The following is a 288,358-nucleotide window of genomic DNA, read 5'->3' on the forward strand; positions in this document are numbered from 1 at the left end:
GTCCCTCAGGTTCAATGGTAGTTTGTTTGAAATTTTGGGTGGACATGTAGAAATGGTCGCAAACAATATGAGCCCCAAGATCAACAGTAATATGGATTTTTACAGAGCTTTTGGAAACCCGGTAGAACTGAACCAAGGACTTAATTTGATGTTTGTGTATTCCGATGTGGTGGAGTACAACGTGGTGGGACACACCTCTGTGCCGTTACTGCGTGTCATTCCTTTCAAAGTGGATAGTACCACAAACAATGACCAGGAAGGTGCAAACACCTCTCACGTACAAGATGAATTTGTACATCATCACTATTTGCCCGTCAGTAAGTCGTATTTAGACACGGTCAACATTGCTATAAAAGGAGATCTGGGACAAAATATTCCATTCTCCAAAGGGAAAGTTACAGTGAAACTCCATTTTCGAAAACGGTTCTCTAACGAATTGTAAGTCAAGACAACAACGAGTGACATTTTCATCCTATAAAATCCGGCCAGATGCGTGTGGAATTTCAGCTTGCAGAAAATCTACGCGCAGATAATACGGTGAACGTCATCCTGTATGCTGAATTGGACAATACGATATAAACCAACAGTTTGAGAGAAGTCATTCTACACTATTAGAAGTCATGGAAGACTTTTATCAATGTTTATATAGCAGGGATTCTTTGGACATGGAATGTGAAGATCCTGAGGAAGGAGAACCCCAAGACAAAGACGAAGAAGTCATCATGATGAAGTCTAGATGGCCAGAACAAGAATCACATTTAGTTTCCTGTTATTCTATAGTCTTGACAGAAAAAAATTAAGGAATTGATCAAGAAAGATTGCTATGGATGTCATAACGATCATCCCAGTCAAATTCAACACGATAAATGCCTGATGTTGAGTCAAGAAGAAAAATTGGACGAATATCTGGACGAAGCTTGGAGTCTCATCTCGGAAGAAGACGTGTTACAACAGTGGTATAAAGGCTTGCGTGAACATTATTGTCCTCCATTAACAACTCAAGAGATCCATCGCATCGAAGCTCTCTTGGATCAGAGTTGGGAGACAAGGCGAAGAAACGGTTACTTTTCAGACATTTTCAAGCAAAAAGTCAGGATCGAATTGATGACTTATTATTACCTGTGAAGAAAAAAACAACACACAAATGGATATCTGGGAACTTTATTACCTTTTGAACCACAGTTCGTACACTGCTTCTTGGAATCCTGTCGTCTGTGCTAAAGATGAACTCCCTCATCGCAAACCTCAAGGCCATCAAGCTTATGTGATCAACACGGACGACAGTCATCACCCAGGAACCCACTGGGTAGGCGTATACTTTCCTCAAGAAGGATGTGTGGAATATTTCGATTCGTATGGATTGCCCCCTTCGGAAGGCGATATCATCGACTTTATGAGAAGAAATGCTCAGACCACATGATTCAATAATGTGAAATAACAAGGCACATATTCCTTGGTGTGTGGACAATATTGTGTGTATTTTCTGCATCATCGTAGTCTGGGCTATTCTTTAGAACATTTAGTGACTTATTTTGATCGTCATTCTTCTAGAAACGATGAGAAAGTAGATCGATGGTTTTGTGACCAGTATGCTTATCTTTTGTCTCTAACTAGGAAACGTAGTGTCCATCAATGGCCTAATGACTTCCAACAATGGAAATCACAATTTCATTCACAACGTTGTCAACCCTGTTTAAAGTAGAGTGTTAATTTTAAAAAAATGTTTGTCATTTGAAAAAATGTTTGATGTTATATTCTTGGATTATTGTTAAAAATGTTATTGTTGTTTGTTAGTGTTAAGTAATTTGGAATAAAAATGTTGTGTTTTGAAGAAGAAAAAAATGCCTTTGTGGTTTCTTTAACTATAGGTATTCTGATTCATGCTCTTTGACTTCTCTCTATCCCTCCCATAACACTATTTGAACGGTTCGACTCGAAAACCGTGTAGTAATGATTTCCTTCATGTCCGCGCTTTGAAAATAAAAACGGGGCAGTCTCCAGTCTGCCCAGCCATTGTCGACTCATCTTCCTACGAAGATGTGCTCAAGATTAGCCAAGTTGAACGAAGCCTATGTGAATTTGCATAGGGTCATGACAAGTCTGATACCGAGACCTGAAGAGATAGACAATATCATAATGTTGAAAGTCACTGAATACCTGAAAGAAGAGCTCTTCAAGGAGGAATTCAAGAAGGAGAAAGAAGAATGGACGGAGAAGTACAGACTTCATAAACAGCAGAGAGAGCAGCAACAGCAGCAGCATGAACCTGAAAGAGGCTTTGTCAACAGTTGTATCGACACCAAAGAGTTCTTCTCTTTCCGAAGAAGCAGACCTTATCCTGTGAGAAAGCCTGTCGTCAGAGGAGGCCGCCATCTTATAACCTAAGCGATCGCCAAGCTTCAAGTTCCCAAAAAAAAAAAATCAGGGCTACCCCATACTCTCGAAAAGAAATAACATTCCATTGCCTATGATATGTTAGTCAGTTGGAAGAAAAAATACAGAAGTGAGTCTGTCAGCACATCAGCAGCAGAGGGGGTGAACAGACCGAAACTAAAATAGTACTGAATAGACAAAAACAGTTTCGGTTTACTTATTTCGACGATAAACCTTTCCATGACGACCACAGAATAAAAAAAAAATATCCCTGAACGTCGAATAATTTCTCTCGGAGAGACTCTTCGACGACCGGGGAAATGCAATAACATCCGCGCGCTGACGTTCTTGGTTTACTTCAATAAATTTGAAACTATTCCCCCGCGGGTCGTCATTGACACGGTCGGTCGGTCCAGCCCCCCCCCCCCCTCTGCTGCTCTACGAAATGAGTTTCCAAGGAAAAACATTTTTATGTTAACCATACAATGTATCAAGTCCGATACGGTATCGTGTCCGCGGGTCGTGTAAATTTATTGTCACAAATCCGTGCTGGTTTCTTTGAGCGTGACTAAAGAAATTCTTAAACTTATTAATATCCATATCGCCGCTACACCAGGTTTGATGAATATTTCTCAGCGTATGAACATCAACTCCATTAAACACAGCAAGAAGATTACAGTTATCCCTGATTACTTTTGGTATTTGTGTGTAACGTTGAGTAATATAAATGACATCGGTGTTTTTATGACGACCCCGGGAAAATATTCTTGCAGGATTTTTTTGCTTGTCCAGCATCACATCATCATACACTACTAGGTTATTTATTTCCCCGTTAAGGTCTTCAACGCTGGGAGCTTCTTCGATATCAGTGATAAATTCAACTACTTCCTCGCCGTCTTCACTCAGCGCTTTTGCACTCTCATTAAAATCTTTTATAACATTATAGCATCGCTGATCATCTACAGATGGTGCTACCAAATACAGCTTATCCCACTTCATCCACTTCATTATCATGTTCAACAGCAGTTGCGTTTTACCCGATCCTGACGGTCCTATGATGATCATTCTGATAGAGTTTGGTAGCACTGAATTATGCTTAACTGGCTCCTTTCTTCGCGTCGCAGAAAAATCTGTAATTTCCATTTGTATATAAAGAATAATAATTATGGATCTATATTGTGTGAAGTGTAAGGCACGAACCCCTACGAATGATCTAACAACCATTACAACAAAAAATAACAGACAAGCACTTTCTGGTAAGTGTACGCGATGTGGCACAAAAAAATTTAGATTTCAAAAAAAAAGCGAGAATTTAGCGGAGGTGACATTGCAGCCAAACTTGGAAAGCTCCCCGGAACTCCCTGGGCAAAGTATCCCGGAGAAAAACATCTCCCAGGATACAATTACTGCGGTCCAGGGACACGACTAGATATCAGACTTGATGAACAGTCTAAACCAAAACCGGGAGAGTATCCGATAAACGCTATCGACGCAGCGTGTCACATACATGATGTTGCTTATCGAAGTAAAGATCTACAAGACAGGCATATCGCGGATGTGAAATTAATTCATGCACTAAGCGCCATAAAAAATAAATCATTTAAGGAGTCACTCGCTAATTGGTTAATAAGATCAGCGATGAAATCTAAATTAGCATTAGGCGCTGGATAATTAATAACAATGGAAGCGATTTATTATTCCCCAATCGGATACTGGAGAGGTAACTCAGAAATTAATAAACTCGCCAACGCGGCATCAGTAACACGCGAGGTTGCCAAAAATTGGCTATCAAAACAAGCAATATGGCAAATCTACTTACCACCACCTCGACAAATCAACTTTGCACATTTTGATGTTAGTACCCCCAATGAAGTTCATCAGGCTGACATACTATTCCTGCCTCATGATACTGTCCGTAGAAAAACATACAAATACGCGCTAACAGTAGTTGATGTTGCCAGTAGATACAAAGAAGCAGAACCGTTAGCGACTAAAACAGCCACTGAAGTTGCCTCTGCGTTTAAACGAATTTATCAGCGAGGACCTCTAAACTGGCCACGATTATTACAAGTTGATCCTGGCAAGGAATTTCAGGGCGCGGTGTCATCACTGACAAAGCAGCATAACGTTGTTATACGACGAGGACATACTGAAATTCATCGGGATCAGGCAATTGTTGAGCGATTTAATAGAACACTCGCTGAGAGATTATTCGGATACCAGTACGCGAGGGAATTCATTTACGATACGAGATCTCGTGAATGGGTTGCAAGACTGCCAAACGTGATAGCCGCACTGAATAATGAAATTACCAGAACAACAAACATGAGACCTGTAAATGCAATCACAAAAAAATATATACCCCGCGTCAGTGAACGCGGACAACAGCAACAAAATGTTTCAACGCAGCCAGGGACGCTAGCGTCCCCACTGCTGGGTAATGTCACCGTTAGGTATTTATACGAACCAGGCGAACTAGAAGGAGGAAAAAAAAGAGCAACCGATCCCACATGGAGTGTTACTACACATAAGATATCCAGCATAACCAGATCAACTGGGAGAAACGCAATCTACAGATTAGATTCGACTGCTCCTCAACGCGGATTTAAACGCGAGCAACTTCAGGTGATTCCCGAGGATACACAATTACCACCCCGATCACTAAAGTGATCCGCACTGAAGTGATTCAATCATTTAAATAACTGCAGCAACACCTCTGCGTCGGTTACACTCAAGACAGGTCAACATCACATTTTCACGTGTATGACCGCGACTGCTATCTATTCTATCTACGGTGAATTGCCTTGGGTCGTTTTTCGAATACTGCCACAGCAATAAACAATTACAACTCGCACAGTGATTATTCTGCTGTTGTTGTAATTGTATTACAAATTCAACATCCAAACTTTGTTTGGGATCAAACTCTCTACCATTTTTTTTGTCGCTCTGTTTGTAACCGGCTAATTTCTTTCTTATTGTGTCATCAGCGATTGAGCTGTCGTTGACAACATCATCTAATACAATTCTTCGTAACTGACCTATCCTTCTTACTCTTGACACGGCTAAATAAACTAAATTTGACCACTCGATGCGATCATCAACAATCCAAACTGTTGTATCTGAAATAGTTAGTCCCTGCGAACTGTGGATGGTCATAGCGTATCCTAGCGTCCACGGGGATTTGCTCATTTTCAGTGCCTGTTCAACAGCATCAACATCAACTGTGACAATATCATTTAATACTAAATTCTGTTTCTCCGGACCCGACGCAGTCAGGCGCCCTGGAATATCAACATCAATATTCTGCAATCGCGTATCAGCTGGTCTATAACACAACGGCACTGGCAACATGGGAAATTTCTTCTGATGTAACTGAAATAACCGCTGCTGAAGTGTGTCCCTGACTATCTTTCTACTTGCCACAATTAAATCACCTGGTTTCCACGTTTCCCAAAAGTCGCTCAGCGAAGTCTCTGGAATTATTTCACGCATTATCTCACACTGGACTTTATTGGTTTGTAGCCTGATCAGTGCCTTAAACTCTTTCAGCGTTTCATCGAGTGCTCTAACATCGTTAGTTATTTCCTCATAATAATCTACAAAAGTTTTCAGCCACTCGTGTGGAGATTCACCTGTAAATGGGGGTGGTTGACCATGATCGCCGCACATCACCACTGCGGTATTTTTCTTTAGCAGCCAATCCAGAAACTGTTTTAATGTATCCAACGGCACAGTGTCTATCTCATCCCAGATGATTTTCTCGGGAATATATTTCGTTCCCATTCGTTCAGGTGTCCACGTGCCGCCGCTGTATTTGAAAAAACTGTGATACGTGCACGCGTTAACATCCCGTTGTCTCATCTCCCTGGCAAGTCTGTGTGTGGGTGTTAGCACAATCATGTCAGAGTTTCTAAATAATTCAATCGCTCGAGTTGTTTTACCAGAACCACCAGGACCGTTCAGATAAACTGTTTTGTGTCTTGTAACAGGATCGTGCACCGGCGGCAACAACGAAGTTGCCCCCGACGAAACCATCGAAGATATTTCTGCGCTGCGATACTCATCCTCGATTTCAACATCAGCCGATTTACAATATCCGTGTAACATTTCATTCTTTATTCTCCACGAGCCCCACGATGGATCATCCGATATAACATTATCCAACAGCGCTGAGTGTTTTTTATCAATATAAAATGAATCCGTTGCAACTCTCACTGCGGCAACAGGGAATCTATTGATCATCGACAACAAATTTATGGATACATAAGCCAGCATCGAAGATCTCAAATGTATGTACTGAGATGATTCTCCGTCAATATAACTAAAAACAGTCCCTAGTTTTTCCCCGTTTGACAGAAACACATCTTTGCGGTTACAGAACATGTTGTTCGTGGCTGCATCAGCGACAATAAGATCCAATTCAGTCTTGTCCATGATTAATCGACTGTGATGTTGTTTATGATCATACGCTCCACCTTGAGTGAATTTCCCTATTATTCTTCGTCCTAGATCTTTTGCTGTGCTTTCATCATTTCTGAGTTTGCTTTTAAGTACTTCAGGAGCTTTCTTGATGATAGCGTCGATAGAAGTTTCTGGATATTCTCGTGACCAATCTTCGATGACTTCTTCTAACGTAACCGGCGTTGGAGTTGGCAACCAAACTTCGGTTTGACGACAATAACATATAATCGCTTCGCTGACCGTCAGCGACAACAGTATTCGACTGTCAAGCATGTATCGCAATAACACTATCGGTGCCCATCGCTTCTCAACGAAATGTCTGCCAAACCAAACATAACACACAGGATGTAAATCCTTAGCGAATTTAAACGACGACACACAAGCAAATCCGGTCAAGTCAAAATCGGGTAAAACACCGTTGACAGCTACTCTTGTCATGGTATTGCCAGCGTGGCCAAATCGTTTAAAATATTCGCTGCATTCTCCACGCCCAAGGAAACTTCCTGGATAACACGCCGTCATGTCCACGGATATCATACCGCGGTGATCATACTGAGTATTCCACAAACCGCCGTGTCCGTATTCGACACAGCTCTGCTGGATATCAGCAAGAAAACTTTTCGGAGTTGGTCTCCATGAATTTCGTTCCCGGGCTACATGCGCGACAACACCCGGGACAGTAAAACAGTGTGTCAGTAACGTATCAGTGTTGCCAGCATGATATTTTTCTGCGAGTTTTTTCATTTCCTGCTGTAACGCCATTGTTCTGTATATTTCCCCGTTGGGTCTCACAAACTGATCATATTCTCCATCTTCGCTACTTCTGAATAACCACACAGACACTGGATCGGTTTTACTTATCTGATAAATAAAATCAAACATGCTCCCAGAATTGCTTTGCAATTCCGGATAATACTTCACAACACGGTCTCGCGGGAATATCCTAACCGAGTCAGTCCAGGCGTGACTGTTATGATCGATAATAGTTATTGGTGTTCCACGGGAATTGTATTTACACTCATACAATACCTCACCGGTTAACGATGAAACCGTTATAGGAAATTTTAGTAATCGCTCTAGCTCAGCAACATCATTTATTGACGCTCCTTTATCCGCTACTCGTGTCGCCCACGCTGTTATTTTAGTTTGTCTTAGCGGTGTTAGGCCGTTTCCTCGCATTGCATTTTTAAAATGTTCCATTACTCGCTCAGCTACACAATTCATCCTTGACTCTGTCAACGGCGACACCTTCATCGGTTTGAGTTTATCAACGCGTGGTTTCTTCATCGGATAAATTCCATAAACAACTGCGGTCACAGGATACGCTCTGGCATAATATGGTATATCAATCCCAACAAGTACTCCCGGTTTTGAGTCTTTACTTAACAGAACGGTTTTTCCACGAACGCCTCTGGCATCAAGAACAGGGTCTAGTTTGTCTCTGATAATCCACGTTCCCTCGCCGACTCCAACAATAAATTTTATCTGTACGAAATATCTTCTATCGTCGAGATACCCAATTATGTTACGCGCGATTGTATCGTTCATGGTAGCATCAATGATACGGTCACGAGAAATGCTTTGCATTTCCCGAGAAACGCTCGCGTTTCCGAGGATAATTTTATACGAAGACCACGTGTGTGCGGCACCATCACGACGAAACTCTTCTTTGGCATTCTTGATAACACCAATTACCTCTGCTAACTCTCTTCGTCGTGGATCAGCGGTTAACCGGTCAAGATCGAATCTAGAACCTGATATGGGTTTTATTCTGGATAGTCTTTCAAAACCCATTATTATAATTAAGACAAATATTTAAATAGACAAATATATTATATGATGAACCAATGCAAGTGGATCAAACTAAATTCATCAGCGCCGTGTAGCAAACCCTGCAGAGGCGAATACTGTGGACAACATGCTCAACAGGTCCGCGGTGGGAGTCTAGGACCGATACCGTGTATCAGATGCGGCATTGGAGTACGAGGAAAAACGCAATTATGTTCAGCGTGTGGGGGAAAACGCTATCGAGAACTAAAACGGTATTATGATAAAAAAAATCCAGACTGTGATAACGCTCTCTCGGAGCGTGATTACATAAATAAGTTTTCAGACAAATTATGAATTAGACAAATGATTTGCTTATAGTATAATGAATCAAGAATTCGTCCGACATCCAACTATTCCAAATTATGAGGCAAACCGAGATGGCATAGTACGACACTGCACGCGAAGACGACCAGTTGGTGGAGTTGATAATGGTGGTTATTCAAGATTTACTGCCACGTGCGGAAAGAGGTATTTATGTCATCGTTTTATTTACGAATGTTTCTTTGGAGTGATCCCTAAGGGTTTTGTCATTGATCACATTAACGGTAACATACTTGATAACTCTATAAACAATCTTCGCGTGGTCACTCAGAGCAAGAACTGCCTACTGGGTAACACAGGGCGTTGTAAAACAGTTGCAAGAAGAGCTATTAAATCTATAAACGCAATTACAGGTGAAGAAATTGTATTCCAGTCAATAAACGCCGCCGGTAGGTATTTCGGTATTTGTCCACCTTCTGTACAGCATGTCGCAGATGGGATCTACAAAACAGCATTTTCAAAGAAGCTCAAACAGAAGATTTCATTCTGTTATATAACTCTTATCGTTGACACAAACGACGATAACTCCTCCGAGAGTGTGTAACGCTTTGCAGAGTTGTCGTTGCTGGTCAGAGGATTTGCTCCCCCTAAGAAAGCCACCTTGATAAAATATTTTATCGAGTTCATAACATGTAATCATTTATTTACCGTAGAATATATATTTTTTTACAAACAATATCCTCGTTTTACTGAATATATCCGACTGTTTTGCTCTTCTGTGCTTGTTATATGACCGCGCTTAAGAAAACATACAATTAAAATATTTTAAACAAGTCCCGCCCACTGCTAGAGCGAATTTCCAACTCGCAAGTAACAGTTGGGTTATATACGAAATCGCTCCCTAAGACCTTTGGGTCGATCGAAAGTCAGCACGCGCAAGCAAAACCATAAATTTAATCCGCCAATGGCGGGTGTCTTTTGTGCACCATCCAATGGTCGATTCAATGGATGGTTTTGCTCTGCTGCTGACCGTAGAAAATGACCCACCTGTGTATGTTTGTGTCGTCATAGGATAAGGTCTTAGGATAAGATTACATGTTCATTGTGCCTTTACTTGCTGTCATACTCGAATCAGAGGTAAAGGTTGTCTGTTCTGTACCGTCTCTTAGGATAAGATTACATGTTCATTGTACCTTTGCTTGCTGTGATACTCGAATCAGAGGTAAAGGTTGTTTGTGTTGTCAAATAAATGTTTGCCGGGCCTGCTAGAGAACTCGATCCTAGAAGCCAGGGCTGTCTCGTCTTGTAAATAAATGTGCCTCTGAGTCACTTGGCAGTCAGAGGGGTCCGTCCTTAGGATAAGTTACGTGTTATATGTTTGTCCTTGTCAGTTCACTAAACACGTCTTCTTGAGCCTATAGAACGTTATTTGACGATCTAGAGGCTCTTGCAGGGGATAAAGTGTTTCGTGTTACATGTTGTATTGTCATGTCGGAAGCAGTCCTCGTGGGGTTCTAGAACGTTATTTGACGATCTAGGCCCTTGCAGGGGATAAATGTTTCCGACTGTCTCGTTTTGTTTTGGAAAGCTAGCGTTTCTCATGCAAAGTGTTTCTATTAAAAATATAAAAATATATAATAATATGAATCACGAAAATATAAATACCATACTTGTTGAAATTAAAGAATTACAACAGCGAGGTTTTAATATTTTACTAGACACTGAAACAATTATGTCAGATTTTGAATCCTTGAATGAGCTATCACGCTTGGGGAAGAACAATCTCCCTGCTCGTTATAGGTTCATTAAGGGTTTGCAAGATCGTGTTTACAGATCACTTGCCGGGATAACTGAAAATCAGGTATCTGAATTTATTCCACTGTGCCGTGCAGTTGAGAAGATTCGTCTTGGATTGTCACAAGAGTATGAGACTCGAAAATTAATTAGCACCAGGGTGAGACGGTTAAAAGGTTATATAAAGAATCTAGACACGGAAATGCCTTGCATTTCTGACAAAAATACTAGTGTTTCTGACTACGAGGCCGACAAGGAAGTATAAACCTAGCATAGCGTGTGACTCACAGCACAAAGTGAAAGTAGAACCTGAGAACGCTAGCGCCCCCCCCCCCCCGCTTGGAGTGTAAAGCACATTTCCACGGGTAAAAAAAAAAGTGTATTATTTTTTTTGCCCTTGGAAACTCAAAGAGTTTCTCAAGTGAAGGGCGCTTTCAGATTTTCAGGATTTGCTTAAGCGTTTCAACATCAATACAGGAATGAGAATAGTTCATAATCTGTTCTCGTTGACACCAAACTATGATCATATGATTTTGCTGTAGCTCTGTTAATTGTGACGGAGTTAACAAGAAGTCTTCGTCACCATACACGTCAATAACTATTTTAACGGGGAAATACTGTTCTGGGAATGTCTGTATTTGAAATGCGGTTTTTATTGCCTCGTAAAGAATTTGCTTATCATGAATATGAACTCGTGCATGAATGTACTCGGGTTGATACATTATACACAACCGTTTTTTTTTAAATGCGTGCTAGCACTTTCAACGATAACTTATGCTGGTTTTGATAGGGTATTTGCACGATAAAATGACGAAAATGGATCAGTGCAGAAAAAAAAACTATTATAAATATTATGGATCCCTTGACTTAGGACTTCACCAGTAAGTTTATACTAACAGTCTCGTCACGCAGGTCCAACAAATTCCTCCTCTGGTCGGTGAGTTTGAAATTTATCGTTGACAACCACGGGTTATGACACCGTAGATAGACCGGATTGATTGGTTCTTGCACAATCAGAAAACCAGGGGGGTCTCTTGGTGTGAACGTATACAGGATAAACCCCTGTTGTGCCGTCGTAGTATCTGATGCGCTGTAACTGCCATCGATGACGTCACATACAAGATTGACCGCAATAACATCTGTGATATTTACGATCCCGGGTGAGATGTGTCTGCCATCGGATGCTGTACTGTTGTCGTGCTTGAGAATAACAGGTTGTGGTTTTATTCGTTCGTACGCGGCAAGAATATCTTCGAAAGATTGATCGATGAGATCAGAGACTGATTTTCTCAGCTCGGGCACGTTATATCCAGGAAATTTAAAATCTGAAATATCATTCACTTGAATACCATATTTAATTGCAAAATCTGCTCTGGCTATCTGTCTATAATTATCATCGATATAGTCTTTAAGATCCAGTAAAGCCTGAATTATTCTTAGATTTATAGTTTCCATGGCCGATGCGAGTTTGTTTAGTTTTTCTATGGTTGTGATAATATTATCACGCGGACTTGTTAAATCAGAAATATAATCTTGGAAATATACTCGCAGGAGTTGTAGCTGTTGTTTATGTACTAGATTGATCGGAATAAATAATTCAGATTCTATATCATCTAGACGGTAAACACGGAGCTCCTGCCCCCCCTTAACACGTGGAGCTTCTATACTCCAAGTATCGGGCATTAAAGTACTTTTTCTTGCTAGTAATTGATCTGCAAGGAGTAAATAATGATTGTACTCGAGGTCGTGTAGTGCTTCTTTATAGGTCATAAAATCCGATTTTTCAGGTTTTGGTGGACGAGGTTTAACCTCGGGGGCCTTTGGCCATCCTAATAATGTTCGGATTGAGCTGTTATAAATATCCACGGCGTATCCTGGCGTTGAGATTTCAATGACCGCAGACAGCGTTGGTTCATGAGCTGTTATAGATATTTTGGCTTCCTTGCCGGTGATTCGTTTTATTTGGCGTTGTATCTCATTATTGATTTCTTCGATCTGATAACTCCCAGTGGGAAGTGTAATTGTATTCCAGTCAAGTTCACCCTGTTCGCCGGAGTCGGCTTTGCTTTTCCCGAACACGAATGAATTATTTGGCTGCAGACCACCAAATGATGCCGACCTAACATTGGGCCAGCTGTGATACACACTGAGCTTTGCTAACGCGATTTCACTCACTGGAATTGGAGTTCGAAAATTAATACCGAATTCTGGTGTCGTCGAGGACACTGAGATCATTGTGGTCCTTACCGGTGTTGTGTTTGTGACTATTTGTTGAAGCAGTTCTATTGACATTATTTATTTGTTTAGTTTTCAAATAGTCATTGTACGCATCTGACATTAGTTTGAATTCAGAATCTGATATCGTAGCGTCGCTACTTTGCACGTCTAACGATGATGATATCAGCGATGATAATTTCTGATATGCGGTCGTGGCTGTATTTAATTTTGTCGTGTAATCGTGTAATTTTGTGTTAGCACATGATGATATTTTTTTTGCTATGATGCCGAAAACTCCAGCTGTTGTTGTGGCCGCGGAAACACAGATCGTGGCGGCGACTGCTGCAGTTACCGGAGTGACCGCTGATAGTATTGCTCCGGCAGATGCAACAACGGCAGATACTGAATAAACCATAATATCCAGCACTGTTATGCGGCGCTTGTATTTTTTTACTTTTTGACTAGTTACTTCGATGACAGTTTTTAACTCAGATTGCCACTCACGGACTTGATTGTATCGATATTGTTGAGCATCTGGCGTCGTTGACATTATTCAATTACGCGGTAACCAATTGAGGCGTTGCAGCGACGAATTCCAAACAAAACCAGTAAGATGTTGCTGTTAAACTATCGTCATCGGCTTCAAGCATAAATGTTTCCTCGGTTCCGCTGTTTAGTATTACAGTGCAAACCCCGGAATACTTATCGGTGGAATGTCTCCAAGGATATGTTGTGAAGATTTCAAATTTAGCGGCTGAAAACACAGACAACCTGTAAACACCGGTGGCTGTTGCTGTATATTTGATAGTGTTATTTTGTCGTGACCATGTTGCGAATCCCGATGATACCGTGAATACGATGTTGGTGATATGCCCCGGAGTAACTCCAGTGGGAACTTTAATCAAACTGGTTTTGTTAACGATATCAGGAATACCCGATACGATATCCTGCTGTGTTTGTTTGATCGTGTTAATGTCGGTCTTTACATCAGCGAGTTTTACATCGACGACTGGAGGAGTCCCAAAGAACTTATCCACGACCTCATCAGTTTTTACGAAGTTTCTTCGAAATCTTGTAAACGCGCCCACGTGAACATCATGCTCTGCACGCAGCGTATTTAGTTTACCGTTGACGATGTCCACGTATTGTTTGTTTGACGCATCCTGGTCGGATTCGGGATTCGCTAACGCGGTTATTTTGTTGCCGCTCATGCTGAGTTCGCCTGTCATCGTGTCACCGGCTTTTTTCACACATTTATCAACACCTTTATCAATACTGTCTTTGATGCTTGCGATTGATATATTCGAGTCCTTGATCCGGCCGCCATCACTAAATGCAACGAAGTTATCCTTGGTAGCTCCAAGAACTCTGCGAATTATATCATTCCACTTAATGTTGCTCGTTCTTAGTTTTCCTTGCCTGTCTTGGAAAATAGCAACTTCATCTGGGTCAACTCCAGCTATATTCAAAAGATTATCGACTTCATCTTTGGTCGCATATTTTGAGAGATCAGCATCTGTGCTTGGTTTACCTCCTCGTGTGAAAGGTCTTCCGTAAATATCCACCATTATTCTTATTGCTGTTTTTCAAATGCTAGCATTTCTCGATGCGGTATATTCATACACTACTTTATGAGGAGGAGTTGCTGGATTTCTTGAGATTGCATCAAGAACATTTAAAACCTCCCTCCCACAAATGGGCGGATCAATTAATGTTTGTGTTGGTAACGTCGACTGCCACACTGGAACATTAGAAAATCTGCTGACATACTTGAGAAACTCAACTGGCGGTGCTAAACCGTACGAATCAAAATAGATAATTCCACGTGGATCGATCGCGTAAGCAACCCAGTGAGTTCCCGGACCATCTTTGTTGTCGAGATTGATAATGCCAGTTTCTGGATTATTCGGTCGTTGCGGTAATTGATCTCGCATAAATACGCCTCTGAAATGTTTTACACGCAATTTTTTAACAGCATCGAGTAAATCAAAATTGCTCAACGGCGTTAGAATTTTTTTGGATACCATGATGGTGGAGTTCCTGGTAGTCTTAGACCGCGTCCCTTTTTTTTCTTGTATCCTTTTCCCGTTGCCTTTTTTAGTGCCATTCCAGCTGCAGTTCCAACTGCACCGAGTGCTGCGGCTTTTGCTACGGCTGGTGCTGCCGCGGCAATCAACGCCGGTATTGCTGCGAGAAGAGGAAATATTCCACCGGTTTTAGTCATGTCCTTGATAGCTGCAGCAGAGAAATCAAGTCGGACACCGGTTTTTGCTGTTAGTGCCTTATTAAAATGTTTAAGCTGAGTATTAGTCAACGACAATTTGTTTGGACCACCAGTAATCTGATCTCGTTTTAGTGTTATTGATGTCCCGCACGTGCTTGCGTTCTTTGATTGCAATTTCTTCGTTTGACCGGAAGTCAAGGTGACATTAACATGACTGTATGACATTATATCCTAAGTTTGATTTTAATTGCGTTACATATTCTCGATTGGAGCGTCGATGACCCTCATTCGTCCGCCAACACCTTCAAGCAGCATTGCTTTATCGGAGAGTATGACAGCAATCGCTCTGTAACCACCAGCAGGAACACCTACACGAGCTCGGAAATGTAGGTCGACAACAGATTGTTTAACCAGATCAAGATGTTCCAGCGAAAAGTAATAAATCGGATATAAACTCATAAAGTCTCGCTGTGATATTTGCAGGCCAGTGTCTACATTAAGGTCGCGCCCCATAAATGACATCAGACGATGATACGCGCGTGCGACACGATGATGTTCGAAATCTATTAATATATCCTCAGATGGCTCCTGATGCCCATTTATTCTCAACGAAACTTCAGAAACTCCAAGTGTATCAAATACCATTGGATTTCTTTCCTGGCTATCTGTTCTAGCACGGTATTGAAATGCAATGAAAATATGTCGTGGTGCTGATACTCCTTGTTGCGATGATATATGCCATGTAAACAACCCACCATTATCACCCTGAATAACGTCTGTGGTTGTTGTTTTCCAGGATAGCAGTGATTTACCGCCCGTGTCCATGAAAGACAACAGTCGTTGTTCTTCGGTGATTGACGGAGACAACACTGGCATCCACAACCACAGTTTAGTTAGTATTACCTGACCAGGGGCAACAGCAGCATCTCGCCAGATAGCGTCATTATCATCAGGTTTTCGCACAAGTACAACTGTGTGTTTGGCACCGAATATGACCTTGTGGACATCTCTGCAGAATCCAAAGATGTGAGACAATGGAATCACACCTGAGAACTCTTCATCTCCACTTAACATCGATCTACGTGTTGCAAAACCCAAATTAAAATTTTCGTTCATCGATGCAACTGCGTCACCGGCATTATTCATTGTTACATTCCTGTTCTCGGGGCTGTCGGTTATATCCTTTGCAAACATCATTGATGGTCCGGCTGATCTGGTGTAATCATCCGAGTATCTCGCCAACCCGAGAATTGTTGTGGCAACGTCGACGTTATCATGAATTGTTTCAATTTCTTTTCCATCTATCATGTAAATAGCGGATTTAAATAACGCCATGATGCCGTTGTTAACAAATCCAACTCGGTCGCCGATTCCGTAGTTAGTGTTATCATTCTTTAAAAGCCTACCTTCAACTTCGATGAAGGCCTCAGCGGGCAAGAAGTATCTACTTGTATCCTGGACCTGTAGTTCAATTCTTCCGCGTTGGTTAGGATCACGTGCTTCATAAGAATAATATTGAAAATCACGTACAGAATCATCTTTAAGTACTGGTTTGGACATATCAAACGCGTCATTGGATTTTCGTGCAAACATTATTATTATTTGTGATGATCTAATTAAAATGTTATCGTCACCGGAAACCACTACCAGCTATCAAATTAGCAGTTACACTATCTTGCAACGCTTTGGAGGTAATTCCTGCTGTTGCGATCTCAGCTAATTTCTGATTTACGGCCTTATTTACTACGCTACTAACATTTGCCGGCATAGCTTCAGTGGATGGTAGTTTTACTGGCACCAACCTCTCGACTGGGTTTTTTTTTCGTATCAGCTGTGCTAGTCGATCCTTGATTGATTGAAATGCTTTCCCGGCAAGACTACCAACAGTGCCAATGGCTTTATCCTTGACAACATCAGCGGCTTTCATCGCGAATTGTTTTGCTAACGGTCCAGCTTTCGGAGCGATTCTTGTGACTAAATCCCTAACAACATCACCGACTCCATCTCCGTAAACAACCTCGTATACTGGTAATCGTGAGTTTACTACTCTGACACTTCTTGGTCTGCGAAAAGAATCGTGTAGTATCATTTTATTTAATTATTGTTTATCTAACTGAATTTGCTAGCAAATTTAATTATTAGTCGCTGTGGTAACCGTCTGCGAGTTCATCAATGAGCCCCCGGTAGATGCTGATATCCATGATGCCACGCTGAAATAGTCTCTGACAGATATCTGCGGCTTCATTTATAATTTCCGGAGAATTGTTTCCGGCACGTCTTCCTCCGATGAGAACTTCCAACCGTGATACATCATCGATGATATTATTAGGGCAGGCAATAAAACCGGATCCTAAACCCTCCCCTGTTGATGGTACAATTCTTGGGGATAAAATGTCTTGAGGCAAACTTTCAGAAGATGTTGTTAAGCTAATTATCGGCGACCTAGTTTGTTTGAATTTTTGGCCCCGCGGACTTCCTTCAGATGCAGCCTCGTATTCACTTAACGGAGTTAGGTCAGGATCTATTGCTCTTCGCCGTGAAGGATATTGTTGTCGTTCTGTGTGTTGCAACGGTGATTTTTCTTCTTGAGGTTGCGATGGTGGAATTTCAAGTTTACGTATAGCATCTACAAGTCTATCGTATTTTGTATCGTCCCTGCTGATTTGTTTTTTATTTTCACGTATACGATACGAATATTTGATAAAATTATCATCTGTCATAGAACCGTGTTCTGGGTTTAAAGACACATCTCTTCTAATCAATCCTAACAGTATTGTCTCAGGTAATTTCTCTTCTGGTACATTTTTAAGAAGTTCAATATAATCCGGCGTAAATCTTTTGGCGGGGTCAGTAATTCTCCCTGTTACTCGCTTACCAGCAGGTACTGACACAACAACTTCATCGGGTGGAGGCGGGGGTTTAAGTCCAGCTGAAATATCCTGTAAAATTTTCCTTTGCTCTATTAAAGCCTCTTTGGTAACAGCTGCGGATTTTTCAGTAGCTTTGGTCACGGGTTTAAATAATTCCTCCGTAGTCTCTGCAAAGCCTTCCCGTGCTTGCTGTCTTAGTTGTAATTTTTGTCTGACACTATCACGGACAGGAAGAAATTTCTGAATTGCTTCGAGACGTTCTCGAGCTAATCTAGTCGTATGTGCTTCTCCAATATTTGCCATTATTTATTTGTCAATGATTTAATTCCGCTAACATAAAAATGTTTTTCCTTGGAAACTCATTTCGTAGAGCAGCAGAGGGGGGGGGGGCTGGACCGACCGACCGTGTCAATGACGACCCGCGGGGGAATAGTTTCAGATTTATTGAAGTAAACCAAGAACGTCAGCGCGCGGATGTTATTGCATTTCCCCGGTCGTCGAAGAGTCTCTCCGAGAGAAATTATTCGACGTTCAGGGATATTTTTTTTTTATTCTGTGGTCGTCATGGAAAGGTTTATCGTCGAAATAAGTAAACCGAAACTGTTTTTGTCTATTCAGTACTATTTTAGTTTCGGTCTGTTCACCCCCTCTGCTGCTACATCATTTCTTTATCTTGGTTAGAAAGTGTGACTCTAAGTTGTTCGTTTCTGTCGCTTATCAAAATTTTAAAAATAGTAATGTTCTGTAAAAAGTGAGTGAGTGTTTCTTTTAGGTCTGTGCGTTTTTTTTTTTTTTTGTTGGTGATAATATGGATAATGTAAGTTCGGGTACAACGAAATTAAAAGAATTAGGCCCAGAACTCGGTGTGGAGGGAAGAAATATACGCAACAGCAGCGGGAGCAAGAAATGCAGGCCTAGCCAGTTAGCACTCCACACACCTCGAGAACACAAATAACATCTAGTCAACAGCCGACTATACCTAACAAACAACCCGCCCCGGAAAGAGTGGTGGCAAAACAAAGGGCCAATTATGTTAGACAAACGGTATGGCAAACTCAGATGTAATTATCGGAGGCACTGCGTTCTTTTCTCACTCCGATACTACAGGCAATCTCAGCTGAAAGAACAACCACAACAACAATAACAGCGACAGACACCATAGCAGCGGATTTGAAACTATCTATCTCAACTGAAGAATTAGTACCAGAACCAGAAGAGGAAATTGAGGCGGTTGAGGAGGAGGAGGGGGACGCTGAACCTCGTTGAGAAGTACACCGAAATGGGGCTAGATCAAGCATTGTATGACGTTAACAAAGCAGGGCAGTTTATTAGAGCCATACAATACGTTGCCTACAAATCTCTAGACACCTTTAAACCAAGACCTTCTCAATGGGGATTAGGGGTCAGAGTTCTTCCCCAATTCTACAGACAAGCCTACACTGGATACCCCCTCAGTCAACTGGTAGAAGCCGCTGCTTACATTACCGCCCATCATGGCTACGCATTTCCTGATATCAAGAATCATGAGACTAGGAGTGCGGGAAAGAACGTGAAAGCAAAAGAGAGACGTGTTACCTTCTAACAGAAAAAAACAGTTTTTTAGGGCTCCAAAAAATTGCTTATTATTAAATAGGGAACCATATTTGGCTTGATATCCCTCCTTGACTAAACTATTCTCGAAACAAACTTGACCCATTGGAACACCGCAACAAACTTAACTTTTTAAACCTAACAGTGACCAAACTGGTATATGTCGCTTAGACATAATAATTTAAATAAGATCAGTATGGCTATTTTTATGTACACTAAGTACTAATATTAGACAGATAAGTTAGGAAGTAGGAAATTTAACAGACTCGTTAGATTTGAACTAATTGCACAAGTGGTTAACACATTATTGGTACTTTTCATTGTCCAATAGCAAAAACGGGACTTGATTTGAAATAAGTATGGGCTAGCGTTTTGTTGAGTACTTAACATCCATGGCTGTCTTGCTGAGCACCTTTTTCCTCCTTTACCACGCTCGGACAGAAAAATGAGTGTGTGGTGAGACAATTCCCACTCATGTTTAAAGCCTTTCAGTCAGGTTGTTAAGGACTAGTTAGTCCTACACCTAAGTGGCTAAATTTAAAAATAGTCTGTGAGTACATAAAAGCCTGGGGGATGAGGCTCTCTTTCCTTCCCCAGGAGTAATTAAAAATCACGCGGTGCGTTATTAAACCAGTGATACGTGCTCCATTAGAGCGAAAATCACTTTATTTCAAGTAAGCAAGCAAGCAAGTTCGGGTACCGTCTCTAGCACTCTTGATGACACCAACTGTCTGGGTTATTTTCTTTCTTGCAAGCCCCCTATGTTCCACTTCTGTTTGTGATAATAACTTGTGATACTTCACATTTTCTAAAGTGGAAATCTTTACAAGCCGTACAAAATACAAAACTTATATGACTTTGGCTTTTGACACTTGCACAGACACTTCACTTTATAAGTGTCACGAGAAAATTGTATATCCAACTTTTGCTATTTTCCAAAACACGCACACACTTGCAGCTTGACCAGAAATATGTACATCTTGTTTTGTGAATAAGTCACAGACAAGTCCAAGCATATATAGGTGATTATGAACGTTAGGAATATCCCCTCATTTTTTCAGAACTATCAAAGCTTTTATGTGCACTTTCCCTTTTCCACTCTATATTAGTGCTTAGATTTATTCCAAAAAAGAAAAAAGAAACGAAACAATCTTTTTTAAAAAAAAATGAATTTTGAATTCAGATTTCTCTCTGTTTATAATTTTTTCAAGTTGATGGTGCATGACAGATTACATTCGCCTACCTTTCCAAAGTGAGAGACATTTCTTCACATGTCATTGCCTTTGTTAAATTCGGTTTCATTGGTTAGTTATCGTTAATCTTTAATTTTTTGATGCATTTCTTTTTGATAGAAGATTTAAGGCTTTCTGGTGTTGTAATGGTATTTATGTTGTTTAGTCTGTTGATGAAATTATCTATAGCAAGGTGCTTAAGATTTTTCATTTTTTTTATTTCAAACCCTACAAAAGGAGACCAAGTTTGTCTTCAAAGAGGATTGAAACTCTAAATTACACGAGCGTGAAGGAAAACATCGTTGTGTTCATTCTAATCATGCTTGCCGTATCTCTTTGTGTTTTAGAGGTCATATTTCTTCTTAAGTAAATAAACGCATCAATAGACAGACAGATTGGGTCATCATCCTTGAGGTTCACTGTACTTTCGGTTCTTTACTTCATACAAACCACAAGTTTATTAGTTTGAGAAAAAAAAAAGATAACATGCCCCTCAATACTATAACACGTCTGTTTTGACTCTACCGATGTGAGTGTGAGTGTTTATGTTAAAATGTTTAAGTGAGATATAAAAAAAATGGTCAGCTTGAAAACGCGAACCAATACTGTGACGCTCAGTATTTTGATGTGGCAAGAAGAAATGGTACAACACACACAAAGAGGGCTTGTAAGTTCACATTTCAGTCTATCTGCACTGTAATGGTAACAACGCAAGAACGTAGGGATTTTTATGCCACACAGTCCTAGAACAAAACAATGCATCACCCGTTGTAAGCCATTTCATTGGCTATACTTATTTTCTTACCGCGTTCGCTTCGAATTGACTTGAGTAGCTATTCAGACAGTGACGAGAATGGCCATGCTTTACTGAGTCTATCCTATAGGCGATTTATATAAAAAAATATTTTTAAAAATTAAACTAATGCACGAACAATCGTACCATGGGCGATCCCATGGAAATTGTGTCCGTCTTATTGCAAAATACATCAACATTTAATTTAACCGTGCAGATCGCTAGAACAAACCTCTGATAATACACATTTTGAAAAGTGTTGTGTGACACGGATCGCCATTGTCGCTTGGTGTCTGCTTTCTTGTTCGAAAAGAGATCGTTTCGTCTTGACTATAAAAATTTAATTTGACTAAATTTTACGCACTACTTGAACTCATACATTTACGTTGTAGGTGTAAGTCGTCGTTCTCAGTTTTCTGGAAGTTCGTTTTTGCGTTTCTCAGATGTGATACTATATTTTACGGACTGAACGAAATTTCTTTTGGCGTGAAGCAGGACTCGTGGTTTTGTGGCATATGTGGAGAACATTGATGAAAGCTCAGCTTGTCGTCTTCGAAATCGCTGACACGGATTTGAGCTAACACTTCAGCTCTTGTGTGAGGCGATACGGCACGTCATTGCCTTTTACTTCCTCAATGAAATCGTTTCATCTTATTGCAAAATTACATTTGACTAGGTTTCATACGCAGCAGGTCCCTGTACATAGGGAGAGTGTCTTAGCGTCAGAGTATTCATTCCACTCTCAAACGATCAAGAAGATGGAAGAGTCAGCACAGATCGACCTGCTGGTCAAATATTTGCTAAAAGTCATACGAAAGCATAATTCACAGGCGAAAGTGGCAACAAAACTTACTCTTTTGGTCGTTGATTTGATGAGAGTCATACGAAAGTGTGTAAGTGCTAATGAAGTTTGCTATATCTGCAAAGGTAAATGGGTATTTGTCTCCAGAATACCTGCTTCGTCTAAGAAAGAGAGACAAAAGTCAATATGCCTAATATCGCTGTCGGGAGAAAGGACACTGGGATTCAGAGTGCCCTACGAGTAAAGAGAAGAAACAGAAACAAAACGAAACAAAGAGGGATTCAGAAGAAGAAGAAATTGAAGATGAGGAAGAACTTGTGCCAGTGAAGACATGGAAATGGAAAAATTGACAATGTGAGCCGATGCGTTGGCCCTGATGTGAAATTTCATACTACCTTCTAAAAGAGAATAGACCAGAAAGAAAACGTAAGTGTCTCTTAGTCTTGACATTCTATAATAAGGATGACGTGTTTTGTTTTTACTCACACTTTATGAAATTGTTCTCTTTCACCTCTCTCTATCCCCCTGGAACATGTTTTAGTTAGAATTGAAATGAAAGGATGTTTTCCTTCACGCACGCTCTTTAGGCATGCAAGTCGGTAAACAATAGTCAGTCTATTCATCCATCATTTTGTGTCTTGATGTTTCCTAAATCACACACTGATGCCATAAAATAACGGGTTAAATGGGTTTTGTAGTGTTGGGAGTGGGGTGGGGTGTAGGTGCTTGGCAGAGTTGGTCATTGCAGGTGAGGGTTTAGGTGCTTTCAAAAACACTTTTTCTTTTTCACTCTGTGTTAATGGAATATAATGGGTTATTTTCTTCATTCTATGTTGATAGTATATATAAAGGGTTATTTCTTCACTCCGTGTGGATAGTGTATAATGCTTTTCTTCTTCCCTCTGTGTGGTTAGTATATTATGGCTTTTTTCCTCTTCCCTCTTTGAGGATAGCGTATATTAGGTTGTTTATTTCTTCTTCCCTCTGCGTAGATTCTAGATATGGGGTTTATTTTTTTTACATCTCACCTCCGTGTGGATAGTAGGTATGGGATTTGTATTCTTCCTCTTCCATGTGTAGATAGTATATTTGGGGTTAGTATTATCTCCCTTCTGTGTGAATAGTATATTTGGGGTTTGTTTTTTTTTCCTCTTCCCTCTGTGTGTGTGTGTGTGTGTGTGTGTGTGTGTGTGTGTGTTCGCGTACGTTATGTAAATCGTATATTTGGTTGTTTTTTTCTTCTTCCTCCCGAGTGTAAATGGTATATTTGGGGTTTGTCCGCGTTAGCGACGTGTGGATAGTATATTTGGGAATTGTATGCGTTCGGGTACGTTTGTATGGATAGTATATTTGGGGTTTGTATGCGTTACAGACATTGTGTGGATAGTATATTTGGGGTTTGTACGCGTTAGCGTACGTTTGTATGGATACTATATTTTAATTTTGGTTTTATTCTTGGATCTGTTGTGTGTGTGTGTGTGTGTGTGTGTGTGTGTGTGTGTGTGTGTGTGTGTAAGAAGGTCTGGATAGTATATTTGTTAGGTTTTTTCCTCTTCCCTGTGTGAATAGTATATTTTGGGTTTGTTTTTTGTTCTTCCCTCTGTGGTGTGTGTGTGTGTGTGTGTGTGTGTGTGTATTGGTCTCTGTTTGTCCCTATAAAACTCCCTTTATCCCTATCAAATACATTCTACCTACCTGCCTACAGTAGCGCGTATTCAGGTCAGCCACTTGCAACACTGTTGCCATTTATCCCCCTAGTTTCCAGTACAGTGACGTCATTGACGCTGGAAATTTCGAGACTATAAATATGGACTTGGGGATTTCCACAGGTTGTAGCTATACATATGTACTAGAGTTCATAAACAGGAACGTCAATCAAGCTGAGGCTATAAAAAGATAGTGGGGTTTTCCAAAGGAATAACCCACAAGTTGTAGTATAAATAGATAGTGGGATTTCATAGGAATTTTAGCTGATTATAGCTATAAATAGATACATGGGTGTTTATCCACGATCGTCACACAAGTTGATATTGTAAGTAGTTACTAATTTTATCCATTTTAGTCTAATCCATTGAACTTAATTTTCGGGGATATGTTTATTTTCCTTTAAATTCTGGGACTATTTCGTCATTTTAGCATTACTTTTAGTCACATCCATTTTGTCGTTGAGCATTTCTTGATTATAGCTATTTATAGCATCATTACAATTATGCAAATTTTTGAACAGCCCAGCAAAATTTCAGGTCTTAGTAATGCTTTATATATAAATCTCACGCTTTTACTAGTGTATGTCTGTCTCTGTCCCTGTTGTGTTTGGCCCTCTACCATCATTGTCCCTAGACAGGCCCACCATGTTAAATTCCCCTTGACGCTATACAGACCCACCATGTTCAATTTCCCTTGACGCTATACAGGCCCACGATCTATTCCCATGTTAAATTCCCCTTGAGGCTAGAGTGACCCAAGACTTTTTTCCCATGTTCAATTCCCCTTGAGGCTTTTTTCCATGTTAAATACCCCTTGAGGCTAGAATAACCCATGATTTTTCCCCACGTTAAATTTCCATTGAGGCTAGAGTGACCCAGGGGGTCCTGTAATGCTAATTTCCCTTGAGGCTAGGGTGACCCACTTTACTATATATATATATTAGGACATAATTTTTTTAGTAAAAGTAATAAAACTGAAGTTTTCTCTAAATTGTATTCAAAGTAATTTTTGATTAAATTATATTGAAAGTAATTTTCTATTAAAATGTATTAAGATTAAATCCATTTATTTCGGTATTACAATTATATACTACTTAAAAGATTGCGCCATTATGAGCAAAGGCAAAACTCTCCATACATTTCCCTTGTATCATAAGTCAGCAAAAACTACACTCGCTAAGTTGTGTAAGTTACTGTATTGCGGATGCCTAAAATTCCTGACTAAGCTATAAGCTTCGCGCGCTGACGTGGTAGAATTGTCTGTCTAATGACGTACATAGACCAAGACGATAGTCTGTAAGATGCTATGAAGCCTCACTTCGAGATTCTGGCGAAACTCAATAATCATACGTATGTCGATATTTGGTCATGTCCTAAGAAACTGATATAAAAAGCAGGAGATCTGTTTGACAATCAGTTCTTTCGTCGGAATCTCAAAAAGGCTTGTGTCGTTACAAGTAAGATTATCGTCTATGTACAATTTTTTATCTAGTATAACAATTTTTAGTGTTAAGATGTTAATCTAACATCAGTACGTTGCAACATTGGATTATTTTAATATTTCTTTACTATTCTTTAATATAATGTATTGGAAAGTTTAATTCTTTGAAGAACTTATATTTACTTGTAATTACATTATTGATTACAGTTTGTTTTTTTTAAAGCAACGTTCGCTACCAACTTCATACGCAGTAATAGTTAATTTAGAAATAAAATACTCTTTAAATAATAGAGTTTAATATGTTAACATTTTAGATTAAATTCAGTAAAATGTATTTCAATTGCGGCATTAGTCTGAAATATTGAAAATTAGATTCTATAGCTATCGTGAATTTATTCGATATTTAATTATCTGTATTATATTTTAAAAGGCAGAAATTATACAAATGAATGATGTTGGCAAGTGAAGGAATATCGTAATTTTATAGATATCTCTTATGTCCGTAATTTAGGTTTATGTAGATTGATATTGGAATGTAATTTTATATGTTGAGTATTTCAATAAAGAGTTCATTCGTCGGAATTTCAAAGATGCTTGTGTTGTTACAGCATCCCGAAGTACCTCCGCATGCCAATTTCTCCAAGATGTAGCCGTATTCACACCGTTATGAGTGACACCCACTTTCAAGAGAGCCAGGAACTCTCTCTCTCTCTCTCTCTCTCTCTCCATGGACAAAGACTTTTATTAACTGATGAATTCCCTTTCATAAAAGCTGATGAATCTTTTCTCGTAAAACTTGGTAGAAATCCTTTTTCATAGCACACACACACACACACACACACACACACACACACATATATATATATATATATATATATATATATATATATATATATATATATATATATATAACCTCTCTCGTTTTCTGTGTTTTGTGATGGGATAAAGGCGTTGTGTTTCGTTCTCTGTTTAATAAAGAAAAAATATTTATCTTTTGTTGTTGGTGCGTACATCTCTCTCTCTCTCTCTCTCTCTCGTGTAAGATCTCAGAACAGTAATCCAACTTCATTTTATGTTTGACCTTTGAAACATTTGAAAATATTCGTTTCAAGCATATATTAACGCAGCAGACAGCATAAAGATAAATTAGAAGGATAATAAATCCAGCAAAAATAAAAACCTACCCAAACAAGTATATGCAGACCAAAATAAAAAGTAAAATATTAACATGTTATCACGCTTTTTCAGTAATTTGTATAAAATTAAATAATTCAATATAAATTCATAGAAAACTAAAACCATTATGAGCTTTAATGAAAGATTTTAAAAAAATACATATATATTTAATCTTTCAACAGAGATAACACCGGCATTTTCGTTACAAAATATCTTACTGCATGAACCCTGTTTCACATTTGTTACTTCATTGGCAGTGTTCGCAATTTTATTATTTCTCAATAAAATAAATTATTGAAATTTCATACAAAGTTGAATTAGCTGCTATAAAAAGTATTTCATTTCTCTTCTAAATTACCGATGCAAAATAAATCATCTTAAATTCTTTCGTTTCATTATAAACTACTACACCATTATCTCGCGTGCAATCGGGGTTTTATTGCCATAAATGTATATCTGAACTGCCCGACGTATTTGAGAAATTATGAGAAATATCATCTTAAAAGCAAATTTAAATGTTACATTCAAATCCAGGACAAAACGAAATTATAGTTCACATGGTCCGAATGAGCCATTAACACATTAACCCCTGCGATGACTTAACGGGGCAGGAGGTAGTAGCCTACTGCCGAGCTCTGTAGCGTCATAGTCATGCATGATACACTAAAGTGGATGATATTATAGAAAGGTAGACAGATGTAGCTCTACAATGATACCAAATAATCTGGAATATCTAGTTTCACTACAAAATACAGATTTAAAAAACTAACTTTTTGGACCCGACTTTTTTCTACCCAAATTTCGCCCGTGGTCGGAATCCGATTTTGTGTCCGGATTTGAGACTGATCAAAGGCAAACCGGTATGAACTGCAAACAGACAGATAAGCCTTTGCAAAAAGTAGGATAATATGGGCATCTGAAATAAAGAGTGGTCTCGATACAAAAATAATGGCTCCGTATAGCACAAAAGAAAAAAATCCAACTTTTACCCTTCTGCTCATGCGCCAGACAAATAACCAATGAAAAACGATGTTTCTAACACAACTAGGCAGTATGTTATTGAAAGATCGCCGGGGATTTGGTGTTTTCGGATCTATTCAGAAATAGCATTCATAATGTGTTTCCTACTCGATTTTCAGGCGAAAATGTCAAAAACCTCCAGGGGTTAATGTGTTAATTTGAACCGAATCACCGAGTTCCGAATCAGTCATGGTCCGAATCAGCCTGTTACCCCCAGTATACAACCACATTTATGACAAAGCAAAGTAACCCCGAGTAACACCAAATACTGGAGCAGTAGTAATACATTGCTGTTCATGCCTTTTCAGGGTCTCTCGGGACACTGTTATCAGTCATAAATTCTACTCCCACCCCATGGATCACTAGGTCACATGATTGGAAAATTAAGCTGTTAAACATGCATGGGTCGCATATGGACTTAAAAGGTCATGGGGATAGAGGTTTTGACGGGTGCAAGGAATCCAAAGGGACAAAAAAAAAAAAAAAAAGAAAAAAAGCAAAACAGACACTTTGCTACTACTGTCAGTGATCATTTCGACACTTTACGAGCTTTCAGTTTCAGTGTAATACTGATAATTCCGTTTTCCCATGCGTGACCACGGCCTGAACAGAGAGACTGTCCGATTGATAGATAAGTACACAGCAGGATTCATTTCGTCTGCTTTAGTTAAGTTCCATGTTACTTGTAATATTGAAAAGAATTTCACAGACGGCAGACGGTGCAGTATAACTTGACAAGACGGACAATTTGAAATTGTATAAAATACCTTCGTGTGAGCATGGTTTTTGCAAACAGAAGACCCTAGTCGTTCGAAGTGCATGCAGTGTTAGTTCGATGAATTAAACCCGAGAATTGCAAACATATCGCACTGTAAAGAGGGGGTCTCTTTTTTAAACTGATGGAATGAATTGTCAATAAAAACGACTATTGTATTACCAGTTCAACACCCACTCGCTTTATATACAAATTTAAATGGGATTCAAAAAATTAAAAACAAAACCAGTTTCCAGGATGCCTAATTGAAACATACATCGATAATATACATATAAGCATAAATCGAGAAGAATAGGTAAAAAGGACATTGTAAAGTTGAATTCATGTACTTTATATTAGTATGTCGTTTCCGTATTTACTCCTTTATTGATATATGTGGTAGGGAGAGAGACATTTCGACCCCAAGACATTTCAACTCCATCCATGGGACAATTCGACCCCAACTGATGTATATTTAAAACAGTAATGAGCACATTGCTAATGGTAATTTCCACTAATCACACGATTATTCATTGATGTCTCCAATTAAAGAAGATACCAACGCACTACTAAGTCGACGAAAAAAGACGCCAACAGTTAATTATAATTAAAGTCACTTCTATTAAGTTAATGAATGCACGCTAATTTGAATGAAAATAAATCAAATTTGCCATACAATGTAATTTTGTATAAATAATCCGATTTTTTATATTTAAAAAAAGCAATAATTAACACACTGCTAATGATCATTCCCACAAATCACACGGTTATTCATTGATATCTGCAATTAAAGAATCAAAACAAAACGATAATTCGCGAAAAAAGATGCCAACAGTTAATTATAATTAAAGTCACTTTTATTAAATTAATCAATCTAAACTAATTTGAATGAAAAGAAAAAGGTATGCAAATTAAACGTACCACACGCTGCAAACTTGTATAAAAGAGCATAAAGTTTTCATAAAATGCCAATTTTTATAATAAGCTTTAATAAAGGTGTTTGATATACATTTGTGCAAATTTTGGATAAATTTATAGCAAATACAGTTTATATTGTGACATTTGATCGGATATATTTTGGTATAATACTAGCTGAAATGTGTTAATTGTGACAATGGTGTTTTATCCTTGTGTAAAATGCCATAGGCATGTCAGGCCTCGCCAACTTACTTTGTAATAGATGCGGGAATGGCAGCATCGCATATGTGATACAAGTAAGTGTAATGATTCATTTTCTTTTTTATTCTCTCTGTCAGTTTTTCTTTCTTAAATATTTATTTATTTGTTTCTGAATTTCTAAGTTGAATTGAGTAGCACAGATGTGGCTTATATATGCATACATTTTAGATATAAAAAAACCATATAAAATGATAATATTCCTCCAAGCTTACCAATTTCATATATTTCTATAATTTCTTTATTTTTAGAACATAATGTAAATAATTAAATATCAGATTAGTTAACGATTAATTTTTTAAAACTAATTTCAATATTTCAGAGCTACACCAAAATTGTTTGCACTAATTGCGAAGTATTAAATATTTGACTTGAAATACAAATATATTTATGTTATATTGCTTCAAAGGTATTTTATTTCTAAATTAATAATTTCTGAGCATGAAGTTAGAAGCGAAATCCTAATGCTACGTTTACAGATTTATATAAATTCTTAATACTATTTAACTTTCCAAAACACAATATATAATAAAAAGAATACAAAATTTTATAAAATGCTTCGAGATAGAATTAAATTGTTTCTAAAATACATAAAATCTAATGTACTAAACATTCAAATTATTCCACTGCAGCTTTAAAAGAAAATATTTAAAATGTGGTACGTAATTTCTCTTACCTGTAGTAAAAGGAATGCGATTGCTGTGAAGTCTTGAACCAAACTATTGCCAATGACTTGGTTTTACTTATATTGTGATATCGGGCAGAGAGGAGTGTGAGTTCGCTCCCATATAAGGGTATACTGGACTCACTCTTGCGCTTCCGAGTCAAGAAATATGACAATACCTGTTTTAGAAGACATACGAAAACATCCGAACTTGTATGATAGCACCTTCTATATTCCAGTTTGGCAGCTCTAGACTTCACAGTTCGTGACATTCGCAAAATCTATTTTTCTTTTCCAGATTAAATTTGTTTTCCTTCGAAGTTGGCATTCGGTTCCTTGGATCAATGCATATTATTTTGATCACTTGGGGCCTTAACGAGGTATGAATGACACAAGCCATTAAATACCTTTCTGTTTCTTACTTATATATTTTCAACAGGGTTATATTAATTTGTTAAAAAGAGCGATACTCCTTATGGTAGCAAAATTGCAACGAATTTTTCTTCTTTTAATTATATATAATAAACGAACTATCTTCTTTTTAAATTTCAACATTGTTGATATTAGCTCAAGTTTAAATCCCCCACAATATGCATCATGCATCATGCTTCTTTTGTGTGTAAAATTTTAACGGCTGACCCAGTGGTCTTCGTTGTATTTGATTGATCTTGTTTATAGAACAAAAAGGTCACTGATCATTTTGTATTATTAAATGACCACACATAAACACAATAAATTAAGCTGGGGTCGAATTGTCTTGGGGTTGAATTATGCTTGGGGTCGAAATGTCCGGGCCGAATTGTCTTTAGGGTTGAAATGTCTTGGGGGCGAACTGTCTTGGGGTTACAAATGTCTAGGAGCCGAAATGTCCGGGCCGAATTGTCTTCGGGGTTATGACTTGGAGTCGAAATGTCCTAGAGCCCAAGTATTTTACGTGTGTGAAATAAGTGATTTATTTTACGTGTGTGAAATAAGTGATTTATTTTACGTGTGTGAAATAAGTGATTTATTTTACACTCTCTCACGTACACGAGCGTATAGTGCATGTGGGAAATAAATGACTTGTCACAGCTATAAAAGGATGCGGGAGGTCGTTGGTTCAATCCTTGGCCGAGTCATACCAAAGACTTACAAAAATGGTTATAACAGCTGCCTCGCTTGGCGCTCAGCATTCAGAGGTAAGTGTTAGGACTGGTCGGCCTGGTGTCAGGATAATGTGAATGGGTGGGACATCATGCTACGTGTCTGCGGCATGATACCCCAGTGCTAGACATCACTATAAACTGCCACACTGCAGACATCGTAGGGATATGACTGAAAAATTGTTAAAGCTACGTTAAATATCCAAATCACACACACACACACACACACACACACACACACACAGCTATAAAATAAGTAATTTGTTTCATACGCGCACTATATGCTCGCGTGTGTGAAATCAATCCCTTTTTTCACACACGTAAAATATTTATTCAGGTATGTAAAGTGATTCATATATGTAGAGCAGTTTATATTTACACGTGAAATTCGTTTCACAAAATTAAACATTTTCATACATATGGAATAAATGCATTAAATTACTTGTGTTAATCGTATTGATTCTGCCTGATTCAGTAGTTCAGGAAGAATTCTTTATATTGTCAAGAAAATGAAAGATTAGAATCAAACACGTCTATAAGCATCTATTGAAGACGGGGTGATAGGGATAGTTTCACATATCAATAATTTACATTAAAAATGTTTCCGTTTTGAATCCCTTTATGGTGTAGTATGTTAACAGATATTATTAAAATAATCTATTTTTATTAATAATTCCTTAACATCTTAATAGATCAGTAAGCTGGAACTATGAAAACTTGAAGATTAATGAAATTTGAAATACTCCCCACTGAGTGACGTGTAACATTGGGTGTATATAAAGTTAAAAAAAATTTATTTAACGAGAAATATAATTTTAGTAGCAACTATTTTATTGATATATTGTAAATGCCGTCATTATGTGTAAAAATTCATTTGTAAATATTATAAATTTATTGGTTGACCTCAGTTAAAGGACTTTAAGCTGTTAAAATATATGTCTCGTGTCGTTAACTATATTATTGAAAAGTATAACTTACCTGTAACAACAAACCCACATGTCGAACTATAAGACTGCAACATAGCTACTTCTAAACTTTAACATTGTGTAACTGTTTTCTATTTGCCTGAAGTATTATCTCTTTTAAAATGGTATATTCTCTTTCTCTCTCTCTCTCTCTCTCTCTCTCTCTCTCTCTCTCTCTCTCCGATTGCTGGCTCTGGGTTACCAATTATAGACTGAAGCTATTCGCACTGAAACTCTGCCTTTTACCTGGAAAGACTATTCCCTTGGCGAATTAAGGCATAATTTACTTTTAGGGCTGCCGCATACCTGATCTGCGAATTAGATTAATTTTTGCAACTGATTCCCTTTAATTCCATGTTTACAGGTCATTGTTTTAAAACTGCATTCATGCTATAATGTTTAACATCCGTTTGAAATAGGACTTTGCTATATTGAGTCAATCTCGTGGGTAAAATACTCCAGTATTGTCACCCAGTCAATGAACTTTGCACGTTCTTCATTCAGAACCCAAACAGTTTCTTATGTTGTGCTCAAACGAGTTGGCTAGCTAAGAACAAGTGTATTAAGAACTTGAAAGTAGCCGATTTCTAAGGTAACGTCAGCTGCTTACCGTTCTGCAACATTTTGTGTACATTTTTTGTACACAAAATAAAGCATCATATGTACAATGAAAAATGAAAAATCATTTTTAAAAAACAACTATCTTGTTCTTGTAAGGCATGTCATAAACCAGGATAGAGAACACTCTAGGTACACTTGTAGATAGATCACTTGTATCATGTTTTATAGTATGGTATGAGTAATTTTAGGTAATTTATTAAATATATGGTATTCTTTCCTACATTGAATTTAATTGTCCTGCTCTAATTGTCCATTTTTTGTACATTTTCCTGCATTTAAATTTTTCATGCAGTTTATTTAGTTAAGCTCTCTTGCATTCACTTTTGTTGAAGTAGCAGGGAATACTAACAGACAAGAACAGTTTCTTTCAGTCAGCATTTCCCATTGACACTTGTATAATCTTCTATTATACACTACTATTATATTATGATTATATATTTTGTGTACATTCACAGAGTAAATCTGACCATAAAATGTTTCTTTCTTAGTTTAAGATAACAAAGCATACACTAAAATAAAAATAGAGAAACAAATTGAAAGCCAGATTCAATCCTAGGTCTTTTGCATGACTGTGTGCTGGAGGATATTTCTTTACAACTGTGGTTATTTGAAAACCTTATTATAACTCCACCTCATTGATGTTTATTTCATTGAAAGACTTGTGATCTAGTTGGTCATAAGTGAAAATGATGCTGATCTGATCAGTAATGTGGCAACCACTACAGCCATCTTGAAAATCCTATTGGTGGTGCTCTACAGTGTTGTGTTTTGCATAGGGTTAGAATTTTAAAGAAAAGAATTTCCTCGGCTTCCCTCACTGGTTATACTGGCTATTTAAAAAAGACCTTGTCCATGTATATCTTAGTATAATTAAAAGAACCTTTAATTCCCTTTATTTTGGTGTATGATTGATGGGTGTACTATGGGTTATAGAGTATACAGCTTGGCCTTACTTCAGATGTGCACCTTTCAGAAAAGTGCTAGTCCACTTGGTCATTTTCACTTCCTGAACTTCAGAGGTAAATTGTATAAACATGAGCGAATAACTTTTTTTCACATTTTATATATTTGGTAATTCATTCATTGCACTTTCAGAAGCTCACATTGTCTATTCTGGCAAAATTCATTTTCCCTATTTTAATAGCTGCTATGGATAGTGTACTTTAGAATAATTCAGGCTGATTTTTCAGCACAAGGGAGCAGTCATTTTAGTTAGCAGTGTGCTTAAGTCATGTACAGTTTCCAAAAGTACAATATCCAAAGAAATATCAACCACATTACATTAATGTACCATAGAGGTATGCCAACATTCTCTCCATTGTGCATATTTTAAATGCAGACAGCTTCACCTTATATATATCACTCTCTCAAAAGTACATAATAACTGGTGAGTGCCCCCATTACAGTGGAAAGTCATATTAACATTAGGCTTTCACCATAAGACTTTGTATGGTGTCCTTTTGGTCAAAAAGAAGAATTGTGCCATTCTGGTATACAGTATGGTTGCCATAGTAGCTATCTTGATAATCTTCTCACTGTTCTTCGATAGAAAGCCATGTCAGTCTTAGGTATTTACTAGAAGACTTCTTTTGCTTCCTGGTTGGTACTAAGAGAAAGTGTGGCCAATCTGACATCCAATATGGCAATCGTGGCAGCCATCTTAAAAATCTTGTTTTTGCTACCTCTCATAAATGAAATGAGATATCAGCATGATTCTTTAACCAGAAGACTAATTATGACATCTAGTTTGTCCTGAATTAAAATGGTGCCGGTCTGAATTAAAATTTGGCGGCATCAATGAGCATATTGAAATTCTTGTCACCTATTCTCCAGAATGGAAGGTCATATCATCATGGGGTTTTCACCCAAATTTTTTTAAATGGTGTCTAGTTTGTCATCAATAAATATGGTGCCAATCTTTCATCTGTTATGGTTGCCACAATGGCTAATTTGAAAATCCTATTACCTAGGATATCAGTGATGGTTCAGAATAGCAGTTAAAAAGAACCAATACATGTAGTTACATCTTGAATTCCTGGAAATTCTTTTCAGACAATAGAGAATCATCCATTCAAATGACATTTGTTTTGTTTTTCTTTGTAAAGCCTGCTGCATTACCAGGTTAATTTCTTACGTAGTAAGACTTGCTGGACTACCAGGTTGGTTTTTTCCTTAGTAAGCCCTACTTTGAATTGAATGGTTGTTCTTTATCAATATTTCAGATTCCCAAGCTGTTTCAGTGGCTGATAGGTCTCAGTTTGTTCATGTCAGTATGGGTGGCCATTGTGTTTGACTATGTAGCGGTGGAGTTCTCCAAGTCAAACAAGCAGACAGTAGTATTGGTAAGGGTTGCTTTTCTGATTGAATGATGAGAGTTTTTACCATCAGAGTATGAGATTTGATCATGGCCAAAACAAAAGCATATGGTACACACGCACGCACACACACACACACACACATTATGGTACAGACTTTTATGTCATAAAATCTGTGTTACATCTCAGACAAACTTTTTTAAAAAAAATTCTAACCTGTCCATGTTACATAATTTTAAAACACTAGATATGGGGCAATTCATTTCCATATGGAATTTCTGGTAGGTAATAAGTGAAAAATTCTTTTGATAAAAAAAAAGATGTAACTCAAGACACCAATGGGATCTTTGTAAACAATTCGTTGGCATCTGTCTGTGTTCGAGAGATGATGGTGTAGCTTCCAGTTGGATGTCCTATCTACACCTTCGTGAGTTGCTGAAGAGTCCAACCCCAGAGTAACAGTTTCTGTTGCACTTGCTGCAGGTGAACGTCGATGCTTGTTGAGGCTGTTTTTGTTTTGCCTTTCTCCTGGCTCTCTTTGCAGTGAGGTTTTTGTTTCTTGATTCCTTGGCTTTTTGAATGCCCTGTCTGACAGCAAGACACCAGGCAGAACAGTCCTCAGCACAGCTCTCCCAGTCATTGACATTGATGTTGGCTGTCTTCATGTCCTTCTTGCAGATATCTTTGTAATGCAGATGTGATCATCCAGTCAGTCACGTGCCTTTGCTAGCTTGCCGTATAACAGGTCCTTGGGAATGTGGCCTGGGTCCATTCTCCTGACTTGGCCCAGCCAGTGAAGGTGCCTCTCGCTGAGAATGGAGAACATACTGTTCATGCGGACACATTCCAGATCCTCTGTGTTGGGTACTTTGTCCTGCCACTGGATGCACAGAATGCACCGTAGCAACTCAGGTGGAAGTTGTTGAGTTTCCTCTCATGGCTCATGTAGGTGGTCCATGCCTCGCTGCTTCACTCTGCTGCTGACTGGGAAGGCCTCATCTGTATTGTGCATATTCTCATGGAGCAATGTGATGACAGCAAACAGTTATGGGGGGCAGCCTATATTCTGTAGGAGCCTGAAGTGTCTGCTACGGCTAACTAGGTCAAACGCCTTTGTCAGGTCTATGAAGGCAATGTAGAGGAGCATCTTCTGCTCATGACACTTCTCCTGCAGCCTAGTTAGAATATTATGTCTACAGTTGACCGTTCAGCTCAGAAGCCACACTGGGACTCTGGGTAGATGTGGGAGGCTAGGGTCTGCAAGCGCGCCAGGGCGACATGGGCAAAAGCCTTTCTGATGATACTGAGGGAGATGCCCCGTTAGTTGTTGCAGTCTCTACGGTCTCCTTTGTTTTTGTACAAAGTGACGATGTTGGCATCTCGCATGTCCAGGGGATGTGACCCTGTTCCCAGCAGAGGCAGAGGAATTTGTGCAGGGTCTGGAGCAGTGCTGGTTTCCTTTTCTTGAGGACTTCAGGTGGGATGCCATCTCTCCAAGGGGTCTTCCCACAAGCGAGGCAGCCAATGGCTTTTCTGAGCTCTTCCAGGATGAGCGGTGTGTCTAGTTCCTCCATGATTGGCAGGTCTGGGCCTGAGGATATTGACAGCCAGAGGGCAAGGATCCTCTCAGTGCCTGATGACTGAGCTTTATGAAGATGATGAGCATGTTCTTTACAGCGAAGTTGACACTGTGCTGCCAAGGTTTGTCTGTTGGCATCCCTTGCCAAAAGAAGGTGTAGTTGGCTTCCCTGATGGTGCCACTATTGACCGGTCAGGTCTCTTGAAAGCAGGCAATGTTGATGTTCAGTCAGGGGAATTCCCTGTCAATGATGGCAGTCTTCCATGCATCATCGATCTGCTGCAAAGTCAGCGGTGAGTCCAGGACACATGGTCCTAATGTTCCTGTGGCGTCCTGTCGTATTGGGGTGGGGTTCTCCCAATATAATTTAATTAAATTAAATTGAAAGTTCCACCCTGGCTCGTTAGGTTAGAAAGTTAAATTAGTGATGATGTAGATTTACAGCTCTGAACCCCCAGTTAGCAATGCCGACGGTTAAATTATAGAGAACACGAAGATGAAATTCAATCAATAACAATTTAATAAATGTGATACTTTAAAAACGATAACTTCCAATCACTCGTCTTTTCCATCGACCAAGTGACAGCCTAATTCATCCCGTGATTTACAGTGTGAGTTCGATTTTCCCCCTGTCCTTGCATCTACTCATCTATTTCTTCCCGCTGATTCCTTCCTTCTTTCCGTTCCTCTAACTCCTTCTTTGTCTCTGTTTCCCTCTCTACTATCTCCTCCTCCAACTTCGCTCCCAGACTTCAACTTCTCCTTTTCCTCTCTATTATCTCCTCCAATTCTGCTCCCAGACTTCAACTTCACCTCTTATCTTTCCTTCCTTTCCTCCGTTTCTCTATCCGAGACAATGGGACCAAACTTTAACTGGTCTGTCCCTCAAAGCTTCCTGTGAAAAACCACAAGGCATTAACAAATGTTTAATCGAACCTCACCTCACACTATATCGACAATTAACCATCAGATAGCTGTCACTGTTTCGGCCACGCATGCATGCACATCGAAATTCCCACACACTTCTTGTTGGGTAAACAATGGCGTAATAACACAGTATCAGCGAATTGTTATACAGACATCAATACATTGCGTCACGTCAGTATATACACATATATATTTAATCTCATCGTACTACAATCTGACAAAATCAGACGCATGTCTGTACATTACAAATATTCAACAATGGCAAAATCTATAATCATATGAACATATGTGTTAGTCTACTATAAAATACCCACATAGTAAATTACAATATTAACTCTTACGATGGCTGGCAAGCTATATAATTCTTTACAAATATCAACTCATTTCTTCAAAATATGCAAACATATTAACAAAACAAAGTAATTCTTCGTACTACGATTCTAGTACTAATAAAGTATACATACGACCTACAATTAAAATGCAGTCGCATTCCACAAAGACCGAACAAATATCTACTGACCGTTTGAAGCTTTCTGTACTTAGACCTTCCCGCTCCAAGATTTTCCCGCCAATAACGAATGGCTATTCGGAGTTACGCTAACCTCTTCTCTGGGTAATTTCTCTCAGCGAACTAACTTTTGCCGGAAAACGCAGGGATATCATTCTACCCAAATCAAGGTCTCCCCCCCCCATCTCGATTCTGATTGGGTGGCGCTGTGCCCCTGTCCAATCGTCTTAGCGGCCAGTTCAACCTGTCTGTCTGTTTGCAGGGGAAAGAAGTTAGGACACTCCCACTTCTTCAGGCAATTTCTTTTGATCTTGGAAACATTTCGACACCTAGGTGATAGTTGGCTGTGTGCAACTCCAATGTCTGGTCCTTCGATTCTAGCCACGACAATCTTACGTAACGGATTAGTGCTAGCCTTCGGCAATGTTCGACATCAAACAATGACCCGTCAGAATTACCTTGATTATACATGTTTCAAACTGGGCTACTCTGGGTCGGGGTAAACATGACAGTTCCAGCTTGCGAAATGAAGAGCTGGAATCTTCTTCTTTCTTCTTTGAGTTTTACCTGGTGCGGACTATGTGGCCCATTTGTCTAGATGGTTCTTTAAGCTCCACGCACCCAGTGAAGCAGGCAGGGCATGGCGAGACAGCACCTTACTGTCTGGAGGCTACCCAGCTTGAGGCGGGCGGTAGCTGTCTAATGAGACATGGCGGTCTCTCCCACCATCGGAAACAACCCCTGGCACCAAGCTCTATGCCAATCGAGCTGTGGCATAGAACCGGTAGACTGCTGCTTCCCGTGTTGTGCCGATGCCTTACAATGATGCTGGAGTGTTCTCTTCAGTAGATCTATGAAGTCTGGGTAGGGTAGTATGGAAAATCAGCTGTTGCCCATGCAGCAGATCCCCACTCCCCATGCAGCTGGTGAACCCATAGGAATGATGAATGCTAATACAACTTGGCACAGATGGTGTCACAGGAGCTGCTGGAATGACATTGAAATCAATGTCAGACCACCTGAAGGAATCCGTCTTCGGTATTTCTTTCGGGGTTTACTCCCTTAGCCTTTCCTTTAGCTGCAAAGCAGAGGTTTGTAATCAGAGTTTTCCTTCTCCTAGATGAGCTGCCATCCAAGGTTTACAAGCCCCATCTACCTGAAGTGACTGGATTTAAGGCGCCAGTGGCCCACCTTCACCTCTTCTCCTATTAGTGAAAAACGTGGTCCGCCATACTTAGAAGCTAAGCCACTCACGAAGGACGGGAGCTGGATTTTAGTTGACAGAGGCGATCAGAGATGCAACCCATATGGCAATGTCAACCTTGGACCACTTTGTAAACAATATTCTCAACAAAACTTAAAGCTTTTAAGTTTTGTTGAGTATTTCAGGAAATACTGCCATTTTAAGAGACATACTTATTTTATGACATTGAATTCTGTACGATATATGTATATATTCAAGTCTCATTTATGCAGCATCAGTTTATCTGACACGTTTACATTGATGCCACAAATGTGAAAGTTTCATAGATGCCCTTCACAGTATTGAATCTGTATTCAGCAGTCACTTTTATTCAATAATTTTACTGGCAAATGTTTGATTATACATATTCTACAGTTAGGGTTCGCAGTCTTTCACAACTGATTCATTCAGTTTTAATTATTTTGTAACTGAATATTTAGAAGAGTATATATTATTCTATTATTATTCTCAAGTAGGCCCATTAATGTTCTGACACATTAAAAAGAGAGTGGATATTTTTGTTGAGGCTGTTAATGAATGAATGTATTAGTGTGTGCTTGCAGTCGTGGTATGTCATGCATTCATCTGTACTCCCTCATTGTTAGACACCAAAAATGTATAGTTTCTGACATACATGTAACTGAAATACATGTAATTTTAATGTACACTTTGTTTAGATTCAAGATCTATTCCCATATAGTAAATTAAACATGAATGCATGAAGTGAAAGTTGTTAGGTTGGATTAATTGAATGTATGAAGTGAAAGTTGTTAGGCTGCATTAACTGAATGCATGAAGTGAAAGTTGTTAGGTTGCATTAACTGAATGCATGAAGTGAAAGTTGTTAGGTTGCATTAACTGAATGCATGGAGTGAAAGTTGTTAGGTTGCATTAACTGAATGCATGAAGTGAAAGTTGTTAGGTTGCATTAACTGAATGCATGGAGTGAAAGTTGTTAGGTTGCATTAACTGAATGCATGGAGTGAAAGTTGTTAGGTTGCATTAACTGAATGCATGAAGTGAAAGTTGTTAGGTTGCATTAACTGAATGCATGAAGTGAAAGTTGTTAGGCTGCATTAACTGAATGCATGGAGTGAAAGTTGTTAGGTTGCATTAACTGAATGCATGGAGTGAAAAGTTGTTAGGTTGTATTAACTGAATGCATGAAGTGAAAGTTGTTAGGTTGCATTAACTGAAGGCATGAAGTGAAAGTTGTTAGGTTGCATTAACTGAATGCATGGATTAAAAAGTTGTTAGGTTGCATTAACTGAATGCATGGATTAAAAAGTTGTTAGGTTGGATTAACTGAATGCATGAAGTGAAAGTTGTTAGGTTACATTAACTGAATGCATGGAGTGAAAGTTGTTAGGTTGGATTAAGTGAATGCATGGAGTGAAAGTTGTTAAGTTGGATTAAGTGAATGCATGAAGTGAAAGTTGTTAGTATGGATTAATTGAATGCATGAAGTGAAAGTTGTTAGGTTGCATTAACTGAATGCATGGAGTGAAAGTTGTTAGGTTGGATTATCAGAATGCATGGAGTGAAAGTTGGTAAGTTGGATTATCTGAATGCATGGAGTGAAAGTTGTTAGGTTGCATTAACTGAAGGCATGAAGTGAAAGTTGTTAGGTTGCATTAACTGAATGCATGGAGTAAAAAGTTGTTAGGTTGGATTAACTGAATGCATGAAGTGAAAGTTGTTAGGTTGCATTAACTGAATGCATGGAGTAAAACGTTGTTAGGTTGGATTAACTGAATGCATGAAGTGAAAGTTGTTAGGTTGCATTAACTGAATGCATGGAGTAAAAAGTTGTTAGGTTGGATTAACTGAATGCATGGAGTGAAAGTTGGTAAGTTGGATTATCTGAATGCATGGAGTGAAAGTTGTTAGGTTGCATTAACTGAAGGCATGAAGTGAAAGTTGTTAGGTTGCATTAACTGAATGCATGGAGTAAAAAGTTGTTAGGTTGGATTAACTGAATGCATGAAGTGAAAGTTGTTAGGTTGCATTAACTGAATGCATGGAGTAAAAAGTTGTTAGGTTGGATTAACTAAATGCATGAAGTGAAAGTTGTTTGGTTGCATTAACTGAATGCATGAAGTGAAAGTTGTTAGGTTGCATTAACTGAATGCATGGAGTGAAAGTTGTTAGGTTGCATTAACTGAATGCATGGAGTGAAAGTTGTTAGGTTGCATTAACTGAATGCATGGAGTGAAAAGTTGTTAGGTTGGATTAACTGAATGCATGAAGTGAAAGTTGCTAGGTTGCATTAACTGAATGCATGGATTAAAAAGTTGTTAGGTTGGATTAACTGAATGCATGGAGTGAAAAGTTGTTAGGTTGGATTAACTGAATGCATGAAGTGAAAGTTGTTAGGTTGCATTAACTGAATGCATGGATTAAAAAGTTGTTAGGTTGGATTAACTGAATGCATGAAGTGAAAGTTGTTAGGTTGCATTAACTGAAGGCATGAAGTGAAAGTTGTTAGGTTGCATTCATAGCTGCCAACCCTCACGAATTTGGTGTGAATTTCGCGACTTTTTCAGCGATTCACGGATTCATGCCGCAAGCCAAAAATTCACGAATTCTCCAAGCCTCAATTATTTTAAATTGTTAATAAAATAACCGATTTCCCGTTAAGCGCTAGTCATGATATTTGCAGTTGCCGAAAAGGTCCGGTACTGCTGGACGCGATATTAGTAGATCTACAGCCGATTAGTACAGTTGGCCCGGTAGCAAGCATTTTAGCCTGTTTTAATCTGTATGTATAAGAGTAGTTTTACAAATGCTTTTGAGAGAAACCAGGGCCTAACCGGAATTTTGCTCCGCGCAAGCGTCACTAACACTGATTTGAGTTACGGTTCAGCATCGCATGTACGATTTTGAAAACGTCTTCACCACTGAGAAAAAAGAACTCTATTACTCAAAAAGTGAAGTTTAATTTGGAATAAATAAAAAATTGGCCATGCATTCTGCCATTAAACATTGATATTCATCATGCTTTTTGCACTCAGTGCACCATCGCAAAGACGATGTGGGGAAGCACGTCGGTTGCATAAAACACATAGAAGTTGGGAAAATTAAGAATTCGCAGATTTCAGCTCCGGAATATTTTAAACAATTGGCGGAGGAAATGCAGGCTACCAACACTGAAGCATTATTTGTGAGTTTTCTTGTTGAACACAATCTACCTTTATCAGCTGGAGACCATGCTAAACATTTGTTCTGACAAATGTTGCCAGACTTGAAAATCGATTCCAAATTTTCCTGTGGAAGGACCAAAAGTGCTACAGCTCCTGTGCATTCCTCACAGCAACAGTGCAAGCGAAGTGTATTTTCTCTTGTGAGGAAAAATAAGACTTTAGCCGGCAAGAAGTCTGAACTGTTTAGAAAACAAATTTACGATGAAGCAGTTGAGGAAGTTTAAGTCTGTCACAGTATCATGTCTTGATAAATAAATATTTCTGCATATATGTAGTGTTTTAGTTTTATATTGCGAACTTGTTATAGTGTAGTATTGACGGTCGGAGTGGTCAGAATGGATGGAGTTATTGTTATGGTGTTTTTCACGAAGTCTTGTCTAAATTCACGACTTTTTATCCCTACTTTCACTAATTGTGAGCCTGGAAGGTTGGCAGCTATGTGCATTAACTGAATGCATGAAGTGAAAGTTGTTAGGTTGCATTAACTGAAGGCATGGAGTGAAAGTTGTTAGGTTGCATTAACTGAAGGCATGAAGTGAAAGTTGTTAGGTTGCATTAACTGAATGCATGGAGTGAAAAGTTGTTAGGTTGGATTAACTGAATGCATGAAGTGAAAGTTGTTAGGTTGCATTAACTGAAGGCATGAAGTGAAAGTTGTTAGGTTGCATTAACTGAATGCATGGAGTGAAAAGTTGTTAGGTTGGATTAACTGAATGCATGAAGTGAAAGTTGTTAGGTTGGATTAACTGAATGCATGAAGTGAAAGTTGTTAGGTTGGATTAATTGAATGCATGAAGTGAAAGTTGTTAGGTTGCATTAACTGAATGCATGGAGTGAAAGTTGTTAGGTTGGATTATCTGAATGCATGGAGTGAAAGTTGGTAAGTTGGATTATCTGAATGCATGGAGTGAAAGTTGTTAGGTTGCATTAACTGAATGCATGAAGTGAAAGTTGTTAAGTTGGATTATCTGAATGCATGGAGTGAAAGTTGTTAGGTTGGATTATCTGAATGCATGGAGTGAAAGTTGTTAAGTTGGATTAATTGAATGCATGAAGTGAAAGTTGTTAGTTTGGATTAATTGAATGCATGAAGTGAAAGTTGTTAGGTTGCATTAACTGAATGCATGGAGTAAAAGTTGTTAGGTTGGATTATCTGAATGCATGGAGTGAAAGTTGGTAAGTTGGATTATCTGAATGCATGGAGTGAAAGTTGTTAGGTTGCATTAACTGAATGCATGGAGTGAAAGTTGTTAAGTTGGATTATCTGAATGCATGGAGTGAAAGTTGTTAGGTTGCATTAACTGAATGCATGGAGTGAAAGTTGTTAAGTTGGATTATCTGAATGCATGGAGTGAAAGTTGTTAGGTTGCATTAATTGAATGCATGGAGTGAAAGTTGTTAAGTTGGATTATCTGAATGCATGGAGTGAAAGTTGCTAGGTTGGATTAACTGAATGCATGAAGTGAAAGTTGTTAAGTTGGATTATCCGAATGCATTGAGTGAAAGTTGTTAGGTTGCATTAATTGAATGCATGGAATGAAAGTTGCTAGGTTGCATTAACTGAATGCATGGAGTGAAAGTTGTTACGTTGGATTATCTGAATGCATGAAGTGAAGGTTGTTAGGTTGCATTAACTGAAGGCATGGAGTGAAAGTTGTTAAGTTGGATTATCTGAATGCATGGAGTGAAAGTTGTTAGGTTGCATTAACTGAATGCATGGAATGAAAGTTGTTAGGTTGGATTATTTGAATGCATGGAGTGAAAGTTGTTAAGTTGGATTAACTGAATGCATTGAGTGAAAGTTGTTAGGTTGCATTAATTGAATGCATGGAGTGAAAGTTGCAAGGTTGCATTAACTGAATGTATGGAGTGAAAGTTGTTAAGTTGGATTATCTGAATGCATGGAGTGAAAGTTGTTAAGTTGGATTAACTGAATGCATGGAGTGAAAGTTGTTAGGTTGGATTATCTGAATGCATGGAGTGAAAGTTGTTAAGATGGATTATCTGAATGCATGGAGTGAAAGTTGCTAGGTTGCATTAACTGAATGCATGGAGTGAAAGTTGTTACGTTGCATTAACTGAATGCATAAAATGAAAGTTGTTAAGTTGGATTAACTGAATGCATGGAGTGAAAGTTGTTAGGTTGCATTAATTGAATGCATGGAGTGAAAGTTGCTAGGTTGCATTAACTGAATGCATGGAGTGAAAGTTGTTAAGTTGGATTATCTGAATGCATGGAGTGAAAGTTGTTAAGTTGGATTAACTGAATGCATGTAGTGAAAGTTGTTAGGTTGGATTATCTGAATGCATGGAGTGAAAGTTGTTAGGTTGGATTATCTGAATGCATTGAGTGAAAGTTGTTAAGATGGATTATCTGAATGCATGGAGTGAAAGTTGCTAGGTTGCATTAACTGAATGCATGGAGTGAAAGTTGTTACGTTGCATTAACTGAATGCATAAAGTGAAAGTTGTTAAGTTGGATTATCTGAATGCATGGAGTGAAAGTTGTTAGGTTGGATTAACTGAATGGATGGAGTGAAAGTTGTTAAGTTGGATTATCTGAATGCATGGAGTAAATGTTGCTAGGTTGGGTTAATTTAATGCATTAAGTGAAAGTTGTTTGGTTGCATTAATTTGCTTTTGAAAGCTTTGCAATTTTGCTTTATTGTCCAAGCTCCTCTAATTAAATTTTATACAATCATATTTTCAGTACCTTTGCATACTCTTGCAATAACCTCAGAATTTGTGCAGCATGTCTCCAGCCCGCCTTTATCTCAGTACCATTAATGATTGGCCAAAAACTGACTTGTCTACAAATTTTAATTAGGCATATTTATTTTAATGAAGATTCACTTTCTTAAAATCTTTCAGCTTTGTTAGAATTGCTTTTCTGTCAGGTATAAGCATGCAATCTTGTTTGGTAGAAAAATGCAGAAAAGTAATAGACTTTCAAAAGAAAAGACTGCAAGCTTAATCTGTAAAATTTGAGTTCACGGTTTTTGTGTTTGATAAATTTGTTCATATTTAAAGGGAAAATCCAATATTTAAACTTGTTATCATCGTTAAAATCATTTTACAGGTTTCAAACTTATATCTGATTAAGGGACTGTCAGCCAAAATGTAATTATGACAGGGACATACCATGCTGACTTTTTACTTGCTGAGATGAACTGAATTAGGTCCAGTTCTGTTATAGTGATGTCACATAAGCTTATTTTGCTGATGATATTGGTTGAGATGTACACAATTTTATTGAAGGCTACATTCCTCAGATTGCTTCTGTAATTTTGTATATACTACATTTTTGCACACTTAATGCATATTAAGATGGATATAAATTAATGCAGGTATACATGCATGCCATTCCTTTTTAAGTAGTAAGACAGTTCTTCATCATGTATAGCTTGAATACAGAACCAATACTACATCCATTTTTCTAGCTTGAATACAGAATCAATACTACATCCATTTTTCTAGCTTGAATACAGAATCAATACTACATCCATTTTTCTAGCTTGAATACAGAATCAATACTACATCCATTTTTCTAGCTTGAATACAGAATCAATACTACATCCATTTTTCTAGCTTGAATACAGAATCAATACTACATCCATTTTTCTAGCTTGAATACAGAATCAATACTACATCCATTTTTCTAGCTTGAATACAGAACCGATATTACATCCATTTTTCTAGCTTGAATACAGAATCAATACTACATCCATTTTTCTAGCTTGAATACAGGACCAATACTACATCCACTTTTCTAGCTTGAATACAGAATCAATGCTACATCCATTTTTCTAGCTTGAATACAGAATCAATACTACATCCATTTTTCTAGCTTGAATACAGAATCAATACTACATCCATTTTTCTAGCTTGAATACAGAACCAATACTACATCCATTTTTCTAGCTTGAATACAGAACCAATACTACATCCATTTTTCTAGCTTGAATACAGAACCAATACTACATCCATTTTTCTAGCTTGAATACAGAACCAATACTACATCCACTTTTCTAGCTTGAATACAGAATCAATACTACATCCATTTTTCTAGCTTGAATACAGAATCAATACTACATCCATTTTTCTAGCTTGAATACAGAACCAATACTACATCCATTTTTCTAGCTTGAATACAGAACCAATACTACATCCATTTTTCTAGCTTGAATACAGAATCAATACTACATCCATTTTTCTAGCTTGAATACAGAATCAATATTACATCCACTTTTCTAGCTTGAATACAGAATCAATACTACATCCATTTTTCTAGCTTGAATACAGGACCGATATTACATCCACTTTTCTAGCTTGAATACAGAATCAATACTACATCCACTTTTCTAGCTTGAATACAGAATCAATACTATATCCATTTTTCTAGCTTGAATACAGCAGCAGAGGGGCTTAACAGACCAAGGGAATTAGAGAAATGTGCGATCTCCCCAAAAAAACACACAAAAATATCATCACGCAGACAAATTGCTTGGTTATATAATCTCAAAATCAATTAGATAAAGTAACAGAATCAAAACAAACTTAAAAAAAAGATGTGGTTAGAAAGAGCCCCCTGCGAAGATGCAACATTAATTTTTTTCTCAATAATCGCGAAGAATTGGTCACAGCCCCTCTGCTGCTGTACAAAAGTTAAAATATTTGTTAAAGTTATTTGTTAAAGTAAAATTAATTTGTATATCATGGTTGGAGAACCACATTCAGCTATAATAGCAAGGGAACAATTAGCAGCATTAAGGAAGTTAATTCCTGTTAGAGAATCTGTCAAAAGAAAAATAAGAGCATATCAAGATGAAAAACTAGGATTTAGGGATTTTACTTCAGAATTACTCGAGCCAGTAACTAAAACCACCGAACGAGTCATGCTAGGAGATGTCGAAGATCCTGAAGTGAGAAAAAAGGGAATTCTACCTGTGTTGAAAAAGATTGAAGAACAAACTATTCCTCGACCTGTTCCTGCCCCTATTGTTAAAGTTATACAACCTGAAATCAAATCTAAAGCTAAAAAAGTTAGTTACAGACCTAAAAGACTTGGTATACCTCAGAAGGAAGATACTGAGGAAGAATTTGAGGAAGAAATATCTGTTGGGATTCCTGGAGCTAAAAGATTTACTAGTGTTGGTGCGGTTCCTGGAGCTAAAAAATTTACTAATGAAGCTATTAATAAAATACAATCACTTAGAAATGATAAATTATTAGTTGATTTTGTCATAATCAATATTGATCATAAACATAGATTTTTAAAAGATCAATACAAAAATGAAAATATACCTGATGAAACATGGATGAGGTGGATATATGATATATCTCGTGGTACTGGTCGTATTCATGCTGATAATCAGGATTGTATTGATTTTATTAGTGAAGTGAAAGAAAGAATGATGACTAAAAGAAGATTTGCACCTGAACGTGAATCAGTAACTTTATAACCAGGATCTTTTAATCCAAGAGGAATTTTTACTGATGAAGCTATTGAACATTTTAAGAATGAAAGTAAACTACAAAATATTGCTGCGTTTGGTTTTAAAAAGAGAGATTTTTTTCTAAGGGATAAAAAATATGATATATCAAAGGAAAAATGGCCTGGTTTGGTATATTCTGCTGCTCGAGGTTTTATACCTGGTGAAGGTGATATATATTATAATAATTTTTTAGAAGATGTGTCAGAGATAAAATCTAATAAACGATCTAAAAGATATTTTCTTGATAATTTTGAAAAATTATTTGGTGAACAACCTGGCGCTACCGGTAGCGGTTACAACACAATCTGTCCCAGCAGTGTTGTTAACGATGTGTCTCGATTAGAAGTACTTATTGGAGGGAAACGAGCTGGAAATAACTCACGTGAAATAACTAACGAGGCAGCAGATATTTGCAAAAGATTACTCAGCGGTAAAATTATAGATGTTGAAACTTACAGAAATTTAATCGATGAAATTATTGAAGGGTATAGCGATTAGTTGTTAGATAAATAATATTAAATAAAGATGATAGTTCACAAACATAACCGAAGGCCAGCGCAAGTTTGTGTCGTTAATTCCAGATTGCCCGTGTATAAACTTGTTCACGGTGGCGGAATTTCTAGCTTAGTTACAAGAATAGCACCTAAAGTCGGACCGATTGCTAAACAATTAGCGATGAAAGCAATTGGATTTATTGGTGATAAAGCTACTACTGCTATTAGTGATTTAGCTAGTAAAGCATTTAGTGCCATCAAAGATAAAATAACAAAATTAGTGAGAAAAAAAACCAAATTACCTAGCACCGCTGTGATGCCTAGTGATATCAGTAAAATTATCAATGGTGCAGCGAATCAGAAATTAGCTGAATTAACAAATAAAATAGAACGAACCCAACTGGCGGATATTCAACCAACAAATACTAGCTTTATATCAGGAAGTGGTCTTCGTTTTAGAAGATAATTATTAATTATAATAAAATGTTTGCAAGAGTATCAAACGAAGCGTTTGACATGGATGAGCCAGTCAGTAAGGACATATCATTACGTGATCATCAATATTATTCATATGACGCGGTAACACCAAATAGTCAAAATCATGTTGAAATTCAGATTCAGGACACGACAAGATATTTTCTCCCATCTGAGGCATTTATCAAAGTTGTTGGTGAAATTCTGAAGGAGGATAATACTGAATATGGCGCGAACGATAAAATTGGTTTTGTAAATAACGGAATTATGGCATTATTCAAGAGCGCCACATACATGATTGATGGAAGAGAAATTGAGTCAATTACTAACAATGTTGATTTAGCTACAACAATTATAGGCCTGGCGAGATATTCTGATGATTTTACTAGATCAGCTGGCCCTAGTATGATGTTTGCCAAGGATAATACTGATGCAGCTGAACATGTGCAATTTAATGTTGGGCGACCAAGGAATAATGCTAATACCGCTGACGCCGATGTCGAGAATATGATTATTAATACTAATCCCAATTTTAACTTAGGTTTCGCCACACGAAGATTAATGTTGGTAGGAAACAACAGAAGATTTTCATGCACGATTCCTTTGTCGCATATATTTGGATTTTGCAGAAATTTCAGAAAAGTAATTTTTGGAGCGAAACACACTTTAACACTAATTCGAAATGGTAGTAATAATGCCATCTGGCGAGATCTAAATACTGTTGTTGACGCGGGCAAGGTTTTATTAACTAAATTTACCTTGTGGATGCCAGTGCTTGTTCCATCAATAATTGAGGAAGAAAAATTAATATCATTTATGGATTCCGGTGGTAAATCAATAATGTCGTGGTTGACAACATCAACCGATACCACAACAACAAATATTAACGGCGATTATACCTGGCGTATTGCAGCTCAGCAGGGCGTTTCGGCACCACGACACATTTTCATTGCTTTTCAAAACAATAACAGATACGATCAAACTCATAGTCATATGACATTTGATAACGTTGCAGCTACCAATGTCTCGTTGAGAATTAATGGGCAGCAGGAACCAACTGAAGAAATATCAGTAAATTTTGCAACTTATTCAACAGCTCGTGCATATCATCGAATATTAAGTTATATGGGGCGAGATCAAAATATTGATACGGGATTGCAAATATCGCAGTTAGATTTTAATACGCGCTACCCAATCTATTATTTTTCACTAGAACATCTTGATTTGATAAAACAATCTGTCGTAGATATTCATTTTAAAGCAAGAATTACGGCAGCTGCTGGTTTTAAAGTTATTGCTGTAATTCTCAGCGACAAAACAATGATTTTAGAAGGAATCAGTGGCAGAATGAGAGTTGTTGATGCACCTGTGGAAAATTTGTAATTACTAATTTAAATTCCTGCTGATAAATATAAATGCCATACGATCATGTTAGTGTGACTCTGACTCCGGGTCAGATAAAAAAACTTCAATCAAAAAAAGCCAGCTCGATAAAATTAACGTTAAAAAACTCACAAATTCATGGTGGACCAAATAAATTATCGTTAACTAAAACTCAACATAAGCGTTTCAATAGGGCCAAATCGGCAAACACTGGAGTTAGCGTTAATCTCAGTCCAGGAGCTATCAAAAATATGGTTAAAGTTGGTGGATTTTTCCCGCTATTAGCTTTAATTCCTGTATTAATGGCTGCCGCTGCTCCGGCTATAGCAAAAGCTGCTGCATTAGGTGCGGTTGGATATGCAGGTAGCAAATTAGCAGAAAAAGTAACAGGAGGACGATATGGTAAAAAAAAAGGTCGCGGCTTGAGGTTGCCAGGAACTTACCTCGGTCGCGGCCTAAGGTTGCCAGGAACATACCAGTAGCGATGTCAAATTTAGATCTATCTAATGATGTAAAAAAGAAGAAAATTAAATTTTTTAGAGGAATATTTATGCGAGATCAATTACCAGCCAAACCAAATTCTTTGGAGATGGGAATTATAAATCTCGATGACAGTATTGGGCCAGGGACACATTGGGTAGCATATGGAATTAATCCGTGTGAAATTATATATTTTGACTCATACGGGTTGGCTCCACCAAATGAATTTATCAATTACGCAAAACAATTAAAAGCTCCAATTTGGTATTCAACACCACCAACACAAACTTTAACTGATCCACCAATCTGTGGCAGTGAAGTAATTAATGTTCTTGATGCGATATCAAAATCATCGTTGCCGTATCACAAAATCGTACTTAAATATACATCAGATAAATATAATGGTTGACATTTTTGGAAGGTCATTAATAAGAGAAAAAAAATCTGACGTTGATTTATCAAAATTTGCAACAAAAGATGACCTTAACAATTTATTATCGATATCAGAAATAAATCCTGACGAGATTGTTATTTTTCAAGATCAACATGGAAAATTAGGAACAAGTAATGTTAAAATTGCTGATGTGGTTCAGCGGGCACATGTGACTGAATTGCGAGGAATTGTTAGTGAAACTGACAAAAAAATTGGTGAAACTGACAAAAAAATTACAAAAGTTCAAGGTGATTTTACCAGCCATGTAACTGATTTTGCTAATTTGCGAACAACTGTTAGTGAAGCTGACAAAAAAATTAGTGAAACTGACAAAAAAATTGGTGAAACTGACAAAAAAATTAGTAAGGTTCAGGGTGATTTTACTGGTCATGTAACTGAATTTGCTAATTTACGAACAACTGTTGGTGAAACTGACAAAAAAATTAGTAAAGTTCAAGGTGATTTTACTGGCCATGTAACTGAATTTAATAATTTACGAACCACTGTTGGTGAAACTGACAAAAAAATTGGTGAAGCTGACAAAAAAAATAGTAAGGTTCAAGGTGATTTTACTAGTCATGTAACTGAATTTAATAATTTACGAACAACTGTTGGTGAAACTGACAAAAAAATTGGTGAAACTGACAAAAAAATTGCCGGTCATGTAACTGAATTTAATAATTTACGAACAACTGTTGGTGAAACTGACAAAAAAATTAGTGAAACTGACAAAAAAATTAGTAAAGTTCAAGGTGATTTTACTGGTCATGTAACTGAATTTAATAATTTACGAACAACTGTTGGTGAAACTGACAAAAAATTTGCTGGTCATGTGTCTGATTTTGCTAATTTACGAACAACTGTTGGTGAAGCTAACAAAAAAATTACAGAAGTTCAAAGTAAATTTACCAGTCATTTAACTGAATTTGTTAATTTGCGAACAACTGTTGGTGAGGCTAACAAAAAAATTACAGCGGTTCAAGGTCATTTTACTGGCCATATAACTGATTTTGATGGTTTAAAAAAAGATTTTGAAAATATTAAAGGAAAAATTGAAAAATCCCAAAGTGATTTTATCGGCCATGTATCTGATTTTACTAATTTACGAGGAATTGTTAATGAGGCTAATGAAAAAATTGCGCGAGCTAATGAAGAAATTGAGCAAGCAAAGAAAGAAATTGAACGATCCCAAGGTGATTTTGTTGGCTTGCAAGAAACTGTTAGAAAAGCTGATGCAGAAATTACTGAAACTAACAAAAGAATTAAAAAATCTCAAGATGATTTTAATAAAAAAGTTGACGAAAAAATTGAAAAATCTCGTGGTGGTGATTTTACTGAGTTACAAAAAGCTGTTAATGAAGCTAATGCAGAAATTAATAAAATTAGTAAAGATATCAAAGAATCTCAGGTTAAATTTATTAATGAAATTAATGCAAAATTTACAAAATCTCGAGGTGATTTTACTAACTTGCAAAATGCTGTTGGATCAGCTAATGCAAAAATTACAAAAGCTTACGAAGATATAAAAAAATCTCAAGATGATTTTACTAAAAAAGTTGACGAAAAAATTCTTGCAGCTAACTTGGCAATTACGAAATCCCAAGATAATTTTGCTGGCTTGCAAGAAACTGTTACAAAAACTGTAGGGGAAATTGAGCGAGATAATGAAGAAAATAAAAAAGCTAAAGCCCAACTTGAGAAAGATACTCGATTAGTTTTTGAAGATCTCAACAGAATAATGCACGAAAAATTCGAAGAAATTAAAAAGCTCAAGCTGATTCTATCACAAAAAATGAAGAAAAAATTACGCGAGCTAATGAAGAAATTACAAAAGCTAACGAAAAAATTACAAAATTTGAAAGTGATTTTGCTGACCATATGACTGAATTTAATAACTTACGAAAAAATTCCAGAAAAGCTTTTAATGATCTTACAAAAATTCAAGGTTATTTTACTAAACATGTAACTGAATTTAATACTTTACATGAAACTGTTAGTAAAGCTGACGAAAAAATTACAGGTGATTTTACTACCTTGCGAGAAACTGTTGCAAAATCTATCGGAGAAATTAGTAAAATTAACGAAGATGTTAAAAAAGAAAAAGATAATCTTGTTAAAAAAATTGAAGAAAGACTTGTAAAACTTTTCGAAGATTATGTAAAATCAGTTGAAAAATTTGGAAAAGAATTTGAAAAATTTAAAAATGATGCTACAACAGCTAATGAAAAAATTGCAGTGGTGCAAGGTGAATTTACTAAACATGTGACTGAATTTAATACCTTGCGAGGTGAAGCTGACAAAAAAATTGGTGAAGCTGACAAAAAAATTAGTAAAGTTCAAGGTGATTTTACTGGCCATGTGACTGAATTTACTACTTTACGAGAAACTGTTGGTGAAGCTAATGCAATTATCACAAAAGTTCAAGGTGATTTTACTAGACATATAACTGATTTTACTACTTTACGAGGAACTGTTAGTAAAGCTGACGAAAAAATTACAAAAGTTCAAGGTGATTTTACTAGTCATGTAAAAGAATTTAATAAATTGAATGAAACTGTTAAGGAAAATAAAAAAATTGTTGATAAAATCGCTCAAACAAAAATTGAAACAGATTTAGCAATTAATACAGCTGCTAAACGAGCTGATGATGCTATCGATGAGATAAATAAAGCTAATGCAATTATTACAAAAATTCAGGGTGATTTTGCTGGCTTACAAAATAATTTTGAAATAGCTCAAGGTAAAATCAACGAGGATAACAAAGATTCAGCTAAACTCATTAAAGATATTAGAGGCGATATTGAAATTATTAATGAATCTATCAGGAGAATTAATGAATTTTACTGGCAGATTAATGAAATTAATACCAAAAATGAACTTATTAAATTTCCACCTGGAACAGAACAAAGTCATATCAAAAATTTAACGTTTACTGTGGCGTCCGGAAAAGGTACCTGGACTCCAACCGATAATAAATTTACTTATATGTCGCCAATTATTGGCTTGTGTAGAATAACTGTTTTTTCTTCGCCACAATTTAAGATAATTTTTAGTGACAAAACTTATCCAAATTCCTTCATTATTATAACGAACAAAGATGTTGAATTAAATTTTACGCTAGAACCACCAGATCGAACAACAACAGATTTAGTTATATATTTGTGGTTTGTAGAATTTATCACTAAAATTCCATCATTTGAAGATATTTGAAAATTAAATAATGACCGAATACAGATACAACCAAGCTAGATCATGGCAGGATTCGTTAAAACTCACCATAGATCTGTATTTAGCAAAAATAAAAAAATACCAGCGAAGATTGGTCGTCATTGATGTAATTGTTTATTCAGTCAGCGCTGCTGTTGCTGGTGCAGGAATAATATTATCCGTGATACCTGTCACTATTATCGCAGTTTGTGTAATTACGCCAGTTGCTGGCGTTTTAAATATTATTGCCAAAAAAATATCGTCGTGCGCGAATACAAAATTAACTTCGTATATAAATAAACTTAACGCGGCAACATTGCATATGCAAAATTATCTTCGTTGTTATCGGAATTTCTAAATGACGGAGATATTTCTGATGATGAATTTTCTGCTATTGTAGTGATGGTTAATAATAATGTCGCTGGAACAGAGTGTAGCGAACACAAATCTACGAAGAACAACAATGATATCGGCGAGCTCAACTAATCCTGAATTTAGTGTAATTTTTCCGATACCGATATCTGTTGATGAAATTGCGTTATCACAATTGCGAGTTTATCACAGCTGGCCCAATATCAGATCAAAATCATTTGGCAACTTATTATCGAATAATTCATTTGTTTTTGCTAATAAAAACAAACCTGGTACCGATGGTACGCCAGATTGGATCGTTATTGGACTACCGACAGGTAGTTATCAGATTGAGCAAATTAATGATGAAATATTAAGCAAAATTAAGAATTTAACTGGCGAAGATAAACCAGGAATAAAAATATCTGCACACGAGCCAACATTAACTTCAGTTATTGAAGTAAAATCACCATATATCGTTGATATTTATCAATCTTCGATTAGGACGGTCCTAGGTTGGCCTGAAATTGAGCCAGAAATTCAACCAGCGTCACCAGAACCTAACAAAAACGACTTTGTCACTAATTATCAAAATTATCATGGAATTATTCCATCGTACAAAAACAAATTAGATGAGATTAAAAAAAAATCACAAAATAACTGAATTTATTTTCATGGACGATCCGGCATGGAATTTTAGGCAACATGAAGGATGGTCCAGCTATGGAATAACATCAATTCATATGAGTAACATAAATATTCATTTTGCAGAGATTAAACAATTACATAAAAATATTTGTGGTTACTACAACGATATTTTCACGAATGTGTAATTAACGTGTCAGGGTCATGTGGTGAGGTGATCAAACACGCGGAAGTATTAAATCAGCTTGCATCAGATATGGAACATTTTAATAAAATATTAGTTCAGATAATAATTAACGATAAAACAAAAAATAAGCAAATGTTTTTGGATAAGGAGAAATTAACTGAAGAAACATTAAAATTACCTGGCTATAACGAGCACAAATTAAGAAAATTAGTTGCTGATATTATTGATGAGTTATTCTCTCAATTACATGCCGCGTGGAGAAAAAAATCGCTACCAAAATCGTTATTAGGTCATGGCAGGCATATTTCGCCAAATATTGTCAATATTTCTGATGTTATCGTGGTTAATTTACACGCAGATATTATCGACGGTAGTTATAGCGCGGATGCTTCAGTATCAAATCAAGTTCAACAAGGATCAATATTATATTCGTTTTCACCAACAACACCTCCTGGATCATTAATTGTAAAGGAGCCAATAAATCCTGTTTATCTTCGTTACCACAATCAATTGCTACCGAGGATAAATTTTAGACTAACAAATCAAGACGGGAATTTGCTTGACATGCGCGGAGAGACATTAAGTATTAATTTGTTGGTAAAATTTTAACTTCTACCGTAGAAAAATGACGGTGAAATAAGATAAAATTCAGTAAAATTTGCATTTTTTTCAGAAATATTTAAATTTGTTGGTTTTTTAGCAAAATTGTACAAATTTGTAAATTTGATAGGGTAGTTGGTAGTCAAAATGAAGAAATTGACATGATTTTGTTAAATTTTATGAAAAAAGTATGAAATTTGTAAATTTGATAGGGTAGTTGGTAGTAAAAATTGAGAAATTTAGTAAAAAATGATAAAAATCGTAAAAAAAAAAATATTTTTCAGTAATAAATAAATATTGCCTGAATTTAATCATCTAAAATTAGTGGAACGTATGAAAATGCGATCCATTCACCAAATTTATATGAAAAAGTCAAATTGATAATTTTTTCTGCAACTCGCCTCACTGATGCGGGATTAATGCTAAAATACTTACCAGCAGAATACATCGATATAAATATTATTTCTTCATTAGTTTCTAAATTTATTGATTTAACTGTCTTGGAAGGTTTTCTTCCACCTGCATTACCACGTGAGGTATTTTCACTTTGTGTAATTGCCTGAAGATTTTCTAGGGAATTATTAAGTTTGTTACCATCAATATGGTCGATAACAAGTCCATTTGGGATTAATCCATGGTAACATTCATAAACAAATCTATGACACAAATAATTTTTTTTATCTTCGTTATTTATGTTAAATTTCAAATAACCAAATTTATCAATATTACCGACAATATTTTTCGTTTTGATGTGTCGAACGCAACCATCTCGGCTGGCTTCATATTTATCTATTGTTGGATGCCTCCTGAATGTAACTTCCATATACAAATTGCTATTTGTTTAAATTGTTGTTTGTTTTAAATCTGTTAATATAATCCTCCTTGCACTTAATTAATCTCTCGTCGGTATTAATTTTTTTGTCATAATGTCGTTTTAGTTCACGATACTTTTTTCCACCACAATTTAGACACAAGCGAGTTTTACCTCGCAATCCAGTATTACAAATCATACAACGTTGTGGCCCGTAATTGTTTTTTCTTATAAATACCATATGTTCGCAACAATATTCATTTTTGCACAATTTATCGCAACAATTTAATGATCCAACCAATATCCATTTGCATTTATTGCTCATTTATAATTTAAACATATGTTTAAAATAAAGTTGATTTGCATTTATAATTTAAACATATGTTTAAAATAAAGTATAATGGAATTATTCGACATTGATGAGATTGAATACGTTATTGATGAAACAAGTCAAGCGAAGAAAGAATTTTACGACGATGGTGCGGTTCATACTTGGTCGACCTGGAAAACAGACTCGATCGATAACACGATGACGGACGAGCGAGCCAGCGAGATAATCAAATACATTAGAAAAAATCATGGCGAGGAACAGTTTATTTTCTCGATAAAATTTATCGTACAGATGAATGACGACGTGTGGATAATTCGCGATAAACGAGACCCAATTGTTAAAGAAAAAAAAATATAATTTTATCTGCAAGCAGCCGGCCTGGATTATTAACAGGTATCGATAAACCATATTATGCTAGATCGTATCCCGTTAGTGCAGTCGTCTACGGAATCTATAAGTTAAATGACAAACCTGACCTTAGTAAATTAAATTTAATGAAAATTTCTTCAGTAATAAATTGTGTAGCCGAGCGAGTGATTGAACATTTGAAAAATTCGAAACGCGGCTCGGGTTTAACTTCACTAAGGTTAGCGAAAATTAACAATTGGGCCGAATCAGTTGTTGATGGCGCGTCAATAACTGATGTTGCTGCGTTATCATGCAAATTAAAATTCCCTATAACAGTTAAAACAATTACTGGTGAGATTTTGTTTGATTCAGCATATAAATCACGAGGCGCCTCTATAGAAATTATCGATCATAATTCACACGCTTGGACAAATGCGGTAACGATATTTCCTCGACGTCGTGTTGTTAAATTTTATCCACTAGAAAATTTTACCATGGATAATTCGCTAAATATGTTTAAATTTATTCATGACATAAGCAAATCTGATCCCGTTTCAGTTTGGCTATTCAGTAGCGAAGATAAATATGATCAATTCGTGATGCCTAATGGTGAAATTTACAGATTAAAATCTTTTAATGACTCAATGACAGAATTAATTGATAAATACTCGACAAGTTCAGAATTATTGACCAATTGTTTTACTCAATCGTCTGTTGCAGCTACCGCCGCTAGAGAGAAAAACTCGTGGAAGCCAACTAGAAATGAATTTCTTTCAGATGTGCAAATGAGTTGTGTTGAATACGGTCATGGCGGACTGTGGACAAAATATGATAACACAAATATGATATCAGTTGATATGACCGCGTGTTATCCCGGAAGTTTTCTAGGGTTAGGAGATTGCAGCGAGTATTTTGCTAAATTTGGTCATCCAACAAGCGAAATGACCCGTGTTGCGATTAACGGACTGTTACCAAATTTTTCTTTAACGGGATTCGCCCGTGTTGTATCATTCAAATTTGCCGATAATTTACATAAAATCTGCTACATTTGGTTTGGAAAACATTTCTCGTGTCAACGTTGGGTTAGTATAACACTGCTGCAGTATATGCTAGATTCAGCCATGTTGACATTGTTGACGGTCAGTGAAGCAATTATTTCGTATAAAAAACAAACAAAAGTTTGGCTACCAACATGTGACGAAAACGCGAAAGATCTAGGTAGAAAAATTATAGGTAAATTTACTCAGGGTGGCGCGTACGATCACAAGCGACATCATGCCAGATTAATCATGGACGATGCTGAATTAGATTTTGTAATTGCCGATACAACAGCGAAAGGTACATTTTGCAATCGTGAAAGTATTTACATTGACGATACGAAGATTGGTACCGTAATTAACTACATTGAGGGAGAATCACCGCAATATACGCATCTAAGATCTTCGATGTTGGCTTATGTTAGCATAAACTTACTTTCGATGATAAATAAATTTCCAAAAGACGCAGTTAGGGTAGCAACAGATTCGTTCTACATTGATGGAAGGTACACGTCATTGTTAGAGGTTGGTGATGGTAGCTGGGGAACTTGGAGAATTAAAAATGAAAACATTCTGATTTCTAGTCAATCTGCTGACGTTGCTGATGCTGATGAATTTCATCAAAATATAATGCCGGATATTTCTGCAGCACCATCTGTTTATGATCCTATTTCACGACATAAATTTGTGTATATAAACGGACCAGGTGGTAGTGGAAAAACAACACGAACCATCGAATTATTGAAAAATACTGATTTGATTGTATTGACACCAACTCATAGATTAGCAAAAGAAATTAAGCATTGTGGTGTTGTTTCTTGTACGTATCATAGTTATTTCAAATATAGCGGTGGAGATTGGAATTGTTCTCGCATGGGAGAGAAATACATAAACTAAAAAAAAATAATTATTGATGAAGTTTGTTCGGTAAATTTAACGGTATTGAAGTTGTTCCTTGAGTTTTTATCAACAAAAAATACCTCTGTGGTAATGTGTGGGGATCACGGTCAACCAAATCCTATTGATGGAACGTCGCCTCATGATTGGTTGAAGAATTTTGTAGATTATTATGAAGAAGTTGAAACAGACTTTAGATCACTAGATGAGTCACTACCTAACTTTAAGAAATTAATTCGACTACAACCAGATAAAATTCAATGTGATGTGATGAGAAAAATAATTAATGAAACTTCAATGATGGATTTTCTAAATTTATGGCAACCTGATCATTTAGTTGTTGCTAGCAGAAAAATAGTTTGTGATGAACTTCAACAAAAACTTTTACATCATAGAGAGAAATTTCCAACACTACCAGTGCCACTATGTTATCGACCAATTGATACGTGACGACAAAATATTGATGTTGTTTTACCAGGAGGAGAAATAAAAAATTTAGTTTTAAATGATATTGTCACCGTTGATATTAATCTTGTCAATGACGCGTTAAATGCAGAAAAATCACCGTGGAAATTAGGATACGCCATGACGATACATTCATCGCAGGGACTAACTATTGATGGTACCGTTTGGATTGTCGATGACAGAATTATGTGGCCAAATTGGGTTTATTTAGCTGTATCACGAGTTAGAAAATTATCTCAATTGAGACGAATTGTTCTAGATGCAGTGGTAGTTAACGATGAAATATATGAAAATATCGTGAAGAATAAAATATTTAGTTACAATCGATATGACAGAAAAATTAATTATGAATCTGACCTTGATGTAGACGTTATATTGACGCTTCGACGAGAACAAAATAATCATTGTGTCATTTGTAATTGCATGATGGCCTGGCAGTATCAAAAAAATGATCCAAGACAATTCACCATCAACAGGAAAAATAATGATATCGGTCACTTGAAAAGTAACGTTAATCTGGCTTGTCTGGAATGTAACAGAAAAGTTATTATCTAAGTGATTCTGGCGGCAATTGAGTATCAGCGGGAATTACTTGAAGTTCTTCACGAGTGAAGCCACGTTGCGGTGCCAACGAATCAAGAATATAAATTGCGGGTCTTCCTGATGATCTTGTTACGGCAGATATTTTATGTGTTGTTACGCTCCAATTTGGGTCAGTTGCTCTTCTTCTCCCTCCTTCAGCCTCACCTTGTTTGTATAAATACCTGACAATAATACTACCTAGTACAGGATCTTTTGAAAAATCCCGTCTAATTATTGGAATATTTAATTTTTTAATCGCTGTTGCTGGCTTCATCCCTATTGTTCTAGTTTTTTCATTATTAATCGCGTTAATAACTTCAGGCAACCTTGATACCCAATCACTTGATCGTTTGTCTGATATAAATTCTTTTGCATATTGATATCCTAGTAATCGCTCAGCTAATGTTTTGTTGAATCTTTCGACGATTGCTTGATTTTTGTGAATTCCAACACCACCTCGCCGTATATTCGTGTTATTTTTTTTCATTAACGATAAAACAGAACCAAAAAATTCCCTGCCAGGATCAACCTGAAGTAAATTTGGCCAGGTTAATGGTCCTCGTTGATAAATTCTGTTAAATGCGTCTGATACCTCAGTTGCTGTTTTAGTTGCTAACTGCATAGCCTCTTCATATCTACTAGCGATATCAACAACAGTTAGTACATATTTGTAGGTTTTACCGTCAACAACATCGTGAGGCAGAAACATTATATCAGCCTGATGAACTTTGTTAGGTACACTAACATCAAAATGCGCGTGATTGATTTTTTTAGGTGGAGGAAGATAAATTTGCCAGATTGCCTGTTTGGCTAACCAATCTGCAGCTGTTTGATATTTTACTTTAGCAGCTTTGGCAAGTTTGGCAATTGCTGCTTTTCCTCGCCAGTAGCCACGAGGAGAATAATATATTAGGTCCATTATTAATTACTCGCGCCGAAAATTAATTTACCTTTCATCGCTGTTTTTATTAACCACGAAGCAAGTTTTTCTTTGAAATTTTTATCAGGAATTGCATTTAGTGCGTGAATTAATTTTACGTCAGCAATATGTCGTTGCGCCAAATCTCCGCTACGATAAGCTAAATCATGAGCATAACACGCGCCATCAATTGAATTTACGGGAACTTCACCAATTTTCGGATTATTGTTTTTGTCTAATCTGATATCGAGACGAGTGCCAGGACCGCAATAATTATAACCTGGCATATGTTTTTCTCCGGGGTATTTTGCCCAGGGCAATCCTGGTAGTGATGCTAATCCTGCGGCAATATCACCTCCGTATCTTTTTTTTCGCAGTGAATTTAAACTTTTTTGTTTTACAAATTTCACACCTGCCTGTTATAGCAGATCTGTTGTTCTTTGTGATAACCTCGTTTAATTCCAATGTTGGAGTTCGTGTGCGACATTTAACACAATATAAATCCATGAAATATTAATATATCATGAATGTAATTGATTTTTCAGCTACAAGAAAACGCGAGCAAGTTAAACATCACGCGGCATTACCAAATTCAATCAGGTTGATAATAATTGGTCCATCCGGGTCTGGTAAAACACAATTATTGCTAAATTTGATAATGCGTTGGCTGAAGTGGGACAAATTATATTTAGTTGCTCCGTCTGTTGATGACCAGCGTTGTTATCATGTTTTGAAGGAATTTAGTGATAATGCATCTGAAATTGGTGATAATATCATTGAATTTATTACAGATATTGATGAAGCGCCATCAGTTGATGATCTTGATGGAGAAATTAATAATTTAGTCGTTTATGATGACATAATGTTGGACAAACAAGCAAATCCATCCAGGATATTTTCTCGTGGGCGACACAAAAACACAGATGTTATTTATGTAACACAAAGGTACACACAAATACCAAAGGTGATTAGAGACAATTGCAATATTTTAGTTGTATTTAATGGTGTTGATACTCACACGCTACGGAATATTCACCAAACTTGGTGTAACGGCGACATGGATTTTGTGAAATTCAAGAATTTATTTAGTCGTGCGCAATCGACGCCACATGGTTTTATAACAATAAATTTACATGATCCGCGATCTCGATACAGAATTGGGCTAGACCAAATATTTTAACTTTTGTACAGCAGCAGAGGGGCTGTGACCAATTCTTCGCGATTATTGAGAAAAAAATTAATGTTGCATCTTCGCAGGGGGCTCTATCTAACCACATTTTTTTTGAAGTTTGTTTTGATTCTGTTACTTTATCTAATTGATTTTGAGATTATGTAACCAAGCAATTTGTCTGCGTGATGATATTTTTTGTGTGTTTTTTTGGGGAGATCGCACATTTCTCTAATTCCCTTGGTCTGTTAAGCCCCTCTGCTTACATCCATTTTTCTAGCTTGAATACAGAATCAATACTACATCCATTTTTCTAGCTTGAATACAGGACCGATATTACATCCACTTTTCTAGCTTGAATACAGAATCAATACTACATCCATTTTTCTAGCTTGAATACAGAATCAATATTACATCCATTTTTCTAGCTTGAATACAGAACCAATATTACATCCACTTTTCTAGCTTGAATACAGAATCAATATTACATCCATTTTTCTAGCTTGAATACAGAACCAATATTACATCCATTTTTCTAGCTTGAATACAGAATCAATACTACATCCATTTTTCTAGCTTGAATACAGAACCAATATTACATCCACTTTTCTAGCTTGAATACAGAATCAGTATTACATCCACTTTTCTAGCTTGAATACAGAGTCAATACTACATCCATTTTTCTAGCTTGAATACAGAATCAATAGTACATCCATTTTTCTAGCTTGAATACAGAATCAATATTACATCCATTTTTCTAGCTTGAATACAGAACCGATATTACATCCACTTTTCTAGCTTGAATACAGAACCAATATTACATCCACTTTTCTAGCTTGAATACAGAATCAATATTACATCCATTTTTCTAGCTTGAATACAGAACCAATATTACATCCATTTTTCTAGCTTGAATACAGAACCAATATTACATCCACTTTTCTAGCTTGAATACAGAGTCAATACTACATCCATTTTTCTAGCTTGAATACAGAATCAATATTACATCCATTTTTCTAGCTTGAATACAGAATCAATATTACATCCATTTTTCTAGCTTGAATACAGAACCAATATTACATCCACTTTTCTAGCTTGAATACAGAGTCAATACTACATCCATTTTTCTAGCTTGAATACAGAATCAATATTACATCCATTTTTCTAGCTTGAATACAGAATCAATATTACATCCATTTTTCTAGCTTGAATACAGAACCAATATTACATCCACTTTTCTAGCTTGAATACAGAATCAATACTACATCCATTTTTCTAGCTTGAATACAGAATCAATACTACATCCATTTTTCTAGCTTGAATACAGAACCAATACTACATCCATTTTTCTAGCTTGAATACAGAACCAATATTACATCCATTTTTCTAGCTTGAATACAGAACCAATATTACATCCATTTTTCTAGCTTGAATACAGAATCAATATTACATCCATTTTTCTAGCTTGAATACAGAATCAATATTACATCCATTTTTCTAGCTTGAATACAGAATCAATATTACATCCACTTTTCTAGCTTGAATACAGAACCAATATTACATCCACTTTTCTAGCTTGAATACAGAACCAATATTACATCCATTTTTCTAGCTTGAATACAGAATCAATATTACATCCATTTTTCTAGCTTGAATACAGAACCAATATTACATCCATTTTTCTAGCTTGAATACAGAACCAATATTACATCCATTTTTCTAGCTTGAATACAGAGTCAATACTACATCCATTTTTCTAGCTTGAATACAGAACCAATATTACATCCATTTTTCTAGCTTGAATACAGAATCAATATTACATCCATTTTTCTAGCTTGAATACAGAACCAATATTACATCCATTTTTCTAGCTTGAATACAGAACCAATATTACATCCACTTTTCTAGCTTGAATACAGAGTCAATACTACATCCATTTTTCTAGCTTGAATACAGAATCAATATTACATCCATTTTTCTAGCTTGAATACAGAACCGATATTACATCCACTTTTCTAGCTTGAATACAGAACCAATATTACATCCACTTTTCTAGCTTGAATACAGAATCAATATTACATCCACTTTTCTAGCTTGAATACAGAACCAATATTACATCCATTTTTCTAGCTTGAATACAGAACCAATATTACATCCACTTTTCTAGCTTGAATACAGAACCAATATTACATCCACTTTTCTAGCTTGAATACAGAGTCAATACTACATCCATTTTTCTAGCTTGAATACAGAATCAATATTACATCCATTTTTCTAGCTTGAATACAGAACCGATATTACATCCACTTTTCTAGCTTGAATACAGAACCGATACTACATCCACCTTTCTGGGGCCCTGAGTGGTTGAGTGGGTTAAAGCGCTTACTGTTCTGGATCACTGCCATCTCACTGCTGTCTCCGTGGGTTCGAGTCTCAGGTTCAGCTAATGTTGGTATGTGAGAAAGCTTGCCAGTAACTTCTCGTAGTTTGGTGGTTCTTCCCGGGATTTTCCAGGGTTCTTCCTCCACCAGTTATACTGGCTGCCATATATAGCCTATCTTGTGCTGAAAAATGGCGCTAAACCCTACAGCAATAACACCAACAGCAACATCCACTTTTCTCAACCACAATCTTACAGCTGGTTAAATTTTGTTTATTCATCCATGAAGAATACCATCTAAACTCACTTATTAGTTGAGTTCAACTGCAAACATAGACCCAGATCTGCCATCATATACTGTGCCTGCAGATCAGGGTCTGTGTTGTTTGTTCTACAGATTACTCCAAACAATCTGCAAACTCCCAGATCTTTGCAGTTTGCAGACGGACCTGACTTATAAGTGAGTATGTATGGTAAATATCTGTTGTTGTTACTTACTTTGTGTGTGTGAAATTTGTCTATGAAGTTAAAATGTTAAAGGGGCCCCAAGTGGTCTAAAGCACTTACCGTTCCAGATCACTGCCATCTCACCTCTGTCTGTGTGGGCTCAAGTCCAAGGCTCGGCTAGCGTGGGTACGTGGGAAAGCCTGCCAGTAGCTTCTCGTGGGTCGATGGCTCTTCCCTGGGTTTTCCAGGGTTCTTCCTCCACCAGTTATACTGGCCGCCATGTATAGCCTATCTTGTGCTGAAAAATTGCGTTAAACCCTAGAACAACAACATAAAATGTTAAATGTTCACAAACCTAGTTAACAGATAAAGGACAGAATACGTCAGTAGATATGGTTAACCTGTCTTGTCTTACATTTATTACAGTAAGTGTTAGACCTTTGTTTAATGATCATAGGATTTTTAGGTAACATTTGATTGTTCTTTACACCATGCTTGTTTTTGTGTAAAACTTCATAAGTGATAATTTGCAGCTGAGAATGCAACAAGCTCTGATGCACTTGGAATATTAGTGTATATGTGCAGGGATCACAGTGGGCGTCACCAGCATCACAAATTGCGATGTTTTTCCTTATTGGTGACAAAATATATCATCTGGAGGTATTTTGGTGACAACAATTTTAGCTGTTCAAAATTGTATTTAGAATCTTGGGTTTGGAGGGAGGAAATTCAAAGGCACCATGATAGGAAGCCACAAACTTACTGGAATCTATTATTACATGAGCAAATCCTTTGTTCATATTGATGAACCATCCTAACAGTGCATTGTTATATCATAATCTAGTTATGTTGATGTCTGGTCTTTTACTGTATGCTGTAATATAACCCAAATAGTCATGCTACCTGACTAGCTACAGTTGACCAGCTCTAAAGGTGGGAATCAACCAGATGATGGCAATTTTAAAAAAAAAAGTACCAGGAAAAAAATTGTTTTGCTAAAACTTAAAGAAAACTGGTTACCTTTTAAGCACCAATCATTATGTATATATATATATATATATATATATATATATATATATATATATATATATATATATATATATATATATATATACTAAGCATATGAAACAAATTCTGTCTCAGCCAATGTTCTACAATTACTTGATGTTGCCATAGCAATAACAAATGGACATTGGTATTGTCGTTCAAAGATGGCACCTTCAATAACTCGTGCACCTTCATCAAAGCAAGCAGATGACCTTTGATAATCAGCAACAGACTTAAATAAAAGCATTCGAAACTCATCAGTTGTTTCATTTTTCATAGAGATTGGAACATATTTATTGTTCCATGAGAGTTTCCTGTTTTACCCCAAAAAAGTTAATGCTTTCGATCGCTACCAATGGCAATGGCGACATAAAACCCAAATTAAATCTCTAATATTTTGAAACAGATATCTGGCCGTCAAGTTATCTGTAGGTGGGACATCTTGCAAGAACGTTTGTTAAACTTTTTAATTTGTGCACATTTTTATATCCCAATAAATAACCTCATCCCCTGGCAGCCTCAGCAAGATGGTAGTGTCTCTGGCTGACCAAAATCTAGGCCAATTTAAGTAAATGTACATGTAGCATATAAACAACTATAGTGCCAATTGCAACTAGGATAATGAATATCAGAGTGAATTGTTTCGTGAAACATGTTTGTTGAGAATGGGATAGAGATCAAACAAGGACAACCATTCTTTTTTACTTATCCATGTTGTGTTTTATAATGGGATTTTTAAAATACATGAATTTTCTAACCCATGATCAAATTCATGGATTTTGCATATACATGTACATTATTTAACACAATTTGGAGTGTACTACACAAATGTAAGTTGTCAATATGCAAGTGTTTTTTAGACTAGTCTTCATGTAATCAAAATTTCCCAAAAAAATTATTTGTTTGCTTACTTCCTCTCTCTCCCTCTCACTCTCTCTCTTTCTCTCTCTGTAAATCCTAATTACTGATTTCAGGTCTGAAAAATTTCACTTGTATGCAAAATTTCAATTTATTTTCAGCACCCCCATCTTACTTATCTAAACATCCGCTTATGTTGACAATGTCCTGGAGATGCCGAGCTAAATGGGTAGAACTGTATTATAAAAATGGCGTCATTTTTTAAAAATTGGTGACAAAAACTTGAGGTTGGCAATTTTTTGGTCGACAACTTTTTTAAAGCCAGCATGATCCCTTCATATGCTCTCTCACATGCACCTGTTTGTAGTATTAGTATACGCATATGGCCTCACACTTGCATTTACAATATTAAGATATTATTATGTATATATTGTATGTATGATTATCATGGTTATAGTTTGTAAGGGTCAGTTATTTAATAATATTTTGAAATACTAATTTTCTTTATTAATGGGTTTGTACTCTTGGATGAGGTCATTCTTGTAATCATAAATTCATTTATAGTTTAATTGTACTCTTCCTGATGTAAACATGTTGATGTGATTGGACTGCAGGACACTTGTTCTTGAAAGTCATAGTGATCTAATTTCTGATTGGCTAGTGTTAAAGCACCTGTATGTATTATAAGTTTGGATATCCTAGAATGAATATCTGATTCTGTATTACATCTTAGTTCTTGGAAGACATTCAGTGTGTTTTCTTGAGGGTATTCATTTATTTGATTCAATCATTCATTGGATTTACAAAGTGCTTAGACGGTTTGTGGAATTATGGCTATTACAGAATTACTGTGAATTCATTTAAAGACATTTTGGGATTATATCATTATGATTCATCAATACTATCAATACATTAGTACAATAGTGAACATTCTTCAGAATACCGTTGGACTCATTTGAATTACTCAATACTTTTGGATTTGATAGAACATATAGGACCATTTAGGATTTCATTCAGCATGCCATAAGTTATTTTTAATTGTTCACCTTGCAATTGAGGGAATATATTATATTTTGAATTTTACAAACTTGTTGATTTTCACTCTTTTTCTTGTTACTTAGTGTAAGACCATAGAGTTGTAACAATACACACACGCTGTCTCTCATGCACTTGCAGTATTAGTATACACATGATACAACAATCAGGCCATATGTTACTAGGTCTGACAGCACTAACACAGCAAAAACAGGAAGTGCTGGTTATAAACCACACATTACAGATGTAATAAATAATTATACACCACACATTACAAATGTAATAAATTCAATGAACTTGATCAGTGTGAGTACATACTGTACCTTAGCCTGGATTTTCCATTTAAACCCTGATGAAACAGCCATTAATACTTTTATTCTCTTGTTTGAAAAAGAACCTTTTCATGTTTTTATAAATTAAGGTTTATAGAACATGTTAATCTTATGTTTTATTTGTAAACTTTTTGTTTCAGTTCCCATTTTATCTCCTAGTAGCATTTGCTGTAAGTATTTTTTCTTCTATACTGAATTCCAGCTAATTCTGTTATTTTAAAAACTCATGACTCATGGTAATAAGACTATCCTTTGAAATCAGATACAGATACATCCGTTAGAGAATGTCAAGCATGAAAAGCTTTTAGGTGTGTGCGTAGATAATAATTTATGGAATGACCATATTGATAAGCTTAGTAAAAGACTGTTATCCAAAATTGCCTACTCAGCAGAGTCAAGAAATATTTACCTATGGAAACTCACAATCTATACTGCAAGTCATATAGTCTTCCAACAATGAATTATTGTTCAAATGTATGGGGAAACTGTGCTAAATCTGAGTTTGACAAGATTTATAAACTTCAGAAATGAGCAGAACACGTAATTTTAGATGCATCTATTGATCATCCCTCTAAAGAATTGTTTACGAACTCAAATGGTTCTCGATATATGACAGGACAGATTTTCACGAGGCAGTTCTTTTATATAAATGTCTACATGGAACTGCACCAGAGTATCTTCAGGACTTATTCAGGCCTATTTCAACACAATACAGATGAGATCAATATCACATGGAAGCCGTCTAGCACCAAAACCAAGAAAAGAGCAATTTAAAAAGAGCTTCCAATACTCTGGTACAGTTCTGTGGAACAAGCTATCACTACATGTAAAATCTGCTGAAAATATTAGAGTATTTAAGAAGAGATATCATGAGCATGTATGTGTTTCTAATAAATAATGTAATTTAGTATTTTAATACTAAACATGTTAAAATAAAAAGTAATTATTGCTGTCTTCACATAATATGCATTGTTATATACTCTCGTTAAGAGGGCTTCAGGGGAGAATAGTCCTTGACTAATGAGTCACCCTCTATAAATAAAGCATTATTATTATTATTACATGTATTATTATTATTATTATTATTATTATTATTATTATACAAAAGGCATAGACTTTTCTGCCATCCCATTATTTTATAGAAATCCCAAATGAATCCATAAAAGCAGATGACAGGGTTTCTTAAAGTTCATTTTTTCTCTCAAAAAATAGAATGAAAAAGACAATGATTCTTGATGATCGATATAGTTGGTAGAATGGGGAAAAGAAGTTACAATAATGGATTATAATGTCTAACTTGTCATGTCAGTGCATTATGTTATTGATAATGGCTATTTTGTGTGTTCATGGTACCTTAAAATATGCTATTTAATTGATAATCTTTCAGAAACATAACTTCAGTGTTAAATTGAAAGCATTTGTACAAAACTTATCCCTACATGTCCCATTTAGTCTGACTCACATAGCTTTTAGCCATGGGCAGATCATGAAATATTGGTTACATACAGTATCTAAATTTGTCTTTTTGTGCTGAGTTAGTTTACATATGGCAATAGGCTGAATGTCTGTGTGGTTTCTTTGTTTGAATCCAGGGACTGCATCTGTATGCTTATGGAACATGACCCAGGGATCTCATTCAAGACTCTGTCTGATATATGTCAGCACAAACTAATCACCCATCTTTAGAGATTATAAAACATGAATTTTTTTTACCAGTACTCGATTTTAAACTTTTTTCACCACTTGCTTTTTTTCACAAGTGGAGAAAATACCGACTTGTAAAATCCTATTTCAGCTGGTCCTTTTTTAAAATTTGTTTAACCTTTACTTTTATTCTTCTCCACTGTTAGTTAGGAGTTTTGGAGTAAGAAAGAACTCTGATATTTTGCTAAGAGAACCGAGCTAGATACAGTGAGAAATTGTGCATTATTCTAAGTTAATTCCAGGACCAGTTAGCAACTATTTTGATGTGTTATTGTATCATTCAGTCACAAGGTGCACTGTGGGTAATATCTTTGCACTGGATGACAAGTGGGATGATGACAGATTTGGCTAGGAATCTCCCCTTGAAAATTCGGAAAGACAGATTAACATACCAGTATGGATGAAAATTTGTTTTTATGTTTCTTAACTGCCAGAGTTTAATGTGACAGGCTTTTCAATATCCAGTGGCTGGTTGTGAGGACTGTCTCCATCTCCCTATGAATCTTTCAGTTGATGATATGCCACCCTTGATCACCAACCATTTTTCAGTTTGTATGAAATAGGTGGGTAATCAAAGGAGCACTTAATGTGCTTATATTATAATGATCTTGGAAGACTTCAATAGTGAGCAAGGTCCATGGAGATTAATAAGGTGATCTTGTAGCTAGATGAGTTTGTTTCCATGGAGATTAGTAAGGTGATCTTGTAGCTAGATGAGTTTGTTTCCATGGAGATTAATAAGGTGATCTTGTAGCTAGATGAGTTTGTTTCCATGGAGATTAATAAGGTGATCTTGTAGCTAGATGAGTTTGTTTCCATGGAGATTAATAAGGTGATCTTGTAGCTAGATGAGTTTGTTTCCATGGAGATTAATAAGGTGATCTTGTAGCTAGATGAGTTTGTTTCAACCTCCACATCCTTTCAGTCATCACTTTCTTTTCATATATTTGATCCAGTTTTGATCATTGATCAAATGATTAAATATATGCTTACATCATCAAGATCTCAAACTATTTCAGTAATGAATAAGATAGATCTATATTAATGAGGTAATCTTACAACTAATTTATTGAGTTTGTTATGACTTGCAGCAATTTTTTTCTTCAAAAAAACAGACTTATGTGATTCAGATTTTACATGAATTTGATAATACATGGGATCTATGCCTATAAATGACATGTGTTTTTTTTGCATGTGATTGGCTGAGCTTGCTACAATTATAAAAATTGTTTTTCTGACCCAATTTTGATCAAACATTGTAAATATGTTTAAATTATTTAGGTCTTGGATAATTACAAGTATGGGCCTGGTCCATGAATATTAAATCAATAGTTTTAAAATATGATCAAAGAATGATCTGCTGGTATTTCAAATATGTTGTTATTCAGGTTTTAAAAAAATGGTAAGCAGTATTATTGGATTTTTATGCATTCATTTTTTTATGTGAAGGTAATGTTTAATTCTTTATACAAATTTTTTGAGTTATTTTTTTAGGAGTACAGATAATTGTAAGCTAAATCAATATTTAACATTTTCTTAGGTAGCTAAACTTTTTTTTATATAGAATAAAGATTTCTGTATCAAATATTAGTGGGGTTACAATTTTTGTGATTGGTTGTGTATGACAAATAAAAGGGTTAGAGTAAAGAACTAATTAAAGGGCATGACAAGTTAGCAGGTTAGATTAAATAGAGGGTATAACAGGTTAGATTAAATAGAGGGTATAACAGGTTTGATTAAATAGAGGGTATAACAGGTTAGATTAAATAGAGGGTATAACAGGTTAGATTAAATAAATGGTATAACAGGTTAGATTACCAGTATATAATAGCAAATTTGCAAATTAGAATACTGGTATATGGCAAAATAGTGTGACAAACTAATGTGTATGATGAGCAAGTGAGCATGGCAAAGTAGAAGGCATACTGAATTTATGGATAATTCTTTAGATTCATGTTTCAGTGTTATTCTTTGGCTGTTATTGGATACAGAGTGGCAACTTTCAATGACTGTCAAGAGGCGTCTGAAGAATTAAAAAAGGTAAGAAAAGTATAGTCATTGGTATTGTATTAGAAAAGCGTAATCATTAGTATAGTATTAGAAAAGTGTAGTCATTAGTATAGTAGGTATTAGAAAAGTGTAGTCATTAGTATTGTATTAGAAAAGCATAGTCATTAGTATAGTATTAGAAAAGTGTAGTCATTAGTATTGTATTAGAAAAGTGTAGTCATTAGTATAGTATTAGAAAAGCATAGTCAATAGTATTGTATTAGAAAAGCATAGTCATTAGTATAGTATTAGAAAAGTATAGTCATTAGTATAGTATTAGAAAAGTATAGTCATTAGTATAGTATTAGAAAAGTATAGTCATTAGTGTATTATTAGAAAAGTGTAGTCATTAATATAGTATTAGAAAAGCGTAGTCATTAGTGTAGTATTAGAAAAGCGTAGTCATTAGTATTAGAAAAGCATAGTCATTAGTGTAGTATTAGAAAAGTGTAGTAATTAGTATAGTATTAGAAAAGTATAGTCATTAGTATAGTATTAGAAAAGTGTAGTCATTAGTATAGTATTAGAAAAGCGTAGTCATTAGTGTAGTATTAGAAAAGTGTAGTCACTAGTATTAGAAAAGCGTAGTCATTAGTATAGTATTAGAAATGTGTAGTCATTAGTATAGTATTAGAAAAGTGTAGTCATTAGTATAGTATTAGAAAAGCGTAGTCATTAGTGTAGTATTAGAAAAGCGTAGTCATTAGTGTAGTATTAGAAAAGCATAGTCATTAGTATAGTATTAGAAAAGAGTAGTCATTAGTATAGTATTAGAAAAGTATAGTCATTAGTATAGTAATAGAAAAGTATAGTCATTAGTATAGTATTAGAAAAGCGTAGTCATTAGTGTAGTATTAGAAAAGCGTAGTCATTAGTGTAGTAATAGAAAAGTATAGTCATTAGTATAGTATTCGAAAAGTGTAGTCATTAGTGTAGTATTAGAAAAGCGTAGTCATTAGTGTAGTATTAGAAAAGCCTAGTCATTAGTATAGAATTAGAAAAGTATAGTCATTAGTATGGTATTAGAAAAGCATAGTCAAAAAGGTGATGTTTTCATCAGTTTCTAAATGGACATGTTTCATACAGAGATTTGACCCACAAGGGAGTTTTCTTAATACTAGTCTAGCCTACAACCATGCAAGACCATTATTTGTTGTCTAGTCACATGATTAGTCAGGAAAATCTAATGGCCTTGGCATTATATAATCACTCATGGATATATAATCAAAAGCTACTTATAATAATATCACCTATCATTTCTGTTTATAGATTCAACACCCCGATCTATTGGTGATGATGATAATTTTGCTTTTAAGTTCAGAATTTTTTAAACTCCTTTTACTAACCAAAATGACCGAATTGTAATGAAGTTTATATAAAGTCTAGGAAACAAAATAAAAAGCACCATAATTGATGTACAATGTAACAATTCTATGATGCAAGCTTTCCCACTCCTAAATTTCAATACCTGTGTAAACTTGGATTCACAAGATGGTATTTCAACTTCCCAGGTGCATGATATCAGGCCCACTCTGTCTTCCTGGTTTGACAATTTTCACATTTTCGTACAGTTCTTGTTTTAATTACTTAAAAATATGCCTTGTTGAATTCCATGAAACCGGGAATTCTGCCAAACTCGTGTTAAATCTAAAATTTGGAGTCTTATTTCCCATAAAAATTTATTATGTCATCTGAAGATGTTTATTTCCTCAAGTATTTCAGAATAGTTACAAAATCAGTTTGTGGATAGAAAGAGCACTCACTTTAATAATTAAACTGATAATTATACTTAAGAACAGAAGTGTATACTAAAAAGTTTTCTCAAGAAAGGTTGAGGATTCTTTCTCTAAAATGATTCTTAATAAACATGGTCTCCAAAGATTGAATATCTGAAGTCCTAATATCTTTTTAATTCCATTGCAGCAAATACGGGAAGCAAAAGAAGATCTTACATCAAGAGGTTTTAAGTTTGATTAGAAGCAATAAAGGATTATTACAGTCATTTTTCTCGTTTCTAATTGACATTTGACAATACAGATTAACCCAATCAATAGTCTTGCAGATAAGATTGTGAAATCATGTGAGAGCTGGCTGTAAGTCTAGGATTTCTTGTTTTACTCTTATAAGGAGATCTAAAGGCAATACAAGCACTGGAAGTCTGAGGTTTGTTTTTGCAGGTCCAGGAAGTGCCTGTGGCAATGTGTATCACAGGATGCTACACAAATCACAAAAAGCTTTAGTCCTGTTACACCATCCAAAATCATAGTATTAATTTGGAGTATTAGAAGGTACTTTTGTACTTACACAAATTTTAAAGTCATTTTTGGATTCTATCAGTGTGTTTCATTCAATGCTTTTGGTTCACCAGTACATAGTGAATATTATTTGTAATGCCACTGGCATTCATTTGGATTACTAGATTCTTCTGGATTGGATAGAAAATTTATGACAGTTCTGTTGATGATTTCATACATTATACTTTAACTTATTTGTACTTTTTCACTTCGTTTGTAGGGACATAAATTATATTTTTATCTCATTTTGTTACTTATTTTAAGACCACAGAATTGTAACACTTAACTGAAGCATGGGAACTAATTTGTTGGAATACGAATTATAAGATCTTGTGGAAAAGATGTGTCGGTGTGTCTTAGTAATCGTGGATTTTCTAACCCCTTGACAGCATATGGGATGTCTTCTATTCAGTTTTGTAAATACTTGTGTGAGAGTCAAATGTGTGATAAATCGATGACCTTTTATAACATGTGTCAACATGATGTACAGGAATGTTTAAATCACATTTATAACTCCATGTGTATGACATGCGTGTGTGTGATAATAGTCAACCTTTTTAACCCTGTGTCGACATGATCTACAGGAAGTCCTCTAATCAGATTTCTAAAACTTCTGCAAGAGACTTGTGTGGGTGATTCACTGAGAACCATTGTAACCCGTGTGAACATGATTCACAGGAAGTACTCTCATATTTATAAAACATTTGCAAGAGACTTGTGTGGGTGAATAGTTCACACTTCAGACATTAAGAATTTCAAAATAACAGACTATTATCCCCACTGCAAAGACATTTGTGGAAGTTATGGGTGCAGAGAAAGATGATGTCTGATGTGCTGTCAAAAGTATGATGGATAATTCATTTCATTGATATTTTATGTAATCTAGAATAAAAAGTATCCAAATAGTGCAAGTCTATTTATTAATTTTTGTTTTGTTGGATATTTACACTTTAATTGAAACCAGCGAAGAATGTCTCGTTGTAGTCCAAATTTGTACAGGTGAGAAATATGTTATTGATATATTTATTTGTGAGAAAACAACTAGAACGTTTTCAAAAATTCTCGATTGCTCTTCTGTTTGAGGAGCTATGCAGTGTAATTGTTAATAGTGAGTGGATGAGAGAGCTGTTTGAGGAGCTATTCCATGTAATTGTTAATAGTGAGTGGATGAGAGCTGTATGAGGAGCTATGCAGTGTAATTGTTAATAGTGAGTGGATGAGAGAGTTGTAGGAGCTATGCAGTGTAATTGTTAATAGTGAGTGGATGAGAGAGCTGTTTGAGGAGCTATGCAGTGTAATTGTTAATAGTGAGTGGATGAGAGCTGTATGAAGAGCTATGCAGTGTAATTGTTAATAGTGAGTGGATGAGAGAGTTGTAGGAGCTATGCAGTGTAATTGTTAATAGTGAGTTGATGAGAGCTGTTTGAGGAGCTATGCAGTGTAATTGTTAATAGTGAGTGAATGAGAGAGCTGTTTGAGGAGCTATGCAGTGTAATTGTTAATAGTGAGTTGATGAGAGAGCTTTTTGAGGAGCTATGCAGTGTAATTCTTAATAGTGAGTGGATGAGAGAGCTGCATTGATACTGATGAATATACAGTGAATGTCAGTAAAAAATTCCATGTACCTGTGTTATAAGTGGATTAATAAAAAATATGTAAAAAAAAATTTTGGATCCGATTTACTTTAGGTATTAGGGGATAATGCAGTAGCAGTGTCTATCTGTCCATACATGGTTTCATTGTGACAACTGAAACTTGCTTCAGTTTGCTTTATGATAGCTCAAATTTCATGCAGCCCTTTTAATCAAACTTCTTAGGTAGACTTCACTTGCACAAAAATAGTAACCTATTGATTTGAGAATCTAAAGGTCAGTGGAAGTCGAATTGTGACCTCAATTTCCACATGTCAAGTTCGTTGCAAATAATTATCATCATGCTTCATCGGTGGATGACACTTTTTAAAAGTGGTAGCTCCCTGTCTATTTCAAGTTCTGAGATGAGTCACTTGAGATCATAATGTGATTTTTTGTTTTCGCACCGTAAGATTTGATCCTGCACCTTTTCAGTTGTGGGTTTGGCCCACCAACCACTGAGCAACAGACTGGATGAGGTTTTTTTTGATGACAGTACTTGCAATGTTTTTTGAGAAATGCAACTTAATGTTAAAAAAAAGGCCCAGATGGGCGTGAGATCGCTCTCCTTGCCGACATCTGCCTAACAGCTAAATGCAAGAGCAGAAGGAAAAGAAATTGGGTCAATAGGCTGCTTTCTCTTGAAATTATTTCTAATGCTGTTGATTGTATATGTTATGAAAACAATTGTTTTAAGTTTTCTAGTTTTTTGTCAGCATAATTTTACCAGTACTGAATGCCAGGACACATTGTGTCAGAGTTGGTCAGATTCTGTTTGCAGTTAATTAGCTCTTTGGTTTGTACAACAGAAAAAACCTTATGGGTGGCCTGTTGTCTGTGGATCCTTTAGTACATGTTTGATCTTGCTACTCCTTCTAAACTACATGAAACTTCAAATACACATTCATCCTAAGGTCTTGATCGGTGCTGATGAAAATGGTCGGATCCTATATGGACTGCCAGTTCGAAAACCTTGTTATCACTACTCCTAAATGGAATGAAATATTTCAATGAGATTCATCCAGAAGATTTTTTATGATGTCTAGTTGGTCCTAAATGAATATGCTGTTAAAGTGATTTGGATTGCAAGTTTTTATCCCTCTCGGTTTTGCCTCCTCAAATTAGCTTGAAAAATAATGTTATCAGTTCATTTTCTATATGGGGTTAAGGATGTGGTAGAGAAGCAAAAAGATGAATAAGTTTTGGCAAAATCAAGGGTTTTATGAGAGTAATCTTTCCAATAAGGGACAAGTCACATTTGCTCCACCAGCTGAGAAATTTATTTGCTTCCTTTACTTCGAAAAGTATTAAGTTCAACCATATCCTCCAAATTCAAAGAGGAATCTACTCCCAGTAATCTTAAATTGGTGATTGATCAGTCAATATTGATTTAGGAATATAATTTTTCATTATAATTTTTTACATTTCCAATCCAAATAACTTTTAATTTAAAAACATTGCAGTTCAGACCTGATGACAAGGCAGTCATTGGTTGTCTTCAAGGGCAAAGGAGAACCGTCTAACAATAAAAAAGCATCATCAGCATACAACCCTAATTTGAGCTCCATTGCATAATAGAAAATGCCACTAATATTTGTTGTTGTTGTGGGGTTTAACACCATTTTTCAGCACATGATAGGCTATGCATGGCAGCCAGTATTAATGGTGGAGGAAGAACCCGGGAAAACCCCAGGAAGAACCACTGACCCACGAGAAGCTACTGGCACTAATATTTGTAGGTTTTTTTAGTTGCAAGAAGTTCAGTTCCTATTATAAGTAAGTAGGATGCTAAAGGGTCACTCAGTCCAAATTAAAAAAATGGGGATAAATGTCCATTATTAATGATACAACTGTTTGATTTATTGCAGAATACTCTCAACCACTGACAAATAGATTCTGCAAAGTTAAAAGATTCCAGGTCATTCTCCAGAAAGTCCCATTTGACCAAGTCGAAAGCTTTTTCGATGTCTATCAGTAAGAGAAGACCATGTTCATTTTTTTCCTCAAGATAACGCATCAGATCATTATTGTATTTTTACCCTTTCATCAACCCTTTTGACTGCCACTAATAATAACAAGGAGAACTTCACCCTAGAAGCAACTGATGCTGAAGCAAACTTGTAATCTTAAGTTGTGTGTGTGTGTGTGTGTGTGTGTGATTTGGAATTTAAATGTAGCTCTAACAATTTTTCATTCAAATTGCTATGATGTCTGCAGTGTGACAGTTTATAGTGATGTCTAGCACTGGGGCATCATGCTGCAAACATGTAGCATGATGTCTCACCCAGTCACATTATCCTGACTCCAGGCTGACCAGTCCTAACACTAACCTCTTAATGCTGAGCGCCAAGCAAGGCAGCTGTTTGTACCATTTTTTAAAAAGTCTTTGGTATTACTCAACCGGGGATCAAACCCATGACCTCCTGCATCCGAGGCGTACATCGGCGTCTCCAATTTTTAATGAATTTTATGTCTTTATCTTCGTTTGGAATGCAAGTAATGATTCCCTGTGACTAAAATTCTGAAAAATGTTGCATATCATATCAAGCATTTAGAGACCTAAAGCAACCCTGACCTTTCCAAAAGAATTTGTAGAATTCAACAGTAAATCCATTGTTTCTTTATATTTTTCACATTCCTCAAAAGTTTGTTTATCTTAACTTGAGCATCTTTCAAACTCTGAAAGTCTTTTATCATAATGTAAAAATTGATTATGAGTTTGTAAATTATTGTTCTTTTGACTTTTGTATCATTTTTTATAAAAATCTTTTTGGTGATTTAATATCTCTTTCTGACTTGTTACCATTGTCCAATCTTCCATAATTGACTCTTTTTTGCTTTGTTTATGTAATTAATCTTTTCAAGGTTAAGGAAACAATTATAAATTTTCTTAACCAGACTGATACCACCTTGCTTTCGATCTGAGCAGTATGCCCTTCCACATTTTTTTCTTTTTTATTCGAAGTCTGCTTTTATTTGTTCATTTTTTTCATAATGGTGACATTATTATTTTGGTTCATTAAAGTTTGTAAGATCTCTATATTTCAGCTTCATTTTTCTATAAAAATTTGTGTTTCCTGTTTTGCCTTATTTTGATTTGTAAATGTGCACAGATTTACAAATGCTAATCTCAACTAAACTTAATTCACTGAGAAGAAAAACCCTACAACCAAACATCTTCTAAGAATATGACGCTAATATAGAAAATTCACTCATTAATCTTCCACAGTGATGGTAATCTTCTTGGATATCAACAGTGCTGACATGATGGCCATGTGAATAAGAAAAGAATGACGTATGCATGAGCATCAAAAGTACAGGGTTTACCAGGGGCAATCCGGTGTTCTGGAATCTTCTCGTTCACCCTAATGGTAGAACAAACTCTCATCATAGCAACATAGGTGAAATGAATGAATGCGGATGTAGCCTAAGTAAACCTTGTGCAACCACATTATATTCAAACATCACTTGATTATCGGTATAAATATTTTTGGCATTGACTTAGCAGACTGAAGGTATCTGGCATCGACTTGAAGCCCGAGCAGACTGAAGGTATCGCATTGACTTGAAGACTGAGCATACTGAAGGTACAGATACGTATAAATTTAAGTTGAATTTTCATAAACATTTTCAAACATGCTTTACACATTATTTGTAGTATCCCCTTTGAATTTTATTATTTGCAACAAGATTTATTGATATGTTTAAAGAAACTGTTTTCATGGACATTCAGTAGATACATACATTGGTTGTGTGTCATGTAAATGTTGTTTTAGTGGCAAGTATAAACATATTATTTCTAAACACACCCTAAACACACCTAAATAAACCCAGTCCTTCTCATCTTTAGCTACCTACACAAGTATTAGTCATGTATTCTGAGCACATGGCTATGCTTATATCACTTGACTGTGGGTCAAAGGTCATCAACTTACTGGGGACAGAGGTGCGGGGTTAACCAATATTTAAAGTAGAATTGTTTGCCAAGTCAACTTATAAATGTGAAATAGTGTTAGGGCTGGTCGGCCCGGTGTCAGCATAATGTGACTGGGTGGGACATCATGCTACATGTCTGCAGCATGATGCTCCAGTGCTAGACATCACTATAAACTGCAACACTGCAGACATTGTAGCAATATGACTGAAATTTTTTTTAAACTACATTAAAAATCCTAATCACACACACACACACATACAATGTGAAAAAAGCAAACAATGTCAGGATTGGCACATTAATGTATATGTCAGACAAATATCAGTTATGTTTAATAATAAACTGTCAGAAAACGTTCTCTTTTTCATATCTGATTGTATTGGGTTTGAAATATAAGCCATATCATTTTTTTAAGTTCTGCCCATTTCCTTTTACATCCTTATCAGGTCTTTAAAATATAAACATGTTGTCAAAGCACAAATATGCAAGCATTTTCTTTTTAATTTCTGCATCTGTAGCAGTAAGATATCTGCAAGTCCTGATTAAGAGTGTAGTTAGAATTTTCTTACAAGAATTTTCATTGATGTACTGGGCCTTATGCAGTAACTGACAATATATTGATATTTTCTTAAGTATTTTCCATCTCAGAAGGATGAAATGAAATCATTTGTAGACTCAGCCCGTAAGATAGAGCTGCTGCAGGTAAATTAAATCTATGTTTTATATGCAATACTTACCTTATCATTAGATTGACATGGTCGGGGTTGTGGTATACTAGTGAACAGATTTATCAATTTGTCACCTTTATTTGTCAATTAATGCAGACAACTCACATATTAGCCCTGGTTTTCAATTACCGCTTTTTAAAAAAGTTTCAAGTGTATTCTTTGTGTAAAAATAATCCTAAATTTTTTATTATCCACCCAGGTATCAGCGACTATCACTAAACACCAATATAATGCAGAGCAAACTGTATGTAGGGTCTGTCTGGACTAATATATATATATATATATATATATATATATATATATATATATATATATATATATATATATATATATATATATATATATATATATATGCTTTAATCTTGTGGAGAAAACAATACAACTTGAAATAAGCTGTTTAAAAAAATTATCTTATGAATATTTGTTAAGGTCATCCAATCTATGTAGAGTGATACAGAGGTATTGGGAAGGTCATCCAATCTATGTTGAGTGATACAGAGGTATTGGGAAGGTCATCCAATCTATGCAGAGTGATACAGAGTTATAGGCCAATCTATGTAGAATAATACAGAGGTATTGGGAAGGTCATCCAATCTATACAGAGTAATGCAGAGGTATTGGGAAGGGCCACAGCAATAACCAGACATGATTTGTCTCCATTTTAAAGTGGAATTCCATTTTTTTCCTGATAAGAAAAGTCAGATTCTCTTTGTAGTCCATTTTTTTATTATCTTCTCTGATCCAGTTTTAAAAAGATGGTCTGTTGATTCCATTATGCAATGATCCTTGTAGAGTATTCAATCTGTATATTATTTAACACATAATCATTTTAAGAGTAATCTGATTGGTCAAAAGTTTCTACTCAATCAATGACTCTTTGTGTAACGGAAACTGATGGAAATATAAAGAAAGAAGCATGCTTGCAAAACAAGGCATCTCAAGTATTAGAGAGAGAAAAGAACACAAAAGGTCTGGATAACAGTTTTTAAAATATGTGGAAATAGGAATGGCAAAAGTGGAAAGTCAGTGGAAATGTAGTTGGTCAGTTCATAATACAACAGAAATCCAGAAGACTGGCATTTTGTGATGTTTGCAAGAATGATCTGAATTATGCTAACTGTGGTTATCAGAGTTTGGCACAGTAGCCAGCACCTCCAAAGGAAGCTGCATACAGAGAAATTGAACATCAGAAGCACCAATTACAGCCAGTACAATGAGGTGCTTGAAAGGAAAAACTGAATGCTGAGGGAAAAAAGTAAAGAGCCAAAAATGTCTGTGGTGACAAAAATGAAAGCAAAAGAAATATCAAGGTAGCAAAAAAAGCAAGACTGGCATATCAGTATCAACAGGTCATCTCCAAAGCCAGGCTTGACCCAGTAAATGAATTTGCCTATTCTCTTGACATCAACTGGTACACTAGTTTCTGTTGTCTTCTTTGTTCATTATGCAAAAATTCCGTTTCACATTACACAATTACATTGTTAAAAAAGTAAATTTGTTATGTGAAATCAAACACATAGGAATATTTTGCATTAACAAAATTTAAAACTTAAATATAAATAATGAAAATATTTTTTAAATTTCATGATTTGACTGATTTACTAACTTAAGAAAATCAGAAACTATTGATTGTTAATGCTTCATTTATCTTGCCAATTTTCCAGTTTCTTACACAATATACACAAGGACTGAAAGCAATGACCTAATGCTTTTTATCTTAAACAACGAACAGAATTTTTTTTGCATTAAGATTTTGGTAAAATTAAATAGTATGAAAGATATTTGGAAAAAAATATATAATTTACATTTCACATGACAATATCCAATTATGTGCCAAAACAAAATACAAAAAGTTTTTTTAAATATTCAGTAAGTTAGATAAAACATTCTTTTCTAGATTTAATGAAGACATGAACGTTTTATAACAAATTGCATATGAGTCATTTACAATCTGCAAAAATGACCTTTAAAAGTCTATATGTAATGAGGGCTGTTCCAGTAAAACATATACCCTCCCCTGGGGACGGCCCTTCAAAAAAACTTTTGTAGCTGGTTGTGTTTCAAACTATTTTGATTCTGACAGTATTAGGTTGGTTAGGAAAATCACTTCTGTTGTGGGTTGTGTTAACAAAATGAGAAATCGCTGGTGGATTTGTCAGAAGAAAAAATAATATATATTGAAAATTGCATCTAACCCCCTCCTAGCAGTCTAACTCATTTGAATAAAACATTGGGTCAGAAATTATGCCAGTACACACAAGTGCACCAAATTTGTACAAATTTGCATACTCTAAAAGCAGTGATATTCGTTCTGCAAATTACATCAATATTGCGGCTATAAAACGTGCTATGCACAGTATGCAATTTTTATTCAACTTGAAAAGCGCATGTCACTACATAATTTGTACTGCCAGTAGCAGTCTTGCAGCGCTTAATACGCAAACATTAAAATAGCTGGATTCTTTGGTTCAACATGAATGGCTCTTAAACTAAATCTTGTTCATTGGGCCCTGAAACAAGCATTTATGGTAGTTGTAACCTTACTTTCATCATGGAAGTTTTACAAATGCGTGTTTCAGATAAGTGGCACACAGGTAAACAAAATGGCTGAATCACAACGGAGTTTGTCTTCAGACCATGTTTTCAGTCGGCAAATAATGGCTGGTGATAGCTTTGATGACAATGAATTTCATGTTTACCAGTCTGTTGGACATTGGGAAAATGTCACTGGAAATACCAGTGTGTGATTTTGAGTCCAAAATTGATATAGAGTGCGAGGCCAGTGTACATGTTGGATGCACAGGGACTCGTATATTTGCTTACAATTTAATTGTCATAAATTTGATATATAATAACTGTAATAACTATAGTAGTTATATAGTACGTGTATGACAGGTAAATTATAAGCAACAATACGAGCCCCTGTGCTCCAGACATTCAACACTGAGAGATTTTATGCTAATTTTAAAAAGGGTATATTCAGGATATTCAGTAAGATCGGCTGCCCCCCAAAACTCCACAGCTTGATAATCTCTTTCCATGCTGATATGAAGGAATCAGTCCTGTACAATGGATCCTCCTCAGACTCCTTCCCCATCAACAGAGGCGTGAAGCAGGGCTGCATGCTGGCATCAACCCTTTTTGGCATCTTCTTCTCCCTGCTCCTTTCCTACACTATTGACTTGTCCACTAATGGCTTATATCTGCACACCAGGTTCGATGGGAGGCTGTTCAACCTGGCATGACTGCACTCAAGGACCAAAGTGAGGTCAGTGCTCATCAGGGATATGCTCTTTGCAGATGATGCGGCTCTTGTGACTCACACTGAGGATGCCCTCCAGAGACTGGGAGACCATTTCACTGATGCCTGCAAGCAGTTCAGGCTCACCATCAGTCTGAATAAGACAAACGTCAGTGTGCAAGATGCCTACACTGCCCCTTCCATCAAAATCAATGGTATCATCCTGGAAGCAGTCAACAATTTTACTTACCTGAGGTCAACCATCAGCAACATTCTCTCGCTTGATTCGGAGCTGGACAAAAGGTTTGGAAAGGCAAACATCATCATGGCACGCCTAATGAAGAGGGTGTGGGAAAACAATGCGCTAACAGAGCATACCAAGATTCAAGTCTACTAGGCTTGCGTTCTCAGCACCCTCATATATATAAGCGAGATCTGGAGCACCTATATGAGGCAAGAGCATCAGCTCAACTCCTTCCATATATGGTGCCTAAACTGCATCCTGAAAATCAGCTGGCAAGACCATGTCCCACACAGCAAGAACCTACAGCATGCAAGTTTCCTTAGCATGTACTCCCTGCTGAGCAAATGCCACCTTCAATTGCTGGGACATGTCTGATGCATGGAGGATGGGAGGTTGCCAATGGACATCCTTATTTGGACAGCTGGCCACTGGCACCAGAAGAGTCAGCCGCCCCTCACTCGGTTTCAAGGATGTGTGCAAAAGGGACATGAAGGCAAGCGATATTTCACCTGTTGGCTGGGAAGTGCAGGCCGAGGACCGAGTCACCTGGAGACAGTTCGTAAGGGCATAATAGTCACTGATGTGAGAAGAGGCCAGCTGGTGGCAGAGAAATGTGAGAGAAAGAACGGCGTGGCAGCAACCACAACAACTCACTTCCAGTATGTCCACACCAACTGCAATAGGGACTGTCACTCAAGCATAGGCCTGAACAGCCACAACAAATGTTGCCAAAACCCCAGAGACAGACAACACTCCAAGGGCGCTACTCGCATGGTCTTTCAAGGCTGAGTCACCAATGATGATTCAAGATATCCATGTCTGAACCTGCAGACTATGGGAATGTTGGACTTAAAACCCTAATACAGCATTATCGAAGAGAAAAAATCTGGCATAAGAGGCAGCAAAGCACTGATTCAAGGAAGTAAAACTTTGGCAGAGTTCATGTTTGTGAAAACTTTTCTTTTTGGAACAGAGATATCCAAGAGAATGCTTGCGAGATGTTGAAAACTTCACAACTATAAAGAACAGCAACTTGTTCAAGCTAGTCATGCATTTGCCTTTTCAGACAGTAGACAATAATATTTGTACACTGAGGAGGAAGATCATATTAAATTCAGAAACAATCAACAGATTAATGCTCTGACATAGGATTCAACAGAGAATTCCCATACAACATAACTGTGTGTAGATCTCTGGTTGGCAGAACCACTATGGCAACAAAAGAATGAGGAGACTAACTTTCATATCATGTAGATGTATTACCAAATGAAGTACATGCTATGTGCAAAAATTAAATGACATTAAGCATAAGGGACTGACTGATCTGTGTAAACTCAAAGCAAGATGGATAAAATTTGTCCTGTTTATGTTTGGTTATTCATATGTATATTTTGAGCATGGTGATATTTTCTACAGACCTTTTGGCAGATAGTTCCAAGCCATCATTTGGTATTTGTATTACAAACTGGATCACTATTATCTAGTACATAACATTTTGAAGCAGTGTCATTAACTAATGATGAAATTGATGAAAAAAGACAATGTCATTCCGATATATGGATTTACTTTACTAAACTACTAATCTGTTTGTCCTGGTTCTTTTTACCATTTCCTTTAGTTATACTGGTACCAATACTTTAAATAAAACTGTAACTATTAACATGGGACTAAGTGCGTCAACTTCATTTGAGCATAAATTATTGCCATATTAAAGAGTGTTATTAGAAACAACAGATTAGTTGTACAGGATGTATTTTGCAAAGTTGTAGAACCAGTGCTCGTATTGTCACCACATATTCATTTAAATAATATCATTATTTCTGTATATACCTCTCAGTATTTTCCCAGCGGTATTAAAGTCCTGATCTGATGTTGTTCGTTTCTTGTGCAGTTTTGACATATTAAGAATTTTCACAGTATCATTAAAAAAACAATGTAATCTGCACCAAATTAAGATGTTTGAGAAGAAATTCATTTTTTAACCCAAAAATCACTGAAGCCGAGTTCTGGCATTAAAGTCTCACGTTAAATAACATCTGAAGTCAACATGATAGTAACTTAGGTTGTGACTACTAATTTCACCTTTGGTATTCAGATCTTGAATGTGATGGAGGAACATGGCTCCAAAATAAACACATCAATTTTAGAACCTGTTCATTGACTACAAATCAAGTATATAATCTGAGTTGTTAGAATTTTTAGAAAAGTTTTAATTCATTTTACAACACTGTAATTAGCTATCAAATATGGAGTTAGCCTATGGTCTTTCTGCCATCCCTACCAAGACCCCACCACAACCACGTGACCATGTCTAATGACATCACAGTAATAATTGCTATACAACTAGAGATGACATCTTTTTGAGTATTTTGATATCAGTAGAGCCTTAACAGAATGGAACAGTAAGAAAGAGTGACAGATATTTAAGTGTTATGGATATCATATGGAACAATGGCTCTTCCTGCCACCACCACCTCCTCATCGGAGATCACACACACCACACAAAACTTAGATTAAATCCAGAAATTCTGGCAGCATCCATGCAGGGGAGATAACTTGACCATTTTATTTTATTGGTCTCTGGTTATCCCATGGTATTTCTGTTACATGAACAGTAGCATACAGTATGTCCATTCAGCATGGTTGAAAAAGGCATACAACCATTGAGAGTTGTTGAAAACCATACTATAAATCAGTGAAGACAAAATATGAAAGTAAGATTTTAGTTAAAAGAATCTTTTGAGAGTCCTGCTTGTAACTGAAAAAAGTCAGGGATGTTTCATTAACATAATTTCCATCTCTTTACAGACTTGAGTTTGGAAGACTCGTTACTGAAATCAGCACCTGACTCTTTTATTGCAATATTGAAAGCACATATTTCAAACTTGTTTAGATCCAAAAAATGGTGCAGTGGTTATGGTTTTCTTTTCACACAAGCTGTCATCATAGATGTGTCTATACTGATAAAAATTTGATCATAAGCTCTTGTAAGTTTTAAGTTACTGAATTTTAATATCATGGTGTTAGCACAGATTTACAATGGAAACTGAATTAGTACAGCAAGTCCTGAACACTTGAGTTTTGTGCAGAAACATGGAATCCAAGCAGAATACATCCAAAAATATAGAGGTTTTCTATCTTGGATTCAGTCTGCCCATTGCATTTCACATTGATATACATGTTCACAAAAAATTAGCATAGTATCAGGAAAAGTAAGTGACAAATTTAGATACACATCATAAATTAGACAAATAGTATTGTTATGTATATTTGATTTAATTTATATTTATGCTTGATTTGATTTGATTGTGGGTTTTGGAATCTTTTTATTTCTTTACATGTCAATTTAATATAATTTTGTTTACAAGGAATGTGATATTTTCCAGAAAGTTCAGTTCGACCTGAATCTTCCCATAAAAAACTAATAATAGAAAAACTGTTTCTATTTTTGACTTAGTTCCTGGCCTTGACTGAGGGTCAAGTACACTTTTATTCTTGGAGTAAAATGATTGGTTCTTATCAAGGACATACAAAGGCTATGCGATTTTTTTAATTGTAAACATGACCACGTAATCCTCTATTTTGCAATTAGGCATTTCCAAAATTGTGAAATACTTAGTATTAATAGTGATGTTTAGAGAGAGAGATCTCAGACTTCTGGTGCCTTTAAACACTTATGTCAAGTTGTTTTCTTCTGTTGTGACAATTATTGAATATCTGAGTTTTCGAGTTTTATTTAAATTTTTGGGATTCTAAAAGATTAATTTGCTTTTCTGGAAATATTTTGTGCTCATACAGAATTCTTGAACAGAGACATTTCTCGAAAATTGTATTTGGATTTCCCAAACTGGAGGATTAGTGTTTCTACAAGCAACTGTAGACTTCAACACAGCTCAGGTTACATCATACGTCATTGCCTTCCATCTTTGATTCATTGTCGGGACTCGAACTTTAAATCATTAGAACATTTTATTATTAGGACTTCTCAAATATTATTCATGGATTATTTTTGGATTTGATTCTTAAAACCGTTAAGTTCATATTTTTTCATTTTTACAGAATTTTTCCAGGGAAATAAATTTTTCAAACCATGTTGTTTTCACTCTTTCTTGTGTTACTGTTTATTCGAGCCTAAACACGTAACATAAGAGTATGTGGGGGGACAAGATCATAAGAACAGGCTGGAATAGAGAAGTTTAATAACAACAATAATGAGTGTGCCTCTTTTTTTATAGTGCAACATTATTTTCTCAAGTCCAGTAAGAAATTACATCAGAGGTAAGACAATAATGAATGTACAGTTAACTAAACCAACATGAATTTAGCTACTTCAAAGATGTATCAAATCAATTTTAACCTTCTGGTTATATCTGTTCTGATCTGTTCCTGTCCTGTTTGGTGATTATGTCCACTGAATCAGTATGATTGGAAAAAAAATTGGCAAATTTAAAGATTGAAAAATCCTTTGGCAGATTATTATTATACACTGTATTTTTGTCTCAGAGATGTGAATAATTTCATTTCTTGGTTTGTTGATTCTGGTTGTTGCTCAATTTAAATGCATCATTAAAAAACACATGCATTCTCATACTTTGTCTGCTAATAAGATATATTACACATGCACATCTCCAGATATCGGTGAATACAGCTTGAAAAAGTAATTACAGTTCTGGCTGGAACAATGGACATTGTTAGAGAAACTTGAAGTGAGCTAAAATGTAAACTTTTCTGCAGTGTGTGATGCAGGATTGCTCAAGACTTCTCCATCTCATATGCTCACCATGAAATATCCATTTTTGCCAACTGATGATGACTTTTAGGTATTAAAATGTCAGAAAGGCATAATTGACGATATTCAAAGGTCTACAAAAATTAGTAGAGTCAAAATTGATAAACTCATATAGCTGTGGCAAAAATGATAGACTAGTACCTTTGCTGCTGTTGCGACTGTTGATTAGTTGGTTGATTTAGTTTGGTTAGGTTGTTTTTTGTTGTTTTTTTTAATGCCATGTTACAACATGGCAGCCAATATATTAGGTGGAGGAAGAACCTGAAAGAACACCAACCCAAATTGGTTGATCTGTGACAAAAACTCACTCTGTGAGATGTGCAAGTGATCTGTAGAAGCAAGCACCTTAGTACACTTGTGCGCATGGAGCTTCTGTTGTTTTGATGTTTACCTCTAACAGTCAAAGTCATTTAGACATGAGACCTCAGGTTTTGTTAGATCATTATGGCTGTTGCACCATTTTCAGATCAAGAAAATCTGTATATGGCAGCCAGTTTAATGCTGAAGAAAATCCAAGTCCTTTTGAGACATGAAACACCACTTATGTAGAACCACTGACCTTCCACAAGTAACTGGCAACATTCTCATTTACACATTGGAGGCAAGTAATCACATGACAAGCATTTTGTACCACACTGCCATGGAAGCCCCTCAGATCTGTATCACAAGTCACGGCTCTTATACCACTCTGCCATGAAAGCCCCTCAGGCCATATGTATAAGTCTCATATGAAAGACTAGAAGTGGGAGATAGAACCTGTGACAACTGGATTGAAAGTGCAGTATGTTACTGCTAGGCCATCAGTGATGATGCTGCTGCTGTTGACAATACAGTTAACTGCAATGACTTTGATTTTATGAGTACTCGGGGGGAAAATGATTCCTTTACTTTCATCCATTTTTAAAAATCTAATTTGTGATATAAAAATGTTTTAACTTGCTATATTTCTTTTTTTTAAACTTATATTAGTCTTGCATCAAGGCATAAAAATAAAGACATCGGGTAACTGATATATATGTTATTACAAGAAATGAAATAACGTAAATGTAGAAAATATGTAACATCACTTCCACTGGCATTAATGTTTTTTTCTGACAAATCATGTATTATAAGTTTATAAAAACATTTATTGAAAAAAAATAATAACAAGGAATCATATTATATGACCACACATTAAAAGCAATACAAGATTTAACTATTATTCAAATCAAAAGCAGCATGCCTGAGAACAAATAAAAATAGCAAAACATGGTGATCACTTTAGTAAACACACAGTTTAGTAGGATACAAATTCATGATTTGTGTATTAGAATAGAAATCTCTATTAAAAAAATCTATATTCATGGACATTAAATCAGTAGGTATTAAGGGTCTGATCAATGACATCTACAGTAAATTAGAATGGTATTAAGGGTCTGATCAATGACATCTACATTAAATTAGAATGGTATTAAGGGTCTGATCAATGACATCTATATTAAATTAGAATGGTATTAAGGGTCTGATCAATGACATCTACAATAAAATAGAATGGTATTAAGGGTCTGATCAATGACATCTACATTAAATTTGAATGGTATTAAGGGTCTGATCAATGACATCTACATTAAATTAGAATGGTATTAAGGGTCTGATCAATGACATCTACAGTAAATTAGAATGGTATTAAGGGTCTGATCAATGACATCTACAAAAAAAATAAGCCACCAAGAAACTTTATGATTTCACAGTATCAGAAGCATACATAGTTGACATACAAACAAAAAAAAAGGACAAAAGATTCATCATAATGAATGAATACAAATAAAAATATGCAGTAGATTATATATCCATAAAATTCTTAGATTACCTCCAGTCAGCTGTCATTTAAATCGCTTCTGTCCCCAACCCAATATTAAAATTGCTTCTGCTGCCCACAAAACCATTGCCAGATATTATGTAAAAATAACATGTTTCTGTTGGGACAGTGTTTTTTTAAATTAAAACATATCTGATGGTGGATCATAATTTGTTTAAATTGCTTCTGTTGTGGGTTGGTTGAATTTGAAAGTGCCTCCCCCTTTGGGGGTATTATGTTTTACTGGAACAGCCCTGAGATAAAAGGTTGTTGTTGGGTTTAACACCATTTTTCAGCACACGATAGGCTATACATGGTGGCCAGTATTAATGGTGGAGGAAGAACCGAGGAAAACCCCCGGAAAGAACCACTGACCCACAAGAAGCTACTGGCAGGCTTTCTCACATACCCACATTGGCCGAATGTGAGCCTCGAACCCACGCAGACAGAGGTGAGATGCCAGTGATCTGTAACGGAGAGAGCTTTAGACCACTCTGGGCCCTCAGAGAGAGGAAAGGTCACACTATTTTAAATATTTCTTTTCAAAATAATAATTATAAATAATTCAAGCAAATTACGATCAATAATTTTTAACTAAATGTTTACTCTAAAGAGGTATTATAAAAGGGAAATATTGTAACTCCATTTAGCATAAAATAGCTCCATTGCACATTTAAGACCTGCCCCTGTAAATGCTCTTACTGTCTTTAGTTCATTGTCATGGCCATATTTAAATGCTTCTAAATTAAAGGCTGAATACAAAATGCTTTTCACAACACTCTCTGGGTTTATGCACTTTATTGCCTTTCCAAAATTTGTAGCTGTTGTCTTATTTAACTGGAAGTTTGAAATAAAAATCAACATGTTTAAATTGATGCATACATGTAGTATGTGTTTTACATGTACAATTAAGGTCAGAATATAATATTAATCTCCCAGCAGCGAAAGTCTCATTTTGGAATTGCAAGATGATACAGGGTAACACAAAACCATTACTTTCATGTATAGTAAAATTGGCCTAATATTTTTTGTCATTTTAAAAAGCTAGAACACAAGTTATTTCAAAATTATATTATGGAATCTGGTTTTTGACTCTACCTTCCTAGAAATAATGTGGCTAAATATAATGCAGCTATAATACAAGTGGTCAGAAAAATTACTGTATTCAATAATAACAAGGACTGATGCAATTACTAATAAAACATAATGGATGTGTTACTAAAAAAATAATGGATGTGTTACTAACAAAACATAATGGATGTGTTACTCAAATAATTTCACAAATATTCTGCATGATTAGATCCAAGTGTATGTGAAGGAGGAAGAGGGAAGAAGTTGAGAAACTAGTCTAATATAGTGACAATGTAAGACAAAAGGCAACAGAAGCCTGCAACCCAAGAATCAGATTAAAAATGGTTGTATACAAAATATAATGAAAATTTTTTGCATGATAATATGACATTTTTGTATCAATCATGCATTTTAGCACAACAAAAATATGTTACTCCATCAGTAATATCCTATCAATGACCAATATAGACTCATTTCCAATCCTATAAACAAATATTTACACTGACGTAGGCTGTCAGCATATTAATCATTCCAATTTATGTAAGTTTTGTAGCAATTAATTCCATATGGGCCATGTTAGCTAGTTCCAAGGTCATATTTTCCACAGTACTAGATATTATATCTATCCTCAGAGGCAGAATTACTATAATAAAGCATTCAAGACATAACTGCAGAATGATGACTCTGAAAACAACAGACCTTGCATTTGTGATGACAAAAAAATAACCAGACTAATGGTTAAAAATTGCCCATAATCAATGTAACCAGACTAATAAGTAAAAACTGCCCATAATCAATGTAACCAGACTAATAGGCAAAAATTGCCCATAATCAATGTAACAAGACTAATGATTAAAAATCACCCAAATTCAGTGTAACCGGACTAATGGTTACAAATTGCACATAATCAATGTAACCAGACTAATAAGTAAAAATTGCCCATAATCAATGTAACCAGACTAATAGGCAAAAATTGCCCATAATCAATGTAACCAGACTAATAAGCAAAAATTGCCCATACTCAATGTAACCAGACTAATGGTTAAAAATTGCCCATAATCAATGTAACCAGACTAGTAAGTAAAAATTGTCCATAATCAATGTAACCAGACTAATAGGCAAAAATTGCCCATAATCAATGTAACCAGACTAATAGGCAAAAATTGCCCATACTCAATGTAACCAGACTAATGGTTAAAAATTGCCCATAATCAATGTAACCAGACTAATAAGTAAAAATTGCCCATAATCAATGTAACCAGACTAATAGGCAAAAATTGTCCATACTCAATGTAACCAGACTAATAGGCAAAAATTGCCCATACTCAATGTAACCAGACTAATGGTTAAAAATTGCCCATAATCAATGTAACCAGACTAATAAGTAAAAATTGCCCATAATCAATGTAACCAGACTAATAGGCAAAAATTGTCCATACTCAATGTAACCAGACTAATAGGCAAAAATTGTCCATACTCAATGTAACCAGACTAATAGGCAAAAATTGTCCATACTCAATGTAACCAGACTAATAAGTAAAAATTGCCCATAATCAATGTAACCAGACTAATAGGCAAAAATTGTCCATACTCAATGTAACCAGACTAATAGGCAAAAATTGTCCATACTCAATGTAACCAGACTAATAGGCAAAAATTGTCCATACTCAATGTAACCAGACTAATAAGTAAAAATTGCCCATAATCAATGTAACCAGACTAATAGGCAAAAATTGTCCATACTCAATGTAACCAGACTAATAAGTAAAAATTGCCCATAATCAATGTAACCAGACTAATAGGCAAAAATTGTCCATACTCAATGTAACCAGACTAATAGGCAAAAATTGTCCATACTCAATGTAACCAGACTAATAAGTAAAAATTGCCCATAATCAATGTAACCAGACTAATAGGCAAAAATTGTCCATACTCAATGTAACAAGACTAATGATTAAAAATTACCCAAATTAAGTGTAACCAGACTAATAGTTACAAATTGCACATAATCAATGTAACAAGATTAATGCTTAAATATCACCCAAAAACAATGCATGAAGATTAAGGGTTAAAAATCGCCCATCATCAATGTAAGAAATGGTCTCTGGATGATAATCTGCAATTATAAATAACAAATTTCAGTCAAAAGTAAGGATTACAATTTCTCTGAGGGTTCAGAATTTAAAATAAAACATCAATCAAGACAAGCTATGAACAATACATTTTATTAAACATCATCTAAGCTGAAAATTCCTTTGAAAGATTATCTTAACAACAATGCTGACACTAGCCTGCTTTGCAGGTGTGCATGACACAAACATACATCCATGCATGAGCATTTAGATTATGTGACAAGTGTAGCTAAAGTTAACAAACAGATGATGCATCAAAGTTTTATCACTAAGACAAGCTTTAAAAAAAAATCAACCCATTAAATGGTATATTATTTTTGGCAAAAGATACGCAAAGAAAACAAAAGACAGAAAACAAAACAGCTGCTAAAAATATGAATGTATTCTGAACATATACAACAATCAGAAATGTTTTAAAATATCATGATCACCCTGTTATACATCCAACACAAAAGTTAACTTTGGTTACTGAAGCATGAACTGAAGGCCAAAGTGAACCAATTTTTAAAGTAGGGTGTCCTACCCACCAAGACACGTCCATAGACACTCATGCATTTTCTAACAACCAGCAGTGCATGGGAAAGCCAAAATAAAACTGATCTTCAAATAAATAATAGTATTTTGTATGTTGTAAGATTGTATTATACAGTGCAACCCCGTTATAATGCGCCCCGCAATAATGCGAATTCGGATATAACACGGTCATGGCATGGCTCCCAAAGTTGTATATATTTATTCGCACAAGAAAAAGTAATTTTTGTTCAAAGTATGTGAAATAGTGTATAAAAAATGTATTACCATCTTGGGGAAGAGATCGTGTATGAATATGAATATAATACAATTGTGGCATGGTTCCTAAAATTTTAAATACATGTACATGTATTTTTCTCATACCAGGATTTTTTTTTTTTAAGTATAAGAAATAGTGTGAAAACCGTTTATTATCATTTTGGGGAAGAGTTTGCACATGAATTCGAATATAATATAATCGTGGCGTGACTTTTGAAATTTAACAATTTCACCAGGTTCTTGGAAGTGTTATGCCAAAAAAAACATTATCAGAAATGTTACTTATTACTGATCCATGAGAAAATCCAGTGAGTCGTCTTTGTGATTGTCTTCAATTAATTCTGTAAACAATCACTGCTCAAACATTAGCCAACATGTGTTTCTTCTTTAACTGCATACACAACCAAGCAGCAGACAATGCGTTGGTTGATAAAAGATTCTCACAATAAACATCAAAAAAAATGAAAGCCGCCAACATGTTTTCTGTGCTTGGCGGTGCTTTTAGACACAATCAGTTGATCAGTAAATAATGTCCGCTTTATTAGCTGGTCAACTGATAGGGTATGAAATTGTGCATGCATTCAGCTTTAAAAAAATTAAAAAGTTACTCATGACCATTGCAGGCCTACTGCAGACCTGCCAACTCTTACGAAAATACGGACTTATGGAATGATAGCAAAAAGTATGGAAATATGATCGGTTTGTTTTCTGTTCTGGATATTTTTTGTACTGGTTCGTTCTGGATCCGGATTTTTGTATTAGACTCTGTGTTTGGATTCAGAGTTTCATCTTAGACTGAGTGAATTTTAGTTGGGAACCAGACTAACCATACAGTGGTACCTCAGCTACTTTAAACCTTCCTATTTTGTTTGTGAGAAGCGTGGATCTGATCTGGATTTCATTTTTTGTTTTGTCATCTGGTCATATGAAAATGTCTTCCCTTCCAAACAAAAATGCATCAAAGGTGGAGAGGACAACCAGCCTCGTAAAAAGCTGAAACAGTGGTTGCAAAAGTATAAAACAGATTACTCAGATACTTGGTCATGCTTAGAAAAAAGTAAAAAAGGTGTCCATTACATTTATTGCATGTTATGTTGTGTTGACTTGAACATTTCCCGCAGTGGGTGAAATGACTGTTGCCGACATGTGAATTCCCAAAAACATACAGAATACATTGCAATCAAATCAAGTTGTAAGTCGCTGACCTCAGTGGGATTTGGAACTGCAGTGCCAGAAATTGAACTGGAGGTCATTAAGGCCAAAGTATATTTACAAACCTTTTGGTTGAGCATAATGTTGCAATTGCTGCATCTGACCATGCTTCTAAACTATTCAAGAACATGTTTCCCAAATCGGCAGTAGCAAACAGTTATCAGTGTGGTGGAACAAAAACTACTGCTATTGTATTACAACAGTGCAAGTCAATATAGGAAGGCATTGTCAACAATATTTCATCCCAACCTTTCAGTATAGCAAATGATGGTAGCAATGATTCTGAGAAGCTGTACACAGTTGTTGTTAGATATTTTGATAACACAGACAGGATTGTAGCTGAAGCACCTTTGTCAGTTCCAACGTGTGATGTAGCCTCGACTGGGGAAAGTATTTTAACATTATTGGAAGATGATTTGAAAAAGAGAAATGTAAGTTGGAATAAATGTATTGCCTTTGAATCAGATAATGCTTCAGTGATTACAAGTTGCAATAAAGGTGTATTTAGGCATATAACTAAGGTGAATCCCTAAGTGTATCTTCATGCCATTTGATACATTTAGCAGCTATAAAGGGGGCTGATATGCTTCCTTTTAGTTTTGATGACTTGTTAGTAGACATACCATATTATCTGGATAAAAGTGTGAAGAGACAAATGGAACTGAAAGATCTTCAGACTCTTTGTGGGAAAGAGCAGAGAAAAATATTGAACCATTGTGTAACAAGATGGTTGTCTCTTGGTGAAGGTATAAAGAGACTGTTGGAACAGTGGGAATCCTTACAAATACATTTTGGTAAAGAAACCAAGAAGCAAGAGGTTAAAGGCAAAAGAGCTAAAGCCAAAATTAGGATGTCAGAGAAGGAGTCTAGTTCCAAGGATAAAGTTCCACATGTATCTAGCAACAAAGAAGGAAATAACGACAGTGCAGGCACATGCAGTAAAGCTTTGAGCTGTGATAAATCTAGAAGTCAGGCTTGTAGTACCCTCAAGTCTGCCTCAGCAGGAAAGACTGAGAAAATGAAACCCAAGATAGGTTCCTTAGAGACAGCTAAATCAAAGAAATAGGATAAAAAGGCTCTGTCTAGATGTCACACACCATTGGTAAAAATGACCAGAAAGACAGTAAAAAAAATCAGTTACAGAGAGGAAAAAGCTATGAGTGTGTGTAAGGCTTTGCAGTCCCAGAGGGTGAAGATTTATTGCTTATTTCTTGACCACATAATTCCATTATTTAACAAGTACAACTTAATCATGCAACAGGAGGAGTCTATGATCCACAAACTTAGAGAAAACATGCTTGAATTATTAAAGCAATTGCTGATCAGATTTGTAAAGGCTACATAAATTTCACAAGCCAAGGATCTTACTGATATCGATTATCATGACTAAGAAACCAAGGATCTTACTTATATCGATTATCATGACTGTAAGAAACCAAGGATCTTACTGATATCGATTATCATGACTGTAAGAAACCAAGGATCTTACTGATATCGATTATCATGACTAAGAAACCAAGGATCTTACTGATATCGATTATCATGACTGTAAGAAACAAAAGTCAGATGATAAACTTACAGTAGGTTCAGAAACTAGAAAATACTTGGCTGAAAGTAAGTTGTATGAAAGTAGCCTTTGTCAATTATTATAAAGATGTAAGGGACAATTACACAACTGTTTGTGATCACGTTGTTAAGAGGTTTCCCTTGAATAATGAACTTCTGAAACACAGTGCAGTTGCTGATGTGTCAAAAAGGATGATGAGTGATTTTAGCAGTGTGATGCATTTCCCACCAAGGTTTTTGTGTATGGAACCCAAAGAAACCAACTGGCAAGACAACTTGGAAGCAGAGTTTTTGAATTACCAAGTAGAGGAATTGAATCCTGAGATCTTAAACACTAAACGAGTTGACAAGCAAAGGGATCTTATTAGTAAACTCAAGGATGCTAATGGCCAGTTAAAATACAAATTGTTGTCCAGCATCATGAAGACTGTACTTATTGTTCCTCATTCAGATGCAGGTTGTTGCAAAAAAACATTCAAAATCCAGATCACTGATGTCAGTTGATACCTTGGAAGCAATACTAGTCATGAAAGTGAAGGGGGCAGAATGTTTCAAAATGGAGTTTGACCAGAAGTTTCTTAGAAAGTGCAAAAGTACCATGTACAAGTCACATCAGTAGCTATATATTGTAAGTTACAACATGGATATAAACTGTAATAGTTATTAAAAGTTTACTTGTTGCCATTGCATAGTAGTTTTTACACCTTACTGAAAATCGGTCCAACTTACTGAGAATGTCTCATTTTGGTTGGCAGGTCTGCTACTGCACTTAGTTCTTGGGTTTCATATGTGTATGGTGTTTGCTTATGAACTTGTTATTAATTTCCTATTTTTTTACAAAATATTTTACCGTTATGGAAAGGCAAGTTCACAAATGCCAAGCCCTTCTCTGCACTTTGTGCAATGATTATTATAGTAGTTTGCACGTTTCTTTTGATATTCACAAAATCTGAAGTAAAAGTTACATGCACGTGTTTATTGTTAATTATTTTTGCTATAGTCATTCAAACAAATAGTCGTAAAAGCGTTACTTACTGGAAATTTACAAGAGATAAATGTACACGGAAATGCTTAGAAAATTTTAGTATTATGAAATTTGTACAGACACCATAAATAGACCCTGGAACGTAATGAACCATACATGTGCTTTGTCTTTCTTAACCTAATTTTGCTGTTAATTTTTCCTTTTGAATTCAGACACATAATGATCTGTAACAAAATTATTCAATAGTTTAAATATGTATGCAATTTTTGCAATGGAATTACATGTATTATGGATTAACTGCAAGCCCTGATGATACGATATCAGAAGGCAAAAAAACAGTGTTAATACTCTGTTGATGCTATATATTAAATGTTTAATTCAGACACAATGATCTGGGACAAAATTATTGAATATTTAAAATCTGTGTGCAATTTTTCAATGAATTACATGCATTATGGATGAACTGCATGCCACGATACCACATTAGTGAATGATGTTAATAACCTATTCATGATGTACATTAGATATGAATACATGTATATGTGCCAATGAGTTGTTCTCTGAAAAAAGAAAAATACTGTAAAAACCCAGCATTAACACGACCCTGCTATTAACACGATCCAATTGTTTGGACCCCAATTATCATATTATAGCAGGGTTCCACTGTATTTATAGTTGTAAAATGTCACTAACTACATCGTAAATCACAGTCAACTGCTATAGGCATAATGGGGAAATGCATGTATACAGGAAGGTGCAAAACAACCACACAGATATTACTACAGGAAAAACTGATGTACAAGCCCAAAATTATGTACAAAGAACTGATGAATGAAATACTGTACCCAAGAAATGAGGGAACTACCATCAGCCCCAGAAAAAAGGAGGAGTACCATAGTTTACTCTGGGGAAGGTACTCACCAAATTTCTATTACTTTTCCTGGCTTACTATCATTTACTAGCACTGACATTATTGGGGGACATCTTTATTTTCCTTGCTTCTTTACTCCACTGGTAAAAAACAGTTACTTCCTTCATTTAAGGGGTTACCATACCTGATAAATACCCATATGTTCCAGCCTTATGGTAGCTATATCAATGCCCATCTATGCACGATTACATGTATATGCACAGTCACTATGCTGAAACATATGCAATCAATATCAATGAATGAAATTTTTACAGAAAGCAACATAGTGACTTCGATTTCTTTGCTAACTGCACTTGCGTTTGGCTCTCAGGCAGACGTGAACCTGTTGACTGATCTCAGGCATGCTTGGGTCTTTGGTTATGTAAGGTCATGTTCGGGCTTGTGTGAAGAAACTATATTTCAAACATTCAAGCCAGTGTGATAAGTGGCATCAAAAATTTTTATTTTTGCAATTTTGTAGAATAAAATCTTTTTGTTTTTAGTAATGGCAGTCATATTTGTTTAAGGTTTTTCTATTTTTTTAGTAACAATTACTGTATCTGACGATGGATCAGCACTGTTTCCATAAATCTGAATGGCCTTAATGCCAGTTTGTTGTCATATTTGGTCAGGTTCAGTTAGGTGGATTGTATGACAAAGTCATGTGAGAGTTTTTTTCTATTAGCAACAGTGACCTTATTTGATGATGAATCTGCATCATTTGAAAGCCCAATGCAGGAATGCTGTCAAATTTGATCAAATTCTGTTCAGCACATTTTGCAAAGTTGTGCAGAGGCTGTTTATATGTTTAGTAATAGTGACCATATTGGAAGGAAAACCTGAAGTCCTTGATACCAAGGTGCTTTCTTGCAAAATCGGTCTAATTTTATGGTGTATGTTTTGTTAGCAGAAGATTTTTATTAAAGGTTTTCTATTTTTAGTAATCGCATCCATACTATATATGGGATTGGCATCATTTGTAAGCATCTGAAATTCCTGTATACTAGGATGCTTTCAATAAATTGTCACTAAATTCTGTTGAGCGGTAAAAGATGTTTAAAGGTTTTTCTAAGCAAGGGTGACTGTATTTGATTGCAAATAACCATTATTCATATAAACTGAAAACTTCATGTCAGAATTCTCACTTCCAAATTAGGTTTATATCTGTCCCATGTTTTTTGAGAAAAAGTTCCCAATTGAAAATATTAGCAGACACTGCACACCAGATGTATTGCCATACCATAAACTCGCTTATCCAGTTGAACTATAAAATTTGACTACACCTCTAAATGCCAATACCGACTATGACAGTGGCTAGAGCATCTGCCTCGGATGCGGGAGGTCGTGGGTTTGATCCCTGGCTGAGTCATAAAAAAGACTTTAAAAAATGGTACTAACAGTTGCCTCACTTGGCACTCAGCATTAAGAGGCTAGTGTTAGGACTGGTCGGCCTGGTGTTAGGATAATGTGACTGGGTGAGACATCATGCTACATGTCTGTGGCATGATGCCCCAGTGCTAGACATCACTATAAACTGCCACACTGCAGACATCATAGCGATATGACTGGAAATTTTTTAAAGCTATGTTAAAACTCCTAATCACACACACACACACACACACACACACACTCTGACTAGGACACCAAGTTTCATAACCTACATTCTGGACTCTGTACAGGTAAGTTGAGGATGGTACAACTCTCCCTCCTTGTAATGTGTTTCATGATAATATAATGCCATATATAAAATATTGCTATGGATCCCATGACCCTAATCACACCAGTATATAACATTAGTAATATGGACTCCCAAGACCATAATCACACCAGTGTATGACATTATCAATATGGACTCCTCTGACCATAATCACACCAGTGTATAACATTACTGATATGGACTCCCACAACCATAATCACACCAGTGGATAACATTATCAATATGGACTTCCATGACCATAATCATACCAGTGTATAATATTATCAATATGGACTCCCATTACCATAATCACACCAGTAGATAAATCAATATGGACTTCCATGACCATAATCACACCAGTGTGTGACATTATCAATATGGACTAACATGACCATAATCACACCAGTGTGTGACATTATTAATATGGACTCCTCTGACCATAATCACACCAGTGTATAACATTATCAATATGGACTCCCATGACAATAATCACACCAGTGTAACACATTATCAATATGGACTTCCATGACCATAATCACACCAGTGTTTAACATTATCAATATGGACTTCCATGACCATAATCACACCACTGTTTAACATTATCAATATGGACTTCCATGACCATAATCAAACCAGTGTATAACATTATCAATATGGACTCCCATGACCGTAATCACACCAGTATATAAAAATATATGCTGACCAAAAACATGAAGCTAAGTGCCATTATCTTTATTTCCTTATCAAAACACTATTTTTTAAAAATAATTGATAATGCCCATTATACCATGGTTCAGTATATAACGCTGTTCTTGATATATCACAGTTTGATACATAATGCAGTTCTCACTATAATGTCATTCTGTACACGATGCAGTTGGCAGTTTTTGGTCCTTAACAACCATGTTATAATGAGGGAGGGCTGCATAAAAAATTTATCTTCTATGGCTTAGTGAACTAGATATTACAAAACAAGTTTACTATTCATGTTACCTGCAAATTCATTATTGTCTCTTAACATTGTAGTTTTCTCCTAAAATATTCATCAAATAGCTGGAATGTTTAACAGATTTCGGAGAGCCCTGATATTGGGCAAAAAGTCATATATTGCACAAAAATTCTAAATATTAAATAGGAAATATCTACTTCTGACTGTATAATGATGTACAAAGATGTACAATGTTCCTGGAGCTAAATAAAAAAGTACTATTTCAAGAACTTTTTGCAACATTCAATCTCAAGTATTAAATTTCACAGGATAATTTTTAACAATGTTCATATCATTCAATATCTCCTGTATGAAATGACATGTAATTCAAAAGCTTTTGAGCCGTGAAACGCTGAATAAGGAGCAACAAGTGAACACATTGCACTGGAAGAATTATAACAATCAGAAACTTGAAGCAATTAAGAAAATTATGATATTTTGTTCATATCTATCAGGAGAAAATATCACAGCTTTGAAATATGAGATGAACTGTGTCTTTATCTATATGAGATCCCTCCTCCTCCTGTAGAATCTTATTCAGAGTTTTCCTCAGATCCTCCAAACGATGGCAATCCTCTCGGTAATCCGAGTTTGTCACAAGCAGCTGCGTCAGGTACAAATATGATGTCCGCACCTGGAAACAAAATCAAAGCCAATAATAATAATAATGATAATAATAATAATAATATGATTTTCAGATGAAAATTCAATCGTCTGTCAACCTTTGTACACAATAACAAAGAAAGGTCTACACACCCATGGAATGGAAATATCAATACAGTATGATCAAATTAAATTAAAAGACAATCGTGACACAAAGGTATTTCTGATGATTCCTATGCTCTAGTTAAATACACTGGCACTAAATGAGATGGTATTAAATCTGAGAATTATAATTAGCTATGAATAATTGTTCCATGTAACACACTGTCTCACTTGCACTGCATGAAGTATAGTTTTACGTTTACCTTTTACCTAATATAGCAATCTCATTTGCACCACATGCTGCCTCACCTGCACACCATGTAGAATACTGTCTCATCTGTAGTCTCCTACCACCAGTAGCACAATGCCTCACCTTCACCCTATATAACACAATCTCACATGCAACCCATGTAACAGTCCCACCTGCACCCCATATAATACAGTCTCACCTGCACCCCATGTCATACTCACCTGTATCTTATGGAATACTGCCTTACCTGTAGACCAGGTAACATACTTTCTCACTTGCACCCCATGTAGCAGTTTTACCTGAGCCCTATGTAACACAATGCATAACCAGCACCCCATGTAATACAAACTTACCTATACTCCAGACAGCAGACTCACCTGTGTCCTGAATAAAATACTTTCTCACCTGCACCCTATGTAACACACTATCTCACCTGCATACCATGTAATAGTCATACCTTTACCCCATGTAAGTCTCACCTTCACCCCATGTAACACTTTATCTCATCTGCACCCTATGTAACACTGTCTCACTGGCACCCCATGTAACACCACCATACACTGTACTATGATTTATTGCCACTGTGTCTGATGTGTAAAAGCATTATCATTAAATTGTTAAGGTAGAAACTCTACAATGACACCTGTGATATAGCCACCAGAAAAATGACACCTATATATTACCATTTGCTAATGAAACTGAGACAATAAAAGACAGGTTATCTACTGTTTTGATGGATTTACCAATTTTATAATAAAAATCTGTTTCATTAACACAATCCTGAGTGATAAACAGCAAGCTTTTTCTCAAATGATGGAAGGACAAAAGACATCATGTCATGTTATAAGCTGTCTTGCCCTTACATAATGTGAATTAAAAACTGATTTATGTGAATGTATGTGTAATGTATAACCCTGTGTACATAGTTAAACACATTCTGAGGTGTGACTTGGGTATTACACAGTTCAGTTGTATTTATGGATATTATGGAGAGTTGCTTAACCATGTTGGGTCGTTTAACCTGGATATTGTTGTTAATGGTAACTTTAGGTAAGTTGGGGGAGAGAAAATACTGATCACCCCAGTGAGGGGCCAGTTTCTGGACAATGGGTCTGTGCAGTAGCAAGGTTCACAAGGATCAATTAGCAGTCCAGGTGAAGAGAAATACATGGAATGCTTCCTCAAGTAATCATCATGAATGGTGGATTGAGATTATTCATAATCATTAATTGTAACTGAATTGCAGCATATTTACTGATGAGCCATATTTTCATTTTTTTATAAATCTAAAAGCATTATTCAAGTATATTCATGTATTTGTGGACAAATCTATTTCATTTTGTCCAAAATAACATGGTAGTGGTGTACTGAAAAACTAGCCATCATTTCTGTGCATGACTTTTAACCTCTCAGGAGAGCTGAGGTGAGGAGTTTTAAAATAATATTTCTGCCAAATTAAACCCCAAATACAAAGTGCCAGGAAAACCAATAATGATTCTTTCTGCCAAAACCAATTATAGTAGGGAGTAACTTCTGAGATGATCCCTTCTGCTTGGCAAGAGCCAAGCATCTGACTAAACTGGTGTGGAAAAAACTTTTGGCCCTGCATATTTCTTTGCAAAGACATTATCGATAACTGACTTTTGTATATACAAAAACTGAAAGAGAATATTAAGAAAATATAATTTATTGTTTGCTTGTAAATTCAAAGTGAATGAATTAAAATGTTTCTGCATTCTGTTTACAAGGTAATATCATCGTAAGCTTTTTTACAGTCATCAAATATCCTTTTTTGTAAGTTTGACTAAACATGTACAGCTGATGTTCAAGTCTAATGAAGTAATCTAAATTAATGTGTAAATTATTTATTTTCTGACCTTATTAAGACGACTTAACCTTTCCTGTAATATCTTTAATGAGAACAACTTAAAACTTCTGCAAATTGAAAGTTCGGGTATGCAAGTGGATTAATCTTGTTTAGACAAAATGACTGTGTGTTCCAAACTTGTGTAAATGTGACACCTTTATTAATCTGAGTGTTTAAAGGATTAGACATGCTCTAAATTCTGTGACTACCTTATCTCCAGAAGTCAGATCAGTCAAGTTCCTGATGATGATGTCAAGAAGCACTCGCATGTCATTGGTATAAAGCAGGCAGGCAGTGGCAGGCTGGCTGTACATGTCCTCTAAAAACTTTAAAAGGGAATTAGGGGGCTTGGGTTCAAAATCAAACATCCACACTGGGTCAACTGCAATACAAGGCAATGGTGGGCTAAAACAGCTGCATTGTTTTGAATAATCATAGTGTGATATATTGTACTATTATAGTAGTCTAAAGATAAATTTCAACTGAATATCTGGATTGCATAATATGATTTCTTTATTGATATACAATGACAATACAACCTTTTTTAAAATTATTTTTCACGATGACTGGTTTTCATTCTGAACTCTACCTACGGCAAAATCCCTGAAGGTATGAAATCAATGTCAAATCATGTACTTTTTAAGTATGTGTTGATGCATGCTGCTTAACATCAGATTTTTAACAGTGTTGTAGTTATGTAAATTTCATTTATTTTGTAGGGATCAGTCTGCTGCTTCACAAAAAGACCCACAAAGTCAGATTGCACAGGACTTTCCAATGTGTGGTCTGTGACAAAAATTAAGTCAACAAAGTCAGACTGCACAGGACTTTCCAATGTGTGGCTTATCACAACCATGAAGTCCATAAAGATTAGACCACGCCAATTTTGTGATCTGTAACAACCATGAAGTCCCCCAAAATTATACTCCTTTAATATATGTGAATTTATGGTAACTATTTTTCCAATAAAAACAAGTAGAAAATAATGCTTATCTTCACTCCTTACAGAGTAATTAAGCGTATTAGCATAATTTAAAGAAACAAAATAGGCTTATATAAGTTTACCTCCCCTGTTAATGAGAAGCAGGAGCTTCTCTGTGAAGACCTTCATGGTTCCCTTGGAGGCCAGGACTTGCATAACTGTGTTGTCCTTGACCTCATGGAAGTGAAGGTTAAATGCCAGGATAAGGTTCACCAGAATGTCTGTCACTTGGTCCTCAAACTCAGGGGTTGGGGGGTTCTCCATCACATCAAACAGAAATCCCACAAAATCCTCATTCAGATGGTCTGTACAAAGACAAGAACAGAATGAAATATATGATAACAGATGTGAAAGATAACAGCTTAGCATAAAACAATGTCACATTACATGAAATACACAATTAAATACAGAACAATAAATGACAGAAATTTGAATCAATCAATAATTATGGAAATCAAGTTTTAATTAAAGCAAGTACCACATGGGAGTCCCTTTTTAGCAGTGTTTTTGGAACTTAAACCCCTTACGATACTTGCAAGTAAGTTTTCACAAATGAAACAACTCTGAAGATCTAAGGCAGTTAAAATTAAATCATGTTTGACAAGTCAACATGGATAAATATATTCTGTGAATACAGCTATGATTACATTATGATGACATCCCTTATAAACCTGTTAACACAGTACTATGTGAACTAAAAGTTGGTCAGCAGACAAAACTGCAACTACTATAACAATCTCAAGTTGACAGGTTTCTAAAGTACCATCTTTTAATTAAAAACACGTGTATTTCAGCATACAATATAGGTATATCAATGTGCAAGTGGTGTGTTACCATGAAGATTTGCTGGGACAGCTTCTCCAGTAGAAAATATCATCGTCAAGACTAGTCCAGTATAACTAACCCGCTGAACATCTGCTGGTAGAAAAAAGCTTTTCAAGCATTACATAATAAGTGACTGTTTACACATTTACAATTTTAAATTCCTGAGTAGTCCATATAATTTGGGCTTCATGAGCATTGAAAACATTTTAAAGCCTTATACCTCATTATAATAAAGTTCATTCCTGATGAGCAGAGAACAATAAAGCATTAAGAATACTTTAATTGCACAAACCATGGAATAAAAAGGGTAATCGAAAAGAGTAAGTGACATCCCCTCTATTTCAACTGAAAAGAAACAGCACTAAACAAATTTCAAATACATACATGATAGATAAGCAAGCCATTGTTTTTCTACAATAAGGCTCTTTTTGTGAGTTGTATTCAAAATTAAAATAATTCTGAAAAACAACTGATAAATTATATTGGAAATGTAACACCAAATTAACCTAAGCAATATAGTGAAGTCCTATTAGCTTAAAAAACCTAAACATATATACTCTATCTATCTGTATATTTGTCCTAATTGATGTACAGAAAACCATGTAATAAGCAGATTTAAATTATGAATGTTGTTGTTGTTGTTTAGGGTTTAACGCCATTTTTCAGCACTCGATAGGCTATACATGGCGGCCAGTATTAATGGTGGAGGAAGAACCCAGGAAAACACCGGAAAGAACCACCGACCCTCGAGAAGCTACTGGCAAGCTTTCTCACATACCCACATTGGCTGAATCCGAGACTCGAACCTACGCAGACAGAGGTGAGATGGCAGTGATCCGTAACGGAGAGCGCTTTAGACCACTCAGCCACTTGGGGCCCCAATTATGAATGTGTAACATGATCAATAATAATAATAATAATAATAATAATAACAATAATGCTTTATCTAAAGAAGGTGGTACAACAATTAATCATGCAACAAAAATCATGGAAATTTTAAAAACTATTTTATCAATGTGATAATGCTTTGACATGAACGTTAAAACATTTACATTTAATGCCACAAACCTTTGACACTGGCCTGAATCTCCTTGGCCAGTTCTGTGGTTAGTACTGAGTATAACAACACAGATATCACCATGACATCTAGGCCACACATAGCACCAAACACCTGAAGCAGCAGAAGACGTAGCTTAACCCTTGTTTCCTGCAAAATAAATTCAACACATAATTAAATATGTCATTTAACATCAGTAAAATAAAAACTATGTGTGGTTCTGGTTACCCGACGGAATCTTATTGTATCTGCCCACTCTACAAAGATTTAGAAAAAATATTTGGAGAAGAAACAAAATTAAAAAAGGGATGTAACTACAATAAAAGTTACATTCAGGGTAAGAATGATACTTATTTTCAAGTTTATGCTTCATTTAAATCTGTCATGACCAAGAAAAAACATTTTTTTATTTGGATTTATACTCACATTACTTAATCTCATGTGAACATTGTTCCTCATGTGGTAATGCAGTATTACATGAAAATTTCATGACTTAGCTGTAATAATAATGCTGAAACTGGGCCAAAGTCAACATCAATACATAGTAATTGAAGCATGAATACAACCTTTTTAACACTCAATTTTACAGTGAGTATTTCTCAAAGTAACAGTATCCATGAAGTAGTATAACTTTTAATAATAATTCAAAAGAAATGAACCAAAATATAAAATCTAAAATGATCACTGGAGCATGAAAATAATCATCCCCATCAACTCCCTATGATGAATATTATTTCCTCTTAAGCTGAATACACTAGCAGTTTCATGATTGTGTATGCAGTAGTATCAAATAAATGGCCTGAAAGCAATATTTGGAGACACTGTTAGTAGCAAGTAGCTACCCTTAAGATAAATCTACCTATGACAATTTTTAACAGTACAGTACGTTAAATAATTAAGTGAAGTGGACCTTATTTTATCTCAAAGTTTAATCTGTTGATATTATTAAGAATAATATATTTGGCACAAGTCCAAAAATGTTAAAAATATTTGAAAATTTTTAACAGTTGTTATCAAAGCATGATACTGTCATCAACTCTGGCATACAAACATGCATGGCTAATTTTTCTGTTTTCTTCCAGTTGTGTTTGCTTTATCATGGCAACATGGTTTTAGCCTAAAATGTTTAACTCCAGTTAGTCTAACTGTAAAAAATTCAACAAGTACTATAAACACTTTCAAATGTAATAAGGAAGACTACATATGAATACAGCAATGCCTCAGACTACATAAGAATACAGCAATGCCTCAGACTACATATGAATACAGCAATGCCTCAGACTACATAAGAATACAGCAATGCCTCAGACTACATAAGAATACAGCAATGCCTCAGACTACATAAGAATACAGCAATGCCTCAGACTACATAAGAATACAGCAATGCCTCAGACTACATATGAATACAGCAATGCCTCAGACTACATAATACAGCAATGCCTCAGACTACATATGAATTCAGCAGTGCCTCAGACTACATATGAATTCAGCAATGCCTCAGACTACATATGAATACAACAATGCCTCAGACTACATAAGAATACAGCAATGCCTCAGACTACATAATACAGCAATGCCTCAGACTACATATGAATACAGCAACACCTGTATCATGTCCTGAAGATTCAAAATGTGTAAGAGATAGAAAACTGACACAATGTGAAAATCTAATCAGGTTAATCTACTTATGTATATTTTGTTTGTTACAGTTATACTAAATTAGACTATTATCTCAGAAAATATTGCAGTAAAGTTATAGAATGAAATGAGTAATACTGTAATTACTGTATATCTAGAGCAAGGAAAATTAATTGGGAACAACAACAAAAAATCATCCTGAAAATGAGACCCATAAATGAAACAATTGGATAAATGATGATCTCTCACTTCCTCCTAATGCTGCAACAATTACAGAAATAATAATATAATGTTAATTAAAGCATATATTCTCTGCTTTTTTTGTCTTTGCTTTTGTACAAAGGTGTTAATGCAGTAAATTGCTAAATAAAAGTAATATTTGTCTTCCAAATTATGTATCTGTTTTATTGGGAGATTGATAATAAGAGAAAATAATCACTGAAATGATAATAGACTCAAACTATTGTTAAATGAGTTAAGAAAATAGTTACTGTATACAATTTTTAATAAGTGAATGCTGAATCTAGTAGTAACATGGACATGTACATGGGCATGTGAGTGTGTATGTGTGTACATGTAGAAAATGGTTACAATACCTTCTTGTTTTCTTTTGCTCTCTCCCTCTCTCTCCCTCTCACACAGATAATATCAAATTCTGTATTGGGTTTAGAATTAAAATATAATACTAGGCACTAGTGTTAACTGTTATTCCCTGTAAACTAATGTGCGCTTATAGTGCATTGTGAGATCATCTGTGGGATGATTCTCTGACCTAAAGATATCTATATGAAAACGTATAATAAAAATGAAGAAGAAAAACAGCAGAAGTAGAGTAACTTCTACAAAGCTGATAAATGACCTGGGAAGATTGCTTGTCATACTGCCGGTATGAGTCTCACCAGGTCAAACTGAGTCCTTTATGATGAAAAGTCTCTTACGTAAAAGCTAGAGAAAGTCTTCTCTGACCCCTTCTCACTAAAATTCTACATTATTGATGACCACCCAAAGCATTTATAAACCAATATGTGCAAGCAATGCATTGGTGGACAACCCACCGTATCCAGGATGACAGAGCTTGAGCAGAAATACTGTATCGTACTTGTTTGATAAGAACTAGTGAGATCTCCCTCTTCTGATTAGCTTCTTTACTACTGAGCCCTTACTTGTTGATCCTAAGTGTGAACAGTCCAAGGATAAGAGGTAAGCAGAGAAAGGACTTATTCCTCTTGAATGGACGCCTGTTTTTGGCAATGAAATGAAGCCATCATATGTGAATCCAAACTATTATGGCAAATATTAATGAACAAAGAATACATCCTGCATGCAACTAGCAAACAGGTTTTGTATAAAACAGGTCAAGTAAGCTCCAGACACTGGTTTGAAAGTTTGGTTTATTTAACCACATCAGAGCTCAATAAAAATTACATTCCAGAAAATGGGTCAAAGCCTTAGCTGATACAAATCATCGCATGTGAGAGAAAAAATGTCACAGGGATTTTCGTTCTAGTCCATATCCTTCCTTCCATGATGTCAAAACATATCTAAGATTATGGAACAGTAGCCTTTGATGGTGATGAGAACTAACATCTTCTCTCTGACCAGTCCAAGGGAGAAAATTAGCTACGTGTGGTACTGTGGCTTTGAAGAAAATGTGCAAGATGGAAGTGGGCTATATGTGGTACCAAGTTCTTTAAATCATAGAACAAAATGACAGAAATTTCTATTTCCAACCACATGCTTTCAAAATGGTTGGTATTTGCCAGGGCAATTCTATCCACAACTTGTTTGAAAAGCAGTTTCTTCTAAAGACTTTTTTTTTACATAAGCCAAGTGTGCATGTCCAGCATTTCAATGTATGAAATAAAAACTTGCTTTCATCAAAACTGAGCAGACTGGAAAATGGCAAGACTGTCTTATATGAGATGGAAAGACAAAGGTCAGAAGCTTTGCAATTCAATACCTTGTCCAAGTCCATTAGAGATCTACCCCACCAGGTGCTGATTCAACTGAAGATGAAGAAAGAAAAAGAACCACTGGTATGAATCAGCTCAATCAAGACAGTGAGTCCATAAAGGCATTGAGCTTGTTTTGGGATGTGGCTGGGTCAAATGTGCATTTGTTGGCAATAACACCACACGAGTAAACAATAACAACAAAAAAGGAAGCAGAGGTCTAGGGACTTGTTTCCACCTGCTTATGATGAAATCGAAGACAGTTTGATTCATTAGAATGAGAATGCCTTAAATTATTTGATAACCTAAAAATGAAACAACAAAGTATCTGTATTCAAATTAGCTACTGTGGTGGGCATATTGAATGTAAGACTGGCACCATTTTCATTCAGGGCCAACAAGACATCATCGTGGACCAACAAGACATCGTAAGAAGTCTTCTGAAGGAGATCCCATATTGATATGACTTTCTGATTTGGAGAATAAAAATACAAAGAGTTTCAAGATGGATGCAATCTTGGAGATTTTATAAATCAATTTAGAATGAACTAGACCTAATATGAAGTCTTTTGGTAAAACAACAATGATATGGCCTGCCATCATGGAGTCAGACTGAAAAAATGATTTCAAGACAGCCATTGTGGTAGCCATACTGTTAGTCAGAACAGCAACATTGTGATTTACAGCCAATCAGACACTGTAAGACACCTTTCCGCAAAAACCCTAAGCCAATATGACTTTCTATTAGACGTGCAACAGAACTTTTAAGATAACTGCTGTGGCAGCATAATGAACATCACACCAATTTCACCTAGGAAAAACTAGGTCACATAAGAAGTCTTTTAGCGAAAATCCCAACTTTATAAGAATATCCATTTGGAAAGTGTGTGTGTGTGTGTGTGTGTGTGTGTGTGTGTGTGTGTATGTGATTTGGATTTTTAATGTAGCTTTAAAATATTTCAGTCATATCACTACGCTGTCTGCAGTGAGGCAGTTTATAGTGATGTCTATCACTGGGGCATCATGCTGCAGACGTGTAGCATGATGTCCCACCCAGTCACATTATCCTGACACCAGGCTGACCAGTCCTAACACTAATGTCTTAATGCTGAGCGCATAGCAAGGCACTTGTTAGTACCATTTTAAAAAGTCTTTGGTATGACTCAGCCGGGGTTCGAACCTGTGACCTCCCACATCCAAGGCAGATGCTCTAACCACTATGCCACAAGAGTGGTCATTCCAGCTGGGAAAAGTAGCTACAATAAAATGTTCAAGATGACCACTGTGACAGCCGTACTTTGTGTCTAATCTGCACTATTTTCATTTAGGACCAACAATGCCATCGGATGCACGTTTGTGTAAAGTTTCATGACAATACTTCTAGAAGTTGAACGCGAATAGCAGAAAGCAACTTGTGCTAATAACCCAACAGATGTCAGGCAACAGACCATTCACAAAAGCTTTCTGATCTATGACCAGAAGTCCTAAAAATTACAACAAAAAAACATACCATTTGATAATACTGCACAAGCTCATAGACACACTCATAGTTACTACTGGCTAATGCTTTCCTGGAGGTTGACTTTTTAGCATTTTCCTGCAAAAATAAAGAATATATGAACATTAAATAAAAAATCTTGATCTAAACAAGGGATCATACAAATATGACTTAAATTTCATATTTATGGGCAAGTCAATAAGAACCTTAGTGAAATCAACAATGACACAGCTTTTCTCTGACCCTTTGACCTACTATCCACTGTAAGTGAGTAATTAACATCCACACACCCTAATTAAGACTAAAGTGACAAATAAACAAAATCTCAACCCCTTTCTATTAAAATTCAGATTTTTAAAGATATTTTTTTTCGTTGCATAAGTTAACATAAGTTTTAATATGTGACATATTGTCAGTATTGTGCTCACACACACACACACACACACAAGGCATCAAAGATGCAACACCATTAAAAATATTTTTATGATATCAATGTTGAATAATAAGGTGATTTTAAAAAAATGATAATTGTTCAAATTTTCCTTCTAAACCACTGTTTTCTTAACATCTGCTTCAAAAGCTATTATTATCGCTGTCCATCCAAAGAGCCAGATTTTAATGAGTGAAAGTCACAGGCTTTGAGTACCTTGGAATGATAAAGAGTGCTACAAACATAGTTCATGCTTCGTTAATATTATTTTCTTGATTAGCCAATACAGCCAAGACCTCACTGGAAATGGTGCAGTATGCAGTCCACTCAATTCCATCACTCTTTCAAATGGACAATACAGCTGAACTGTGGAATGTTACCTATCACAATGTATAGCAATTAATATGGAACATTTATGACTGAATAAACATTCTTTGTGGGCTAGAACATATATAGCATGGACAAATATATGCTGTCATGAGCTAAATACAAAACTAAGACAGTAAAAGCTAAAATATTAGTCATGATGTGCTCCTTTTGTTGGAAGGGTAGGACACTAACATAGATGCAGTGTCTAACTAAACAAACACCCAAGATAAAATGTAACACAAATCAGTGAAGCACAAAATATGGGCAATAGTAACTGACAACTGAAATGGGGGAGTTGTGCTCAAGAACAAGCATCTACTCATCAAATCTCATGCAAAAAAAATCCAAATCAGGTCATGAACTAAACACAAAAACTTTACCTCAACCAGTAAAATGTGAAATGCAGGGAAATGGCCTTTCTTGGCGCATATTTGGCAATAATAGAGATTTATACAATCATCAATGGTAATGCTTCAAACATGAAAAATAAAATACAATACTTAATTTGTCACTGAAGCATGAAATATGGGTCACAGTGTCCTACTTTGTGAGAGGATGAAGTACAAAATGCATCAACAAATTTTAATTATTTCTAGGTATAACAGTGCAAGAATGCAAGAATACATTTGGGCATAATCTAATTGTAAATACTTAATATACGACTAGAATGTGAAATGTAGATCACAATAACCTCATTGTGTAGATAACAATAACCTCATTGTGTTGTAACGGTTTTGTACTAGAAGAACATGAACAGAGGTTGAGAAATATTTTAAAGGTAGACTACAATACAATATACTACAAACAATTATCTTAATATGTGAGATCAGAGATTTGTCTATTAATTACCATGATAATGTGACCTCTATGGAAACACCCAAGTGACTTTATGCAAAGAGTCCAATGTGCATGTGATGTCAACTGCTCCAAACTGCTTAAAAGTCAACAATAACACCAACTTTCTAGTTTAAATGGTGTGTATATTTCCATTAAATATGTTTGACTCCCTCTGACACCTGTTATGTATATCTATATTATGTATGCTAATTTTCATGATTATTTATTACAAAGGTCATTTAGTAAATAACATATTAAATACTGATTTTCTTTATGATAGTCTTTGTACTTTATTTTAGTACAGCACATAACATCAAGATAGTGAACTGTACTCTCACTGAAGTAAACATGTTGATGAGATCTGAGTTCGAGGTCATGTCTTTTCTTTAAAAGCCAGACTAACCTAGTTCCTGATTGGCTGGCTGTTAAAACACTTGACCTTGTTGACCCATTTAGACTGATCTAGAATGAATATTTCAACCTCTTCCATTTCTGCTGATGCATCTTAATTTTCTATATCAACGATGATTTATTTAAAATTAGGATTCCTAACATTAACATGTCTTAGAGCAGTAATACAGCTGTGATAATTTGAGAGGATTTATTTCAATTATTCACTGTTATTACAAAGTGCTCAGACTTTTCAGATTTAGTAGCTGTATTGGAATTACTGTGAATTCCTTTAAAGACCTTTTAATTATTTCATTGTAATACATAAGCACAGCAGAATGAACTTCATTCAGAACACCACTGGAACCTATTTGGATTACTCTATACTTTTGGATTTGTGACAGAACATTTAGGATCATTTAGGTTTTCACTCACCATACTTTAAATTACATTTAATTTTTCACTTTGTATTTTAGGGAAGTAAATCATGTTTTGAATTTTAATAAACTTGTTGGTTTTCCCTCTTTTCTGCTATTTAGTTTAAGAACACTAAGTCATAACACATATTTCATATTAATTAATAAAGTCTCATTTATGTTTATATTTAGCACTAATTTGTGTCAAAATCTTGCCATCCTGGACACTTTGTCTTTCTTAACAATATTTTCTTCACACAAAAGACATGCAATGTGTTTGTACAACAGTAATACCCAGATATCAAATGAAGAATCAACTGTCTTTATGTTAATTATATATTATATACTCAATGATGTGATCTAAAATATAAAGCAGTCAGTCAGATATAGAAGTGAAGGAGGCAAGCAGGAGGGGGTGTTTGACTACATAGCCCTTGCTGAGTGTTTTGGCTGGTGAAGGGTGGAAACAGTTACTTGTATACAATTGAATTTGTGGTGTTTTGTAAACAGTTATTTTTATACATCTGTATGTGTGGTGTTTCATAAACAGTTATTTGTATGCAATTGAATTTGTGATCTTATGACAACACATTGCATGTGGGTACATGATAAAGCTTGCCAGTAGCTTCTTACGGGTCAGTGGTTCTTCCCGGGGTTTTCCAGGGTTCTTCCTCCACCAGTTATACTGTCTGCCATGTATATATAGCCTATCTTGTGCCAAAAAATGGTGTTAAACCATACAACAACAAAAACACATTGCACAACTATGTATCTGATCTCCTTATCTAAACGAGTGAGACTGACTTCACATATCCTTTGATTTCCACCTGAAATTGATTGGCACCTTTCTACACATTTTCTTGGACAATGTTTGTTTTATCATTAGCACAATAACATTTTTAAGGTCCCATAAGTGGAATCATTGAAAATTCAAGTGGAAATTTCCCTCACATTCTAAAGTTAAGTTAGCACACTTTGTTTAAACTTCTTCTAGGTTTTTTCTCCACACCTGTAATTCACAACTTGAGTTGCAGGATTGTTAAATCAATGATTTTCTACATAAAAACAAATTCACTGGCTAAAAATGTTGTGTTTAGTTTATGTGCAAACAATTTTCAAATATTAAAGGGCTCATCATCCATGCATATCACTTGCAAGTACTTAAGGGCTGATAATCCATGCACATAATTAGCAAATATTAAAGGATTTGCAACTATTATGGGCTGATCATCCATGAACATCACCTGCATTTAGTATGGGTTGAAAGAAAAGGATTTATTTGCATCTGCATGGCTTACTGTTTGATATTACATAGTACAATAACAAATCATTCTGAAAGGCTGGGCTTTCCTTATCAGCCAGGAGCTGGGTGATTTACCCAGCTACTTTCACTTTACACCTGGTTAGTTTAAGAAAAACCTGTATCCCCATTGAGGGAGTTCCCCAAACCTCCCACCTATGTTGGCAACTCATCCTCCAACTTTAACTCTAAAGGAAGGTGCTGAAAAGGCAACAGCCACTGCTACCTTGCAGTGTTTGTTATTCACTTTGTCCTTTTACACACATCTCTTCATTTATTTGGAAATATTTTACAGGCTTTTAGACTGATATCTTAACTGAATAATGCATTAAATGCTTGAGACTTACTTAATCTGATTACAATGCACAGTGAATGTTACAGGAAATAATTTCTACAATTTCCACAATTTTATTCAAAACAGTTGATGATCCTGCCCCCCAGGTACATAAAGAGCTCCTATGAGGAAGATTATATGCACTTGAGATGGGATTATAAATTATGAAAACTTTCACAATTTATCTTTATTGGGTTTGATGTAACAAAATCATGAAAATTACTTAAGTACATTAAAAAGAAACAAATAATACCCACCATGAACCAACTGTCACAGGTAAGCACTAGTGCGAGATCAATCATGGTGGCCTTGTACCTTTAGGCTCTTATACCAACTGATCTCACAAAACTGGCATTTAACTGTGACAATTGACACCTGACAGGTATGGTTTTTTCTTCAACATAAAAGACTGCTTTATCCAAGGTATTATTTTAAATCTGACTTTAAATGATATATCATAACAAACATAATAATTAACAAACTGTTTTAATTTCTTCATCAAAATCAAATATCTTCATCCCTGTGAAAAATTCAGCTCCTACAACATTAGTCCAGTTTAGCATGTGAATTTCTAACTGTGCATTATTATTAATCATACATCAAATTCTGCTCTTTCAATGGTCAGTGTGTTTGTCTGTCTGTTTCCTTACAAAATATGGATATAAAAACACACAAACTGAGATACTACAAAAACTATGCCAGTAGAGGAGTTTCCTACCAAGATGGAGAGCAGCTCTTGCAGGTGTCTAAGTATCAGAACCTCATCTTCATGTAACGCCCAGCTTCTCTGCTGGGAGTCATCCTTACAGGATTTCAGCTCCCTAAACAACTCATTCAGCCGAACAAGATCATGACTGGTATCCTCTTCTGATGATTCTTTCTTCTGTTAAAAGAAGAAGGGAGAAATAAATTAGGATTTTCAATTCTCTGGGTAGTAAATTTGAATTCTGAAATTCTTATAAGGAATTTTTATAAAAATGCAGTTATTAAACCAGTTCTAAATGTTTATAACTATTAGATTTTCATTTTATCAGAGAAAAGTCAAGTCTAAAATAAAAAAGTTTGTGCATACTCATGCATTCTGAACTAAACATTTCCTCCTTTCAAGAAAAAAAGGCTGAAATGTGTTTAGGTATAAAATCAGTTATTGTTTTTGTTTTTGTAGGGTTTAATGTCAATTTTCTGCATAATATATTCTATACACGGTGGTCAGTATAAATGATGAAGGAAGAAGCTGGGAAAACCCCGGAAAGAACTACCAACCCATGAGAAGCTACTTGCAAGCTTTCTCACATACCCACATTGGCCAAAACTGAGACTTGAACCCATACAGACAGAGGTGAGATGTCAATGATCTGTAATGGTGAGTGCTTTAGACCACTCTGCTACGTGGGGCCCCTGTTATAGTTTTTTCCTTTACCCTCATTTGTGCAGAGACCCCCAAATTTGTTATCTGACCCTCAACCAGTTCTGACACCAAGGTTGGTTTCTATGCAATCTGACCCCCAGCTCTGATACCATGGGGATTTTTCACTCTCAACCTTTCAGTTTTATGGGAAACACTGTATACATTATACTGTTTTCGTGTTCAGGTCTACACCAACATTACACTGTTGATATGTTCAAGTATACACCCACATTACACTGTTGATATGTTCAAGAATACTTCTACATTACACTGTCGATATGTTCAAGAATACACCCACATTATAGTGTTCACATGTTCAGGTATATCTGTATGATACTGTTAATAAAGTTGCAACATTCAAAAACAATTAAAAAGAACAGTTTTAGTTTCTAGATGTTCATAATTTTATGACACTTGAGAAAACATCATGGTCCATGCTTTGTATTTGATAATGTTTGTGTCTTCTGGGGGCCCAAAGTGGCGGAGTGGTCTAAAGCGCTCTCCATTACGGATCATTGCCATCTCACCTCTGTCTGCGTGGGTTCAAGTCTCCGATTCAGCCAATGTGGGTATGTGAGAAAGCTTGCCAGTAGCTTCTCGTGGGTCAGTGGTTCTTTCCAGGGTTTTCCTGGGTTCTTCCTCCACCATTAATACTGGCCGCCATGAATAGCCTATCGTGTGCTGAAAAATGGCATTAAACCCTATAATAACAACAACAACATCTGCCTTCTGCAATATCTTGACAGACAAAGTGAAATAATATGGTTATTGTTATTGTTATTGTGGGGTTTAACGCCATTTTTCAGCACACGATAGGCTATACATGGCGGCCAGTATTAATGGTGGAGGAAGAACCCAGGAAAACCCCGGAAAGAACCACCGACCCACGAGAAGCTACTGGCAAGCTTTCTCACATACCTACATTGGCTGAATCCTAGACTCGAACTGCCGCAGACAGAGGTGAGATGGCAGTGATCCGTAACGAAAAGCGCTTTAGACCACTCGGCCACTCGGGGCCCCGAAATAATATGGAAATAAATTATTTATATATTATTCCAAAATTCCAGAAACTAAAGCAGTTTTCCTATTTCCAAAGACATCTCAGACAAAATAATAAACATACGCGTGTAATATGTATGACTGATGGGGGACAGGTAAGCACACAAGTAATGAGTAGAGCTGATGGGGACAGATAAACATATGTGTAATATACAGGACTGATAGAGACAGGTAAACACGTGTAATATGCAGGACTGATGGGGACAGGTAAACATGTGTAATATGTAGGACTGATGGGGACAGGTAAACGCATGTAATATGTAGGACTGATGAGGACAGGTAAACACATGTAATATGTAGGACTAATGGGGACAGGTAAGCACATATGTAATATGCAGGGCTGATGGGGACAGGTAAACACATGCGTAATATGTAGGACTGATGGGGACAGGTAAACACACATGTAATATGCAGGGCTGATGGGGACAGGTAAACGTGTAATATGTAGGACTGATGGGGACAGGTAAACACACATGTAATATGCAGGGCTGATGGGGACAGGTAAACATGTGTAATATGTAGGACTGATGGGGACAGGTAAGCACATATGTAATATGCAGGGCTGATGGGGACAGGTAAACACATGCGTAATATGTAGGACTGATGGAGACAGGTAAACACACATGTAATATGCAGGGCTGATGGGGACAGGTAAACATGTGTAATATGTAGGACTCATGGGGACAGGTAAACACACGTGTAATATGTAGGACTGATGGGAACACAAGCCAAAATACAAGTGTAATATGTAGGACTGATGGGGACACAAGCAAAAATACAAGTGTAATATGTAGAACTGATGGGGACACATGCAAACATACAAGTGTAATATATAGAACTGATGGGGACACATCCAAAATTACAAGTGTAATATATAGGACCGATGGGGACACAAGCAAAATTAAAAGTGTAATATGTAGGACTGATGGGAACACATGCAAAAATATAAGTGTAATATGTAGAACTGATGGGGACACAAAAATACATGTGTACACACAAAAATATAAGTGTAATATGTAGGACTGATGGGGACACAAAAATACATGTGTACACACAAAAATATAAGTGTAATATGTAGGACTGATGGGGACACAAAAATACATGTGTACACACAAAAATATAAGTGTAATATGTAGGACTGATGGGGACACAAAAATACATGTGTACACACAAAAATATAAGTGTAATATGTAGGACTGATGGGGACACAAAAATACATGTGTACACACAAAAATATAAGTGTAATATGTAGGACTGATGGGGACACATGCAAAAATACAAGTATAATATGTGGGGCTGGTCGGGATAGGCAGATATACAAGATAATATTGAAAGATGTGGAACTGATGGGGGACAGAGGTAGAGATAAAAGTGTAAAGTGCAGGGCAAGTGGGGGACAGAAGTAGACATACAAATGTAAAAAGGATATTTATAAGATTATAATAGTTCTGAAACAAAATCAAAGAAAGATTTTTCACAGGATTCAGGGCTTGCTCCATTTAAATGAGCAGGGTAGTCAGGGAAGGCAGTTTAAATAAAATACCTGCCAATGTATTTTCGTAACTCCAAATTGGAATAAACATTCTACAAAAGTATGCAGATCATCTATGGGTTACTATTCAAATTCAAACTGCCTTTCTTGGATCCCATGTATGTTTAAATAGAACAACCCCTACCTACAAACCCTCTTAAGTGAGTTGCTTTTTACCTCATGAAAAGTTGAAAATATTTTATCTAAAACAGGTGAAATTTCTGGTATCCTGAAACCAATCATTCCAATAACAGTCTCAACTGCAGTGATGGATTTTTCATAGCTTAGCTGTGTATTTTTGCGCACTTCCTCCACAAGATCTGCTCCAAGATGTGGTGGCACAAGGAGGGCACTAATATCAACACAACATGAACTGTTCAATGGTTTTTGCGGACTGAATGCTAGCAACTCTGAGGGTGGTTTAATTGGAGAACTGGCAACATCTATGGTCTCTTTAGGCAAGTCAGTTTGGGTGACACCATCTTCCCCATTCATATCATTGGGAGTAATCTGCTCTTGATTGCGAACAGTTTCACTTGGTGGCGCAGGGGCAGCACGCTTTTTGGAAGCTCTCTTAGATTTATTTGTTCCACCTGCAAAAGAGTTTTGTGGTAATAAGAGTTTTGTGGTAATAAGAGTTTTGTGGTAATAAATTCAAACTAGGAATTGTGGTTTTAAATCTGAAAGAATACACTTAGTTAATACGCAGTGTGCTTCAAAATAAATTGTATTATGTGATCCTAGACAATGCAATATTTCAAGACTGTTGAATTTTGCTCTGATTTGTGAACAAACAAGATAGTATGTTATCATTGTAAGTGATCCCTATCAATGATCTCAACGGAATTTATTGATCAGGAGTCCAGGACTCCCAACTTTCCAATGAACTCAAGAGCCTCATGCAATTTTCTAAGAGACCCAACCAAAATCTAAGACCCTGGACACTGCTAATGTCTTTATGAAAACCTTTTTTAAAATATTTATTTACTGTTTGATAATTTGTGATAGAGAAACAAACACTATGCCAGATTGATAGAGTAGGTAGGCAGAGAAATAGGTAACCCAGATGGGCAAATTTCACATGCATATGCACCTGAAAATTTAAGTCATTTAGATAACAAAATTGTTATAAGTTTATAAAAAGATTTATTGACATTATTAAAAAATTCATTATTTCCCTTTTCAAATCAAGAGTTATTTCCCTTACTGGGTTAGACATGCAGTAAAAGTGTCATAGAGAAATTTCAATGGAGGATATGCTGATCAACAACACACATAGAATCAAAGTATATGCACAACTCCAGCACATATTTCTTTAACAAATACACATAGAATCAAATTATATGCACAACTCCAGCAAATATTTCTTTAACAAACACACACAGAATCAAATTATATGCACAACTCCAGCAAATATTTCTTCAACAAACAAGTGAAGGCCTATATCAGAAGCCCACAATCAAAGAATTGTTGTAGATCATCCAGACATCATGGTCAAATGACACAGGGAGTGAATCTGAGCCTAATTTAATGCAAGGGTGCAACTGGTATTAGGTTCACCTATTGAATAATATCTACTGACATAGGGTATGGACTAGCAAAGTATGACAGTGTATCAGTTTTACAAAGAAAGACTGCAGAAGATTACCTAATATGACATGTAAAAAATGGCTGATTTGTGGAGGAATTTTGATGTCAACCATAATTTGTTATAAATAAATATTTCAAGCTGAAAGAAACTCACTTACCTTCCCAAAACAGCTGAATTTTGTGTCATCAGGATTTGTTGCTATAATTGTTAATTTGATGAAGCATTTTATTCAGAATAATGGAACAGAGTACTTATCAGACTATGTTAATTAAGTATATAATTGGCATTAACATTTTTCAAAAAGCATCCAATTAATATGATATTGATTAAAGAGCCAAATTTGTTAGGATGACAGAACATTGGACTAATAAAGCAAAGATAACAGGTTCAATAACTGATCGATGCCTTGGTTTTACATCTGGAAATGCTCTCAGCTCCTATTTCCTCAGCATGATATAGCCAATAATGTGTTAAAACCTCCAAAAGTAATGGATAAGTCACACTGCCTACATGTTTATTTACACTGTCCTTCTTTTGCAAGTACAGATTATCAAAAGGGGTGGATCATGGGGAAATTAAGGCATGTCACAACACACAGATAAACAGGACTCAGCATCCTTAAGACCTGCATATTCTCTAAATTCCAGAGGGAATGAAAGGGTATAGTTTATGCTAAGTGAAGCCTTTACACTACCTGATCTCTTTTCTTGGATGGCTTGTTGATTGAGAGAGTCTTCATGAGTGCCTGCTGTCTGATGCTTGCCACTTTTAGCTTTTGGAGACTGGGGAGATACAGGGGATGTTGCTGGTGACTTGTGATGATTATCTTCTCTCATAGTCTCAGTCACATTCTTACGATGTTGGATCAATTTGCTATAAAGAAAATGAATGACCATACAAAATCATGTATCATAACTCATCTGTGACACAAAATTGGGCTTCAAAAGAACAAGCTGTGGTTGTATGCAGTCAACAAGCTTAGGGTATATACATGCCATCTGGACATGGTTTTTATTTCAGTTTGTGGGGTTTAATGAAATTTTTCAGCACATGATAGAGACTATACATGGTGGACAGTATATATGATGAAGGAAAAATCTGAGAAGAACTACCAACCTACAGGAAGCTACTGGCAAGCCTTCTCACATTTGCTCACTGGTCAAGTCAAGACTCAAACTCATGTGGACAGAAGTGATATATGTGTATGATCTGTAATGGTGGAGTGCCTTAGAGCACTTGGACACTTAAGGTCCCTTTCTTTGGACAAACCAGTTACCTAACAGCTGTTCCATTTAAACATACATTGTACCCAGGAAGGCACTTTTGCAACTATATTTACCAAGGTAATCTTGTTACTTCAAGAGTTCATAAGATAATGATACAAAATTTGAAATTGCATCTATGGGTGACTACTCCACATTAAAATGCCTTCCCCGAGTCCCAAGTAAAATTTACTGGAACAGCCCTAAATGAATTTTATATATATATATATATATATATATATATATATATATATATATATATATATATATATATATATACATACATACACACACATATACATAACACATTTTTTTTACATCATGAGTTAAGAGTAATTTATTAATAAAACCAACCATTCACTGGAGACATTTTCCTTGTTAGTGCAGCAATTTCCTAACTGACAAATTTCAAGTTAGATAAATTATATAACAACAAATTCAAATAATGTAGTCACACCAGTTTTTGACAAAACCACTAAATCAAAAAAGATGGGGGAGGGGAGGACATTGACCAAATAATTAAATCACCTGGGTCAGATGGAATTACTGTAGAATTTTATATAACCTTTAGGAAGGAACTTATACCAATATTAGAATCACTTTACACAGAACATTTTTTTACAGGAAGAAATGCTGATATCAATGAGGGGAAGGAATAGGGATGACTGACAAGGCTTAAAAAAAAGTCTATTGACTGAAGTTAGTTTGTACACTAGGAAGTGGTATAAAATGTAAATTGCTGACTCAAACAGTAAATAACACCCGAAGGGCATTATATAAGCTGTGCGAGTCGGCAACTTACATTAAATTCTTATAAGTGATATTTCTTTAAAATTTGATCTATTTTTTATTGTTATTTCGTTTTTTTAAAAAGATATTTCCTATAAATTTTAGAGTTTTGTTTAAGTGTATGAATTCTTGTTGAGGGCATCTGCTACATAGCTATTTATAGAGCAGGGTATTCTCCATCTACAACATAATAGCTATGTCAAAATCAAACTAAAAAATTTCTACCAATGGTAGGTGATCTGAGGTTTAGAACTTTCCACAGCATGGTCCTAATCTTTTATCTAAATTGGCATATGCAGTGTATCCCCTAGGGATGCAACATTCCACAGCATGGTCCTTATCTTTTATCTAAATTGGCATATGCAGTGTATCCCCATAGGGATGCAATATTCCACAGCATGGTCTTTATCTTTTATCTAAATTGGCATATGCAGTGTATCCCCATAGGGATGCAATTATTCCACAGCATGGTCCTTATCTTTTATCTAAATTGGCATATGCAGTGTATCCCCTAGGGATGCAATATTCCACAGCATGGTCCTTATCTTTTATCTAAATTGGCATATGCAGTGTATCCCCTAGGGATGCAATATTCCACAGCATGGTCCTTATCTTTTATCTAAATTGGCATATGCAGTGTATCCCCTAGGGATGCAAGACTGAGAGTCAAATATTTCCTTGGTGTCAAAACTGGGGGTCAAACTGAGTATATAAAAAAGCTTTGGTATCAAAGATGGGGGTCAAATTAAAATGTTAGGGTCCCTGAAGTGCAAATGAGGGTAAAGGTAAACACTGATCTAAGGATTTCAATATTCAGAGCACAGGATTTATTGTTTCACATATGAATGACTCTTGGATCTGATGCTATTATTAGTTCACTGGCACTTTGCCAAATCATATATTGCCAGACACATGAGTAACCAATTTTTGCTTCTTTAAATCTATTTTTATTTTCATTCCCAGTTTAGGCTACCAACAGGGGGCTACTTATAAAGGAAATTAAAACAATCTGTAAATAGCTGAAGTGATGGGGTTCAATAATCAAACAGTGTAAGACATCGACCATGACATTTACAATGGGGAGTAGCAGGCTTTTTACCCCCACTCCCACCCTCCATATCATAACTATCAATGTCAGCATCTTACATTGTAGAACTGAATCCAACTGTTATAATGTTAGCATTTTAACCCCCCTCCTCCCAATGCCCATATCCATTTACCAATAGTTTTAAATTTGTAATGAGCCAGTGAAAGGGCTGCACAACATAGCCCCAATGTACTTCTCAGCAGATTGTGCATTTGCCAGCATTTTTTTCTCCAAACTTATCAAAGAATTATTTATCTTCGGAAAAATTATAAAGATTTATTTGATTCTGTCAAATCAGTTTCTTAAATTTTCTTTATAAAATATAAACCCACCATTTTTATTTCATTTTATAAGGCATGTAAGTGTGTATGTCTTCCAATTCAGTGTTTACGTTAGTTACTTTGCAAGTGACACTATTTATAGAAGTATAAAGTAGTTCTCCTTACAGTTTATACAGAAATAAACGCAACTTGGTCTGATTAAACAGTTATGTTCTGACAAATTAAAATCTTCCCTACATTTATCAACTGATGCAACTGCAATTATTGTTTCTTGCTGTCATAGTTTTGTTCTTTTGTATTTTTTATTTTGAGTATCTACAGAGGTTAATCACTGAAATTTAATACATACAAATTTGCAAACTTTGATCATGAATTTAAGTACCCATGAAAAAGTTCTTTGGAAAAAGAAATAAAACCCACAAAAATTGCACCTCACAAAAATAAATGATCCAACAGTATTTGAAATCATATCTCAACTGTAATTTGTGCACAACATGTAATTTTGAGAATGACTGATGTCCCTGTTTTGTTCAAGGCCACAAGTAATGGCAGTTGCACAACTTCCAACCCTTACCATAAGAAGGGCATATCTAACATTACTGAAGATAGTTTACTGAAGCAGGGATTGCGTGCAGAGCTAATTTTTCATGTGTTTACAACCAAAATAGGAGCCATGATTTCAACAAAAAACAATTTTAAAAAGAAAAAATTTGAGTGACATCTTGTTGATACAAAGCTATTGTACTTATCAGTGAAAATATTGAAAATTAAATGCTTTCAAATTTTTTTTTCAAGCTTTCAACATAATCTGGTTGGAACCAAATTGAACAGACGACAAATTAATGTGCAGAAACTAACTTTGAAGTACTCGCAGTCAACAATGGACCATAACAAAAATGGTTTCAAATGCAGGACAACCAATCAAATTTAACCTTTTTAAATATGTGTGTGTGTGTGTGATTTGGATTTTTAATGTAGCTTTAACAATTTTTCAGTCATATCGCTACGATGTCTGCAGTGTGACAGTTTATTGTGATGTCTAGCACTGGGGCATCATGCCGCAGACATGTAGCTTGATGTCCCACCCAGTCACATTATTCTGACACCAGGCCGACCAGTCCTAACACTAACCTCTCAATGCTGAGCACCAAGCCAGGCAGCTGTTAGTACCATTATTTTAAGTCTTTGGTTTTTTAAAATATAAAACTGAATAAAACTGGATTCAAATCAAAAGAGAAACCAGAGCGGTTATTGTTTTGAAGCTAAATGGGGTTTGGCTGTTCTGAATGAATCAAAGGTCATAACTCCAAAAATAAAAAATGCAGAATGCTGACATCTGAATTGCACACCAAATGTGTTTGAGATGAGGTAGGAAGAAATGGTTCTTTTGCACAAGAACAATAATTGTCCCATTGACAATTTGGTTTCCCTTAACATCACCAAATAATGAACTCATCATGCAATTTGGTGCCCTTGATTCTATGAATGAAGGGGCCCACTTGACAATTTGGTGGCCCATAACTCTACCAAATAAAGGGTTCACTTGACAATTTGGTGGCCCTGAACTCTACCAAAGGATCACTAAATATACTAGCATACTAATCTTATGTCTTGCAAATATGAAGGAAATGCCAAATTTAATGTTTTTCATAAATATAAAGGTAGAAAAAAATGGTTGTCCAAACAAAGTGCTGATAGTTTGGAGTCTTTATGACCAGTTACATGTACTTTACTTACAAACACTCCATTTATGACCAATTACATGTACTTTAATAACATTTACTTTCTCTTATGTCTAAAGTAACATACATTTTTTTATTAAAAGAAACTCAGATAAAAGAAAGGTATGTCATACTTCAAATTTTCTCTCTGCTTTTGGGTGTATGTCCCTTCTTTACTGACAGCTTGAAAGTGGATAGCTTCAATGGCTCGATCAATTGATTTTAAAACGTCTGAATGACTGGCCTGTGAAAAGAATAATGTCGGGTAAAAACAATGATAAATTAGTTAGCCATCAATCTGTTCATCACTTACAGTAGTTAAAAAAGTATTAAAATTAAAAGAAAAATAGCATGAAAGATTGTTCAACTAAAAATCATGAAGAGTTCAAGGATTCTGTCAACATTTTCAGCACACAAGATCTTTGGACAGAAGTAGGTATAACCTTGCAGGGGTGACTGTCCTTGAATAGTCATATGCTACTGTCATCTGGATAATAATTTATAACATTTTCTGTATTAATAAATCTAAGATCCTTAAAAAAAAAGAAACTGTGTAAAGAACTAAATAAAATGTTCAGGACAAATTACCGTAATGAAATAGTTATGAACTGGAAATCAGCTAGAAGGTTGGAACCTGTGCACCCTTCAAAGAAAAACCAATAGGATGCATTGCAGAAGTTACAACATAATACAGACCTTGAACCCTTGTGGGTGAGTCAAATGTACACTGTCAAAGTTAATGGTGAAAAATATGGCATGATGTTATTAAAGCTCGTGTAAAAGAAACACTCTTTGTCCATTAGTGAAGCTGTCTCCATTATTATCAAATGCTGAAATAAAGAGATCTTGGTCTGCGGTAATAAACAAACAAAACTTCCCTCTCTATTTACAACAGAATTCATCACATACTACCTGTTGACTGGACAAGTGCATAGCATGTGTGCAAAAAATGGATTATGAAACAGGTGTGCTATTGTAAATCACATTTAAATTGAATGACCTTCTTGACAGACAGTCAATGCTGCCTAATGGAAGTTACTTGTGTGATATACATGAGCTATTTTACTATGCTTTCTGTCACTTGGGTATGGAGAGAATAGTGGGTGTGGGATGATGTTTCCAACTGACAAAAACCATACAATACTTAATTACTGCAAATTTACAGTTACAGGAGATTGTGATTAAACTGTATATAATGAACAGTTTGAAGTACCTAGCATGTTCAGTCTCTTTTTGCAATAAATCATCTCCACTGCAATGGTATTTTTAATTCTTTAATACTGTTTGTATCACAAGATATCAATGTTTAACACCACAACTGTTCTCATAAAATCTAGTATACTGTATAATAAGAGTCCTTCAAATAAATTAACACTCTGTTAGCTGAAAAGAACTTCCAGGAATTCAAGACAAGACCATTTCTTTCCTTTAACTATTTTAAAATTATCTTTTCTATTCTTTTGGGATAATGAGATTTTTAAATTAGCTGCATAAAAGTCAACGTGACACCATTTTCATTTAGGACCAACAAGGTATCATGAAAACTGTTCTGGTGAAAACCCCATGTTGATATTACTTTCCCTTTTGAAGAGGCAACAATAACAATATTTTCAAGATGGTGCCATAATGGCCAAGTTTAGTATCATATTGGTACAATTTTTTTTATTACCAACTTGTCATCAATAGAAATCTTTTGGTCAATGGACACTTTTGGCATGACCTATCATCTAGAAAAAGTAGTGATTAACAAACTTTTCAAGATGGCCATTGTGGCAATCATATTAGAAGTTGGATTGGCACCGTTTTCATTTATAACCAAACAGACAATATAAGTGACAGTCAGTGAAATCCCATGCTGATATGACAGTTCATGCAGAAGAAATAGCTGTAACAAGATTTTCAAAATGGCCAAAGTGGCAGGAAAACTGAATTGCTGAATAGCATCAAGATGACCAAGTAGACATCACAAAAGGTTGTTTCATAAAAAAGCCATGTTGATATGGCCATCCATTCAGGAATAGTAAAGAGAATATTTTCAAACTGGCCATATTGGACATTTTGATCAATACCATTTTCATATTTGAAGCAACCGTATGATACGTCTTGTGGTGAAAACCCCACATAAATACTACTATTCACTCAAAAGGATAACAAGAATTTCAAGATGGCCATTATGACAGCCATATTGGAAATCAGATTGGCACCATTTTCTTTAGTTCCACCTAGATTATAAGATATCATAAAAGGCCTTCTGGTGAAAAATCATGGTAGTATTCCTTTTAATTCAGGAGAAGTAGCAATAACAAGATTTTCAAGATGGCCCATGTCTTGGTCATATTGGGTATCAGATTAGCACCATTTTCATTTTGGACCAACTAGACATGATAATTAGTCTATCAATGTAACCCCAAGCTGAAAGGACCATACATTCTGGAGGAGCAGCAACAACAAAATTTTCAAGATGGCCACTGTGTTAGCCATATTGGATGTCCAAGCAACACTATTTCCATTTAGGCCAAACTAGATTATGGGATGCATGTGTATTGTAAGTTTCAAGGCAATCCAGCATGTAGTTTGGGAGAAGTAGCGATATCAAATATGTGTTAATGGATGAAAGGACGATGGATGACTGATGACAGATAGTAGAATATCCAATAAGCTCTTCCGGTCTTTGAGCAGTAGAGCTCAAAAAACATATATATATAAAATTGATGATATAATTTACTCCGTTTCAGGCAAACAATTTTTAATTGGAGATTGAGATGAATAAACAGCAAAATCTGGAGTTTTGGAATTGGTGATTGGAATGAGCTTAATAATAAAATATTTCCTCTCTGTAATGGCCATTGCACATTTGAGGATAAATGCCACTCACTATTTATTCAAAACATAAAAATAAAACTGAATTCTAAAGTGGTACCATTTTATTTTATCCACAAATAATGTAGACATTTTCCTTAAATATCTATGATAATTGAAAACACTGTGTGGCAACAATTGAATAATGTGGAAATAGTGAGAATTATAGGAACATTATTTCTATCTACATATTTCTATGGATTTCCAAAATGATTATCCACAGATACAGAATATATTCACTTAATGTCGACTAACATGTGTAGGGGTGGCCATAAGTTTATTCATCCATTGGTATCAGATTAAAAATATTCATCATAATTCAAAAACAGTAATTAATCAATTTTCCAAATATTAGCACTGAATTGCTTGCAAATTATGTGAAAATTAAGGCCAAAGTTCCTACCTTCAAATTTCTTTGTATGAAGACCTGTCATTTTAATTGATTTTACATCTTGGCAAAGATACTTATCTTAAACCAACATATTAAAAGCTGGTTGTCCAGCTGGCTTAGATTCTGAGTCAAATAATTCCCTAACTTTGATTTATAGTTGTCCTTGGCAAGGGAGTTGTCTATCCCATTAGTTGCAATTGTTTTTTTTAGGGCTTAATACCATCTTCAGCACACAATGGGTTATATATGGCAACCAGTGGTAATTGGTGGAGGGAGAATCCCCAGAAAGAACCACAGACCCAAACAAAGTTAATGGCAATATTTCTCACATACCCACAACAGCCAAGCCAAATTGGACAGAGGAATTAAGACTGTGATCAACAAAAGTGAGCACGTTAGAATAATTGGCCACCTGGAACCTCCATTACTGCCCCTGTAGTAATACAAGTACTAATGTTGACAACTGCTCCACCAATATCCCACGCTTCTGGGGTTGGAGAGATGTGGGAAAGTAATCTGGATGAATATTATATCAGATTAACTTACAAAGGAAAAACTGCAATGAAAATACACGTTCAGTTTAGATTGCATTATATGTATATTTTTATTCTATACTACTTATTATTTACTATCTTTTCTTCTTTATTTTGTGCATTCTTTTCACCCAGTCATCTCAAAGGATCAAACTAATCCTACTGTTTACAACTACATGCTGATAATGTAAGCAAGCTGGCAAAGTTAAGCACATATATTATCATCAGAACCGTTAAGTTAATGCATGGCATACCCTGCTCAAGACCTGCCAACTTTAGCAAGACCCAATAAAGTTTTCCACAGGTCTGACAGATTTTCTGTAAGATGTAATAAAATTTCATGTACTGCCATCGATGACATCAGAATGTGCATTTTAAAAGTACAGAAGTGAAATCTGAGACTAAATGTTGTGAAGCAAACTAAAAATCTCAGACCTCAATTCACAAATCCAGTATAACTTCACAAAATGCAGTTCCATGCCCCATGGAGCTCAAAGGCCTCTTTCTAGATCTCCCAATTTGATGTAATCTTTGGGTCCATTTTATTTTGCCTAGTTTTTTTTCTCTCTTCATTTGAAGTTGAGATAGTAATCATCTCTACCACAATGAGAGATAATCAGATGAGCAGTTCATGGGGTCCAATGCGTTTTTTTCACAGGAATTTGAACATTTATTGTATGCTTCTATTCCAACTATTTAAAATTTTAAGAGGCATACGGTCACTTTTGTCTTGAAAGTGTTTTGATGCCACATTGAGTAAATGCTATATATATATACCAGTTTGATCATGCAGACATTTTACATGAATATGGACAGTTTAAAGCATCTAAGGTATTACTCTGTAAAAGTGAGACTGGTTCCCAGACCACCTCCAATAAACTAATATAAAACCTGCATCTGGATCAAGATTGGAAATGTCAAATTCCAGATTTGACTGCAATGAACATATTTCCTCCATAATCTGTTATAATGGTACATATGTTCATAATTTAAAGGTCACACAGTAAGATTTATAGTCTGATCATAATGGCTGGCAGGTCTGCAGTGCTCACAAGTGGTATATCTAAGAACAGTAATAAACAGTATTGTAGGTATAATGTACACCAAAGTTCTACTATCATTGATGAATGATACTGATATATGTAAGTTCATCATAAAATCTGGGCTCTGCATACTACAATGAAAAGCCCACAAGGGGGAGACCTATCATCTTGAAGACTAACAAGGGCAAGACTTACCATCGGGAAGACAAACAATGATAGCATAAACCCCACTAAGGGCAAGACTTACAATCAGGAAGACAAACAATGATAGCATAAACCCCACTAAGGGCAAGACTTACAATCAGGAAGACAAACAATGATAGCATAAACCCCACTAAGGGCAAGACTTACAATCAGGAAGACAAACAATGATAGCATAAACCCCACTAAGGGCAAGACTTACAATCAGGAAGACAAACAATGATAACACAAACTCCACTAAGGGAAAGATTTACCATCAGGAAGACAAACAATGATAACACAAACTCCACTAAGGGCAAGATTTACCATCAGGAAGACAAACAATGATAACACAAACTCCACTAAGGGCAAGATTTACCATCAGGAAGACAAATGATGATAACACAAACTTCACTAAGGGCAAGATTTACCATCAGGAAGACAAACAATGATAACACAAACTCCACTAAGGGAAAGATTTACCATCAGGAAGACAAACAATGATAGCACAAACTCCACTAAGGGCAAGATTTACCATCAGGAAGACAAACAGTGATAACACAAACTCCACTAAGGGCAAGATTTACCATCAGGAAGACAAACAATGATAACACAAACTCCACTAAGGGAAAGATTTACCATCAGGAAGACAAACAATGATAGCACAAACTCCACTAAGGGCAAGATTTACCATCAGGAAGACAAACAATGATAACACAAACTCCACTAAGGGCAAGATTTACCATCAGGAAGACAAACAATGATAACACAAATTCCACTAAGGGCAAGACTTACAATCAGGAAGACAAACAATGATAACACAAACTCCACTAAGGGCAAGATTTACCATCAGGAAGAAAAACAATGATAACACAAACTCCACTAAGGGAAAGATTTACCATCAGGAAGACAAACAATGATAACACAAACTCCACTAAGGGCAAGATTTACCATCAAGAAGACAAACAATGATAACACAAATTCCACTAAGGGCAAGACTTACAATCAGGAAGACAAACAATGATAACACAAACTCCACTAAGGGCAAGATTTACTATCAGGAAGACAAACAATGATAACACAAATTCCACTTTTGCTCTACAGCTATTCATTACATATCATTATTTAAAGTGCATTTCTTCTGACATCTTTATGAACACAATTCACTGTTTACAGCTCACGTTCACTTTGTAAACAAAGTTTACAGCTATAAAAAGAAGCATGGTAAATAAAAATTTACTAGTCTTTCAACAACTTGAAAATAACATTTTACATTTGTCAGTAAGATTGAAATTTTCTCAGGATAATTAGGGTTTTTTTCCCAACAAGCTGCATGGGCCCAATCTGAAATTTGGGGAGCCCCAGGTAGCAGGCTATTGGACTTTCTGAGCATTGGAACAATAAAAATTATGCTAACGCCAACAAAGCCAAATAATAGGCTCAAGTCAATTTGACATGGGATATTTGAGTATCATTACCTAAAGCTTGTGTGCATTCATCTTGACAAGAGTCCATATCTGCAGTCTCAAGCTTTATAGGTACCACACATGTTCCAAGATTAATTTATCTTATTCTATACTGGCCACATTATATCCCACCATTATTCCTTAGGGCCAACTCTTAAAGCATTTAAACAATTTTACCAATTAACATATTTACTTGGAATTACATTCTACCACATATGCTGCTTGGTATATTTCTTCATTCCTTGATTATTTAATTTAATGATGGTAATTTATATTTATATACAAGGTACAGTTTAATAATAGATGCTTAGTAGTGTAAATTTCTTTCTTGTGAATGGAGATGCTATTTAACTTCAGAGAAAACTACATAGCATTCCTGGGAGTGAAACTAATTGCAAATGATTTTATTCTTGTGACTTATTTTTTTGTTTTTAGTGATTTGTTGAAGTAAATTTATTTGTATGTTTAAATTTAACAATCTACAGTATTGTAACAACTTTATGGCCTTCAACTACGTAACAGAGAGAAAGCAAAACCTGCAAGTTTGGTAAAATTTAACAAACAATTTATTTCCTTAGAACACAAAGCAAACAGTTAAAAGAAACTCACAGTATTGTGAATTAAATCCCAAATAATCCTAAATGTTCTATCACAAATCCAAAAGAACAGAATATTCTGAATGAGTGACAAGAGTCTTGTATATGCCAATGTACCAATAGTCTTGAATCATGAGTCTTTATTTACCACAATATAATCCAGAATGTCTTTGAATGAGTCCTCAATAAGCTCAAAGTAGTGTTTTAATCCAAAAAGTTAATAAGCATCTTGTCATATCAATAATATAAAAGAAATATTCCTCTCAAATTAGATCTGAACACAACCAAAATGATATTTCCATGCACCAAACTTAAAGTAGGAATAACAAATTTTGTTATCACAACCTGATACAAAAAACCTAAGACAATCAAGTGACCAGGATCAAGTTTGCTTCCAGATTATTCTAAGTTTGTAAACAATGTCAGGTCTTGAACTCAAATTCAATTAAACATGTTGTTTACAAATGACCATTATCTGAATGTACAATCTACAATCATGGACAAAAGTTAAGCAGACTATTTACTGAAAATAGTATTACCTTTTAAGTGTTCTATTATAACTGGCTAAGAATTTACTCAAGAAATGTAATTAAAAAAATAATCATGTACTTTTTTTCATCCATTTGAAAGTGAGGGACTCGTAAGTTTAAGCCAGGGACTCTCATAAATTAGTTGGGGACTCCTAATATCCATGAGTGAAAAGTCCAGGAATCTTCATCCTGAAACTCAGTTGAGACCCCTTAATTGGGACTGTTAAATACAATGTTCCAAGCCAGATGGCTTGAAGTAATAAAATTAGTCCTTCCCAAGCCAAAATTTCCATATTCACCTGATGCTAATTCTTGTCAATATTTTACAACACTGCTGCAAATGGTTACTACATGTACTGTAATTTCTGTAAAACATCCACTTAAGTCTCAGAGATGGACCCAGTGCTCAAATAAAAATATGTTTTTACACAGGCCCAGGGTTGGTGACTAAAATAAACTCACATGCCCTGACTGAAATTCCACAAGCCCAGACTACAATTTCCACATGCCCAAAATTTTCCCGTTTTTCAATATAAACACACAATGATGCAAAAGCTACATTTCAAATATAAATTTAATAGGGTTCAAAGTGGTTTGAAGGTAATGCAAGTGTCATTAGTGTCCATCACCATACTCTCTCGGGACTGGATGGTCCTGGTATTCAAACTTCTCAGCTGGATTCTGGTAGATTATACATGACCTTGAATTAACACTGTTGCAAATGCCCAAGGGAGAGTTTTACATCAGCTTGAATCAGAACTGTTTACCATTTATACACACAACATGTAATGAGCCTACACTGAAAGTGGTGGGTTTTTTTCCTTCTATTTGTGAAGATTATGGAAATTGTTGAGTACTGGATGGACCTTTTGATCTTTTAAAGAGAGGACAGGTTTAGGGTTCTTTTTAAAATGCCCGATACAACTGCCTTCCTCTGATTTAATGGGGGAAGATCTTACTCCGTACTTTACTTGACTTCATTTTATCTTTATTACCATGTAATGAAAAACAAGAAACTAAATACCCCAGTCAGTAAGAAATTTCCAGTCATGACACTTCGACCCACACTCAAAATAATTATAATGGTTGGTCCCTTACTATAATACATGCAGTAAGCCTTCTATAAAAAAAAATATACAGAAGATACAATCCTACAAAGAGTAAACACCATCTTTGCCTGTGATTTAGATATACATTAGTGTTCAGATCTGAATGTCAGAATATGTATCATTCCAAACCTATTCTGATGCAGTGTCATATATTCCCAGTTCTTAAATGAATGCATCTCTCAGTGACGTCACAGCTACAACATTATTTATACTGATCAACATCGTGTTACACAAGCAGAACAATTTGCTGAAAATCCTCTCATTGTCACTCTGTTGTCAAACAAAACAGAGATACATAACATGAAGAAAAAAATCCATTTTAGTAATTCTCCTCATAAAAATCCTTACCAATTGTTTTGAAGCAAATCAACTTCCTGCAATAACAGGCATAAGTCTGCTACTCAACCTGTGTCAGCCATGGGACTCACCATTGATAACTGCATCAGTAACAGTTTATAATGTTGTACAGTATCATGATGTGTTATGCATATGTTTTATAATTAAATCAGCATCCTCTACATGTTTGCTAATTTGAATAAAAGTAATGGGATTTTCTGTCCGATAGATGAGCAATTTTGCTTCAACAGTAAATTATGAATCATTCTTGAACAGAATCTTGATATTTAAGTTATTTTTACAAATTTATTCTTTTTTAATTTGTTTGATAATGGTAAGAATTATAATAAATGAAAATAAAATCTCCTCCTGTAATATTACTATATATATTTTCAGTCTCTAATTACTTGTACTTCTAGAGAAATAAGTTAGGGGCCATCCATTTAGTACTTACGCAAAAATCTGTCAAAGCTTGACCCCTCCCCACTCCCTGTACACATGCATACTTTTTTACACATTCACCCACCTGCGTATGTATGCTTGACAAACAACCCCAACTGCCCACCCCCAAATTCTATAGAATGACCTATATTTAATCCACACAGAAACAATCAAGGATTAATAATATTAACATGTTTAATAAAACAGATAGTCTACTGACATTGAATGTCTGCTAAAATTCAAACATCAACTGAACCCATTCGAATAGGTTACGTATTAGACAAATTATTATCGGGGTTTCACCCCCACCCACCCGTTTCCTATGCACACATACATTATCAGTAGACCCCCCCCATACACAAGTGTATGCATTTGGGTTGAATCCCCCTCCATGTGTACATACAAAATGGATGGGCACCTATGATGGATGAAAACATATTTGAAGTTCCAAACATAGTACTTTCGAAGACTGAGGTTCTACAACTTCACAATGCCAATTAGTAATGGAAAAATGTCATATTCTAACTATAATAATTTTAATCATAAAGTAAATAATTTTGTCAAAATACCAACATGATTTTTTTTCTCCAATTTTATTCTTTTACCTTCTGTAACATAATCTGTTCTAAAAATAAATAATTATCATAAATATATATGAAAAGCTTCAGGAATACTAAGAAAATTTATACATGGAATTTTGCCCATAAATTATATATATATATATATATATATATATATATATATATATATATATATATATATATACAATACAGAGCATATACAGTGAAGTCACAGCAATAGATGTCTGTGTTTTGCATCAAAAATGGTTGATGTAATACAAGAACTTTCCTGAAATGGGTTGTCTGGTTGAAAACATGCCAAGAAGTATATTTAGAAATATATGTCATTTGCCATGTTTTGTTAAAAATATCTAATGTTTTCTAAGTTATGTGCTGCATCCCTATGAAGGAGTATATTTCTCAAATGGGAAAGTAAGTACTTAAGTGCATAAAAAGCAAGGAGTCCATGGATTTCTACAACGTAAGACGCATCACCCGATATTTTTGTTCTGGGAATGATGGGTCTTATTGCCAAACTAATGGTGCTGTGCAGCATGTTTGATGTCAACCAACAGTGTAACAAAAGTTGAATTTTCAGGAATATCACACACAACTGACAACCAATAACAACAATTTTCTATAATGTTTTTGTCAGACTCTACTTACCCTGATGCCTTTTCTCTAATAAATTCAAATTCTCACAGAAGAAATGGACCTGTTTTCAAGTTTCGCTGGCCTACATTTCAGTTGGCTGGAAAGCAATGAAAGCTAGGAATGCCAAAATCGAGTTAAGTTGAAATATTATTCTTTAATGAAATGAATAAAAATATATTATGCCTATTGGAACTGAAAGCAACATTTCATTTCGTTCAAGAAACATATCCCGCACATGAACCTACTTCAGCTTACCTCAACTACCATCGCACTGCAACATATTCAAATGTATGTAAATGGAACATGAAAATACTTCCATTTGCTAGTGTCATATTTTGATTCCGCCAGGATAAAGACAGCACAGTAAGTATATTAATTACACATAAATTAGTGGAAGAGTGTCGATATTGGCTGCCAAGTGTGTGAGATATTCCTGAAACTTTGACTACTCGTTCCGATGCCAATCGACATCGGAACATGCTATACAAGACCGTTATTTGGGTAGTAAGACACAACACTAAAACGAGAACAAAATGTGTTAACTTTATGTATTACAATTTACATTGTAGAATTAGGGGTCCATGATATTTTCTATGGCAATTAACGGCGGCATCTTACAGATCATTATTTATTATAATAAAGATGCAACCAATATTTAAAAAGTAAACCTACTTCATCTTTGGTGACATAATTTTGGGGGACATAACCGATCTCTCCATATCCGTTTTGAACCAACAACCAGTCTTTAAACTTCATATCCAACACTGTAAACTGATCTCCAGCTTTGAACGTCAGATAACCCTGCATATCTGTATTATAACTGTACAAAGCTCGATACATTTTACTAACAACGCAGTATTCCAGAACGGAATACAGTGAACCCGTATAGTGTCAAATTCGAACAGTTGTAAACAAACAGTCTCATGCAGTGCACGCCTGAACAAAAACCGGAAGTCAGCAGCAAAGAATAATTATTATCATCTAAGGTGGCGCTCACCAGATAATATGTACTTTAGAGAGAGTGACGTATGTAAGGTGAAGTAGTTCGCATTTAAAACATGCACAGTGGAGAGAATGTTGGCATATCTCTATGCTACATTAATGTAATGTGGATGATATTTCTTTTGGATATTGTACTTTTGGAAATTTTACATGATTTAAGTACACTGCTAACTAAAATGACTGCTAATTTGTGTTAAAAAATCAGTCTGATTTAGTCTAAAGTGCACTATACATAGCAACTATTAAAATAGGGAAAATGAATTTTGCCAGACTAGACAATACCAGCTTCTGAAAGCGCAATGAATGAATTACCAAATATATAAAATGTAAAAAAAGTTATCGGCTCTTTTTTATACAACTGACCTCTGAAGTTCAGGAAGTGAAAATGACCAAGTAGAGCTAGCACTTTTTTGAAAGATGCACATTTGAAGTAAGGCCAAGCTGTATACTCTATAACCCATAGTACACCCATCAATCATACACCAAAATAAAGGGAATTAAAGGTTCTTTGCATTATACCTAAGATATACAAGGTCTTTTTTAAATAGCGAGTATAACCAGTGAGGAGAGCCGGGGACATTCTTTTTCTTTAAAATCCTAATGCAAAATGCGAAACTGTATAGCGCCACCTAAGTTGGGAACCAATTACAGGGTTATTTCCCTTTAATAATAATACACTACTACTACTACTACAACAACAACTACTACTACTACTACTAATAATAACAATATAATAATTATAATAATTGTTGTTGTTATAATTATTATTATTATTATTATTATTATTATTGTAGAGATTTACCGGTAATAAATAAATAAATTAATGAAACACCGAAATAGTGTAACCGCTGTCTCAGCAAGAAAGTATCGTTGTGTACCGGCGGCTAGAATATAATGGCATTTTGTTTTCTCACGGCCGTCAATGTATTGACCGCAAACCACCTTATATCTATATATCTGATCAATTTTATCTCATAAAATGTGGTATAGTAGAGTATTTAATGTTACTCAAATAAATGTGAAATCTCAGATTAATCTGAATATGTGCATGTTCTTGCAGCCGTTACTCAAATGCACTCAGATAAATCTGAAAATCTCAAATGAATCTGAACGTGTGCATGTTTGTACAAGTTTCCATTGTCAGTAACTTACAAGGGTCACAGGGTAGTAGTTTATTCAGAACAGTTAGATAGGAAATTTAGACAATAGAAGATTTGTATTATCTGAGATATTTCAAAATGTATTTCAAGCAGTAGACCTCCAATTCGTGGATTTCCGATGTGCACCGAAGGCTAACGTCGTCCTGAAAGTATGCCGTATATTGCGTCAACATCACAACATAGCGTTGCAAAACTGAGCAAAAAAGCTAATTAATTTTCCAGAAATTTCTTAAGAATTCGAACAACAAAAATCAAGACATAACAACAATAGTTTCAACAAACAGAAAAGCCTATGTTTCAAATGGTGCTAAGTTTAGAACATTGCTCGAACGCCAAAACAACGGAAAATACAGAGAAGTGAAAAAGCAAAAGCAGTTTGAATGAATTGACAGGGGAGTGACTTTGACTATTAAATTTAATGCATCTTTATTCTGTCATCTGTTTCTTAATTGACTTTCTTGCTTTTTGCGATGCTAAACTATAACATTTTGAAGGGGGTGGGGGGTGGGGGTAATGATACAAAAATGATTTATGTAGCAATCATCAGAACAATTAGTTTTTAGAATAAAAATAATAACAATTATGAAACAAAAATGCACATCAACTTACTAAATAGTACAAATAATAGTACCCCACCTTCGTGGACGTTGAGGGTACGACATCGTAGCTAGTTATTAAAATGTACTCAGATATACTCAGATACACACAATTATAGTCAAAAATAGTCAAATAAAGTTACTATTTTTGTATGCGAATTTTAAGACTAATTGAATGACTGAAATACAATATTGTAATCACGTAAAAGATGTTTTAATTCTGTTATAAAAAGGTTATCTGGGTTTTGGGGCGACTTCTCCAGACGAAGTGGGCGACTTCTCCAACCACTCTGGGGCGACTTCTCCAGATGCGTTGGGGCGAGTTCTCCCAGGGCGAGTTCCCATGAGGCGACTTTTCCCAGGGCGAGTTCTCCACGGGGCGAGTTCCCTGCATACCTTTAATGTTACTCAAATAAATGTGAAATCTCAGATTAATCTGAATACGTGTTAACCAAAAGGACGCTCTAACTGTTTTATGTAAATGTTAGTATGAGCCTTTACAGCCTCCAGTGATCATTAAATAGGGTCATATGTTAATATGCGGGAGTCTCTATGGCTCACACGGAAATGCAAATGTTAAAAATGTATGGTCGTTAGCATATGGGATCCTCTGTTGCTTTAAACGAGAATTTAACATTGAGGTTATAACAATGGTATTTTATGGCTTCAAACGGAAATATAACATAGTGGGTTTTATGGTCTCTAACGGTAATGATAATGTTAAAATGTTTATTTTCCGCAGGTAATGACAAGCCATGAGAGTATTGAATAGGGCCACCCTAGCGTCAAGGGGACTTACCATTAAAAACACCCCTGGGCCACTCTAGCGTCAATGGAAATTTAACATGGGGAAAAACTCGTGGGACAATCTAGCGTCAAGGGAAATTTAACATGGGAATAAATCGTGGGACTGTCTAGCGTCAAGGGAAAATGGAACAGGGTCGGGACCCTATTTTAATACGGTCCCGACCTGATGGGTCTATGGAAATGGAACAGGCGAAAAAATTGAAACAGGGAGGGGTCTCTATTTTCTTTTAAAAATAAAAAAAATATAAAAAGGGGTAGGCAATTGAAAGTCTATCTCTTTTCGAGAGATTGGAGTGGCCCTGAAAAGGGCCTTTGGGTTTATATATGCCCTTAACATAAAGGGCATCTGTGACTTCTTCTTGTCCTTAGGCTTCGTCTAATGGTAGGACCATACACTAACACTCTTTTGAGGCATCCTTGCCTCTCCACGTAAATCCTACGTATCCATAGGCTTGTGGCAGTCCTATGGACAACTGTCCATTCGGATCGGACATACATCGATGTCCGTCCTGAACATCATTGTCGACACAAGGGTGGAAGATTCAACGTCAGTCCACATACTGAGGCGCCGAGAACAGGTGAATCAATGCAGTGAACTGCGCTTATTTATAGGTAGAGGAAGGATTGAAACGGATTGAGTTCATTGACCAATCCAAACACTCGTTACAAAATTCAGCCAGCCCGCATCCAATCCGAAGAGAGCAGTTTGTGACGTCACGTGGTCTATATAGATTCGCTAGCGCCTGTGCGCAGTCAGTTCATGCGACAGTTATTCAACATGACGGAAACTCAGAAAACGATAAATTGGGGTGTACCAGCAGTGGAGACCGTTCAAGGGAACCCGGACTTACTTTCAGAAGAGGTAAATTGGGATTTTGTGGATTTTCTTACCTCGCAAGAATTTGTTCCGGAACCTTCGTCACCTTCTTTATTACCGCACGTGGAGAATTTTAGACAGAGACAGAAAGAAGAATTGGAGAAATTTATACAACAGCAAAAGGAAGCGGAACAAGCTTTTCTCCTACAGCAACAACAGCAAGAAGAAGAGGTAAGAAAAAAAAAACAACAATAAGAAGAAGCAGTAGCACAGAAACAAGGGTGTGAAAATCAAACGGTCACGGTACTGTTAGACATTTTAGCGGAGTTAAGATGTCTGAAGCAAATGTATCAGACTTCTTTATTACGACCGAAGAGAATACGACCTTCCCGAGCTAAACACTCCAACCCTGTGACTAAGCCTACCGTACCACCCTTAGTGATTTCAACCAAATCATCATCGACAGTACGCAGTCCAGAAGTAGGCCTTGGCCGTGGCAAAGGCTTAAGACAGTTAAAGTTGATTGCTTAAACTCACCCCTACACCACAAACCAAAGGCCCTTTTCAGGGCCACCCACGTCTCTCGAAAAGAGATACACTTTCAATTGCCAATAACTAAAAAAAAAAACATTTTACCCCCTATAGTACGTGTCTGTGTATATGAGTGCGTGAGTGTACGTTCTTATTTTAAAATCAAAACTCAAAGACACTTACCTTTTTATACCTAATTTATTCTTTTATAAATATTTACAATCCAATTCACAATTCACAACATAACACTTTAAAAAGTGCATACACTTCTTCTGTCTCATTGTTCACTCTCTGTTTTTTGAATTTCTTCAGTCACAGTCTTTTCCCCCTCTTCCTCCTCACTTTCTTCCCTTCTTTTCTTTTCCTGTTTCTTTTTCTTCACCTGTTTGTTTTCTTCCTTTTCTTCCTCTGAAGAATCCCTCTCTTCTTCTGACTCTTCTTGTTTCTTTTTTGGGCAATCTGGAGACCAATGTCCTTTTTCTTGACAATAATAACAGGTATCTTGACTTTTGTCTCTTTTAACCCCTGTTTTTCTTTTTTGACGGTCTGGACACTCTGAAGACCAATGCCCTTTCTTCTGACAGATATAGCAAGTATCTTCACTTTTATCTCGAAAAGAAGGAGAGTAGTCCGAAGGCTGGTCTAAAGAAAATTTTCTAATGACCCCTCGCAAAGCTCTGATGAAACGTTCGATCTGGGTAGTCTCTTCCATCGTTCTACTCGGTTTGAGAGTGAAATAAATAGTGAAAGGACAAGACACGTACCCTTTATATACGCTGGTCTGCCAGGACTATAAAGTAGCCCATGGTGTTTAAACTTTAGTCATTTGACATTCTGCTATCAAGATGAAACGATTCAATTCATATGAGAAGAAAAACGAAGAAAAATAGAGGCAGAAACGTGATCTATCGCCTCGTACCAGGGCTGAAGTCTTGGCACAAATTTTTTGGTGGACGAGCTTCGCAGCACCAAAACAAGTCTCGTCCGAATTCACAACCCTCAACACCAGATGTGTTTAGCCAGGGCTATCGTGGTGGGACGAACCTATGCCAACAAGAACGACACCGCAGAATGGAAAAGAGCCTGGAAAACTATTCAACAATCAGACCGAGCCAAACAACGAAGTGAAGCAGAACTCCTGTTACAACAAGCCGGCCTGTCCAAAGACACACCCTGTGGCATTCCTGAAATGCAAACATTGCAAGATGTCCTAGCTCCACGCTACACCTTGAAAGTGCACCCTCAAGAAATGCGTGGGCCTCTGTTGTTTCGAGGCCAAGATTTTAAAGATGGAAAATACATTCACCTTTATCATCACGAAGAACATTTCGATACCATTACCACCATCACTGCATTCCTAGGATACGGTTATTATTGTGAGAAATGTGACTATGGCTATAACAATCGAAAGCAACACAAGCATTGTGGATCGAAATGCTCAGGATGTTTGGCCTCTCCACCCTGTCTGAACGAAGGGCAAAAACCAGTGCATTGTCCTGCTTGTCTGCGCACGTTTGTCAGCCCTACCTGTTACCAACAACATTTGAAGACACAAGGTTCACAGCAGAAATGTGCTTGTCAACTCCTGAGATTGTGCCCTACCTGTGGACAAGGCCTATGTACCAATACTGTCAAGGCACACGTATGTCGAGGAAAGAAAAAATGTCACATTTGTCATCACATCGTGGACTTGGAACACCAATGCTACGTGCAAAAATACCAACCCCAACCAAAGAAAGAGGATGGTCACAAGAAGAAGAAAGGCAATTTCATCTTTTTCGATTTCGAATGCATGCAAGAGACCGGTATTCACATTCCTAATTTCTGCGTGGCTCATCGAGCGTGCAAGAAGTGCATTCAAGAACCTATCTTCAGTTATTGCCCTCGCTTAAGCAAGATTCCTGGAGGGCGTGAAAAAATCTTTCGAGGGCCGAACACGCTAGCCGATTTCGCCCGATGGGTCTTAGACCCCATCGACAAGACTTGGAGCCAAGAGGACATCGAACGTTACGGAGATTGTCATCGCCATGCCACAGTGATGGCTCACAATTTCTCCGGATACGATGGACAGTTTCTTTTGAGGTACTATACGGAACAAGGCACCGAACGTCCTAAAGTGACTTTGAACGGAGCCAAACTCATTTTCATGCAAGTGGGACAAGTGCATTTTAAAGATTCGATGAGTTACTTGGCCATGCCTTTGAGTCGAATGCCTAAAACGTTTGGAATGACAGAAATGGCTAAAGGGTACTTTCCTCACTTTTTCAGTACGGAAGCCAACCAACATGCCGTTCTACCCCATTTGCCTGAGGCTCACTATTACGACCCCGACAACATGCGTACCGAACAACAAGAAGCTTTCTACTTTCAGGAAGAAATGCTAAAGTATTGTCGTTCCGATGTGGACATTTTACGGCGTTGCTGTGGAAAATTGCGAGAACTGTTCATGGAACACGGAGGGGTCGATCCTTTGAAAGAAGCTTGCACCAGTGCCAAAGCGTGTTCCTTAGTGTACCGCCAACGATTCATGCCTGAAAACGCCGTGGCTGTCATCAGTCCTCAAACGACCAACTATGTCAAACGTCAATACTCGGTCAAAGCCCTACGCTGGTTACATTACTTGTGCGACAAGGAAGACAAGTGGATTCAGCATGCCCGCAACGGAGGGGGCGAAAAGACCATCGGAACGCATTCGGTCGATGGCTGGGACTTAGAAAACCCCAAGATCGCGTACGAGTTTAACGGTTGCTTATTTCACGGATGTCCCGTCTGTTACCCTGTCCGTGGCACTAAAAATCAGTTTTTACAACGAACCATGGAAGACTTGTACCAGGCCACTTGTCAGCGACGCCTAAAGTTAGAACAGCAAGGATACCAAGTGGTGGAAATGTGGGAACACGAATACGATCACCGTTTGAAAACCGATCCCGAGTTTAAACGCCTCGTGGAAAGTTACCAGTTCATGGACCCCCTGAACCCGAGGGATAGTTTGTACGGAGGAAGGACCAATGCCACCTGTTTGCTGTACCAAGCCGACGAAGAGAAAGGAGAAGAAATCAAATACTTGGACGTGTGTTCGCTGTATCCCTACGTGTGCAAATATTGTCACTTTCCTGCAGGGCACCCACAATTGTTCACCGAACACATCTACCTGAAAAACATTCGACAATACGAAGGCTTGATCAAATGCAAAGTTTTGCCTCCCACGAACCTATACCATCCCGTCTTACCTCACCATTGCCAAGGCAAACTGATGTTTCCTTTGTGCCGTACTTGTGCGGAAACGTGCAACCAAGATCAACCTTGTCATCACACACAGGAAGAACGGGCCTTGACGGGGACGTGGGTCAGCGTAGAACTGTTCAAAGCTTTGGACATGGGATACCAACTGTTAGAAGTGTACGAAATTTGTCACTTTCCCAAGACAGAACAATGACACAAGGGTGACCCCACTCAGAAAGGCATTTTCGCAGACTACGTGGATGCCTTTTTGAAACTGAAGCAAGAAGCCAGTGGCTATCCTTCCTGGTGTCACACTCCCGAAGACCAAAAGACATTCGAAGAGAAATACCGGGCACAAGAAGGCATTCCTTTAGATCACATCGAGAAAAACGAAGGCAGGCGATCGTTTGCCAAAGTGATGTTAAATTGCTTGTGGGGCAAAATGGCACAACGACCGTGTTTACCCAAGACGGAATATTTGACAGAACCTTCCCGCTACTTCCAGATGATTCACGACAAAACCAAATTCATGAAACACGTGGACGTCGTTCGCGAAAATTTGATCTTGGTCAATTACGAAGAAGATCTGGACTTTGTACAAGATGACCCTTTTGGAAATGTCATCATTGCGGCTTACGTGACAGCTCATGCTCGCTTAAAATTGTACGAAGCTTTAGAACTGTTAGGGGAACGTGTCCTGTACTTTGACACGGACAGTTGCATTTACATCGATCACCCGAGTCAACATCACCCTGACATCGAAGGAGACCGTTTAGGAGCCTGGACAGACGAGCATCCCGACGACAAGATTCTAAGTTTCGTCAGTGGCGGTCCAAAAAATTACGGCTACGAATACCGGGACAAACAAGAAGAAGTGCACACGAAGTGTAAAGTGAAAGGATTGACTCTGAATTATCGTACCAGTCGTGTGGTCAACTTTGGGGTATTGAAAGAAGCCTTGCAATCTGGAGAGGATGGAAACTTTAAAGTGACCACTCATCAACCCAACAAGATTGTACGTTTACCCACTCACCACATCGTCAGTCGACCCTTGGAAAAAGTCTATCAAATCGTGTACCAGAAGCGAGTGCGACTTCCCAATCACTTTACTTTACCGTATGGACATGTCGGTATAAAACATTGGGTGTAAGAGGATAGCCACCAGAAGTATGACTTCGCCACAGCAAGAATCGAGTGAGAAATCCAGTGAGAACTCCAAGTTCAAACCCTGCCATTTTCCGGTGTTCTTACCTGACTATTGTAATTGTGCCCGTCGATTGGAAACGTTTCAAGCATGGCCTACGGATAGGGATGACTACCTTCTTCGAATGTTTTAGCTAAAGCAGGATTTGTCTACTTGGGACCTGAGTCTGGATTGGGATACGATGTACAGTGTTTCGCTTGCGGACTGAAGTTGCGAATGGATGTATGTATCTATAAAGATTCAGCTATTTTGGAACATACTCGATGGTCTTCGCACTGCCCTTACCTTTCTATGGCCTTTCCACCCATTACACTACGGTACAATTATGACGGTACCTTAGAGACGGTACCTTCCAAAACTAGACATAAAAAAGGAACGATGTACAAGCTGCATTGCGACTAGTATAAAAAGGGGTTATGGTCAAGATCGATAGTTCATTGTGACTACCAAGACCAAGGGAGCAAGATGAATACTTTCAGAGAAACACAAAACAAGTTCAGACAGGCACAATTCAAGTTTGGGGCCTCTGAAGTGGAATGCGATTGTGAGCCTTGCGATGGGAACGATGCTATACGCTGTGACCTTAGCGATGCCGTAAAGCATCATGGGAACTTTGTTCTCACTGCCCCTATCATGGAAAGTGATGCTGTGCGTGTCAAACCTGAGGGATGCGAAAGCGATGCCACTCGTCCTCTTGGACACTTTACTGGGTTTTATGGTCAATGTGGATGTCCACCTTCACGTCTACCTCCCTACGGATGTCATCCAGCCCTGAGCAAACTCCTGTCCATGTCACCCACCCCTCATCGAAATGAACCTGTAAAAGACGAATATTCGTTCCCTGTGCGTTTGTCGGAATACTGCAACCTTGAAAATCGTTTTCAATCGTTCAAAGGAAAATGGCCTAAGTATCTGGGAGGACCGACCCCCGAAGAATTAGCCAGAGCCGGATTTTACTACATGGGCGAAGGGGATAAAGTCAAATGCTTCAGTTGCGGTGTGTCACTTCACCACTGGGAACCGCATGATTGAGCCTACCTGGAACATGCTCGATGGTCTCCCAGTTGTCATTACTTACCCTTAGTAGGACAATATATTTAAATGGATACTTTACAAGAGAACATTCGTGCTTTGCCTGTGGAGTTGAGAGAACGCATTTACCGAGAGCTGGTCAAAATACAAGTCAAACGTAAAGAACAATTGCATCCGTTACGTCACCGGTGTTTGAACCACTGGTACCTGAATGGTATAAGATAACTGATTCGTCAGAAATTGTTTCAGTGGTCAGATCTTGTTCAACACTTTGAGTTAGTGAATGATCGAAATGTTCATCATTTTGGTTATTTCGAGATTCACCTAGAGCAACGCATTGAGGAAGACGAGTTAAAGGATTACCAACATATTTTACGTGGAATCTGCTTAGCTGAAGAGGAAACTTCTCAACAAACTCTGAACTGTAGGTTACAGTATGCAAGATTTAGATTTCCAACTGGAGAACGAAGATCTTTGGCTAGAAAGTACGTGTATTGCTTCCGAAACAAAGAGACTATAAAAACAGGAATCCATGCCACGACTTTTATCACATGTGATTGAACAGATTCCGAGGAAGGAACTCAATGAAAATATTCAAACCGTGGATCATTACCATCAATTATTACAAGAACTGTATCCAATCAATTTGGGACGACGCATAGTGTGTGTCTTAGTGACTTGTTTTTTGGGATTTCGTTTACCAGCCGATTCCTTGTGGACTCTTTACGAACAGTACTTACCACCCCAATGGCCTTAAATGGTCACGAAAGACTCCTTTTGCTCAAAGCCTTGCGTTTTCATCTGGATACTTCTCGACCTCTACGGGAAAAAAAGATTCGTCAACTTTTAGCTACCCAAGACGTGTATGACAATGTGTGTGTAGCTTGTGACTTACACTCCCATTGGACAGATGTCCGTGACTGGAAAAAGGGGGTTTTGAGGCTTGGACCCAAGAAGTGGCCCAGTATGCACGAGAGTTGTTCAAGGAAAAAAAGTTACTTTTCAACCTGTGTTAGTGACAGTACCAGAAGAAGAAGAACCCGTCACCCAGGATAGGACTGTCGTGGACATGCCTGAAAGACCCTTTCGGGAGGACATTTGTGTGACCTTACCCCCTATAGAACTGGTCAGAACATTACCCAAAACATGTTGTACAGACACTTGTGTTTATTCCACGTTAATGGTTTTCATGTGCCTTGTATCGTTGTACTGAAGCCTTTGGCTCTTATGTATTTTTATCATTCGTGTTCATGTTTTAAACATTCAATAAACGTGTTCTGAAAAAGTATATCAACTCTTGTCTTGTCTGTTTTCGTGTCACAAGTGACATTCCTAACACTATGGCTACCTCTGCTGTCTCTGCTCCCTCTTCCTCCACTGTCAAAGTCATCGACGAACACTTAGATCGTGCCAGTTGGGAGGCTTTGTATCTTCGCCATCCCTTTAACATGCTCATTGCTGGACCTAGCGGTTCAGGCAAAACCGAATTTGTCAAACGTTTGATCGAACATAAACATCATTTGATCGATCGACCACCTCAGCGCATCGTGTGGTGTTACAAAGAGTGGCAATCGGCGTACAGCCTCTTGCGAGAAAGTCAAGGCGATTCCGTCGTGTTTGTGGAAGGCATTCCTAAAGAAGACGACAGCATCGTCTCTGACTCCCGTCAAACCCATTTGGTCATTTTCGATGACATGTTAGGAGAAGACGAAGAAGAAATTAAACTGTGGTTCACGCGCAAAGGGCATCACCGTAATGCCAGTGTCGTTTACATCACTCAAAATTTGTTTCAACAAAATAAAGCCATCGCACCATCAGTCTCAATGCGCATTACGTGGTCTTTTTTAAAAGCCCTCGAGATAAATCGCAAGTGCAAGTCTTAACCAAACAGTTAGGAACGCCTTGGCTGACTCAGGCGTACGACGATGCCACTCAAACTCCACACGCCTATTTACTCGTCGATTTGAAACCTACGACCCCCGATGATTTGCGATTTCGTACCCACTTGTTTCGCCACCGGTGCCAAGACGGAAGGCCTATCCTGTACACGTCTCCGTCCTCGACTTAACTTCACTCAACAAAAAAATCTATAAAAACCTCAGACACTTTTCGTCTGTCTCACACAGTTTGAACATGACGTCCCTTCAGTCGCATCTTCCCGTCAAATTGATTCGTGCCTTGTATGGCATCAGTCGAGAAAAAAATCCATAAATACGAGCTCGTGTCTTAGAAGCTAGTCTCAAAGAAGTCTTACGATGGTTTACGGTGACTGCACGTCAATTACTGCAAGGGATCATTCAGATTCCTCATCAGACCAAACGCTTTTTTGATCGAAACAAAGTCGCTTTGACCCAACTGGCCGATCCCCACATCGACACTCAAACCAAAAAACAAATCATTTTGAAACCTGGAGGGAGCGGTACTCTAGGAGGGGTCATCATTCGCTCTCTCTTAAGATGGGATTCTAATGCCCCCAAAGATCTCCCCAAGAAAAAAGTCAAACGAAGCTCCAAGAAGAAGAAAAAGAGCCACGGTGTCAAGACCAGGTCCCCAAGGAGACCCGTATCTGCAAGAACTTCTCCAGTGGCGGGACCCTCCTCTTACTAGACACCACTCCGGAAAAAGAAAAGAAGCCCCCAGAAAAAGAAGCAGAGAAAAAGTCCTCAGAAAAAGAAAAGCCCACAGAAGAAAACTAGTCGCAAGAGAGGCACTTCGGGCAGGACGCAACCTTACACTCGCAAACCACGACCTGCAAAGGCGGTGACCGCGTCTCCGGTAGAATCAGGTTCATTCACTTCTCCGTTGATGTCACCAAGAACTGAAGAGTATTTGGAGACGTTGATCACACCAAGAACGTCTCCGTTGATAACCCCAAGAACTTCTCCAGTGGCAGGACCCTCCAATTTAGTGGCAGTGGCCGCTGCTCACAAAGTACCTTCTCCCAAAATCAAAGTCCAAGAAAGATCGGGCATGTTACAAAGTTTACTGGATTTGTCCAAGCAAGAACTGGCTCGATTTAGTCCGTTGCGTACCCCTGCACGACATGTCATGCCTGTCCTGAAGTTAATACGACGTAAAGACAATCAGTGGCGTCGCGTTCCAGTATAAAAAAGGTATGTGACCAAGTAGGGGATCAGTGTTTTTGGTGCTCCTGAAGATGTCACCCTCCAAAAAACATCCCTCTTCTAAACAACCCCAAGGAAAGAAAAGGAAAGGACTGCCTCCACATTTAGTCAAACATGGGGACATGTTATCTGTCCTGTCCAAAGCTTCTCCACCCCTACGAAAAAAACTCATTCAAACGGCCTCCAAAGAGGTCATCGATACCGTGTGTGAATGTTGCTTGAACGTGTTGAAAGGTACGATCCCTTTGTCCAAACACCAGAAACAATGCTTAGGCAAACATCATCACGTTCTTCGCCAAATGGTTCAAAAGAAAATCCCCATTCGTCAAAAGAAGAAGATGTTGGTCCAACGTGGAGGAATTTTACCCCTCTTGCTAGGCCCATTGCTGAAAGAAGTCTTGGGAACCATGTTGGGAGGACTGGTGGGAGCAAGATAAAAAGGCCCTCGGAAGTCCCAAGATCTCAGAATCGACCCCTTACAACCCCATGGAAGGACGAAAACTAGCTTTAGTGCCTTACAAACGATGGATGGAATACCATCGTTGGCAAGAACAACGCACCCCGCATTTACCTCCCAATCCCCATTTGAGCGAGATGTCCCAGTTACAACACGAATTGCAGTCCTTAATGGATCGCCAAGATTTGTCCGAAACAGAAAAATCGCAAAAGTGCGGTCAACTCTTTCAACGATTGCAACTCTTTCACCAGAAAGCCTCAGGCGAAACAGCTCTTCCCACTCTGAAAGATTTTAAGACCTTGATGAAAAGTCCAGCACCATCACCAGTACCACCACCACTACCAGTGACCAAGACAGAAAAACGAGAAGAAGAAGAAGGGTTTCAAACTCCACCAGAAAAAGTACGCAAGTTAACAACACCACCTACCTCCAGAATTGGATGGATTAAAAAGATGATGACCACCCCTTCTTCATCACAGGAGGAAAAGAATGTGAAGACAGAAGTGAAGACAGAAGTGAAACAAGAACCGATATCCCCTGTTCTGACATCCTACTCCTCGACACCTATTGCCGGTCGTACAGGCAAAGCATTACAATCCAAGAAAGTACCCCAAGAGAAAAAGAGTAGCATCTTCCAAGAGTGGGTGCCTTATAAACACACAAACACAACAAAATGGAAAAAGTGTTAGCCAGCATTTACTACGATCCCTCGCATCCTGCTGGTTACGCAGGAGTTCAAAAATTGTATCATGCTGCCAAAACGCGACTGAAAAGTCTCCGTTTACCTCAAGTGCAACGATGGTTACAAGAACAAGCTACTTACACTTTACACAAACCCATTCGACGCAAGTTTTCCAGAAGTCGCACCCGAGTGGAAGGCATCGATCATCAATGGCAAGCCGATTTAGCTGATGTCTCTCATTTGGCCAGCTACAATCGCGGCTACAAATATTTGTTTTGTGTCATCGACGTCTTTTCCAAATTTGCCTGGGTCGTGCCCTTGCCTTCCAAATCGAACAGTGAGTTAGTGCGAGCCCTGCAGCGAGTGTTGAAACAAAGCGGTCGTCACCCTCTTCGATGGCAAACGGACAAAGGTACCGAATTTCTGAACCAAGCTTTCCAAAAAGAATTAAAGAAACGTGACATTCATTTTTTTACCACCGAGAATCCTGAAACCAAAGCCAGCATCGTGGAACGTTTTCAACGCACTTTGAATGAACGCATGTGGAAATATTTTACGCATCACCACACTCTGAAGTACATCGACATCTTACCGCACCTGGTGCAAGCGTACAACCAATCTTACCATCGAAGCATTGGACGTGCCCCGGAAGAAGTGACTCCCGAGAACGAAGTGTTGGTGTTTGAGCGCCTGTTTGGTACGTCCCCGACGAGAGCTGTCCCCAAGAAAAGTGGAGTGTTGACCGTAGGAGATTGGGTGCGCATTGGCAAAACCAAACGCACTTTCGACAAAGGTTACTTACCTAACTGGACTACCGAATTGTTTCGTGTCACTGGACGAGTGCATGGCCGTCATCCTGCCGTCTATAAATTAGAAGACATGAACGGAGAAGTGCCCAAAGGAACGTTTTATTTGCCCGAGTTACAACGTGTCACCAAAAAAAGAAGACGACGTGTACGACATCGAAAGCATTCTCGAACGCAGAACCCGTAAAGTGGGTAAACGACGTGTCAAAGAAGTCAAAGTACGTTGGAAAGGATATCCACCCAGTTTTGATTCTTGGATCGACGCTTCGCAAAACATCGACTATAAAAAGAAGTGACCATCCTGCCCTTTCACACAGACGCAGCTACGTCGATCACTCCTTCACCCAGTTCTTCTCTGCAAGATTTACAGAAACAACCCTTGTGGGTGTGGTGTGGAGAACGTGTGCCTAAAACGCAAATCGTCTTTTTCTGCCAAATCTTCGTGGTGTATTGTGTCATCGGGGCAGCCATTGCCAATTTGAGTTTGCAACAAAGAGACAAACAATTGTGGACCATTTTATTGAGCAGTTGCATCGGTTACCTGCTTCCCAATCCCTCCCTGAAATTCTCTTCCAACAGGAACAACCGGAACCTTGTGTCCAGTACCAGTGTCAGTCACCACTCCAATAACAACAACAACCCTATTTTGGGCGGAGACTCTCCTCTGACGTCCAATAACCCCTCGGACAGCCACAGAACTCTGGAATTATGAGTCACCAAAACCAATTTTACTTAACCTTACCCAGTGACAGTTCCATGGAGGTGTTTCCCAAGAACACGTTGTGCTGTTACACGGCCAAATTACCTCAGACGATCCAATTAGATCACGAAGCCCATTGGGAAGTGGCTTTAGTAGAAATCATTCACCCGACCCAAGTCCTCAATGTCCTTCCCAATCAAAACTTTTTTGATGTGGAAGTTCATGACGAGCCAATGCAACAGTACTTGGATAGCCATGGCAAATATAACATAAAAACCCCTGGCACACAAAATCAAAAGTACACCACCTATCACTTGTTCATTCCCCCAGGCTATTATTTTAGTGGTCAACATTTGGTGAGCACCATAGGCTAGCCTCCAGGTTTAATGTCGTGTTTCTGAAAGCTTTGGAAAGTGTCAAAAAGTGTCACCCTGGAATACCACAAAGCAGCTGGTCGCTTCTTGATGAAATTTGACGGGAGTAAAATCGTGTCCATTTTAATTTGTCCTGAATTGTTTGACATGTTCGGCGGAGACATGGACATGAGAATGGCAATGATTAAGAAAAACTAATTCCCAATCATTTACGACAACGAGTCTTTTAGCAAGTTATTTCGTGCCCCGGTAGAACTGAACCAAGGACTGAATTTGATGTTTGTGTACTCCGATGTGGTGGAGTACAACGTGGTGGGACACACCTCTGTGCCGTTACTGCGTGTCATTCCTTTCAAAGTGGATTCTGCCACGAACGCTGACGAGGAAGGTGGAAACACTTACCACGTTCACCGCGAATTTGTACATCCTCACTATTTGCCTGTCAGTAAGTCTTATTTGGACACGGTCAACATTGTTATAAAAGGAGATCTGGGACAAAATATTTCATTCACCAAAGGAAAAGTCATGGTGAAATTCCATTTTCGAAAACGGTTCTCTCACGAGTTGTAAGTCATGTATCCAGTGTACCGAGGGGTTGCTCGACAGCGAGGACACGGTTTAGGAGATATGTTAAAATCGGCCTTTCGTTCGGTGGCTCCGGTGTTGAAACCGATGGTGACACGTGGATTGCACGCCTTGAAAGATGCGGCACTGACACAAGGCAAAGAATTTCTCCAAAATGTCATCATCGACAAACAAAACCCAAAAGAAGCCTTCATGAGGGCAGGCAAAAATGTCTTGCTGCAAACGGGTGAAGACCTTTTGGGCCGTCAAGACACACCTATAAATGCCCTGCACGCTACCGAGTCAGGCATTCAGCAAGGACAAGGCAGAAAGAGATGACGAAGAAAACACCCTTTCACCAGACTTCACACGTCTAAAGCTAGAAAGGCAAAGAAAAGAAGAACCGTTCGAGACTTAGACGTTTTCGATTATTGAGAAAGAGAAAAAAAATGATGCACCGAGAGTCTTCCGCTTGTTCCAAGTCGGAACTGGATCTGTTTGCCATGCCACCCACCGTGATGACGATGCAAGAATCCCAATGGGTGGAATTTCACCCCGTCTCCTCTTTGACGGATTCCGCTCCCATCGAGTTTGAAATCAAAGGTCAGCCCGAAGATTACATCGATCTGAATAACAGTTACCTGTATTTGAAAGTCAAATTGATCAAAACGGACAACACCAATCCAGGAGGCGATGCTAGAGTAGCTCCTGTCAACAATTTCATGCATTCCTTGTTCAGCGAAGTGGACTTGTACTTGAATAACAAACTGGTCAGCAGCAGCATGGATACTTACCCATATCGTGCCTACCTGGAAAACTCTTGACGTACGGAAAAGAAGCCAGGAATATTCATCTGGATGCTTGCGTGGTATGGAAACCTGACACGGCAGGTGTGGCCACGTTTAGCGACACAGTCCTGACAGAGGATGACAATCCTCACAATGTGGGGTTTAACGACCGTCGTAAGAAAATTCTGCAAGGGCGAAGTTTAGAACTGATGGATCGTTTGCATTTGGACACGTGGTTACAAGAAAAGTATTTGCTCAACGGGGTGGATATCCGTCTGAGACTGAATCGTAGCAGTGCCACTTTCCATTTGATGGCCCATGCCAATGAATACAAAACTATCATTCAAGAAGCCCGACTTTACGTGCGTCGTGTGGAAGTGTTACCTAAAGTGGGAAACGACGTCAGTCAGACGTTGAGCAGAACGACTGCCAAGTATCCGATACGACGCGTAGAAGTGAAAACATTCACCATTCCCGCTGGACAGCGTTCTATGATCGAAGATCATCTGTTCCAAGGACAGTTACCCAAACGTTTGGTTGTTGGTATCGTCAGGAATTCAGCCTTCAACGGAACCCACGATCAATATCGTTTTGAGTTTCAACATTACAATGTGTCCAAGATCGAAGTCAGTCGCGACGGCAAGACCTTGTGTACCCGACCCTTTGAGCCCAACTTTGGCGTCGTGAAGAATTATTTGAGATCGTACTTGTCCCTGTACGAAGGCACGGGACAGTTAGGAACCAACACCAGTCACTGTATTTCGTACGGCGATTATGCAGGAGGCTATGCTTTGTGGGGTTTTGATTTCACTCCTGACCAATGCAGCGACGAGGGACATTTCCACCCTATAAAATCGGGTCAGATTCGTGTGGAACTTCAGTTTGCAAATCCACCTCCAGATCACACAGTGAACGTCCTCCTGTATGCAGAATTTGACAATACCATAGAAATCAACAGTTTGAGAGAAGTCATTCTAGACTATTAGAAGCCATGGAAGACTGTTATCCCTCTTTGCCTAATGGAGAAACTTTGGAGATGGAATGTGAGGAGACCGGGGAAGAAGAATCTCAAGACAAAGACGAAGAAGTTATCATGAGGAAGTCAAGATGGCCAGAACAAGAAGCCCATTTAGTCTCTTGTTTTGCCAAACACTTGGTCGAAAAAATGACGGAATTGATCAAGAAAGATTGCTATGGATGTCAAAACGATCATCCCAGTCAAATTCAACACGATAAATGCCTGATGCTGAGTCAAGAAGAAAAATTGGACGAGTATCTGGACGAAGCTTGGAGTCTCATCTCGGACGAAGTCGTGTTGCATCAGTGGTATAAAGACTTGCGTGAACATTCTTGTCCACAATTAACCACTCAAGAGATCCATCGCATCGAAGCTCTTCTGAATCAGAGTGGGGAGACGAAACGAAGAAACGGTTATTTGTCAGACATTTTCAAGCAAAAAGTCAGGATCGAATTGATCACTTATTATTACCTGTGAAGAAAAAAAACACACAAATCAATGGATACCTGGGAACTTTATTACCTTTTGAACCACAGTTCGTACACGGCTTCTTGGAATCCTGTCGTCTGTGCTAAAGATGAACTCCCTCATGGCAAACCTCATGACCATCAAGCTTATGTGATCAACACGGACGACAGTCATCTCCCAGTTACTCACTGGGTAGCCGTTTACTTTCCTCAAGAAGGATGTGTGGAATATTTCGATTCGTATGGATTGCCCCCTTTGGAAGACGATATCATTGACTTTATGAGAAGAAATGCTCAGACCACTCGATTCAATAATGTGAAATTACATGGCACAGATTCCTTGGTGTGTGGACAACATTGTGTGTATTTTCTGCATCATCGCAGCCTGGGCTATTCCTTAGAACATTTAGTGACTCATTTTGATCCTCCTTCTTCTTCTAGAAACGATGTGAAAGTAGATCAATGGTTTTGTGACCATTATGCTTATCTTTTGTCTCAAGCTAGGAAACGTAGTGTCCATCAATGGCCTAATGACTTCCAACAGTGGAAATCGCAATTTCATTCACAACGTTGTCAACCCTGTCCAAAATAATGTGTTAATTGAAAAAATGTTTGTCATTTGAAAAAAATGTTTGATGTTATATTGTTGAATTATTATTATTAAAAATGTTATAGTTGTTTGTTAGTATTAAGTGATTTTGAATAAAAAATGTTGTGTTTTGAAAAAATGCCTTTGTCTTTTGTTTGGCTATAGGAATCTTGATTCATGCTCTTTGACTTCTTACTATCCCTCTCATGACACTCATTGAACTTTGCGGCTCGAAAACGGTGGAGGGGTGTTTTCCTTCACGTCAGCGCTTTGACTTTAAAGCCGTGGCAGTTTCCAGTCTAACCATCCATAGTCTGCAGCGAGCAGAGCAACAAGCAACACAAGAAATGGAGCTAGCGACGGAAACACTTATTCCCGCCCAGGCGTTAAGCGCAATTAAAGGCTTAGGCCTGAACATTGCCTCCGGCTGGAGTATAAGAGCGCAACAAAAGCGAACCACGCTCTTATTAATATGGGAAAACAAAGAAGAAGAAAGATACAGGTCCAGAACTCGACGTGGAGGAAATAATATGCAGCGTCAGCGGGAGCAGATTATGCAGACCCAGACAGTTAGCAGCCCCACTACAGCGAGTCATCAACAAAAAAACAAGCAGCCGACAGCACTCAACTCCTAACAAAGAAACCACCCCAGCGGAAGTGGAGGAAGAACAAAGGGCCCAGGAAATTGATCTAGCTGTACTGCAAAACCAAATAACATCTAAGGATTGAGGAAATTTGGTCACTCTTCAACGTCTAACGGATATACTGGAAAAAGCAAAAGACGAGATTGCTGAATCAGTATTCATCCAAATAAGGTCACTCCTTGATGAGGACGACTCCATAGAGCAACCCACTACCACGCTTGCTGCGGATTTAGAGGTCTCTTCCTCTAGCGAAGAAGAAGCACAGGCAACCCAACCGACCAAAACCATAAGTCTAACAAAGTAAACTGAGGTTAAAACAACAAGCACCAAAAAGGTAACTGAGACCAGACCAACAAAAGAAACTGGGACGAGAGATAATCAAACCACCGAATGCCGAAATATGGGATTGAGCCCAGCACTAGACGATTTAAAAAAAGGCGAGACACTACATAAATGCAGTCTCGCACGTTAACTGGCGCTCCCTACGTACTAATCAACCAATGACCCACCAATGGCACTACGGACATCGAATCTTGAGCCAATTCTACCCTAAAGCTCACAAGGATTTCTCTCTTCACCAGCTTTCTACAGCGGCTCAACACATTGCCTAAGTCCACGGCTATGCCTTCCCAAAAATTCGCCAAGAAGAAAAAACGACGGCGCAGCAATGCTGGGAAGCGGAAATCAAACGGGGGATGTTCTCCTAAAAACAGCCCTTCTTAGGGCTAAAACTGTTGCCTTTTATTTAATAGGGAAATCTAAATTGGCATGGTTTCCCTCTTTGAAATTACCAAAAAACCTACAAATTTTAACCATTGGACCACCGCCCAAAATTCACAACTATCAATAACCTACCAGTGACAAAACTGCTAAATGTCGCTTAGACATACTACTTTAAATAAGGAATAGCAGGGAGTTCGTTTATGTACACTTCTGTACTAGATTAGATAGGACGTTTAGGGATAGGAAATTCAACAGACTAACAGGATTTGAACTAATTGCACAGGTGGCTTACACAGTATTGGTATTTTTCTGTCCACTAGTATAACTGGACTCGATTTGAAATAAGTACGGGCTGGCGTTTCGGGAAGTAGACAACATCCAGGGCTGGCTTGCTGAGCACCTTTCCTCCTTTACCACGCTCGGATCTCGTACAAAAGTGGCAAGATGTGGAACGATTTCCACTTTCCACAAGCCCAGGTGTCCTAATGTGACGGCAAAAGCTGGCCAATGGCAGCTGACGTTACATACTGCTTGGGTTGACACCTGGAGCACTCAATAGCAAACTGAATTCATGAGTGTGGGTTTGCACTACTCCTACTCATATCTTAGGCCTTACATTTAGTTCGGTTGGGCACGCAACTACCGTGTACGAACTAACGGCCCAATCAATTAGTACTCTGTGAGTACATAAATGCCTGAGGGGTGGGCACCATTCCTCCCCTCAAGGAGTAATTAATTAGTGCACCGTGTGCACATAAACCAGTGGTACATGCACATTATGTTGCGAACACCACTATAATTCAATTCAACAACAACAACAAGTCTAACCATCCATTGTCGACTCATCCTCCTACGAAGATGTGCTCCAAACTAGCTAAGCTAAACGAAGCCTACGTGAATTTGCATAGGGTCAAACACAGTCTGATACCGAAGCCAGAAGAGAGAGAATGTGAGAATGTTAAAAGTCACTGAAGACCTGATAGAAGAGCTCTTCAGAGAAGAAGTGAACAGGGAGAAAGAAGAATGGACAGAGAAGTACAGACTTCAGAAACAGCAGAGAGCAGTAACAGCAACAACAGAAGCATCAGCAGCAGGAACCTGAACCTGACAGAGGCTTTGTCGATTGTCGTATCGACACCAAAGAGTTCTTCTTCTCTTTCCGAAGAAGCAGACCTATCGTCAGAAAGTCTATCGTCAGAGGACGTCGCATTCTTAGAAACTAAAAGTTCGCCCTAGCTTCAACTTCGCACACAAAAAACAGCCCTTTTCAGGGCTACCCAAATCTCTAGAAAAGAAATAACAATCGATTTGCCAATGTGTGTATGTAGAGTAGTGTGAATATAAACATTGACTCTTTTCTGGTGTAATTGTATGTGTTTGTGTGGATAGTAGATAATGATCATGTTTTTTTTTGCTGTTTGACGTGGGTGGAGAGTAGATTTGGGGCTTGATTTGACTGTTTAGCGTTAGTGGATAGTATATTATTTGTTTTATGAAATTTTTTAGAATAGTAATAGGTAGTATAAAAAAGTAAGTGAGTGTTTCTTTTAGGTCCGCGCGTTGTTTGGTCATAATCTAGGTAATATAAATTTTGTTTTAGGGGGATGTTTTCCTTCACGTCCGCGCTTTCACTATAAATTGAAAATCGCTTGACAATCTAGCTACCCTGTTCATTCGTTGACAAGACAATGAATACCAGAATTGTGAAACTGCTAGAACTCCAGATGCACCTGGAATATGCCAGGCGCATAGTAAATGAACTGGCCGCGGAGGCCATAGTAGAAGAGGCAAGGATAAAGAAAGAAGAGGAGAGAAGACAAAAGGAAGAGGAGGAGGAAAAAAAATAGGAGAGAGGATGGCTTACAAGATACCAGAGAAAGAGGATTGGGGTGATGAAGCCAATCATCCTCCCTCTGCGCTCCCAATCAAACAAGTCAACTGGAAAGATTGGAGTAGAAGATGTGTGTGTGTGTGGTGCCAGACCTGGAAGGTGCCATCATTAACCAGGTGTCCTGGAGTTCTTGAAAAAAAACAGCCTTTTTCAGGGCTACCCAAACCTTTAGAAAAGAAAGAATAATCCATTTGCCAATGTGTGTATGTAGAGTAGTGTGAATATAAAAAACTGACTCTTTTTTTCCTAGTGTGAGTGTATGTGTTTGTGTTTGTAAGCGCTCAAGTAAGTTTGTGTGGATAGTAGATTTGGGTTTTGTAAGAGCTTAAGCTGGTTTGTGTGGATAGTAGATTTTGGTTTCATTTTAATGCTTTGCGTGTGTGAATAGTAGATTTGGGGTTTGTTTATTGCTGGTTCACGTATGTGGATAGTAGATAATATGAAATGAGAAAAGTAGGGGATGTTTTCCTTCACGTCCGCGCGTTTTAAGTGCTGCTCTTGGTAATATAACTTTTGAAATTTAGGGGGATGTTTTCCATCACGTCCGCGCTTTAACTATAAGAACCCACAGTATTCGTCGTTCACACCATTCTACAAAGAATAAAAAGAAGATGGCTTCGAACCACCGTGATAAAATGAAAAAATTGCAAGACGTCCTGGACAATTTGGGTATGATGGAGCAAATGTTGGTTAACCTAAACGAGGATCACTATTCTTATAGTCCCCATCGAGTGAAGATGGAGATCAACAATTTAAAAAAAGTAAAGGATATCATCAGTGATCTGTTAAAAGAAATAAAGGAGGAGAAGGAGGATGAAGAGCAAAGGATAAGGATGAGAGCATGGAACGAAAAAATTGAAAAGAAGAAGAAAATGAGAAGAGGAAGAAAGAAGAGGAGGAGAAGCAGAAAGAAGAGAAAACGAAGAAAAAGGAGGAAGAAAAGAAAGAAAAGAAGAGAAAAAGAGTAGGACAGAAAATAAGAAGCTGGTGGAGAAATAGAAGAAATTAAAAGAAGAAGAAGAAAACCAAAGGCCCTTTTCAGGGTCACTCCAATCTCTCGAAAAGAGATAGACTTTCAATTGCCTACCCCATTTTATATTTTTTTTATTTTTAAAAAAAATAGAGACCCCTCCCTGTTTCAATTTTTTCGCCTGTTCCATTTCTATAGACCCATCAGGCCGGGACCGTATTAAAATAGGGTCCCGACCCTGTTCCATTTTCCCTTGACGCTAGACAGTCCCACGATTTATTCCCATGTTAAATTTCCCTTGACGCTAGATTGTCCCACGAGTTTTTCCCCATGTTAAATTTCAGATGTGTTTAATATTGCGTTAGATGTAATTTGAGAGCAAAAATTTGTTTGTATTTTTCCGTGGAATTGTTCAGTTGTCATTAGACTCAAATATTATTCTGGGACTATTACGAATTTATTCAAAGGAGTTCTGGTTAATGCCATTGTGATACAGCAAGGTTTCGGTACATCAGCACGTTCGATGACCTGGAATTTATTCGCAACACTTGATTCTTTTGGACTTGTGTAGAAGCTTTTAGGACCGAATTGGATTTAATTCATAATATTATAATTCATAATATTATAAGTTCCTCGTAAATTTTAATTTTATGAATTAGAGAATTAAATTATTTGTTAAGTTTTACAAAGTTTTTGGTTTGCTTTTTTTCTGCTTCTTAGCTTAAAACCAGAGAGTCGTAACAGTTAATTTCTGAAGTATTGCCGAATCTTGCATACAAGATAATGTTCACTGTGCTGGCCAGAGGTACTGCACGTTGAATATCCTTATCAAGTTGATCTAATCCTATATAGTGAAATGTATTTTGTCCCCGTCTATGTGTTAGGTGAAATCAAATCCCCAAAAAGAATCTCCTCCAGTATAATCGTCGTAATTGTCATACGAAATATCCCGGTTGCTGTTGGTACCTAACTATCCCGTGGTCAGTGTCAGATAAGATCTAAGGTAATACAATGTTTGGTATACAATATATGGCCATAGGGAGTGGCTTCTATCTTGGACGATTTGAAGTGTTGAAACTAGAAAGGATTTTGAGGGTGGCATTACTGATGTTGTCAATGAGTAAATGTTTGCTCTTCTAATAAAACATGATCAGGGGCAATGGTGAATGTTTTCTCTTCCACTCTTCGTAGTGGATACTTGGCCGTCGTTTTGCCCAAAGCTGATTGAAATCGTGTCCCAATTTAGATACAGTTTCCACAAGCGTACGTAAAGTCTGCCTTCTTTGGTAATGGTTTTGTTCTCGTTGGATTGCTCAGGTGACTTAGTGGTTAGAGCGTCCACCCTTGGATTCGGGAGGTCACGGTTTCGAACCCTGGCCGAGTCATACCAAAACCGAAGATGAAATTAGATTCCAAATGACGTGGTGTGAAATGAAATGATTTTACCAAACAAACGAAATGATGAATTCAGATTCCTAATAATGTTGTGTGATATGAAATGATGTAGCATGAAATTAAATGATTGAACCCCAAAAATGAAATAATTAATTCTGATTCCAAATGACGTGGTATTAAATAAAATTACTTAAAGAACAAAACGGAATGATGAATTCTGATTCTTAATGACTTGTTATTCGAGTCAATGAAGTATTATTAAATTAAATCATTTAATACACACCATAAAATCATAAAATTACGAATTCAGATTCCAAATGACGTGGTATAACATGATTTTACGTTGTATGAAATCAAAGATATAACCAATAAATGAAATGATGAATTCAGATTCCAAATGATGTGGTATTAAATAAAATGATTTAAAGAACAAAACGGATTGATGAAATCTGCTTCTAAATAACGTAGTATTAAATGAAATGACTTACTGCTCATTGACTGAAGTCACTATATTTACGCATAGCAAATCAAGCTGCCACAACAAAATATCAAAGAGGCTAAAGAGTGTTAATGCATATATCTGACCTTGTGCATTCTTTGATCTTAGTACAACATCCTATTGCATACCAGTCAGAGTTTCATCTCACCTCATATTGGATATATAGACATTTATGTTGGGATTGCACAACAAATAAATGCCCAATTATTAAAAATGGAGTTGCAAGGATCAGAGGAAAATCGTACTACGCGTACTTCTCATAAATATCGACGTAGGATTAGATACTTAAACTGGCCACATCCTTAATATACGTATACTTTTATAGCTCTCTGTGTGTGTGTGTGTGTGTGTGTGTGTGTAAATCCATGGTATGTTTTTTTATTATTTATAGATACTGATTATATTGATTTGGTACAAAGATTTAAAAAAATGTAACGTAATTTTTTGTGTCTGAGTGTTCCGGATGTCTTTTTATGTGTTTTGAATTTTATTGTAGCATTAGGTAAGACCCATTATATGCGGGGTACCTTAGATAGTGGCGGATATATCAATTTAGTTGCTAAGTTCAACTTAGTTTATATGATTATTTTCTTTACCGAACAGATGGAAAATATTGGAATTATCGTCATGGCTTCGAAGAAGTGATATACAGAAGGTACTTTGTTTCATTTTTTTTATTTATAGAAATAAGATCCACCAGAATACAGGATTCGAATTACAGAGTCAATATCAATATTCCGAAATTCCGTAGTCAGTACAGTAGTTTTCTTTGGACCCTGTTGCGGCCTCTATCGTTATCAATATTATTCACTCACCATCCCGTTTCTTTTGAACCCCGCAATTGATTTTAAAAACGAAAAGCATCAAGGATATGTGTGTGTGTGTGTGTGTGTGTGATTTGGATTTTGAACGTAAATTTTAACAATTTTTCAGTCATGTACGATGTCTGCAGTGTGGCAGTTTACTGCATGGGGACCAGATACTCCTGATTATTAAGAACGCGTTGAGAAACCCAGATAAAGTGGCGGTAACGAGTCCCTTGGCAGTATAGTGATTGCTAGCACTAGGGCATCATGCCGCAGACATGTATCATGTCACACCCAGTCACATTATCCTGACACCAGGCTGACCAGTCCTAACACTAACCTCTTAATGCTGAGCGCCAAGCGAGGCAGCTGACAGCACCATTTTTGTAAGTCTTTGGTATGACTTGGCTGGGTATCGAACCCACGATCTACCGCATCCGAGGCGGACGCTCTAACCACTAGGCCACCAGAACGGTCCATCAAGGTTATAAAAAATGCACAAAACTTAGACATTTCATTCATTGATTTATAATTTTTATACTTGATTAAAATTATCAACTTTTTGGTGTTTCTTTTATTGTCTCTAGTAGTCCTACAATGTAGGACATTGACCCTGATATTTATGTTTATCAGGGTTGATGTCTTACATTTGGACTAGTGTGTCCAGTTGACAAAATAAACCATACTAAGAAAGACCATTTAATGATAATATATGGTTTCGTGGTACTTCTACATGTAAGACCTGGAAATTGGGTGTCAGGGTCTTACAGCCTAACTAATAGTGCTGTCTAGCGTGTTTTGATCTCGACTAACATTGTAATGAAAAATCAAATTTTCAGGAATATCTCACACAACAGGCAACTAAAATAATGACGCTTTTCTACAAAGTCATAATATTTTAGTCTGACTTTACTTACTCTGATGTCTTTTCTCTAATAAATTCAAATTCTCATAAAAGAAATGGACCTGTTTTCAAGTTTCGTTGACCTACATTTCATATGGCTGGAAAGCAATTAAATCTGGGAGTGCCAAATCAGATTAAGTTGAAATATTATTCTTTAATGAAATCAATACAAATATATTATGTCTGTTGAAACTGTAAGCAACGTTTCGTTTCATTAAAGAAATGCATCCCCCACACGAACATACTTCAGCATACCTCGACTGCCGTCGCATTTCAGCAAATTTAAATGTATGTCAACGGAACATGAAAATGCATCCATTTGCTAATGTCAGATTTTGAATCCACCGGGATAAAAACAGAAAAGTAAGTATATTACTTACATATCAGTTTGTGGAAGAGTGTTGATGTGGGTTGCCAAGTGTATGAGATATTCCTGAAACTTTGACTACTCTTTCTGATGTCAACCAACATCAGAAAACGCTATATAAGGCTGTTATTTGGGTAGTAAGACATAGCATTAAAACAAAAATAATAATGTGCATTATTGTGCCTTTAACAATTGCATGCTTCTCCATTACCAAAGAAAACTAGAAAATACGGAGCTGCAGACATGTAGCATGATGTTCCACCCAGTCACATTATCCTGACATCATGATGACCAGTCCTAACATTAACCTCTTAATGCTGAGTGCCTAGCAAGGCAGCTGTTTGTTATTTCTAGATTTTGTCAATAGATGAATTCTGAAATGAAGATGATAGCAGATCATCTACAAAATGTCATACTCTCTCATCTTACTTTCTGAGTAAACATAAACTACAGGTTATGTCATTTGAAAGAGATGATATATGCTCTCTCTCTCTCTCTCTTTTGCATATAATAAGCTCAATGGGAGGATGCATTTTAAAGAAATCACAAATTCTGGATTGTAGAACTGGTGACATCAACATGCATTTTCACAGAAATACTTCTTGCAATATTTAATTAGTTCTAAATGATAAAGGTGCCGATCTGACTACCCAACAAAGCTACACATTTGTGAATGAGTTGAAAACCAGACATAATCGAGTTTGAGGTGAAGTCAGAGGTCATTGATTACATTTTTTTTACTCCACTGAACTTCTCAAAACAGTGACTTGTATTTGGACAGTTGTTTTTAGTTGCATTCCAATAAACAAGTTAGTTAATAATTAGCACTCTAATATTTACCTGTACAGGCATGTGATCATGATTAACATGAATATGAACTAATTTTTATCAAACTATTTTGTCAATGTATATGAAGAGTACCAGCAATATACCACTTACAGGTAAATAACTTCATTTTTTTTAAAAGCTGTTAATTATAACTTTAATCAAACTTAGCATGTAGATTTATCTTGACATTGTTTGAGGCTAGTTTGTTTTAATAATCTACTGCTATAAAGAAAATCTGCTTGGTGATACTGAAGTAACATCCAGTGCATAAAAATAAAGACAGCTTTGAATTTAAGGGCATTCTTCAAAACTGACTTTCACTCCAATCATGCAGATCAGTTTGGTTGAAAAGCTAAGAAATATTCCTACATTACAGTTGAGACACACTTAATATGAAAGTTATACCAAAAAAGAAAAGTACAGAAAGATTTCATCCTGCTATTAAACATATACCTCATTTTAATATATGGAAAGATTTCATCTTGCTAATAAACCTATCACTGATTTTAGTAGTTTTATAGGAAATCTAAGGTCTCTGTAAGATGAAAAGCTATTTCTGATTCTGTCATTTTAAAAGGTAAGAAAAATGTGAATTGCAAACATACACAATTCTTGTCAGTTGTCAATTTGCCTCAGTGTTTAAAGTTCTGGAGATTTTATTTCACATGCTGCAAAGATTGAAAATGAAGGTGACTCATGCTTGTAGTCTTTAAGACCAGATACTATATACAATGTGCTTGTGTCACAGTAGATTTTGATAAACATCCAAGGTTCCACTTTGAACAACAATTATTAAATGATCATGATATTTTCAGGTTTTATTTGTATGATTTCACTGTACCTTCATTGGATTTGTAGAGTTGGTTTATTAATAAAAGCTCAGGGATCATATTTCTATTTCTCTCTGTTGCTGTCAGAATTTGATTTGTTCAAGACATTTTAATAGGTCTCAAACTGTTTTCATCATAATGGATTTTCTTATACAGTTTTATTTCCAAACCAGACATTATTTAAGGTTGTCATGCCATCCATTCCTACAGCTCACTGAGGAAACACCAGATTTTGGTAATAAACATGTCTAAATAGTAGTGAAGTGTAAGACTTCTTAAATGTTAGTTCTTAGGTTCTTCGGAAGGGGAAAATTTCACATAAAAAAAAAATCAGAAATTTGTGTTGATTTGTTCAATGAGTTATGCATCCATTAGTCATGCATAGTGCATATATCAGTGATTGCTCTTTTCAACTCCTTCTCAGAAACCACTAGACCAATTTCAAACAAATGTGGCAGGAAACATCATGGCTTGCAGGCCTTTCTAATTTTGTACAGTTGATGTTGATCTGTCATTAGATATAGCTACTGTACTGTAGTAAAACCTTGGTACAGCTGTATTACTTCCCAAAACCTAATTAACAGAATTTAATAAAAATTAACAGAATTTAATAAAAATTAACAGAAAGCATTTTAGCCTGAAGAATTTTCAAGTGTATACAAATGATACTGATTTGACATCAGATATGGCCACCATTAAAAAAACTGAAAACGATTAAATGTCTTTCAAAAATTACTCTGCAGAATTTGCCAAAATTTGACAGAAAGCATTCTTGCAAAAAGGGCTTTTAAATGATACCCATCCCCAATCAAATATGGCTGCTATTAATATGCTGTGAAAGAAAAACCTTTAAATAATGACTCAAAAACTTGTGTTCAGAATTTAACCAAACTTGGCCTAAAACATACTAGCTTAAAGGATTTTCTAAGTTTTGGCAATGATGCTCATCTGCCATAAATATGATAGTTGTTAATGAAAAAAGACAGTTTTTAAATTACATTTTCTCGGTAATATCTCGAATAAATTTGACAGAAAACATCAAAATATATATGAGCTGTTTGTGCAAATGATGTTTATTTCCCTTAAATATGGCTATTGCAAAAATAGAATAATCTGAAATTACTTGTTCTCAAAAACTGCTCCGTAGATTGGTTTGATTTTGGTGCATTTTGGCACAGCAATACAAGTAGGTTATTTAGTGCTGAGGCAATTGGAGTAAAGTATCTTTTCCAGTGACATAAGCTAACCCAGGTTAGTCCGATAGTAGGATTTGAACCCACACCCTTTTCTTTCACAAGTCCAGCAGGTTAACCACTGAGCAGCAGCTGCAGCTGCTCACTTGGTAGAATTGAATCAATCTAAACAGAAACTTTCTGAGTGAAAGGCTTTTAAGATTTTTTTACAAATATTGCCAGTTCACCATCAAATATGGCTGCTGTTACTTCAAAATAGCAATTAGCAGCAGTGAAAAGCATCCTACTGACCCAGTCTTCTCTTGCATTTGGTTATTAGGCCTCTGTCAGACAGGCGATCACTCTTTGGCCAATTTGGGCATCTTGATATTATAATTCTATGAACAGGAATATATTTGTATAAAAACAACATTGGGACACATTTTGGTAAATCACCTCTGTGTCATAGTCTGGGAGACTTGGCAAATGAGGCAGTGGGGCAAGAAAATTCTCCCATATACGAAAGGATGTCATTAAAGATGCAGAGTTTCTTTGCCATTTAAGAAATTTAAGCATGTAGATTTGATGGGCGTGCCATTAGAATTGCTCTTCTGGAGGTTTTATATTGGATTTATTTGAATACGGTTGTATCATGACTTGATTTTGTTGACATCATAAATTTTCAATTTAATTGTTGAAGATGAATGAGCCAGACAGTATATTACATCATTTGTCACAATTTATTCTTTCAGATATGGCCAACATTGATGATAGCATTACTGGCCAGTTTTCCAAGCTATGTCATCTCCATGGACATAAGTTTCAGAGAGCATACTTAACACAGCCCAAGTATACAAAGAAGTATGTGCAGAGACGACTTAAAAATTGCTTATACGACACATTGTTCACATTTCTGAATGGGAGAAACAGGTATGTGAAGATAATGAAAAATTTCTGAACCTAACATAGGCTGCGTGTGACTTGGTATTTATACTAGCAGTTAGAGGTGATGTTTTTTTTAAAATGGTTCCCATAGTTGTCTAACTTTTAAAGGTAAGCTCTACATGCTTTCTTGTTTGCTGCAAACAGATTGGCTATAAAATTATGCTCATTGTCTCAGAAACCTATTAGCTATTGTAGCAGTTTTATTGTAAACAGGTAAAAAGGTTTAGAATTTTCAGATTTATTTTTCTTGATGAAATTTTTTTACTTGACACCTCAAAAAAAAAAGAATTGTTTCTGTTGAATTTGAAATCTTGCTAAAAATTCACAAATCCAGTCTTGTAATTGAACAGAAGTTTTTCCAGTGAAATTTTGAATTGAGCAAAGTTTTATGATGGAGAGGCCTGGCCTATAAGTAATAAAATTTTTCAAGTAAAATATTGGAATGTTTACTCAGAACACAGTCATTAGAAACAATAGAAGTAATTTATGCTCATGAAAGTTCTGTTTATTACCAAATATAATAAATGGCTTTTCTTTCTATGGTTTTAAGAATTAAATAAAGTTCAATTTTTCAAGCTGGTTTCAATAAATTAAGGTTTCATACTGAAATTATTCATTTTGAATTTTGAATGATATTGATGCATTTGATTTCCAGAATTCATTGCTTTGTTCAGATTCTGAAAAGGTGACAAAAACACTGATTATCATACTTTAAATTGTGGGGAAAATGTATCAAACCATTTAAAGTATAAAATTTGGTAAATTTATTAGACTGGTAGTATAGGTATGCCTTTTGATTTAAAGTATAAAATTTGGTAAATTTATTAGACTGGTAATATAGGTATGCCTTTTGATTTAAAGTACAAAATTTGGTAAATTTATTAGACTGGTAGTGTAGATATGCCTTATGATTTAAAGTATAAAATTTGGTAAATTTATTAGACTGGTAGTATAGGTATGCCTTTTGATTTAAAGTATAAAATTTGGTAAATTTATTAGACTGGTAGTGTAGATATGCCTTATGATTGAAAGTATAAAATTTGGTAAATTTATTAGACTGGTAGTGTAGATATGCCTTATGATTTAAAGTATAAAATTTGGTAAATTTATTAGACTGGTAGTATAGGTATGCCTTTTGATTTAAAGTATAAAATTTGGTAAATTTATTAGACTGGTGGTGTAGATATGCCTTGTGATTTAAAGTATAAAATTTGGTAAATTTATTAGACTGGTAGTGTAGATATGCCTTATGATTTAAAGTATAAAATTTGGTAAATTTATTAGACTGGTAGTGTAGATATGCCTTTTGATTTAAAGTATAAAATTTGGTAAATTTATTAGACTGGTAGTGTAGATATGCCTTTTGCTATTGACAGTTCATTTTGTTTCAATATTTTTAAGTTTTATCCATGCATCCATCCAGCACACTTCATTTTCAGAGCATAACTCCAAAACTGCTCAAGATATCTCTGTGTGTCTTTGTACAAATATTTAGACTAGTGAACACATGTGATATTTTCTGTTCACAGTTTTTCAAGTTCAAAATTTTTATTGTTTTTGTCCATTATGCCATCCATCCATCCATCCTTCCATTATCCACACTTCTGTTTCCAGTGCAAAACTCCAGAACCATTTAAGATATTTCAATGAAATTTTGGTACACATGTTGGACTACATGTAGTTATATAGATGTGCCTTTTGAAAGTTATATATAAGTAGTTTTTTATTCCTAAAATTTTCCACATTCAGTATTTTTATGTTACCATGGAAACATGCTGTTGCATAAGTGATTTGAGACTGCTGTGGCATAGGGTATTAGAACAGCTGTTATAAAAATGTAGAGTGCCAGACTGTAGGTACTTTAAGTGGGATCTTTACATTTTTGGCTCTGGGGCAGATGTCATCTCAAGATAATAAGCTTATTTAAGTTTATACAAGAGTTTTATGTTAAAATTTGACATTTTGATTGTAGTTGTCCAGTTGAGAAGAGAGAAACTACCAGTTCAGAAGTTTACTTTGGTGTTCTGTCACATGCTTACAAGCTGAGATGGCAGCGTCACTTTGATGAGGGAAACAGGTTGGAGACTCTTCTGAAAAGTGTTTTGCCTGATTCTAAGAGTAAGTCACAGTTTTCTTTTTATCTAGAAAAGAATTGTAAATAATTTTCTTTTGCTGTCTTTTTTACAACATTCCATGCAATGTACATGATATTTCTAATGTAAGGGAGTCATTAAAGCGCTTCAAAATATGCTTTACCATATTAGTGTAATACCTGCAGATGCATTTACATTAAAGATAGCATACCATCGTTTTGGACAAAACTTACCAAAAAAATGTCTTCGTCAAATTCAGTATCCATGAAGTCCTGACATTACATAACAAATCCTGCCCTCACAAGTGAAGAAGATGTTAATGTTGTTTGGTTTTTGTGAACAATAAGTTGATTATACCTACACAGAAGTCAAATGAGAACGTGTCTCCCATTGGATAAAGGGACAGGTACTAAATCATGTCTTTCATCAGTTACTATTTCTGCTCATGCTTTATCAGCATGATTGTTCAAGAAGCCTCACAAACACCTGTTCTGTGCCATTTTTCAAATTTGAGAAGTATGAATGCTTTTCTCATTGTAAAGGATGTCTACTCAATACATTTTCTTACTGACTTTTCCTGTATCCTCATCACAGATGTATGTTTGACAATTGGTTTCCTTCACTGGGTGGATGTTCTTTGATTCAGGCATGCCTTGTAGGAAGGAAGCAGCTGCAGAAGCTGTCCAGACCATCATGATTTTCTTCAAACTTACCACTGTGCATGTCTGATGTTTCATTACCTGATAAATACCAGGGTTTAATCAGTGTCACAAAGAAATTCAAATATAATTTATGAAATATGACTGTAGTGGAACAAGCAGTGTACCTTCAAAACGGAGAGCTGTGGTACATGTATTTTGATTTAATAGTTCATTTTCATTTAGTAATTTATGTTACAAGTAACCTTCCTGTTCTAAACTTTGTGGATGGAATGCTCTTGAATTGTGAAAGAAAGAGAACAAATTTTTGCATATTTCTAATATTTTTTGTCTTTTTTTCTAATATTGTGCATAATATTTGAATTCTTGATCAATTTAGGAACTAATAAGCCAACATTATGCAACATTTACTAAATATTAATTAATATTAATTATAATGTGCTTTCTTCATCTGCTTGCAGACGACCATGAGCACAGTGATATAACTTCAGTACTGAAACTGTTATTGCTGTTAAGTGGATCAGGGGGAGATAAGCTTGTCAGTACTATTGGCCACACAGGACTACAGTTACCACAGCCTGAAAAGAAGAACTGTGTAACAGTGCTTCCCACTGGACCCATGTGGTATGGAGACAGTAATATCATCAGGTCCCAGGACCACTTCTACATGCACTATGCAAGGTAAACTGAACTCTTGTATCTCTATACTATTTTGCAATGGCCTTGGGTGGCAGGGTGGTCTTAGGTGCTCACCTTTACAGATCATTCAAATATCACCTCTGTCAGCATGGGCTAGAGTCTTGGGCTTGGTCAGCATGGGTAAGTGAGAGAGCTTGCCATTGGCTTCCCATAGGTGGGTGGTTCTTCCTGGAGTTTTCTTATTTCTCCACCAGATATACTGGCCAACATGTGTAGCTTATCTTATGCTGAAAAATGACAATAAACCCATTACAGTAATAACAGCAACTAATTTCCATGCATTATGCTTAGCAGTATCTGTACTTAATGTATTAAGTTGCATATCATATTTAATTGTAAAGTTAGTTAAGTATACAAACTTGGCTCTCTAGCCATAATCATCTTACCACTGTTTTCTCAAGTCTGGTTTGAGCTAGAGTTCACATTTCTGCAGTTCTAGCTTTAGAAATTTATTATTTCATGCCAACCCCAAATTTTACAAGAAATCCTTAAATCTCTACAAATGTCATTTGGATTATAACTTTACAAAATAATCAAATTATAATGTATTTGTTTTGAGATATGACTGATATTATTGGTCAGACTTAACCTAGTCATGCATGTTGTTAGATTTATATTTGTCTTCAGTTCATTGACTAAACAGTAGCATATCACTGGCATCTCACCTCTTTCCATGTGGGTTCGATGTTTGGACATTTGCAAAAATGGGTGAGACAGCTTGCCAGTAGCTTACCTTGGTTTGGTGGGTCTTCCCTCGGTTTTCCTGGGTTCTTCCTCCATTAGATATACTGGCCACCATGTGTAGTCTATCTTGTTCAGAAAAAATGTTCTTAAACAATAGCTATAAAAAGAATGACATCATTTCATAACTTTACCACAATGGTGTCTTACTATTCTTTTTGAAGCAATTCTAATTCAGATTGTGTCAGTATAATGGACTATGTATCCTATATTTCAGACAAATGTTTATATTTTGTTAAGAAACACTTTAAATATTTCCTAGTCCCAGATAAACAATATATGAGATAGTGGTGATGGCAGATGTTGGTGGTGTTGAAATATCTTATTGACCTTTGCCATTTCATGAAAAGTGGGAGATATTGTAAATCTGTGTTTGTGTCCATTGACTTTTCATTTTTGCTTGATAACTTTAAAGCCATTTTAGAGTAACAGATGAATCTTGGTATACTCATACATTATCATTATAAGGTGTGTCACATACATCATTGGATGTCCAGTCTTCAGTGTCTGTACCGCTCCGGTGGCCTAGTGGTTAGAGTGTCCACCTCGGATGAGGTTGTGGGTTCGATCCCCAGCTGAGTCATACCAAAGACTTACAAAAATGGTACTAACAGCTGCCTCGCTTGGCGCTCAGCATTAAGAGGTTAGTGTTAGGACTGGTCGACCTGGTGTCAGGATAATGTGACTGGGTGGGATATCATGCTACATGTCTGTGGCATGATGCCCCAGTGCTAGACATCACTATAAACTGCCACATTGCAGACATCATAGCGATATGATTGAAAAATTGTTAAAGCTACGTTAAAAATCCAAATCACATCACAACACACATCACGTCTTCAATGTCAGTGTCACAGCTCATTATTTTAAGAGTTCTCATACACTTCTTGTTTCACTATCCAACTTTCAAGCCATTTTAGATTAAGGGATGAGACTTTCTATATTTATGCATCATCATCATTAGGAGGTGTGAGAACATTGTTGGATGTCCAATTTTCAAGGTCAAGGTCAAGGTCATGGCTCAGTATTGTATTCCTTTTAAGGACACTCCTTCTTCAACAGAGGATATCATACAGATGTGAATAATGTATGTTAAGTAAAAAAATGTAAAAAATTATTTAATATTTTAATTTAAAATGTCAGGAATGTTATGGAATTATTATGATAAAACTTATATTAATGTTATATAAAATAATTATGAATGATCATTGGTCATGGAGGAAAACCACCCATTCAATAAAATATGTGTGCAAACTTCTGGCTATAACTATTATTCTCAAAGTTTGATTTTTTCCACTGCTGTAAAATGTATAACTTGAAAATATTTCTTTAATTCTTTTTGACATGACATTTTTCAGCATTGATTGAAGGACTCCTCTTTTCATTTACTCAAACTACTTTTAGTTTTTCTTCTTTGGCAATTATACCTGTGTCAAATTAATTTGTAAATAATACCAAAACAATTCTGTGTTTATCTAGTATGTGAGTTTGTCATATGATTAAATGGTCTTAGTCAATACCCTTTCAAATAAATGATCCACAATGGCTGAAATACCTTTTTTTTCTTCATGGTGACTGGATGTATCCCTGACTTGAGCTGAACAGTACTATGCTGGTAGATTTTGTTGCCTTGATAATTAATGATGGTAATAATAGCCATTAATCTTCAAATTGACTGCTCTGGTGGCCTAGTGGTTAGAATGTCTGTCTCAGATGCAGAAGGTTAGGGTTTGAACCCCAGCCTAGTCATACCAAAGACTTATAAAAATGGTACTAACAGCTGCCTTGCTAGCCGCTCAGCACTAAGAGGTTAATGTTAGGACTGGTTGGCTTGGTGCCAAGATAATGTGACTGGGTGGGACATCATGCTACATGTCTGCAGCATGATGCCTCACTGCTAGACATTACTATAAACTGCCACACTGCAGACATTGTAGCAATATGACTGAAAACTTGTTCAAGCTACGTTAAAAATCCAAATCACACACACACTCAAGTTGATAAAATATTGACATTGAAGAAAATAACAGCAGTAAGGATTATCAGGTTATTTACCTCTTTGTATGGATTAAAGTTAGGTACTTTATCAGCATGTTCGGGCTGACATTCTGTTTAGAAGACAACAAATATTTCCATCTGTAAAACCCATTATGTTTCCACTGAAGAGGGTACATTGTAAGTTTTAGCTCTAAAATGGTGGCTGCATTAGGGGGTGACTGTTCTCGAGAGGTACTTGTAAACATAAGCTCAACACTGCTAAGTGATTCTGGCCATTTAATTTTGGTGGCCACTGGTTAGGAGAGCAGTTCAAGAGGGGGATCACAGTATTTATATATTGTCATTAGGAGGTGTGTTGTGTTCTACGTTGATGGTCTGTCTTCACATTAAGGTGATACAGTACATCAGTATTGTAAGTTTTCCATCAAACTTTGTTTCTGCTTAATAACTTTAAAGTCCTTTCATTTTATGGACAAAACTTGGTATACTTGCACATTCACATTAGAAAGTGTCTTGTGTATATTATTGGGGTCAGATTTTCAAGGTAATGGTCATAAGTCAATACATTTAAAGTTTTTGTCATACTTTCATTTTCATTGTAAATTACTACAGTCATTTGAGATTAAAGGAGCAAACTTGCTGCATTTGTCATTTAACACATTGTGGGTTCTATCTTCTAGGTCGAAGTCATAGGTCAGTATTTTATGTTTCAGTAGCATTTTCTCTTCCACATTATAATTTAGAGCTGCTTGAGATGAATGAAATTTCTACACTTCTATATTGTCATTAGAATATATCTTGCATTCTACATTTGAGTTCAAGGGCAAGGTCACAAGGATATATTTTATTGTTGCATTTGTTTTTTTATTTTTATCATAAAAGCTGTGTGTCGCTCAGGTACATTTGTGTTTCTTTATTTACTGCCATTTCATGTATCACTATCAAGTCTTCATCTTCCAGGTCAAAGTCACTACTCAGTTTCTTCACATTTTATACATCTTTACTCTAATCCTCGACGTGAACTTTGGTTACTTTCCATGTCCGACTTGTAACTCCACAGCTTTATCACGAGGGACACAGCCAGGTTTAGTATTATATACTTTTGGTGACGTCGCCACAGTAGTCAGAGGACACAAATTAGCTTATTATTTTGAGTTATTGTCTTTTCTCTTTTTCCAGGCAAATATTTGAAGTGGCACCTCTTGAATCAGACATGGCAGTTACAGTATGTAGCTTAACTTCTTTGACAGTCATGAATATACACATCTGTGAGCAGGAAGCACTTAAAGATCAATAAACACCTTTTGCATTTATTGCATAGATGAAATCGGATTTTTATCAAATGAATAAAAGCTATTTTTTATGGAAGATGCAATGTGATTTCCAAAGATAAAGAGTATTGTAACATCTAAAATTAAAGAACATGGAAAACCTATTTTCGTTCTGCTAAAATAATCTTATGTACAGCTTCTTAAGTGTTTAATTTTTTGTTCGTCGTATTATTTTTTTAGCCAATCAGAATGTAAGATCAGCAATAAAAAGAAATAATTTAGAGGGTTCATGATAAGTTTACGGGAAACCGTCATTCCTTCTGTGAGTTTAAAACTCATTGCATTAGGCTGGCATTGAAGTTTTTGATATCTGTGTCATTAATTTACATATCATATCAGTCACTAATTGGTCCAAAACTTTTATTGATTAAAAATATATTTTTGTTATGTAATGTTATTCTAAAGTCATTTTTCTTTAACAGATTTATGACTTAACACCAGGTTCTGGACTTGTTGGAAATGGTTTCTTCAATCCACGAGTAAGTCTGCAATGGAAACAATTATATATTTTTAATGGTTGTTAACATGTTTGCCGCATTTTTTTATAAAGTGAATTAAGAACAACAAAAAAATCGCCAAAGTGGGTTAGGAGAATTGTTGCCACATCTGCAATGTTAGATTAAGCCTCGTTGACTATTTTCTGATGGTGGATGGGGGAATTTGGCCAACCAACATACCTGTGAGTCATTGGACCAAATTGCCTGTGTCAGTAACAGAACATCTCAGCATTCAGTGAAGAATGTGTTGGTTGCCTCTGTCAGTCTTAACTTAATACATCATAATGTGTATTTGTGTTCCTGACAGTTTGGAAAACTTCACACTATTTCTTTAAGGATATCTCCGCTTGGCTCTCCATTGCTGTTTGGGGCAGATTTGATGTTGTTGTTGTTGTTGTTGTGGGGTTTAACGCCATTTTTCAGCACACGATAGGCTATACATGGCAGCCAGTATTAATGGTGGAGGAAGAACCCAGGAAAACCCAGGAAAGAACCACCAACCCACGAGAAGCTACTGGCAAGCTTTCTCACATACCCACATTGGCTGTTGTTGTTGTTGTTGTTGTAGGGTTTAACGCCATTTTTCAGCACAAGATAGGCTATACATGGCGGCCAGTAGAAATGGTGGAGGAAGAACCCTGGAAAAACCCAGGGAAGAACCACCGACCCACGAGATGCTACTGGCAGGCTTTTTCACGTATCCACGCTAGCCGAGCCTTGGACTTGAACCCACACAGACAGAGGTGAGATGGCAGTGATCCAGAATGGTGAGCGCTTTAGACCACTCGGCCACTCGGGGCCCACATTGGCTGAATCCGACACTCAAACTGGCGGCAGATTTGAGGAAGTTTGGAGGCAGGCAGCTCAAGAAATACCCCTTCAACTTGCCACTCCTTCTGTATCCTTGTTTAAGAACCCGTTTGACCCTGCACAATGAATGGAAGATAGGTAAGCCAAGCAAAGGGATCTTTTAGATCTCAGATGACTGCTGAATAAGTCTAGGATGTATTCTTACAGGGGAGAAAAGAAACCTCCTGTCTCCCACCAATGATGTAACACTATTATTCATAGCTGCCAAGTGTCCATTTTTCCCGTATTTATCCCATGTTTTAGACTGAATTAGGGTTTATGTTTTTCTTGTTAAATAGAGATAGAAATTTTAAAAGTAAATTATGTTTTTCTGACTATACTTACTTAAACATATTACTTAAAAACCCTTCAACCACCCAACATGCAAGAATCCTCACTGGTATATCGCTCAGCTTAAAAAACTAGTGACATCTGGTTTTGGCAAGGGGAAGTAGCAGGCAGGAGTTATTGCTTACTGCTGTTTACGTGAGATAGACAATAAAGACAAAATTCCTCTTTAATTAGCTCCAGATTCCATAGCTAGGAGGCTTCCATTAATGTAATTGAGTAAGTATTCTCAGAGAAACATAATTTACTTAAAAAAATCAACAAATTCAGAATTTTAGGTATATATTTTAACACTTAATACTGTTTCAGAATAAAGGAATGTAGTAGTTTAGTACTTTGTTTCTTTTTAGCTCACCTGGCTGTTAGACCAAGTGAACTTTTGGTATGGACGTCTGTCCATTATCCATGTATCCAGCTCTCTGTTGTCCATCAGTCAACATTTGTTACTACTCTGGATGTCAAATTTCTGATCCAGTTTTGATCCAACGTAGAATATAAGCTTATATCATCCAGATCATCATATATTCTGTGATGAGTGAGATCCAAACATACTAATGAGATGATCTCACATCTGATTGGATGAGCTTGTTGTCACTTTGGAGGCCATATTTCTGATCTAGTTTGATCAAACATGGGCTTATATTATCATAATTTGACAAATTTTTATAATGAGTGAGAGCCATATACAATAATGAGATGATTGTGTTTTGCTGTGCTTTTGAATGCTCTGGTGACTCTCTTTATGGTCCAAATTTTATTATGGTTTTTAAATAGTCTTGTATCATGAAGATATTGAATGAGTTTGATTAGGGACAAAATCTGTGTTTTTATATAAGGTAATTTTGCATTTGAATCTCTTAGCTTGTTACCACTCTGAGACCAAATTTAGATTGAATTTTGCTCCAAATTAGCAATTAAGCTTACATTATCATGGTTCTCTAACAAGTGACTCTAGTCCATGTCTTGTGTCTGTTTGACTAAGTTTGTTACTTCTCTGGAGACTATAATTCTCAGACAGTTTTGATATAACATGGTAAATATATTTATCTCATCAATATCTTGGATGAAATTAATTGTGAACTTGAGTTACAAATATTTATTATACATTGTACCTTTATCTTTCAAAAGATTTTCTTTTCAGGCTAGTAAATTTTTACAAATTGACAGGATAATTATAAGGCTTGGAGGTACTTTGCAGCACTACTGAAGTCCACTTAGTGTAATTGTCTTCAGTTTAGTTATGTACATGTAAGCCAGGAGAGTGAATTAAATTCCACTTAGACCTCTTGTTTTGTAATGATACCTTCTTCCCTGATTTAAGGGCTACCTGAATGATCAGCATGAGCAGAATATGAAGGGAACACTGTTTGGTGCCCTTGTACAGGGACGGGTGTCCTCATTGGATGTCAGATTGGATGTCCCAGAGTTGCCAGAGGATATGGACATCAGGTAATTGTTGCTAACCATATTAACAATACAGTAATGTTAATATATCAATCAAATATGTATTCATATTAACAACTTTTAAGTAAGGACTGACATAGCCTTGAAAGACAAAATGTATGCTATCAGAATGAGAAAGTTGTCAGACTGTACCCATTGTTTTAATTTTGTTTCCTCAATTTTCAGAATCTGAATATGCATCAGTATCATTATTATTTTAGTATAAGGTTAATCCAATTTTATTTTGGGGTACATTGTTTGGAACTAGTTTTTTTAACACAAAATGGAAGTTACATTCACTTGCATTTATTAGAAAACAGACATGTTCTGTAACCTTTGACAAAAATCAGTCCATATCTTTGCTAATACTTCTTCATCTATTTAACATACCACCAGACTGAAAGCAAGAAGGCATTGTGACCTACTTTATCTGCACTAGAAAGTTTGTAAGCTAGCTCCAGTTCAGCCCACATCTACACCTACAAAACTTTATGTATTTTGAGGAATCTTAGATGGCAGTGCATAATTACTGTAGCCTTCTTTTCTTGTTTTAATGATTATCTCAACTTATATTTTGTATGCTTTTAACCACACACTGCTTTTGTAGGTTGGAATTTTGAGTGCAGTGTTAGTGTCTAGTACACTAGACATGTAATGCTTGAGTTACAGGTTAAGTACCTGCCCAGGCCATCATGAGTTGGCTGTCTCTGTGTCCCTGGGAAAGGAATTTAACTTACATTTTCTTGGCTTGATATTACCAGTAATTGTGTTAAGTAGCTATTAAAATGCAGGCAGCCAATCAACTACATCAAACTGAGGTAATGTGTCTTACTTTGGTAATTATGTCAGTAAATTCCATTCCAAAACTTAATCCAACGCTTACCAAATTTATTTAAGAATACTGTATTTAGATGTAATCAGTTCTTTACTGTACAAATATGATGCAGGTATAGATTATAAAGCATTTCCTGTATGTTTGTAGGATTGTGTAATAAATCTTAATATCCATGAGTATTCTAAATTTGTAGAAATTATAGTTAAAATAGTTATGTTAGACTTCAGTTTTTTTAAACAACTTATTTATCACATGTTATATTTTCTATTAATTTCAGGTTACTTGAAACTAGAATACCCAAATCGGACTCCAGTCACAGTCAGGTACAAGCTGTACATAAAATTTCGATTGTCGTCAAATGTTTTACTTTAAGTGGTGGGTGTGAGAACCAGATTAATGTAATACATGTATCCAAATATTTTTTTTTATCTTTGTGACCAACAGCTGATTGATATACTATGGGGTATATGTTTCTACACATGTATGTGCAACCAAAATTTGCATCACGGTCAGTTTGTCAGGCATTGTGGTGGGCATTCATGTTTCATAAGCACATTTCTACATGTATGCATTTCTTGCTGCATGCTTCTTTGTATGGACTATTAAAGATGGGTCTGGATTTTAGAAATACAGAGATGCCAACCATTCAATATTTGTAGAATTATTAAAAAATATTAGTGAAAATTTCTCTTTATGAATTACATTGTCAAAATTCCTGAAAACAGATATTTTGGAATAAGATTTTAAATAGGTGTTTTCTTTATGGTCACCAATAAACGTACTTCAGTACCAATAACTTAGATGGGTATGTATAATATCATTTCTTTGGGTAAAATAAGAGTGTAAATAATGATAATAAACTAGTTGTAAAAAGGTGTAGAATGGTGGTAGAAATAAAGAGAAAAGAAAGACAAATGAAGATAATTTATGAGGAAAACATGTTTATGGTTATATTTTGTCAAAATGTTGATCGAATTCAGGATACTGGAATATGGGCACATCATATTCAGAGATGTTGTAAGGGCAGGTGGGTGTGCAAAAATTATATGAATTTGCACACTTGGGAAGCAGTGATGCATGAGAACTCCCACAAATTAGTTCAAACTAATGCTCATAAAAAAAAATGCATTCTGCACAATATCAAACATTTATTTCATTGTTAAGTTCATACTGACTAGAGAAAGAATCAGAGATGCTGCCAGGCTATGGGATTGTGTGACTGTTTAAAAAAATCATTTTATTAATGCAGAGCAGGGGTCATCTTATAAGTGAGATTTTAAAAAAAACGCTGACCTTACTCCCTTAGCTTGTAAAGGCAAACTTGCGTTGTTTTCTCAGTTCCCAATGTTTTGTTAGAGGTGCTAATTAGATAAATACGACTGTAATCCATTAACATGTAAAAGGAGCACTGCTTTGTTTTCCCAGTGGATAATCATTTGAGTATGCCTTGATACCTGTTCAGTAATATGCTGGGTCCCTTAGTTCATATCGTGCAGCTAACACCATTTCAGTTTTTAGAAGTTGCTGCAATTGTTTGGTGAGATATCAAAGACTGATGTACAGAGTGTCTCTTACAGACCATAAGCTGAACTTCTACATAAATAATGGTCCAAATCTTTGAATAGTCAGTGTTCTGTCAATTACTTTGTACTTTGTCACTTAGGTATCATACATCAGAATTGTTAATCTCAGGTATTTTAAATGTAATGTGTATGAAGGAGCATTTAAATTAAATGTTATAGACTTTACAGAGAAAAACAACAATATAGCTGCAGAAAGTGAATTTGGTGTGTCAGAGAAACAGGCATATGACTGGTGCAAGAAAAAGTAATTTTTAGAAAATGGAAGCCAGTATGTAAATAGGAAGTTTAGTTTGAAAGAGTGGGTTCTTGAACAGTGTGTTTTTGGTGCGTATGATGCAGTCTGGGAAACAGAAGTTGTTGTTTTTGTTGAGTTTAATTATAGTGGCGTGCGCACCATTGTGCATGTGCCACTTTTTTCTGACTGCACCGCAGCCTGCTAGTTGTTCCTGGGGAAGGGAATGGTGCCACCTCCCCCAGGCTTTTATGGGTTCAAGGAACCCTGATAGTTTGGCCTCAATCTGTGGGTCCATAAAGGTTGCGGTGACATCAAGCATACTAAGCCATGATTCCTCATGGCAAAATATACTGCAACTATTGGATGTTTACCTGAACAAACCATTCAAGGCAAATATGCATAAACAGTGGTAGATGTAGATTTTAGATGGGTACAAAGTATTTACAAAGGCAGGAAATGTAACACATCCAGGGATTTGAGCTAGTATTTTAGTGGGTGTGGGACAAAATTCCAAATGAGATGGTTGTCAGATCATTTAAAAAATGTATTTCCAATGCAGTAGATGGGACGGATGATGACAGACTTGTAATTAATTTTATTTGAGATAATCAGATGGTGAATCTGAGTCAGACGATGTTTACGATGAACAGATCACAGTGGAGGAATTTATAATTTTATTTGGTATCTCTGACAATGAAGATGAATTTTGGGGCTTTGACCCAGATGATATTAGTGTGAATGACGAAAGTGTGGACTTTACTTTGTTTATCCTAATACTTTTGGAATTAATATATTATGTGGTATTGTGACTCGCATAATTCAGGATTACCAATTTTATATCCTTATATGACCTATAATCCAATGCATGGATTTTTAGGCCAATATGGCACTAGACACAGTTTGTCCCATTTTATTTTTGTTGTGGAAGAGCACAAGTGGAATGCCCATGAAATTCGCATATGTGATAAATGGTTTTAAAATATCTAAAATGTAGAAAAATAAAACTTGTTCTCATCTGTGATAGTATTTTTTTTAGGTCTGTGTAGATGCAGGAATTTTGAAAAAGTTGAGGTTTTTGATGAACATTCACCCATATAGGACAAAAATGTTTTTTTCTCACTGTTTCACCATATGTATAAGTTATGTTTGAGATATAGACATTGTCGTAAAACCATAATAAATGCTGTTACAATCACGTGAATTAGGTTGGTCCTGATCCAAACTTAATATTTTGATGATATAATTGTAGCAACCATTGTCTCCATGCAGTCATTAAACATTCTGGTTCTAAAAAATTGTCCGTTTTATGTTAGATTTATTTGTTGTGTTTTATAGCAGAAATATCAGTTGGATGTAATTAATACTTCATATCATTATAGAGATGCAATGTATCAGTGAATGCTGACAGAATTTTGTTGTTGTTTTTCACAAGGTCCACAACCAAAATGATATTGTAATAATAGGTTATTAATGCATACCTTCATATTTGGTAAAATTATAAAATTGGTTGATGCATGTGGATCACTTTTATTTCTAAGGGGGTGGTCACCAGTTATTATGTACTTTTGAGAGAGTGATGTATGTAAGGTGAAGTTGTTTGCATTTAAAACATGCACAGTGGAGAGAATGTTGGCATACCTCTATGCTACATTAATGTAATGTGGATGATATTTCTTTGGATATTGTACTTTTGGAAATTGCACATAATGTAAGCACACTGCTAACTAAAATGACTGCTCCCATGTGCTAAAAAATCAGCCTGAATTAGTCTAAAGTACACTATCCACAGCAGCTATTAAAATAGTGAAAATGAATTTGCCAGACTAGACAATTCCAGCTTCTGAAAGTGCAATGAATGAATTACTAAATATATAAAATGTAAAAACAAGTTATTGGCTCTTGTTTGTACTATTTACCTCTAAAGTTCAGGAAGTGAAAATGACCAAGTGGAGCTAGTACTTTTTTGAAAGGTGCACATCTGGAGTAAGGCCAAGCTGTATACTCTATAACCCATATTACACCTATCAATCATACACCAAAATAAAGGGAATTAAAGGTTCTTTCAATTATACCTAAGATATACAAGGTTATTTTTAAATAGCCAGTATAACCAGTGAGGAAAGCCATGGAAATTCTTTTCTTTAAAATTCTAACCCTATGCAAAATACGAAACTGTAGAGCACCACCTAAGCTGCTCAATTTTTTAGCACAAAATAACTACTTTTTTGCCAAATGTGAGGTTATGAACATATGTGTATGACTTCATATCTAAACAATTTTTAAAGCTCAATTGCAGTTTTATGTTTTTCAAATGCTACTAAATTTGTTGCCATGGTGTTCTATTATCAACTACATTTGTTAGGAAATTGTTTAAATTTTGGGGCCAAAAAGTACCTTCACCTTAGATAATTAATCTGACCATATAGTAGTTATCTACCTTGGATATTGTTTCACTCATGGAATTACTTCAGACAATGGAAATTCTTGTGAAAGGAATATACCTTAGTATTTCTTCAAGTAATATTTCAAATGCCAGTATCAATTTTTTACTGACATATAAAGGATAGAAAATTTAGAATAATACTACAGAGCAGTCTCTTAGACTAGTTGATTGTATCTTGTATAGCAATATATAAGGAGTTATGTTCTTTCACCTGATCAGCGCAAATTAGCATGGTTGCAAGGGTAATGTTGTTGTGGGTTTTAACGCCATTTTTCAGCACATGATAGGCTATGCATGGTGGTCAGTATTAATGGTGAAGGAAGAACCCAGGAAAAGCAAGGGAAGAACCACCGACCCATGAGAAGCTACTGGCAAGGTTTCTCACATACTCACATTGTGTTGCAAGGGTAACTATTCATGTCAACCCTCCAAATTATCAGCATTTTCATTACTTTAATTCAGCTTTAAGAGTTAAGATGTATGTTGTACCTAGTATTTGCCATTTATGAATGAATGTATTTTTCATTTACAACATATATTTTCATTTACAATATAATGTATTTTCATTTACAACATGTATATGTTTTTTTATTTACAATAGAGTTGTTTCAATTACAACATAATACATATTTTCATATGTAATATATTATTTAATTTCAAACAATTTCCTTTATCAGCTATCTGAAGATGAGGGTTTTATGGATCCAGACATGAGTTCCTCAACAACTACATCAGCTCCTGATTCAGGTTATGAGGAAGACATCTGGGACCAGGCTTTAAGACACATTCCTTGTCAGCATTACACCTGGGAGACAATAGGCCGGTGAGTGTGGTTATTAAATACACGAGTTGCGTCTGAGTTTTCATAACAGATATAGATATAAGTATCACATTTCTGGAAATGAAGCAGTGTTGTCATCAGGATTAAGATTTACATAAAGTTTTAAAGGTTTCATGTATGGAGTAAACAAGGCTCATTAGATCATTCTAGAAGGTTATTTTCCATTAGGTGTGTTGTTTTTATAAAAAAAATGCCAATTGTGACCACAGGTCAGGTCAAGACAAAATTGGTATAGATCACCCAGTGTGCTATTTTTCTAAGAAATTAAACAAGCACCAGAGAAATTATTCCACAATCGAGAAGGAACGTTTGGCTTTAATACTGGTGCTTATGTAATCTTTTCTTTAAAAAATTAGCCCATTGGATGATCTACACCATTTTTCTCTTCTTGAATCAATACTGCTCCATGCCCAACATCACTTGCATCAACAGACAGTTTAAATGATTGACTGAAATTTGGAGCTGTAAGAACTGGTGCACTCTTAAGTATGGCCTTTAACTTATCAAAAGCCTCGTGACATTTTTCAGATCAATGAAACTTGTTTTTCTTGATGAATACATTTGTGAGTGGGTCAGTGATTATGGAAAAATTGGAACAAAATTTCCGATAGTATCCAGCCATACCCCAAAATCACATCAGTTGCTTTTTACTGATAGGCATAAGGAATTCAGAGATAGCCTTGACCTGAGCATCCATTCGTTTAACTTGTTCATGTTCCACGATATGTCCTAGAAATGTTAAACAAGCACGGCAAAACTCACTTTTAGATAAATTAATTGTCAAATTTGCATCAGTGAGTCTGTCAGAGAATTTCTGAATTGTTGCTAAATGATCTTTTCAGGTGTCATTGTAGATGACAACATCATCGATGTTAGCATCACAATTATCTAGACCAGATGTAATCCTGTTCATTAAACTTTGAAACCTACTAGGCGAACATTTCACCCCAAACAGCATCACTTTACATTGATAAAGTCCATCTGGAGCCACAGATGCTGAAATTTTTCTTTGCCCTTTCTGTCAGTGGAATTTGTCAAAATCCTTTCAGAAGGTCAAATTTGGTGACATACTTTGCATTTCCAATTTTATCAATGCAGTCATCGATTTGTGGTAACAGAGATGAATCTGTTTCAGTCTCACTGTTCACCTTTCTATAATTAGTGCACATGTAAAAAGTATTATCTGATTTCGAAACAACTAGACATGGTGAACTCCAGTCACTTTTACTCGGCTCTATGAAATCATTCTCCAGCAAATACTGAATATCTTTATTTAAGCATTCCAGTTCAAGAGGGTTCATCCTCTGTATGTGTTGTTTCACAGGTGTGGAATTTATAATTTGAATGTCATGGTAGATTTTATTTGTTCTTGTAGGAACATCTGCAAATAAGTGCTCAAATTCAGATAATAACTGTTTTAGTTCATTCTATTCTTGTTGCAAATGTGAAAGTTTCTGACCCAGATTATTCATAATTTCTGAATTCTGAAGATTTATTCCAACATCAATACAGTGCAGTTGCATTCCTTTTCTTAAATCCTCAGTGTGTGGGACAGGTACAACTAAATTAACTGCATGATTAACCTGGCTATCTCTCTCAATATACTGGTACTCCTTTAATTTACTTTCATCCCTGGAGTACTATCATTATAATTTAACTCATTCATTTCCTTCTTATCTTTCTAAGGGCTGTAATTAATCTGAAGAAAAGTTTGAAGAATGAGCAAGAGAGACAGAACTCTATCACCAGACTCAAATGTTCTCTCCATTGTAGTTCTGTTGAACCATAATTTCACTTCTGACTCAGATTTTACCCTTGATCAGATTAGACAGATTTGGGCCAAATTGAGTAAAAATCATTATCAAAGCTTTTACTTCTGTTTTAGTTTTAATATTCCTCAAACGAATTGCCTCTGATAATCTTGTTGACGCACACATAATTGGTTAACAGGTATTGGCTGCCTGACTTGGTCTGATGTAAGGGACTAATACAATCTACCATTATTTTGCTAAACGGTTCGTGAAAGGCAGGAATAGGTTGCAGATGAACCTTAGGTATCTTCTGATTGGGTTTTCCTACCATTTGACAGGTGTGACAAGATCTGCAGTACTTACAAGGATAACTTTAAATTTTTTGGCCAACAGAAGTGATTCACGATCTTGTGATAAGTCTTATTAATCCCTAAATGACCAGCCAAAGGAGTTTCATGTGCCAGACTAAGAATTTCCTGTCTGTATGATTTTTTTTGAACTACAATCTGATAGCTCGCTAACCACTCAGCACCAGCAGGTACCTCAGGTGGTCTCCATTTTCTCACAAGAATCCCATTCTTAATGAAATAACAAACAGGTACTACTGTGGCTTCAGTTTCACTAATGGCCCTTCAAAATAAAAAAGGAGATCTCAGGTTCGACAACATTTGTCATTTTGTCACCCTGATTAGAATAAAGAAAATTAGTGGTTAAAAGAGGATCACTGTCATCAGTACCTTTTGAAAAATCTGAACAAGGAGTGAAAGTGACCTCATCAAAAGCCTGACTAATACATGTGTCAGCTAAAGGAATACTTTCCTGATCAACATCATTCTCAATAGCTTTCTTTGCCATAGCTCTAGTAACTGCATAAGCTGGGAATAAATCAGGGAATTCTTTACCAATAGGATTAACTTTCTGTTCCAAACAAGGTTTGTCAATTGCAAGTGGATTAACCACAGCCTTATCTCCAGCTTGGTCATTGCCTAGTAATAAATGAATGTCCTCAATGGGTAAAGAAGACACTGTTCTGACATGGGGCCTGAGACCAGGTCTGATGACAAATTTACACAATGGAGAGGAATATTAACAAAGCCACACTCTACTCCCTGAATAAGAACACTCTCATTAGAAGAAGATTTCTCTGAAAAAGGCAAAGTACCTGATAATAAACAACTCTGAGAAGTTCCTGTGTCCCTTAAAATTTTAATAGGGATAGGACTGGCCAAATCACCCATGAATGATACAGAACCCTTTGACTTGAATGGTTCATAACTCTGCATAATAAAATCAGACTGGGATTTATTAGACCCAATATATGACTTTGACCTTGACGTAGGAAGAGACTAGAATTTTTGATCAGTCTTATCAGAAACTTGATTTCTAAAAGTTGTGCCAGATCGAGATTTAGAAGGGCTTGTATTAGGCTGAAATACTTTTTTTAACAACAGATGGCTGAGTGGAAGACTTATTTACAAAAGAAACTTTTTGAGCTAAGCAGTATAAGTAGCATTTACCAAAGTTTCGACCTTAAGTCTTAATGTCACTATGGACGCATTTCTTGAACTCCTCAACTAATTTGAGTTGTCTGAGATTTTCATATGCCTTATTAAACTTATTAAACTTCTTAGAAGAGCACCACCTATCAAATTATTGTGCTTTTTCCCATGTAAATTTGACATAGGTCTGGTCAATTAATTTTCTAGAGTTCCTAAAACCTTGTCGATAAGCTTCAGGTACCAAATCATAACCCTTCAAAATATATTCCTTAACCACATCACAATAAGAACTCTGCTGTAGTGACAGTGAAATGTAAATATCACAAGCTTTGCCAGTAAGTACACATTGTAATAATACAGTCCAGTGTTCTCTTGGCAGTTTAAAATTTTCAGCACTTTTCTATATATAAAAAAATATTGATCTACTTCTTTTTCCTGAAAAGGGGGTACTAACCAGATATTTCTTTAAACATCAAAAGTGGGGGAGTGTTTTCCACTTGACAGCTTTTATTTGTTTAATCTTATTTGAAATTCACTTTCGTCCTTTTTGCATTTGCATTAGCCTATCTCTCTTCTTTTTGCAACTGCATTTTCATCTCTCTTTCCTCTTTATCTAACTGCATCTGTCTTTCTTTAAGCTCAAGCTTTCCTAACTCAAATTCCATCTTGTATTTTAATTTTAATTCCTTTACTTTTATGTTAGAGTTTGATGAGACTTACTAATCAAATCCAAAGCACTTTTATCCAAAACATTTGGACCAAAATATTTTTTATTTCTTGCTTCGTCAAAGAAGCTTTTGCCTCAGAAAGATCACATTTTCTGGCAAACTGAATCAATTCATCTTTTTTCAAGTCCAGCATACAATGTTACATTACAAATTTATGTAAAGAAATAAAAATTTTTTAAAAACTAACCAGCAAACAATTAAATGAAATATACATAACACTTACCCTCATAAAGGAAAAGAAATATTTAGACAGTAAAGATTTCTTTTTACTTTAAATCAAATATACATGTTATAAAAAAAGATCATAATATGAAATCTTTTGAATGACACAAAGTATACATGAAAGAATATATTTCTATACATGTGAAAGTTAACGCGACCAGCGGCAATCATATTAGTGCAATAATATAAAATGTACCCCTCACAAGCGGCCGCATTTTATTTGAATATGTATCCAGAACCAGTATTTTACTCATAATGTGTGTTAAGTAATCCGATTTATGTTTCCCCAATGTCAGGTTTTCTTTACTGAAAGAAGTGTTGAGTAAAGTACATTTACCACTATGGTTAATATTATATCATTTACGCCTCATGAGAAGCCAAATTTATTCCATAAAAATCGAGAAAGATTCAAATTTTAATCCATACAAAAGGGTATGTACATTTAATCCAATTAGCCTTACTGCTGTGTTATCATAAGATGTCCAGTTTAGTCACTGATAATTCTTAAGATTACAATTATTGAACAGTGGTAACAGCTGAGAAGTGGCAGTATTGATATACAATACCCAAGTCAGCAGGAAAATGGTTTGATAGCCTTTATGGCTTCCCTTAGTAAGATGTTGAGCTTGTTCACTTTGATAATCAGTGGCTATTACTACTGAAAATTCCTGTCACCCTTCCCTGTAGTGTGGTCATCCTGTTAAAGGTTTTAGTGAAGTTAAAACTGGTTACATCCAGAATACCAGTGGCTACCTAATGGGTATGAAAGGGCCTTAACCTGTACAATTTACTTCCCTTTAAGTATATTGTTATATAAATAGAAAGACGTTTGTCATTCATGGAGGGATGAATACAGAACTAGCAGAGAGAGTAATCCGTAAAGATTATGTGATCAGGAAAGTAATTCTGGAGAAACATTTGTAACTGAAATATACATCCATTGACTGAAAAAGTCATTTCAAGTAGGTAATGAAAATCTTCATTGGCATCTTTAAGATTGCCTATTAATTGTAAAGCAAGGAATCATCAACAGAGAGCATAAATTGAACCAGAATCACTGATATTAAAAGCCTAAATTGGTTTCTAAAATCACATATAAACTTTAACTTAGTTGTTGTTTTCATATCAGCATATATTGTCTTATTAAATTTTTATGTTGATTTGTTATTTCAGCCATAGGGTTTATGTTTTGCTCATTTATCGTTATTATCAGGGGGAAAAAGTGCTTCTGCCCTTGCATGGAACCTTCAAACAGCATGTTTGACATTAATTGCAGTATACCATTTGTTCACAGTGAACCAAAGCCACGGGAGAAGCCATTTCTGAGTGAGGCAGGACCGAGAGCTCTTGATGAGTGGTACAGTATGAAGATGCATGGAATAGCAACCATGTGTCCAGATGTGTTTATCCCACCTCAGATTTTGCTGAATAAGGATTCCTTAACAGAGGATGTCCTGAACCTATTAATTGCTGTACCCTCAACAACATTCATTCTGGACAAGGTTTGTTAGATGCATTATATTGCCCTCTGTTATTTTTTAAAATAAGTATTAGTCTTTTCTTTATTTCCATTTATTAAAAAGTTATCTTTATGTGAACATTCTTTATAACCTGATTGTGTAGCCTTGTGTCTGCTGTGCATCATCTAGCTGTGTTTTGTCATCCATCCATTTTTGCTATTATCAGCTTTTCAAAAGTAATGAAAGAAAAACACTTTACCGATAAAGATCATATTTGGCAGGGAATCGTGTGACATCCAGGCCTTCTCTGAATTTTTTTCTTCTATCAGGCCCCTTGCCGGTCAATAAAAACTGGCATGGACATTTAAGCCTAATACTGCTGAAGTAGGTGTGGGTTGCCTTCATCTTTCCTTTCTGCAATAAAATTCATCTTGAGTGTAACAATTAACATACCAACCCAATAATGATAGTATTTTTTTCTTCATAGTATCATTACAGTTAAATGTCATTTAATCTTTAATTGATTAGGTAAAAAGCTTGTTAACCCCTCATTTCAGTCTTATTGGACATTGCCCATAACTTACTCAGTGCTGTTCCATTTAAACTTACATGGTACACAGGGTAGGCAATTTAAAAAAAATATATGCCAGGGTACTTTGACTTCACACAGTTCATATTAAAATGATAAGAAATGTCTAAATTGCATCTATTGGTGAGTACCCCACTTTAATAGTGCCTTCCCTGGGTCCCATGTATGTTTTAATGGAACAGCCCTCAGGGTTTTATCAATATTCCCAATACTCTCAGCCAGGAAGGGGAATATTTTTTATTTTCTATCCTTTAATTTTCTAGTTTTAATTTATGATAATGAAGTTTTCACATAGAATTTTATCTAAATCCAGATCTGGTTGGGGTGCAAATTTATTTACAGCCATTACTTTAGCTTTAATTAATGGAAAGTGGATGATAAAGAATTTCTTCATGTTGCCATTATTAAACAAGGAAATGATTCATTAAAGTCACAATAATTGCAATGACAATAGCTGGTAAAGGAAAGTAATATTTCCATTGGTTGGAATGTTACCACATGATCAAAATGAATTGAGTTTATTTCTGTATGAACTGTAAGGAGAACTACTTTTCTAAGAATACCCACTTCTATAAATAGAATCACGTGTACAGCATAAGATAAACACTGTCAGTGAAGGCAGACACAAAGTAAGCATCAAAAGAAAAGAACATTCTAACAATTTTTTTTAAAAATTTGGCTTCCATTGGTTGAAGGACTGGTATTATGATGTCTTTATTACAGTCAAGCAGGACAATCCAAAGTGATATAAATAGCTACGAAACAGAAAACACCAAACATGTATTACTATGTTCAATTAAGATTTCTGTTTTATAATGATGTAAACAAAATAACATAATGAATAATTGAAATTTCAATTATAAGAGTTTAACGTTTTTTCTGAGTTTATCGTGGTATAAATTGTCAGTTGCTGACTCATACAGCTTACATAACGCCCTTCTAGTATAGTGCCCAGTTGCCATCATGGATCCATTTAAGCCCACTACCATTATGGATTCCTCTGAGACAAGGCCATCATGGATCAGTGTTGAATGGCTCCAGCTTGTGTCACAAAATACCAACTCAAAAATGGTGATGATACAGTCCTGCATGCCATGTACCATGTTCAGTGTGGTAAAGGTGAACCACCAATTTTACGGCAACGGTTGGTCCAACACCTTTTAGTTGGGACAAAATTATGAGAGGGCACTTGAAATTCCCAACATAGCCAAATTAATTTACTGGGCACACACTGACTTGGATTGTTTACACTGCAGTTGTTGGTAGTGATACTTGTATTTTGTGTGATTCTTAGCTTATTTTACTTACATTTAACCCTAGCTATGGCTTCTCAGAAAGAGGCAAGTGTCATTGGTGTTGTCAAGCATAAACACCAGTCAATATCGATGCAAGATAAAGTAGAACTGTTGAACAAACTTTACCATGGTGTTTCCATGTGAAAGCTGTGTGACACATTTGGTATTGGTTCATCAACTGTTTACAATATAAAGAAGCAGAGGGACGAAATATTGAAATTCTATTCAGACAGTGATTCCAAGAAGTGAATGAACATTAGGTTTGACAACGTCGGAGTGACAGAGTGGACTTGTTGGGCAGGATGGTAATGGAACAAGCTAAGTTAAATTATAGACATTGTTCTGAATCCTGATAAAAGCAATGAAAATGATGAAGATAATAGAGATGAATATGAAACAGATTTAGCTGAAAGACTTACTATTGACAATTTAATTGAGTTGTTGATTGAATTAATCAAAGGGCTAGAACAGAACAAGAGCTAATGAATTTTTATTTGATGCATGAAAAGTTACACAGGGAAAGATCAAAATACATGAAACAACTTTGCTTGAATGAAATATTTAAAAAGATAGCCAAGATAAATGTGTATCAGAGCAGTACATCTGAATATCCTGTGGCTTCAACTTCAAGAACCCTGGATGTCTCACCTGCAGCATCAGAAATCCATGATGAAGCAATCAACTATGTAACAGACCTTTGTGATTAACTCTACAGTTCCAGTAAAATTCTAACTTTTAACAGTTGCCACTTTGATAGTGGTAGTACAGCAAGTACAGTAATTAATAAACCTATCTGTGATGTTTAAATATTATTACATGTTCTCAGTTGGTCCAGCCTGGCTTTTGAACCATGGGTGCTGGAAAATCAGTGATTTACTTGTAATAGTAATGGCAACATTACAGTCATGGATGCCTAATACCATGCCAGACCGTTTACAATACAATCTGAGATCATTTAGGCCGTCTCACTGTCTACTTTGCCTTTGGTCTTGACAGGTTTCACCAGCCACACCATGCATCATACTATATATCTGTGTCACCTCATTCTTCATGATTTGGTGACTCAGTCTCAACAAGTCCATCATCATTAATTTACTTGATCCAAATAAGAATTAGCCTTCCACACATTGATTGAGGAAGTATTTGGCTGCTGCTACATGAGTTTGGCATGCCTCATTTTGTTCCAGCTGTGGTAGTCGTAAACATAACATTCAAACACAACTATTCCAAACATAGACAACTTTCCTTAGTCTTCATCTCAGAGCTCTTTCAGGCTTGGTTTGACCTGATGGGGCTTATACTTGCAGCACAACAAGCTATTTTCTCAGATAGTTTGGCAGCTTTCAGAGATTTTATGATTCCTCACATACTTTACGGGGATCAGAAATGACACATTCTTCAGGTAAGGGGATGTAACTCCCTCCACTTTTTACCTACTCTCCTATAGTATTGTGATCTGGTAATATGTTTGAAGAAACCAATTTTTAAATTTTTTTTTACATTTACTGATTGATGTGGAGAACCATTGTACAAACTGCAGTTTAATGGTGGATGGTTTGCTTGCATGTCAGCAATTTGCGTAGGAGTTCAAAGCCACTGGACTGACAGGTGGTTGATTCTGAGAAGGATATGAAATTTTGGAAAGATTTGGTGCATTAGATTGATAGAATAAGGATTAGACTTGCTGTCTAGATACAAAGGTCAGTCATTGTTTTGGAACATTTAATTGTGAACCTCCCAAAATCTAAATTTTACAGATAAAAAATTGTACCATTGAGTTGCAGATTGTACTTTTTGTTCTCCAGCATGGTCTTTGTGGTCAGAAAATAATAACTGGCAAAGAGCAAGTTGTTGTTTGAAGTCTGGATTTGTAGGAAGGTCTGTCCTCCTGCAATCTGATGTGGTAACATTTTATTTTGACAGCTTTTATATATTTTACTTTAAGATATGCTGTTGACACTGGTGTTTTATGTTAGTCATTCTGTGGAAATATTTGAAACATTCTATTCATCCTTATTTTTGCAGGACATGCAGTGCTTTAGTGTCAGGGAAGGAATCTACATGAGTGGCATGACTCCTGAAGGAATGCATGCATTGCTTCAGGATTTCATGGAATGTGGACAAAACTATTACAGGCTTGTCCTGTTTTCACAGGCTCCAGTTCTTGATTCTTTTTACTGTGCTGGACTGGTTTACCAGGCCTACACTACAGCTGTCAGGAAAGTCTTACAACACTATCGAGCTGTGATTCTATCCCTACCACATGACAAAACCCTCATACAGCTCAAGTTCATCCTCAACAGGGTCTTCACTCAAATGCAGTAAGGAAATTTTTAGTGCTTGTTATGACATAATTCATGTTTTTTTTAAATCTTTTGAATAGTTATTTATATGGTAATCTTGAAATTAGAATTTATGAAGCAATCCTTTTCCCACATATATTTAACCATATCAGTATTTCTGTAGATGCTTGAAAGTACTGTGTTGAATTAGGGCAGTTTTCTACCTCCAGTTTTATAAGAGAAAAATAAATAAATTTTGTGATTGTTTGGGTTATTGTGTCATTCAGTATACAAGTCAGACTGTTGCTATAGACATTTAGTGTACAAGTGCTTGTGCTGTAAACAGCTGACTGTCTCATTGTATGTGGAATGTTATGGAGACTCCTACATTACATCACCATCCATACAACCATACAAACTGTGGCAGTTGCCTGTCTGCCAGTACTGTTGATGTGTTCGATGTTGATGGCATATCACTGGACAGATACCACAATATTCCTAGAGATATAATTCCTTCTTATTCCATTCCACTAGGCATGATACACAGTCACAAATGTGGTGCTGGAGAAAGATAATTTACCCACCCCCTGAGTTTGGGATAAATGAAGAACTGTTGATTACTCCCATCCCCAGTCACCCACTGACACTATCTGCATGTAGGTGTCAGGCTCATTCAGTTTTGGCAGGGTTGGATTTTCCGTTTTCTTTGAGTGCCACAGTAAGTTCAGTGGTTAGCATGCTGGACCAAAAGGGTGTGGGTTTGAATCCTAACATTGGAGCAGCCTTGGTCATCAGCTGTGGTGTGTCCCTTGGGCAAAGTACTTTATTCCAATTGCCTTGGCACTAATTAACCTACTGTTGGGGGGCCCTGAGTGGCCGAATGGTCTAAAGCGCTCTTCGTTACGGATCACTGCCATCTCACCCCTGTCTGCGGCAGTTTGAGTCTCGGATTCAGCCAGTGTGGGTATGTGAGAAAGCTTGCCAGTAGCTTCTCCTGGGTTGGTGGTTCTTTCCTGGGTTCTTCTTCCACCATTAATACTGGCCACCATGTATAACCTATTGTGTGCTGGAAAATGGCATTAAACCACACAACAACAACAACAACAACATTAACAACAACACCAGTTATGTCTGGAATGGTTAGCTTTGTGTGAGGTTGAGGGGTAGAATCCATTCTTATACACTGGGGGGATTTGCCAGATCAGCCAGATCCTATGATTTCTGCATCCTGGTCTGTGACTTTCTCTGCTGGACAAGATTACAGTCCAGACAAGACACATTTTGGCAGGCTAGCATCATTTGCAGATGATAGATTTCTTTGCAATGAGATGGAACCATGAAGTGCCCTCAGACAATTGAATCAGGTTTTGGGAAATGCCATCACTTCAGTTTGTCTCAAACAATGATTGCTGCTCATTAAATATGCAGCACCTTCTCAGGCTTTTTATAAAGAAAGGAATTAAGTTTGATGGGTTCAGGGGATGGTACCCTAGGGATCCCATTAATGACAATTTAACCTAGTCACAAACGTGGGTAAGAAAACACTTATTTCTCATTAATGGTGTAGACATTGTGTGTCACATGATCTACAATTGTGCTGCCTTTGCATTTGAGGAATGGTTTTTCCTTCACATAGGGACTTCAGTCATGTTTCTCTCAAAAGATAACCTTGGTAGAGCTTGGCTGCACTTACTCCTCCTATTACCTAGTCAACAGATATTATAATGAATGTATCTGAGGGAGAATGTAAAATAAATTATGTTTCACATTACTATGAAGCCCTCCTGCTTACCACAGATGTGAGCATCCATGTTCATGTTTTGCTCCAGGTTAAACTGAATAGAATTTGGTTAATGGGTGACCACCTAGTGGTGGCAAAGGTGTCTGGGAAGAATTACTTCACCCTGCAGATGCTATGGTTAATGCAGTTATTTTTCCTTTTAGAAGGGCTGGATTGAAGAGATAGCTGAATGTATTTAGTAACATAAATGCAATTGGGAAATTATTCTCAGATAAACATAATTTACTATAAAATTTACTTTCTTGGATATTGCATTATGCATTAAAAGGCTCTGCTTAGTCTTCAGTTACTAATTAATGTAAAAGTTCGAGATTAATGTAAAAGTCAGTGTTTAATGTTAGTGATTAATGTAAAAGTTAGTGATTAATGTAAAAATTAGTGATTAATGTTAGTGATTTAATGTAAAAGTTCGTGATTAATGTAAAAGACAGTGATTAATGTTAGTGAATAATGTAAAAGTTAGTGATTAATGTAAAAGACAGTGATTAATGTTAGTGAATAATGTAAAAGTTAGTGATTAATGTAAAAGACAGTGATTAATGTTAGTGATTAATGTAAAAGTTAGTGATTAATGTAAAAGACAGTGATTAATGTTAGTGATTAATGTAAAAGTTAGTGATTAATGTAAAAGACAGTGATTAATGTTAGTGAATAATGTAAAAGTTAGTGATTAATGTAAGACAGTGATTAATGTTAGTGATTAATGTAAAAGTTAGTGATTAATGTAAAAGTTAGTGATTAATGTAAAAGACAGTGACTAATGTAAAAGACAGTGATTAATGTAAAAGTTAGTGATTAAAAGACAGTGATTAATGTTAGTGAATAATGTAAAAGTTAGTGATTAATGTAAAAGACAGTGATTAATGTTTGTGATTAATGTATAAGTTAGTGATTAATGTTAAAAACAGTGATTAATGTAAAAAAAACCCAGCAATTAATGTAAAAGACAGTGATTAATGTAAAAGTTAGTGATTAATGTAAAAAAAGCGATTAATGTTAGTGATTAATGTAAAAGTTAGTGATTAATGTAAAAGATAGTGATTAATGTAAAAGACAGTGATTGATATTAGTGATTAATGTAAAAGTTAGTGATTAATGTAAAAGACAGTGATTGATGTTAGTGATTAATGTAAAAGTTAGTGATTAATGTAAAAGATGGTAATTGATGTTAGTGATTAATGTAAAAGTTAGTGATTAATGTAAAAGACAGTGATTGATGTTAGTGATTAATGTAAAAGTTAGTGATTAATGTAAAAGACAGTGATTGATGTTAGTGATTAATGTAAAAGTTAGTGATTAATGTAAAAGACGGTAATTGATGTTAGTGATTAATGTGAAAGTTAGTGATTAATGTAAAAGACAGTGATTGATGTAAGTGATTAATGTAAAAGACAGTGATTGATTTTAGTGATTAATGTAAAAGACAGTGATTAATGTTAGTGATTAATGTAAAAGTTACTGATTAATGTACTTATTGGAAGATAATTTTTAGGATACTGTTAACCAGTTTCATGATGACAAGCTATGACTTAAGACAAAATAGACATTTCTTACAGTGTTTTTAACCAGTCTTACTGGTACATACACGAGGTTGAAACAGTGGTGTTCTGAGATCAAGGACAAGGTTGTTGTTGTTATGGGGTTTAACATTATTTTTCAGCACAAGATAGGCTATAAATCGTGGCCAGTATAAATGGTGGAAGAAGAACCCGGGAAAACCTCGGAAAGAACCACCGACCTATGAAAAGCTACTGGCAAGCTTTCTCACATATCCACATTGGCTGAGCCTGAGACCCTAACCCACACAAGCAGAGGTGTGATGGCAGTGATCCGTAGCATTGAGCGCTTTAGAACACTTGGCCACATGGGGGCCCCCAGGACAAGGTAATTCCCAATGTGTTCCTGAAGATTTTTTCAATATGTTGTCCAAAGGACTAGTCAGTTGGTGAAAATATTTTGCATATAATTATTCATTGTATCCATAATCTAGAAATTGTCTGACTTGGACTTTCAGAGTTCAGTAAATTGATCACTAATTGACAGCATGTTACCAGCTCATTACAGTTTGAGGACCTGCCACAATAAGTCAAAGACTTGCCACTAACTGGGATCCTCTAGTTCTGGATGAGTGGGCCCTGGTCCTTATTTTCAACATTTGCATGTGTACATAAAATTTGTAATTCTTATTTTTGCAGGTATTTAAGTCAACTCTGTAAGTGTGATAAACCTGTACAAGTAGACAGAGTCAATGAGTCTGACTTTCCCAAGGTAACTTGATTTTCTATCCTAGTCTTTATTGTCGATTTCATTTTTTAAATAATTGATTCTATGCGTGACTTTGTAAAAGCACAATTTTTTTTATTACTTGAACACTCTAAAATCAAGTGAAAATTGTATCTTGAGATAAAAATTAATAACAGTTATAAAGATCATTTCTTGCATTTGATAAAAATTTAAAGGGTTTGAAATGTTTTCCTGGTTCTCGAATTTTCAGATTCATTCTTGTATTTGGATGAATTCCATTATTTGTTCTGTCCATTCATCTCTTTCATTAGATGCAAACATTATACATGATTACAGTATTTGTAAAGTATGTTTTAATTGGTTCATCTAAACACTGGATGGCAGTTTCAGTTAATGAAAAGCAGTGTAGAAAATAACTTGTCACATGTATATGTTATGGTATATTGGAGAAATCAGCTGTATAAATGCATCTCAGATCATGTTTAAAGAATATAATTTAAAAAATGAGCGTGTTAGATCACAGTGCAGACATGAGATCACTGAAAAAGGGAGTAAAAAACAAGTTTAAGTGGGAATGGCTGAGATAAAAGACTGTGAATGGTATTTAAGTCAGGCTCCATTGAAAAATAAATATACCAGGATGAGGGATGTGTACTATATGCAACGGCAAAATTATGTATTGATCATCCAGAAAAAAGAAATTCACAAACATTTAAAGTTGGAAAAACATGCTAAAAATACAAAGCAAAGAGAACCTAATACAAGATTATTCATTCAGTATCAGCAGGAATAAAAAGGCAATTAGAAATATTGTTCACAAAAGTGGTTTGTGAGACATAAGATAAAGTGATTATGTTCAAATGCAGCAGTCGTATGTTTCATGGTAAGGCCAAAATTATTTGTATCATTGCAAATAAGTTCTCTATTTGCCTACATTGCTGCAGTATTTTATTTTAATCAGATATTTCCTTTATGTAATTGTTGACTTATTAAAGAATTTATAGTATGATAGCAAGCATCGCATCATACAGTAAATAAAATAGTTACAAGCCAAAATTAGTTTCTCAGTATTCTCTGAAAGTAAGCCAGAAAATTGTTGAATCACTTTCAGATCTTCTAGTCCCCAACGGCTTTTTTGTACTATGAACATAAACTGAATGTTTGGTTGGTATCAGTTTTAAAATTTGTAATTTGTAACAAAAGTCTAATGATTTAGAAAAGTCAGGTACTGCCATATTTCTTCTTCAGATAAGTTATCCGATCATAATACCCTAAGAGAATGACTGCTATCTTGCAAATCCTACCCTCCTAGTCTAACTGAAGAGTTACTTGCCCACATAGGAGGCAGTTAGATAGAGTTATCTCTCCTTTAAACAGATATTGGTGTCATATTTCAATCAGTAAATCATTTACTACTTAAGCTTGTGCTGAGTAGATTGCTTTCTCAGGATGGGACCTCACAATCCACCTACCAGAATTTCGGAAGTTATTCTATCTTAAAGTGAGTTGGAGTTTTCTCTTTGAAGGAATGTATACTATTTATATTTTTTCTTTTTTCTTTTTTTTTGATGACAGAGTTTTCTGTCTTTTGTAAAATTATCATTTTGTTGTATGTAGACACATGTGCCAATTTTATTTACCGGCATGGGTTGCTAGTACATCCTGTGATATTGGTGCAGTTCCATTTTATGTGCAGATATTGTGTGTTACAGAAAAAATAAATTGCTGTACATTTTTCACTATTGTCAGATACATATACTTAAGTTTTATATACATAGTTTTAGTCATAATATCCACTTTATACTTATTACATGTGGTGCTTTGGTGACTTTACCCGTAGAGGTACTTTGTTTGGTCTTTACCTACATGCAAGCAACATTAATATTTATTTAAGCAGCCACTTCATAAGTATTAATAGGGAACTTTTTAGTACTGTTACCTGTATAAGCTACAGTGTGTCGCTCTGTATGTCTCCTTTCTGAATTCATACTTGCTGGGCTACACTTGTATATATTGTCTGCACTATTTTTGTCTTACTGATTTAGACCATGGGCAGGATAAAGTGAATCTATGGAAACAGTGGAAACATTGCTACAGTTGTCCCTCCATGAATACATCAGTTATGCACTTCATGGACCAAGAGTCAGTGGGCTGCAGTACTGGTGGCGCAGAAGGAGAATTTCCCGAAGCATACCTTGAGGGACATGGATGCCATCATGATACATGTTGACATCACTTCAGTGAATGATTTACATTTTGATGGGTAACACAGTCCAGAATGCTGATCAGCCACAAAGCAGACCAAGTTATCCCAGTCAGCAGGCTGATCAGCAACAAAGCAGTCCAAGTTATCCCTATCAGCAGCAGCTACAACTCCATCCTTAACTAAACATGACAAACCTCTTTATGCAGAACCAATAGGCCTGATAATGCACAGGTTTGATGGACAATCATCTTTATTGCCTACAATTGAGCAAGCTCAAGATCCAATCAAGCCAATTCAGATACCATCTCACACATCAGAAATATGGTTATGTGGGTCAAATATTCCTGAACCCATCCTAACATAAAGGACTGAACAATGTCATTCAAGATAAAATGACCATTCTTTATTATGCCTGGACTCTGCCAAATGGCTTAGATTGAATCATGTTATCACCACATTCAATCATACCTAGTTAGCCAAAAGACAGCTGGTCTTTGTCCAGTTTGCCTACCTCACACCACACAGGTCTTCTCATATATCAACATTCTCAACATAGTGGCATAAGCCACTGAATTCATCTGGTGTCTAGTTCAGTGCCCTGGTACACAAAGGATGTAGATTCACTCTGTTCTCAGGCCTTTGCTAATGAAAAAGAGCATTTTCGTTGGATTATTTGGTAGTGACCGTACCCCAATCCATTCTGTCCCTATAGACAGTCTTCTCCAACTACATCTCAGACTGCATAGGAGGCATTGGTATCACTACATTCACCTAGAGATGATGAAGTATACTCAAAGTATACTCAAAAGCTCTGCCATCTTTACTAGATCTTAAAATAAGGAGTCAGTCAAGGAAGCCTTTCACTTTTTGCCAGGAGTTTTGATCTCTTCCTTCTCCATCAATAGCCTGGTCTAATGTTCCAAAGTTCCAGCATCAGTTGACTTGTACAAAAGGATGAAATGGCATTCAAACTCCAACCAGAGTCTCAGTGAGTCACTGCCCTTTTAGGTTGTTTACACAGACAATTACATGACCCAAGTATCAACAGACTCTTCTTCTCCTAGTGATTTCTTCAATCAAATTTTAATAGGAGGCGCTATAAAACCCATGTTCCAGTTTTTCACTAAGATACACCAGCAGCAGACCAAGTCACTACAGCAATAACAAAACTCTACCTAGTACATAACAATACACAACAGTAGGTGCAGAATGTTTTTGCAGTTCTATGTTGGTTCTTGGTATGAATGTCAGTCTTTCAGCAAGATGCAAACAGCTTATCATGCCCCACCTCAAATCCCACAGAACATGGGGGGAAATCTGTTTCATGAATAGCTCGCAAGTTAAACACAGCTGCTGAACATTATGTGGCCAATACCATCTTGGTAGTAACAAATCTGCTACTGGCAGGGAGAGAGAGCAGTGATCTCCACTTCTGCCTTTTTCGAATCCACCTTAAAGCCAAGCTAAGATTGCAGCCATTCTTCTAACCTCTTCTTCAATGGTGGCATTGAGGATATACGTGAACAAGCCACCAAAGAGTAAATTTTCCCTTTTAAACAGCTTCAGGCATCAGGGAGGGATTTTCAGAGAAATAAACAAAAGGATATCCCCCCCACAGAGCAGAAATGGAAGACAGTTATCTGATCTTATATTTATAGAAGACCACATTTTTAATTACAAAGATGGATAAGAGGCAGAGAGAAGGTGATCTTTTCATCTTATTTTCTTTCAATGCCAGCCTCCTAATAACAAGAAATGTTATCATCTTCATACTGCCCTAATCAGATATCCCTCTTGGGTAGGCTTCTATTCTTAGCTGCCATGATGATCAGTGGACTGGCAAGTGGCTTCAGTGTTCATGCTTCCTCCATTGTCAAGGGTCCCTTCAGGCTACAGTTGTCACCGAAGATCTGTTCAAGGAAGATGCTCTGCAACAAGAAATTAACAACCTTCTCCAGAAAAGGGTTTTAGAGATCATTCACAATGTAAAATCATCAGGTTTTTATTCAAGACTATTCTTGGTCCCAAAGGTGAATTGCACTTTTGAATCAGTCATAGACCTAAGTGCCTTCAGTCATTTCATTAATGTCCCATGGTTGAAAATCGAAACACTGAGGGAGACTTTGCTATCAGTGTACACCTGCAAGATGCATATCTTCATGTCCCAATTCACAAAGTTACCAGGAAGTACCTTGTGTTTAGCCAGTTTAGCTGTTCAGTGTGCTCCCGTTCAGATTCAGTATCAGTCTCTGGGCATTTACATGTCTGATGGACAGAGTAATGGCCCATTTCAGGAATTCCTGCATGGCAAGGGCATTCAGCTACCTGGAAAACATTCTTCAAATATACCACTTAAGCTATATTTTGGAGCAAGACATGATATCCCTTGTTACTCTCCTCAGCCATGAATTCCATGTCAGCAAGCTCATTGTTTTATCCATTTTGATATGGAGTTCAAAACAAAATAAAGGCAAGTCTCTTGACCTTTGTGTTCTTGTTTGGGATTTAATAAGGTGGCATTTTCAACATCATATTCCAGGATGAGCTTCCACATTAAAAATCCTTCATTCACAAAGAATCAGCTAGACTGGTTTGGGTCTATTGCCACAGTCCAACAGGTTACCTTCACAGATGGCAGCTTTCTAAAAATGTGGTTCAATGACTTCCACTGGAAATGCACAAGGGAAATTTTTCACTTTCATAAAAGCTGTGTCTGACCATTAGAAGTCGATGCATGAAGTGGTTTATCTATCTTAGGGGACCAGAGATGCTCCCTCCACTTCTTACCTATTCTTTTAAGGTATCATGATCAGGTAACATACTTGAAGAAGAACACTTTTGGAGAGGTACAATATGCTTCTTTACTAATACTTACCTTCTTGCAATACACAGTCACACTTTCATTCTTCCTGCAGTTGCATCATTCTTGAGAATGTGCATTTCACTCCAATAATAACCAAATGTATTCTTGGGATTTTTGCACCAATCCCTTTATCAAAGGGACATCACTCTAACTGCCACCTGCTTGGGCATATAATGTTTAGCTTTCTTGTCAAAAACATTTAGCCTAGGATGGCTGGATTTATGAGATACTAATAGTTCTCCTAAGGTATATCAAGCAGGTATTAATGAAGAGATTTACTTTACTAGAAAAATTGGTTTCCATTTTGCCACATAAAGATGTAGGAGTTTTATAAAAGGAAAATTAATTTTAACATCTTCTGAACTAATTATTTTATTTTGTTTTACTGTATCAAGTATGGAAGAACACAATTAAATGGAAACTTTGCATCTGGAAAATGTTTGATATCTTTTCCCAGTTTTGCAAATATATGATGTATTTATTTTTGTAATTTATATTTGGTATTGGAAAATTCATTATCACTGTGTTTATTTTTGATTACCAGGGTGTGCAGCTATTGAGTTACTTATACAGGGAAACCCTGGAAGCATTTAACACTGACAACTACCCCATGATGCTTTCACTACTCCAAACCACTTGTGGGCCATATCTCTTGTAAGTGCCTCCAGTATCCAATGTTTTATGCATGATGTACTTGATCTTCATCTGAAAATGAAAAATCAAATTTCACAGTTGAAAATTGTTTCTGTATGCTTTTGGTGTATTTTGCCAAGATGCAGAATTATCATTGAATAACAAATGTTTGTACAGTTTTGTGAGAAAAGAAATTGATAAAATCACAATGAGAGTACATATTACCATTCTGCATTGTTGTGATTTCAGTTGATGTCAGAATTTTGAAAAGCATGCTGTTAGAAGTAAAATGTGTCATGATTTCTAATTTGTGCCTAAATTATAATATTTTAAACATGATGTGTGTTGTATTCATTAATATAATGTAATTTTCATTTGATAGTTTTGTTGGGTCTTACTTGCAGGTACTTACTTATTTACTTTTCTGTCTGATTCATCTCAATATCTACTTCAGAAACTTCAAAAAGTTCAAAACACAGCTGCTCAGATCATACTTAGAGTACCATGATCAGAGCATACCTCCCCACTGCTCTGTACCCTACACTTTCTATCCATTCAATGCAGAATCATACTTAGAGTACCATGATCAGAGCATACCTCCCCACTGCTCTGTACCCTACACTTTCTATCCATTCATTGCAGAATCAAACATAAAATTTGTTCTCTGTGCTATGTTTCACTTATGGACTCCAGTCCAACATACCTATCTGACCTCACCCATGTGTACACACCAGCAAGATACTTACACTCCTCTTCTGACAATCGTATACTCATTATTCCCACTACATAAATGAAGTCATATGGACAATGTTCTTTTGCATACCAGGCCCCAGCAACACGGAATGAATTGCCCACTGAACTTAGACACAACAACACAGTGATCCCATTCAAGAGTTCTCTTAAAACTCACTTATTTTGACTGCAAGAACAAACTTAAAGACCTAATAATGTTCCCTACCTAAAATATTTACAGCAAATTTTTATGTTTTCTAATTTCATGGTGTTTGTTTTCTGTAAGAATATCATTATATGTCTTTTTGTGTGTTATAGGCATTGTCTAATCTTGTAAAATGCTTAAAGCTTCTGAAGATTAGGCGGTATACAAAGTCCTCATTATTATTATTAATATTACTTGCAGGTTTGTACAGGAATGGGTGTTTAATGGAAATTACAGAGACATCTATGGAGAATTCATGATTAACAGAGATAGAAACTACTTAGAATGTAGAGGTAATTTTTTCTAAATCTCTTTCTGGCATTATTATCATCTCATGGGTGGAATAAAATTGAAGAGGAATCCTTATTATTTCTTCAAATAAATTTCTCAATGATAATATCTTGGAGATCATCCACTGACTTACATATTCAACCCTTCCAAGCAGAAAGGATGTGCACAACATCTTTTGGGGGTTTTTTTAGCAACAAAAGTGCTAAAATAATGTCTGCCTGCTGGGACAGATGTCAGACAAGAGTGATCTTCCTTTGGATAGAGGGATTAGCACCAAATTCCATAAATTGCCAGGTACTACTCATGCCTTGTTGCGCTTTAAGTAATGTCATTACTATCCACATTTGAGTTTTCTCACCCGAGGGAAGTATACTCCATCTCTTTCATGCTCACTTTCACTCATTCACCATCGTAGACAATTATTATGCACTTAATTCTCAGATGTCATGTGATCAGTGAATGGACATCATCTTAGTTGTCAGACCGTAAACAGTTCAGCTCAGTACCTTACATTTTGTATTCTCTGTATCGTAAATGATCACCTGTTTCAGGCAATAAGATCATTGTTATGATTCATTCTGTTATTTATCTTAATTTTGGTGTGGTGTTTCATAGCCAGCTTATCATGATGCTTGACAGATTTCATCCATATGCTTTTGATTTGAGCTTTCAAGATACAAGTATTTGCAACGATGATCAGGATTATATGTGGGGTTTCAATTCTGCATCATCTCAGGCTTCCCACACAATTAACATCAACCTTTGACCACAGTACCACAGCTGGAACATACCATCACAGCACAGACCAGTAGGACAGTACCAACCAACATACTACAGTATTCCACTTGAACCAGGCTTGGACAACCCATCAGTACATACAAACACCAGTACTAACTATGGTGTCACATCACTCATCTGAGTTCAAAGATGCACTCACAAATGCCACCTTCCTTCTGTGATCCAGTGATGTCCTAGGAAAACTCAAACTACCATGCATCAATTTTAAAAAGTCTTCTGATTTCTGCCTCCAGAATCCTATCCACCTTGTCCTGCTCCATCAATGGCCTCATACAAAATACCCATATATGTTAATTTTGTAATAAAAGAACAAACATATTTCAAACAGCTACCGCAGTCTGATCAGTTTGCAGACATTGTACACTGCTTCATAAGGCAGCTCCATGACCCAAGTATCTACAGGCATTTCTCTTTTCTATTCCTTTCAATCCTGCCAGCCCTTAGTTTTACCAGAGTGATACTTAAATTATGGACTGATGGTACAATAACAGCAGCCAAAAAAAATATGCTTGTTGTCAAATCTGGATATTTTCTTGACTAAGTTGGGTCAGGAGCTGGGTCTTCATAGTAGACTTATTGGAGTTCATTAGGGAACCAGACTACCTATACCCTATAAACTTCATAATACCCATGTTCAGGGGTGGAAATTACTTCCAAAATGCTTTTCAGTCTACTGGGTGACTTTTGGTATGGTTTCCCATCAAAGTTCTCTGATTGTGGCACTAAATGCTCTGTTGTGTAATTCAGCTTTTTGCATATTGTTTACATTACACAAAGATTTAAGACAATTAGTAAATGAAGAGCAATAGGGTTCAGACAGCAAGGAGTGTATTAAATTCTCCTATAACACAAAACTGATACTGTTTTATTTATTTGTATTTTGTTTTGTATTATTGAAATTTTGTGAAAAGATGCAGTGTATTAATAAAGATGTCAGGTATGTAACATATAGAATTTATTTAGCCATGCCACTTTTCATGAAAAAAATAAAGCAAGTCTTGGTTGACAGATGTTAACACTTACTTTTAGAGTAAAATAAATAACTTGGAAGATACAAATATATATGTCTGCAATTCAGAACCCAGCTGGTAAGCAGAGATGAAAAATAAAATGGTTATTTCTTGTGTAGCAAGTCACATTTAAATCATGTGCCAGTTATCATGTAAATTTCTCAAAAAAGGCAACATATCACTGAGTACCTGTAAAAGGAGTGAAACAGTGCTCATGTCATAAAAGTTTAGTAAAGTACAATCCTGTGCTCACTTTGAAAATATTTATAATCATGAAAATTAGAGCTACAATAATAGGGGGTCATTTGTATTGAAGCTTACTTTACAAACCTTTTAGTTCAATATAATATTGCCTTCACTGCATCAGACCACACTAAACAATTCAAATGCATGTTTCCCAATGGACAGTAGCAGAGAGTTAACAGTGTGGTATAAAAAGTTACTGCTTTGTGTTATAACACTGTAAGTCAGTCCAGGAAGAGATTATGGATAAGATTTCATCCCAACCCTTCACTATATCAGATGAGTCATAAAGCTGTTTACAATTTTTGTTAGACAGATGATCATACAGAGTGTCTGTGTGGAAGAGAATGAAAAAAGTATTGAAGTATTGTGTAACAAGATGGATGCCTCTTGGAGAATTTATAAAGAGACTTGTGGAATAATGTGGATAGATGCAAGAGATGTACATTTTAGTTTCATGAATATCAGCCCCATGGAGATGAATGCTATAAAAAATACATTTCCATCCTGGCTGGAGATGTTTTCTGGAAAGGATGCTTTCATTCTTCCTGACAAGTAGACTGTCAGTTTCATCAGAATCCAGTGGAGAACCAAGTTCCCAGACCTCTGCCTTCACATTTTGGGTTTTCTTACATTCATATCTTCCAAATCCCAAGCTAACTTACGGTCCTAACAGACTCTTTGTCCTGACAATAATCTGGTCCACATGGCATGTTCCTTTTCACCCCTCAGTCTTCAGTCAAATGCACATCTACATGGGCTAACCTCATATGGACCTCTTTGCAACAAGAAGGAACACCAGGCTCCCCTCCCCCATCTCCCGAGACCTAGTTCTTTAAAATCGGGCAGTTTATATCCTTTCCCTGATTTGGAACAGTTTTGATGTACATGCCTTTCAATGACTAACAGTAGTTATTCTCAGGACACTCTTACCTTCACATTCATCAAAACAACATGTTTCCTTCTGAACCTAGAGATGCTGAATGGTACATGTTTGACCCATGTTTAAGAAGTCCAAGTTAAAGACAGAATTGCTTGAGTAAGAATATCTATGACTTTTAAAGTCTATAATGGGATATTAAGAGTTCTCTTTCACTGGTTTCAGCAGTGAAACACAAAATGCTAATTTTCCCCAATGGCTTTTTAAGGAGAAGGTATAGCTGTGATCAAAACCAGTGAATTTGACGATTTTACCATGATGGAAGTGGGAATATATGCCAGACCAAAGACCTTGCAGATCTTCTCATCTATTTTAACTTGTCTTGACTGAAGACCTTGGCACTTTGTCAGAAATGGCACTTTCCTTGGGTTTTGATAAAGTTGAACAATGCGCCATTTGACTCACTTTCTGGAGCCTGTTTGATACATTTTGTACAAGACCTACTTTCAAGTAACACTAGCTATATCAGGCAGAATCAGTGAAATCCACATGTTTTTCAGTCAGAACTGTTTGCAATTCTACCACAGTATTTAAATTTTTCTCATGCTTGCCCTGCTTTGATTGCAAAGAACAGTTTCTTGGGAGTTTTCTTTCTTGAACTCCTGTTTTCATTGGAATTATTTACCAAGGGGCATCTCAAGGACCCTGTCAGGACACTGAAGTGGTACCTGAATCAGACTGGGTCAATCCATCTTCAGTAGCCAAGGTTCTGATATGTTAACATATTTAGTAGCCAAGGTTCTGATATGTTAACCTATTTACACCTTTTTGGATTGGTCTGATATTTCATGCAGTACTTTGGGTCTGTGAATTTCATTGGATGCAAACCAATGCATCCAGTCAAATTGTTGTTATATTTACCACTGTCATAATGGTAACCTGTCAGCTTCGCAGTGACAAGCTGCCAGCTAGCTGCTGTTACATGTTATTTTCTTGGTTATTTGGCATTACATTATAAGGTAGACAACTCATAAAATCCAATCGATGCCACTAGTGCAAAGCAATGGAGTATCTGCCAAGGTGTAGATAAGTTAACATATCGGAACTTTGGGGAGCTAAGATGAAGTAAATCAGAAGAGGGTAATTGCACATGCGTTTACCACTAAAAGAAGGAAGGGAAAATATTTCCTCTCAGGCTCTGTTGTTCAGTAATCATTGTGTTACCTGCTCATCTTCTGAGGAACTAACTTATGACCAGATTAAATTCTTAGGATTACTGGTTCACAAAATTAGGGCAGGCACCTCTGGCACAGTATTAAAGTGCGACTGTTCCATGAGTTACATCATTCAAGCCATGGGATTGAGGTCAGAGATGACAGTTTGCAGCTTTTACTTCAGGGACCTGTCATCCCAAAGGGATTGCTTCGATCTCTTGAGAGACCAATATCAACAGCAAAACATGCTACCTTTACAAATCACACAGCAGCTAAATAATGATGCAAGTTACTTTTCTTCGACAGACTCCTTACTCACAGCAAAATTAAAGAATACAATCCTCTCTTTTCCTTGGACAATGTATGCTATACAAATTTGCCTTATCGTTCATCAAAATTAGCCTTAGTTTTTGTCTTTAAGTATCTTTTTGACATCTCACATACTACATTATGTGACAGAACCAGGATATTAAACTAGTAAATTTACAAGTATGGATAAGTAGATTGGCTTCTAGAGCAGTAAAAAATTGTATTGACATTAATTTAGCATTTTTAAGGGGACTGAAAATAAGTGTTTTTTTGTGTGCATAACATGTATTCTCTTAGTACTATGATATAACAGCAAGTTTAGAACATGACTCGGATTCTGATGGAAACTATTCCAATAACAACTAAGTAATATGAAATAGTGTATTATCTGTTAAGTAAAACAGAAGAGTAGGGTTTTTCATTCATGCTTGACATTCAGATTCTTTTACAACTTGTAATTGTCCCATATATTTCAAAATATTGAAAAAGTCGTGCCCTGGAAATCATAAAGCTTGGAAGCAGAGTTTGAGATTGGGTTTTAACTTTCAACCAATCAAGTGGTCTCCAGGCCTGTTCTTTATGTATGTACATATTATAGGGCCATAATCACATAAACAGTGCTTTATATTTAATGATTAATTATTATGTTCTTTTTGCTGTGACACCTTTACAGATAAGCTGTATTGGAGTAAAGGTTACACACTGTCCACAACCATTATTGAGGACAATGTGCCGCTCTTTCTAAGGGAAATGGCCAAGGAGATATATGTCTGTGGGAAATCTGTCAACCTTCTCAAGCTGTGTAATCCTCAGGTAAAAAGTAAAAAGTAGAAGGCCAGCCCAGTAGGACATTATTTCTTCTTTACTTTCCTTTCAACTTTCTTTTTGATCTATATTTGTAAATAGTGTAATATTTTGAGGTAGTTAGCCTTTGTACAGTAGTTGTTTATTATATCTTAACAAGACAGCTGTTGATCAAACTTTGTTGAAATGTCAGACGGGGGACATCCAATAACCAGAAAGCATATTACCGGTGTTTCCCTTTATGCACATTTGTGCATCAGGGATGCACACTGGAGATAATTGATGCACACATTTTGTTGCCATGCATTTTTCTGACACAAAGGATTTGCATAAATCGATCAGGATTTACTTAATATACACTGTATACTTTGAGCATAGGCATAGTCTGGTTCCCTGCTTCGTATGCTCCCTGCGTTGCACTCCGCTATTCATATAGAGGAGTGCAGTGCAAGGAGCATATGAAACAGGGAACCAGACTAGCATAGGCAGTGTTATGACAGAGTAGCTTCCCCATATCTTGTGAGCTCTCACATGTTTTCCATTGAGCTCATCAAGATGTCGTCCAGATGTTTAATGTTAATGGTTGTTGCACCAGAAAGTGATCACCAGATTAAAATGGCTTAGACTAAGAATCATTAGTGAAGAAATTGAAAGAAGCAGAACACAAAAGAGTAACTGTGGATCTAACTTTAATGAAAAATGGAGTAAATAATTCCCTTGACTGGAATACGGCACATCCATTAAAATTACCAGTGTGACTTCTGATCACATGATTGTGAAGACCTCAAAAGTGAATAATCCTTTTGTTGCAGGGTTTAAGAATTTAAAAAAATCAGCCCTTGATATCTGGAGAACACATTATCACCCAAGACATTCTTTCACAACAAAGAAATCAGTTAACTTGCTGAGACAAATGCATTTTTTGGATTAAAAAGTCAAGAGGTCATTGCAGATTTTGTTGGTTTTTAATTTGCTGCAGTAAAAGAAAGATCTTAAAGTTTAAGCGTAACATTAGAAAGAAGATTAATCATTAGCCTTTTTGATATTTGGATAAATGTGTTCTCTGACAAAGTACAATGAAATCGATGATAGTACATATTTTATGAAAGGCAGTAACTGAACTGCCATTTAGTTAAAAAGAATTAATTGGCTTTTTTATATTGGCTTATATGTAATGTGTTGGTCTATAATATGGCTACAAAAAGATTGTAAGGAGACTGTTAAAAGTACGACTTTAAAAGAAAAATGAACTTAGAAAATTATTCTTTGAATGGACTATGCATTTGTCTGTTAATTTTAGCATGTTGGTTTATTTGTATCTTTAGAGAGAGAGAGAGAGAGAGAGAGAGAAATTATGTTGTGCAAGTTGCAATATCCTATTTCAAGCTGAAAATGTACGGGTGTGATGAAAATTTGTCAGCGCATTTTTTACCCCCACATTTTTTATTTGACCCCCAGTTCTGAAACGAAGGCTTTTTTTAACCCTCAATTTTACACCAGTGTGGGATACACTGACGTTACTACCTTCAAGGGAAAAATACAGACTTGAATAATAAAATGCAGAATTAGATTCAATATGCACTCACTTGATAGAGTTCATGGGAAACATACTTGGATACAATAAGCACTCAGTTGATATAGTTCAAGGGGAAAATACAGACGTGGAATAAGCACTCACTTGTTAGAGTTCAGTGGGAAAATACGGATTTAGAATAAGCACTCACTTGACAGAGTTCAAGGAGAAAATACAGAATTTAATTCAATAAGCACTCAGTTGAGAGAGTTCGTTTTTTCCATTGTTACTGTAAAATATAAACACAATTAGTCCACCAGTGCAGAAGTGTTACCTCTTGCTATTACCTCCTGGATGGAAAATCATATTAGCATGGGACCAGTGTAGAAGTGTTACCTCTTGCTATTACCTCCTGGATGGAATGTCATATTAGCATGGGGTCTTAACCAAAAGACTTTTAATGATGTCTAGTAGGGCTTAAATGAGAATAGTACTGATCTGATATCAAATATAGCTGCCATGATGGACAGTTTGAAAATATTTTTTATAGGTATTTCTTCTAAATGGAAAGTCATATTGACATTGGGTTTACACCAGAAGACTTCATATAAAGGCTAGTTGGTAATAAATGAAAGTGGCGCTTGTTTGACCTCCAGTATGGTCACCTTGGTGACCATCTTGAAAATTTTATCATTACTTCTAATTTTTTTTTCTCACAAAAAGACATCTTATGATATCTAGCTGGTTGTAAACGATGTTGATCTGACATACAGTCTGGTCCCCACAGCAGTCATCTTGATATTCTTTTTATCGCTGTTTCTCCTAAATGGAAAGTCAATTCAGTATGGAGTTTTCAAAAGATGACTGATTATGTTGTCCAGTTTGTACTAACTGAAAATGATGCTGATCTAACATCCATTATGGCCATCTTGAAAATATTGTTATTGCTATTCCTGAATGCATGGCCACATTGACATGGAGTTTTCACTAAAAGATAGAATATCTAGTGTGCCTAAAAGAAAATGGTGTCAAATTCACATTCAGTATGGCTGCCATGACTGCCATTTTATTATTGATGATGCTCCTGAATAGATGGTCATATTGGCTCTTATTTTAACAAAAAAAATTATTAATCTTAGGTTGGCCATAAATGAAAATGGTACCAATTATATCCCAGATGGTTGCCACATGGGCCAGGTAGAACATTTTGGTGTAGTTCAAGAATATCAAAGATTGTTTCAAGCCACAGCAGTTAAAATGAAGAATGATCTCGTCTTGGATTCTTGGAAATTCTTTTCAGCAAGTGAGCATCAGTCCCTTTTAGGGACTCGTGTTTAATCTGTTGTCAGCATTTATATAATTTTGAATGATAAAAGTGCATCATTCTCTCCCAGTTCTGTATGAAAATGAACCATTTGCCACTTCTTAAGAATGCTAATCTGTTATCTAAAAATAATCAATTTTTAACATCCATTAAAACGTGTGCAAAAATCTAGTAGGTACAAAAATGTAGAAGAAATCGCAGGAATGTAGACTTGTGTGAAAAATGAGTATATCTGAGATGTTATGTGCCCTTGTGATGTTACAAGAAGAACAGTAGAGTTAATTAAGTTTTTTTTTACAAAGTACCTAGATAGAACTATCATTGTGTGGTCATGTCATGAATAAAGTTAAGCTACTACCTGAAATATCTGAGCAGCAAAATGTTTGCACGGTTATATGTTTCAAGACTAGATTTTCCCTTTAATCTGTTGATCGCCTGAGTTGGTATTACATTGTCGTAAAGGCTGAGAATAGGCTTGTTCTAGAAGCATGATATCATGTAGCATTTAATGTTTATCTTTATTTGAAATGTGTTTTGTATAATTCTTTATCTTGACCATAATTTTGTAAAATGAGACTCGTATCATGCACCATCATGCTGACATGCTGTTAAACGTAGGGAAAGACACACACACTCACTCACACACTGACATACTGTTAAACATAGGGAAAGACACACACACACACAATGCAGAACACAAACGTATACTGACCAGTACTCTTCCAATTATGTTTTTTTGTATATAAAAATAGTATTCATCACAAGTTTTGACACATATCTGAAGACTTGAAGAAGCATTGTCCTTGGGACCATTGAATGGGGATTGTATTTAGTTAAGATTAAATTTTTTTTTGTTATTTTGGCAGCATTTTTTGTGTCGAGCAGAAGACCATGACATTCCTCATGTGACCCTGACATTGTCAGAAGTGGAGTTGCAGAGTCTGATGTACAGATGTCAGAGTTACACCAGCAGGATGCAGCAGATTGCCAGGCAACTCACACTCACAAGGTAATATGGCATACATGTGAACCTCCTGCCCAGAACGGTTTTCATCCCAAGATGAGAAGTGTCTCCCATCACCCACTGAAATCTCCCACTTGCACAAAACTGTTACTGAAATTTTTTCTCTCCATTTTTTTGCACACCTTACTACAGTGTAGCATATTTATGGCAATACTGCCTGTTATGACATGACTAGGAAATGCATTATGCACAGCAAGACAGAGTAGTTTAAAATTTCAGCAAGCATAAAATAATTCATACCCTTTTGATTCTGTCAGCCAGGTCAGTTGGCTTTGGTGTTTGAAGTTTGTCAACATGGATTATGCTATGTGTGATCAGAAGTAATTTAAAAAGCATTGAAGACAATACTTGAATAATTGATTATGGTTGGATTTCTAAAAAGCAAGGTCAGATTTAAAAAAAAATGATTCAGTGTTCTGCTTTCATGTTTTAATTTATCAACATGGATTAGAGTCTATACTGTCTGTGATCATGATTAGTTTGGACAGGATTAAAGATGTTAATTGATTGATTAAAAGCTCAGGTGGCATAAAACCGGGTCAGTTGACTTCAGTGTTTAAACAGTTTATTGAGATGTCAAAACGTGTATTATCCAGTGCTAAAACACCAAACTCTAAGCAACCAAAATATCACACAAAAATCAGTGATGATTTTTAGTGGTTGGAATCGTGTGCAAGGACATGAAATGCATTCTGACCTTCTTGCAAAGCTGATCTTAAAATCTACTTTGGTGGCAAGGATGACATTATGTATCATGCAGAAACCCCATCTCATAAAAACATAGCCAATGTCCAATGACAGTACATTTTTAAGTTTATCGATTATTATCCTGTGAGATGGAATTTTTTATGTGAGCTCAAGGAGCTTTATTAATGTTTACCACCTGAGAAAATCTTGAACTTTTTGAGGGAATCCAGTTAATATAACAGATCTTCAGCAAACTGCGCCTCTTTCTCCATGATGCAAGCCATGGTCAGAAGCTGCGGATTTCATATATGCTCTTGTTTGCACTCATTCCGAATAAACAGAAAAATTGAGACAAACTGCGTTTCTTAGTTCACCTGTTATATGTCCATTGTCATAGTGGGCTTCACAAAAATGGCATTTTATGTCTTTAAAAAATCTGTTATTCAAAATGTTGATAGCCTTTATGTGTGGCAGATTGTCATCTCTTTCTGATTGTGTTTTAGGATATTACTTAGCACAAATCATAATACTTGTAGTTGTTAAATATAGAAGAATTCCACAGCAACAACTAAAACGTGAAACAGCCATAATAGGCAGCTTTTTCTAAAATGATCTGAAAAAAGTAATGATGGTGATCAGAATGTGAATAATAATGTGAATCACACCCATATATTATGGTTATGAAATCAACACTGAACCCAGTAAAGTGCAAAATTAATTAGCATCATTGTTCGTTTGTTTCAATGTCATGAATAATTTTAATACATAACTCAAATTTATTGTCTGCAACTCTTACAATTATTGTTCTCAAGCTAGATCTTGACCTACGCATGAAACTACTGACACAGTATGATATGGACTAACAAAATTGATGACAACTGTTACTGAAGATAAATTATCGATGAAGAAATGGATTATATTGTACAGTCTGAGTTTACTTTTAATGCATCCTATATTGTACAGTCTGAGTTTACATTTAATGCATCCTATATTGTACAGTCTGAGTTTACTTTTAATGCATCCTATATTGTACAGTCTGAGTTTACTTTTAATGCATCCTATATTGTACAGTCTGAGTTTACATTTAATGCATCCTATATTGTACAGTCTGAGTTTACTTTTAATGCATCCTATATTGTACAGTCTGAGTTTACTTTTAATGCATCCTCTATTGTACAGTCTGAGTTTACTTTTAATGCATCCTCTATTGTACAGTCTGAGTTTACATTTAATGCATCCTACATTGTGCTTTTAATACTTTTAATGCAACTATATGTATTAAACCCTTTTTTATTGAGAGAAAAAAACGACAGATGATCACAAAGTTATTGTGTCGATGTATTGTTACCCTAAGGGGCATCACCAGGCCACATGTAATCTATATATACTGGTTAGGTATACAGTTTTTGATGATATAAACATAAGATGATTCAGTATTTAGTTATAATTTAAAATAAAAGTAGCAGATCAAGCCCTTCTCTGACCTTATTTTCTATTTTTGTTTCATGTAAACCAAAATGAAAATGATTGGATTTTAGTTTTGGCATTTTTCAGAGGATTCTCAACTACAATAAACATATGACTACACACAATTTATTGGGCATGGGCATTTATTGCATGAGACTTCATGAATTTTATGTCATAATGCCTTATTTGTTGTAACTGTTGCTAGTTCCTTGTATGCTTGTCTATATCTCATCAGAGAGCTACACATAAACTGGGGTATCAAGCACATATATTTTCATCGATATTGATATTAGACATAACAGTTAATTATTCAGTTATATTTTGTAATTAGTATTCTAGTAACTTATGTGGAAAGTGTTACAATGCATCATTATCTGTGGAAGACAAATATTTGCCTGCTAGTCATTATCTAATTAATTTCATAGTAATTATGCCATTGTTTCATGAATTGGTTACTGGATTTTGAATGTCTTGTACATTATTTTTTGTTTTCATGCTGCATATGGTAATGTGTGAATATGTGAGCATGCATACTGAAAGCTCATCAGTCCCTGGCCACATGATAAAAAAGTAGTTTCTCAGTTGTTTAGCAAAATTATAAATGAATAGATGGATTGCCAGCCTCAGATCTGGTTCAAAATTTTCTTTATCCCAGAGTAAGCTGCTGCTTTTAAAAAGAAGTCTCAATGTTCATTGGCTTGTTGTATGTCTGTGTGGTTATGCCCATGCATGTGTGTGTATCTAGTTTTATAATCATTGACCAATATAAGGAATAATAAGTATGATGTAATCGTCTCCCTTCTGATGCATACACATAACCACTTTTGTCACTGAACATCTGGTTTGGATTCTTAATTATACATTTTAGCAACATCCAGCTATTATTAATGTACAAAAAGTTCTGCATGACTTTTATGTGATTGTTTATGATTACAAGATTCATAAAGTGTTATTTTGTGGTCATTCTGTCACAATTTTTGACATACAAGTCAGTGCTAAAAATAAACATATGCAAAACTTTTTAAACGAAAATGAAAATAGGTCTCTAAGATAATCCACTGTACCTGATGTAAATACATCCATTGAACAATGTTTCAGAACAAAATAAGCCAAGTTTATGCACTCTCTCATAGGGTATTTCACATGTTGTGTGCAGTGCAGAATATTAGATTTATCTTTTCTTGGTAGACAGCTTGTGGGATGCGGCATATATGCCATTATGTATGTAATCCATGAATATATGTGCCAATGCAGAGGAAAATACTCCTTTATCTGAGTTTCATCTGACTCTGATTGGGGCTAAAAACAGACCTCATCCTTGTCCTTCAGAATTGTGTTTGGTTCAGATGTCATATGTTTCATTGATAAGATCTGCAAAATAACTTGTCTTTGTCTTGCTGAGAATATTTATGATCAGAACAATTTTCATGTCTTCATTCACCTTATTACACATGATTTCAGGCGTGAGCTGAAAGAGCGACAGGAGAAAGCCAAACAAGATCTGATAGCTAAAGCAAAGCTGGCAGCCACACAGGAATTACAAAGGTTGCAAGGTTAGAACAGAGTTATCTCACTTGACTGCTCTTTGTAGAATTTGTAGTACAGTGGAACCCCGCTACAACGCGATGATCGGGGTCCATAAAATCGGATCGCGTTAAAAGCGGGGTCGCGTTAATGCGGGGTTTTACAATATTTAACTTTTTTCCGAGAACATATACGTGTATACATGTGCAATGATCAAAAGTCGGCTTATCATCAGATGAATATTAACTGGAATGCATTAATTAAGATATATTCAAAATAATCGATGGCTAATATATTTATAGGTTATTACTGTGCATTGAAAACATTTACTAATTTTTATTTGTTTGAACGATAATACAGATTGACCGATAATACCAGACTATCGCTATATCATGAAAAGTGTATCAACACCGTATGCTACCGTGCCGTCGTGGCATGCATTTCATCCATAATGGATGTAATTTCATTGAAAATCGTACAGATTTAAAATATTCAATAATTTTGTAATAGTCTGAATTCGTCGTGTAAAATATAGGATGAACAAAATATTGAAACCATTTACTTGCCGTCTGATATCGTACGGTCATTGCATGCAGCTATTCCCGGGTCTACATACGCTGTCTGTATTGGATATTATTTACTTTCAACTGTTTGTTGTTTGATCACACCGCCAAGCACAGCACACATGTTGGCGGCTTTCGTCCTTTGATGTTTATTAAATTGTGCGACTCTTGTATCAACCACAGCTTTGTCTGCTGCTTGGCTGTGATTGCAGTTAAATAAGAAGCCCATGTCGGCTATTGTTTGAGCAACGACTGTATACAGATTTCATGGAAGACAATCACAAAGACGATTTACTGGCTTTACTCATGGATCCGTAATAAGTAACACTTCCGATAATGTTTACTTCGGCTTAACAATTCAAAAACCTAATGAAACCAGTTTTCTCTTCTAGAGTAGAATATGGAGCTTCACCACAACCTGTTCAAATTGATAAATTTCAGAAGCTAAGCGTTGTACACACTATTTCTCGTACGTTATATATATCGTATTATTTTAGAATTCATACACGATCACTTCTCCAAAATCACTTAAAGAACCTGGATAAATTGTTAAGTTCCGATCGTTTATTATTAAAAGTCATACGCGAATTCTTCCACCAAATTATAATAAACGTTTTACACACTATTTCTCGTACGTTAAACAAATATTTTCACAGTCCGATAAAAATACACGTAAATGAATTTAAATTTCAGGAACCATGCCACGATCATATTATTTTAAAAGTCACAACTAATCTCATGCCCAAAATGAAGTTAATTTCTTGTTTTGTTTTTTTTACTTTTCTCCAAATTTTTTTTTTTCATGTGTGAATGAATATACGAAATTTCGGGAGCCTTGCTACGACCGCGTTATATCCGAATTCGCGTTATGGCGGGGCGCGTTATAGCGGGGTTCCACTGTATGTACATGCAGCAAAAAAAAGACTTACATGATTTGCTCATGCTTAAAAAATCCTTGAATTTGAGGTGTTACCTTTTGAGATTTCATAATTTTTTAAAAAGATTGTTTTATTATTGAAACATGAATGAATTAGTTGAAAAAGTTCTTGAATTATTTAAACAAACTTGATGAATCTATCTGCAAGGAATAATAAAAGACCCATTGAAACTAAACCAAATATACCACTTTTTAAATTCATAACTTTTTTTAATGTTGATTCCCAGAAATATTGAATAAATAAATAAAATGGAAAAATATTGTGTGGCTCAATTGACACTCGACATCGATAGTTACCAGATATAGAGTAAGTGTTGTATGGAAAAGATTTAAATTTTCAAGCAATCAATAAGTGTTGTATTCAGCAGATTTTCATTAAATACATGCTTTATTTCTAAACATTTTGTACAATATTTGTATGTCTATTTTCGACATGTAATTATACCAAATTTAGACTTGTATGAAAAAGTTACAAATGTTTAGTGCTAAGACAGACTTCTACGAAAAGATAATTTTAATTTTCATGGATGAACTGTGTACAAAAACTTAAAATGTATGAAAAATTGCATGAATTACTGTAGTTAAAAAACTAGATGTTTTAATGTTTCACATTTTATTTTGTTGTTATACATTTTATAGCTTTAACTTCTTTAGCTTGCCTGTATGACATATTGGGACTATTGTACTGCACTCCCCCCCTCCCCCCCGGCAGTCAGCATCAGCATCTGTATATATTAATGCTTGCATATATGTACAGCTTGTGTTCTTCTTTCAGGTGGCCAAGAGTCTGAGGTGAATAATTTGTGTGATACAGTTGACTTTGTTAGCTTGTGGGGGGTTTAAGGGTTGGGTGGTATCCAGTGGCCAGTAGTCCAGGGCTAATGATTTTTCCAACACCCTGAAGCTAATGATTGTGTTGTACAGTTGACTTGTATGTCATGTGTTTTTTTTGGGGGGGGGGGGCAGGAGCCAGTAGCCCAAGGATAATGATTTGTGTGGTACAGTTGACTTTATTGTCTTGTGTTTTGCAGGAAGAAGGGACCTGGGGCCTGTAGCCCAAGGATATTGATTTGTGTGGTACAGTTAACTTTGTTTTCTTGTGTTTTTGTTATGGGCAAAAGCTCAGAGCCTAATGATTTTAAATAAGCTTACATTTAATGTTAAGTATTTTTACATAAATGTATCTCAATCTGTTTCAGATAAAATCATTGCAATGCGTAAAGCAGCAGACATAAAAAAAAGAAGGGAATTGAAGATCCTTAAGGACCAAATGGAACAAGATTTACAAGTATGAAAATATGAGCTTTGATTACCCCTTACTGTAGCTTTGGTATAGCTTTGCATCTGTCATGTATCATTCATTGTGCATCATGTGGTTAGACACCACCAATTGCTTGTTACCACTCTGGAATCCATATTTATTATAAAATTTAAACCAAAGTTGGAATGTGGTTTTTTGTTATATATTTCATAATGGGATATTGAAATATATTAGTGGAAGGAAAACAATATCACCACATTGGTGATATCACTTTATTGCCACGGTGTCAATATAACTTTTGGAGCTATTTTCATTTTCCACTTAAGAAATATATCTGCCCTTGTATATGTTAGACATGTAGTCCCAAATTTATTCCTATTTCATTTTACTTCTCCTCTGTTTCTCTCCATGCCTTTATCTTTATCTCAGGATGAAGACATTTTTAAATACATCAAGACTCTAGTATACATTTACGTAGTCAATAAGAGGGTACCATAAAAAATGCCTAAAAGTGAACTACAGACACAAAATAGCCTTCAGGTATTACTTTTAAAAATTAGTTTTCCACATTAATCATGCAATTTATCAATAATTGAACTTAACATGATATGTTTATGTTCAATATTCATGTCTCCCATACAGTACCTGTTACAGTTTACGACAAAGTAATGTTTCTAAGAAAATCCTCTTGATTAAATAGAGTAATCATATTCTTAATTTCATAGTAGTAATTTCAATTTGTACCAGACGGCTTAGGTAATGTAAGTGGTTAGAACGTCTTCCTCAAATGTTGGAGGTTGTGGGTTCAAACCCCGGCAGAGTCATACCAAAGACTTATAAAAATGTTACTAACAGTTGCCTCAGGGCTCAGCATTAAGAGGTTAGTGTTAGGACTGGTCATTTGGTGTCATGATAATGTGACTGGGTGGGACATCAAGCTACATGTCTGCGGCATGATGCCCCAGTGTTAGACATCACCATAAACTGCCACACTACAGACAACAGTATCAGTTGGATACAACATTCTCTGTGATGTTTCCACAGAGGATTTGATATCTAAATTTATTAAAGTCAGCCTTAATTTTTATTGTAAGATTTCAGAAACTATCTTTTATGGAGATAGTAATGCAGCCATTTATCACATTGGCAGATAATTGAGAAATATCCTTGTAAATCAACAATTCTTGCATTAAAAATGTATAATAGAAAAAAAGTGTTTTTTTTTTGTAGATGCAAGGGAATGTTTCCTTCATGAATAGAAACATTTTGTAATACAATGTTTACACATGACCTATGAAATATTTCCTAATATCCTATATATCATCAGGATTTTGGATTAGTACAGTATAAGGGTGAGATCATTGCGTATTAATGAGGTGTTCTTGAACCTAATTGGCTAACCTTGTTACCCCTCTGATTCAATTTTTTTTAAATCTTGAAATATATGCTGATATCATTCAGATTTTACAAGTTCAAAAATGAATAAGACCCAGAGGTGATCTTGCATCTGATTGGATTAGCTTGTTACTACTCTGGAAGCTATATTTATGATCCAGTTTTCATCAAGATTGGAATGTGTGCTTTTATCATTAAGATTTTGTATGAGTTAGATCATGACCTTGATCCATATATATTAATGAAATAATCTTGCATCTGATTGGCTGGGCTTGTTACCACTGTGGAGGCTATATTTCAGATCCATTTTGATCAAACTTGGAATATATGCTTATGTCATCAGGGTCTTGTATGAGTTCAATAATGACCGAACTCCATGCGTATTAATGAGGTTATCTTGCATCTGATTTTGGCTGAGCATATTACCATAATATCGATTTGATTTGAACAAAATTGAAATATGGTCATAAGTGATCAAAATCTTGGGAAGTTTTGAATGTAAGCAGGATGAATTAATAAGGTAAACTTGCATCTGATTGGCTGATCTGTTTACCACTCTTGAAGTCATATATTTTATTAGTTGGTTGTATTATCACAAATATTATCCATGACTTTGATTATGAGCAAGAGAGTGTGCATAGTAATTATGCCTTCATGTTCAGCAGGGTTCATACATGCCTTGAATATCCTTGAATGTCCTTGTAGTTTGAAATCTCTTTTCATGCCCTTGAATTTCTAGAATTTTGACCAAACCATAACTGCTTCCTTGGATATATTTGAATTTTGTGAAAATGGGAACAAAATTAAATATCTGTTCAAAGCTTTTAGTGGACAGCTAGTGAACATGGCGCCTACTAATTGTGTATGAGTGGTCTCCCATATTCAGCATCCTGTGTAACATTGCTTGTGAGTGGTTTCCCTTATAAAACATCCTGTGGAATGTGCATTCAGGTTGTACTGTTTCTTTTAGTTCATGAGGGGTGTACCATATCTTGAGCTGAGACTCATCAGCTCAGTTCGCAAATATATTTCAGTTGATGCCACTAAAACACTTGTGTGTTCATTAGTACTTTCAAAACTGGACTATTGTAACTCATTTCTGTCTGGTTCATCTCAATATCTGCTCCAGAAACTTTAAAAAGTTCAAAACACAGCTGCTCGGATCATACTTAGAGTACCATGATCAGAGCACACCTCCCCACTACTCTGTACCCTACACTGGCTATCCATTCGATTCAGAATCAAACACAAAATGTGTTCTCTGTGCTACATTTCACTGTCGGACTCTAGTCCAACATACCTATCTGACCTCACCTGTGTGTACACACCAGCAAGATACTTATGCTCCTCTTCTGACAATCGTATACTCATTATTCCCATTATGAAAACAAAGTCATATGGACAGCGTTCTTTTGCATACCAGGGCCCAGCAACGTGGAATGAATTGCCCACTGAACTTAGACACAAAGACACAGTGATCCCATTCAAGAGTGCTCTCAAAACTCACTTATTTCGACTGCAAGAACAAACTTAAAGACCTAATAATGTTTCCTACCATAAATATTCTCAGGATGTTTTTTTTTAATGTTTTCTCATTTCATGGTGTTTGTTTTTGTAATCATATTATTATATGTTTTTTATCTTATAGGTGTTGTCTAATGTTGTAAAGCGCTTAGAGCTTCTAAAGATTAGGCGCTATACAATGTCCTCATTATTATTATTACCACATAACCATTTACACAGCTGTTTACAGAAGGTCAACCTGTCTGAGTATTTTTGCTGCAAATGCATCAGATGTTCTTAAAGCAGACATTTTTTGGACTCTCAGACTTGTTAAAAGCTATTTCAGTTTTCATTTATGTGAAGAAAAGGTGTACTGGAAGAGTTGGACCAGTTGAAAACTGAGAAAGCAAGATTGATGGAAAACATCGGTGGTCTCATATCATTAACTAACAAGTTAACTGATGAAGCTGAACAGCTGGGGCAGTTGTCATTGTTATGTCAGTCAAATACCTCGAGGAGAAACAAGGAAATCAGCTTTTTTTATGTGCTGCCAGTGATAGTTATAAGCCATATCAGTATGGATTGCAGTACTTGTATATTTCTTTTACTTGTAGTTCCACTGAATTACTAATGGCAAATACAGCTTGCTTTGGAGTACAGTTTTTTTGTCTTATTCTTTTACTTTATCTATTTTAGAGGCATTTTAAATTATATCTTGATTCTTTGTTACTCCTTGAGAATCTGGGTTCTATACTTGAATTGTCGATGATTTTTTCTCTCACATGAACCCTGTTAAGAAAGACCTTTTATTAGAATAAAGTCAAAAAGGTACAATTAGATTAACATATAGTTTGGGAAATAGTTTACATAGGATGTGTTCGTACAATACAGTATAAACCAACATAGTGTAATGGTCAGTGTTATATAAGCTAAGTGAGCAATATCAGGCCCACTTGGGCTGCTTGCTGTCTACAACAGGAACTTATTAGCGGCCAGTCATTTTGTATCAACTGGTCCTGCTTCAAGATACAGAGAAGAATGAAAAATTATTGAATTCTCTGCTTACTTAAAAAACATGCCTTCATTTATTCTTCCTGAATATATCCTGTGTGAATTTAGATTTTAGTCTTGAAATTTCATGGATTTAAATGAAATATCTGCCCCCAACCACACTTACATTGGAACATTTCATAAACACATCATTAATGTGATATATTTGGCTAAGGGATCAGGATACAGCAAATTGTCTTGTGAAAACAGATCTGGGTTAATTGTCACTAGTAATTGTCTGTAATTTCATTATTAATTTTTAAGTAGTCTGAAGTAATTTACATTGAGACATTTTAAAATACAAATAATTGCAGTTTACATTTAATCGAGTGAGCAATGGATGTAATCACAATTACTTTCTGATTACTAAATGATAAAACAAATGAACATGCAAGTTTTGTAGATATGGGCATTTTGTAGTAAAAATTTGCTAATTAAATTATCTGCTATTTTAGGAATAGAACAGTATTACCTACATGTATTTAGGTGTGATAGCTGTGAAACAACAGAATATTATTTTTAAAATAGATAACACACAAATACATTGTCAGTTTTTTTGTATAGAAAACCTATGATCATTAGGAATCAAAAGTAATTAATTGCAGTGTAAAACATAATGTTACACATATTTTTTGATGAATTTCACAAAGTGTGTAATATCAATTGTATTTACAGTTTTCAAAAGTAATTGCTATTAAATTGATTAAATTGGAAAGAAACTCCCCCCAGGTCTGCACATGATGAGATTACTTAAAATTCTGCAATATGGTTACAGAAAACTTAATTTCTGCAAAGTTCTGTTTAGAGAGAAGAATTCAGATCAAAGAGTTAAGTTGTTAAAACAAAACTTTACAACAGTCACACCCTGAACTTGCTGCTTGCATCTCTTTCTATCTCTAGACCAGAAATTTTAATTTTAAAATATGTTTTTGCTCATTGTGTTATTATTGTACAAGACTTTAGACAAAAAAAATCCGCAATAATATGAGGTTATTTCAGGTTACAATAACACTGTTGTTAAGCATCATGTCACATTGTACATGTGTAGTGAACAAGATTAGGTAAATACCCATACTAGTTGCATGTGTCATAAATTATTGAAATTTTTAGCATTATACAATCACTTAAATTTTGTTCAGTAGGCAAGAGAATGTCAGCACTGTTGAAATAGTAGCACATTGTTTATTCGTTACTTTTCATTTTTGTCAGAGAAGAGCGCTGGAAGAAAAAGAGGACAAACAGAGGGATAAAGAATTTATGGACAGGCTGATGAGAAGAGAGGAGACACTACGAGAGGAGGACGTGGAACTTGAGAAGAGGGCTAGGTAGTTATACGTTCTTGTTGATTAAAGAATCCATTACGATCGACTGCACCAAGATCTGTCTCTAGACTCGTTGTATATAATGGTGAATAGTTGGGATTTGTTATTTCAGGACGTATTATATGATAACACCATTGTGCATTATGAAAAAGTGATTTTTATTTCTTTTTTAATTTTTATTTCAGTGGTATAAAGATTTTGGGAAGATTTAGTTTAATATTAGAGTCAGAATTAGGATTTTTGTAGACAGCTCTGCTGATCCCGTACCATCATTATTTTTCTCCCTAATGCCACATTTAATTGAAGGTTATTTGCTACTTTTGCTTAAATGCATAATGAATATGTTGTTAAAATCTAGTCACATTAATAATTTATATGGCTGTTGCTTTTCTGCAGATTGACGCTGGTTATTTATTATTGGGTTTTAATGGACAGTTTTGGAGAAGATCTTGAAAATGTAAATATGTCATGCTTTTTGTTGAATATTATGAGTAGATTAAAATTGTTTCTTTACTATTAAAATTAATCAAGAAATAAATTATTAAACATTACAGACTGCATTGTCTTGTATGTCAAGGCCCAGTTTACCTAAGTATGTGATATCTATCTAGAACAAGCCACTACCGATAACAGTCATTTCAAGTAAAAAAGACTGCGTTAGTACAGTGACAAAATATGATCAGGAAAAAAAATTTCTTTTCTTTTCGTAATCAAAATGTGCAGATGTGAATCATACCATTAGGGTTTCCCATGTACCGTTTCCAAGAACCGCAGTTTATTTTCAACGAGCTACTGTCAATAACTTGCACTAACGATAGGGTTCAAATGTATTTAATTTATCATTGTTGATTATGTAATATGTATGCTAGAAAATATACTGACATCATGCTTCTGCATTTGAATGCACATTTTCATAATTCTTTCCAATAATTGTCATTTGATGTTTTCCCGAGGATCCATTGATTACCATATTGTATTGCATAAGTCAATACAATTTCTTAAATTTTCCACAGTATGATTGTTCATTTCAAAACCTTTTGCAAATCCCTGCACTATACTATCTGTGTTAGTAAGATCTTTGTTCATGTGATATGTCACTGTTGCACCATTTTTTGTAGTGTCGTACTTTTCGGTGCAATTATTTGTAATGGTGCAGTATAAATTTCTTTGAAAAACATCCAGATGTGGAGTTTTCAGGTATGTTAGCTTAAAAAATGAATGTCAACAGAAACCTTCATGTTTTAAATTAAATATTGTGTTTGTAAGCATGCTATTGTGGTATTGCTAGTCTCAGTAGTTCTGCCAATATTCCTATACACCCTATGAGAAAGTAGCTGTGAGTAGGAGCCAGAGAGGATAGAATCATTTGTCTCTCTGACTTTATGTCTTAGGGTTGTTCCAGTAAAACATACATGGGAACCTGGGAAGGCACTTTTAATGTGGAGTACTCACCCATAGATGCAATTTAGCATTATCTTATATTAATATGAAATCTTTGAAATCAGAGTACCCTGACATATATTTTTTTAAAACTGCCTTCCCTGGGTACCAAGTATGCATAAATTGAACAGCCCTTAGCTGATACTTTGTGCAGGTTTCATACTTACTATGTGCTTTCTGTAGGGAGGAGATCATTGAATACTATGCTCAGTTGTCAGAGGAGGCAGCGTTTCGTGAGCAGAAGGCGTTGTGGAAAATCCGACGAGCAAGACTGGACATGGCTAGGTTGCAGTTTCTCAAGGAAGATGAGTCAAAATGGGCAGCTAAACTGGAGACAGTCAAGGAATCACCTGTAAGTTTACAGCCTGTTATGGTTAAATCTCAGATATGGCATATGTGATATAAATCTTATGAATGAAAGGAACTGTTGAGATTATTACAGCTATTTATCATATATTTCACAGTGAGGCTTTGAAAAAATGATATTGTCACAGTGGTGATGTCACATTTAGAACTTCTTTCTTTTCCCATTCAGGAAATGTATCTGCCCTTGTTTATATTATTCAAACTTGTATTTCCACATTTAAACCTATTTCATTATTTCTTGTCCTTCCTTTTCTCATCCACCCTACCATTCTATTTCATTCTATCTCTCCATATCAGGATAAATAGATTTTAAAATGTGTCAAGGTTGTTGACCCTACTTCTATGAAATCTATGAGAATGAGATGCCATTAAAAAATGCCTAAAAACAAACTCCAAACAGCAAAAGGTTGACTTAATGCCTTGACAGTTTGTAATTAGTTTTTTACATAAATCATGAAACCGTCATGACAACATCTGTATCCTTTAATACTCTTAGACAAGTGGTCCACAATTTTAAGAAAACCAATTGTGAATAAAAATAGCATTACAATTTTCTAAGTAGCAATTTTAACTTGTATCACAATCATGTTTGAAAATGATGGATAAATCAGGCATTGTTTAGTGTTGATTGCAAACTGAATTTCAGTGACGGTCAAAAATTGGATGCAGCCTCTTCTACCAAGCTTGACTGCAAGCTCTGTGATGTTTCTACATACCCCACCCCAACAGCATCAAACTGTACCTGAATTGTGTTAAAAAAATATCTCTTCATTGTCATACAAATAAAGACACTAATTCAACAAAATAAACAATGTAAAGCAGTTTACCTACAAGCTAAATTTCAAAAACATTGATGTCCTAAATTTATTGTAAAATTTAGGAACTTTTATCAGTGTAGTAATGCAGCTGTTAATCACATTGGCACATAATGGAGAAAATCCATGCAGATTTTGTGTTTGATGTTAATTTATTTGGTGCTTTTTATGTTATCCAGTCATGAAACTTTATATTTGGCTGCATCCCTATCACGACTATTCCTGCATAACCAAAGAATTTCATTTTGTCCAACATTGTGCGTTTTACTGACATGAGTAAATTTTTTGTTTATGATCATTTTGATTCATCTGTGCTAGACCTATATACATATTGCCCTACTCAGAAGCCCTTTGTAACCAAGGCATTTAGAATATAGAATGATGTATATGTACTCTGCACATGATTGTGGAGATATACAAGTATGTAATGACATGTATGTACTCTTCACATGATTTCAGAGATATACATGTATGTAATGATGTATATGTACTCTGCACATGATTGCAGAGATATACATGTATGTAATGATATATATGTACTCTGCACATGACTTCAGAGATATACAAGTATTTAATGATGTGTATGTGCTCTGCACATGATAGCAGAGATACATGTATGTAGTAATTTATATGTACTTAACACATGATTGCAGAGATATACATGTATATAGTGATGTGTGTTTACTCTGCACATGATTGCAGAGATATACAAGTATGTAATGACGTGTATGTACTCTGCACATGAATTCAGAGATATACATGTATATTGTGATGTGTATGTACTCTGCAAATGATTGCAGAAATGCACATGTATATAGTGATGTATATGTACTCTGCACATGAGAAGACTGCTCTGGTGGCCTGAGTGGTTAGAGCATCTGCCTCAGATGCAGGAAGTTGCAGGTTTGATCTCTGGCTGAGTCATACCAAAGACATAAAAATGGTACTAGCAGCTACCTCACTTGGTGCTCAGCATTAAGAGATTAGTGTTAGGGCTGGACCATCTGGTACCAGGATAATATGACTGGGGGAGGGGGACATGATGCTATATGTCTGCAGCATGATGCCCCAGTGCTAGACATCACTATAAACTGCCACACTGCAAACATCATACTGATATAACTTAATTTTTTAAAAAGCTATGTTAAAAATCCAAATCACACACACACACATTGCACATGATTGCAGAGATATATATGTATGTAGTGAGGTGTATGTACTCTGCACATGATTTTATATATATATATATATATATATATATATATATATATATATATATATATATATATATATATATATATATATGAATTGTGTATGTACTCTGCACATGATTGCAGAAATATACATGGTGTCAAAGTCGTTATTGATTCTATCAGTATTTTCCTAATGATTGCACTATTCTTTTTTTTGATACCTTAATTTTGGTCCTTGTTTCAAAGTTGAGATACTTTCTAATTTCTAAGTTTTTAAAAAAAGAAAGAAATTGGAATTCAGATAAATTTGATAGAACTTTCCTATGTTAGGCTGAAAGGTACAAGTTTACAGTTTGGTAGTAGAATTATTACTTTTGAATACCTCCAGTGTTCAAAGCTTTCATTTTATATAGAGTAAAAATCATTATGCATTGACAAAATGAAATCCCTTAACTTTTCACTTTAATTTGAAGGATGGAAATTTAATTGACTATTCCCTACCTGTTGTCCACAAAGCACATGAAGTGGAAGATGGACCTCGAGTGACCAGAGAAGGATGGAAGAAACCAATAGTTGTCAGTGAAAAAGAAGAATCAAGTCAGGATCTACCCAGATGGGCCAAGAAAGTTATAGAAAAGTGAGACTAACTGAAGCAGGAGCTGAATATTGTTTGATTTTATTAGATATTTATATTGATGCAAGAAAGATCACTGAATTTATATAATGTTTTTGCATTTGCAAATCATATCAGTAGCCAGTTGTTATCTATTACATATTTATGTGGGGCCCCGAGTGGCTGAGTGGTCTAAAGCGCTCTCCATTACGGATCACTGCCATCTCACCTCTGTCTGCGTGGGTTTGAGTCTCGGATTCGGCTAATGTGGATATGTGAGAAAGCTTGCCAGTAGCTTCTCATGGGTCAGTGGTTCTTTCCGGGGTTTTCCCTGGTTCTTCCTCCACCATTAATACTTGCCGCCATGTATAGCCAATCGTTTGCTGAAAAGGGCGTTAAACCCTACAACAACAACAATAAGAACATATTTATGTTGAGTACACAATCATTATCCAGCATTATTATAGTAGAATATTTTGTTGTTGAAATGTATGTCTCAGATAAGGTCTCGGTCATTGTGGTGAAACATTCTTTTAGTCGGGTCCCTGGCTCAGAAGTCAGATGATGGCAGAGAATATGTTACAAGTCAGAGAAGATTTTCATGTGCCATTTCTGATATTCATTTTATAAAAAACAAATTCCGCTGTAATATCTCTTTGTTGACTTACATAAGATTATGTATTAGTACATGTCAATTTATTATGTACCAAAATTAATTGTATCTCAAGTCCTTATCTCTTAAATAAATATATATTTACAAATCAAAATATGAAATACATATTGTACCTGTGAAGAAATGGTGATATGGTTTTTTTATAGGGACATTTTCAACTACAGAAAATTTTGCTATATGAACATGCAGTCTTACAGTGCCTTGTTATTTGCACTTGCTGTACTGCCTGAGTTAACTCTGATTAAAATCCTTTCAGATTCAGTCGTTAAGATTTTGGTATGGTGCTAAAGTTGTATATGTTTCTTCTTACATGTTGTATATTGTGTTACAGGTCAGGAGGATTGGAGCCTTTTGAGGAGCCTGCAGACAGCTCAGTAATTACAGAGGAAGACAGTGGAGTACCTGTAAACAGCATCAAGGTAAGGAATTATTTATCATTAGTTACCGGGCAATGGATTTGCATGTACATATCCTTGCTTATTCACACTAAGAGAGTTATGATAGAATGTGTGGCATATAATATTTTGTTTTTATCTATCCATCATCCATCCATCCATCCATCTATTGTTTGTTTGTGATAGTCAGATTTGGGAGTCAAATGAAATCATACTGGTTGACATTTGTGAAGATATTGACAGACTCATATCATCAGCCAGTACACACAAAATGTTATGCTTACCACTAATACATTTTTGACATTTCAAGACATTTCCACCTCACTGGGATTATAAGTCTTTGTTGTTATCAGTACAGAGAAAAAAGAATTCCACTTGAGATGTTGAATTCTTTGTCTTGTACAAGGCTTTACAAATTAGAAACAGAATTTTCAAAATGGGTTTTTATTACGTTGATGCCAACACCTTATACACCTATCCCTGTATAACTCGCACACAACGGGGTCCAAAGGCATAGACTGCACTGTAAATGAGGGTGTGAGTTACCAAGGGACTTCCAAAAAAATCCACTAGACATCGAGAAAACAGTTGGGCTGGGTGGGTGGGCTGTTTAATTACTGAATCCTCGTTGTATAATCACATCAAGAATAATTGTCAATAAAGTACTTTTTTTATGAAGGTGTTCGTTATTCTGTATAAATTACATTTATATTAAAAAATGATCAGCATCTCAAAGATCGTTAACATTCCAACTTGTTTCTGGTTTCAACAACCATCATGTGTACACAAAAACATTTGTTTATTATGTCACTGCTGTTTGTTTTGTTGATTAGTCTGGTTCCCAGAGTGGTGTTTAATAATTTAATATTAGGCAGGGAATCTAAGAAGCAAAGGACCAGACTAAATGTTGATGCACCACCAAACAAGATTACTTTTTAAAAAAAAACTAGCGATATTTATTTCGAGAGACAATTGTCTCTGTCAGAACTCAACTTTTGTATTGTTCAGTTAGTACAATATTGATGCCATGACTTCATTACAAGTAGCCTAATAGAGAAACTTCTTATCATCCTTGAGGATATTTCTGAGTGACAATTGAGGAGTTCTCTGAAACTCATACATAGTCCATATCAGTGAAACAAAGCTCTTTTTTTTTCACAAAGTATTCATTTTGCTTGTTTTGCTTTCTTGTCTTTAATCATTTATGATTGAGGTGGTTAATTTAAGTTAGTTATTTATATTACCTACACAATAACATTTATAACAGTGTTCATTTGATCAGCTTAAAAGAGTTCATGCAGCATATGACTGGGGCTGCTTGATCTTAAGGATGTAGTATTTACTTTTAGACTTTTAGCTTTTCATTTATTCCACTTCCTTTATTTGATTCAAAAGACATAATTAACATGATAATACAAATGAGGCCAGTTTTTAATTCAGTGCAACAATGCAACAAATACTTCTGCAAGTCAGATATCAAAACACGGTCGGCACTTAATTAGGTTCTCAGATTAATGCTCACAGACATATGTCAGTATGACACATTTTACTTTAAATACACATTGCATTTACAACGTTTACATTTAAAAGTAAGGAAAAGATAGAACTAAAAGACAAATTTCATTCGATGAAAGATTTTTTTTAGTACTGCCTACACTAGGTGTAAGTGACATTTTTTTAAAATTGAAATTTCCTTGAATATTGTTAATCACGGTGTACTAAGAATATCATTTGGAAAGAAAATGTAACAAATTATATAATTTCATAATGTTGATTCAAATTTACATGTCCTGTCTACTGTTTTTTAGCATAAAATGAGAGATGTATTAACATTTCAGATTTTAGTTACCAATTTTGATCACAATTTTCTTCAAGTTTAAGAAATACAGATGCATTTTTTGGTATTTTCTGGTTTTTAAAAATGAAATCCATGCTTGACCCCGTGATATAAGTGGGTTTGGGAATTATTGAGGTTAGAGTTATCAGGGGAGTTGTGCATTGATTATTTTCATCAAATAGTGTTCTTTAAATAAGGAAAAAAGTAATTAATCTATATTTCATACAGGTCAATAGTTTGCAAACATAAAAATCATAGTGTACATTAAGATATTACTACGTCAGCTTACACATATTAGTATGGTATTAGACCACCACGTGACAACTTACACATATTAATATGGTATTAGACCACCATGTGACAACTTACACATATTAGTATGGCATTAGACCACCATGTCACAACTTACACATATTAGTATGGCATTAGACCACCACATGACAACTTAGATATATTAGTATGGTATTAGACCATCATGTTACAACTTACACATATTAGTATGGTATTAGACCACCACGTGACAACTTACACATATTAGTATGGCATTAGACCACCATGTGACAACTTACACATATTAGTATGTTATTAGACCACCATGTGACATCTTACACATATTAGTATGGCATTAGACCACCACATGATAACTTACACATATTAGTATGGTATTAGACCACCATGTGACAGCTTACACATATTAGTATGGTATTAGACCACCATGTGACAACTTACACATATCAATATGGTATTAGACCACCACATGACAACTTACACATTTTAGTATGGTATTAGACCACCATGTGACAACTTACATATATTAATATGGCATTATACCACCATGTGACAACTTACATATATTTATGGTATTAGACCACCACGTGACAACCTACACATATTAGTATGGTATTAGACCACCATGTGACAACTTACACATATTAGTATGGTATTAGACCACCATGTGACAACTTACACATATTAGTATGGTATTAAACCACCATGTGACAACTTACACATATTAGTATGGTATTAGACCACCATGTGACAACTTACACATATTAGTATGGTATTAGACCACCATGTGACATCTTACACATATTAGTATGGTATTAGACCACCATGTGACAACTTACACATATTAGTATGGTATTAGACCACCATGTGACATCTTACACATATTAGTATGGTATTAGACCACCATGTGACAACTTAAACATATTAGTATGGTATTAGACAACCATGTGACAACTTACACATGTTAATATGGTATTAGACCACCATGTGACATCTTACACATATTAGTATGGTATTAGACCACCATGTGACAACTTACACATTAGTATGGTATTAGACCACCATGTGATAACTTATGCATATTAGGATGGTATTAGACAACCATGTGATAACTTACACATGTTAATATGTGACAACTTACACATATTATACATATATCAGGCCCTGGAATTGGCATATGCATTAATAAAAGCATATTCTTATTACAGGCCCTGGAATTGGTATCTGCATTGATACAAGCATGTACATATTACAGGCCCTGTAATTGGCATCTGTTTTGATAAAGGCATATACAAATTACAGGCCCTGGAATTGGCATCTGCATTGATAAAGCAAATACATTTGTATAGCCTCACTGAATATGAGGTCTCATTTCACCTACTCCTTGGGAGGTGGCTGAGGCATACCTGCCACATTCTGAGGCAGATTTTGGTGGTTTTTGGGACTTAAAGAGTGATTGTGAGGTCCCAGAGGAGGTCATTGTTCATAACCTTAAAAAATGACATCATCCAATTGAAAATAATTTATCTTTTCATATAGTCTTGATGAAATTACTGGATGTTAAAAATTGCTAAAAAGAAATTTACTTGTCTGTTTTCTTTAAAACATTTAACATACATACAAACTAACAATATATTTAATATACATACAGACAAACAATATAATTAATATGCGTACATACTAACAATAGATTTAAGATATGTACAAACTAACAATAGATTTAACATACGTACAAACTAACAATAGATTTAACATACGTACAAGCTAACAATAGATTTAACATACATACAAACTAACAATTGATTTAACATACATACAAACTAACAATAGATTTAACATACATACAAACTAGATTTAACATACATACAAACTAACAATAGATTTAACATATGTACAAACTAACAATAGATTTAATATATGTACAGACTAATAATAGATTTAACATACGTACAAACTAACAATAGATTTAACATACATACAAATTAACAATAGATTTAACATACATTCAAACTAACAATAGATTTAACATAAATACAAACTAACAATAGATTTAATGTACGTACAAACTAACAATAGATTTAATATATGTACAAACTAACAATAGATTTAACATACGTACAAACTAACAACAGATTTAACATACATACAAACAATAGATTTAACATACATACAAACTAACAATAGATTTAACATACATACAAACTAGATTTAACATACATACAAAAACTAACAATAGATTTAACATACGTACAAACTAACAATAGATTTAATATATGTGCAAACTAACAATAGATTTAACATACATACAAACTAACAATAGATTTAATATATGTACAAACTAACAATAGATTTAACATACATACAAATTAACAATAGATTTAACATACATACAAACTAACAATAGATTTAGCATAAATACAAACTAACAATAGATTTAATGTACGTACAAACTAATAATAGATTTAACATATGTACAAACTAACAATAGATTTAACATACATAAAAACTAACAATAGATTTAACATATGTACAAACTAACAATAGATTTAACATATGTACAAACTAACAATAGATTTAATATACATACAAACTAACAATAGATTTAACATGTATACAAACTAACAATATAATTAATATATGTACAGACTAACAATATAATTAATATATGTACAGACTAACAATAGATTTAACATATGTACAATCTAACAATAGATTTAACATAAGTACAAACTAACAATAGATTTAACATATGTACAGACGAACAATAGATTTAACATACATACAAACTAACAATAGATTTAACATACGTACAAACTAACAATAGATTTAATATATGTACAAACTAACAATAGATTTAACATATGTACAGACTAACAATAGATTTAATATATGTACAAACTAACAATAGATTTAACATACATACAAATTAACAATAGATTTAACATACATACAAACTAACAATAGATTTAACATAAATATAAACTAACAATAGATTTAATGTACATACAGACTAACAATAGATTTAACATGTACAAACTAGCAATAGATTTAACATATGTACAAACTAACAATAGATTTAACATATGTACAAACTAACAATAGATTTAATATACACACAAACTAACAATATAATTAATATATGTACAGGCTAACAATATAGTTAATATACGTACTGGCTAACAATAGATTTAACATACATACAAACTAACAATAGATTTAAATACGTACAGACTAACAATAGATTTAACATACATTAAAACTTACAATAGATTTAACATATGTACAGACTAATAATAGATTTAACATACACACAAACTTACAATAGATTTAACATACCTACAGACCAACAATAGATTTAACATATGTACAAACTAACAATAGATTTAACATATATACAAACTTACAATAGATTTAACCTACCTAAGACCAACAATAGATTTAACATATGTACAAACTAACAGTAGATTTAAGATAATTACAAACTAACAATAGATTTAACAGACATACAAATTAACAATAGATTTAACATATGTACAATAGATTTAACATTGTTTATTATCGTCACTAAACACAATCAAACAGACATTAAATATAAAAAATAGAAAAATGTACCAAGTTTCTGTCTTTAGAATCTTTTGGACAGTGGAATATTTCCTTAATTAGATGCAGTGTTTGCTGTTCTCAGTAGTTTGGGGTTAGAGTTAATACAGTGTTATCTTGGTACTCATTTGAGATCAAATTCCCCCAAGATCTTGTTCAGTTTTTCTCAGCATGTTTCTGCATCTGCATTGCTATGAGGGAGTGGGAGACTTGCAGGGCAGTGTTGCTATGTTGATGAATGTTGTACACTAAAATGACTAATGTTGATATCGTGGTTGCAGTGTGTGCAAAAATATAAAATGCTCCCCCTTGATGCTGTGCTGATTCAAAAGTCTAATTCCATACAGGAGTTCAAAAATTTAGTTTTGCCAGACCGCTCATTTTGCAGATGTTTTGGCTTTTTATTAAATCACAGCTGCATTTCAACATTTGTGATAGGTTACCCTCATTCATTTAATTATATGTTGCACATGTGAATGAGCATAGAAATTAGAGGAGGGGACTGTATTATGCATGATTTTCATGTGATGCTTCATCTATAGGGGGTAATTAAGGTACTTAGTGATACATAAACTGTGCTTGTATTTCTGGCTGTTACTCCATTGTTACTCAAAGAACCATGTCTTTCACATAGTAAAAACTGGCTTCTAGGGGAGGAGGATGATAATTGAAATTGCTTTTGATTCCTGTTTTAAGACCAATGATTTCAAAATCAGCTGGTCAACTTTGATATCATTGAACCGAAGTTCTTTATGTTTTCTGTGCTTTTCAGAGTGGGTAGGTATATAATTGGATAGGTGGTTTGATTGTTTGTCAGCAAAATATTGGCAGTGTAATGGAAATTAGAAGATTGAATTTTAAATTTTAAAAGGTCTATAAGTTTAAATATAAAGAGAAAATAAAAAACATAAAATACTTTAATTAAAAAAGGGGTTATTATTTTGTGTCATGATGACTTTTGTTAGAACTTATTTTTTGAATGACAATATTTACAGTGGCTACTGGAGACTGCAGTGCTAAAAGCTTCACAGAGATTAGCTTTGTAATTGTTGATTACACTTTGGTTGGTTAAGGGATAGGGATTATGCAGCATGGAGCAAGTAATTCAAACCATTCAGCAGAATTTTTTTCTTTTTCTCTTATAAAGCTGAAAATAAATTTAAAAACTTTGAATTAGATGAACATTTTATGTTAAAAAGTTTTGGCTCTTCATATTTTAACAGATGATTGAGAATATGCATGTTACAAAGGAATCCGATCCTGACCTGCAACAGAAATCTCATATCAAGATGTTGGCAGATAAGCATATCAGTATGGAGTCCACACTGGAAGAATCCCATATGTCTCACATCAAGGCTGTGGAAAACATGCATGCCTCTAAGGAGACAGAGGCACCTGAATCTCACAGACCTCACATAAGGGCCACAGACCTCCATGTCAACATGGAATCAGAACAGAAAGAAGAGAAATTGTTCCCTCACCTGAAACAGAGGGCTGGGCTTCATCACTCAACAGAAACAGAGGAGAAAGAATGGAAAGTGAAAAAAGAAAATATATTTGGACATGTATCACAGTTATCCAAAATAGAGTTTACAATGGCAGCTCCAAGGTTGAAAAGGACAACGGAACAGTATGCCAATATGGAATCTGATTACAAAGACTTTTCCATTAAACCTAGGATCCGGATGCACAAAACACGCTCAGCAACTTCAGAAACAAAGGAGGAAGAAAGCTTTAGACCAAAGATAAGAATGAATGATAAAATGTCTGCAACAAAAGAATCTGAAAGAATAGATGTTGATCAGATTAGATTAGAAAAGTTCCGCCGAAGAAATATTCACGGACATGCCTCAGATTCAACTGTGGAAAAATTGATTTACAGAGACAGGTTTCAGCCTCTGAAGCGCATAGATGAGACTCAGGCAGGTAAGAACATAATTTTCATTTTGATGACCTGAACCTTAATCGAACAGGGGCATGTAGTATTCAAAGCTTCAGGCTTATATATATATATATATATATATACTTACACTAGTAATTGGTTCACTAAACATGTCAGCTTTTGTTGAATGATATACCCTTCAAAAAAATTTCTCCCATATTCTGATAATGACTTAAATGCTTTGATATTTTTCTGTTTTAATTGGATTCTTAATGAAATAAAAAAATAAACATCTAGAAAATGTGAATATAGTATAATTTTCAAGCCCATATTGGAGAAAGCAAGACATAGCAGTAATTTATATGCTGGCATCAACAATTTGCTATGGTTTTTGTTACAGCATTTCATTTGTATATATTTCCCAAATCCCTTGATAGATTCCTATTATACTTGGCATGAATAATTATGAAGTTAATATATTCACTTGCCCATTTGACCTTGGAATCAAGGTTACAGTCATGGAAAATTTGTGTTAAGGTTTTGGTTTTGTGACATGCTTACACAACCTTAAGACCCCTGGGAATATATAACAGTGTTTAAGGCAATGCATCAATGCTGGCCATGGCCTTTTTGAAGTAAAAAGATTTTAAAACTTGTTATAAAATTGAAGATAGATAAAATTCCATTGCCATTCACAGCCTACTAAGTCACTTTTGAATTGCCTTCCCAAATGGAAGTCTTCTGTGACTTGAAATATTATTACATACTTTTAAACTGCCAAGTTATTTCTCTCGACTGTTAGCTTTTATTTCAGTCACCATGAAGCAGCAGCTTATCAGAGTTTACATTATAATGCTTTGAATTTTCAATGTACATGTACTGTTTTCATCTTAAAATGCTACATTTGGGTGTACCTTATCTACACATTTAGACACAGTGACATTATTGGATTCCCTTTAAGGTTTTATGTTTTCAGACCAATTTGTGTACATAGTCATCACAATCTTTTTAGTGTAATATATCATTTGAACTACTGAGGTCACAGGTTTGAACCCTGACTGAGTCATATCAAAGACTTATAAAAATTGTACTGGCAGCTGCCTTGCTTAGTTCTCAGCATTAAGAGATTAGTGTTAGGACTGGTCGGCCTGGTGTCAGAATAATGTGACTGTGTGGGACATGATGCTACATGTCTGCAAGCAAGATGCCTTAGTGCTAGACATCACTATAAACTGCCACAATGCAGATCATAGCGATATGACCAAAAAATTTGTATAGCTACATTAAAATCCAAATCACACACACATTTGTACTAGCCTAATGTGAAGTATAAATAGTGCTTTTGGAATTTATTATTAGGGCCCCTCATAATTGTAACCACCCTAGTTCTGCAACTGTTACATATAACTGATGTGACTTGCTAGGTGAATTGCCTCTTTCAGGCAGATATACTTTTGAAAGGTTGTGTTTAAAAACCAGCTTTGATGTAATTTATTCCCTTTTGTCCATTAATTTTAAATCTCCACTGGAGCAGATCCTTGAAAAGAGCATATCTAAGGAGTAATTCAACCTGTTTGATGCAGTTAGATGTGTACATTGAATGATTCAACCTGTGTGATGCAGTTAGATGTGTACATTGAATGATTCAACCTGTTTCATGCAGTTAGATGTGTACATTGAATGATTCAACCTGTTTGATGTAGTTATATGTGTACATTGAATGATTCAACGTCTCTGATGCAGTTAGATGTGTACATTGAATGATTCAACTAGTTTGGTGCATTTAGATGTGTACATTGAATGATTCAACTAGTTTGATGCAGTTAGATGTGTACATTGAATGATTCAACTAGTTTGATGCAGTTAGATGTGTACATTGAATGATTCAACTAGTTTGATGCAGTTAGATGTGTACATTGACTGATTCAACCAGTTTTATGCAGTTAGATGTGTACATTGAATGATTCAACTAGTCTGATGCAGTTAGATGTGTACATTGAATGATTCAACCAGTCTGATGCAGTTAGATGTGTACATTGAATGATTCAACCAGTCTGATGCAGTTAGATGTGTACATTGAAAGCTAGTTTGATGCAGCTAGATATGTACTTTGAATGATTCAGTTAGATGTGTACATTGAATGATTCAGTCAGTTAGATGTGTACATTGAATGATTGAACCAGTTAGATGCAGCTAGATGTGTACATTGAATTATTCAACCAGTTAGATGTGTACATTGAATGATTGAACCAGTTAGATGTGTACATTGAATGATTCAGTCAGTTAGATGTGTACATTGAATGATTGAACCAGTTAGATGCAGCTAGATGTGTACATTGAATGATTGAACCAGTTAGATGTGTACATTGAATGATTGAACCAGTTAGATGTGTACACTGAATGATTCAGTCAGTTAGATGTGTACATTGAATTATTCAACCAGTTAGATGTGTACATTGAATGATTGAACCAGTTAGATGTGTACATTGAATGATTCAACCAGTTAGATGTGTACATTGAATGATTCAACCAGTTAGATGCAGTTAGATGTGTACATTGAATGATTCAACCAATTTGATGCAGTTAGATGCGTACATTGAATGATTCAACCAGTTTTATGCAGTTAGATGTGTACATTGAATGATTCAACTAGTCTGATGCAGTTAGATGTGTACATTGAATGATTCAACCAGTCTGATGCAGTTAGATGTGTACATTGAATGATTCAGCTAGTTTGATGCAGCTAGATATGTACATTGAATGATTCAGTTAGATGTGTACATTGAATGATTCAGTCAGTTAGATGTGTACATTGAATGATTGAACCAGTTAGATGCAGCTAGATGTGTACATTGAATTATTCAACCAGTTAGATGTGTACATTGAATGATTGAACCAGTTAGATGTGTACATTGAATGATTCAGTCAGTTAGATGTGTACATTGAATGATTGAACCAGTTAGATGCAGCTAGATGTGTACATTGAATTATTCAACCAGTTAGATGTGTACATTGAATGATTGAACCAGTTAGATGTGTACATTGAATCATTCAGTCAGTTAGATGTGTACATTGAATTATTCAACCAGTTAGATGTGTACATTGAATGATTGAACCAGTTAGATGTGTACATTGAATGATTGAACCAGTTAGATGCAGCTAGATGTGTACATTGAATGATTGAACCAGTTAGATGTGTACATTGAATGATTCAACCAGTTAGATGTGTACATTGAATGATTCAACTAGTTTGATGCAGTTATATGTGTACATTGAATGATTCAACTAGTCTGATGCAGTTAGATGTGTACATTGAATGATTCAACTAGTTTGATGCAGTTATATGTGTACATTGAATGATTCAGTCAGTTAGATGTGTACATTGAATGATTCAGTCAGTTAGATGTGTACATTGAATGATTCAACCAGTTAGATGCAGCTAGATGTGTACATTGAATTATTCAGTCAGTTAGATGTGTACATTGAATGATTCAGTCAGCTAGATGTGTACATTGAATGATTGAACCAGTTAGATGTGTACATTGAATGATTCAACTAGTTTGATGCAGTTATATGTGTACATTGAATGATTCAACCAGGTAGATGTGTACATTGAATGATTCAGTCAGTTAGATGTGTACATTGAATGATTCAGTCAGTTAGATGTGTACATTGAATGATTGAACCAGTTAGATGTGTACATTGAATGATTCAACCATTTAGATGCAGTTAGATGTGTACATTGAATGATTGAACCAGTTATATGTGTACATTGAATGATTGAACCAGTTAGATGTGTACATTGAATGATTCAGTCAGTTAAATGTGTACATTGAATGATTGAACCAGTTAGATGTGTACATTGAATGATTGAACCAGTTAGATGTGTACATTGAATGATTCAACCAGGTTGATGCAGTTAGATGTGTACATTGAATGATTGAACCAGTTATATGTGTACATTGAATGATTGAACCAGTTAGATGAGTACATTGAATGATTCAGTCAGTTAGATGTGTACATTGAATGATTGAACCAGTTAGATGTGTACATTGAATGATTGAACCAGTTAGATGTGTACATTGAATGATTGAACCAGGTTGATGCAGTTAGATGTGTACATTGAATGATTCGACCAGGTAGATGTGTACATTGAATGATTCAACTAGCTTGATGCAGTTACATTTGTACATTGAATGATTCAACTAGTCTGATGTAGTTAGATGTGTACATTGAATGATTCAGCCAGTTTGGTGCAGTTAGATGTGTACATTGAATGATTCAGCCAGTTTTTATGCAGTTAGATGTGTACATTGATTCACTGACCATGATATGCCTGTTATGGGCTTTGTCTCATTAACTATTTATGGATAGCATTACAGTCCTTGATAATTAACTTCATATCTTTACATGGGATGTTTCTTGTAGCTCATGAAACATTCAACATATACTTGGTATAAACTTTGTTTCTTACATTTATATGGTTTTATCGGTTTAGTCACATTTGCTTTTATTTCAGCAGAGTTATGACCCTTGTTGACACTTAGAAACTAGGAATGTTGCTTGAATTTATGGAATTTGGAAAGAATATCATCATTTTATTCATATATGCTTTTTCTGGGGTTTTGTCTTGTCTACTCCATTGTTGGATAAATTTATGACCCTTGTTGATCCAGTTCATACCTTTGCATGTGATGTTGGTTGTACTAGGTATAGCTCATGTACCGTTCAACACATTTTTGATGCAAGTTGACATAAACATTGTTTCAGAAACCTAGATATGATTTGTACTGGTTTATCTTAATTTGGTTTCCCAATGTAAAATAATAACCACAACTGCAATAAATGTTAAATTATAGTTGTTGAGTATATGTCAGAAAAAATTGCTTATTTCATTACATTTAAATAAAAAATTTAACAAAATGCAACTACTGGTGGTGCCATCACCTTAAAGTGCCCTGGATTGCCTAGAGGTCCAAGATATGTAACTTTACATATCACTGACATCCCACCTCTGTCTACTTGGGTCACAGATCACTGATATCCCACCTCTTTCTGCTTGGGTTACAGATCACTGACATCCCACCTCTGTCTGCTTGGGTCACAGATCACTGATATTCCACCTCTGTCTGCTTGGTTACAGATCACTGATATCCCACCTCTGTCTGCTTGGGTTACAGATCACTGACATCCCACCTCTGTCCACTTGGGTTACAGATCACAGCTATCCCACCTCTGTCCGCTTGGGTTACAGATCACAGCTATCCCACCTCTGTCCGCTTGGGTTACAGATCACTGACATCCCACCTCTGTCTGCTTGGGTTACAGATCATTGATATCCCACCTCTGTCTGCTTGGGTTACAGATCACTGATATCACACCTCTGTCCGCTTGGGTTACAGATCACTGACATCCCACCTCTGTCTGCTTGGGTAACAGATCACTGACATCCCACCTCTGTCTGCTTGGGTTACAGATCACTGACATCCCACCTCTGTCTGCTTGGGTTACAGATCACTGATATTCCAACTTTGTCTGCTTGGGTTACAGATCACTGATATCCCACCTCTGTCTGCTTGGGTTACAGATCACTGACATCCCACCTCTGTCTGCTTGGGTTACAGATCACTGACATCCCACCTCTGTCTGCTTGGGTAACAGATCACTGACATCCCATCTCTGTCCGCTTGGGTTACAGATCACAGATATCCCACCTCTGTCTGCTTGGGTTACAGATCACTGACATCCCACCTCTGTCTGCTTGGGTTACAGATCACTGATATCCCACCTCTGTCTGCTTGGGTTACAGATCACTGATATCACACCTCTGTCCGCTTGGGTTACAGATCACTGACATCCCACCTCTGTCTGCTTGGGTAACAGATCACTGACATCCCACCTCTGTCTGCTTGGGTTACAGATCACTGACATCCCACCTCTGTCTGCTTGGGTTACAGATCACTGATATTCCAACTCTGTCTGCTTGGGTTACAGATCACTGATATCCCACCTCTGTCTGCTTGGGTTACAGATCACTGACATCCCACCTCTGTCTGCTTGGGTTACAGATCACTGATATCCCACCTCTGTCTGCTTGGGTAACAGATCACTGACATCCCATCTCTGTCCGCTTGGGTTACAGATCACAGATATCCCACCTCTGTCTGCTTGGGTTACAGATCACTGACATCCCACCTCTGTCTGCTTGGGTTACAGATCACTGATATCCCACCTCTGTCTGCTTGGGTTACAGATCACTGATATCACACCTCTGTCTGCTTGGGTTACAGATCACTGACATCCCACCTCTGTCTGCTTGGGTTACAGATCACTGATATTCCAACTTTGTCTGCTTGGGTTACAGATCACTGATATCCCACCTCTGTCTGCTTGGGTTACAGATCACTGACATCCCACCTCTGTCTGCTTGGGTTACAGATCACTGACATCCCACCTCTGTCTGCTTGGGTAACAGATCACTGACATCCCATCTCTGTCCGCTTGGGTTACAGATCACAGATATCCCACCTCTGTCTGCTTGGGTTACAGATCACTGACATCCCACCTCTGTCTGCTTGGGTTACAGATCACTGATATCCCACCTCTGTCTGCTTGGGTTACAGATCACTGATATCACACCTCTGTCCGCTTGGGTTACAGATCACTGATATTCCAACTCTGTCTGCTTGGGTTACAGATCACTGATATCCCACCTCTGTCTGCTTGGGTTACAGATCACTGACATCCCACCTCTGTCTGCTTGGGTTACAGATCACTGATATCCCACCTCTGTCTGCTTGGGTAACAGATCACTGACATCCCATCTCTGTCTGCTTGGGTTACAGATCACAGATATCCCACCTCTGTCTGCTTGGGTTACAGATCACTGACATCCCACCTCTGTCTGCTTGGGTTACAGATCACTGATATCCCACCTCTGTCTGCTTGGGTTACAGATCACTGACATCCCACCTCTGTCTGCTTGGGTAACAGATCACTGACATCCCACCTCTGTCTGCTTGGGTAACAGATCACTGACATCCCACCTCTGTCTGCTTGGGTTACAGATCACTGACATCCCACCTTTGTCTGCTTGGGTTACAGATCACTGACATCCCACCTCTGTCTGCTTGGGTTACAGATCACTGACATCCCACCTCTGTCTGCTTGGGTAACAGATCACTGACATCCCATCTCTGTCCGCTTGGGTTACAGATCACAGACATCCCACCTCTGTCTGCTTGGGTTACAGATCACTGACATCCCACCTCTGTCTGCTTGGGTTACAGATCACTGATATCCCACCTCTGTCTGCTTGGGTTACAGATCACTGATATCACACCTCTGTCCGCTTGGGTTACAGATCACTGACATCCCACCTCTGTCTGCTTGGGTAACAGATCACTGACATCCCACCTCTGTCTGCTTGGGTTACAGATCACTGACATCCCACCTCTGTCTGCTTGGGTTACAGATCACTGATATTCCAACTCTGTCTGCTTGGGTTACAGATCACTGATATCCCACCTCTGTCTGCTTGGGTTACAGATCACTGATATCACACCTCTGTCCGCTTGGGTTACAGATCACTGACATCCCACCTCTGTCTGCTTGGGTAACAGATCACTGACATCCCACCTCTGTCTGCTTGGGTTACAGATCACTGACATCCCACCTCTGTCTGCTTGGGTTACAGATCACTGATATTCCAACTCTGTCTGCTTGGGTTACAGATCACTGATATCCCACCTCTGTCTGCTTGGGTTACAGATCACTGACATCCCACCTCTGTCTGCTTGGGTTACAGATCACTGATATCCCACCTCTGTCTGCTTGGGTAACAGATCACTGACATCCCATCTCTGTCTGCTTGGGTTACAGATCACAGATATCCCACCTCTGTCTGCTTGGGTTACAGATCACTGACATCCCACCTCTGTCTGCTTGGGTTACAGATCACTGATATCCCACCTCTGTCTGCTTGGGTTACAGATCACTGACATCCCACCTCTGTCTGCTTGGGTAACAGATCACTGACATCCCACCTCTGTCTGCTTGGGTAACAGATCACTGACATCCCACCTCTGTCTGCTTGGGTTACAGATCACTGACATCCCACCTTTGTCTGCTTGGGTTACAGATCACTGACATCCCACCTCTGTCTGCTTGGGTTACAGATCACTGACATCCCACCTCTGTCTGCTTGGGTAACAGATCACTGACATCCCATCTCTGTCCGCTTGGGTTACAGATCACAGACATCCCACCTCTGTCTGCTTGGGTTACAGATCACTGACATCCCACCTCTGTCTGCTTGGGTTACAGATCACTGATATCCCACCTCTGTCTGCTTGGGTTACAGATCACTGATATCACACCTCTGTCCGCTTGGGTTACAGATCACTGACATCCCACCTCTGTCTGCTTGGGTAACAGATCACTGACATCCCACCTCTGTCTGCTTGGGTTACAGATCACTGACATCCCACCTCTGTCTGCTTGGGTTACAGATCACTGATATTCCAACTCTGTCTGCTTGGGTTACAGATCACTGATATCCCACCTCTGTCTGCTTGGGTTACAGATCACTGACATCCCACCTCTGTCTGCTTGGGTTACAGATCACTGATATCCCACCTCTGTCTGCTTGGGTAACAGATCACTGACATCCCATCTCTGTCCGCTTGGGTTACAGATCACAGATATCCCACCTCTGTCTGCTTGGGTTACAGATCACTGACATCCCACCTCTGTCTGCTTGGGTTACAGATCACTGATATCCCACCTCTGTCTGCTTGGGTTACAGATCACTGATATCACACCTCTGTCTGCTTGGGTTACAGATCACTGACATCCCACCTCTGTCTGCTTGGGTAACAGATCACTGACATCCCACCTCTGTCTGCTTGGGTAACAGATCACTGACATCCCACCTCTGTCTGCTTGGGTTACAGATCACTGACATCCCACCTTTGTCTGCTTGGGTTCGAGTCTAGGCTTGGCCAATGTGGATACGTAAACAAGCTTGCCAGTAACTTTACATGGATTGGTGTTCTTCCTGGGATTTTCAGGATTCTTTCTCCAATAAATATACTTTCTGACATGTTTAACCAGTCATATGCTGAAAAATGGCATTAACCCACCTAGAAAGCAGACCATCATATAAATGGCGTTGTTAGAACTGGTTCAGGGCTTGTTGGTAATGATAAATTGTCAGAGTAAAGAATCCGGTGATGTAATATCATGGAAAAGGGGCTTTGAACCATGGAAATTTAGCAGTGGTATGAAATAGGGCAAATAGATTTTTTTAATGTATTCATTTGTATTTATTAATCAACATTCTGTGTACAGCATTTTGTATTTGTATTCTCCATTTCTTTCAAAATGTATTCATTATTATTTTTATGTTTATTCTGTGTGCCATTGGCATTCGTTCTGCATTTTATTACATTCATTATGCATTTTGTTTTAATTTCACTTGTAACATTACCCATTTCAAGTACTGTACATTCATAATCAAGAAGCCTTCTATATACTTGTATTACGATAATATAGACATCATCATAGTAGTATTAAATTTGTATGATAACACTTCCCAGACCATTAATTCAGTCAGGGCTCATGTGAGGGTCACTATTCTAGGCAGAATCGTGGTTTCCTGCCATGGTATTCTGCGTGTAGTAAAGTCTTTTCTGAGGTCATCATTTCTACAAGAGAGGGTGTTTTAAGCATGTTTTTGATGAAATAATACAAGTCAAACCGGATCCAATGATTCCTTTATATAATAGTCACCAGGCTTCAATGGCCATTCTCATTTTCACCTTGTGAACGTTTCATTATAAACTTTAGTATGAAATGTTCACCTGCATCAATGGTCAGTGGCCAGGTGTTTCCTAGTCAAACACTGATTTCTTGCTACATAAGTGTGCACATGAGCATATTGACTATGCAGATGAAGCATTTTCCCAAGGAAACCATTGATGACATAAACACATTTAATGTAAATTGATGTGTAGGCCTGCCTGTCAGTCAGTCTTTAAATTGTTTTACCTCTTCATTGTTTTGAATAAAGTTACAATAAATTATTTGTTGGGATGAATATGTAAGGTAAATCATCATTCTAATAGTCCTCCCTCACCCCCTTTGGAGGGGTGGAGTGATGCACTGATGACCATACTAAATTTATATTCATCAGAAGAGATTAATATAAATTGGCATCAGCTTATCAAATTTTATCTATTCAACAATTACTGCATAATTTTATATGAGGATCAAGATAAGTTATTCCTAGAAAATGTACATAATGTGAAAAATCTCAATTTATTTATTTATTTACACATTCATAGAAAATGTACATAATGTGAAAAATCACAATTAATTTATTTATTTCCACATTCCTAGAAAATGTACATAATGTGAAAAATCCCAATTAATTTATTTCCACATTCCTAGAAAATGTACATAATGTGAAAAATCCCAATTTATTTATTTATTTCCACATTCCTAGAAAATGTACATAATGTGAAAAATCCCAATTAATTTATTTCCACATTCCTAGAAAATGTACATAATGTGAAAAATCCCAATTAATTTGTTTATTTCCACATTCCTGCTTATAAGGACACTTTAGTAGGGTTTTTCTCTTAATTTTTTTCACAGTACATGTGAGTTTCAGATCAAATGTGGCATCACTAGGAAAAACCTGCAGTTCACAAGAATTTACAAATCAGGTTAATTTAAAAATTAATGCTGAGAAAAGTTCTTTACATCTGAAAAACATGTTAATTATCAGAACAGTGATGAGTAATAATTTCTTTTAAAGAACCACCATTTCCAGTTTGTAAGCCACAGCACAGTTTTCTATTCATTGTAGATCCTACAAAAGCATCCTATGCGCAGGCAGTCCTGAATGGAAAAAGTGGCTACATGGCCCCTACCATGTCAGCTAGTGTGGTCATTTAGAAAACACAATGGTCACAGAAATCCTTACCTATTTCATGTTTATTCAAGAAAATTCAAAAAGTTATTATTATCAGCCTCCAATGCTGCAAGCCTTCCATGACAGGATTTTCATTCCTCATGCTTGAGTAATGATTCTCCTTTAGAATTTATTTTGAACATTCAAAATGAACAATCCGTCCTTCCTGTATGGTACTTGGAAAATAAATGCAGCAATATATTTGCTTAAGATTTCATCTTCTCTCCATTACATTTTCTAAGCATGCTTATCAACCATGTGTTCTTCATTGGCGCCTAAGCTAGTAAAAAACAGTAAGACATTTATATCAACCAATGAAATCAGTTGGTTTATGCATCTTTGGCAATGGTCGCATTCTATTCAGTAAGCCAGCTTGTGATGCACTTTGTTGAGTTCGTCTAAAATCAACCATAAAAATCTTTTATCATTTTTTTTCTTGAGTCTTCTTCGTGTACCCTATGGGCACTGTAGAAGCAGTTATCTTTCTTTGGAGATGAAAAAATAAGGTCACTTGTTCAAACCTAAATTTGGCTTTGCATGTTTTGATGGACTATCAGTGCATTATCATTACAGAAAAAGAAGCAGGAAAATACTCTCGCCTGCCAGAACCAAAGTGGATCAAAGTGGAGGTTGAGCCATACTGTGATAACTTTGATTTTCTCTGTAAGTATAGTCAGTTTTAAAATACTATATAAACTGTCAGATACAGCATAAATTTCATCTTCTTTGCAAATATTCTTATAAATGAAGTAAATTTTATAGATGACATGATCATTTTTGAAAGACAAATCTATGTTTAAGTAGTTACATGCATGCTAGATAAATGATATTTGATGGTGTGTTATATACCACATTGGAGATCATATCTTCCATTTGATGGTGTGTTATATACCACATTGGAGATCATATCTTCCATTTGATGGTGTGTTATGTACCACATTGGAGATCATATCTTCCATTTGATGGTGTGTTATGTACCACATTGGAGATCATATCTTCCATTTGATGGTGTGTTATGTACCACATTGGAGATCATATCTTCCATTTGATGGTGTGTTATGTACCACATTGGAGATCATATCTTCCATTTGATGGTGTGTTATGTACTACATTGGAGATCATATCTTCCATTTGATGGTGTGTTATGTACCACATTGGAGATCATATCTTCCATTTGATGGTGTGTTATATACCACATTGGAGATCATATCTTCCATTTGATGGTGTGTTATGTACCACATTGGAGATCATATCTTCCATTTGATGGTGTGTTATATACCACATTGGAGATCATATCTTCCATTTGATGGTGTGTTATATACGACATTGGAGATCATATCTTCCATTTGATGGTGTGTTATATACGACATTGGAGATCATATCTTCCATTTGATGGTGTGTTATGTACCACATTGGAGATCATATCTTCCATTTGATGGTGTGTTATGTACCACATTGGAGATCATATCTTCCATTTGATGGTGTGTTATGTACTACATTGGAGATCATATCTTCCATTTGATGGTGTGTTATGTACCACATTGGAGATCATATCTTCCATTTGATGGTGTGTTATGTACCACATTGGAGATCATATCTTCCATTTGATGGTGTGTTATGTACCACATTGGAGATCATATCTTCCATTTGATGGTGTGTTATGTACCACATTGGAGATCATATCTTCCATTTGATGGTGTGTTATATACCACATTGGAGATCATATCTTCCATTTGATGGTGTGTTATGTACCACATTGGAGATCATATCTTCCATTTGATGGTGTGTTATGTACCACATTGGAGATCATATCTTCCATTTGATGGTGTGTTATGTACCACATTGGAGATCATATCTTCCATTTGATGGTGTGTTATGTACCACATTGGAGATCATATCTTCCATTTGATGGTGTGTTATGTACTACATTGGAGATCATATCTTCCATTTGATGGTGTGTTATGTACCACATTGGAGATCATATCTTCCATTTGATGGTGTGTTATGTACCACATTGGAGATCATATCTTCCATTTGATGGTGTGTTATGTACCACATTGGAGATCATATCTTCCATTTGATGGTGTGTTATATACCACATTGGAGATCATATCTTCTAAGTCAAAGTCATGGTTTAATATTTTAAGTTTTCTGTCAGAGCTTTTAGAGATTAGGGATGATATATATATATATATATATATATATATATATATATAATTAGAAAATGTTCCACATAGATGTCAGTTCTTCAAGGTCAAAGTCACAGATCTGTGATTTTGAGTTATTGCACTTTTTTTCTCTTTATCAACATTTGGGGTCCTATTTTCATGGTCAGGATTACAGATGTATATATTTCAAGGTTGCTTTTGTTTCTGCTGTAGATGTTAAAAGTTAAGGTTCAGAGGTCATGGTACACTTACATTTTCCTATCTGATGGCATCTCATGTTTCCCATTCAAAGTTTTTATCTTCACTGTCATGGTAGAGCTGTGAGTGAGTACTCAGGTACCTGCCAGTTGATAATAACTCAGGTAATAAAATGAGCCACCAGTGTAAGAGTCAAATTTACGCCCCTCTGAAAGTTTCCCCAGGGAAAGAATTGGCTAGTTGGTTTTTCCCCCAGTGATTCTTTCACCAGGTAAACTCTCAGCAACTTTTTCACCCTTGAAAAAATACATGTTTGCATGCCATTCATGCCATTGTCTACCTACAACAAAGTAGTTCAGGTTTGTACACATTTAATGCAATTTCCCTTTTGATCTGGTACCCAGGTAACCGATCGTTAAGATCAATGTGTACCCAGTAGATGTTTACTAAAAAATTTCACATACATGTAGATAGTCTTTTCAGATGAGGTACACAGCAGATGTGTGAATAGTCTTGGCATTAAAAAAAAAAACTTGTGTCCTTATGTCTGAGTCACATTCATGACAGTCAGTATCTTCCAAACTGTTTGAGATATCTTCATGAAACTTTGTATGCACTTGTATCATACATAATAAGAGTTTATACTCTTTATAGAATTTGGTTTGTCAGATTAGTAATTTTAGAGTTATCTCCCCATGTTTGAAAATTGCATGTACACTTCACATCTTAACCATTTGAGGTATCTGCATGGAACTTCATATGATCTTGTGTCATGGTTAATGGATGTATTTTGAAAATGAATGGACTTGGTCTGGTCAGTATTGTAAGAGATATCGCTGTTTTTAAACAGATTTATGTCACTCCATCTCTCAATCACACTTTCAACATCAATAATTTCCAAACTATTCGAGGTCTCTGCATGAAAAACATGGTATATATTTGTATCATGCATCATCACAAGAGTTTTTCACATATATGAATTGTGATTATCAGATTGTTACTTTTAGAGTCAGGAAGTATTCTGTAAACACATACTTACAAATTGAGTTTCCCTACAGGTTCCCCTCCAGCAGCCGATCTGATGGCAGAGAGCCTCCCCAGCACATCTCCATATGGCACTCTTGGAGACTATGGACTTAGCCTCAGTAGTGATGTACAAGGATTCCAATATCTGTCTTTACCAGCTCTGCTAAAACAGTCTATAACAGCCCCACTTCTTGCCCAGTAAGTTGCTGAATCTGCTGTTGTGTCTTTTTTGTGTGGTTTTTTTCTATTAAACCTGCATTCAATTTACATAGCCAAAATGTATGAACTATTTTCAAGATGGAAGTGTTGATTAATTGATCCATTTTATTACTGGAATTTGATTTCTATACAACTTCTTGAAATTGCTGTAAAGAAAAATATACACACAAAGCATTGACTAATTATTTCAGTGTTTGGATTTCTCACCAAGTACTGAGCACCCGTAATGATATTAATAAAGCAAACATTTATGTATTGATACTTTTGTATTGGTTTGTAGTTTACTATTTTTGTTTATCAAATTCAAGATGCCATGAAAATGTTTACATCCATCCTTAGACTGAAAGAAGAAAAATAATTTCTAAGCAATAACTTAAGTTATATCACAGACCTGGATTAAATTTTGTAGATGGATTGCACTTACATTAAGAAAGAAACCTGTTGATTTTGGAGTCGAAATGCCAGAGGTTAGGATCACTGTGATTGAAGGAAAAAAATTTTTTTTGCATGATAACTTTAGTTGCTAGAAGTAATTGACCAAATAAATAAATTGTTAACCCAGTTATTGCCAGTTTATTGAAAGACTTGTGGTGTCTTTCATGTTGTTTGTACAGAAAATGTTTCCATAATATACTTGTATTTGCTATCAGATGAGCATGAGGTTTTGTTCAAACCTTGATTTTTTTGCAGATAGAATTGTTAAAAATTTTAACAGAATATCTTACATAGAATAGTGACTTTAATGTTGGTCTGTTATCTTTTCCAGAATCAGAAAGATTAACTTACTAATCAAATGTTTTTGGACAATTTTACACATTTTCAATTCGGATATTGATAATTAATAAGATCTGGCCATCCATTTGTTTTTCACATGATCATTGCTCAAAATACATCTATGAAGACATTTCCATACTATTTTAAAATTTAAGCTCAGTTTCTTTGCTTACAGTAATTACAGCTGCCCAATCTGACAGAAATGAGCTGATTTTTTTGTATCATATACAACATGTAGGAAGAGTAACCATTTTGGATATTGACATAGAGTATGGCCACAATATGACAAAGTGGGGAGGGGACTATTAAAACAACAACATGATTGCTGTAGGCATCATGGGTAATTAGGATCAACTATGGTATGTTTAATTCTTACAATAAAAATTGGACACATTAAGCCTATCAAAAGTTATACTTGAACATGGTGAAATTATAAATATTTTTATATACCACCTTTCATTCAAAGCAAAGCTTTGTGTTTTGCATTATAGAGGGGTCTCTTTTTTTGCATGCTTTGTAAAAAGCAGTAACAAAAACCATTATTTGAATGGAGAACACACAAGTGTAGACCATCCAAAAGCATATGACAATTTAATACATGACTTTTATACAGGGAATTAGGGGATGCGGTAATATGAATGGCAATTGCATCCAGCTAGCCATTGAATAAAGATGGCCATTAATACAGGTTTGACTATATTTATTTGATTTAATTGTCACCTACATTATTGTGTATAAAAGATTGTTTTGATTCAGTTTTAGTCATTTTAATAGTAGATTCATGGTTAAACTTTTTTTGTTACAAGATAAGATTCTAATACTTTGCATTTATTGTTTTTTTTTCATACTGTGATAGGAAATGTTTACTTTGTATAAGATGCACATATATTGCTCTAGAATTCTTTAAAATTAAAGGTTTGAAAAGAAACAAAATAATTTATGCTCATTATATTGTTTCCACACACACACACACACATCTTAAATATTATTAATGAAAGAATTTCATTCGTGAATACATAAACATGACAGGCTACAAATGGTTTCTTTTCTTGCAGGACTTCGCTTGTCAATCAGTGTATAGTCAACTACTTCTTGGTAGGTTTAGCAGTGGAGGAACATTTTGAGGCACTGCACAGATATCTGTTTATGGCTGATGGAGATTTTGCTGATATTCTGGGAGATCTGCTGTTTGAAAAGGTTTGTAAGCATATTTTTGAGATGGAAAGAAAGTCTTAACTAAAAGAATTTTTATGTAGCATTGTGTTGCTGCCTCCCTATATGAAGGAGACGCACCGCTCATCCCGTAGCATGTTGCTGCCTCCTTATGTGGAGGAGATGCACCACTCATCCCATAGCGTGTTGCTGCCTCCCTATGTGGAGGAGATGCACTGCACATCCCATAGTGAGTTGCTGCCTCCCTATATGAATGAGATGCACCGCTCATCCCATAACATGTTGCTGCCTCCTTATGTGGAGGAAATGCACCACTCATCCCATAGCATGTTGCTGCCTCCCTACGTGGAGGAGATGCACTGCACATCCCATAGTGAGTTGCTGCCCCTTATGTGGAGGAAATGCACCACTCATCCCGTAGCATGTTGCTGCCTCCCTACGTGGAGGAGATGCACTGTACATCCCATAGTGAGTTGCTGCCCCTTATGTGGAGGAAATGCACCACTCATCCCATAGCATGTTGCTGCCTCCCTATGTGGAGGAGATGCATCGCTCATCCCATTGCATGTTGCTGCCTCCCTATGTGGAGGAGATGCACCGCTCATCTCATGGTGTGTGGCTGCCTTGCTATGTGGAGGAGATGCACCACTCATCTCATGGTGTGTTGCTGCCTTGCTGTGTGGAGGAGATGCACCGCTCATCTCATGGTGTGTTGCTACCTCCCATTGAGGTGGAGATTCACTGCCTATGCCACATAGCATGTTGCTACCTCCCTTGGAGGAGGAGATGCACCACTCTTCTCATAGCGTATTGCTGCCTCCCATCGATTAGGAGATGCACTACCACCACCCTGTCACAGGTAGTGTGTCGTACCCTCCTACTAGGAGGGATCAACAATACACCCTACTTAGTCGTGCATCAATTGACGATCCTATATCCTCTGATCATCACACTAAGGCCTTATGGTATATGGATAGGGTTTAGACCGAGTTCCCCCTATCCACCCTCTACCACCTCATTATGAACATAGGGAGTCCAACCTGCAGGCTCAGGCTAGGGTAGGGGATGGAATCGATATTCCCCCCTTTCCTATTATCCCAATGAATCCCTATGGACATGCATGCCCCCTCATAACAGAGACGATGCTGCAGCTCGTGTCCCACCATCAACTCATCGTTGGATGGAAACCATTCAGAAGGCTTGAGGGATCACTTCTTCCAGGATTGACAGACATTCTCGTCTCTCTCCAGCTCTTGCCGCTCCTTCAGTCCCTACTAACTGTGTTGCAGTACGGGACATTGTGCAGAGTGTTCCTATACCCTCTTCATCTCCTAGGGATTTAGTGATTCCTACACAATCTTCAGCTCAGAGTGTCCTCGATGATGCTATTTCCATTGTAGTAGACTCTAATGAGTTCGACACGGAGGAAGCACAAGTGATGCCTGCTCTTACATCTGCTTCCTCATCTTTGTTAGATGTGGAAGAGGAGGTATGGTCTTTTGACAAGGCAATAAGTGAAATCTATCGCCTTTTACCTACTAACTTGCACCGCTAACCCATTGCACAGTCCAAATTTTCTCAAGGCATGGTTATTGGTTCAGATTTGCACCTTGCCAATATTATTAAGTATTTTCAGCTGCGGAGACCTGTCTCACTCTCTCTCTTATGGCTAGATGGAATCTTTCTTGTGTTTTATGGTCATTAACCAAAACCCAATTAGAACCATTGAGTGAGGCTTCTTTTCCAGACCTCACTCTCAAGACTGTGTTTCTGCTTGCTCTTACCTCTGCATGATGATGAAGTGAGATTCGTGTCTTATCTATTGATACTGGCTGTCTCCAGCTAAATGGGAATAATGATTTGGTTTCCCTCCCTTTTCAACCAGGATTTTTAGCTAAAGATCAATAACCTTCAATAGCTCCATTATCAATAGAAATCCCCAAGTCTCAGTTGAATCTGTGCTACGGATGATACAGATAGGCTTTTATGTCCCGTAAGGACACTCCATTTCAATCTTAAGGCATCCAAAGGAAAAAGAAAGGGTGACTTTTCCTCCCTCTCTAGAGCTCCGTAGTCATTTCAGCTACCACTGTTTTATGATGGATTGTCACCACATCAAAAGGGCATACCAGTCTCTCACTGATCGAGAACCTTCCTTTATGAAACTTAAGGCCCATGAGGTTCAAGCCATTGCAACCTCATGGGCCTACCTTAATCACTCCTTCTTGGAGGACATTATAAAGGCAATATTTTGGCATTCCCATACTACCTTTTCCTATTTTACCTCCACTCCTTATAACAACAAAGCACAGGCATCCTTTCTCTGGGTCCCATCATTACAGCACAATCACCTATCAAAACAGTGAGCTAGCTGTGCTTGTTTTGCACATAACATAGCATAAACTGCATGAGGAATTGTATCATACTTACAATTCTTCACTCTAATTATGCACATCAAATGGACAGTAACGTTTTTGGGCATGAAAAAGAAAGCTAAACAATAGCTATGGGTAAGTATTGCATAATTAAAGTTAGTTTTACGTCCCCACAAAACTACATATCTTTTTCATCTGTCCAATTGGATTTTAAAATATGACCCCAAAAAGTATAACTGTTGACATATGTGTTAGCATGGCCATTAAGATGTACAGAGGGAGGAGATGGTAATTTAAAAGAAGTTGACTGAAACATCATGTATAAAACTTTTTATGTATTAAAGATGATATCATTCTCAAATGCATATTGTTGACGTATCTTTAATAATTTCTTTAACCTATAATAGAAGGACATATCATCAGCAAACTAAAATTATTAAGAAATGACACATTTTGTGTCCAGTGTAACCCCATGTGACACTGACCCAGTTTACAGTTTAACTCGTTTATGACATATTATATAACAAAGGGGAAAGAACACCTACCTGCCTTACTCCATTGGTTACATGGAAGGAGCTGGATGCTACATTCCTCAGTGCACATAGTACAAACTGTTTGCCATACCAGTTAACTAAAGTATGAACTATGTAGACAGGTATTTGAATATTAACGCTGCATTTGTTTTTCATTTTAAAGCTTTCTACAAATCCCCAGCCACAGGAGATGTTGAACCCCATGTTTCTAAATGGGGCACTGAACAAAGCCATTAGGTCTTCAATTAATTCTGATGACCAATATGCAGACAACCTCAGCTTTGCCCTCAAGTACTTCCCAGCTGTCTTCAAACACAACTGTAAGTTTCAGAAACAGTGTAATACATGGACATGAAGCACTCATGACAGTTGCAAAAATAAAGATCTGTGTACAGTCTGGAAGTAACATGTATTGATTAAATTTGGGTGGTGAGATTAATTATTACTGTTATATTTTTCCTGACCAGTTTGATGAAATTTTTTGGCATGGGAAGTCATTGAAACAGGTTGAAAAATGCTTCTATAAACTTCTTTCCTTATATTGTTCTAGAAATAAATCTCATTTATCTAATAATCTCTCTTAATATTTGTAATGTTGAATGTCTATGCTATAAAAAAGGCACATATTTTATGATGGTATTAACTTGAAGATTCAAGTAATTTAACACAGATTCAAATTGAATAATTTTATATAGATATAGATTATATCCTTGAGTTACACACTGTGTGACAGAAGTAATAGATACTGTAATACACCTCTCCCTGAATAACTTGTGCACAACAGGGTTCAAAAACACAGATTGCAGTACAAATGAGGGCATGAGTTACCAAGGGACCTCTAAAAATTTAAGAAGGGGATGCCATCTTAGCTCAGCACTTAAGAGATGGGGAGGGGGGGCTGCTAATTGGTTTAAAAATTATAATTGCATTTGGGAATAATTGTAAATAAAAGCTTTTTCTAATGAAATTGTTTGCTATTTTTTATATAAATTACTTTTTCTTCTCAAGATAACCAACCTCTAAAAGATTGTGATAAACATTATTCCACGATATTTTGAGACACATCACGTATACCTCAGGAAACTTGGTGTGTTACAGTACTGTTTTTTGCATGTGAATGTTAATTTCTATGATTCACAACAATATAAGATTTATTTTTAAAAAAATTAAAGACATTTAAATCATGGGATTATAGCCATCAGTGTCAAAACTTTATTTTTTTTATCTTGTTCCATTAGTAACATGTTTATGCTGCAGTTTCATTGTAAGAAATAGTTAAGTTCCTGCTCTTATTTGAGAAAATGTGTGAGTGCAAATTCAGGAATTTTAGTTCTCTACAAACTTTAGAAATCTCTTAGCCATAATACACCTTAACTGTGAAACGACTTTTCATGTACCAAATACTTCTTTTGCTTGCTTCTCTTGCTATCGTTAATCACAATTGTGAATTAGTAGGATAAACCACTAATTAATGTTAGATACTTTAATTATGTTACCTGCATAATAATATTTATAGCAGTGTAGTTGGTCAGTTGTGATTGCTATCTCTTATGTGGGAAGAATTTGCATGCCTATTATTTTTTTTATTTCACACTGTTTTTTATTTGATACAAAAGATACAGTTAACTTGATAATACAAAGCAGGTCTGCTTTTAAATGATTGTAACAATTCAACAAACAGTTATGCAAATCAGAGATAAAAACACAGTCAGTACTTAATTAGGTTCTCTTAAAAACTTCATAGACACAGATGTGATGGTAGATTGACACTTCATGTTTGGATACAGTGATTACAGACCGCTCTGGTGGCCTAGTGGTTAGAGTGTGTCTCGAAAGTGGAAGGTTGTGTGTTTGACCCCAGGCCATGTCATACCAAAGACTTACAAAAATGGTACTAACAGCGCTCAGCATTAAGAGGTTAGTGTTAGGACTGGTCAACCTGGTGTGAGGATAATGTGACTGGGTCAGACATCAAGCTACATGTCTGCGGCATGATGCCTCAGTGCTGGACATCACTATAAACTGCCACACTGCAGACATAGTAGCGATATGACTGAAAAATTGTTAAAGCTACATTAAAAATCCTAATCACACACACGCACAGTGATTACACTGAAACTGAATTAAAAGATAGAACTAAAACACAAACTTTACCCGACAAAACTTTATTTCATTGACATTTATTTCTTCAAGGGCTGCCACCATTACTGACAATTTCATAGATTGAAATAATGTCAAATATTGTTTTATTTACAGTGGGTTTTTTTTTTATAGAAAATTTATTGAAATATATGAGTTAATATTAAAAGTTGCAAATTTTATGATGTTGAATCAGATTTCTGGGCACTAACTGCCATTTTCGATGAAGAAAATGAGGAGTGCATCAAAGTTTCATTTACTGGTTTTTATCACAGTTTTCTTCACATTCAACAAATAGAGTCAATTCTTCAGTAATTTGCTGAGTGAAAATAGGGTCTATGCCTGACCCTGCATTATAAGCAGGTTTATCAGTTATCTAGATGCAAGTTATTGTCAGAGTGAGAGGTGTATATAGATACAGCATATATCCTTGAGATACACTCTTATATGAATTCAATCAACAGACTTTCTAATGATATACTACCAGAGAAAATCTTGGGCGTTTTGTGGGAATGGAATTTATGTAAAATTTTTGACCACATCTTTTAAGGATTTTTCATATTTTTACCTTTGTCTTTCACTGTATATCCGTTTTATAGAACTTAAAGATCTTTACTTTTTAACACTTGTTACTTCATTGTAATGATTATTTGGTATGCATTCTTTGCTGTGGTTTATGTTTACCATTTCTTATTATTTAGTACTTCATTGTAATGATTATTTGGTATGCATTCTTTGCTGTGCTTTATGTTTACCATTTCGTATTATTTAGTACTTCATTGTAATGATTATTTGGCATGCATTCTTTGCTGTGCTTTATGTTTACCATTTTAAAATATATGCACACTTGTGAAATTCTGTAAAGGAAATCAGTATTTTATGGATTTATTTATCTTAGAAATTATATTATTTGTATAGAAACATAAATATTTTAAGTTGCTGTTTTTCAGACTCTTCATTTGTCTTCTTGTTGGCAGCCTAGTAAAACAAATATTGTTTTTAATTTTTTTTAATCAAGATATATTTTATACTAAATCATTGTTCATATTAAGCCAAAGAAACTGTGGAAAGATGTTGAGGATGTAAAAGCCATATTATTTGTTATTATTATATGATAAAAGTTTGATATTACAGCATTCTGTACATGATCTCACCCTTAGATAAGTAAAGGATTTTGATTGACACTTGTTGTCTACATAATGCTCATTAAGTTTAAAGTTTTTTATGGTAAACAAAAATCCTGATAAATATGCTTTCATATTATTTTGAGTTTTTAATTTGAAATTCAGCTCATGATACTCTTGATTGCCTGGAACTGAATTACAAGGTAAGTTCAAATGTTCTATTTTTGTATACTTACTACTTTTTAGAGTACTATTATGTGTTTTTCCATCCATTTGTCAATCTATCTATTCATCTTTTGACAGATTAATTTTGTAATTGATATCTTAAGTATTATTTGGTTTGCATTCACCAAACTTCTTGCCAATGTATAGCCTTCCAATCAGGCAAATAAGACATAGTTTGCAGCGATTGATTTTATAGGTTAGTGTCAATCTCATGAAATACAATTCTTATATGATTTTTTTTGGGGGGGCTACTTTAATTTTGAACCACCCTTATTTGAAGTGTTTCCTTCAGATAAAGAAGAGCTTTGTTTTCTTTCTTAAAGAATTCAAGTTTTTTATAATTACAGGTTGAAAAGTGGTCAACTCGTGACTTTTAAGACTTCATACTTTAATTCAGAGATGCAAGAACCCATCAAGGTTGCAAAGTTTAAAGTCATGTTAGCTAAGGATTGAGTGGTAAATTTAGTTTATAGGTTGCAAAGTGTAAAGTCATGCTAGCTAAGGATTTAGTGGTAAATTTAGTTTTATAGGTTGCAAAGTTTAAAATACTTGTTAGCTTAGGATTGAGTGGTTAATTTAGTTTATAGGTTGCAAAGTTTAAAATACTTGTTAGCTAAGGATTGAGTGGTAAATTTAGTTTAAAGGTTGCAAAGTTTAAAGTTATGTTAGCTAAGAATTGAGTGGTAAATTTAGTTGAAAGGTTGCATTGTTTAAAGTCATGTTAGCAAAGGATTGAGTGGTAAATTTAGCATAAAGGTTGCAAAGTTCAGTCATGTTAGCTAAGGGTCGAATGGATTAAGTTAGTGTATAGGTTGCAAAGTTTAAAGTCATGTTAGCTAAAGATTGAGTGGTAAATTTAGTTGAAAGGTTGCATTGTTTAAAGTCATGTTAGCAAAGGATTGAGTGGTAAATTTAGCATAAAGGTTGCAAAGTTCAGTCATGTTAGCTAAGGGTCGAGTGGATTAAGTTAGTGTATAGGTTGCAAAGTTTAAAGTCATGTTAGCTAAAGATTGAGTGGTAAATTTAGTTGAAAGGTTGCATTGTTTAAAGTCATGTTAGCAAAGATTGAGTGGTAAATTTAGCATAAAGGTTGCAAAGTTCAGTCATGTTAGCTAAGGGTCAAGTGGATTAAGTTAGTGTATAGGTTGCAAAGTTTAAAGTCATGTTAGCAAAGATTGAGTGGTAAATTTAGTTTATAGGTTGCAAAGTTTAAAGTCATGTTAGCAAAGATTGAGTGGTAAATTTAGTTGAAGGTTGCAAAGTTTCATGTCATGTTTGAGAAGAATTGGGTGTTATATTTAGTTAAAGTCATGCTAGCTATGAATTGGTTGCTAAATTTAGTTGAAAGCTTGCAAAGTTTAAGTCATATCAGCTTAGAATTGAGTGGTAAATTTAGTTTCATACTTTGTTTACTCAATATTCAAGTTGCTTTATACAGTTGCATTGAGTAATGAATCTCTCGTCAACACCATCTTCTTAAGAAAGCTTACATAGATTGTGAATCAGTCCATCTTTGAATGTAGCTGTGTAAATATAATGTGAATCAGTCCATCTTTGCATACAGTTATGTAAATGTGATGTGAATTAATCCATCTTTGCATACAGTTGTGTAAAATGATGTTCATCTTTGCATACAATAGTGGGTCCCTACTTGCATGTTTTGGATCTCTTTCTCAGCTTATAAGACCAAGGCTTTAATTAGTGGGGTTATGAGTGAATTATTTGAAGATGTCCGTGATGAGCATAGAGTTGTGGGGCTATGAGTGTGGTTGGGGTGGGGCCGGATTACCAAGGAATTTTGAAGGGTATTGCAGCTTCAAGGCAGATTTTTGGGGTTATATGAATTTGTGATACAAGGCTTCAGTTAATACAACAGTGAAAGTTCATAATTTTTCTTTTACTAATTTTTTTCCAGATCTTAATACATGTATTTAAGGGCACTGAATGAAGTAACCTGATTGTGTTCAGTAATATTAAAAGCTGAAACATTTTGCACCTTTACATATGTATTGCTGATATGACTCAGTGCATATTGTTACTATCTACTGTATTTTTTACTGTTCCTTACTAGGTTGAGTGGCCACTGAACATAGTGATCACAGAAAACTGTCTCATGAAGTACAGTCAGGTCTTCTCCTTCATGCTACAGTTGAAACGTATTGTCTGGTCTCTGCAGGATGTCTGGTACCGTCTCAAAAGGGACTGTAAGCACTAATTTATCAGTCTTTCCCATATTCGCTTATACGTATCTCACATCCAACTTTTCAAAATGTGTATGAAATTCTTTTGGTATTACTGCTTCAGCAAATTTAGGTATGCACCATTCATTCCATTTATGATTTTAAACAGTATAACTTTGGATCACCTGCATTTTGTGATAGCAAATATTGGGCTGCATTACTTGCATTAGCCCAGACATTAAACATACAAAATATAGTAGAATGCCAAAAGCCTTAGTCAGACAGGTTTACACTTTTCTTCTCTCAAAAATTAACCAAGAGCCTTTGTCAACACAAGTGCTTCATTATTTTCATCTGGTAAACTAATTTCAGTGTTATTTAATAGCATTCTTATAGCAGATGACAACATACATGGAAATTCCTGTACAAATCTACCCATTTTGCAAGCCATTGTGGGTAATTATTTGCAGGGCATAATGGGTAAAACTTTCACAGTGTTATACTTTCACTTGTTGATCTCCATGTTTCATAAAAATTCTGCAGATAAGAACTTCATACCTATCATACACATAATACCTTGCAGAAGATCACACATCGATTTGGTAAAGTATTTCTGATTATCTTCCTTAGGCAATACCCTGCAGTGTCTAAGCCTTTTCTTGGGCAGTAACAACAACTCTGAATAGTAGCAATAGTGTTACAGTAATGGAATTGCATATGTCATTTTCATATTGGTTCTGTTAAATTTAGGGCAGATTATTATCAGTGGATATTATTATATTTAAGTTATTCTTGTCTCATTTTTTGTTGCTTTGACTGGTAATTCTGTTATTTAACAGTTGCCTTTACACAGGTTACTCTCTAAGGTTGAAATGTATGTGTCAGTGGAGAGGACTTGGTGACATTCTTTCATACTCCAGCAAAGAAAAATAATATACTTAAATGCTTTAATCAGAGATACAGAGTAACCAAAAATTTAAATTCAATGAAAGCCTGCTGTTGTCTTTCTTTGATCATTAAGGGAGAAAGGGAAATCCATGTGTTGTCAACTGATCTCTGGGTAAAGCAAATTCACCACAAGTAGCATTTAATCTAATTTTTTAAAATGAAATCATTTATTACTATATTATTAAAGAGTTCATATGCTGGACACTTGCATAGAGAAAAAATATAACTTATTTTCTAAATGCAAGTTTCAAGTCTAACTGATAACACAGTCAATATGTGCATTGTCAAAGCAGTCCCTCCACAGTGCATATTAAATTACAATTTGCAACATAGGCCAGAATCAGAAAGGGGATACAACTCTTAGTAGTTTGGAAATTGACAGTTAGAACTACAGTATGATTAAACACTGAACTGTGACACTTTGTGATACTCTAAAAAGAGTCATGCACTTTTTTGCTTGGATATACTTTGATTTTGCAATATATGCCAATCATATTGCTAAAGCATATGAACTTTCTCTTTTAAAATAATGATGCAGATATGTAAATTGATGGTTTTACTAGTTTTGATTAAATGAGTGACTTAAACATAATTATGATTGAAATCAGAGATACAATTCATTATCACATTATGTACTTCATAAAATAAAATATAGATGCCAGTTTTGAGGGGTTTTGTCAGGATACACAAACTTAGATCAACTGCTAAAGTGTCATTTTTACATTATATTTAATTTTCAATTTAAGTTTAAATTTTCAGTGTGATATATTACATGCCCATGAAGCACCTTTAAATAGTTATAAAATGTCTTTCCACATCAAGAATCTATGATGTGTATTAGATCTTTATATGAAGCACTCAGTATGCAGCAAGTTGTAAACAGAAGATCACTTAATTTTGCTTGAAATTATTTGTGTTAAAATGCCACAACTAAAGCTGATGTACTCCAGCAAAGATACAATCTGTACCTGGAAGAAGTTTTGAGGGCAATTAATAATAATGTAGTCTATATTTATTTAGTTATGATGCAGCTGGAATATTCATAAACTTTTGATTTAGGCTTTAGGCACATATATGTGTGTATGTGTATGTACATATATATAATACAGAAGCATGAGATAATAAGTAAACAAAAGGTGTGATGTATGCATGGACAAACAAGCTGACTAAAGACTCCAACATACCCCCCATCTCAGTTTTTGGGGTTTGCAGGTAGGGTCTATCAAGAGGAAATAAGGCATCAGTTTTAGAATCTGTCATGCAAGAGTATTATTTATGTTCTGAATGTATGTGTATGTATTTTAAATATGGAGACCACATCAAAAAATTAGTCAATCTTACATTTGTGCAGATTTCTATGATCTTGGATTCTATTTGGAGTACAGTGAGTAGTCTTTTTTTCTCCCCTGTTTCAGCTGTTGTTGGCAAGGTTGGTAACTCTGCCCAGTTCCGTCAGCTACAGCTATACAGGTAATGACATTTCACATTTGATGAAATTTACGCAGTGGGGTAAACACTAAGTAGCTCATCATTGAAAGAAACACACATTCTACATGCACATTCAGATGCTTACACAAATGTAGTAAAAAGATAAATATCACCCCTTTTGTATATAAAGCCTGAACTTAAAACAATAAGAAACAGTAAAACACTTGGTCCAACATAACTGTTGAAGTTGACATTGACAAAGGCAGTTTGTAGACCTCATCTTTCCGAGTGCATTCCACTCTCAGTAAATGTTAATATTAAAGTAATATGACTTGAAGTAATACTCCTAATTAATTGTGATTGTTAACAGTGTACGTGGTATTAGTGAATAAAACTCATTTATTGGCAGGCATTATGGTGTCACATGTAAATTAGTGGTAAATGATAATTGTTATGACTCTGTGGTCATAACAGAAAGATCTTGTTGTTGTTGTTGATCTAGGGTTTAACGCCATTTTTCAGCACAAGATAGGCTATACATGGCGGCCAGTATAACTGGTGGAGGAAGAACCCTGGAAAACCCAGGGAAGAACCACCGACCCACGAGAAGCTACTGGCAGGCTTTCCCACGTACCCACGCTAGCCGAGCCGTGGACTCGAACCCACGCAGACAGAGGTGAGATGGCAGTGATCTGGAACGGTGAGCACTTTAGACCACTCGGCCACTCGGGGCCCCCATAACAGAAAGAAGCAAAACCAACAGGTTTTGGAAAACTTAACAAATAATTTAATTATCAAAATTATAAAATGAAAATGTCAGAGTAACTTGTGATGAAGTAAATCCAAAATAATCCGTACAAGTTCCATTCAAGTCCAGAAAGAAATTGGATGCTCCAAATGAATTTCAGATCATCTAATATACGTGCAGAACTCCTTTGAATAATTCATGATAGCCCCAGAATAATGCTCTAGTCCAATGAGTTTTTTGTAATTCCAGTGAATAATCTAAACAGTTATTTCCTCTCAAATTATTTAACACATTAACCCCTGGAGGTTTTTGTCATTTGGCTTGAAAATCGAGTAGGAAACACATTTTGAAAGCTATTTTGATTAGATCTGAAAACACCAAATCCTCAGTGATCTTTCAATAACATACTACCTAGTTGTGTTAGATACATCGTTTTTCATTGGCTTTTTGACTCACACATGAGCAGAAGGGTAAAGGTTGGAGTTCTTTTGTTTTGTTTTCTAAATTAGTCATTATTTTTGTATTGAGACCACTCTTTATTCCAAATGCCAATCTTATCCTACTTTTTGCAAAGGCTTATCTGTCTGTTTGCAGTTCGTACCAGTTTCCCTTAGATCTGAAACCAAAAAGTCTAAAATCTGGACACAAAATCGGAATCCGACAATGGGCAAATTTTGAGTAGAAAAAAGTCAGGTCCAAAAAATGAGTTTTTTATCTGTATTTTGTAGTGCAACTAGATATTCCAGATTATTTGGTATCATTGTAGAGCTACATCTGTCTACCTTTCTATAATACCACCAACTTTAGTGTATTATGCATGACCATGACGCCACAGAGCTCGGCAGTAGGCTACTACCTCCTGCCACGTTAACTTGTTAACTAGGTGTTAATGTGTTAAAGACAGCATGAAACACATCATTCTGCAGACTGATTTCAACATATAAAATAAGAATTCAAAAAAGAAACCAAGTCCAAAATAGGAATGATTTTGATTTCTCAATTCTCTTATTACATAGACCAATGTGAAAATGTGATTTATCTGCCCTTTAGGGCAGCACTCTTTTGCATCGGAAGAGCCTGTGAGACCAAGTTCCAGCTGTTATTGATTTCATGATATAAAATGTGCAAGTTGATATTGATCTGATTGGCTATTACAATACCAACAAAATAAATCTTTTGTATTTGTTATATTGACAGTAATAAGTGGATAATGGACAAAAAGTTACCTTGCACAAATTCACATCGGTCCCAGAAATACAAAAACTTTGGATAAAGCAGTAGCAAATTACTTCCTTGTGTGGCATTTTGTACCTATGTGAAGAAGATGATGCCATTATAGCAAATACGGCTTTATAATATCAGGCCTACCCTTCCCCCCCCCCCCCCCGAAAGGCATAGATCACATCATTCCACATCATTCCACCATTGAAAAGTAAAAAGAAGTTTTCCCAGCACAAAGAACAGCAGACTAAAAACATTGTTTGTCTATGGATACATGTTGAAAGAGCAATAAAGAGGATAAAATATTTCCAGCTGATGCCAATATCCATGAACTACCAGTCATCAAAAGAATGGAAAATTCATTCAAGACTTATTTAATATAAATATGCAGAAAACATGATAGTTAAATTGTTTTTAGCATGCGTGTTTGTGCTTCTATTTAAATCACAAGTTTTAACATTTAACATACACCTAACCTTTTACTTTCACTAATAAAGTGAAAAATGTTAGCCAATTACCATATGGATACCTCAGACAATTAGTGTAGCTGTTCTTGCTACACTTTTACTTGTCAATGACATAATTAAGCATTTCATATCATTGAATGAATGATATAATAAATGAAAGAAATTAAATTGGGTCATAAACATACAGTTACAATCTTTTATATAATATGTGATATTATCAATGAGTGAGTTGCTGAATTTTCTGGCTTCATTGATTAAATAAAATGTTCTCATCTATACATCTTATTAAGTAGTTCACCTTATCATTTCAAAATCCTATAAGAGTCAAAACAAAACCAATCCAATAATGAAAAATAACATTGTGGAAAATATGTGCATCTAAGATAACTAATAACATTATTTCAACACACAGGACATCACTCTAGTGGCCTAGTGGTTAGAGCATCCGCCTCAGATGCAGGAGGACGTGGGTTCAATCCCCAGCAAAGTCATACCAAAGACTTACAAAAATGGTACTAACAGCTGCCTTGCTTGGCGCTCAGTATCAAGAGGTTAGTGTTAGGACTGGTGTCAGGATAATGTGACTGGGTAGGACTTCATGCTACATGTCTGCGGCATGATGCCCCAGTGCTAGGCATCACTATAAACTACCACATTGCAAACATCGTAGCGATATGACTGAAAAATTGTTAAAGCTACGTTAAAAATCCAAATCACATCATAACACACCAACACAGGCATATGAACACATACACTTAAATGTATGCATCGTCAGAAGCAATGACAGCTTTAGTCCATTGCTCATTCTATGTACATACCAGAAGTTCTAAGCATGCAGTGGTGCACTCTAGCAGACAGGGTAGGTAACCATATTTTCACATTTGTCTATACACCTTCAAGAATCTATTATGACTATATGTTGCAATATACCCCATTTGACAGATCTTAGTACTCAATCAAATATTTCAAATACATATTCATGGGACCTAACCCATCCAATGGGAAATAACTTAATTCTTCTAAGAACCTACCTGACTGACCTGTCCAGTGGGAAACAACCCCAAACTAGTAAACAAGTATTATTATTATTAATAATGGCTATAAAGAACTACATCAATAACTATTTATAGATCCTATGCAATATACACTCTTAATATCTTAAAATAGAATTTATACCCATGTACACAAATTAGCTATCTAATATCTTGAGTATAGATGATCATTACAATTTAGAATCTTGAATAAAAATTACACACACTATAGACACAATCATGCACCAACAATTACAAAAAATATAAATATACATAACATGATTTCAGAATATTGTGTTATGAAACTGGTGATATGAATTTTGAAATTTTGAATTATTATATTTGTATTACCTGTTATTATAAGAAGAAAAAAACTTGCAAAAATGTTCTTATAAGAATATGTTGTTCTCATAAATTTAATTTTTCCTACCTGACACACTGATTGACATAGGTGAATCTCAATAAAGGTAATGTAAAATTCCATAATGGTGACTCTTCATCCATGCTCGAACTTGCAACTCAAAATTTAGAATTGGCAACTGAAAATTATCAGCCAATTGGCCCATGTTCAGCTTTAGAATCAAGTTCATAATGTGTTTTATTTTTAAAATATTTGGTAGATTCGTCGATTTAAATCACACATGATCTTTATTTTATTATGAGACTGGTGGTTCCTGTATAAAGTTGTTAACGTTACATGTGACTACTTTGGCTTACAGTTTGTTAATGACCAATTTAATACATGTCATGTGCAGATATGGATCTGGAAAAATGCAAACATGGAATTTATGAAAATATTAATGGAATGTTTCAGTCACTATTGTAATATATCATAATGATTTTTAATTCCTTACCCACCCGTAATGTCAAGGCCCCAGAATTTATGGAAAGCATCACAGCACAGCACTTTGCAGAAGACTTTTTGGAAATGCAGTATATAACTACTTGACACTTCAAGCCAGTATTCTTACTAAACCCATAACTGATAGCTTGATTGTAATATTGAGTGTTTCCTTCAGACAGGAGATGCAGCACTTTGTGAAATGTCTACAGGGTTACATTGCCAACCAGATTGTCCATGTGACTTGGAAAGAGTTTCAAGATGCTTTGGGCCAAGAGGTTCACAGTCTGGATGATTTGATAACGGCACACTGCAACTATTTGGATCAGGCTGTCTTCAGGTACACTACGTGAATATACAACATACACTACGTACTTAAACTGACAGCTTAATCAGACCTGCCAACTCTTATGATTTTGTTGTAAGTCTTAAGAAACTTACCTTTAAATTACAGAATAAAAGGAAAAACTATAGAAATGTGATTGTTACAGTAAAATCCATATAATTGGCTCATCCATGTTTGATTTGGATCCAGGTTTCACATTAGCTTTAGTGGAATTAGAGAACCAGACTAACTTCATAGTAAAAGCTTAGATGCTTTAAACTGCACATATTTTTCCATGCTAAGCATAATCAAATTTTTTATTATAGAATATTTTAAAAATGGTGTCCAGTTACTGATACATGTTAAAGACGGAAGGAAAAAAAGCCTTTTAAAAGGTTTTAATAAACAGTACAGAAGATTGAAAAGGAATAGTCTGATTGTTCTGAATAAAAGCAGGAAGTGACACAATTACGTTTATTGGACATCATATGTCAATTTGAGTATTTCACATGGGTGGAGATACGATTGCCATGATATGAAATGAAGAAGAAAATTCCGAGAATTATGTCAGATTGAGAGATAGCAACAAGCCATTGAGCTGCAGACAGATTGAAACTTCAGCTGCCTGTACCTGGACCAGACTGTCTTCAGGTATATGGTATACATTATAACAGATTACTGTTACCAACTGAATATGGCTATCTTTGAGTATACAATTGGATTCAAAGCAAATTTGGTTTGAGGTTTTACATTAGGAAGAAATATGACAAGTTTGATTTTCACAACAAAACAAAAAGTAGATATAATGGTGTTATGGCCCCTGCTTTTTTCAGCTTTTACCATTCCAGTCAAAACATTATGAAGACCTTGTGTAACTATTTGAAAAAACATTTTACAGAATTATTGTCCCTGTTTATTAACTCAAAATTTTGTCCTCTTTGCATAATATTGGCAGAGGCATCTGTGTCATATGGAGACATTTCTAGTTCAGTTAAACTTAAGTAACAGAGCATATCAACATTGATTATTGAATAGCTACTGTTAGTGTCTTTGCATACATGAAACATTTTGAATAATAATTCCATGAACGTTGTGCTTTATTATAAAAAAATTATTAAACATACAAATTAGTAAATCATTTGCAGTTAAATTGCTAAGAATGATAAATATCATGATAATTATGCCCAGAGGTATACACCATTCACTCTAAGTACAGTGTGACCCTGCTATAACGTGTCCTGCGATACTTCGAATTCAGATATAATGTGGTTATGTCGTGGCTCCTGAAATTTCATATATTCATTTGCACATAAAGATAATATGATCATGGCGTGGCTTCTGAAATTTAACAATTTCACCAGGTTCTTGAAGTGTTATGCCAAAATAAACATTATTGGAAATGTTATTTATTACTGAACCATAAGTAAAGCCAGTAAGTTGTCTTTGTGATTGTCTTCAATTAATTCTGTATACAATCATTGCACAAACAATAGCTGACATGTGTTTCTTCTTTAGCTGCATACACAACCAAGCAGCAGACAATGCGGTGGTTGATAAAAGATTCTCACAATTTAATAAACATAAAAGAACAAAAGCTGCCAACATGTTTGCTGGGCTTGGCGGTGTTATTAGATACAGTCAGTTGACCCGTAAATAATATTCACTTTATTAGCTGGAAATTTAAAGGGTATGAAATTGTACATGCATTCAGCTTAATAATCTTTATAAAAGTTTTTTTCACATGTTTCTTTCGATATTCACAAAATCTGAAGTAAATGTTATATGCACGCTGAAATATCTGTATTTTTGTTAATTATTCTTGCTGTAGTCATTCAGTTGAATGGGTGTACAAGTGTTAATTGTTGGAAATTTACAGTCGGTAAAGGAACACGGAAATGCATATGATAAAATTTTAGCAGTATGAAATTTGTACAGACACCGTTCATAGACCCTGGAACGTAATGAACTGTACATGTAGCAGCAGAGGGGGCGAATCCGACATTTTGCCCAATCGTCATTTTGCTTAATTATTACTTCTGCACTCAGCGGATCCGGTGTAGTCAGCGCTGGTAAAAAAAAAAACGACGACGTCGTTGGGGGATCGTCGCGTCGTCATTTGGTTTAATTAACACCTTCTGCGCGTCGATCCCCAGCGTCGTCAGCGTCCGGTAAGCACATCGACGACCGCGTCGATGTCATCGCCCCCTCTGCTGCTAAGTAGTTATTTACAATGAAAATTATTTACAACTAACCGAATATTTGGTCAAGTCCGATACGATATCGTGTCCGAGGATCATGTAAATTTATCGTTACGAATCCATGTGGGGTCGACTGAGCATGACTAAAAAAGTTTCGAAAAACATTAAAGTCCATGTCACCGCCGCACCATGTCTGCCAAATATTTCGTAGCGTGTGTGTATCAACGCCGTTGAACACAGCAAGAATATTACAGTTGTCTCTAATTACTTTTGGAATCTGAGTGTATCGTTGAGTGACATATATCACGTCGGTGTTTTTATGCCTGCCTCTGGAAAATATCCTAGCTGGGTTTTTTTGATTGTCTAACATAACATCATCGTACACGACTAGATTGTTAACGTCGCCATCAATATCATCAATACCCGGTGCATCATTGATATCTGTAATAAACTCGATGACATTTTTTTTAGCGATCGCTGATGCATTCTCGTTGAAATCTTTCAACACCTCGTAGCATCGTTGATCATCTACGCTAGGAGCAACCAAATACAACTTATCCCACTTCATCCATCTCATTATTAAATTGAGTAACAATTGCGTCTTGCCGGATCCAGATGGTCCGATGATAATCATCCGGATCGAGTTTGGTAACGCTGCAACATGCTTAACTGGTTCTCTTGTTTTAGTCGCTGAAAAGTCAATTATATTCATGTCTCTATACATAAATTATGGATCTATATTGTGTAAAGTGTAGAGTGCGTACTGGCACAAATGATATGACAACCGTTACAACAAGAAATAACAGATCGGCGCTTACTGGTAAGTGTGTACAATGCGGTGTAAAGAAATTTAGATTTATTTCTATTAGACCCGGAGATGTTTTAAAAAAAAGCGAGGAGGTGATATTGCAGCCAAATTGGCAAAACTCCCCGGAACACCGTGGGCAAAGTATCCAGGAGAAAAGCACCTCCCAGGATATAACTACTGTGGCCCCGGAACACGATTAGATATTAGACTCGATGATCAAAATCAGCCCAAACCCGGTGAGTATCCAATAAACGCTATCGATAAGGCGTGTCATGCTCATGATGTTGCTTACTACAAAAGTAGCGATCTGCAACAGCGTGATATCGCGGATGTAAAATTAATTCACGCGCTAAATGCTATTCCTGATAAATCCTTCAAAGAAAAATTGGCCTCATGGTTGGTAAAATCGGCTATGAAAGGTAAATTAATGATTGGAAGCGGAGCTTCTCGCGCTGGTAATTGAAAACGATAGCGTTTATAATAACAACATGGATTCCATCTATTATTCTCCGAGAGGATACTGGAAGGGGAAGGCCGCAATTGGTAAGCTTGCAAGCGCTGCAAAGGTAACAAAGACCACTGCGGCTAATTGGTTATCCAAACAGGCTATATGGCAAATCTATCTACCACCGCCTAAACAAATCAACTTCTCGCGCTTTGATGTCAGCGTACCTAATGAAGTTCATCAGGCTGATATACTATTTCTGCCGCATGACAACGGTTACAAATACGCGCTAACCGTAGTTGATGTTGCGAGTCGATACAAACAAGCGGAGCCGTTAAAAACAAAGTCGGCAACTGAAGTAGCCGCTGCGTTTGAAAGAATTTATCGAAGAGGCCCTCTGCGCTGGCCAAATCTATTACAAGTTGATCCCTGTAGTGAATTTCGCGGCGCTGTTTTATCAACGCTGAAACATCATAGCGTCGCGATACGACGAGGTCATACTGCGCTACATCGTGATCAGGCAATTGTTGAACGATTCAATCGGACTCTTGCTGAACGGTTATTTGGATATCAATACGCGAAGGAATTCATCCAAGAAAAACGATCTCGTGAATGGGTTAAAAGGTTGCCAGGTGTAATTGCCGCGTTAAATAATGAGATTACCCGAGCAATCAACATGAAGCCCAGCGACGCGATTAAAGAAAAGTATATACCCGGAAGATCAAAAATAGATAGCGTTTCCAAGCCGATTCTCGGCGATGTCACTGTTAGATATCTGTATGAACCAGGAGAGCTTGAAGGCGGTAAAAAAAGAGCTACTGATCCTATCTGGAGTGTTACCACACATAACATATCAACGATAACACGATCAACTGGTAGACCACCGATCTATAGACTGGATTCAACTGCTCCTCAGCGTGGATTTACACGCGAGCAACTACAAGTGATACCTGACGATACTCAATTACCCCCGCGTGGTCTTAACTAGCGCCGTTGCGTCTATTGCACTCAAGACAGGTCAACCTCACATTGTTTTTGACATGACCGAGACTGTTATCGATCCTATCCACGGTAAATTGGCGAGTGTCTTTATCCGAATAACGCCAACTCATTATACAATTGCAACTCGCGCAGTGATTATTCTGTTGTTGTCGTAGCGAGATTATTAATTCGGCATCAATATCAAAACGCCGCTGTTTTTTTTTATCCTGTTGGCGGTAACCCGAGAGTTTTCTATCAATGACGCTTGCATCGATGGTGACTTTGTCGGTGACTCCGTCACCGGCTCCGTCAATAACAATTCTTCGAAGCTGATTTATCCTTCGTACTCTGGACACTGCAAGATAGACTAGATTTGACCATTCGATGCGATTATCAACCATCCAAACAATTGTGTCCGTGATGGTTAGTCCCTGCGAGGAATGTATTGTTGTTGCGTATCCTAGCGTCCACGGGGATTTATCAGCACGTAGCGCGTCCTCGACGACGCTGATATCAACGAGCACAATATCATTCAGCACAAGAATTTGTTTTTCTGTCCGGCCCGGGATTTCAACTTCAATGTTCTGCCGCCGTGTATCCGCGGGTCTATAACATAACGGCACTGGACGCGTTGGAAACTTTTCCTTATGCAACGTAAACAACTTCCGCTGAAGTGTGTCTCTGACTATCTTTCTACTCGCTACAATCAAATCGTTTGGTCTCCATGTTTCCCAGAATTCATTTAACGGCGTTTCCGGAATCACCTCGCGGATTATTTCACACTGAATTCTATCCGGCTGTAATCTGATTAATTTTTTAACCCCGCGCAGTTGTTCATCAAGTGCTCGGTAATCAGTATCGGTTTCTTCATAATAGTCCACAAAACCCTTTAACCAATCATGTGGACCCTCGCCGACAAATGGTGGTGGTTGACCATGGTCGCCACACATGATTACCGCTGTATTCGCGCGCAGCAACCACTCAAGAAACATTTGTAAAACATCTAACGAAACAGTACATATCTCATCCCAAATGATAACCCCAGGAATAAATTTTTCACCCATTCGATCAGGAGTCCACTCACCGCCGCTGTATCGAAAAAAGCTGTGATAAGTAACGGCGTCAACATTTCGTTGTTTTATTTCTCGCGCTAGTCTATGGGTCGGTGTAAGCACGATTATACTTGCCCGCGTTCGAAATAATTCAATTGCCCGAGTCGTCTTTCCTGACCCGCCACAGCCGCTTAAATAAACCGTCTTGTGTCTACAAATTGGATCAGAACACGATGGTGCATTAGACCATTCTGACAATTTATCACCGCGTAAGTAGTTGTTTTCAACGGTGACATCTGCTGACGGGGAATAATCGCGTCGTATTTCATTTTTAATTCTCCATGTACCCCAACTCTCGTCCGGACTAGTAAACTCGGCTACGTTTTCCTTATACTTCGCGTCTATATAAAATGAATCAACGGCTACTCTAACCGCGGTGTCGGGAAATCTATTTATCATCGAGAATAAATTGATAGCGGCGTAACCCAGCATAGACGCCCTCAAATGCGGATATGCCGGGCTGTCTCCATCGCTGTAGGAAACAACTGTACCCAACCTCGTTCCATTGGACAAGAAAGCTGTTTTGCAGTTCACGTATCTATTTTTGGCCACTGCGTCCTTGATTACGAAATCATATTCTGCGTCATCTATAATCAGCCGTGAGCAATATCGTTTGTAGTCGTGGTTTTTTCCACCTTGTGTGAACTTACCAATTATTCTTCTACCGAGATCTTTTGCCTCGCGGTTTCGTTGGTTGAATATCCTCCTGGACCATTCGATGATATATTCCTCGTCGGCATCAATGTGTTTTCTGGACTCGTCAATTATGCTATCTAGACGCTCCGGTTCTGGTAACCAGACTTCAGTCTGCGCCCGGTATGATATAATCGCGTCACTGACAATCAACGATACAAGCATGCTACAATCAATCATATACCGTAGCAGCGCTATTGGCAGCCACTTCTTTTCAGACATGTGTCTACCGATCCAAATATAACAACAGCGATGGAGTCCTGCCGCGAATTCAAATGATACTATGCGAGCGAATCCGGTTAAATCAAAATCAGGCAGTGGTCCATTAATAGCAACACGAGTCATTTCATGTCTGGGGTGTCCAAATCGTCTAAAGTACTTAGCGGCGGATCCATACCCGAGAAAACTCGCTGGATAACAGGCAACCATATCAACGGAAATCATAGCGTCGCGGCTGTATTCAGTGTTCCATAGTCCACCGTGATAGTATTCCAAACAACTGGATTGTACATCCGGCAGAAATTCCTTGCGCGTTGGTCTCCACGCATTTTTCCTTGCTGCAACATGAGCTACAACCGATGGAATCGTAAAACAATTTGTTAGCAGTTGTTCATCATGCTCCTCAAATTCCATGGCGGTTTTTTTCATCTTGTTGTGAAACGCTTCAGTGCGATATAATTCACCGTTTGGTCTTACAAACTGATCAAAGGTATCCGCATCGTTTTCAGCGCTGCGAAGTAACCACACTGATACAGGGTCGTTTTTACACAAGTAGGCAATAGCATCAAATAGTTTCCTCTCCGCGAGAAAACCATCCCGGGAGAATTCTTCTCCCAGGAATTCTTCGGGTATATACTTTACTGTTCTATCCCGTGGAAATATTGTGATCGCGGGCGTCCATGCGTGTTCGTTATGATCAATAATTTTGATTGGGGCCCCATTTGATTTGTACTTTGATTCGTATAATACTTCACCGGTTATCGTTGTAACGGTTATTGGAAATCTCAGCGATGTTTCTAATCTCGCTATGTCGCTGATGGTTGCTCCACGCTCTTTTACGGTTAGTTCCCACTGGTTGATTTTGCTACGTCGTAAATCAGTCAATTTGTTTCCTCGACACGCATTTGTAAAATGCTCTATTACTCGTTCTGCTACACAATTTATCCCCGTTGACTGTTTCATTGGTTTCAGTTTTCCGATATCAGGTTTCTTATTTAACGGGTATATTCCATAAACAACTGCTGTTTCAGGATACGCTCGTTCATAGTATGGTCTGTCAATTCCGGTTAACAGCCCCGGCTTGGAGTCGCGGCTAACAATGACTGTTTTCATGTCGCTGAGAACTGGTTCAAATTTATCACGTATGATCCAATTACCTGATTCCACCCGGACAATGAATTTTACTCTGAAGAAATACCTTTTACCGTCAAGTTGTGATATTATCGTTGCTGCGCGGTTGTCGTTCATGGTAGCATCAACAACGCCATCAATTCGAAATGTTGACCAACTATGAGATGCGCCATCACGCTTGAATTCATCGATACAATCGCGTATTTTACTCAACAGGGTTCTATCGTTTATTAACGCTTTTGGTGTGTCCTTGAGGACTCTATCGAGATTGAACTTAATATTTTTCCGGGGCTTAATTGCTGCCAATCTCTCGAACTCATCCATATAATTAAAACAAGTATTTAAATGAAAGAATATAGTATAATGAATCACTGCAAATGGTTGATGATTGGGTCGACAACCCCGTGCAATAAATCATGTAGAGGTGAATTCTGCGGATATCATTTACAAAGCGTTCGTAATGGTTCTCTTGGCCCCCTCCCGTGCTTGGTTTGCCACGTCGGTGTAAGAGGAAAATCGCAGTTGTGTATTAATTGTGGCGGAAAGCGATACAGGGAACTAAAACGCTATTATGACAAGCGAATTAAAAACGCCGTCATTGACCCCACCGCTGACTTCGTCATCAAAACCCCCCAAGACTACGTTGAAAGATTCATAATTAAACCAAATAATAAATTAGACAAGTAGTATTATTATACAAATGGACCAAGAATTTCAGCCGCATCCTGTGCTCGTCAATTACGAGGCATCTCGCGACGGCATTGTTAGAAACCGCAAACTGAAGAAGCCGGTTGGTACCGTAAGTAATCAGGGGTATCTGATGTTTGGTGCCGGAAAGAAGAAGTACCATGTTCATAGGGCGGTATTTGAGGTATTCAACGGATTAATCGAAAATGGACTTGTGATTGATCATATTAATAATAATAAGACTGATAATTCTCTTATAAACTTGCAAGCTGTCTCGCAGAGTCAAAATACCAAAAAAGGCCAAACCGGTAAATACCCAAAGAAAGCAAAACCCGTAAAGTCATTTGATACAACAACTCACGAGGAAAAAATATTTCAGTCGATGAATGAAGCCAGTAGATACTTTGACATTTGTATCGCCTCAATACGAAAAGTAGCAGAACGAGTATATCAAACAGCAATCTCAAAAAAGACCGGGCATAGAATTCGATTTTCATATGTAGATACGAAGTCACCGGCGCCTATGGCGCTGACGAAGTCGCCATGACAATAAATTGTCCATTCCGGAAGAAAACGAATTATTAAACACCTCGGGATTGATACACGGGGTTTCATTTTTTTTTATTTAAAAACAAGATGTTCTATAAGAATAATGAATATCGAAGACATCAATAATATATTAGCCGAGATTTCAAAATTAAAAAATCAAGGAATTGAATTATCTGATGGTCTCGACAGTGAAAAAATATTATCCGATTATGAAATTATTAACGAACAGTCGAAACGGGGGCGTTTTACCCTGGCCCGCGAGTACTTTTTTGTAAAACGATTACAACATACGATTAATGAAAACTTGTACCACAATGACGCAAATGCATTCATTGGACTATTTACTGCCGTTGAAATAATACGAAAAAAACTCGGACGTGTTTATGAACGACGCCGGGAGATTTCTAGTAAGATCAAAAACATTAGAAGGATTATAGACGAAAACTCCGTGGAGCCCCCGATGGTACACTCGGCGGAAAATTAGAAAATTGCGGATCAATTTACAATAATGGTAGGTGAATCACTTACTACTCGGCTAGCCAGAGAGCGGCTAGCAGCGCTTAAAAAGTTCATACCGTTACGAGACAGAGTGAGAGAGAAACTTCAAACGCGACAACAAATGCAAACCGATTTTACTGTTGGAAGCGAACAACTCTTTGCCCCGGTAACTAAAGCGACTAAGGATGTTACAGCTGCAACAGAACGAGCAATATATGGGGATATTCCTAAGGAAGGCGAACGGAAAGAGGCACCTCTTCTTCCTGTACTTGAAAAGATAGCAGCAGAGACAGAACAAACACAGCAACGGATAAAACAACTTTCCAGTGATATAAAAACCCAACGAGAGTATGAACGATTAGCTGATATTGATGATTCTGAACAGGGTGATGTTGGTGAACTTCAAAAAATTTCCACTCAAAAAGGAGTCCCCTTTATAGATAAACTCACTGAAGGGGCTATAGCACAAATAAAACAACCTCAATTACTGAAATCCGACGAGTATAGGGTTTTTGGTAATTTTGCCGCTCAAAGCTATCATTCAAGAAAAAACTTTTTAAAAGACGAGTATAAAAACAGTAATATAAAACGAGATGACTGGGTTAATTGGTTGTATAAAACGAATAAAGAGATTGATCGCTTGGATACAAAAGAATTGGGATATAAAGAATTTAGAAGGGGAATTGATGATTATGATATACAACAACAACAAGAAATACTACAACAACAAAAAGGAGAAGTCCGAGAAAAACGTCAAAAAAAAGCTGGTTCTAAAAAAACAAGCGGAGAGGGGTATCCAAGTGGTAGTGGTCTAGTTGAAAACGCTAGTGTTACCTGTCCTGGTAGTGTTCTCAGTGATATATCACGGCTAGAGGTATTAATTGGAGGAAAACGAGCCGGAAATAACTCTACGGAAATAATCAATGAGGCTGCTGATATTTGCAAGCGGTTATTTGCAGGCGGTATCATAGACATTAATACATATCGAACGCTCATAGACGAACTCGTGGATGATTAATTGGAAAACTGGTGTTTTTAATAAGGATGATCATACACTACAACCATGATAAACCAGTACTCGTCTACGTGGTAAACTCGCGATTGCCTGTTTACCGCGCGTACTATGGAGATGGTCTCGGTAGCACCATTGCGGGGTTATTTACAAGAATGGCTCCAAAAGTAGCGCCGTTAGCCAAACAATTAGGAATGAAGGCTATTGATATTATTCGTGATAAGGGTATTAGTGCCATTGGAGATGTTGCCGGAAAGGCGCTTTCTGCAGCAAAGGACAAACTAATGTCGTTGGTGAAATCCAAAAGATTTTCAAGAAAAAAACAGAAACCACCGGTGATGCCATCAACGACGGTGATGCCTGCAAATGTCAGTAAAGTAATAAATAACGCCGTGGAAGAAAAACTAGAGTCGTTGGCGGCTCAGTCATCCACCAACGCGCCCATGAACACAATAGCGGGGGAGTGGTCTTAAACAGAATTCAAAGAAAATCGCAATTGAAAACATCAACATGATAAATAATAAAATGTTTGCGCGAACCGCTGATCCCGCGTTTGATATGGATGCCCCAGTGCGCAGGGATGATTCTGTCCGTGATTATCAATATTATTCTTATTATGCAGCGCAACCCGACCTACGATCGCGAATTGAACTTCAAGTCCAAGATACCAGTAGATACTTTCTGCCATGTGAAGCGTTTATCGAAATTGAGGGAGAACTCGTGACAAATGCCGCCGATAATGCACCATACGCAGATAACGATCGTGTTCGAGTTGGCTTCGTTAACAACGGTATCATGGCGTTATTTGAGAGCGCCAGATATCTTATTGACGGGCGAGAAATTGAATCAATAGAACGCGAGGTTGATGTTGCAACGACGATAATTGGGTTAGCGAGATACTCGGACGATTATACGAGATCGACGGGCCCATCTATGATGTTTGCGAAGGACACCACCGATAACGCTGATCATCTTCAATACGTTAACGTGCTGGTGGAAAGAGATACCGCAGTTGACCCACAGGCTGAAGCAAATAACCCAGACCGCAGAGCAAGACCAGACGCTAATTTCACTGTTATAAAAAATCTTAACGATAATTACAATATGGGATTCGCAGCACGAGTAACAATGTTGCAAAGACCACGCCGACAGTTTTCATGCGCGATTCCACTCCATCACATATTTGGATTCTGCAGAAATGTCAGGAGGGTTATCTATGGGGCTAAGCATACAATCGCGCTGACGCGAAGGGGCAATGATAACAATGCAATATGGCATGCTGCTGGCGTCGCTGCCGGTAAAGTCATTTTAACTAAAATGGCATTGTGGATGCCGGTGCTGACTCCATCAGTTACCACGGAAGCACGATTGTTAGCATTTATGGAACAGGGAGGAAAATCGTTGTTGAGTTGGCTAGCGGTAACAACTGATGCTAAAGAGGATAACGTCGCCGATACGTTTACATGGCACCTGGCATCAAAACAGGGTGTTTCAGCCCCGCGTCATATTTTTATAGCGCTACAGAATAGGGAACGATTGGGCAGTCAAGAACGCAGCCATATGATATTTGATAAATTAGGAGTCAGGGATGTTTCGCTGAGAATAAACGGACAACAGGAACCATCCGAGGATATACAGCTTAATTACGGCGACAACCATGTCGCACGTGTGTATCATCGATTGCTGTCATACATGGGTCGTGATCAAAACGTCGACACTGGTTTGCAAATATCACAACTTGATTTTAAAAACCTGTATCCGATTTATTATTTTTCGCTGGAACATCTTGATTTAACGAGACAATCCGTCGTTGATATACACTTCCGAGCTCGTATAGCCCCGGGTGGTGTTAATTACAGAGCGGTTGCTGTCATCCTCAGCGATAAATCAATGCTGCTAGAAGGTGTTGGTGGACGAATGAGAATCGTTGATGCGCCAGTGGAAAACATGTAATTGAAAACACAAACGCGTTTACAATAAAATGTCGTATAGTGTCGTCAGTGTAGAGTTGACTGATGGTCAAGTCAAGAAATTACGATCAAAGTCGGCTAAACAGTGCGGGACCACAATAACGCTGAAGCCGTCACAGATGGCAGGTGGTAATCATAAGATATCGTTGACGGCGCGTCAAATAAAACATTTCAATAATGCGATGAAGAATAAAAAGGGTGTTCAGGTAGATTTTTCCGCCGCAGCAATTAAAAACATGGAAAAGACCGGCGGGATATTTCCGTTGTTAGCTGCGATTCCAACGTTGATTGCCGCGGCCGCACCAGCAGTGGCGAAGGCGGCGGCGTTAGGAGCCATTGGTACCGCGGCGGGGATGGCATTGAAGAAGGCAACCGGGAAAGGCTATAAAAAAAAACGATCCGTGGCCGGAAAGGGTCTAAGACTACCGGGAACCCCGTATTCATGGTACTCGGGAAAGGGTCTAAGACTACCGGGAACCGTTTATTGACTCGGGAGTCAATGACTCCTGAGTCAATGACTCCCATGTCTAATTTTGATTTAATAGACGCCGCAAACGCGCTAGCGATAAAAAACTTCAGAGGTGTTTTTATGAGGGATCAATTACCGGCGGCACCAAGGAATATTGAAACAGGCATAATTAACCTCGATGGGTCCTCCGGAGCGGGAACTCATTGGGTTGCATACGCGATTGATCCGCGTGCAATCGTCTATTTTGATTCATACGGGTTAGCCCCGCCAAACGAGTTCATGCGGTATATCCGGGCGTGTTCAGCCCGGGCGTTTTATTCCACGTTGCCAACACAGCGATTAAGTGACCCACCGATATGTGGCCGTGAGGCATTGAACGTACTCGCGGCGATTTCATCATCGCGAAAACCACCTCATGTAGTTGTAAACGAATACACTAGTGGGGTCGTAGAGGCCCGGCGGGTTAATTAGAAACGCCGTTTTTTTTTACAATAACGATGATTGATATTTGGGGACGACCGGTTTCGGCGCTGAAGGAATCCACGGAAACGCTCGCCACCGATGACATAAAAAAACTAATCGAGGATGAAATCGCCGATACGTTGAATTTAACCAGTGTTGACCCAGGTGAAATAGTCGTATTTCAAGACCGCCAGGGTAAATTGAAATCCAGTAATGTGTCCCTGGATGATGTTTTAACACGACAGCGTGATGCCGCCGAGGACACTATCGCGTTGTATACCGGCGACGGACGACTCAAACCGGGTGAACATATATCGGCGGTAACATTAGTCAAGGACGGTTTTATAAGGTTGAATAGATCGGTGACCGAACTTGACGCGCAGGTGAAAAAA

At 36.2% G+C, this 288,358-nt stretch overlaps 3 protein-coding genes across 3 annotated transcripts in view; 2 read left to right on the forward strand and 1 right to left on the reverse strand.

Moving 5' to 3' along the window:
* Nucleotides 1–32,495: 32,495 nt before the first annotated feature.
* LOC149788631 (dolichol-phosphate mannosyltransferase subunit 3-like) lies at nucleotides 32,496–76,247 on the forward strand. Its single transcript, XM_089974719.1, has 5 exons — nucleotides 32,496–32,616; nucleotides 35,335–35,454; nucleotides 69,434–69,463; nucleotides 72,960–73,037; nucleotides 74,970–76,247. The coding sequence occupies exons 1-5, from the start codon at nucleotides 32,614–32,616 to the stop codon at nucleotides 75,021–75,023; spliced, it is 285 nt and encodes a 94-aa protein (XP_089830845.1). The 5' UTR covers nucleotides 32,496–32,613; the 3' UTR covers nucleotides 75,024–76,247.
* Nucleotides 76,248–89,300: 13,053 nt separating this feature from the next.
* LOC149788632 (NCK-interacting protein with SH3 domain-like) lies at nucleotides 89,301–140,320 on the reverse strand. Its single transcript, XM_089974720.1, has 11 exons — nucleotides 140,043–140,320; nucleotides 128,807–128,916; nucleotides 124,227–124,405; nucleotides 122,119–122,534; nucleotides 118,662–118,826; nucleotides 113,880–113,966; nucleotides 108,791–108,929; nucleotides 107,732–107,812; nucleotides 106,981–107,202; nucleotides 106,125–106,297; nucleotides 89,301–103,727 (listed from the first exon to the last, which is right to left on the reverse strand). Exons 1-11 carry the CDS (start codon nucleotides 140,208–140,210, stop codon nucleotides 103,545–103,547), a joined length of 1,923 nt encoding a protein of 640 aa, XP_089830846.1. The 5' UTR covers nucleotides 140,211–140,320; the 3' UTR covers nucleotides 89,301–103,544.
* Nucleotides 140,321–165,959: 25,639 nt separating this feature from the next.
* The window catches only part of LOC149788633 (gamma-tubulin complex component 6-like), a 129,455-nt gene continuing 7,056 nt past the window's right edge, over nucleotides 165,960–288,358 (forward strand). The window contains exons 1-31 of the mRNA XM_089974721.1: nucleotides 165,960–166,088; nucleotides 171,093–171,270; nucleotides 173,258–173,403; nucleotides 174,499–174,718; nucleotides 178,655–178,700; nucleotides 179,229–179,285; nucleotides 181,822–181,949; nucleotides 183,056–183,101; nucleotides 187,717–187,862; nucleotides 193,375–193,582; nucleotides 197,450–197,745; nucleotides 201,703–201,775; nucleotides 207,365–207,474; nucleotides 208,592–208,683; nucleotides 213,809–213,948; nucleotides 217,643–217,785; nucleotides 221,416–221,507; nucleotides 224,178–224,266; nucleotides 229,397–229,512; nucleotides 231,133–231,301; nucleotides 233,797–233,960; nucleotides 234,941–235,028; nucleotides 241,953–242,655; nucleotides 254,163–254,252; nucleotides 257,014–257,179; nucleotides 259,030–259,171; nucleotides 262,219–262,375; nucleotides 265,484–265,521; nucleotides 267,615–267,747; nucleotides 270,087–270,141; nucleotides 274,586–274,747. Coding sequence (XP_089830847.1) covers nucleotides 171,095–171,270; nucleotides 173,258–173,403; nucleotides 174,499–174,718; nucleotides 178,655–178,700; nucleotides 179,229–179,285; nucleotides 181,822–181,949; nucleotides 183,056–183,101; nucleotides 187,717–187,862; nucleotides 193,375–193,582; nucleotides 197,450–197,745; nucleotides 201,703–201,775; nucleotides 207,365–207,474; nucleotides 208,592–208,683; nucleotides 213,809–213,948; nucleotides 217,643–217,785; nucleotides 221,416–221,507; nucleotides 224,178–224,266; nucleotides 229,397–229,512; nucleotides 231,133–231,301; nucleotides 233,797–233,960; nucleotides 234,941–235,028; nucleotides 241,953–242,655; nucleotides 254,163–254,252; nucleotides 257,014–257,179; nucleotides 259,030–259,171; nucleotides 262,219–262,375; nucleotides 265,484–265,521; nucleotides 267,615–267,747; nucleotides 270,087–270,141; nucleotides 274,586–274,747 — 4,391 coding nt within the window. The 5' untranslated portion in view covers nucleotides 165,960–166,088; nucleotides 171,093–171,094. The remainder of the gene's footprint in view (nucleotides 166,089–171,092; nucleotides 171,271–173,257; nucleotides 173,404–174,498; nucleotides 174,719–178,654; nucleotides 178,701–179,228; nucleotides 179,286–181,821; nucleotides 181,950–183,055; nucleotides 183,102–187,716; nucleotides 187,863–193,374; nucleotides 193,583–197,449; nucleotides 197,746–201,702; nucleotides 201,776–207,364; nucleotides 207,475–208,591; nucleotides 208,684–213,808; nucleotides 213,949–217,642; nucleotides 217,786–221,415; nucleotides 221,508–224,177; nucleotides 224,267–229,396; nucleotides 229,513–231,132; nucleotides 231,302–233,796; nucleotides 233,961–234,940; nucleotides 235,029–241,952; nucleotides 242,656–254,162; nucleotides 254,253–257,013; nucleotides 257,180–259,029; nucleotides 259,172–262,218; nucleotides 262,376–265,483; nucleotides 265,522–267,614; nucleotides 267,748–270,086; nucleotides 270,142–274,585; nucleotides 274,748–288,358) is intronic.

The sequence above is a fragment of the Sinohyriopsis cumingii genome, chromosome 11 (assembly GCF_028554795.1).
Source record: "Sinohyriopsis cumingii isolate HCF-2022 chromosome 11, ASM2855479v2, whole genome shotgun sequence".
NCBI classification, from domain to species: domain Eukaryota; kingdom Metazoa; phylum Mollusca; class Bivalvia; order Unionida; family Unionidae; genus Sinohyriopsis; species Sinohyriopsis cumingii.

What these genes read in the sequence shown, in the direction of transcription:
- LOC149788631 (XM_089974719.1), top strand. An exon ending in ACAAGCAGACAGTAGTATTG is followed by an intron (nt 35,455 to 69,433) that starts GTAAGGGTTGCT and finishes TTTTTGTTTCAG; the next exon opens with TTCCCATTTTATCTCCTAGT. An exon ending in ATCTCCTAGTAGCATTTGCT is followed by an intron (nt 69,464 to 72,959) that starts GTAAGTATTTTT and finishes TTCATGTTTCAG; the next exon opens with TGTTATTCTTTGGCTGTTAT.
- LOC149788632 (XM_089974720.1), bottom strand. Translation starts at nt 140,210, where the DNA reads ATGTATCGAGCTTTGTACAGTTATAATACAGATATGCAGGGTTATCTG. An exon ending in AAGAGCTGCTCTCCATCTTG is followed by an intron (nt 113,967 to 118,661) that starts GTAGGAAACTCC and finishes TTATTTTTGCAG; the next exon opens with GAAAATGCTAAAAAGTCAAC. An exon ending in TTGTGCAGTATTATCAAATG is followed by an intron (nt 108,930 to 113,879) that starts GTATGTTTTTTT and finishes TTTATTTTGCAG; the next exon opens with GAAACAAGGGTTAAGCTACG.